We start from the raw sequence: 251,606 nt of genomic DNA on the forward strand, positions 1-251,606 counted from the left end.
AAAAAGTCCCAGAAAGAGTCATTGAGTTGAGTGCTGGTGACGTGCTGAGGCAAAGCCGTGTAAGCCTGTCGCATGCCCTGAGGGAGTTGGAGGGACAGCCCCTGAGGGTACAGGTGCTGTGGGGGAAGTCAGGACAAGACATCTCTTCTACTAGTTTGACGCCTGTTGCTGTGACAAAATATACTGGGTAGGCAAGGGTTGAGTTGACTTTCAGCTCACTGTCTATCCCTGAGGGAAGTCAAGGCAGGCTCGCCTATTGCTCTACACAGCAGTACTTCTGACCAAGGAACTCACTTCATAGACAAAAAAAGTATAGCACCAACCATGGAGGATGCTGCTTGCTGGCTGGCTCTTGGCCTGGCTTATACTCAGCCAGCTTCCTTATACTTACTGTAGGACCATCTGCCTAGGGATGGTGCCGCCCATAGTGGGCTGGGCCCTCCTACATTAATAATCAAGACAATCTCCCAGAGATATACCTACAAGCCAATCTGATCTAGACAGTTCCTCAGTTGAGGCTCTCCTCTCAGATGACTCTAGGCTATGTCAAGTTAAAGGTAACCAGGACAATTGGGGACACAGCTGTGAAAAGGTCTGAGGCTTTGATGGGCAGATGGAGGGAGGGAGAAGTCTGGGCACAAAGGCTGAGCCCAGGGAGATCCTTGTCCTCTAAATTGTGGTCAGGAGCTCTGGAAGTCCTGAGGTAGGTTTGGAAGAGGTGTGGGAGAAGACTCAGCCTCCAGAAGAATCAGTGTGTACCGAGGGGCAGGGAGAGCAAACCCCAGAGATTGGCCACGGGTGGCAGTTGGGGTGCGGCATCAGTGAGCTGCGAGAGAGAGAGAGGGTGTCTCCTTGTTCCACTCTGTCAGGAACTCTACAGCAGAAGGCTTTTGTCCCCAGGAAAAGATCTGTCTTGATTTCTCCTCAATAAAACCACAATAGCCTGAGTGTTGGTAGAACACACATTTAATCCCAGCAATCAGGAGGCAAAGGCAGGCTTACAAAACTTAGGAGATTCCCACCCCCCATACACACACACACATGAGCATCACGTCCTGTAGGAGGTCCCATCACTGGTACCTCTCAGACTTACCTACCAGGATCCTGTTGAAGCACAGATTGTGGTCAACAGGCCTGGGAGCAAAGGCCCCTTGTTCCGCCTCCCTGTGAAGCTCCTGGTGGCCCTGTTTCTCCATGGACCTTTCTCAGTGCCTAGAAACCATCAAGGCACACTGTTCTTCCTGGTGGCCAGGACTGGGAATAGGATTGGGAAAGATTTACAGGCCAGGTTAGGAGGAAGGGGAAGATTGGGGCTTGGGGCTCCTCATTCTGGCTAACCTCCCTCCTAACTAAAGGGGACTGGTCCATTTGGTGGTGAGGGTGGGTGCACATGGATTTTTCTTTGGGCTGCCAGCTCACAAATAATGACATGGGGACTTATTGTTAATTATGGAAACTTGGCCTTAGATTAGGCTTTCTCCCAACTATCTCTTATAATTTAACTAACCTATATTTTTTAATCTACTTTTCGCCTCGTGGCTCAGTTACCTCTGATCTGTATTGTATGTTCTACTTCTTTAGATTCTCCCTGGTGTCTCTTCATCTCTCTTCTTCCCAGAGTCCTCTCTGTCCTCCAAATCCCCCCTAACCTCTTCCTGCCTAGCTATTGACCATTCAGTTCTTCCTTCCTTCCTTCCTTCCTTCCTTCCTTCCTTCCTTCCTTCCTTCCTTCCTTCCTTTCTTTCTTTCTGGTTTTTCGAGACAGGGTTTCTCTGTGCAGTTTTGGTGCCTGTCCTGGAACTCACTCTGTAGCCCAGGCTGGCCTCGAACTCACAGAGATCCGCCTGGCTCTGCTTCCTGAGTGCCGGGATTAAAGGCGTGCGCCACTGCCGCCGGCTTCAGCTCTCTGTTAAACCAGTCACAGCGATAGATGTTTACACAGTGTACAAATACCCCACAAGAGGAGGGTCAGAGCTTTGGGTGTCACTGGGCCAGGGTACTGCCACAAGGGTCTAGTTTCTGAAGAATGTGGTATCCTAGGCAGGGATCTTAACTCTGATGGTACGGTGGCCCACTATGGTCCTGCCCCTGCGGATGATGATGACAAAATGGCTCTCCAAGACACTGTGGTGCTCGGTAAGGCTCATCATCCTTCCCTTCATCCTTGAAAACAGATGCATGAATCAAGGAGATCACTGTGGAAAAACCAGGGACTCCTGAAACTTTCTCTGTGGTCTGAGCAGCCCATCAGCCTCAGTTTCCTCTTCTGAACCCCAATTTTGTCCACCCTTGTGCCTGAGATATTTCTGAGCAGCAGTGGGCCAGCCTGGGGTCATCTGAGGCTGCTTGTACATGAGGCTCCCAGCTTCTGGCTGTGGGGATTCTGGTGGGGGAGGGAGACCTCACTGCTGTCCCACCCAGCCCACATGGGGCTGTTTTCATGGCACCATCGATCCAGCCAAACCCATGGAGATGTGTTACATCTCTGGGGTCAGGGGTCCTGAAACCCAGCTGGTAAACTGCCTGGGGGCTCTGTTTGAGGGCTGTGCCCCGGGTTCTGTCTCCTCGAGGCTTGGGAGAACTTGCTGAAGTTTGATATGGCTCTGGGGGCCGCTGGGAGGCAAAAGGCTCCTGCCCAGGGAGGGACAAATAGATCAATGAGAAACTGCCATGACCTCCTGACCTGGGAGATGGCTTCAAACCACATGGTTAACGTGGCCTAGTAAATCTGGGATGGCTCTCCCTCCCCTGGGACATTGGTGACAGTAAGGACAGACGGGGGAGCCAGGTGAGATCTTCTCTGTCCTGACCCTTTCCTAGGGTGGGACAAGGTCAACATGGGAACAGTTCTCTCCTTTGCTGGTGTCCACTGTCCTCCTCGGACCTGTGTAGCCCCTGGGGGAGGCACATGAAGAGGCTGGTGGCCCTGGTTCCAGCCCAGCTTTGTCTTGACTAGCCTTTTCTCTAAGCCTTGGTTTCCCTGTGTACACCATGACCAGCATTCCCGAGCAGGCACTCACTAGGCATGCCTGATGGCCCCAAAGTTGAGGCAGAAGCAGCAGCACACCCTTCCATGACAAACGGACACTTTGAAATCTCTCCTGTCTCTTCTCGCTGTGTTAGGGAAATGTGGGCATGTGTGAAGTCCTGGATTCCATCCCCAGCACAGCATTAAAAAACTGGCATGCTGGCACACGCCTGTGATCTCAGCACCTGGGAGGTGGAGGTAGGAGGATCAGAAGTTCAAGGTCAGCCCCTTCAGAGAGATGGTTTGGCAAATAAACGTGTTTGTCTTGCAAGCCTGAGGACCGGAGTTTGATCCTCAGAACCCAGGGTGAAGGGAAAGAACCAGCTCTGTAAAATTGTCCTCTGACCTGCACATGCATACACCTCTCTCTCACACACACACAATAGTATAAATACAATGAAAAAAATTGCAAAGCAGTTCAAGGTCAACTTCAGCTACATACATGGTCAGTTCAAAGTCAACCCACTAAATTCTGTTGATATAAAATTTACCATCATAACAAAAAAAAATTTTTTTTTTTTTTTGAGAAAGGATCTCATGTATTCCAGGCAGGCCTTAAACTTGATATATGGCTGAGGCTGACTTTGACCTCCTGATCCTCCTGCCATATCCTCCCAAGTGCTGGCACTGCAGATATATTTGAAAATAATTGTTTCATGTGTATGGGTGTTTTGCCTGCATGTCCGTCTGTACACCGCATGCAGGGGTCAGAGGAGGGCATTGGAGCCCCTGGAACTGAAGTTGCAGATGGTTGTGAGCAGCCGTGTGGGTGCTGGGTCCTCTGGAAGAGCAGCCAGTCATTCTTAAGCACTGAGCCATCCAACCAACTGCAAGGAACTACGGGTATTCACCACCATGCCTTGCTCCTCTGAGTCCACCATCTGGACATGGGAATGGGACAGATGTGGGATTTCTGAGCACGCCAGCTTCTGGTGGACAAGAAGAGCTGGTTGAGCCACAAGGCCCAGAGTTTAGGGCCTAGGCGTGGCCATCAGGCGTCCTGGCCTGAGTCCTGGTTTTACCTCATAGCTGGGCAGCATCAGGTAGGTTGTTTAACTTCTCTGTGCACAAGACCAGTGCTCTCTCTCTCTCTCCCTGCACCAGGGGGTCCACATGGACTTTGGATAGTCCAACAGAGACATCATTGTGGCCATTGCTCACATTAATAGGGTTAAGCAGGGTGACCAGGAGGCCCCGCTTCCCACGGCCCCAGAAAGAGGCGGCTGTAGTGTCATGAACCTTTGGGACATTTCCTCTTGCTTTTCTTTCGCGCTGCTTTCTTCAGAGCGTCTCTGCCGTGGGCAAGGTGAGCCCTCTTGCACACACCCCCCCCCCCATGCTTGCTTCCCAGGACAGAGACAGAAAGCAGCTCACGAGATCCCATTACAGGAATCCGGGCCTTACCTGCTCGCTGCTCCCACGGGACGGAGGCTGTGTACAAAGGGCCATGTCACTGGCCGTTGTGATCGAGTGACCAGATTGTGGGGGTAGGGCCCTCGGGCACCTGTGTTGCTCTCTTGTCTTCCCCCGGAGGGGGCTTGGACGCCCCCCAGGGTACGGCTTTGTCCCAGCTTTTCTCTGTCTGCTGCCCCAGAAGTCAGGGCCTTGCCTGCTGCCTGTCCTGTGGGCCAGCCCCAGCCACGGGCTTCCCAGCAATCTGGCCTGACACACATAAAGCCTCTTTTCAGAGTCCTGTGAAGGCTGCCCCAGGGGAGGGGGGGCTGAGGAGGAGCACTGGGGTCCTCAGAACTGCCAGACAAAGCGGCCTTGTTGGGAGGGCCTGGAGAAGCAGGGACCCCACTCCTGGGGCGACCTTTCCCTTAGGGGCTCACCAGGGTGCATGGGGCCAGCTGCTTCAGGAGCAAGGCCATTAGCCTCACTGAGCCCCCCTGATCCCCGGGCACACGAGGGCAGAGGGGGGTGGGCTCAGGGGCCTGGGATCCTGAGTGGCAGGACTCCTGGGATCCTGGGTGTGTTTGGGGAATGGCTTTCCTTAGACACCAGAGGTTTCCCCAGCTTCTGTCACTGTGGAGGAAACCTAGAGTCTTGCCTTCCGGGCCTGTGGTCTCTTTCCTAAGCCATTGTTGAATTTAGTTCCTGGAGCTCCCAGCCTCGGTACATGCTGATTATCATCCCCTGTTTTAGCCAGGGCCTCCCTGTGCAGCCCTGGCTGGCCTGGAACTTGATATGTTAGACAAACAGCCAGCCCTGGGGCCCGCAGGAGCTACATCCCAGAACTTCCCAGCCCTCAGACTCTCTTGCCACCCTCAGTAAAGGGGATCCCATGCCCCAACTCTGGTCTCTTCCACTGTCACATTCTCTGTTGGAGCTGCTCCTATAGAGTGGTGCCCCGGGCTACCTGTCCTTATGAGTAGGGTCGGGCGGGATGGTGGGGTACAGTGGGACAGAAGTGAAAATAAACAGAATTGAATGACATCCTCAAGTAGTGACAGGGACATAAATAAACAATCTCACCAGGGAAGGACTGCTGGCTGGTCCCCCGCAACTTCTCCAGCTCACGCAGGGGTGGGGCCAGAAGTCAGCTGCAAAGGCCTCATAGTCACTGTTTATTCCTTATTATTTATTCCTTACCTCAGTGGCCTGTGGGTTCCTGTGAGCCCTCAAGTGGGAGGGGAGGGACACTAATGTCACAATTAGTCACCGTTCATGCTTGATCTCTTCCCGGGATCTGGGTGCGAGGGAGAACACATAGATATGGAGTGCTGACTGAGAAGATGCCAGCATTCCGTGTCAGGAGCCTCAGGGGGCAGGTTCACGTGTTTACCCCACTTAAAGCCTTCGGTGTGCACTTGCCTACTAGGCAAGCCTGTAGAACCAGCACTGTATTGGGTCCATTTTACAGATAGGAAGAGTGAGTTTGGACCAGCAAGCATTCAATTGCTCCAGCTCTGCCTGGATTCTAACCAGGAACTACACTCACTAGTGGTTCCACAGCTTGTCTGTGTCTCCTCAGAGAGCCCTGGGAGGCTCTGATTCCAGGAGACGCGTGAGCAGGCTTACTGGCTGGGGTGGGGGTGTAGGCAGGGGTGAGGGTGTAGGCAGGGGTGAGGGTGTAGGCAGGGGTGAGGGTGTAGGCAGGGGTGAGGGTGTAGGCAGGGGTGAGGGTGTAGGCAGGGGTGAGGGTGTAGGCAAGGGTGAGGGTGTAGGCAGGGGTGGGGGCAGCTACCTCTATGAGCCCTAACTACCCTCTGAATTCTAGTTATATCTGCAGTTTGTGAGCCTGCCTCCATCCTCGGAACTACTATGGCTCTTACCTCCCAGGCCTCTACCTCCCCGAGGCTCACCGGCCCCCTGGTCACCAGTCTTGTGGCCCTAGAGACACACACAAACTAGTGGCTTGTTGTCACTGATCCCTCAGGTTCTCGATCAGCAGTTATGTGTGAACCTCCAAGATCTGCAAAAAGGCTCTTTTTCCTGTTTCAGGGCAAATTTAGTTCTAGCCTTTGTTTCATATTTGGGTAAACTGAGGCCCAGAATGGTTAAGGGTCCTGCCTGGGGTCATATAGTGTCTTAGGGTTTCTATTGCTGCGATGAGGCCATGACCGAAAGGCAGGTTTTGGAGGAAAGGGTTTATTAGGCTTATACTTCAGCATCGCTGTCCATCACTGAAGGAAGTCAGGGCAGGAACTCAAACAGGGCAGGATCCCAGAGGCAGGGGCTGATGCAGAGGCCATGGAGGGGTGCTGCTTACGGGCTTGTTCCCCATGGCTTGCTCAGCCTGCTTTCTTAGAACCCAGGACCAGCAGCCCAGGGATGGCACCACCCACCATGGGCCGGGCCCTCCCCCATGGATCACTAATTGAGAAAAGACTTTACAGCTGCATCTCATGGCAGCATTTCCTCAGTGGAGGCTCCTTCCTCTGCTGACTCTAGCTTGTGTCAAGTTGACACATAAAACCAGCCAGTACACATAGTAAGCCTGGGGCAGCCTGGTCAACAACTTCCGTCCGCCAGCATCCTGCAGGAACAGGTGTCTGGGAGCTTCACGGCCAAAGGCTGAGGTCCTCCAGGCTCTGTGGAGAGGCCAGAAAGCCAGGGGATACAGCGCTGTGCTGGCGGGGCTGCAGTGGCCCAGCCCTAGGGCCAGCTGCTCCGTGCACATCTGTGCAGTGGAGCCGTCAGAGCAAGAGGACGGGTGGTAGCCACTGGGCGTGAGGAAGAAGGGTCAGCACTCCCCGACACCTGCTCTGCACCCTTCCTCTGGTCCCCCCTGCAGAAGGGTCGGGCAGGTGACCAGAGGGGCGATACCGGCTGAGCCAGACATTAGGAAGTGGTTAGGGACTGTGGCCAGTGTTGATGAGGATGTTTGAAGCTTATTTATTTATTTTTTTGTTCAAGAAGTACCAAGCTAGCTAATACAAACTCCTGGGTTATACTTCAGGGTCAGGTTTGACCTAGGGTGGAGATGTCCTTAGAGTCCTTAGTCAGTCACTTCTGGATGGGAATCTGGAGAGTGGGAATCTCTCTCTCTCTCTCTCTCTCTCTCTCTCTCTCTCTCTCTCTCTCTCTCTCTCTCCTTTTTGTAGACAGGGTCTCTTTACATAGCCCTGGCTGTTCTGGGTCTCGCTCTGTAGACCAGGCTGAATTTAAACTCACAAAGATCCACCTGCCTCTGCCTCCTGAGTGTTGGGATTAAAAGTGTGCACTTTTTGATCCTGCTCTGGGAAAAAGCTGGCCTCAGTTTCCCTGACTATGCTCAGAAGGGTGAGTCAGAATCGTCTCTGAGGCTTCGTACCTGGAGGCCTGGGTGGATGCCAGCATGCAAAGAAGCCACTGTGGCTTTAAAAGTGCCGGGACCACCCCAGTCACAGCAGTGAGGCACTGAGCGAGCCTGCTGGCCCCACGACGACGGCCACCTGCAGAGCCCTCCACAGCTGGGAAGATTAGTCTCTTCCACTAGACAACACCCATTACCCTGTTCCAATAGCCATCACTTCCGCTAGGAGAGCTGCAGATGAGATATCGATTGTGCTGACCCCAGGCGAGCCCTTTCCTCAGCCTGAGAGGCCTGCAGATCAGCTCTGTGCCTGGCCACTCCAGCGGCAAGGCCCAGGGCCTGCTGCCCTCAGCTGTGTGGAGCTTTGGGCCCTGGGTGGAGCTGGCTGGCTGTGCAGGTAGACTGGCCTGGGCTGGCCAGACTCTGCTGTTTTCTATTCGCTGTCCTTTCTTCTCTCTCTCCCTCTCCCTCTCCATCTCCCCCTCCCTCTCCCTCCCTCCCTCTCCCTCCCTCCCTCTCCCTCTCTCTTTCCCTCTCTCTCCCTCCCTCTCCCCCTTTCTCTTCCTCCCTCCTTCCTACTCTCCTTTCATCCTTCTCTCTTTTTTCAATCATTCCCTTTCTGTCTCTTACCCTCCTTCCTTTCTCTTTTTCCCTCCATTCCCCCTTCCCTCTTTCTCTGTCTTGTTCTACCACTTCTTTTTTCTTCTCCCACCTTCCTCATTTCTCTCTCCTCTCCCTCCTCCCTCTCTCTCTCCCCCTCCCTCCTCCCTCCCTCTCTCCTCCCTCTCTCCCTCCCTCCCTGTCTCCCTCCCTCCCTCTCTCCCTCTCTCCCTCTCTCCCTCCCTCCCTCCCTCCCCCTTCCCTGTCTCCCTCCCTCCCTGTCTCCCTCCCTGTCTCCCTCTCTCCCTCCCTCCCTGTCTCCCTCCCTCTCTTCATTTCCGTCTCAGGCTGGCTTCAATCTGCTATGTAACTGGAATGGTCTTAAACTCCCACTCCCCTGCCTCCACCTTCCCAGGGCTGACGTCGTAGATGTGGACAGCACACCTGCTCAGGCAGTGCCAGGGTGGAACCCAGGACTCTCTACTGCTCAGCAAATGCTGCAGCAAAGAGCCACAGCTCAGCCCTCCATGCGCCCTCTCCTTTCAGGAGGGAGGTGAGGGAGGACAGGACAGGTCTGCTGGGGGAGGCCATGGTCAGTGGAAGGGAGAACAGCCTGGTGCCACTGCGTGGGTGGTGGGGGTGGGGTGGGGTCTTGTCCTTTAGGGTGTCCCCCTCTCCCAGGCCTGCCTAGTCTGGTGGTGGCTCCTGATTTCAATTACATGGCTTCCACTCACCATCCAGGCACTGACCTTGAGGACAGGGTGCTCTGGGAGCCTGTCCTTGGAACCAGCAGGCTCATGGCTGGCTGTCTCTCCTTGCTTGCCTGCCCAACCACAGCACAAGGCTGGACCTGTGGTCCACATGGGAGTCACCACACAAGTTCACTCTCTGTACCACTGAGGAGAGCGGAGGTACACAGCCTCCTTCCTTCTTTTTTTTTTTTTTTTGGTTTTTTCGAGACAGGGTTTCTCTGTGTAGCTTTGCGCCTTTCCTGGAACTCACTTGGTAGCCCAGGCTGGCCTCGAACTCACAGAGATCCGCCTGCCTCTGCCTCCCGAGTGCTGGGATTAAAGGCGTGCGCCACCACGCCCGGCTTCCTTCCTTCTTGTATTCATTCACCAAGCCCTGCACATTCATTCACTCATTCACTGAACCCTGTAGGTAAGCAAGAGGCCCTGCCACGGGGCTGCTGGCCTCTGTCCACTGTCCCAACTGCCTTGTGTGGCCCTCTACATTTCTGAAAGGAGGTAAGTATTTTCCTTTCATTCCCTTTCTTTAATAAGCTGATGTCAACAATACTCCGTGAGAGCAGAGAGCCCACCGGGACACTGGAAAGGTCCTGGATGCGGATTCCACCAGCTGTCCCAAGTCCTATACATGCTGCTGTACATATGCATGTGTGTATATGTGCTATATTATACATGTGCAGGTATGCCTGGGCTTGTGTGCACATACATTTACATGTGTGTTACGTATGTGGACATGTGCTTGTGTACATGTTTGTACGTGTATATTAGGTACATACATGCTGGATCTGAACAAAAACTAAGCCTGTTTTCTGGTTGACATAGGAATGTTTGGTGATTCCCAGGGGTAGCAGGGCCTGGAGAAGGAGTCTGACTGTTGGCTTGGACACAGATGCCCAGACACAGATTCAGAGGGTGACTCCTCCTCTCCCTGTGTGACTCCTCCTCTCCCTGTGACTCCTCCTCTCCGTGTGACTCCTCCTCTCCCTGTGACTCCTCCTCTCCCTGTGTGACTCCTCCTCTCCCTGTGACTCCTCCTCTCCCTGTGACTCCTCCTCTCCCTGTGTGACTCCTCCTCTCCCTGTGTGACTCCTCCTCTCCCTGTGTGACTCCTCCTCTCCCTGTGACTCCTCCTCTCTCTGTGTGACTCCTCCTCTCCCTGTGACTCCTCCTCTCCCTGTGTGACTCCTCCTCTCCCTGTGTGACTCCTCCTCTCCCTGTGACTCCTCCTCTCCCTGTGACTCCTCCTCTCCCTGTGACTCCTCCTCTCCCTGTGACTCCTCCTCTCCCTGTGACTCCTCCTCTCCCTGTGACTCCTCCTCTCCCTGTGTGACTCCTCCTCTCCCTGTGTGACTCCTCCTCTCCCTGTGACTCGACTCCTCCTCTCCCTGTGTGACTCCTCCTCTCCCTGTGACTCCTCCTCTCCCTGTGACTCCTCCTCTCCCTGTGTGACTCCTCCTCTCCCTGTGACTCCTCCTCTCCCTGTGTGACTCCTCCTCTCCCTGTGTGACTCCTCCTCTCCCTGTGTGACTCCTCCTCTCCCTGTGACTCCTCCTCTCCTGTTGACTCCTCCTCTCCCTGTGTGACTCCTCCTCTCCCTGTGACTCCTCCTCTCCCTGTGTGACTCCTCCTCTCCCTGTGACTCCTCCTCTCCCTGTGTGACTCCTCCTCTCCCTGTGACTCCTCCTCTCCCTGTGACTCCTCCTCTCCCTGTTGACTCCTCCTCTCCCTGTGACTCCTCCTCTCCCTGTGACTCCTCCTCTCCCTGTGACTCCTCCTCTCCCTGTGACTCCTCCTCTCCCTGTGACTCCTCCTCTCCCTGTGTGACTCCTCCTCTCCCTGTGACTCCTCCTCTCCCTGTGTGACTCCTCCTCTCCCTGTGTGACTCCTCCTCTCCCTGTGTGACTCCTCTCTCCCTGTGACTCCTCCTCTCCCTGTGACTCCTCCTCTCCCTGTGACTCCTCCTCTCCCTGTGACTCCTCCTCTCCCTGTGACTCCTCCCTCCCCCCCCCCCCCCCCCCCCCCCCCCCCCCCCCCTCTCCCTGTGACTCCTCTCTCCCTGTGACTCCTCCTCCTCTCCCTGTGACTCCTCCTCTCCCTGTGACTCCTCCTCTCCCTGTGACTCCTCCTCTCCCTGTGACTCCTCCTCTCCCTGTGACTCCTCCTCTCCCTGTGACTCCTCCTCTCCCTGTGTGACTCCTCCTCTCCCTGTGACTCCTCCTCTCCCTGTGACTCCTCCTCTCCCTGTGACTCCTCCTCTCCCTGTGTGACTCCTCTTCTCCCTGTGACTCCTCCTCTCCCTGTGACTCCTCCTCTCCCTGTGTGACTCCTCCTCTCCCTGTGACTCCTCCTCTCCCTGTGTGACTCCTCCTCTCCCTGTGACTCCTCCTCTCCCTGTGACTCCTCCTCTCCCTGTGTGACTCCTCCTCTCCCTGTGTGACTCCTCCTCTCCCTGTGACTCCTCCTCTCCCTGTGACTCCTCCTCTCCCTGTGACTCCTCCTCTCCCTGTGTGACTCATCCTCTCCCTGTGTGACTCCTCCTCTCCCTGTGTGACTCCTCCTCTCCCTGTGACTCCTCCTCTTCCTCTTCCTTTGTGACTTCAGCCAATGCTTTATCTTTCAGAACTTCAATTCTTTGGGGGGAAAATTGAGCCAGGTATAGTTGGCGCACGCCTTTAACCCCAGCACTCAGGAGGCAGAGGCAGGCGGATCTCTGTGAGTTCGAGGCCAGCCTGGGCTACAAAGCAAGTTCCAGGAAAGTCAGGGCTGTTACACAGAGAAACCCTGTCTCAAAAAACCAATAAAACAAAACAAAACAAAACCCCACAGTCAAAGCAAACAAACAAACAAAGCCAGGTGTGGTAGTGCTTGGCTTTGATTCCAGCAAGCAGAAGCAGAGGGAATCCCTGAGAGTCTGAGGCCAGCCAGGCAGCTACATAGTGAGACCCTGCCCCAGAAACAATTTAATAAATTAATTAAAATTCTGACTTGGAGAGATGGCTCAGTGGTTAAGAACATATATTGCTCTTAAAGAGGACCCAAGTTTAGTTCCTAACATTCTTGTTTAGGGGTCACACCTGCCTGTAACTCCAGCTCAAGGTGACCTGGCACCTCTGATCATGTACACACACACACACACACACACACACACACACACACACACACAAACACACAGAGACACACACACACCACACATACACACTTAAAATAAGAAGGTAAATCTTTAAAAATAAAATGAAATTAGAGGCAGCAAATTTAACAGAATATATGGGAGACTTGCACTTTGAAAATTATGTAGTATTGCCATACGGTGGTGGTGCACACCTTTAATCCCAGCACTCAGGAGCCAGAGGCAGGTGGATCTCTATGAGTGTGAGGCCGAGTTCCAGGACAACCAGAGCTGTTATACAGAGAAACCCTATATTGAAAAACAAAAAATGAAATGATGTCGTATTAAGGGGAGTTTATGATGAAGTATACCATGTTCATGGACTGGGGAACTTACAAAGATGGCAACTGTTCAAATTGACCCATTTTTTAATGCAATGCCAAACAAAATACTAGTAGAGTCTTTGAAGAAATTGGCAATATATTTTTAACATTCATATGGAAAAGCTAAGGATCTGGAATAATAAAAAAAAATCTTGAGAAGTAATAAGGTTGGAGCTGTATGCTACCTAACTTCAGGATTTACCACAAAACTACAATAATCCAGTCAGAGTGGTTTTTGTCAAGGACTGCAATATAAATGAGTGATGAAAAAACAGAGAATCTGGGGCTGGAGAGATGGCTCAGAGTTTGAGAGCACTGGCTGCTCTTCCAGAGGTCCTGAGTTCAATTCCCAGCACCCACATGGTGGCTCTCAACCATCCGTAATGAGATCTGGTGCCCTCTTCTGGCCTGCAGGGACACATGCAGGCAGAGCACTGTACACATAATAAATAAATCTTAAAACAACAACAACAAAACAAAAACAGAGAATCCAAAAATGGACCTGTGGCCAGGACATTGATTAATTTGTTTTGTTTGTTTGTAATCCTGGCTGTCCTGAAAACCTTGTTCTGTAAACCAGGCTGGCCTCGAACTCGTAGAGATCCAGCTGCCTCTGCCTCCTCTTCCCAGTGCTGGGATTAAAGGCGGGTTCCATCAGACCTGGCTGGTGATTGATTTTTGACAAAGACACAAAGCTGATTTAATAGGTTTTGTTTCTTTGCTTTAGGTAAGGTTACACTATGCAATGCAGGGTAGCCTTGAGCTGTGGAGAAGTCTAGGCTGGTCTTGAATTTGAGATTGTACTCCTCTGCCTTCTAAGTGCCAGCATTACAAATTCGTGCTACCATGTCTAGTTGGGAAAGGACAGATTTTATTTTCAATTAATTAATTAGTTTTTATGTATATGTGTGTGCCTACTTGTTTGTATATGCACTCTATGTGTGTGGGGGGTAGTGGGTAGGGCTGGGTATGTAGCTCTGTGGTAGAGTTTAGATGTAAGAGATCTTGAATCCAATGCCCATCAATCCTAGAAATATGTTTATCTTTTAACTACATAACTGCAGAAAACATTATAAAAACAGAACAAACATGAATGGAAAAGGAACAGGGGAAATATAAGCAGCGTTTGGAACTGGGTGATGGTAAGCTCATGTCTAAACATCCGAGATGCTGAGTGAGCCGGGCTCTGGTCTACACAAACATCCGAGATGCTGAGTGAACCAGGCTCTGGTCTACACACACATCCGAGATGCTGAGTGAACCAGGCTCTGGTCTACACACACATCTGAGATGCTGAGTGAGCCGGGCTCTCGTCTAAACATCCGAGATGCTGAGTGAGCCAGGCTCTTGGTCAATGGTTGAGTAGCCTTTGGCAAGTCATTTTCTCTTGCCTTGCAGTTGCCTCCTCTGTGGGGCGGAGATGAGAGCATCTAGCTCATGATGCCCCATGGTAATGCTGTGAGATCATGTTGACTGGTTTGCCTGTCTCCTGAGCCATTGAGCACCTGGCTGGCAGGCGTGCCCCACCACACCTAGCCGTGTGTGTGTGGGTGGGTGGGGGTTTGCAAAAGCGATGCGTCATGGTGATGGAATCATTCATTGTTAACATGGGCATTTGCAATCAAAGAAGTTTGCAAGAACTCCAGTGGACAAAGGCGGCTGTGTGGAGATTCCCAAGGTGCAGAGCCAGGCTGGGCTCTGAGCAGCTGATGTTTGAGTCTTCCCAGTGAAGATGCTCCGGGGCCGATGACATGGCTCAGTGGGTAAAGGTGCCCGCTGACAAGCCTGACAAGCTGAGTTTGATCGACTCCTGCAAGCTGTCTTCTGACTTCCACGTGTGCACTGCCACATGAGTGCATCCCCATAATAAATAAATGTAAACTTAAAAAAGATAAAACAAAACAAAAACCTCCCTTTCCAAGGCGAGGAGACACGGGGTGACTAATAATCCGGAACAAGTTTCAGCAGCTTACTTAGAAGATGTACTGGCAAGCCCAATGGCTCCTCCTGTCTTCCCCTCCCGGGTGCTGGGATGGCGGGCAGGCTGCCAGGCTTTTTACCTGGACTCTGGGGGGCAGGCTGCCAGGCTTTTTACCTGGACTCTGGGGATTCGAACTCAGAGCCTCACTTACATGCCAGGCACTTTATGCACTGAGCCATTTCCCCAGGCCCTCTCTCCCTGCTTTTCCCGGCTCCCAGAGTACTAAGCACTAAGGTGACTTGTCTTTACTTCTGACCAGGCATGTGGGCTAACTCCTGGGGCTAAGATTCAGCCCAGGGGTCTAGCCACTTTGGGATGTGATTTGTGGGCTCTAGAGAATCATGCAGCCTGGGTGCCACAAAGGCCCTTAAATTCTGCACCTTCCTCTCTTTCCAGGCTTCTCTGAAGCCACTCAGCTGTGCTGGGGACTTTTGATGTGGTGTCTACAGACAGGAGTTTCAAGCTGAAGAGGTGGCAATGTGTTCTCAAATACATCAACTAAGGTAAAGTGACGGGACCTCAGGTGGTTGGGTGCTGCCTGCCCCAGGAGGGTACTGGCTACTGACTGCCTGCCCCAGGAGGGTACTGGGTACTGACTGCCTGCCCCAGGAGGGTGCTGGGTACTGACTGTCTGCCCCAAGAGGGTACTGGGTACTGTCTGCCTGCCCCAGGAGAGTACTGGGTACTGACTGCCTGCCCCAGGAGGGTACTGGGTACTGTCTGCCTGCCCCAGGAGGGTGCTGGGTACTGACTGCCTGCCCCAGGAGGGTACTGGGTACTATCTGCCTGCCCCAGGAGGGTACTGGGTACTATCTGCCTGCCCCAGGAGGGTACTGGGTACTGTCTGCCTGCCCCAGGAGGGTACTGGGTACTGACTGCCTGCCCCAGGAGGGTACTGGGTACTGACTGCCTGCCCCAGGAGGGTGCTGGGTACTGTCTGCCTGCCCCAGGAGAGTACTGGGTACTTTCTGCCTGCCCCAGGAGAGTACTGGGTACTGTCTGCCTGCCCCAGGAGAGTACTGGGTACTAGGTACTGTCTGCCTGCCCCAGGAGGGTACTGGGTACTGACTGCCTGCCCCAGGCGGGTACTGGGTACTAGGTACTGACTGTCTGCCCCAGGAGGGTACTGGGTACTGACTGCCTGCCCCAGGAGGGTGCTGGGTACTGTCTACCTCAGGAGGGTACTGGGTACTGTCCGCCTGCCCCAGGAGGGTACTCTGTGTTCTTTTTTTTTTTTTTTTTTTTTTTTTTTTTTTGCTGGAGGAGAGAGGGGATCCACCCCCATTCCCAGTGATAAGCAAGTTCTCTGGCAAAGGTGAACTTCCACCACACTTAGAAAATACAAAAGTTGGGGGTGTGTGGAGAAATGTCTCAGTGGCTAAGAGCGTAAGAGTGCTTACTGCTCTTGCAAAGGACCAAGTTGGGCTCTCAGCGTGCATGCCTGATGGCCCACAATGTCCTGGAGATTCAACGCTTCAGAGATCTGTGGGCACCTGCACTCATGTGCACCCCACTCCCAGCATGTGCGTGTGAGTGCATGTGAGTGCGTGTGCACATATAGATATATGCACATATATACCTATATACACATACATATGGCATGAAACATTGAAGGAAACACAAGGCTGGGCTAGGATGGGCACGCATGCACGCAGGCAGAGACAGAGACTGACGTACGTAACTTCTTTTAATTGTCATTTTAGCTCTCTGCAGCTGCCCCCCCTCCCCTCCCCTCCGATGACCACTTTGGTAGGCTAGAGGGGACTAGGGAACAAAGCCTGGGGGGGGGGGGCGCAGCAGCCCAGTCAGGTGGGGGAGAACACGCCACAGTTACAAATTCATCACAACAATTAGCGCGGAAGCCTGGGAGAGCTGCAGAGCGGGGAGGCTCCTCTTTGTCAGGGTCTATTTGCTGGTGACCTTGCTCTGAAGGCGATGGTATTCCTTCAGCCTGTAAACCAGATGGAAAACAAAGAAAAATGTAATTTCACAATAACAACATGCGCGCTGTTCAATTAATTCAGGCAGGATGGGGCGGTCGGGGCAGCTGTTGTTAAGATGTGTGTGAAGTTGTCTTTTTCCTCCGTCTTCTCTCCTGCGCCAGCCTCCCCTGGCTCCTCCAATCAGGATAATGTAATTAATTTATCAGGGGGGGAGAACATTGTTTGTCATTGTTGAAGATAAAGCATTTAACAGGCAATAGGAGAAATGAAGAGGCCATTATGTTCTGGGCCATTTCAAAAGGTTTATGGGGTTATAAACCACAGACGAGCAGGAGGCAGAAGGTGGAGGGGCCTGGGAGGTCTGGCTGCAGAGAGGTCTCTGCAGACCCGGGGTGGCTCCAGGGAACCCAAGGCATGCTGCCAGAGCAAGGAGAGGCCACCTCTGCCTTCCTGACACAGCCTCATGAATCACGAGCTAGCAATGGAAAACCCAGAGTTGGTCTTCCCACCTGACTCTGTGTGACTCCAGGCAAGTTACTGAACCGTTCTGGGCCTGTGTCTGGGGAACTTTCAAATTCTCTGTAATTATTAAGATAAACTAGGGGCTGGCAAGATGGTTCAGTGGGTAAAGGTGCTTGCTGCCAAGCCTGGAGGCCCGAGTTTGATCCCTGGGGCCCACATGGTGGAAGTGAGAAGTGCCCCTCGAAAGTGGTCTCTGACTTCCATATACAAAAGCATACCCATAAATATAACAAAAATTTCAAGAAGAATGAAAGTGAACTAGAGAAGAGCCCAGGAGCAGCTGTGACGATGACCGTGCTTGTGTCTTTGGGCACCCCAGCCCTGGGCAGAGGGCAAGCTGCTGGGCACTGCTGTATACCAGCATCTTCAGCTGTGAGCCCGATTCCCATCGGCTGCCATGGGAACCTCACTGCACCCTGAGGCAGGGACACCTCACACTCCCTTGATCCACCTGGACTGGGAAGGGGTCTGTCTGTGCCCGGGTCCAAGTAACTTCAGGTATTGCATATGACTCCCAGGCCTCAGTGACTTGCTGCCCTGACGTCCAGCTAGAGGACAGTATCGTAAAGATTCTTTTGCCCTTCAGGCCATTTCCCCATCTAGTCTGTCCAGTCTAGGAGCTCCGTGTTCTTGTGGCTGGAGGCATTAGGGCAACTGCTAGAGGCCAGGGCAGAATCAGGGAGTCAAATGTCCAGGCCCCTCAGATCCTGTTGGCGATCAGGCCCTGCTGAGAATGGAGCTGGCTGGGTCGGGGAGCTACAGGCAGATGGACAGGAACATGGCGTGTGAAGGGTCAACGTCACATTAGACCCTGCTGCCCATAGCTGGAGACCTGTGATGATCAGCTCGGTCTAGAGTCTCTCACCTGAGCGAGTTGATGTTGATGAAGCCCGTAGCATCGATGGGTTCGTAATCGCCCTGTACGTTCATGCTGCAAGGGAAGACAGAGCTTAGCAGCGCCCAGCCACTCCCCGCCAAGTCCCTTCTCTACTCAGCTCATTCTGGGAGCTCTGTCCCGGGTCAGGTGTCAGGCTGGCAGCTGATGGCCAGGTAGCACCCAGAAGCCTCTACCCCGAGTGCAAAGAAGCGCCAGGTTGAGCCCCAGCTTGGCTAACTCTGGCCCTGTGAATTCCTCTTGCCATCGGGAAAGTGAGGTCCTCTACAGAGCCAGGGTCTGAAACGGACTATAACATCCAATGTTTACAAACTGGAGCAGACGGGGTGGGGGGGGGGGCTTTCTGGAGCCGAGGGAGGCTGGGGGGCACTCACAGCATGGAGTCCCACAAGTCACCTGGCTTGTCGAACCATGCAGACTTTACAGAACCATCCTGGCACCCAGACACCCACGTCTGACAGTATCTGTCACCTGCTTTGGACTCAGCAGAGCTGCCCACCCTCTACAGTTTCCACCACAGCAGCCATCCTCTCTGGCAGCCATCCAGGTCTGGCGACTGTGCCTGCCAGCCATCTCAGAGGACACAGGGAAGCACACAGGTTCCCGGGGCTGAATATGCACCTTGGGAATGTGAACACCAGTGCCTCTCATCATTGGAAAGGTTTCACATGAAGTCATGGAGCTGGAACATGGCAAGCACTTGCTGTGACTGACATCCCACTCTTCCATTCATTCATTCATTCATTCATTCATTCAGGCATTTATTAAGCACTCTTGGACCAGTTGGACCAGGACAGAGAAAGCAAGAATAAGACAAGAATATCACATACGCCAGGCAGTGGTGGCGCACGCCTTTAAATCCCGGCACTCAGGAGACAGAGGTGGGCGGATCTCTGTGAGTTCGAGGCCAGCCTACAGAGAGTTCCAGGACAGCCAGGGCTACATAGGAAAACCCTGTCTTGAAAAACAACAAACAAACAAACCAAGAACAACAAAGGAGCGTCACATGCTGCAGGTACAGCCACTGCTGTCACCCAGCACCTGGGTAAGTTCGGGTTTGGGGTCCCTGCAGTCCCAGCCACCCTTAATGTCCATGCCACTCTTAATCAGGCCCTTGTCCTTAGTCTGGCACAGTACCAGCCTCACAACAAAGCAATCTCAAGGCTCTTGAGGACAAGGAGGTGGCCTGTCCCCTCAGGAGCCCTCTCCAAAGAGCTAAGCCTGGAAAGCAGGTGAGAAGTCCCTGCCACCATGAGACTGAGGCCACGCCTCTGGTTCTCTGGAACACTTTCCCCCTGCCTCCTGTTTTTAGTGGCCCAGGGAATGAACCCAAGACTTTGCACATTCAAGGAAAGTTTTATACCACTGAGCCACACCTCCAACTCAACGGTGGACCTTTTCTAAGAACAAATGGGAGCCAGGAATGGTGGCACTCACCTATGACCCTAGCACCAGGGTTGAGAGGTAAAAGCTAGCCTAGGCTAACCTACCTAGCAAAACCCTGTCTCTTCACCTTCATCTCCCCCTAAAAAACAAGTGGAATCTCTGTACATGTCCCACGGGGGCCTTGAGTTTTGACCTTGCTGTTTTTCTGGTCCTGAAGTCACTCTAGGCTCTGCCCTCCATGACCTCTCTCCTGTTTTCCCCCCTTCTTCTCCAGAGTTCCCTTTGGGGTTTGGGTCCAGATGACACCAGGAGCTACCTGTGACCAGTGTCAGGGGGAGAGGATGCCAGGCTTGCACTGGGCTTCCTTCATTATGCCTATGTAGTCAGCAACAGCTAGTCTAGAGCAGGGCACCAACCTATGCACTTACATTCAACAAACCTTGCTAACCTGGGTGCACTCGAGGGTGCTGGGAACACACAGGCTTAACATCGCTTGCTCTCTACCTGCTGTCAAGCAGGCTCTGGAGACCCGGCCTCACCCCTGAGCAAAGCCCTCCCCTTTAGAAGCTCTCCTGTACTCGGATGTGGGAGCAGGCTGGCTGCTGAGCCCCTCCCTCACCTGGGCCATAGGGTCTCCCTTCCCTTCACCTCCCTGTCTCCCAAGTCAAACAAACTCTACATCACAATCCAGCACTTTGGAGGGAGAGGCTGAAGGACAGGAGTTCAAGGTCATCCTTACACCGAATCTGTGGAGAGTCCAGCTACATAAGACCTCATCTCAAAAACAAACAGAAACAACAAAACCCTCCCCCAAGCCGGTTTCTAAGACAAGCTGGACAAACGGCTCCAGGAGTCCTGCAGAGGGGGCCCCATCAAGGACAGACCTGCCCCATGAGGCTGCCCAGAGTCCCGAGCAGGGCTTATTTGGGAATGGAAAACCTCTTTTTCAAATAGTGCTTTGGTGTGGGGGGGTGGGGTGTGGAAGCAGAGTTTACAATGATTTTTTTACCGCCTCTGACGGTCTACAGAAAAACCTCTGTGCTTTTATTTTTGCTCACTCGAGTGGCTCTGACCTGCTCTATAATTACATTACTTTCTACCTACTGCGCCCGGCATTTCCAGCTCGGCTACCTCTCGCAGCTTCCTCGCTGGTCCCTGTGACGCTGTCACTCAAGGGCTTTCAAGTCAGCGATGTAGAAATCAAAAAGAAAAGGGAAATGGTCGGAGACACAGTGAGAATAACTGCTTCTGCTTTTCTCTTTTCCCCCCTTTCTCTTTTCACTTTATTCATTTAATCTCCCTGAGTGAGACTGTAAGGTTTAATGAAGGGTTGGGCAGATTATTAGAGGCTGTTCATTTGGAGGGGGAGGGGAGAAAGAGCCAGAGAGAGAAAGAGAGAAGATAATTTGACATTTACCCCGACTGATCTAAACTGATTCGGTTATATTTATGGCTTATAAAGTGTTTGGAAAGGCTGAAGTGGGGGAAGAAACTCAACCTGGCCGAGGGGGGAGGAGAGAAATAATATTGACTGCCAAACAAAACTCGTCCTTTAATTCCAAGTGGTCCCCGGGAGGGCAGGGCAGGCAGGCCTTGGCTGAGCAGCTGGGGCTCTGGTCCTCCTCAGGTAGCTCTGTCTGTTCCTGTGGGTTTGTCACCATCCATAGCCTGGCCAAGTGGTGCCCTGGGGCGGGGGGTGGCTGGGCTTCTCAGAGCACGCTACCCTCAGTCACAAGAAAACCTGCGTCTCCCTTGTCTCCCAAGTCAAAACAAATTCCAGGCATGGATATGGAGGATGATTAGAAGGCGCCGGCTCAGCCAGCTCCCTGTCTGTCACAGTCACCCTGTGCTTGGTCCTCCCAGAAGGAAGCTCCTCCAGGCTCCGTCTCAGTTCCCTGCTCATCTCCCTCTGCCCTAGGTGGCCTCTTCTGTCCACAACCTCAGAGAACAACAGGTTTGAGACTCTCCAATGTCACTCCATTCTGTACTCATTGTCCAAAAGCAGACAAGATGGTTCTCCTGGGCTCTCGAGAAGACTCCCACGCAAGGTACGTCTGAGTCTCCTCAGCACTCACTCCCTTACAGCTGGGGTGTGGACCAGTGGCAGAGCACTTGTCTGGTGAGTGTGAAGCCTTGGGCTCCACCGGCACCACAGAGGGGAAATGCAGCCCCCTCCCCACCCACACCCCCTCATCCCCAGGGTGTTTCTGCACCCTGACATCCTCCTCATCCAGGGCAACTCCTCAAGATAGGTTGACTCAATCTGCTTTTTTGAGATCACCAACCCAGTCTAGCCTGCTAGCATTTCTCACGGGCACTCTTGTGACCCCCCCACCCCCAGTGTCCACCCTCAGTGTACATGCCATGAAAACCCATTCTTCAGAGCAGACACAAGGACCTGGAGATCTGCCCTTCTCCTTATTGTCTGGCTCAGTCTCACAGCCTGGCTCCTTAGTTTCCTCTCTCCCAGGTGTCCCTGCGTGTCTGAATTCTTCGAAGCCCTTCCTGGGCCTGGGCTCAAAACCAGACGTGCTGCCCCTGGAATACTCTAAACCCTCCAGGCGAACTCCTGTCAAGGAAGCTGCTCTACAGTCTAACTTTTATACCCAGTCAGACTATCTTCCTCTTTTCCAATTCTGAAATTTTTCCTAATTCCACATTTCAGCCTGCCTGGCTCTCTTTTTCCTTTCTTTCTTTCTTTCTTTCTTTCTTTCTTTCTTTCTTTCTTTCTTTCTTTCTTTCTTTCTTTCTTTCTTTCTTTCTTTCTCTCTCTCTCTCTCTCTCTTTCTTCTTCCTTCCTTCCTTCCTTCCTTCCTTCCTTCCTTCCTTCCTTCCTTCCTTCCTTCCTTCCTTCCTCCCGATCCTCCTGCTTCTACCTCCCGAGAGCTAGGATGATATCACCACCACACCTAGTTTGTGCGGTGCTGGGGCTGAAACCCAGGACTTCATGCATGCTAGGCAGGCACGCTACCAACTGAGCCACAACCCTAGCTCAGCACTTGATCATTTGATTGACACTTCTCTCCCCAAACGGCCTGTTGTAGGGTCCCTGATGTTACAGATATGTGTCCATTGTAACCTTCTCCCTGGTCCCCCACCTTGACATGAAATCAACGCAAATGTGCTGGGAAAGCTGCCCAGACAAGACTGGATGGGCTGAGGCACGAGGAACCTACCTCACCAGCTCTTCGTTGTACAGTGAGAGGGGAGACTCCCGGCCAAGGATGTACACCTGGCCCTTGAAGACGGACACCTGTACCTTCCCTTCCACCCGCTCCTGGGACTTGGCGATGCAGTGGCGGACAAATTCACACTCAGGGCTGTGCCAGAAACCTGTGGGGGGAAACAACGCTGTTGTGGAGGGCTCCTGCTGCACCTCAGGCCAGGGCAGGGAGGATGGGGGTACAGGAGGAGAACCCCAGGCCTTACCCTGTGGTGGCTTGGGGCTCGGGTCTGCCTTACTCACCTGTGAGCACTGGCATGTGTCATTGCTAATTAATTGAGGAACCCACTCTTGTGTCCCCATCCCATAATCTTGCAAGGGATATGTAGGTCAAGAAGTGACCTCCTTGTCCCCCAAAGGCAATCACTGCAGAAGGGTCAGGAGGAGGAGGAGGAATACCCCTACTTCACGCACAGACATGTACAGGAGTCACAGAAAGACCCTGGCCCCGACCCATGAGTGCTCCATTTTGCTGAGGAAGATAGGGGTCCTCAGACAGGGCTCAGAGGCACATGCCGCGGGGCTAAGAGGGTATCCAGGACTGTCACCCTGGTTTGTGGGCGGACAGGCCCTGGGGCTCTGTGGTCTTCAGCTGTTTCCCTTCTGCAAAGTGGGACTAACACAGCCCTGAACGTGCAGCCCTGCACCCAACAACACTGTTTATGTGACGCTGCCTTGGGTGGTGTCCTGGCCAGGCCCCTGGACTGTTCTCTCTGTTCTGTGAATATTATCAAATGTACATTGTCAGTTCACAGACAACCTTACAGCCCAGGGACAACAACTCAGAGACCCTGTATTTCCACAGAAGAGGAGGAGGCTCAAGAGAGCAAGCAGTTTGCCCAAGCTGACAGGTGAGTGGGACCTGGATTTGGCTAGGGGGTGCTGCCTGTTTCCTGGATGATCTGCTGCCAGCCGCAGGAAAACGTAATGGAGTCCAGCTACTATCACAAAAGCTACTACTGGGAAAGGTCAAGGACTTTTCCAAAGGTCAAAGCATGGCTTAAGAAGTCTTGGTGATGTTTTAGCTTTTGTACATATATCAGCCAATTCCTGCAATGATTTCCTTGTATGCTATGTATGCTTCCAAGAGCTCCTAACAGTGTATTCTATCTGAAATACCTATCAAGCATCCAAGGCCAAACGATCTCCCGAATTAAAGCAAATTAAGCTCAGACCCTCCTTTCTTACACAGCCTTAGTGGTATTTATACTAACATTTTAGATATTAACTGATTTCAGCTCTCAGTTGACCTCCTCCTTTACCACTCCCCTTTTGGGTTGTAAAAGAAAGCCTGGTGGTCACTGCCTGAGGAGAACTCTTCTCTGCCTTTATGACCCTGTAAGAATTCAAGCCTGGTGACCTTGCTTTAGCGAGAGCACTGCTGTTGCATGGGTATAGAACTGTAAAGCTCAGACTGAGGGAGGATTTTGACTGGAGAACTAGATGGAGAACTAGAAGAATGAGATGGAAGATGAGGAAGAGCCAGATGGGGAAGAACGAGATGAGAAAGACCGAGATGGGGGCAGAACTAAGATGAGAGAATTCAGACAGAACTTAGAGGGGACGGCAGATAAAGGTAGAGAGAAATCGGGCAAGAAAGGAGCTGGGCACGAGAGCAGAACTGAAGCTGTGTAGATAGGATTTTATCCAGAGGAATAAAGTAGATGGACCAAGAGCTCGGTGTTCTTAAGATTCTTTTCCCACAGAGTATTCCTGCCGTTAGTCGAGTCTCTGCTGGGCCCCGGGAAGGAAACTCAAGAGGCAGGACCTCAAAAGTTTCCAAAAATTATGAGCGCTTTCCTCTCTGACTAGACCGTCCATCCGCTATGCACGTGGTGTTGAGGGGACCTAAGTACCCTTCCTTCCCGCAGAGCCCACTGTCCTTTAGGAGAGAGCAGGGGGCCCAGGACCAAGGGACAGCAGGTGGCCGGCCCTAGTCAGGACTGGGGGAGGGGCAGGCTAAGCACAAGGTTTTTGAAAGAGCCAGGAAGATGAGCCCACCTGGGCAGCTGTGGGGCCAGATGGCCTGCGATCTCCTACCCTGATAAGATGGTAGGTCAGCAGGGCCCAGCTACTGTTAGAGGCCTAGATGGGGCACCACAGGGAAGAGGTAGGCTCAGTGTGTGTGTGTGTGTGTGTGTGTGTGTGTGTGTGAGAGAGAGAGTGTGTGTGTCTGTGTGTGTGTGTGAGTGTGTGTCTGTGTGTGTGTGTGAGAGAGAGAGAGTCAGAGAGAGAGTGTGTGTGTGTCTGTCTCTGTGTGTGAGAGTGTGTGTATCTGTGTGTGTGTGTCTCTGTGTGTCTCTGTGTGTGTGTGTGTGTGTGTGTGTGTATGAGAGAGAGAGTCTGTGTCTGTGTGTGTCTGTGTGAGAGAGAGTGTGTGTGAGTGTGTGTGTCTGTGTGTGTGTGAGAGTGTGTGTGTGTGTGTGTGTCTGTGTGAGAGAGTGTGTGTGTGTGAGAGTGTGTGTGTCTGTGTGTGTGTGAGAGAGAGTCAGAGAGAGAGTGTCTGTGTGTGAGTCTGTGTGTATCTGTCTGTGTGTGTGTGTGTCTGTGTATCTGTGTGTCTCTGTGTGTGTGTGTGCGTGTGCAATGTTCTGGCTTGTAGAGGTTGGGGAGAGCCAGGCAGGGAGATAAGGGTTTAGATCTTTAGCCTCCACGGCCTGGCTGTGTTAGTTCACAATCCACTTCTACCCTGACACAGGGTACACCTCCTCAGGACTGCTCTTCAGGGATGTGTGGATTCAGTGAGAAATTAACTCTGCTGTTTTGACACCGTGACCTCTGACAGCCCCTCCCTGTACACAGGGAGACAGGTCCAGAGAAGAAAAGGACCTGTCCAAAGTCACTCCAGCTCTGATGGAGTACTTCTAAACCAGGGCCTTTAAAGGCACATTGGACTCTTTGGGAGAGGACCCCCCCTGCCCCCCCAGCTCTGCGTCCTGCCTGCTGTCTGCTTTTCTCAATTGGGATAATTAGCCCATTATGCGCCAAGGCTGGAGGCAGGTGGAGATGGCGCTGTAGATAGGAGGGGGCAGAGAGCAGAGCCACTGGCCCTGGCTTCATCTTGTGATCTGTGTCTATAGCCCACAGGGGTCTTTGGCTCAAGTTTCTTGTCCCAGTGGAGCCAGCCTGAAATGGGCCAGTGGGCCCGGTCCCATGGAGATCCTGCATGTCCAGGCCTGTGATGCACAGTGGGAGGGGCTTGGGGCTGAGCTGCAGAGGGCTCCCCTCTCCTAGGCCCAGGACACAGGGTCTTTTCTGATGGGGACAAGTAACTGTTCAAGGTGTACATTACACCCATTTCCATGTTGAGGACAGGCAAGGGGGCCCCACTTCTACTAGGTGAGCTACAGCTACCAAATAAGATGCTCCACCAGTCCCCCTCAGGGTCCTGAAGATGGATCTGGAAGAAGAGAGTATCCTGAACCCCATGTAGCCAGTAAGGAAATCTGCAAATGGAGAGGATAGAAGGAGATAGCCGGGCAGACCCAGGCACACAGAGACAGGGGGACAGCGGCCCTGGAACCCTGTGAATCCAGGAGCAGGACTTCCTGTCTGCTCCAGTCCTCTCCATTTGTGCCCTGAGGCCACAGAAAGCAAAGTGTCAGGGTATGAACCAGGAGTGACCAGTGTGGGGGGGGGCGGGCGGCGGCGCTCGGAGATCCCAGCATGTCTTAGGCCTGGCACCTTTGAAATTTACAGGAGGGGAAACTGAGGTTCAGAGACTAAGACCATAAGCAAAGCCTCCCAGCTCCCACACTAGAAATCACGCCAGGCCTTAGTCACGTAGCACTTGCTGGCACATAACTTGTCCCAGACGCACAGTGTATCCATGCCCTTGGCCCTTGGACTGGCCATTCCTGCTCTTCAGATAAGAGAGCCGAGGAGCAGAGAGGGTGAATGACAGCACCCAGCTAAGCTGGGTCTACGGCCTCTCTCCTTCCAGCGAGGCACCAGTCAAGCAGCACTCTGGACTGCCGGAGGGCTGGCTTTGACCTCTGCAGACAGCTGGACATCACAGGACGCGGGCAGAGTTGATATTAGCAGTAACGACCTGGCCTAAGCCTTGCTCCCTGCCTTGCTCCTCTCTCCACTCCAGGGTTTTGTTTCCTTTGAAAGCTCCTAATCGCTCAGCCTCATTTTGGGATTTACAGGGCCCATTGCTGGCTGACAGGGCAGAGCCTCAGCCCAGGCACGGTGCCTACAGCAGGGCCTCCTGTGCATGTCACAGCACCCAGCGCTGAGTCAGTTCTTGCTAGCAGTTTCCCAGGTCCTATGGGTGTGACCCTGAACCTGGCTGGCTTTTGAAAGCCTGCCTGTCTCAGGCTCAACCATTGTAAATTATCAGCCATAAAACCTTTGATTAAGTATCTTTGTCTGCCTGGGCCTCAGTTTCCCCACCTCTGTGCAGCCAAGGTTAGGGAATACTCATCAGGTGCCTAGCCCAGTGCCAGCAGAATGGTGACAGATGCTGACTCTGTGGGACCCCGGAAGCACCCCCCCTCTGTCCTCTGCCTGGCCCAGCCCTCAGGGATGCCCCCTGGGCACTCAGGCCAGGTGCTCTCAGTTCTCCCCCACACCCTGCCATGTCTTAATGTCAATCCCACTTTGTAACCAAAATCCACCTCTCAGCACTGAGATCCCGCCGAGCCAGTAGGGAACAATGATATTTAAACACCTGTCTGTACCTGGAGAGGGGGAGACTGGGCTTCAAAGCTGCTGAGAACAATGGTAGCAGAAGGAATGCCAGCCAATCGAGCCAGCGCGCTCTCCTGAGACCCTGGGATGAATTCCAGCAGGCCTGGGAGAATGGGGATGGGACAGGCGTGGCCAGAGGGCTCAGCCAGGTGGCTCTGATGACTGACATCCTCTATCCAGACATCCAGACCCCGGTCCTCGGAGTTGCCAAGGTTGGTGGTAGGCAGCAGCCTGTCTTCCAAGAGGCTGCCTGATAGGATCCCCCAAACTAGAGGGGTGCCAATGTTATAGACAAGATCAGAAAATGGCTCCTAAATATGAGTGTGGGTGTGCGTGTGTGTGTGCAAGCGAGCTTGGGTTGTAAGTGTACAACGGCACACTCAGCCCGGGTTTTGGTCTCACTGTGTAGCCCAGGCTTGCCTCAAGCTGTAGATTAGAGTGCTGGGATGACAAGCTTGAGTCACCATGCCCAGTACCACGTCACTGTTAGAGCTGTGTGCACCCTCAGGTCTCAGCCACCGCAGCTCAAATAGCTGTCACAGACCACAGGGACATGAAGGCTCTGTTCCTTGGAACTATTTATGGATTTGAATTTCATATAATTTCTTTATGTTATGAAAGTTTTCCCCCCTTTCCAACTATTTAAAAGTTAAAAACAAAAACAAAACCAACTTAAAATGGTCCTTAGCTCATAAGTTGCAGAAAAATGGGCAGCAGGTTAGGGCTGCCAGGGCCTGCAGCTTAGAACCCTACAATGAAGATTGTCTGGAAGATGGGACCGCCCATGTGGGCACTCACGTCATCCGCTGCTCGTCCCACATTGGAGCTTAGTAAGGAGCATCTCCTATGGACAGACTAACAGGGCTCCCCCACCCCCTTGCTTCCTTATCTGTAAAATGAGCTGCAGACTGCCTGGGAGGCTTGTGGGAACATTTCGGGTTGTCCATGCATCCAGCCAATACCTGGGACCTGTTGGGTTCAGGCTGGCTGGCTAACATTTCTCTGACACTGTAACGGATACAGCGGAACACCTCTGGAGGCTGGCACGTCTCCCTTGGCACCCACGAAAAGGCCAATCCCACTGTCCCTTCCTCTCCCTCACCCTGGGTCCAGCCTCGACACCCTTTCACTTACACTTCTGAGTTCTGAAGGAGATGATGGTGTGTGGGGCCAGAGGGAGGAAGGTGTGGCTGGTGGGAGAAAAGGCCTGAGTCCTCCGGGGAGGTATGGGTGGGGCTCCGGGGAGAGCTGGGACTCGTACATACCCGTGTAGACAAGCTCTGCGAATTTGAGGCCCAGGCCCTGCTTGATTTTGCGCACTTCCCGATCCATGGTGAAGGCCTCTATGTCTAAATGAGCGTGGTAAAGGATGGTCCCTGCTGGGGTCTCGTAGATACCTAGCCATTTTTCCAGGCAGGGGGAGAAAGAGAAAAAAAGAAAGAAACACATGAAACCCAAACTGTCAGCGAATGACAAAAAAAAAAAAATAATAATGACTCGTCTGACAGGAGACAAGCCGGTCGGACCCATTCTCTCCCAGCTTGCTGCAAAATGTGTCTGTCATTATGTTCATGCTGGGGCCACGACAGTCCACTCCGCGGCTTGTGGAGAAAATGTCTAGATGCCCCCCTTTGAAGAGGCCCTCAGACGCAGGAAATGACAGGGTTTCCGAGCAGCGCACCCCCTCCCCAATGCATGCCCACCGGCCTGCAGTTGAAAACCTGTAATTAAACCAACTACGGTGGAGCCCAGGGCCCCAAATATCCCTTCCTCCCTTCCACCGGGGAGTCAGGGGGGGAGGGACTGCTGCGCGCACACACACACACGTGAACACGGAAGTACACACATGTCGCGGGCAGCTCTGTCTCTCTCTCTCTCCAGAGATCGTTGGGGTTGCTTAGGACTTGAGCAGTGGTTCCACTGTACAGATGGGGAAGCTGAGCCCCTGAAAGTGGACTTGCCAGAGAGGGGATGGAATCCAGGCCCCTGATCCCTGACCCACTGGTGTGGCCTGCTGTCTTGTGGGTCAGCTGGCCACAGAGAACAACACCCAGGCCAGGGGAAAGGAGGTCGCTCAGGTCCCCTCCTGTCATCTCACCCAGCTGCAAAACACCTGACGGTCTCCTCCGAGGTGACAGGGTGGCCCCAGCTGAGCAGTGAACCAGAAGTTCCCCTCAGCAGCACCATGCTCCTCTACCTGAGGCACGGAGTCACCAAGAGGCACGGCTGTGCCTGTTCGGGTGCCAGGCCCTATCCTGGTGCAGCCTTGGACAAAACCTGTGTGCACTGTCCCGACAGAGGAGGAGGGCAGCAGCATGGCATCCCCGTGAACTGGGTCCAAAAGCTCCCTTTCTCTTCGCCACATGATGCTGAAGAGGCAGCTTTCTAGTTGTCCTGGCAACTCGCCACCATCTTTCCACCCTGAGACTTTGTGCACACGTGTGCACCAGCACCATTCACCACTGTTCACAAAAGCCCAAAGTTGAAGTGACTCAGGCTGTCTCCTACATGGCCTGTGTGACCCAGCCACAGTGCCAGGCTAGCCAGTTCTACCAAGCACTGAGGAGGCTGATTCCAAGTCTAGCCTGGGCTCCATTATGAGCCGTACTTCACAGACAACCACCAGAGCTGGCCTGAGGCTCTGTGGCACAAAGTTTGCCTAACATGCCTGAAGCCCTGATCCTGGCTCCACCCCAGCCCCGAATAAACTGGTGTAATAGAACAAGACTGTAATCCAAGTACTTGGGAGGTGGAGACAGGAGGATCAGAAGTTCAAGGTCATCCTCAGCTACATAGCAAGTTCAAGGCTAGCCAGGAGATCCAATCTCAAAACAAATGAAGACTGCCAAATGAAATAAGCCTGTTCTACAAGGCCAAATCCTGCATACCTCCAGTTTCAGATGTGTAAATAGCGGGTGGCCGCTGGGGGGCAGGATGCATAGAGGCACAAGGGACAAGTATTTAAAGGGGACGGCGTTTCAGTTTGGGACGATGAACAAGTTCTCCGAAAGTAAGGTGGTGATGGACATGTGCTAATGTCACACCAGGCTGCACACCTACAGTTAAAATGGGATGTCTGAGCTGGGAGTGGTGGCGCACGCCTTTAATCCCAGCACCCAGGAGGCAGAGCCAGGGGGATCTCTGTGAGTTTCAAGCCAGCCAAGTCTATATAGAGAGTCTCTGTCTCTGTTTCTCTCTCTCTCTTTTTTTTGGTTTTTAGAGACAGTGTTTCTCTGTGAGTTTTGGTGCCTGTCCTGGATCTTGTTCTGTAGCCCAGGTTGGCCTTGAACTCACAGAGATTAGCCTGGCTCTGTCTCCTGAGTGCTGGGATTAAAGCCGTGTGCCACCACTGCCCGGCAAGACTCTGTCTTAAACAAACAAACAAAAAGATAGTCATGTTGTCTTTATTTTTACACACACACACACACACACACACACACACAGCTATCCCATCGTACTTGTGAGGCTGCCATTCTAGGCAATCTGCTCCACCTTCCTGAATCTACCTGTAACCCCACTCCCCACCACACCCCCTGATGTCCTCACGTGTGTGCACAAGACCCCCGGCCTCGTCACTGCCGTAGCAACGTCCAGATCGGCAGAGGCAGCTGGAGGCAGTGACAGGCAGGGTGACCAGAAAAGCTGCTGCTGTCAGCCTGAGGTCAGAGGACCCAAGACCCCAGCAGGGAAGAGCAGGTCCTGGCGGCACACGCCCGCAATTCCAGCACCAGAGGCAGAGGCAGGTGGTGGAGGCTGTGAGTTCAAGACTGCCTGGGCTACAGAGGACAACCGTGTCCAAAAACAGCAACCAGTGGACGGTAACTACAGAGAAAACCAACAAGCAGGTGGGAGACGCTTGCCTGGCATTCACCCTGGGTTCCGTTCTCAGTACTGCAACCCCCTCCCCAACAATTCTGGTAACTTTTTGAGCTGGATGTGCTGTTCCACACCTGTAATCACAGCACTCGGGAGGCTTGGAGGTAGAAGCCAGAGGATCAGAGTTCAAGGCCAGCCTGGGTTACCTGAGATTCTGTCTCAAAAAACCAAAACCCAACAACACAATGCTCAGCGAAGAGGTTAAAGTCATTGGTTGGGGCAGAGTGGCCCCACCTACCAGAGTCTTTGGAGTCACCAGGAAAGGCCCAGTGGCCCAGCAGGCTGTTTGGAAAGACAGATGCAGGAAGTACCTGCCTCCAAAATGGCCGGGATAAAATAAGGTCAAGGCAGCTTCTGTCACCCCAGGAACACCAACAACACGAGAAAGCGATTCCCATGGCCTGTGGTCACCTCTGGACACAGAGCAGGCGCTAACACTAAGGCAGCAGGGCCTGTGGTCATCCGACTTTGTATACTTGGAGAAGCCTGTCCTCACAGGCTATAGACATATAGACACAGGTGGTGGCAGCATCCCAGGCCTGAGGCCGCCACGTTTTCAAGTCCTAGGGACCCAGGTGCCCTCCCTGCACTCTCTCTTTCCCAAGCCACTGGGGACACAGCCCAGCTGTCCGTCCAGGGCTGGAGGTGGAACCGGAAGTCTTGGCCACTTAACGTTGCACCTTGGTCCCTCAGCATCCTCTGGACCCAGACAGAGAAAACGGGAAGTTGCTAAGTAACTGTGGTCTTACACACTACCTCTGACACACGTCCTGAGAGCAAGCCTCTAGATTCACAACCTGTCCTGGCACCTGGAGAGAAACACTCAGGTGTCTCTCAGCATCACCCGCAACAGTCCAGGGGGAGGAGAACACAGGCGGTGTCTGGGGAGCCACCAGTCACCCAAGGTGTGACAGGTACTGTCCAGCTGCAGGTGTCCCCTGGGAAAATGAGGCCAGCGGCACCAGCGAGCAGGCGGAAGGGCGGCAGAACCCGTATCCCCTAGAGCTCTGGGCACCAGCCTCCTGGTTGTCAGCCTGCAGCCGAAAGGTCACAGGCGTGCAGCAAAGTCCCAGTCAAGGGACGCCAGCACCGTTAATACTCCTGATCCCACCATTTCAGGTGGTCTGAAAGTTAATTGTGACTGATCAAAAGGCTTGGTTTTAGCTCTCTTTTGCGTGTGTGTGTGTGTGTGTGTGTGTGTGTGTGTCCATGCATTTTAAAGCTATCCCCTCTCTTGACAGGGGTAGGGAGTACAGATGATTTCTATATTTCTTCCGGAAAAAAAAAAATCAGTGACAGAAACCTGATTCTAAAAGACTATGGATTTGGGGCTTTTGACAGTCGGCATACAAACCACCGTGCAAAGAGCAGGAAATGACAGCTGAGCCAGCGCTGCTGTGGAATAGACAACAGACATCTTCAGGGTGACACGCACCGCAGCTCCAAGTGTCTATTTTCATCTCCCCGTGTTTACGGGGAAGACAGAGGTGTCAGCAGCCCTCTGTGGAGCAGCTTCAATCACACCCTAATTACCGCCAGGAAAGGGGGGTGGCTGGGGAGGCCAAGGAGCTGGAGTGGTGGGGGGCGGAGGAGAGTGGACCAAGAGGAAGAGGTGGGGACCAACCACACAGCTGCAGCAGCTCAAATTCTTGTCGGTTCCCAAGACTGCCGGTTGGCTTGGGCTGAGAAATGTGGTAGAACTGAATAGACTACAAAATCTGCAGGAGTCAGGCTATGGGCTAGGGTGCTTGGACCAGAGGCTCTGGCATCCAGGGGAAGGGGTTTGAGGAGGTGGACAGGATAGCGGGACTTAGAGGACAGACTGACTGGAGCCCCAAGGCTCCTTTTTTAGGTACCAGGGCCAAGGCTGGAGGTGGTTGCCATGGTGATGAGAGGCAAGTCAGGGTGGGAGTCTAAGCTATTCTCTAGGCTCTTGTGCCCAGGTGGCCCGTCCTGTGGATCAGATCAGATCTCTGAGACTAGGCATCTCTGACCTGCTGGGCTGGGCCTCCTGCTTCACACCTCTCCCCTTGTGGTCTATCTGTAATGTTCCACATGAGCACAGCTCTGGGAGGGCTGGACAGACGGGCAGGGTGGCTGGATAAAAGGTCAAGTGTGTTACTCTCAGAAATGAAGTTCAGGGGGCAAGTGGGAGAGAGAACGGGAAGAGAAAGACAGAAGGAAGGAAGTCTGCAAGAGAAGAGAGCTGACCAGGCCTGGTGTGGGGACCTGGGGGTGGGGGGCAGTGTGGGGAGAGGGGGTGGGTGAGCAGCCATGAAGGGAAGACGAGGCCAGGTGGGACAGGGCAGAAGAGGAGAGAAGCCTTGAGAGCCAGGCAGGCAGGAGGGACAAACACAGCCAGGAGGCTGCTTCCCGGGCTCCCTCCTGCCTGCCTCCTCCTTCTCCTCCCCACTGATTTCATTTACTTCACTTAATTAGGCCCCCTCCAGAGTTAAAAAGATAACGTGAATAGCCATAATACAGCAAAGCCACACCATCTGAGGCTCCCGCCTCCGCCCTCAGTCCCTGACCCTGTGGTTCCCCACAAGGGTCTTCCAGCCGGACCACCTAGACCCAGGTTGCTGATGCTGCCCAATTCCCCATGCTCCTGCCCCCTAAGAAAAAAAAACAGACGATTAATGAACGCCAATTACCAGCTTTGTAAAATCAATACAAATGACATTTCCCCCACATACACCGAGATCCGGAAAACCCCAGCTCTGCCCTCAGCATAATCAATGATTAACAGTGTCTCTGTCACTGTACACCTAATAAACTCCTCAAGGGGAGTCCATGGTACCCTCATTAATTGTCTGTTTTTGCTTTCTCACGGAGAAATGTTTGGAGTGCAGAAATAAAAACAGGGTACCCTAAAATTACCAAGCATAAGAACTGCCAAGTGGGGACTCCTGAAGAGCTCTCCTAGGCTGGCCCTTCCTTTTGAAGATCAGTGTTTCAGAGATGGAAAGCAACTTGCCTAAGGTTACACAGCAGTTTCCCTCCCCAAGACTAAAACCCTGTGCTTTTAAGGACAGCTACCCAGGGGTATACACACAATATCTAGGCAGAGTTGAGGACTGAGCTCCAGGCTTTTCTGTGGGTGTCAAGGAGCCACGTGGGGACACCCTTAACTCCATGCTGTGGCTCTTCTAGGGAATCTCAGTCAGGAGGATGGTCTACCTCCAAGACTCAACACCCAAACCCATTTCACACGCGAGAAGTCAAGGCTCAGGAGGCTAAGCTGATTCTCAACGGAATGGAATCAGGATCAGGACTCAGGCTCTCCAGAGACGCACCACCACCACCACCAGCAGCAGCAGGCCATCTGCCCCCACCCATCCTCTCTATCCTCTCTTTCCATCACAGCTCTTTCAACCAGACTGCGACTGCCATCTTTCCTGATTACTGCACTCCAGCCCTTTATCATTACCTCCTTCTGATCACTTAGTTCCTCCACCCAACAGGACCACATTTCAGAGTCGGGTCTGGCCAACCCTTACCTCCCCAGGAGGGGGGCCAGTAACTATCCTGTTCGATTGGCTGTACCCACCAGGGGCACTGACTTGTGCCTGGAGTCCATAGGATGTTGCCACAACCAAGTAGCAGAGTGTGACTGGTATCTGACATACCTGAGTCGCACTGGGCCTTCGAGGGCCTAAGGCTGCCTTTGTGCTCCCCAGAATTCCCCTGGGGATTGCAGCCATTGACGAAACACCTCCACAGAATCTGTTCATACTATCATGGGTGGATTTGAACCTGGATCTGTCCATTTCCACAGCCCAGGCTCTTAGACCGCCACCCTATGCCTCCCTGGGCAGATGCCTGTCTGAGTCCTGCCTATAACTTGCAGTGAGCCCTTGCCCTTCAGGGCCTTGGTCTGCCCATCTGTAAAACTAGGTGCTAGTTTCTCCCAAGGCCCCTTTAGCTGCCTTGGAGGAATGCCTTTGTGTGGCTCCCAAGGGCAGGTGGAGACAAAGGGCCATTTAATCAGATGTTAAATGGGTAAGAGACAAAGGTAGACTGGGAATGAAGAGACACTCATTAGCCTATTGTTCTTTACAAGGCCTTCTCAAGAGAGCTGCAGTTGTGCGGATTCTCACGGGTGATCAATCTGGGAAGAGGCAACTCCAGCGCTGCCCTCCCCCCTCAACTATCAGAGGCAGACCCAGGATATACTATGGGAAACTGAGGCCCAGAGATCACCAGGCCAGGTCCCGGGATCTTCACCTCCTCTAACAGCTGACATCTACCCATCAGCTCTCTTAGGACTCTCAATTTAAAAATGTCTCTAAGGACCAAGGCTAGGACTGAACCTTGGCCTGGTTATTTGGCTGTTACCTTCTCCAATCAACCACGGAAACAAAGTGAGTGATCTGAAGACCCTACCAGTGTGTCACTGGTATTTAAATATTCAGGTGCCCAGTTCAGTCAGGGGCCCTAAGTGCCAAAATAATGAGAGTCCCCTAAAAACATTGCACACACACACACACACACACACACACACACACACACACACACACACAAACACACACACACACACACACACACACACACACACACACACACACACCCCTGGAATGGAATGGAGATGCTCATGGATGGGGAAACTGAGGAGAAAGGGGGTACAGACAGTAAAATGGCACATGGCTAACAGGGAGTTATGAAAGAACAGAGGCACCTGCCTGGGGACCAACCCCACATAAGCCTGGGATCAACTCTCCATCCCCCAGCCAAGAAGGGGATCTGATGGCCCCATGGTGGCAGCCTACACCAGCCAAAGTAGCAGGCATGCCACAGAAAAGTGTCTCTCTGTTCCTGGCCAAAAGGCCTTGGAGACATGCCAGAAGTGGCCTGGCCTGCTCAGGGCTCCTGCGTGCAGCTCACAGCGCCCTCCCTGGCAGGAATCCCACTCTGCTCCCTGCCTGGTGCTAGAGAAGTGCCTTAATGAGCACGAAATTGGCCCTGCATGGTCCGCCTCTTAACCTGGCCGGCCCGCCTGTGACACAAGACAGCCTGACCTCTAGGCCGACCTCTCTCCTAGACCCCTCCCGGCTGGCTCTAGAGGCAACTCCTGTCACGGCGCCCTGGGAAGTCAGGGGCAAAGTCGGGGTATAAGAGAAAGAAGGGGAAGCCGCGGGGGGTGGCGAGGGGTGAATGGTCACATCCATATGGCACTGGTGTCTCTGGAGGTGCCAAAGCAGGCCTCGGGGGGTGCTGAGGCCCCAGGGTGCTGAACACACTTACCCCGGGACTTCATTCCAATGAAGCGGTTCTCCACGATGTCGATGCGACCCACTCCGTGCTTGCCCCTGGGAAAGAACACGTCACTTGGACTCAGGTGCTACCACAAGGCTTGGGGACAGAGGCCACCCACTGAGCAGGTGGCTCTGGCTTGCCTAAAGAGCTACTTATGGGCATATTGTCTCTGTGTCAGGTCCTACGACTCAGCTTAGAGAACACCTGAGCCAGGAAAACAGGCCCAAATGGACAGGCAGGTAAACTAAGGCCCTGAATGAAAAAGGATCGTCTGGGTCACGCTGGGTGGCCCCTGCTTCACCCGTTACCTCTGATCTGGGACTTGCGTGGCCCCAGGCCTCTCTAAGACTCATCTTTCTTTGTGTCCTGATGCCTGCTGGAGGAGGTAGTGGTAGCCCTGGAGCTTTAATCTTCGTGGGTTGTGGGTTTAAATAAAGACTACCAGGACTCTCCTGCCAAACCAACATGGTCCAGGAGACTCTGTGTCTACAGGGCCAAACCAGCCAGCCCTCCAGGTCATGAAGCTCAGGTGTGACCAGTGTTTGCTGGAGGTGGCATTCCCAGGAGACCGGGCAGTCTGTGGACACTCACGCAACTTCGTTCAGGTACATGAAGAGCTCCAAGGATGTGCGGTGGGTAGTGCCATCTTTGATGTTGGTCACCTTCACAGGGACCCCTAGGGCAGAAAGAGAGAGTAGTGTGCCTCCAGGCTGGGGCTCAGCGGAGCAGCCTGTGCCCAGCCACCCCACCCTCTCCCTCCACCCACATCGCCTTAAATGGATGTGACAGATATGGAGTCCCAATGACTCCTTCAAAGCCCTGTGCTGGGGGGAGAGAAGGGGCGAGAAAGCCCCCCAGAATGAAAGGGAAAAATGCAATAAAAACGCTCGCCCCCTCCCTCCCATTCTCTCTGCCCCTTTAGCATTTAGGGGCTGTGAAATTGGAACCAGGCCCTGAACTAATTGAATTTCACGCTTGGCCATTGTCTTACCAGTAAGCACCTTCTGTCCCCACCAGCTACCCGGGGGCCGCCTGGCCGAGGTGCAGTCAAACCCTTCGAGTACGCACAGACGTGTGTGCACGCGCGTGCACACACACATGCATCTAAGCAGCGCTCTGCCCCGCTTGCCAGGTGGACAGGGACCTCTCAGCCTCCGCCTTGCACCCCAGACCCTCAGAAAGCCACCTGATGGATGAGCTGGGGTGGTGCCCACGCCGGCAGACACCCATGAATTCCGAAATTCTGTGTTGTCTGGGGTGGCAGGAGGGAGACAGACAAGGCTCAGCCAGGGAAGGGCCATGTCGAGGGGGGCGGTGGGGAGGGGGCAGTGGGTGGGTTTGGGGTTGACTTTGAATAGCAAGGGGCACTTTCTCGAGCGGTGTGAAATGGGTAATAAATGTATTAGGGGGCTAACAAGAGAGCCGTAACAGTGACAAAGAAAAGCTGTTCAAAGTTGGCGGCTAATCCCCCACCCATCTGCCTGGCTCATTACCATGTAGCCAGCCATCGGGTGCCAATCAGGGCTCAATAGCAGCTTTGGAGTCTTTATTAGCCGGGCGCCGTTCGGAGGGGCTCTGCTCAGGGCGCTGACAGCCCTGCCATTCTTAACCCCCATTTCCAGGGGTTTTATAACTTGGTTGTAAATTGCTATTAAATGTAAGTCTGCCCAATAATGAACCTTAAGCCCCCTCGCCACCCCCTACCCCTCGCCTCTCCCTTTCTCTCCATCCCTGGTCCTATTATCACCCAACGCTGGGGCCGTGGATGGGGCCTGCCTGGGAGGAGAGGTTGACATTGTTGGTGCTGCCGCCGGAGAAAGCCTCTTAGCTTTTAAAATAGTTAATAATTAGATTAAAACTTCAAATAAATTAACTAGAGAGTGAATGAGGACTAGGAAGGGAGGGGGCCTCCCTCTTTCTCTCCACAGCCGCCTCTTCCTCAACTCCGCCCGGGGCTGCCCTGCTCCTCCAGGACGGGCTGTTGGAGGCTTGTGCCTGGGACCCTCTGGACCTCCTGCTCACCTCCCGCCCTCTGCTCTCCCAGCTCTCAGGGGTTGGAGGGCCCTGTGGGAGAAGCCTGCAGTGTGGTGTGGCACATCCTACCATCTGCTCAGAGTAAGCTCCAGGGAGACCCCTTGCTCCCAACAGAAGGCTTCAGAGGGACCCATGGCTGCCACTGTGTTTAGGGTTCCAACCAAGGTCTCTTTGGTCCCTAGGTAGTGTGAGATTCAAGCTGACACAAAGGAGGTACCCACGGGCAGGTCAGGCAGCTCCTTGGGAGAGGTGGAGGGGTGGTTAGCCAAGCCATTGTAGTACCACATCCTCACTCTAGCCACACCTTATGCTGGGTACCTGCAAACAGCCTTTCCATAGCCCGTTTTAGAGGCATGTACACCTCAGGCCCAGAGAGGTGATGTTCCACAAGGTCATAGCAGCCAGGGGACACCTGGAGCTGCCCTCAGCCTCTCTCCTCCCCCACCACCCAGTGCTCCAATTCTGAGGTACCTTGGAGAGAGTGTGAGCATCAGCCCGGGGCCCCTTTGTGGCTGGCTGGCTGGCTTCCCTGACTGAGCTGTGTTGCCTCCTGCCTCCCTAGCTCCTGCTGGGTACCATCTCCTTCAGGAAGCCTTCCTGGAAGTGTCCCTTCTTGTATCCCTACACCCTCTCTCAGTCGGGTTCTGTTCCAATCTCCAGGCATGTCCATGCTCAATTCCTTCCTCCAGGGCAAGAGGTGGGATCCAGCTGGGCAGTAACTTTGAGTCCAGGTAACTGGAGACCCCGGACAGCTGAGTTAGCATGAGCCAAGCTTTGTGAGCAGAGTCTCAATGGAGTCTTCAGGGTCCCTCCGTGGCTAACTTGCCACTACTAAGCACTTTCTGGTGGCAGCACCTGGCTGGATGCTCTCCTTGTACACTAGGAAAATAGCAGGTACTCCCACCCCCAGTTTATAGATGGGGAAACTGAGGCTCAAGGACACAGAGAGCTACTTTAGGACAGAAGGTTCTCTGCCAAGATCTGATGTCAGCGCACTGGACTACAGCCTGGGAAACCCTCCTCCTAACCTTGGAGGCTCCCACTGTCGGGAACCTTCGAGGCCCCTGCCTGTGCTCCCGCTTCCAGGAATGCAAGGAGTCAGAAGGCTTAGTAGGTGAGAAAAGGAGGCCAGCCCCTTAAAGTCACCCGCTTTCATTCTTGATGGGTAGGCACATACCTTTTTTGAATTCTATCTCAAGGACATCTGGGCTGTTGGGTGCTTTGGCAGGGTCCTGGGTCTTTGTGTAGAGACCTGGAGGTGCTTGGTTCTAAAGGACAAAGAGGTATGAAGTTGGGACACCGTGAGCCACACCACACCTCCTGCAGGCACCTGTACCTCCTCGTCCCTGTCCAGGACCGCTGGCCCCTGGCACTTCCCCATCAGCCAGTGGGTCCAGCGGACTCCCAGCTCCCAGCTAGCCCCGCCTGCCAGGGGCCTGAGAAACAAAGGGCTCAAGAAATCAGACAATTTTTCCCCTCAACTTGATCTCATCTTTTTCTTTGACGCCCCCACAGCTGGAGACAGAATAGCAGGAGAGAAGCAAGTCAGGCAGGAAAGAGTGTGACTTCACAGGACTGCTGCGTACAGGCTTCCCGGGAGCCGCACGCACGCTCGCTCGCTCGCTGGCGCCAGTGCCTGGAATTGGGGTTTATTCTGCACTGACCGCAAAACTAATGACTGCGTGTGACCCCAGCAGGTGCTCTAGCGGGCCAAGCCGTCCCTGGGGTCCCCAAGGTTAATACTCACGGGGAGAAAAGAGAAGAACAAAGCAAAAACCATTTGGAAACACATCAACCTTTATGTATATTTTTTCTTGGGTGCGTTAGAAAATGGGCCTCTCTTCCTTAGGAGGAGGTGGAGGGCTGCTTGCTGCCCAGGACTTTCTCGAAATTCCCTCTCGCCTCTAGGGGCTCCAGCTCCTCCTCAACCCAAGCCTGAAGCCTGGATATTTGCCACCCTGAGGCTGGGAGCCTGTGGGCCGGACTGCTCAAGTTTGCCCGGGGGCATCCTGTGCCCAGCTGTTCTGTCCACCTGCTGACATCTGGGAATCCCAGCCGGCAGCTTTTCCTTTCACAATCTCGAGCTCATTCACACACCACTGCTCATTTTGGAGTCCCAAGCAGCCTTGCCTGTCAGGAACAAATGTTGTCCCATCTACAGGGCAGAAATGGAGACTGCAGGGAGCCGCTGTTGACTGCTAAGTTTTGCACCAACCATGCTCTACACGAAACAGTCCAGGCCACCTAGCACATAGGAGGGGAAATCACAAGACCCTCAACATCTGTGAGTTTTGCTTTGTGTCGTTTTTTGTAGACAGGATCTCATGTAACCCAGGTTGGCCTTGAACCTCTGATCTTCCTGCCCCTTAACTCCAGTGCTGGGATTGCCACCACACTCAACTGAGATAGACTTTGGGACGGAGGAAAATATCCCTAAGGCAGATGTCAGGCTGTGGTGCCTTCAGAAGGCAGCTGTAATTATTTGAGCCTCGGTTTTTATCCGGGGAAAGGATATGTGCCCTTAACTGTCTTAAAGTTTAAATGTAACACATGAAATGTTAAGCAAGGGCTGGTATGGATGGTAACTCCCTCTGAAGGTGGGATGTCAGCTTAGAGATGGATACTGTGCCTCTCTCCAGAAGAGACCACAGAAAGGCACCCTGGGACACTTACCCATCAGCTCTGTGCTGGAGTGACCAACGACCTTATTTTCCCTGCCCGCCCCCCCAGATTTAACACCCAAAGTGTCATGTGTCAAGAATCCTTGGTGCCACACAGCGGTAAGGTTATCTTTCCCACTCAACTACTGAGCTCCAAGGGACCCTGGGCTGGCAGCCACACACTCCCAAAGTGCTATTTGTGTGGGGACACAGAATAGCCTTAAAGACAGACCCAGGGAGGTGTGAAGGGTCCGCACCTTCCCCCACCCTGCAACAAGAGACCTTCAGGAACCAGAGGGGAAAATAAGACTGGAGAAGCGGTTGGTCCAAATCACACCTTAGTGCTCTTTCAGAATCTCCTGCTGCTTCCCAGCTGCTATGGCAACCTGGGCTGAGGAACAGTGTGATGCCTATGGCAGAGTCACACCATTCATCATGGAGCAGCCTTCAGAGAAATGCCATGTTCCCAGACCCACTCTGGGTAGTGCATAAGAGGCCTGAAGTTCAGCTCCAAGGACCTCAGGGTGACCGGTACAGCAGCCGCTTCCTCACATGTCCAGAGCTCCTCCCATCTCTGTCTATAGTGACCGCAGCCACTTCAGTTTTGAACCTGTCCTTTCTCTGGCTACATGGCCTAGCAGTAGAGGATGGATGACTTGTGAAAGACAAGAGACAGGAAGGTCCTTGGGACAGGACAAGTTCACACACTCTACAGCAGCAATCAGGGCAGGGATGGGTAGCTGTCAGCCTCATTCCATCAAATAACTAAATAGAAATAAACTGATGTTTGCTTTGCATTCTGAGCTCATGGGGGGCCAGCCTTCTTTTTAACTCTCCCTCCGAAAAGCCCAGTTCAAATGACAAATAGTTCATTGCTGAGTATCTGGTGCCATTTATCCACCCCAGCGGGAGGGCTCACTTCCAATGTCATCTGGGTTGGCTTGAGGGGAAGAGAGAGAGAGAGAGAGAGAGAGAGAGAGAGAGAGAGAGAGAGAGAGAGAGAGAGGCGGGAGTTGGGGTGGGGATCGAAAGAAAGCATGAAATAGGTCCCGTGAAGGAGGGATTGCAGCAAATGGCCCATGAACTAACCCATGATGTAGAGGCATGATGGATGTGGGGGTGGCTTAGTCACCCATCAGATATGGCGGCCGGCGGCTGAATGAACTCTTTCACTGTGGGCCGTATGAAGTTAAAGCAAGTAAATTTCTATCTTTCTTCGTATTAGCTGCCTCATTGCCCTTCAATCAGCCCTGGCGGAGGCAGAAAATGGCTCAGCCATCTGCCTCAAACCCTCCCTTCCGCAGACCTCGGTTCTTTTTTGGGGAGGGGGGAGGGGCCCCTTGAAGCTCTCAGTGTTCCTCCCTGAGGGTGGGGGAGGATGGGGGGGGCGCGCTGCATAGAGCAGGGGGACACAGAAGCAAAAGCATCTGGGTGCTGTAGGACGGGGGGAGCCTCCACGGACAGGACAGCCCTGGGGACAATGTCAGTCCCCTGGCCAGAGTGGAGGGAGTGGCTGGGACTCTGGAGTGTCCCTCAGCAGCCATGCTGGTGCTCTGCACTCTACGCAGCCCAGCCTGTTCCTACTGCTCGATGTGGGGAGAGTGGTGGGAAGCTGTACAGTAGTGAGAAGTAGAGATTAAGGGCTCTGATGCAGGGTACTTGTCTCTGGGACCTGATGGTGACAGTACCTTTGATCGGGACATGTTAGCCCTGGGACCCAGATCCATCCATAGTGACATAGTAATCATACTAAATCTCAGGCTCCAAGCTGCTCATGCGGCTTCAGCTCTGCTTCCTCAGTTCTGAGATGGCCAATTGGGGGTTTTTTGCTTCTCTAGTGAGGCTAGACCACAGGCTGCTGAGAGAAGGTTGGGAGTTTTTCCCAGTGTTCCTGGGCCCACAGGAGCTAGCCTGGAAGTCTAGAGAAGCTTGCGCAGTGGTTCAGTTCTGGGCCCCCCTCGGTGTGACTGACTGGCTAATGAGCAGTGGTTGGCCTGAGTGTCATGGGGTCAGCAGAGCATGAACTGGAAAAACCTGTGGCCAGCAGGCAGCAGCCCCATGGGCCCATCAGTCCCCAGGGTGGGCTGGGGTGGGGGCAAGGGCACCAGCTTTCCCTGGTGACAAGTGTGGCCTCTGCGCTCATACCCAGCACAGCCTGTTCCTACTGCTTGACGAGGGGAGCTCTGAGCAGATCTAGGACGCCTAGTTTTAACCAGCCTGCAGAGAGGGCAAGACTCTCATCCCCCTGCCTCAGAGCTTGCCCCATGCCATGCTAAGCACTTTCTAATTCTACTCTGTGCAAAGAGGAACTGGAGCCTCAGACAGGATGGGAGAACAAGGCCACCGAGGGCCCCAGCTCCAGTTCTTGCTCAGATGTGTCGCTGCTCTGGGCCTCAGTTTCCCTACCCATACAAGGAGATTGCTCAGTCAGAATCCAAGGAAATCAAAGCAAGACAATGAACGCTGGGCTCTTCATTTTAGGAAGGCCATCACAGCCTGGTGCTGCCAGGGTAGGGAACATGGGGATGGGGTCAGTGGAGTGCAGACCTGGGCAAGAGGGTACCCTGGGACCTTGGCAAGGGGCTCCTGACCCAAACTGCCCAGCCGGCCTTCAGATCCCCCAGGCCCAGCTGCCCAAATTCTCCAATGTCTTTCAAAGCAGACTAACCCTCCAAAGTAGCCACCCAGGGTGTGGGGCTGGGCCAGGAACTGGAGTCATTCCCTTGGGGACAAAGACATTCTTCTCTTCCCATGAGAGGCTTGCCCTGCCTCCCCCACTTCCCACAGTGGGCAGGAGGAGGCAACGAAGCCCCTGGGGAGAGAAACCTTACCATTTGAAATGGGTCTGCAGGTTCATCCTGGCCAAGCCAGGAGGCCAAGCCAGGATGGGTGTGAACACAGACCCGAACAAATGGCTCATTGGGCTCGGGCCCTCACACCCCAATCCAGGCAGTGGCCCAGTGTCTGCCCATAGCTGGTGGGCACAAGCTGCGCCCCCCCACAAGTGCCTCATCTGCTTAATCACTTCTCTATTGTCTTTCAATCACACTTTCTCTCTGTTCCCCTGAAATGGTTCTGTCCACTATTCATGTCTACAGCAATTAGAAAAAGAATACCAGGGAAGTGGGGGGTGGGGTGGGGTGGGGGAACAGGACTCAGAGGGTGGCCCGTGGGGAGACGCTGGGAGATCGGCATGCATAATTACCCCGGCCCCTCATGAAATTTCACATTAGGCCTCGCATGCATGGGACAGCATGACTGTGGAGGGTTTACCTCCACAGGTAGCCGGCTCCCAGGCACGGGCTTGCTTACCTTGGGGTTTTCCAGGATTCCCGCCTCGTAGCTGTAGGGGAGAGATGAGTTGAGTATACATAGTAATGTCATGTACACCGTGACCATCCTGTGGGTTACCCACAAGTCCAGTCTGTCTTTTCTGTTTGCCAAAGCCCACACTGCCAACCTTACCCAGAACATTCTGAGCCAGCCCAGTTAGCTGTGGGGGCTGCAGGTTGCAAGGAAGGGCTGGGGTCCCCCTCAGTCTTGTGGGTACAGCCCTGGGTCACCACAGATGGGACCCCTGCCTTCAGCACTCATTCTAGTCTGGTCCTTTTTCATCCTTGAGGTTCTAACCTCAGAGTCCACTTCCCCTGGAAAGTTGTCCCCAATACCCCAGGAAACCAGGCCTGCCAGGTCAATACGTAGGGCTTGCCTGCACAGAGTGGAAGAGAACACAGCAAAGTCAAGCCCGGGAACAGAGGGGCTGTGCTTTCTCACTCTTTCCAATTTATTTGTATTTTATACGTATGAGTGTTTGCCTACATGTATGTATGTGCACCATGTGTGTGCAGTGCCCATGGAGGCCAGAAGAGGGTGCTGGAGTTACAGACGGTCATGAGCCACCATGTGGGTGCTGAGAACCAAACCCAGGTCCTCTGTAAGAGCTGCCAGTGCTCTTAACCACTGGGCCATCTCCTCAGTACCAGGAGGGGCTGGACTTACCTGATGTGCATAAGGTTCTCATCCATACTCCAGGGGCTCTTGGGTGTGACAGGGATGGGGATTCCATGTTGCTACAGATGAAGACAAAATAGTCATAGTGAGGCTCCTGTAAGGGCACATGAAGGTCATGCTCCATTGCCTGGGATCCCTCAAGGTGCCAGTGAGCCCCCTATTCAAGTCTCTCTCCCCTCACTAGGCTATCTAGGGAGGGAGGGAGAGTCTTAACCACTGGAGTGTCCTCATTCATTAGAAGACAGTAGAATGGAGGCTGACCTTGGAGTTCCTTCCAGAAGATATCATGAGCCCACACTCCCAGGACCCCAGAAGCACTTAGGGGCAGGTACTGGCTAAGCATTTCTTGGCACCTGCTGCTGATGCCTACCATAACCTAAGATCTGGGGGCTCTAACAGCCTAAGTATCTACCGTGAGCCTCAAGTGGACCACAGAGGCATCCACCCTGAGTCTACAGTACTTCACGTGGACCCAGTGAAAGGAGAAACACCTATAGGAGCCTCCATCACAAGGTATCTTCTGGGAGTCATCCCTCCAAGTCATGCAATCACTCTACAGACCCTAAAAATAGAGCCAGGCAGCTCCGACTCCATTAGACCCCAGGCCAGGCAGTGTGGCTGGCCACCCTTACAGTCTATCTTGCTCAGTTTCCAGTGGAGAGGAGGCGACTGCCCTAGTCACCTCTGTGCACAGACACCCGCATGAGAGCTGGGCTTCAGCTCAGAAAGTGCTACACCTTCCAACTCTGGTGGGCACAGGATAGATGGCCAGGTCAGTGGCCCCTGAAACCTCTCAGGACCCTCTGCACCTCAGCCCTGTGGTCACAGTGGGAACCTCAGCTTCTACTGGTACCACTCAGGGACTGTGTCTGGGGATACGTTTGCCTACCTAGCTCACAGGCTGGTACCTGGGACTCTAGAGCCCTCCACCCAATGTGGGCTGGAGAGGAAGCCCCTTGGGCTGCTCCTCTGGCTAAACTTAAAAACAAAAACACACACAAGAAAAGCCCAGCGACCCCCAGAACAAGCCACCACTGCCCCTGAAATGTTTGTCCTTTGTTTAAAGAGTATAGGCAACTGCAATGCCTCACTTCCCGGCTGCTCAATGCAGATCTAGTGCTCACACTTGCTCTGTGCTCTCTCTCCATGCGGAGCTGACAGGCTGGGGACCAGGACTTTGCCAGAGAGTGCTAGTGACATCTGAGGGCGCATTGCTGGGTAGCTGAGAAAAGCGGCTGGCCAGGTTCCCTGGAGCCTTTGTTTTGGGGTGGGGTAGGACCCTCGCCTCTTTCTCAGTTGGGCTCAGTCACCGAGCATGGGGAGGAGTGTGGGGAGGACGGCAGGGAGGAGCAGGGCAGGTGGCTATGCTCGGCAGAGTCGGGGAAGCTGACTAGAGCAGAGTCCAGGCTGGAGAGTTCATCTCTCCACTCTTCTCCATCCTCACCTCAACCCTAAAGACTCCCAGGTTAACTCCCAGGATAGCAATACCTCAGCCAGGGGCAGGTGCTGTGGGTGGAACGGGGGGGGGGGGGGGGGCCGGCAGTCAGGGAGCAGGCGGTGGGGCGGTGGGGTGGTGGGGCGGTGGGGTGGTGGGGTGGGGGTGCGGTGGGGTGGGGGTGCGGTGTGGTGGTGGGGCGGTGCGGCGGTGTGGCGGTGGGGCCGTGGGGCGGGTGCTGTTCCAGCGTCCACCTGGAACTCTGCTGTAGCATTAGTTACCTTTAGTAGTAATTTTTTTTTGGGTGTGGGAGATCGAACCCTGGAACTCCCCATGTTAAATGAGCATCTGCTCCAGTCCTCTCTTTCACTGATTTACCCAGGCGGATCCTGAAGTCGGGATCCCCCTAGTCCGTTTTCTCAGTCCTGGGACTGTACGTCTGTACCACCAGTTGTGGTCATTCCTAATCAGCTGTGATAACGCGACGATGGGGTGGTTCCGAGCCTTGGGTAGTGCTCTGAGGAGGGACAGAAGCCGAGCAGAGGCTTCCCCATGCCTCTGCAGCACCCCTTGACCCTGGCTACTTAAGGGTTTTGAAAGCAGAGATTTTCAAAGCCCCATTGATTTTTTTCTCCCTCATCTGTCTCAGATCCTGCTTGGCTGTGAATCTCACACAAAGCTGCCCGGCTGCTCGGCACTCTTGGTCATTTCCTGGGTGCTGTCTCCTTTCTGGCTGGATGTGCTAAGGTTTTTCCATAGCCCATCCTGAATCTAGCACCCAGGAAGAGGGTGGGGAGGCACGTTTTTCCTAGACAAACTTTTCCTGTCCTGAAGATTATTCGAGGTGGAAGCTAAGTGCCTTCTCCCCAGAATCCAGAAAAAAGGGACCACCAAGTCAGCCATGCTGGGAAAAGCCAGGGCCGGGAGGGAGGGTACATGCAGCCCCAGGTCGGCCTGGCCCTGGCTTCCAACTAGACTAGGGGAGGGAGTGAGGCCAAGCACAGGGCTTGTAATTCATTATCCCTAAAGACAGGGCCTGCTTCATATTCTTCTTCATCAAGGAGACAGGGGTGGGGGAGGAAAAAAGACGCCTCGCCAACCTCTACTCCCTTAATAGCACCACTATTTGACGATTTGTTTGGCAACATATGGGTTTGCTCTTGTAAACTCCACTCTTAATAATAAAACAACAGATGGTGGAGGACGCCTTTCCTCCCAGCGCTCAGGGGTCTAATGGGATGCTGGCGGCTGGGGCAGGGCTGCATTCCCTGCAGCCTCGTGTTCCCCCGCAGCGTCCCCTACCACGCGGCACCTTGGCTGCAGCGAGCTCGCACAGCCAGCCCCGGCGACTGCTATTTAAAAACCTGAGCAATTTTCTGGTGTGTGCACCGACTTGCTTTCCCCCTGTCTGATTGATTGAGGCTGTTTGTCAAGGGCTGCCATCGAGTCGCTAAAAAGAAAGGTGCCCTGGGGAGCAGCTAAGGACCGTGATGCAAAACTTCTAATATGTTTTATTGCAACTTGTATTTCAAAAAAAGGCTGGCACCACGCACGAAAGGCTTTGTCTGACGCTGGCCTGGGAGTGTCTACCTGTGCCAGGGAAAGCACTGGGGACAATTAGTGGCCAGGTAATTGAGGTACAGGGAACAGCTTCTCTGCTCCCCGTTCCTGGCAGTCCCCTGGGGACCCACACCTACACGTGGCAGAAGGGGCACACGGGACTCTTAGAGCAGGCAATCCAATGCCTCCCAGTTCAGTGAACTGGGGTCACCTCAGAGGTGCCCACCCAGGAAATGGACCACACTTCTACGAGGCTGATATGGGGGATGGATGCTATGGGAGGGGATTCCATCTTGTTTCATGTGGGGATCAGGTTGGCCTTATGCTATTGGCTCTCACAGCCCCACAGCTCAGCGGAGGCAAAGAGACCTACCTTTGCATACTCCATCAAATCATTTCGACCCTTGAACCGGTTGTAAAACTCAGGCATCCTCCAGGGGGCGATGACCTGGAGGCAGGACAAAGGGGTCAGGACCTGGGTAAGGAGTCTCCCTCTGTGTCCCTCAGACTTAACCATGAGGAGTGAGCAGGAAGACTAAGGAAGGAATACTGGGTTCTGGAGATGCCTGTGTTCTATGACCAAATGGCTGTGCATCCCTCTGGGCCTCAGTTTCTCCAGTTGAGACCTGAGTGTCTGAAGTAGGAGAGCTTCATGGCTCAGTGAACCTTGGTGAACTGAACTGGGGTGGGAGGGGGAAAGTAGCCACAGCCCCCCTGTAAAGCTGTGGTGGGTTGGAATTGGGGTGTGTGTGGAAGGGTTTCGGCTAAATTTATTCCACGTGGGTCCTGCTGGCCTACAGGGTTAGGGGTGGGTCCCTAAAAGTAAAACCGAGCAGATCACTCAGTGCGATGTCACTGGTGTGGTGGACACAGTGGAGTGTGGTGGTGGTACCAGGGTCTGCTTCTCAACGCCCAGCCCTAGATACAGAAGCCCGTAATCAGGCTCAGCCCTGAGAAACTCCATGACTGGCCGGGTTCCCAGAGACCAACCAGCTTGGGCCCCTGCCCCTAGCCCACCACAGCCCCTGGGCTTCATCTCTGTAAATAAAGACCCAGAAACTAGTTACCCCAGCCCCCACAGTGGCCGTGGGAACTAGAGGCAGAGGATGAAGGATGGGCTCTGGCCCCAGAGACCCCGCAGCGCAGCTACTGAGCCGGGTGCCTTCGGAGGCCTGGCCTGTGGAGGTCAAATGTATCAGAACTCATTACCGCTCACTTCCAGGCCAGCTCCGTCCCCAGGCTGGGGACAGCTGGCAGTCTGTGCAAGGGACAGGGAAAGACATGCCACAGAGAGGAAGAAGCCCGGGGGATGGAGATGGATTAGGTCTCCTGGGGGTACCAAGGAACTCAGATTGAGGTTGTGTGATGCAGAATGCAGCCACAGTCCATGAGACAGGGTCTGGAGGACCAGCATCAGAAAAGGACATAAAACCCTCTTTGACAGTTTGGGAAATGCTGACATGCTATTCCATGTCGGATAACTTTTTGGATGCATGGAGTTCGATAAAATATTAAATGATTATGTTACCCTGATTCTCTCTCACTCTTTTTTTTTTTTTTTTTTTTTTTTTTTAGGCAGGATCTTACTACATAACCTTGGCTGGCCTAGAACTCACTATGTAGACCAGGCTGGCCTTGAATTCATAGTGATCTGCCTCACTCTACCTCCTGAGTGCTAGGATTAAAGGTGTGCAATTTCATGCCTTGATTTTATTTTATTTTAAAATCAGATTTTAAAAACTGAAGCAACTGGAAAAATTAGCGACTTTCCCTTGGGGCTACATGTACTGTACAGCCTGCATCATGTTAACACCCAGCAAATACCAAAGGAATGAGTGAGTGAAGAAATGAATGGATGGAGGGTAAGCAGACAGAGGCCCAGGCCAGTCAGCCTGGAAGGCAAGGGTGACTGAAGAAAACAGTCTGGTCCAGGTGACATGTCAGAGGCAGGGCCAGTTATCACTGAGGCCCTGGGGAAGGGTCTGAGACATGGAGGGGGTCAGTCACACATCCAGAAAGGGGTCAGGATGCAACAACCAGAGATATCAATGCCTCCCCTGGTACCCGGACTACACCTCCAGGAAGAGAGAATGGCTGTGAAGATTGCCACCCTCCTAGAGACTGCCACCTCCCGTCTACTGGGTTCTTTACAGGAGCCGGGGTGCCATGGAGTGGCTGAGGAGAGACCAACAGCACAAGGACTCACTCTGTCACTTCCTGGACCTCCGTGTCCTGCCCTCACCTCCACTCCCCAGGGGCAGGAGCAGCAGCTTACCTTAATCTGGGGTGCCAGTGAGTAACAGGTGAGCTCAAAGCGGACCTGGTCATTCCCCTGGAATAGAGAGCAAGGATTTATGAGAGCCAAGGGATGGCATCTGGGGGTGGAAGACAAAATGGCAGAGGGCTCCCTTGTCACACATGTGCCAGCCTGTGACATGTGCTAGCCTGTTTTAAGGACAGACTGAAAAAGCAGATACTGCTCCACGGGAGGGGCCAGGACTGGAACCGGGGCTTTCCTATAGGAAGTTTGAGATGCAGGGCTTAGGTAAGCATGTACATGGTTGAAGGGATGCTGGTGCACTTGACAGCACAGAGGTGTATCATGTTCAAGCTGAGGGCAGAGCACGGGAACATAAAGAGACATGTCTGTGAGCATGCGCACTGCTGGGGACATGGTGGAGGCCTAGAGGAACACACGTGTGTGTACATGTTTGCACCATCTGGGGGTACTGTAGGAGTGTGCTGCTCCTCTGGGGCTGGAGACCTGAATCCCAGAGACTCCACATAGGAAAACACAGGCCCCCAAGTTGCCCCAGCCTCATGCTTTCATCTTTCACTCCCCAAGCCTCAGTTTCCCCAGTTCTTAGTGGTTATTTGGAGTGAGGAATAGAACTAAGTGGCCTGGGAGGGCCTTTTACTTTCAGCCTCTTTCTGCACAAACGGGAAGCTTGAGGCCCAGAAAGGACACAGTACTATAAGACGAGCTGATGAGTGTCCTCCTGGAGCAGAGACAGACCCCCAACCACAGGTCCTCAGCATCCTTGCACACATCTCACAGCCTGTGGATGGTCATCCTGACACCCCCATGAGACAAGAGGAAGAGGGGCAGGGGTGGGCACAGGCTACCAGGGATGCTGTCTCTGCTGCCTGCTCTGCCATTCACAGAGAGGGAGGCTCAGGCACTGTGAAATAATAGAGGCCCCTTTCGCCTACTGTGAAAACTGCCCGGGCGCAGCCAGGCAGCAGTGGGAATAACATGTTATTTTCTGAGTCTTGTCAGGTGGTGCGGAAAGCCTGGTCCAGCCCCTCCCCACAAAGCAGGAGCCGTGGAGAGATGCTGCTGAGCCTCTCGGACCCTGGGCCCCACAGCCAATCCCCTCAGTCTCCATTCAGTCCCCACACTGCACACCTATTACTAAGGTCACAGGGACACTTGGCCAGGGGGCCTTTCAACCTTGCTTTATAGATGAACAAAATGAAGGCCAGAGACAGGGAACCAGTGCCCAGGGTCACAAAGGCAACATGTCCATCCTGTGAGTTCTCAGCTGGGCAGGCGTGGTGAGCCCATCGGCTCCATTCAAGCTGCCCCATGGGTGGGGCTGTGTCAACTCCATCAGGATGGAGGACACCTAGGCAAGGTGAGGAGAGCAGCACGTTCCCTGAGACCCACATGTGGCACCCTTAGGAAGCCAGAACATTCTAGCACAGAGCCGACCCATCTTAGATTTGCATCGTGTATGGCCCAGGGCTACCTAGCCTGGCCACTCTTTCCCTGTGGCTTCATGTTTCACCAACACAAAAGGCAGCCTGTGTCTCCTGAGCCAGGCCCGGCTGGGCCGGTGTCTGCTGACCCAGACATGGCAGGGGGATGGACACCCATCTGTTCAGAAGCCGAGAGCCTTGGAAAAGTTGGACAAACAGGCTTTCTTGATTCAAAGTCTGTCCCAGGCAAGAGTCTAGGGCTCTGAATTCCCTTTGCTGACCCCGGGACTCCCAGGGCTGGGGCAGCTCCTAGTAGTACCCCTAAGCGGAGGATGGAGGAGGGGGGCAGTGTCATATCACACATGTCGACATGCTGGTGCGTGTGCACATGTGTGTACCGTGGGGAGCGCCCATGGGAATGGGAGGGCAGGGAAGGGGGAGTGCCTCCCATCTGCCCTGGGATAGCCCTGCAGATGGTGCCATTTACAAAACTACCCCCCTGGACCCCAGAGTCTTAGGCTCATATTTCCTGGCTTTTCTTTCAAATCTAGGGACTCGAACTCCGTGCGTCTCTCTGGACGTGCAGGGGTCCCACTCAGTGCAGCAGCCACGGATAAGAAATGAGACCCTTCTAAATGATGCTCTTTGGTCTGGGCTGCTGGAAAGAGAGCCACCTTGCCCCCGGGCCTTTGCACAGGCTGTGCCTGCAGCCTGGGCTGCACATCTTTCAATGTCTCTGGCTACCTTGCTCTTCCAAGCTATTTGAGCACCATCCTGCCCCTGCGCCTGCTGGCTTAGTGTCTCTCAGTCCCACAGTGCCTCCCTCTGGCTGTACAGAGTTGCTGTCTCCGGGGTACGTTAGGAGTGATTGATGGTGCAAACCTAAAATCTCTGTGCTGGGGGGCGGGGGGGGGGACGACGACTCAGCACTGGCTGCTCTCCCAGAGGACAATTAGTTCTCAGCATCCCGTAGCTCACAGCCACCCGTAACCTCAGTTCCAAGGGACCCAACGCCTTCTTCTGACCTCTGTGGGTTAATTCGCAAGTGTGGTGCATATATATGCACCCAGGCGCACACACAAACACATAAAATGAAAAAAGAAAACTACTGTACAAACTCTTAGTGGTGGGGGCTGAGGCAAGTTCAAGACCAGCTTGGGACCTATGCAGTGAGACTACTGAAAGGAAGAAGGAACCTGGCATGCCTTGAAGCCCCAGCACTCAGGAGACAGAGGGAGACTAGTCCATACAGCAATTCCAGGCCAGAACAATGACCCCAGGACATGGCTCCCAGGACCACCGGGGTCAGGAGACAACAGTAGGCTTGTCACTAAGCTCTCCCAAAGGCCAGGGCCTCAGAGACTCACTCTTGAGTTACCCAGGGACCTCTTGGGCCTGGGCTCTCAGGGGCCTGCTCACGCCTTGGCCGTGGACTTGTCCATCATCAGCAGGACTCTGCCACTATCTTGCTGGGACCTGCCTCGGCCAAGCCTTCTGCACGTCCTCATCCCCAGCCTGGTCACTCTGTCCACCATTCTTTTGGGACAACTGCTTCCTGAAATGTGCAGTCACCAGCGTGTGTCCAGGGGAGCAGACACTAGCCAAGAGCTAACCCTGGTCCCTGGACCTTCCCAGGCCTCCTCCCCATTCTCTGCTTCTTAGGAATCATCTCTGAAGGCCATGGGCTGCGGGGGGGGGGAGGAGGTGGGGTGTGTGTTTCTAAGTGCTGTCGATGTGTGGAGACAGGCCTAGGAGTACCCCTGGGGATACCCAGACCAGGGAGGGCACAGCCCGGGGAACTGGCTCCCCAGCAGTCTCACTGGCCTTCTGGCTGCTGGTCTAGGGGCCCTGAGATGTTTCAAATTGGACCATCTCCATTGTTGATCGCTCGATCAAAGCAGTTGTAGGACCCATGTAGAAAGATCTAGAGCCCTGCTGGTGAAACCCTGAAAAAACACAGTGGTTCTGGGCCCCACTACCCCCACACCCTGTGCCCACAGCTTCCTCAAACCTAGGCCTCTGGTGCCCTCTGGTGCCCATATGCATATAGCACAGCATGTGGCCACGCCAGCAGCTAGCTAAGCTGTTCTGCCTCACTCAAGACAGAACCAAAGGAGATGCAGCCCCTTTTTCTACCAGCTTGAATGCTTCCCGGCTGATTCCACATAAGATGGACCTTCAGAGTCCTGATCCCAGCTTCAGCCTGCAAGCCTCCTCAGGTGCGGAGTTCACTGCCTGCTCATTTCATCTGGGAGGATGTAGTGGCTCCCGGCTTTATTCTGCACTGATATTTGTTCTTAATGACCTTTGCCTGACCTCACTCATCTCTCCAAACGGCCCAGGAGCTGCGTGCTATTTTCAGATGGGAAAGCAGAGACCCACAGGGAAAGTGTACAGTGTGAAAACTGGAGCTCGCTCTGAGCCGAGTGTGCAGCTCTGAGCCCCGGCTCTGACCCCGCTCCTTGCTGCCAGGGCTCTTAGAGAAGATGGCATGCAGAAGCTGCCCAGAGAGCCTGCACCACCCACCTCTCCGCATGTGGTCCCCTAATATCCAGCTAAACAGACTGGGTGCCAGTGAGAACTAGGACCTGCTTGGAGTGTGAAGACTGCCGACCACTCTGCCCTCCTTCACAGCTACTACCCAGGAGGGTTGTTCTTTGGTGGATTGCCTGAGTGGGGCTCACACCCTGGTGCCTCTCCCGTAGCCACTCTGTGTCCCCAGATGGGCCATTTGTTATCACAGCCTCTCATCTCAGGGACACACTGGTCTCTGGCTCTGCAATTTGTCTACCTGTGTTCAGAGCTAGAGTACAGACTCATGAAGACAGGAAGTGCTCTTCCTCCTGACTCCTGACCCCTGACCTTCAGCAGCCTTATCAGCTGTTGTCATCTCTCTGGGGTCTCCTAAGGACAGGCAATAGACTTGAAGGACTCAACTATGTCTGCACCCAGCAGGTATCCTACCCTTGACATGCCAGACACAAGCCAGCTGAGCCGGTATCCCAGACAATGAAGAAGTATCCAAGCTTTCACAAACACCCAGTACCACCCTGGCGGTCAGCTCTTTCCAGGGCCATCATCCGGTCAGCCTTAGCTGCACATCTCCCGTACCCCACTATCGCCACCTGCATGTCGGCGAGGTGGCAAGCCTCGTGGATTATGGACAGCAGAAGGGTTTGGCCACTGTGTCCTGTCCTAGGCTATTGTTACAACACACACTAAGCTTGAGAGCTTGTGTCTTTTTGTTTGTTTGTTTTTCAAGACAAGGTTTCTCTGTGTAGCCCTGGTTCTCCTGGAGCTTGCTGTGTAGACCAGGCTGGCCTCGAACTCACAGAGATCCACCTGCCTCTGCCTCCCGAGTGCTGGGATTAAAGGTGTGTGTCACCATGGCTGGTGAGAGCTCAGGTCTTAGGGGTCATCGGTGCTGTTAGGAGCCCTGGCCCTTGAGTACCGTCATCTGAGGATAGAAGCTGGCAATTATCCTGCCTATCCTCACGAGGTCCTCTGTAGTCTGTGCTGAACATGCAGGTAGAAGTTCCTCAAAGCCAGATACCATGGCCAGGCATGGTGGCACTGGGGAGGCAGACTCAGGCAGATCTCTGTGAGTTTTGGGCCAGCCTGGTCTACACAAAGAGTTCCAGGATAGCCAGGGTTCTCTCTCTTTAAAAAAAAAAAAAAAAAAAAAAAAAAAAAAAAAAAAAAGCCAGGTGCCAGGTCTAAATCCCCAGATCTCTGATGTGACCTTGTTTGGTCTTCAGAGGGAGTTGGGGTTCAGTGAGGTCGTTAGGGTGTCTGTCATCCAAGAAGACTGGTTCCCCATAGAAGGGAGACAGAAACAGACATCTCACAGACACAGGAACACCACTGAGGCCTCTATGAGGCAAGGATGGATGCCTGGGGGGCTGGGGAGGCAGTCTCAAACACACTCCTTCTCTGGGCCTTAGGGAGGAGCAGGTCCTTACTCTGCGTCGTCGAAGTTCTGACCTTCAGAACCCATCTTGCTCTCCAATTTTTTCTAGCCCTTTCTATTCCATGGTGACATATGTTGTGACTTTTTCTGGGGCTGATGTGTGTAACCTTTTGTCAGGTCTACCAGGTGGGTGACGAAGCTTCCATTGGAAAGCTGAGCACATGCAGACAGACTGAAGGGGTCACCGTTGCTGCTCTGGTAGCCCGGCCCTTCACCCCAGCCAGCTCTGTAATCCTCAGTAGCCTGCCTTCCCTTCCCTCCTTCCATCCCACCCATCCACCCATCCCTAGCCTTACCTTTCCTGTGGCGCCGTGAGACACATACTTGGCCCCCTCGCGCTGGGCAATTTCCACCTGTTTGCGAGCTATGCAAGGCCTGGCCAGAGAGGTACCCAGGAGATAGCGGTCTTCATAGAGCGCACTGGACTGGACAGCAGGCCAGATGAATTCTTCCACAAACTCCTTGCTCACATCTTCAATGAACACCTGAAGGGAGAGTGGCTGTGAGCAGGAGCCTAGCAAGGACTGGGGTCCAACATGAACACAGAGGCCTAGGAGCCCATTGCTACACCAGTAGCCGTGCAAGATCAGAGCAGGCTACACCCTGCCTTTCTTTCTGCCCTGTAGTACATATCACTAATCAATTCCAGCCAACCATACCATCAGTCTCCCTTCTGCACTCATGGCAGACATTACTAATCGATCCTAATATGCCATCCAGCATCCTTTGCAACAGAATGAAACTCTGTTGTTCCCTAGGATCTGGAACAGAAGTTATCAACCAGAGGTGAGCTTCCCTAGAAGGAACTTGGCAATCCTGGGAGATATTGTCAGTTGTCACAATTGCTGGATTAGGTGAGGGGACAGAGCTTGGAACAGCTAGTAAATGAAGCCAGGGGTCTGCTGAACATTCCTAATGCCCAGGCCAAGTAGCCATGTGTGAACTACTGAAACCCCAGTCCTGAGGAGCAAAGATCCTTCCAGGGAGACCAGTGATGGGGGCTGAAGAGATGGCTCAGCTGCTAAGAGCATCAGCTGATCTTGTAGAGGACCTGGGTTTGATTCACAGCACCCACATGGTGGCTCATGACCGTCTGTAGCTGCAGTTCTAGGGGACCCAACACCTTCTTCTGATGTCTGCAGGCATCAGGGACACATATGCTGCACAGACATACATGCACTCACACACATGATGAAATTTAAAATGTGTAACACATTGTATTATGTACTGAGGTGCTAGTTTGCTGTTTTGTCTAAGGCAGCTTTCATATCGGCAACACAAAAGTAACAATGGGCGAACCCCAATGTTCCAATCGATTGAACTCAATACAGGAGCACAAAGGGGTACTGAGACCAGAAGAACCCGGTGTGTATGTGTGTGTGTGGGGGGGGGGGTGCGGGCACTGCACACAAGTCCCTGCATGGGCACTGGCTGACGTTCACACTTGCCCTTCACAGTGAGTGCTTCTCCTTCTGCCTGGAAAGGACGAGGCAGCCCCGCCCTCCCGGCCCCTCCTCTCCCTTCCTCTGGGCAGCCTTGCAGAGGGAAACTCTCATTCCAGGCTTTGGCCAGAGGGTGACTTGGGCCTGAGAGTCTCGCTCCTTGAGTGCTGAGTGCTCTTTCTGACCCATGGAGCCCTGCAGTGGGCTGGCGCCTTTTATACCTCTGGGATGTCTCCTGTGAACCCCCAAGTAAAAGGCTTCAAGTGGCAGGATCACCCCACTAGGAGCAGTTTATGGATGGCACTGAGTGGGGCCATCCATGTTGCCTACACCCAACAGAGGCGTGCATGTCCATCAAAGGTTGGAGACACAGACAACACTAAGCCCAGCCGGAGTTTCCTGAGTCTATGAAAAGGAAGGAAGGATGGGTGGACGGACAGACAGTTGAAAGCGGGATGGGCAGGTAGATGATGGAGGAGTGGATGGAAAAGAGGACGGAGAGATAAAGGAGGGGTGGGCAAACCAGAGGATAAACGGGGAGTTGGATGGATGGACGGACAGATGACAGAGCGGGCGGGCCGATGGGTGGGTAGGTTAGTAGGTAAGTAGGTGGCTGGGTGGTTAAGTAGACAGGTAGATGACAGATGATGGGTGGTGTTCGTACATACACAGCACCTTTGATCTCACCCTCCTGGAAGTAAGAGGACAAACTGGAAGGGAGGGTGTAGGGGACAGGAGCCCTGTGGCCCCTCCCGTCACCACCCCACCCCACTCCAGCCCCAAGCCCCGCCTCTCACGCTCCAGCCCCAAGCCCCGCCTCTCTCTCATGCTCCAGCCCCAAGCCCCGCCTCTCTCTCACGCTCCAGCCCCAAGCCCCGCCTCTCACGCTCCAGCCCCAAGCCCCGCCTCCCCGTACCTTTTTAGCCCCAAGCTTCAGTGCCTTCTTCCTGGCTTCCTCGAAGTCTTCCTTCTGGCCAATGTTGGCCTGTGGGACAGAAACAGAGGCCGGTAAACCGAGGGGCAGAGAGGGTGCGAGAGGATCATGAGGCCCCCGGGTGCACCCGGCCAGCCACCACCCACACACAGCCTTCACAGAAGTGGCGCCTCACGATGGCGAGGTGGCAGAAGGAAGGGCCCGCCGGGGACTTGAGGGCCTGGGGCTCCCCAGCACCTCGTACTTGGCCCTGAGTGTGGGTGTGCATGGCACTGGTTTCCCAGGGCTGAGGGTGTTAGCAAAGCTGCTCCTGGCACCCAGGTCTTGGGACACAGGTATGTGTTGTAATTATCCACAGAGCTGAGCCCATGCCATATCTGACCTGGTCCACCCTGGCCCTAGGAAGGGACCAGCTTATCCAAGCGTCCTAGTGGGCAGCAGGCCTGAGCTCAGAGGCATTCAGCTTGTGCATAGAAAGTTCTGCCTGTGGACTTGGGCCTACTGCCTGTTCCCAGCTAAACCCACAGGCTCTGCTCTCCAGGCCCTGGATCTTCCTAAGGCTCAGCTGTAAGTTCCTGTCTGAGATCGCCCAGCTTTCAGTCTGCCAGGTGGAAAATCTGGGGGCTATAGGGAGGACCGCTCTGCCTGACACACACATCTGCCGCTCACCAGGTGGCTTCCCCTCCGTCCCCTTACTCTCCCAGCCCTGTGTAGCTGGGAGTCAGCTGACCACACAGAGACCCCCTCCTGGCTGAGGCCAACTTCACTGTCCAAAGCAGCAGACTCATTTCTTCAGAGGATTTCTCATCTCCTGATTTCCCTGGGAGGGTCCTTGTCATGCCCCCCCATACCCCCACCAACCCTATGTTCCCACGAGGCAGCCATAGAGAAGAATGGCTGGAAGGCCTGACTCCAGCCAATGGGAGGAGCCTTGGGCTCTGCTACTGGTGTATAAGCCCGAGACAGCTGGGTTATGATTTTGTTTTTTGTGGAGAGGCCAAGAATGAAGCCAGGTAAAACCAGATCTAACCCAGCCTGAAGCCTTCTTATTCCTGGACTTCTGCTACGATGAGGCAAGAACTACTTTTCGATTTTTGCTTTGTTCTTTTGCCTTCAGCTGCTCCAGGCTGGAGTTACAGGGTTTCTAAGCCAGAGTCTTGACTAGCACTCTGTGGAGTGGGTTCCAAGACCGCTGAGGGGGCCTGAGTGCAGCAGGCTCGATTAGTGATGTCTGTGCTAGGCCCTGGGTGCAGAAGTAGCCAGCGCCAAGCACAACCTCTCTCTGATGATCCATTTGCCATCCCGGAACTAAAGGCCACTCAGAGGGTGGCTACATGGAGAGGCTAGGACTGTGGGCCATGTCGAAGCACAGGGACCCTCTCCAGGCAGAACAGAGGCATGGCTAAGGGCATGCCTGTATTCCTGCCATCCTGTCACCTTCTCGAGACCCAGCCATCTCTGGCTCTGAGCGGCATCTCAAGGCCAAAGAAATGGAGGCAGCTCAACAAGTGAGAGGCCGTCTCCCTTCTGGCCAGGACAGTTGTAGAGAGAGAAAAGCAAGGCTTGGTGGAGGGATGGTGACATGTGAGCGGCCGGGGACAGAGAGCAACAGAGGGCAGGCTGGAAGGGTCGAGGGACCCACGCCGGGCCCCTCCTCACCAGGTAAGCGATGACATCATAGCCTTGTTCCTTCAGCCACACGAGGATGCAGGAGGTATCCAGGCCGCCACTGTAGGCCAGAACCACGGAGCCCTTGCTGGACATCTCGTCTGGAGAAGCATGAAGGAATGTGAGTGTAATGTGGCAAGTCAACCCTGCAATGTCCCTCCTGGCTCGGGCCCCACCCGGGGGAGGCCTTGGGCAGCTTTAATCCCTTGGACAATATACCACCGGGAGGCTGGGAACAGAATGTTCACCCCTCCTGGGAGACCCTGACCTGACTGTTCTGCACACGTCCCACATGGAATCCAAGAAGGCTGCTGGCAGGGGCTGGGGCCAGTGATAAGGAGGCAGATCTGGGGGCCAGCCCCCGCCAGCTAGAGTGAGCATCTGAGGCTGAGCTGCTGGAGCAAGGCCAGCAGCGGAGGGATGCCTGTGGCGGGAGGCGGGGAAGGGGCCTGAGCTAGAGCCGCAGACAGCTGACTTGGCCCCTTGAGAACTGTTCCTCGCCAAGCGAGATGTGTCAGATGGCCCTGAGGGCCTTGTGGCTATCACCCTGCGCCTTTACAAGGACCCCAGAAGTAGGTGGACAGTGGGGCTTCAGGGAGGTCGGCAGTCAAGGCCTCAGACAGCTCGAGGTCAGAGAAAGCCTGGCTTTGGGGCTTGGCTTTTTGCCCAGTAAGTGACGCTGCCTTCCGCCTTTGGGTGGGAAGCAAGTCACAGGATAGGCCACCTGTCCCAGGCTCCTCTCCCCACTCACTGGAATTGGAGGTGACCTGTCATCCTGTCTCTTTTCAAGGGATGATAACAGAAGGACCTGAGAGATCCCCCGTATCTGTCAACTCAAGTCCATAGGGGCTCACAGTCTCTTGTGTGCAGGCGGAGAAACAGGCCCAGAGAGAGGCCAGGCAGAATACCTCTCCGTAGGCTGGGGGTCTCTCCCAGCAGCCTACCACAATACGACCCACTCTTCAACTGACAGAACCTTCCAGAAAATACTATGATCGTCTTGTCTCCTTGCCATTGCCGCTGTCTCTTCTGTCTAGAAGGCTCCTTGTGAGCCCCCAGGCTGTATCCCAGCATGCCATGCATGTGGCCCACCATGCTGAAGAGGAAACTCAGGGTCTGAAACTCGGCCACCACCCAGGGGAATATAACATGTCAGTAGGCAGCAGCTTTGGACCCAGGCCCGAGTGCCTCACATTTCCACGAGGGCGGTGGTTCTCAACCAGGGGCCACATTTCAGATATCTTGCAGATCGGGCATTTACATTACGCTTCATAATAGTAGCAAAGTTACAGCTACGAAGTAGCAATGAAACAATGTTTGTGGTTGGGGTCACCACAGCATGAGGATCTGTAGTAAAGGGTCACAGCATTAGGAAGGTGGAGAACCCCCGCACTCGGGCAAAGTCGGCTAGGGTCCTCGTTAGCTGTCTGGGAAGGGTGATGGACAGCTCTCCACAAACCTAGGGAATTCAGCAGGCTCGCTCGGTTCCGCCACTACCATGAGGACTGTTGAGTACTGCTCCTTGGGCTCCAGTGGCTTTCCCTGGCCAGCCATGCTGCACGTGGACTTTGGAGCTTGAGTCAAGACTATACAGTTCCCCACACATCCCCCAGGCTCCCTCTCTAGTCAGGCCCTTTGGACTTAAAGAGGCAAACACCCCAGGAACAACCTGGTTTGTGCAGGGGCCGATTCTCCTTGCTGCCCACAGTCTCCAGCAGGCAGCACCTGCCTGCCCATGCCCAGCCAGCTGCCCTGGACCTGGGCTGCCAGTGACTCAGCAGGCCCTGACCCTGGGGCCAGAAGATGGTGCTCATGGCAACTGCAGCTAGGCAACCAACCAGCCATAGAGGATGGGAGGAAGGAAGGAGAAGGGAGGCAGGAAGGACCAAGATGGAAAAATACCTGGGATTGCAGATACAGGTTCCTGGAGTCTGTCTTCCTGGTCCAGTGAACCACTCTGTAAAAGCAAATGCAATGTTGAGACCCCGAATCTGACCCCTGTGGCAGCTTGATGCTGTAAGTGGCCTGCCTGAGTCAAGAGACATGGTGCCAGGGATGGAATCTACAGTCTTTAGTCTGCTAAGCATGCATTCCTTCACTGAGCCGTCCCCCAGCCCTGAGTTGCATGTATGTAAATCATTCAATTTGTCAAGTTTTGTATGCACCACCCGGGAAGCCATTGTCACAATCCAGACAATAAACGCATGAGGAGAAGAGGTAATTTAGTTGGCAAAATGCCTGCTGCACAAGCCTGAGACCTGAGTTCAGATCCCTCATAACCATTTTTAAAAGACGGGTATGGTGGTGTGCACTATAGCTCCAGAGGCAGAGACAGGCAGGTCCCTGGGACTTACTGGTCAGCCAGTCTAGCCAAATCTGTAAGCTCTGGGTTCAGTGGGAGACCATGTCTCCAAAACACAAGGTGGAGAGGAGGCTGGAGAGGTGGCTCCAAAGTTAAGAGCACTGGTTGCTCCTGCAAAGGACCTGGGTTCGATTCCCAGCCCCCACACAGAGGCTCACACCTGTCTATAACTCCAGTTCTGGAGGATTTGATGCCCTCTTCTGGCCTCTGAGAGCACTGCACACGATACCCCAGCATACAGGTATTCAAAACAGTACACCATAACACAGAAGATGGTAAGGGAGCATGGTATCACGGGGAGTGGATGCTGCCCAAGATCCATCCAGCTCTTAATGGTGACTATCCTCCCCTTCCAAGGACACTTGGAGCCAAGAAGGGTGAAAGGGGGGTAGGCATAGAGACAGATCAAACATCTGCCCTGCCCTGTCCTGCCTCAGTTGTTCCATGGAGCGTTTCCTCCCATCGAGGCACACAAACCACTGAATTCTTATCTGCTTCTGCCATGAGGTGTGTGGAGCAGGGGCCGTCTCCAGTGCCTGTGGTAGGCACTTAGCTCTTAATGCAGATATACTCTTTGGAGGTCAGCTCATTGATGCGGAGGGGGGGCGGCGGGACTAGGATGCCCTGAAATGTGGGCTTCTGTGTCCACCTCCACCTGCCAGGCTGTGGGTATGGGCTCTGGGAGCCTAAGCTGGGGCTGTACAGTGTGAAGGTGTGTCCAGCAAGGACTGTGTGCCTAGAAGCACACATGCAGGCTTGCGATGTGTGTACTGCACCTGTGTGTACTGCACCTGTGTGTACTGCACCTGTGTGTATCTTTGGGCACCTGAGAAAGGACACAGTGTCTCTGTGTACTTGAGGGGTATGCACCTGAGTGAGTGTGTGTGTGTATGCCTGCCTAGAAATTAGTCAGCACCTTGGTTAGGGAGACTGCAGCCTTAAAAGCTAAATGAAGCTATGGCCTTGACTTGGGGCTGAGACACGAAGAGGCACATGGTGACCATGGAGTGTGTGTGGATGTGGGTTTGGTTGCTTCAGGCAGGGCTGAGAACATCTTATCTCTCACATTTAATCTGAAGAATTCAAGATTGGAGATGGAATTCAAGTGTGGGGCCTCGCAGATACTCCATACCACTTCTGAAGATAACCTCAGCTTGCCTTTGACTCTCTGGGACTCAGTTTTCCCATCTGCACAATCTAAAAAGCCCTTTGCTCAGGACCCCGAGCTTCCTTCCCAGGGAAGGCATGTGGCCAAGGCTGGCTGGCCTGAGAGAAAGTGCAGAACCCACATCTCCAGCTCCCGAGGCCAGGCCAGGCCAGGCAGCCCTCACCATGACAGACACAGGCAAGAGGATGACCACATGCCAAGTTGGCTGCCAGCTTGTGTAAGCTGGCAAGGTAGGTGACATTCTCTGTGGCCTCAGCCAAGTGGCCAGTGCCTAGGAAACATGTTCAGGCCAGCCAGGCTCAACACCTAGGAAGCTTGGGTGGCTTTGAAGTGTCGGAGCTAGTGATGAGAGCAAACACATGTGTGCTGTCCTCAGGTACAGACCGCCGCTGCCGCCGCCTCTTCAGATGGGGACCCATGGGAAGCGCCTAGCCCACAGGCTGGGGGCTTCAAGCCCAGGCTGACTACTGACTGCCCTCCACTCCCTGAATCCCAGGATGTCTTGCCCTTCACTTCCTGTCCTGTCACCAGACCACAGCTACCTGGGCTGTCCCTCTGGCCCCTCTCCAGCTGATGACATCCTTAGTCGTCAGTTTAAATTTGTTTGTTATCACTGTCCTTTTAAAACCCTAACTGTACCTGGTCCAGAGTCCCCTAGATAACTCTAAGTTCACCTCTCTCACTTTGTCTGATAAAGCTGGTCTGCAATCCCAATACCAACCAGCAGGAGGCACACCAGCCTCCTATGGCAGTGGTTCTCAACCTGGGGGTCATGACCCACCTGGGGGGGCTGTTGAACAACCCTTTCACAGGGGTCGCATATCAGATATTTACATTATAATTCATAACAGTAGCACAGTTACAGTTATGAAGTAGCAACCAAATGATTCTATGGTTGGGGGTCATCATGCTCTGATGACCCCCAAACATAGAATTAAAGGGCCACAGCATTAGGAAGATTTGAGGATCACTGTCTTACGGGATCCAGCCTCAGTTTCCATTTGATAGATTTAGGTTTCTGACCTTCATGCTCCAAGCAGGCAAGTAGGGAGACTAAGTAGGCTTTACTAATCTCTGGTGAGAGCACTCAAACCTTATCTAGTCTAACTGTGCTAGCAGTTACAGTTCCACGAGGATCCATTCCTTTGGCTCTCAGACTACGGAAACAATGGAATTTCCCAGGAAAGCCTGGAGGAATGGAAAAGCTGAAGCACGGGTGAGAGCCAGAGAGACTTTTCTCCCGAGAGGCCAGGCGCGGTGGTGCGCACCTTTAGTCCCAGCACTTGGAAGGCAGAGGCAAGAAGATCTCTGTAGGTTTGAGGCCAGCCTGGTTCCGGAACAGCCAGGGCCACCGAGTGAGAATTTGTCTCAAAAGTAAATGAGCAAACAAACCGAGAGGCGATGTCACTCAGTTGTGACCACTTATCTAGAGCTCAGGTGACGATGGCCCGGCCACACCTTGAGCAGGATCGCTCAGTATGCACTGCCTCTTGCCCTGTTTAAACCTAAGCCTGTGTCAGGACGACAAAGATGGACTTGGGGGGTGGTCACTGGACCTCTTTGTTTCTCTTCCCGTTATGGTTACATTGAGCAGCTCTCCATCATCTACCTTTTAATTAATTAATAATTAATTAATGAGACAGGGTTTCTCTGTATAGTCCTGGCTGTCCTGGAACTCACTTTGTAGACCAGGCTGGCCTCGAACTCACAGAGATCTGCCTGGCTCTCCTCCTCAGTGCTGGGACTAAAGGTGTGCACCACCACTGCCCGGCTTGCCTTTTACTATGAACTGTCTCTTTAACTGGCTTATGGGGAAAAGGTGGCAGGGCTCAGCTTCTCAGGGGCAGCCAGGGCCCATGCTCTGACCCTAAGAGCTCCAGTTACACTTGAGGAGCACACTGATGCATTCATTAATGCCACCAACAAAGCGTCTCTGGGCGCCCAGCCTTCCCCAGGTCCAGGGAGGAACCAGCTTAGGAGGAGGCAGGGAGCCTGCTTGGTCCTGGGAAATCCATTCTGCCCGAAGCCTTCAGCAAAAATCAGTGTCTCAGACCCAGAGTGCAGCAAGGCATCTCTTTCTACATGGGTGCCCACAAGCAAGCCACTCACTCCAGGAGCTTTGTGTTCACAGCCTGGTGAAGGCATCTAGCTGGCCTGGGGGCATCCAAGGTAAAGATGAGATGGGCCCTGAGAAAACGCTGGTGCAGCAGGTGGGCCGGCCGACCGAGAGTGCGTGGCTTCCACAGCCCAGAGCAGGCGGGTGGGGTGGGGTGGGGTGGGGTGGGGGGAGTTTGAAAAAGAGACTATTCCAGTCTCTACCAGCCCGCTGTTGGTTCCCTCCGCTGTCTCCCTCCTTCTGAAGGTTTGTCCCAGGGGGCAGGGAAGCTGTCTTTTTAGGTCTGTGTTCCAGACCCAGCAGGCAAGTGAGCAGACCCAGGACGCAGCTCTCAGCAGTTTACAGAACTCTTCTAGGACAGCATGAGTCCCGGCACAAGTCTGGCAGCTCCCGAGCCCGGATGACGTCAGGCATCACCTGCCAGGTCACCGGCCAGGTGGAGGAGATACCAGGGGAGGGATCAAAGGAAGGATTTTCCTGGTCTACCCCTGGGGAAAGGGCAGGTCTGCTCCTGCCACTACACTTGCAGACAGACAGACAGACGGCCTGACAGCCCCATTTTACAGAGGGGAATACTGAGAGTGCAGCTGGCTCTCCTAGAGAAGATTTCCCTCCATGTTAGAGTGATCCTGCCTCCCTGGAGGGTGCCCAAGGCGGTAACAACCCAGAAGCAGACGTTTCCTGCGAAGGGGCTCCTCCCAAAGAGCCAGACAGCCAGCAGGAAACCTGGCTAGAAGCCCCACCCTGACTGAGCCTCCCACTGCACCCCTCCGGGAAGGGACGCCAGTCACAGCCTAGGACCGGAGCCTGGCAGGCAGGGTCCACGCGTCCACCTGAGCAGGGCACCCCCAGACTCAGAGAAAGCCACACGCCCAAGCCTCTACGGGAAAGGAGGACTGGACCTCTTGCCTCACTTTGAGAAACAGGCCTGGGGATAGTCGGGGAGTTCAATCCAGGAGAGGGACTCGGAAGCCCCCAACCCTTTGGACTCTCCGGGTCTCTACGTGGAGCCTTCGCGGCGCACAGGATCCAAGAAGAAAGATCCAGAAGTGACCTCCATACTCCACCTGCTCCTCAGACCCTGTGACTTGTGCCCTTCCCTGGGTCCTCCAGGCAGGAGGACCATGTGCGTCACAGGAACCCGGGCACCAGCCTCCTTCTTCCCACGGACTGTGCGGTCACTCGGGGGCCGCCCTGTGCCCACCCCTTTGCAGCCGCTCGCTCCCTCTGGGATTCCTCGGACGGACGTGGCCCAGGACAGCGAGTGGGGCCCGGAACTTCTTACCAGTGAGCCCAGGCAGCGGTGGCAGACGACGGAGCAGGGCCGGGAGAGGCGAGCATCCCGGGTTATAAGCACAGGGCCTGGGGGGCAGGAACCTGGGACACGTGGGAACGGGCGCGCGACAGGCCCCGCCCTCGGGCCCGGCCCCCGCCCGGAGCCTCTCAGAGCGCTCGGCCACCTGCGAGTGGGCGTGGCCCGCCGTTCTCCGCCTGCTGGCCCCTCCCTCTTCTCTCGGCGCCAGCACAGCCTCCCGGGGGCGCACGGGCGTGGGCGTTTGCAGCTTGGGTCCCCAGATCCTGGCCGGTGAGTGGCGCCTCGGAGGGCGGCGAAGGCTGGAACCCGCGTGACTGGCAGGCTGATAGCAGACGTCTTGCAAAAACCCTTGCAAGTGCTTCAAGTGAAGCTGCTTAGTAGGCTCAGAGGGTGTGTACTCACGTCATTTAGTGACGAAAGCATCCGCCCCTAGAGCCCCTCGCTTCCCCTAACGATGGCCCCCAAGCCAGAGCCAAGGGTCCGCGGGAGAAAACCCAAAGGAGTTTGCTGAGGAAGACCAGGGATACCATCTTAAAGACCTGACTGTCTCCCCTCCGCCTGGCACCTGACCAGATTGCCCTGAGCTCGCAGTAAATGGTGAATCAAAGCCTGGCTGTCTGCTGACCCATCAGAAGATGGGGAAGGTGGAGGTTCACGGAGGTGAAGCTGCTGGCTTGTAAAATGAAACTGGGGGTTGTGGCCCACAAGAGCCAGAAGGCTGTGCCAGAGGCTCCCCAGCTTGGCCTGAAGCCATGCAGCACGCAGGACAGCCCCTGCCCCAGTGAACCCCAACACCCAGGATCGTGACCAAGGTCACCGCCCCACAGGGAGGCCTAGATTCTAACCCTCAGCCCTCTCCACACCCATGCCTTGTCCAGCTTGCCTTAGTACATCACCCTTAGACTCTGGGTGCCCTCTGGGGCCCCCCTCACTCTGTCTCCTGATTCTGCAAGGCCAGGGACAGCATCTGTGGGGGCTTCTAGGAGGAGAAGGTGGCAGACACATTTGCCAACACAGCTCTAGGTGCAAAACTCTCTTGAGCTCCTGGCCCTGGCAGGATGGCCTCTGATGGTTACATGACTAGATGCCCAGGGGCAGCTTGAGGCTCTAAGGCAGCTGACCCGGGAGCACTCACTGGACCAGCTCTGGGCCTTCTACACTGACGGGGACCGGCGAGGGTCACCGAAGAGAACACACCAGCAGCTTTTGAGCTACATTGAGGCCATTCTTTCCTATTTGCAGGCTGAGCTGCTTCTCTGTAGAGGTGGCCCAGGGCAGGGCAAATGTCTGCATCAGTCTTCTGTTTCCAGGGTCACCACTACCCTTTATTAACTATATAATTTTTGTCCGAATTCTACAGTCAGGAACAGAGGGTGTGTCTTTCCCAAGGCCACACAGCATGGCGCGAACAGCAGAATTAGATCCAGCAGCTGAAGCTCTGGCCCAACCTTTTGTTCTAACTCAGGTTTGAACTGAACTGGCAGAGAGAGGAGCTGTGACCCCAGGGTCACAGGCAACAGGGACCTTTACCCCCCGCTACAGGAATGACTCCAGTCCAGGGGACTGACACATGGGCACTGGGAACCTGAGGTGCCCATGTGTCAGGTGGGAAGGAAACGTTCGACTTAAGAGCACCAGGAGGCAGAGGTCAAGTGCAGGGGCCTCGCTGCCTCCTGGATGAGCCATGTTCTCTTTGCTCCTCCACCTTCCAGGTAGACAGATACTCAGTCCAGCCCACCTCCACTCTGCAGACCAGTTCTGGAATTTGGGTGGGGCATGACCCAAAGGATTCACCCCTGGAAATGAGTCACCATGACCTTATGACCTTCACCTTTCCCCCTTCCCACACCAAGGCCAGGGTTCCTCAAGGATCTAGGTAAGTGAGAAAAAAGAAGAGAGAGAGAGGGAGGGAGGGAGGGAGGGAGGGAGGAAGGAAGGAAGGAAGGAAGGAAGGAAGGAAGGAAGGAAGGAAGGAAGGAAGGAAGGAAGAAAAGCAGGTTCTCACTATGTATTCCTGGCTGGTCTAGAACTTGCTGTGTAGACCAGGCCTTGAACTCATGGAGATTCACCAGCTTTGGCCTCCAATGCGACTCCACTTCCTCCACACTTTACCTCCTTGTTTTGTTCAGACCCCGGACTTTTCTTGCTCCAATCTCCATGCTGTTTCCTGCGTAACTAGATTGTCCCCAGCCCTTTCTCCATCCATCACCCAGAGGCTTCCTGAAAACGCAAACCAGAACAAGGCCACCCACGCTCTTCTTAAAGCTCTTTGATGGGCCCACAAGAAGGCTCACTAGGTAAAGGCCCTTGTTACCAATCCCAGTGGCCTGAATTTGACCTGAGGGACTCACAGGGTGAAGGGAGAGGACCAACCGATTCCTTTAAGCTGTCCCTTAGCATCCACACGTGCACCAAGGCACACATGCAAGCCCCAAGAGACAAATAAATCAAGAAGAAAAGAACGAATTCTTTGGTGATTCATCACTCCCTCCTCCGTGTTACTTTATGGCTGTTCCAGGTGATTGTGTAAGTGTGGGTCTGTTTCTTGCACGCCTGTCCTGCTGCATTGGTTTATTTATCTGTTGTCATGCCTAGTGTGCTGTCTGGATTTTTGTAGCTTTACAGTGAGACTTGAAGTTTAGGAAATGACCCTTTGGCTATTTCATGCTCTTGACATTTCCTTCCATGTCTGTAAAAAAAGCCTGCTGGGTCTGGGTCTGGGGCTGAGTTGGCAGAGTGCTCACCAGCATGTACTAAGCCTGGGTTCCATCCCCAGCACCACACCCATTATCCAGCACTTGGGACTTAGAGGCAGGAGGATTAGAAGTTCAAGGTCAGGTTGGGGATTTAGCTCAGTGGTAGAGCGCTTGCCTAGCAAGCACAAGGCCCTGGGTTCAGTCCTCAGCTCCAGAAAAAAAAATAAATAAAGAAGTTCAAGGTCATCCTCAATTACATAATGAGTTTGAGACCAGCCTGGGCTATGTGAGAACCTGTTTCCTACCTGTTGGAGTTTGTATGTGGTGCTGGCAATCAAACCCAGGGCTACCCCCACAAATCTATACACATAAATCTACATATCAGCATTTTCCAGTACATGAACATGGCTCATCTCTATCTCTCTTTGTAACTTCTTAACTTTTTGTTTTGTTTGTTTTTTCAAGACAGGGTTTCTCTGTGTAGCTTTGTGCCTTTCCTGGATCTCACTCTGTAGACCAGGCTGGCCTCGAACTCACAAAGATCTGTCTGCCTCTGCCTCCCAAGTGCTGGGATTAAAGGCATGCACCATCACCTTTTAACATAAAGAAACCCTAAAAGGGACTGGAGAGATGGCTCAGTAATTAAGAGCACTGACTGCTCTTCCAGAGGACCTGGGTTCAATTCCCAGCACCCACATGGCAGCTCATAATTGTCTGTAATTCCAGTTCCAGGGGACCCAACATCCATGGCAAAACACATAAAATAAAGATAAATTAAAAAAATAAACCTTAAAAATATTAACAAAATATTAATTACCATAGTATGAGCAACAAGAAAGGTATGAAAAGAGTTAGGTCAATGTGTGGGAGGTAACATCCTGATGTGGCCTTCACTATGGGGAATTCGGGTCTCTAGTTTAAACTAGAGACATGTCCAAGAAACCATGGACATTTATACTCTTTTGGAGGATGGGGTTGAGATTCACTCTATTATGTAGCTCTGGGCTAGCCTGGTACTCTCCATGGAGCCCAGGCTGATCTCAAATTTGCACTGATCCTCTTCCTTTTGCTCTGAATGTTGGGGTACAGCCTGATCATTGCACCCAGCTACACTTCTTTTGTTTATTATGTACTTGCCAGTACAGGGATTGAACTCAAGGCTTTGTACATACTGTGCAAGCGCACTACAGCCTGAGCTACAACTCAGGCCTGGAAGTCTTCACTCCTGAGAGGCAGGAGGCTGTCGGGTGTGGGGCAAGAATATTTTAAACATATAGACTAAGGTGGGATTGGTGGCACAGGTCTGTGATCCCCATTTCTTGGGAAGCAGAGACTAGATAATGTTGAGTTTGAGCCCAGCTGAGGCAACAGTGAAAGCCCTTTTCAAAAGACAAAGAGAAATGCTGTCTAGATAGCAAGCCCCAATGCTGGAAGAGATGGGGTTTCATAAGATGCCTTCAGCTGCAGGCCTGAGGATGAAGCTCAGGCACAGTGCTGGACTAGCATGCATGGAGCCCTGGGTTCAATCCCCAGCACCACATAAGCCAAGTATGGTGGCTCATACTTGTAATCTTGGCTCTTGGGAGATGGAGACAGGAGGATCAGGAGTTCAAGGTCATCCTCAGTGATACAATGAGCTTGAGGCTAGCCCAGGACTTAAGAGATCCTATTACACACACACACACACACACACTATACGTGTCTCTATGAGTATATGTACCCTTGTGGGTGCTGGTACAAAGTTCATAAGAAAATGTTGGGTGTCCTCTTCTATCATTGTGTGACCTCTATCCCTCTCTACCCCTGCTTGAGCTGGGGCTATAATCAGGTGACCCTTGGCTTGTTATGTGGGTCTCGGGATCCGAACTCTGATCCTCATGGCTGTGCAATGCAGCAGGTACAGAATCATCTCTCCACCTCCTGAACGGACAGAACAATTTCTTAAAAACACTGACGGCCACCATCTCTCCTAGGATCAGAGTGAGATGCCTATACCCTCCTCTTGGCCACCATCTGTCATGCTCTTGTGTCTGGATGTCCCTGGGCTTGTTTGCATGTGTGAGGTCCTTTCCTGCAGTGTGCTCTTTGCACGGGACAGAGGTCCTTTGGTCCTTTCTGACCCCTCCTCCTCTCTAACCATATACTGTCAAGTTAGCACGTGGCAGAGACCTGATGTGTCCACCAGCATGATTCGAAGAACGTGAGGCTCTGGTCCCTTCCCCTTGTCCCTCTGCTGTGGTCTTAGCATCTACTACCATAACCTCTTCACCTCTGCCTCACCCCTGGCTTCCCACCTGTGCTTACCATGCCCTCGAAGGCATGCTCTGTATTGCAGGCAGCTGGTCTCTTGAGGTGCAGGCTCAGACTGTTGTGACCACTTGAACTGAAGGACAATCTCAATGTATGTGATCTGACCGACTCCCCCCAGCAACCTACGGACCGACCTACGTACACTTAGCTTATGCACATAGCTGTGGAGAGGCCTCTTTCTCTCTTCTGTTCTCTGCCACCCAAGGGCTCTGTAGCTGTTGGTGTCAGAGGAGCCTGAGAGTGTATTCAAGGTCTTTGCTCGGCAGCTTCTTATGATTGGCACCAGAAGCCACCGTGTCAATGCCCAGGTTTGGGCAGAATGGCCAGAACAGAGAATGACCTTCAGGCTGGACCTCGGCTTGCGCCTCCCATCCAGAGGAACACAGCGTCCAGTCGCTGGCTTCTTGGAAACGCTGCATCAGGAAGTTTAATGAGTGACCTACCAGGCGGAGCTGTTTTCCACCACTGAGGGTGGGAAGAGCCTCAGAGGTCAGGTGCCCCAGGGACGGGGTGGCTAGACGGAGCTGTGACCAATGGCAGCTGGTAGTGACAGGGTGGAAGTGGAAAACACCTCTCGGGGGTCTGGGTCCAGATTCAGCTCCAGCAGAGACACCTCTGCGGCTTCCTTATGAGCCGACAGCCCCTGTGGGTGCCCTGGGGCAAGCTCAGTCCCCACCAACTGGCTGAGTGATGCTGGGAAACTCACTCTTCTCACTCTCTTGTTTCATAGCCTCAGACAAGAGGGCAAGCAGGGAGGGCTCCTGGGGAGGGGCGCCTCACTGCCTCCCTCTAGTCCTTCCTCTCCTCTAGCTCTGGCCTCTCACCACCTCCTCACCCTGCTGATTCATATAACGTGGAGACCGACAGCAGCGTAGAGCCTTGTAGGAAGGCTTGGTCAGAAGGGCGTGTGGGTTTAGACAGAGTGCTCTCCTCTGAGCCTCCATTCCTGCATCTGTGAAATGGGGAGATTATTTCTTGCCTCGGGAGCCTCAGGGAAAGTAAACATACTCAAGTTCATGAAGGGCTAGCTGGAGATTTACCAGACAGTAGCTTTACAGCCCATGGGGTCTGGGTGAGATTGGGGGAGGGTGGGCAAGAGAGCATCAGGAGAGGGGAGCTGTACCCCCGCTTGCAAGAATGACCCCTGCTGATCCTCAGCCGCAGAGTGAGGCCCTGTCCTCCTTAGGGCTACAAAGTCCATAAAAAATTAACAGCCCAGCAGAAAGAGCTCAGGCTCTGATTCCTGCCCCTCCTGTCTGCAGCAGCAGGAGGGGTATTCGTCTCCAGGAGATACTCGTAGGTGGGCCTGAGATAAATGGAATGTGGTGGGCTCGGGACACCGCTTCCTCACGGTGCCTTCTCCCACATGGCTCCTCCTCCAGCCTGGAGTTCCAGTCAGAGTGGCTCAAAGCAGGAGTCAGGCTTTTTACAACTTCCATGTTGTAAGTGTCTGAAAAAAGAACAGTTCATGGTGTGAAAAATAACAAACTTGAAACGTGGGGAGTGCCTCCCCAGCCCTGAGGGGGTGGGCTGGGGATCCAGGCCAGGGCCTTGGGCCTGCTAGGATCACGGTCCACACTGAGCTAACTCAGCCCTGCTCTCGAAGTTGCCGTGGAGCGGAACACACCCATAGAGGCCTGTGTTGTTGTCTCTGGCCGCTTCGGCGGCACACCGCACGCATGCACAGAGACTGAATTGCAACAGAAGTGGGATGTCCCGAAAAGCCCCAAAATGTTTACTCTTTCATCCTTTAGAGACGTGTACAGAACCCTGGCTAAACATAAATGTGTTTGGAAAGTAGACGGCTGACAGGACATGGAGGCACGTGTCTGTAATCCCAGTGCTCAAGGTTATCTTCAGCTACATAGTGAGTCTGGGGCCATCCCGAGCTACATGAGACTCTGTTTCAACAAACAGCCAACAAAACAAGCAAACAAAAACCAAAAACCAAAAAGGAAGTGGATATGCCCTGGAGGAATTCTGTTGGCTGTTATGGCAGCTTACAGTCTAGGGGCCGGAGAGGCACTCAGGTCGAGAGAGCCCTGGCTGCTCTTGCAGAGGGCCTGAGTGGATTCCCAGCACCCACATGGTGGCTCACAATTACCTATATAACTCCAGTTCTAGCCTAGGTATCTGGGAGTGGTGGGGCGCCCCTGTAGTCCACTTGGGAGGCTGAGGGAGGATTGTGGTGAGTTCAAGACCAGCCTGAGCTACAGAATAAGGCCCTGTCTTACTGCTTTCTCTGGGTCCTAGATGAGAAAAAGAGTATTCAGGGAGAGATGGCTGTTGAGATAAGCCAGAAATGAGTTATCCCCAAAACCTTCTGCACAAGAGCCAAGCTTTCCACAGCTAGGTATGGGGGCAGCTGGCAAAAAGGTAGGTCACTGAGGCAGGGGCTTGCCCACCTAGAAAGAAGAGCAGGGGCTGTAGGGAAAGCAGCACCTGGGCCAGCACACAGGAGCACCTCAGTCCCTCCAGGGAACAAAGCCGCATCCCTGACCTTGCCCAAAGACCCCACTTCCCGAGCCCCCCAAGTTTCTGACGGTCTCAGTTCCCTTTTCCCATGTTTTCTCAGCAATCCCCACCCCCACTGCTAGACCTTTCAGGACCTGGACCCCCTGCTGCTTCCTATGACCAGACAGCTCTCCCTCCCTTTATCGGGTGGCTGCTCAAAGGTCAGCGTTCAGGGAGGTCTACCCCATCCGGCTATTAAGAGCTGCCCCAGAGGGTTGGGGCTATAGCTCAGCCAGTCAGATATGGAGGCTGACTTGGCTTACACATAATGAAATCTCTCTCTCCCACCCCCCTCTCTGGGCGGGTTTGGGGGGGGAGCAAGAGCATCTGGAATCTGTTCAGCCAATCCTGTTATACACTGCAAGGCTCTGCAGGCATTTATATCTATCTCTATTTATGTATCTATAGACACACATACATTTATATGTATCTCCATAGCCTTTACCTCACGTCTCCCCATTTCCTGCCCTTCCTTCTCTCTATTTCCATGGATTTGCCTTGCATGTGTATGTGCATGTTTGTATGTGTGCAAACACGGCTGTTGTTCCCCAGGCACACTGACCACTTTTAAAAATAATTTGTGATTTGTGTGTGGGATGTTTGGGCGCCATGGCCCAGGTGTAGAGTCCAGGGGACGGCTCTTGGGGTGGGTTCTCCCCTTCTACCGTGGGGTCTAGAGACCAAACTCAGGTTGTCAGGCTTACGTACCACGCCTTTCACCTGCTCAGCCATCCACCCTCTCTTCGAAACAGAGCCTCTCCTTGGCTTTGAGAGTCCATCTGACTGGCAGGGAGCCGCCTGCCTCCGTCTCCTCAGCACGGGGATTACAAGCTTGGGCTGCCATGCCAGGACAAGGCTCCTAGGAGTCAAATGTGTGCTTGCAAGGTAACTTCGCCCATGTTGCCTTCTCCTCAGTCTGTTTCTCCCCAAACACTCCACATCTGCACAAAATCACGTCGTCTTTTTTCCTTCTGTAGCTGACTTGTTAATTACTTAACATTTGTACAGGTTTAAATTTTTTTTTTTTAAGTAAGCAAATTCACTCACTCACTGGCATCTACTTAGGTGTCAGAAGTGATTGTAAAACCCACCCTGTGCTCAAGGCCTCATGTTCTACACAAACAACAGGGGAATGGAGTCAAGTGTGTGCCCGCCAGTTAGATAAGGGGACCAGGAGAAAAGGTCAAAGGGCAGTGGGCGCTGGGGAGCAGGGTTCCTGCTGCCACTGTTTTGAGGCAGTCCAGGCTAATCCAGAGCTCACTCACAAGACCATGAGGATGGCCTTGAACTCTATCCTCCTGCCTCTACTTCCCTAGTACTGGGATTAAGGGTGTGTGCCGCCATCCCTGGTGATTTAAAATTATTCTTGAGAATTAATATACGATGTTTTTTGCTACCACGTATTGGTGTCTATGAAGAACATTTCAGTCTCATTAACTCCCCCACAGCTCTTTGGGGGGAGGGAGGCCCTGCTGCACACGCTAGCTAGTGATGGGTGCCTTTTGATTCCTAAGGACCCGGATCTGCTGGACCCAGCAGCTGGGATCACAGCAGGAGCTGGTCACCTCCCTCCCAGGGCCCTCCTCAGCAAGGTGAAATAACTGGACAAAGATATCAAGACAGTAAAAAAATGTTTTTGTATTATATACACTCTCCGTGGTCAGGTCAGTGCCAGCCGCTGGCACCCCACTGGGTCGGTCTTCCTTGGGGTCCTGGACCCCTGAGACCTTGCCCAGCTCCCCCCTGAGATTTGAGGCAGGCCAGGATTCAGGCCTGCCCAAATGGCTTTGCCACCAAGGGCAGCCGTCCCTGCCATGGGGTCAAGGTCCTGCGCACAGCAGTGTTTACTGAAGGTCGCGCTGACGCACGGGGCGGGAGAAGAGGATGTTCCTCTTGTCACTGCAGGTGTCATGTTTGGGCAAGGGCCGCCCTGTTCCTCCCTGTGAGGTCACGGTGGACCTGCAACTCTGGCCTTGCTCGCTCAGTATGGGTAGGGCGACACGGCGATTAGCAGTACATAGACGCTCTGGTGGCGCGGCGCGGCTGCGCGCACCGTCATGCGGTAGAGCCCGGAGCGGGTGAGCGCTCGGCGGGTGTAGACCGCTCCTTGCCCAGCACGCAGCTGGCGCAGAGCAAAGGGGCTGCGCGGGTCCGACTCCAGCACGGTGAGCTCCGTACGGTTGGCAGGAACACCGGCCTCGGAGAAGGCGGCCAGGCGCGCCACGTCGTGGTGGGCGCGCACGCCAAGGGGCAGCGGCAGCAGGCGGTACTGCAGTGTGGACGGGCCGCTGGCACTGCAGTCCTGCGAGCAGCGGCGGAAGCAGGTCCTGCGGGTGGCACAGACACGTTCATTGGGCCTCCATCCAGTGCACCTCAGTCCCTCCTCACGTGTGCCCCGAATACCTCGCTTACAGGTGCCACTGTTAGCCCATTTCAGAGATGAGCAAACGGAGGCCCAGAGAAGCCAGATAGGGGCCGTCTCCCCTCTAGCATGTCCTCCCTTCTCTCCTTCCTGGTTCAAAGCCCAGGGCAGCTTAGTGAGCACACAGCAGTGGTAAAACTCAGGTCCACTCAGAGGTGCCCAGAGGTGAGGAGCCTGGGGGCTGAGTCACGTGTCTGGACTCCTAGGGGTATCAGGGACTCAAAGACAGGCGGTCAGCCCTATAGGAGTCTCCTCCATCACCTCATTTCTCCTTTGGAGGCTCCAGAACAAGCCACATGCCCCAGAAACCTTCCCAAGGATACAAGCTGCTTGCCCCGAGGGCCTCAGGTCTTGGTGTCTCTTTACGAACACAGTGAGCTGAGTCCTGGAGTTTGTGAGCTTTCTCTAATTTCTGTGTTTGGGGGTGCTTTCTGTCCAAGGTTATGTGTGTACAAGGGGAGGGGTGCGTTCTCTGTCCTGGAGAGCACACCCTGTGGGGCTGCCCGCATCACCATGCAGGGAACACAACACGGAGGCAAGTTTGTCTCTGCCTGGGTACAGGTTTGCCTGGTGTGCCAGCACTTACACCGTCCCGACACCCCCCCCCCCCCCCCGCACCTCCGCCCAGGATTTCTGGCAGGGCAGCTAACTCTGGCCTCGGGAAGCCTTCCTGGAAGTGGGGGTCCAGGCATAGGCAAGTTATAGGAGAAGCCTGGTGATCACGAGCCCCGCCCCTTGCAGCTCCGCCAGCTGGGTCCTCTCTTACCCAGGGTTGGAGCCCTGCCGGTAGGCGGCGGGACAGGGTGTGTCCACACACTGGTAGCTGCCTCGGGTGTTGAAGCACATCTGGCCAGGCCCACACTCGACGCCATCTTCCTCACACTCGTTGATGTCTGGGCAGTAGGCGGTGGGAGATAAGTCCATAGAACCCGAGAGAGGGGGAGCCGAAGAGGCAGGGAGACCCACAGAGCAAAAAGAGACCAGGCTCCTGTGGGCGGAGCCCTGAGAACAGACCCCGCCCCACATCTCTCATCTCCCCAGGGGCCACGTCTTTGTAGGGTGTGGCTTGTAGGGGATTCCTGCTACCACGCTCCAGAACCTGGAGGGTGTGTGCGCGCTGGCCTCCTCGGTGTCGTTACCAGTGGCTGTCTCAGCCATCTACTCTCTGCATGGCAGAAGAGCAAGGGCGAACAGGAAGGACCCCCTTCCACAGGTTTGAGAAACCGCTGGACCGGCCCCAGGCCCCGTGCATCCACTTGGGCTAACTTTAGAGGCCATTATAACACCCACCAGCTGCGGTACCACCCTCTTCCTGTCTCATTCCGTCAGAAGGGTGAGGTTCAGAGATCTGAGGAGAATAGCCCCGGGACACACCGCACAGCTAGCGTGCCTCTGATCCCGGGAGGGGTGTGGACTGGCCCTGGCCGGCTCACCCTGGCAGTTCTTTCCACTGGGGAGGAGGCGGTAGCCGGAGGGGCAGAGGCAGTAGTAGCTGCCCTCTGTGTTTTGGCAGGCATGCTGGCACAGGCTCCTCACACGGCACTCATCAAGGTCTGGTCCAGGTGGGGACAGAGAGCAGAGATGCTGAGTCGGATTGCCAGGTGGCCATGCGCTCTGAGACCAGTCAGGGAAGCTCCCTGCTCCAGGCAACCCCTCCCCTGCCCGCCCCATCCAGGCCTGCTGCAGAGGGCAGAGTCCTGTCAGAGGCACATGGCCCCTCTGTGCAGCCAGCCCCCCTTGCACCGTCCAGGGACCACAGGCTGCACCCTCTGCTCCCCCGGCCCCCCAGGCTGCACCCTCTGCTCCCCCTGGTCCCTCAGGCTGCACCCTCTGCTCCCCCAGTCCCAGTCCCAGTCCCACAGGCTGCACCCTCTGCTCCCCCAGTCCCAGTCCCACAGGCTGCACCCTCTGCTCCCCGCGTCCCTCAGGCTGCACCCTCTGCTCCCCCGGTCCCGAAGGCTGCACCCTCTGCTCCCCCGGTCCTGAAGGCTGCACCCTCTGCTCCCCCAGTGCCGCAGGCTGCACCCTCTGCTCCCCCAGTCCCGTAGGCTGCACCCTCTGCTCCCCCGGTCCCTCTTCACCGCTTCACATCTAACTGGAACATTGACTCCCCCAAACCTCCCTCCCTCAAGAGGACTGTTTCTCAAAGTGGATTTTTCTCAGGCATCTTTTTAGGAGGGGCCTCCCTCTCAACAAAGCTCCCCAAAGTCAAACGACCTCCCCAGTACCCCTCTTGGAATTCCTTTGGTCCATCAGTATAGTCACAGCTCTGCCCCTCACTTACAGAATCTCCCCTTCACCATCTCCCTCTATCCATGAGTACCGCTGGGGTCTGAGTTTGCCCAGCTCCATGCCCAGCCTAGGAGCCCAGGACAATGGTGCGTGTGCCCAAGGCCCACCTCACCTGTACACACGCCGTTCTCCCTTATGAAGCCTGGTGGGCACCAGGCCCGTCCCAGACTACTCAGGGCTCCAGAACCAGGCCGGAGGGAGACCCAGGCATGGTAGGAGGCTCTGGGCCTGGGTATCCGAGACCGAAGCCAGGGCACAAATGGGTTCCGGAGGCTGACGGTGGTAACGTTTTGATTGTTTTGTTCCAGGGGAGCACAGGTCCTGCCGTCCTGTAGAAGGGCCTGGCCTGGCGGGCACAGGCATCGGTAACTACCCTGGAGGTTGTGACACTGGTAGACACAGGGGGTGGGCAGCTGTAGGCACTCGTTGATGTCTGTGGAGGGAGGCCAGGTGGGATGTGAGGGTGGTACAGTGCTCTGCTGTGGCCTGCCTCTGCGACAGCTGGCTTGTTTTTGGAGACAGAGTCTTGCTCAGAATGCTCCTGAACCCACGATCTTCCTGCCTCCATCTCCTCAGTATTGAGAAGAGAGGTCTGTGCCTCTGTGCCTGGCTCCAGCTGCCTCCGCCTGCCATCTTCCCAGAATTCAATGCCTTGCACACTGCCCAGGAGTTTCCTTCAAGCTGGCCTGAGGATCCCTCTACCACTGTACCCTCTGACCCTAGGGCTGCAGCCAGGGGCCACCTCCCAGCTCTGAGCACCACCCCAGGCTATAGAGTCCCACAGCCCTCAGTGATAGTCACCCATTCTACCCCTATGCCCCTGGTCTTCACCTCCTCCCCGTCTGGCGTCCACAGGATCTGGTCTCAGCTGCTGCGGTCATTTCTGGACTTACCAGTCCATAAACACTCCTTGTCCTGAGCCAGGGCTGAGTGAGACACAGGACCCAGGGAGGGGCTGGGCTGGCTGTCCCCTTACCTAGGCAAGGAAGGCCAAGGCCTTGTTGGCGGTACCCCCTGGGGCAGCTGCAGTGGTGGCCACCTGGAGTGTTCTCACAGAGTTGATTGTAGTGACACTCATCCAGCTGCTCTAGACATTCATCCACATCTGGGGAGGGAGGGGTGTGGTCACAGGCATGATCACAGAAGTGGTTTGGCCCAGGGGCCTCCTCCAGGGATGTACCCTCCAGCTTCACAGCAAGGCTGTGTCCCTTTTCCTAATTGTGACCGCACAAGGCGGTGTGGGACACTTCCCTGCCTGGGACACAGGTTAGAAGGCAAAGGGCCCAGCCACCAAAGAAAGTAAGGAGCTTAGAATGTGGCTTCCAGCATTCCTGAGTCTCAAGTTCCTCATGTATGAGAGCTAAAAAGAGGCCCTCTGTGTGTCGTCCTGGCAAGGGAGTCATATGTGTGGAAGATTTAGGGGCCAAGAGAGTTCCAGAATCCCAGGGACACTCTCTGGGTTCTTGGGTATGATCAGGCCCCGCCCTGTGTCTCTGTCACCTTCACAGCTGTCTCCATCAGCGGTTACCCGGAAGCCAGGTCTGCAGTCAGTTAGGCAGCTATAGGTTCCGAGCAGGTTCACACAGCGCTGCCCCTCCTGGCAGAGGTGGGCATCTCTCACACACTCATCCACATCTGGGGGCAGAGCACACAGGGGGCCATGTGAACCTGTGCCCTCCCTGAAGCCATCCTTACACCCTGGTCCAGCCCATTCACACAGCCTGGAAGTCCCTGGCATGAAGGTACCCCCAACCTGTAGTTGCAATGTAAGGTTATAGACCATGTCCCCCTGGAACCCAGCTAGAAAGCTAAGGGAGACTTGGTAGGGCCACACTCCACTGCGGGGAGTGACAGGTGAAGACACAGGTTAGTATCAGGGTGTGACCTGACATTCAGTTACTTACTACTCAGAAAATTGGGAGAACAGGGCTACCAAGACCTGAAGCTGCTGTGGGGAGACCTTCCAGGCTTGAGTGTCCCGAGCACACAGGGACCACATGTTTGTCTCTGGGCATCCTCATCCCCCCCCCCACCTGAGCCTCTGTATCTTCCAGCTCCATAGTATGTGCATCCCTCTGGGGTCCGGGCCCTGAGGAGCCTACTGCACACCAGGACTGACCAGCACTGCCCCTGGGGCTGCTCACCTCTACAATTCCTGTGGTCCCAGGCCAGGGTGAAGCCAGTGGGACAGGAGCAGGAGAAATGACCGGGAGCGTTGTGGCAGGTGTGGGAGCAGGGGCTGGGGCCCTCTGAGCACTCGTTCTTGTCTGGGTTGGGAGACACGAGACTGTGTTCACAGGCTCTCCTGCCAGCTGGCTGGGGTAGGCTGTGCGCCCCGGATGGAGAGGTCAACTTTGTTCATACCAGGGGCTGGGAAGGACTCACCCACACAAAATGCTCCCTGGGTGTCCAGCTCAAAGCCCTCAGGACAGCCAACCTCATTTTCTTCTGTAAGGCAAAGGGGATGACCCTGAGGAAGCCAGTTCCCCAGGGCACCTTGGGCTGGTGCAGGCAGTGGCCCCTGGCTGGGAGGTCAGCCCTAGTCTTGAACCAGACATGTGACAAGGGGGCAGCAAGCTGGCTCCTGGCCCAGGTTTGTTGGAAGCGGTGGCTGTGGGACATGCCTGGTCTCGTAGATGTGCCCTGGGGGCTCTCAAGGGAGGCTAGGCAGGCAAACTCAAGAGAAACCACTGGAGAGAAGTAGACTGTTCAAGGTCATGTGTGCAAAACTGTGCTCAGGAGAACCCAGCAGCCATGCGCAGATGGTCGCCATAGCCTTCCACAGCCAGCAAGAGGTGAAGGGGTAGACGGGACTGCCTTGGCAAGTGTAGGGACAGTCACCCTTAGGAAGGTGGCCACTGGGGGCCAGTTAGGGCTTCAGTGCAGAGCCTTTACTTCTGATCTAGAGACCCTGGTAAGCAAGCTGCTCCGTGCTCACAGTGCAGCCGGGAACTGGGGCATTCCCCTCAGGCCTACGCTGGAAAGTAGCGCCTATAGGATCTGAATAAGGGTGAGCCTGGCCTCACAGCCCCGCTCTTCCCAGCATTCCTTGTTCAGTGGTAAACCCCTCAGGCCCTTCAGCAATGATAAGGTACTTTTAGAGCATCCCTTGGTGACTACATGGCATTCTCAGGTAGGACACCAGAGGATGCGTGGGGTATGGTCTAGGCTTGGAGTGTGCAGTGCATCTTGGGTCTAGGGAAAGGCTTCAGAGGTCTGGGTAGGAGTGGCCTGCGGAGCAGAATTGTCCCTGCTGGAGTGGGAGGGGCCAGGCTGGAAAGGGCAGAGAAGGAGTTGAACTGCTGCCTCAAGCAAGCCCCTGTCCCCAGCCTGGGCTTAGTACACATGGCCATTTGAATTGGGGGCCCTGGCACGTCTTAGCTGGCACAGTGGAGGTGGGACAGCTGGGGCCTCACCAGCTCGCAGGGCGGTGGTGAGCTGGAAGCGCAGGGCCTCTGCCTCAGGGTCGAAGGCCGAGCTGATAGATGAGGCCCGAAGGTGCTGCACCAGCTGAGGCTGGGGGCCCCGGGTCTCATCATACTGGATGCTGTGATTGCAGTGCAGGGAGGCTGGGAGGCTGTCACGGAGGAAGCGCTGTGTGGAGCCCACGAACAGCCGGCCAGGCCCTGTCTGCACGTAGTGCTCCTGGAAGTCCTGGGGGAGGGGAGGGGTTCCACCTTAGAGCAGCCAGGAGGTAGCCAGGGTGCTGTATGGAGAGCACTGGGCAAGCCTCCTTGGCCTCTTCCACCAAGCAGCTGGCATCCAGGGGCAGCGCCATGCCTGTGATGTTCTTGTTAACGGAGTGGGAGGAATGCTTGCTTCTGAGTGAAAGCTCCTCCTTGAGACCTGTCATAACCCGCTTCTGGGGTATGAGGGAGGAAACTGGGCCTGTCTGCTCAGGGTGGGAGGGTGGAGCAGCCCAGAGCTAGTACCTGCATGTGCAGCTCCGCATCGGCCAGGCTCTCCGGGATCATGCCATTGATCGTCACGTCCAGAAGTAGGAATCCATCAGGGTCCAGGCCCCGAGCCACCTGGGTCATTGTGAGCAGTTCCCCTGCAAGCCATCCCCACCCAGCCTGGAGTCATCTCAGAAGCAGCCCCGGCTCTCCCAGGCCCTGCCTCCAGCCACCTCCAAGAAGACCATGCTCACCTGTAGAAAATTCCATGTGTGACTCCTGCTGGAAGCTGCCGCCAGTCAGGGAATAGCCATTTAAGGCCCCTCCACTCTCTCTAGCCAGGGCCCAGTAGATGGGGGCAATGGTGACCACCAGCACCCGCATTAGAGGCCCTGGATGCAGCAGAACGCAGAGGCCATGTCAGGAATGGAACCTTAGGGGAGTCACTTCCCTGATCAAGCCTCTGTGGCTCCCCTCTGCTCCAGAGGATGCAGCCTTTCCCTCCCTGCTCATGCTCAGTCTAGTGACCACCCATGCCAGTTATTTAGCAGACCCTGGGAGATAGCAAAATCAAACATATACTTTATGGTGCAGTTACAAAAGCAAATATAATAAAGAAATGCATGGGATGGGATGTTTAGCCAGATTCAATAAATGCAGGTTGATGGTTCCCATAGCTCCTGGGATGCTACAGGCTGTCACTACACATTGGTTGGGGATGAGTAAATGATCAACCAAGTTTCCTGTGTTGCAGACAACTTCTGCAAGGTCCCAGGAGAGGAAGGCATGTTCCAAGCTACTGACCGCCCTGAGTGTGGATTCTTGGAACCTCGTGTGACATCAGGACCCTTTGGACTAAGAGAGGCCACAGGCTGGGCCAGGGGAGCACTGCCTACTCAGGGTCAGGGACAGTGGCAGCAGGTGATGGGGTGACAGGAGGGAGCTAGGTCCCTTGAGGGTGGGCAGAACCTTTCCAACTACTCAGTGCCTTTGGAGCACTAATCTCAAGCTCACTGGGCCTGGGCCTCGATGTTTCTCCTAGTGTCTGCAGTGGTCATACTTAGGCAGCCATCTTGCTTAATTTGGTTTCTGCAGGCCGTGGCTCAGAGTCTGGTAGTGGAATGGCTGGAGAGATGTCTCCAGTTGAAAGCATTTGTTGCTCTTGCAGAGAATCTAGGTTCAACTCCCAGCATCCACATGGTGGCTCACAACCACCTGTAACTCCAGTTCCAGGAGACCTGATAGCCTTTTCTGGCTTCTGCAGGCACCACCAGCGTGCACATGGTTGTACACACATATATGCAAGCATAAAATTCATATACATAAAATAAAATGACTCTTAAAAAAGAGAAAGAAAGAAAGAAAGAAAGAAAGAAAAACCAAAACAAAATCAACTACTGAGGCCACAGGCTACTGCTCCTCCTTAGGGCTCCTGAAGAGGTGCTCCCATGAGAGCTTGGCTCAGCCTTCCCCTGTGCTGGGTCCCTGGAAGGGGCTCTGGGTCCCCTACGTGAGTCTCCTGGACTTGGTCTGCTCAGGACACCTTGCTTCCTGAATCTGTGAGTAAGTGCGTGCCTCCTGCTTCTTTAGATGATGGAATTCTACATCTTTCCTTTGTCTGTCCCCTCAGCTCATGTCTGGCGATTCTTCACTTTGCTACCACCTTCCATGGCGGGTAAAATCCTTCCCAAGTGTAAGTGGCATCACCTATCTTCCTCGGAGCTCCCGATTCAGTGTTCCGCTCCCATCATTCTCTCCCTGTGTCATTTCAAATGCGGTGGCTTTGACTCATGACAGTGGTAGGGGTGGGGGCCTGTGAGCAGGAGAGGGACTCGGCCCTTAGAGGCAGCCCTATCTCTGGGTACCAGGCCTTGGAATAGCCCGTCCTGCCCTGTGGGTCCAGCATGTGTCCCAGGGCCCCACATACCCACACTTGCTGGGACATGGCTGATGCTGCTCCAGATGGAAGGGACCCCAGAACTGCCCTCCTGCTGCACACTGGTGTTGAGAGTGGCCATACCAAATTCCTGGCCATTGATGACCCCGGTCATGCTGCCCCGGCTGCCCCGGGGCTCCCCTGTGAGGAAGGAGACAAACAGTAGTGACACATTCTGAGTCCTCCATGCAAAGGTATTGTCACCGTCCCCCTTTCATCAAAGAGGAAACTGAGGTTCCTAAAGGTGCTGTAACTTGTCCAAAGACACACAGCTAATAGGTGATAGACTCAAGTTGCGGAAGATCTTGGCTCTAGAACAAGGGAGACTGAGTCTGGGGAGACGGCTCGGTTGGTCAAGTGCTTGTCATGCAAGCAGGAGGGCCCGAGTTTGATCCCCAGCACCCACAGGAAAATGCCAGCCGTGGTGGTATACACGCGTGACCCTGGTGCTGGGGAGGCAGAGATGGCAGAGGTGGTTCCCCGGGGCTCATTGGCCAGCTGGCCTAGTCTAATGGGTTCAGTGAAAGACCCCGCCTCAAAATAAGGTGGACAGCTCCTGGGGTGACACAAGCTGTCATCTGGCCTACATATGCACCTGTGTAAACATGTACCTGCACACACATACACCTGCACACACATGTGCCTGCACACACATGCACCTGCACACACATGCACCTGCATACATGCTTGCACACACATGCACCTGTACACATATGCACCTGCACACACATGCACCTGCACACACATGCACCTGCACACACACATGCACCTGCACACACATGCACCTGCATACATGCTTGCACACACATGTGCCTGCACACACATGCGCCTGCATACATGCTTGCACACATACACACAAAGCTAGGCAAGTTAGGTCCCTGCGTTGTATCAAATCGGTTTGTCTATAAAATGAGGAGGTGGGTTCACAGACACAAAGAAGGCTCATTGGTCTCAAAATTGCCAGGAGCTGTGATGACAAGGGCTGGCATGCTGTAGGGACAGGGCACCGTGCCCAGAACTGAGTGCCATCACCAGAGTATCCTCATTCCATCAGTGGTCTTGGCTCCAGCTGGAGTGGGCCAGCCGCCCAGAGGCTGCCAGGCGGTCCTAGCAGACGCTCTCCTGCACAAATTCAATGGATGACACAGGCCCATGGGGCCCCTGCTTCCTCTGCCTAATGAACCAGCTGCCTCCTTCGGGCAGATGGCCTTCCGAGGGGCACAAGACAGAGGGAGCCTGGCTCTCTGCTCACCAGCCCTCAGGGGAAATTAATAACAAATTGCAGATGAGCTGTCAAAAAAATAACACAGAACATTCCATGGCCAGGCTCTTAATTGGCCAATCAGGATAGGTTAATGCTGGTTCTAGGCAGTGCAGCCCTCAGCTGGGGTCTGATGATGCCCATCTGGAATGCTTCTCATTAATATCTGTTTCGTAACGGAACGGGGAGAGAGCTGGCATCTGCTGGGAGGAAGATGGGAGCATGACCCAGATCCCTGGAGGCCAAGAAGCTTGGAGCCCTGGAACGGTGGGCCACTTTTTGGACTTGGGGAGTCTCAGCAGTCTCTTGTCACAGTATCGTCCCCACCCTGAGCCAAGGCCAGGACATGCACCCACGCTGATGGGACAGAAAAGATAAAAGCAGCAGGGAGGAGGGACAGGTCTGGAGTGGGGGGGGGGCGGGCTCAACAACTTTGAACTCAGCTGGGGGCGGGGCGAACTCAGTGCTGGCCTAGCAGGTTCCATCCCAAGGACTGCAAAACTAAAACCAACTAACAAATGAAACAGGGCTGGAGAGACGGCCCGGTGGGTAAAGTGCCCACCCGATGTGCAAGCGTGAAGACCTGAGCTGGGAGGCGCTCACATAAAGCCGGGCATAGCGACACGTGCCTTTAAGATGCCCGTAAGCCCAGTGCCCTGGGGACAAAGCGGGACAAGAAAGGCAGAGCCCTGGAGCTTGTTAGCCAGTCTAGGAAACTGGTGAACACTGGGTCAGTGAGAGACCCTGTCTCAAACAAAAAATAAGGTGGAAGGCTGGGGAGATGGCTACATAGTTAAGAGCATGTACTGCTCTTCCAGAGGACCCAGGTTCAGTTCCCAGCATCCACACCAGGCAACTCACAACCATCTGCAACTCCAGTTCCAAGGAATCCAACACCCTCTTCTGGCTTCTGCAGGCACCTGCACACACGTGGGGCACATTGATTCACACAGGCACACACACACACAAATAAAAACAAAATCTTTTCAAAGGGCTGAGAGCATTAGAAGACACTCAGTGTCAACCTGCACACACACACACATACACACACACACACACACACACACGAACTTCAAATTCCCTTTGCACAACAAAACCCCTCAAAGGAACTTAAACCAGGGAAGTCCTGAAGTCCACCACATGAAGAGGTGGCCGCTGTGTGGCTGTGGGACAGGGGAGGCTGACATAGGAAGCTATTGTTTGTTTCTCACAGACAAGAGAAGCGTAGATGGAAACATCCTGTGCAATGAGATGAGGCCAATAAAGATGTATATCCAGCAGCTTATCATGGAATGTCATCCAAAACAGACAGAAAAAGGGCAAGTTTGAAAGCTAGCCTGGAAATCTTAGGAAGCAAGAGCATATCCATTTACAATTGGAGAGAAACCAGCAAAAAACCAGAGCCAGATGTGGTGGCTTGTGCCTGTAATACCAGCACTCGGGAGAGACTGAGGCAGGAGGATTGTCATGAGTTCTAGGGCCAGCCTGGGCTACAGAGTGAGACTGTCACAAAACTAAGCTAAACTAAATCACCAAGAGTTACTCAAGCATGGGAGGAAAGAGCCAACTCCACAAAATTGTCCTGTGACTTCCACTCGTGTGCTCTGACATGCACACCAACTGTCCACACACAAATACATAAGAAAATGAAAAAGAATCATGGATAATAACTACTTTTCTGATTTCAGATTTCTATATTATCTGGCCTTTCTGTAATTAGCACACGTGAAGGAAAACAGTTATTTCCACTAAACAAAGAGCTGCAAAGGCTGAGTCTTGGCCTGCTCCCCTTTCATATCCTGATGATCTAACCCTGGGACCTCACTTAGAAATGGGGTCTTCACAGAGTACAGCATCAGGGTGAGCCCTGGTCCAGTACGCCTGGTGGCTTTACAAAAAAAAAAAAAAAAAAAAAAAAAGGAAATCAGAGGCTGTCTTAGTCACTGTTCTGTTCCTATGAAGAGACACCATGGCCAAGGCAATTCTAGCAAAAGAAAGCATTTAATTGGGGGCTCACTTACACTTGAGAGGCTTAGTTCACGATTATCATGGCGGGAAGCAGAAGGCACGGCACTGGAGCAGTAGCTGAGAGCTTTATATCCTGATCCACAGGCAGCAGGCAGAGAGAGACACTAAGGCTGTTGTGGGCTTTTGAAACCTCAAAGCCCGCCCCCCAGTGACACACCTCCTCTAACAAGGCATCACCTCCTAATCCTCCAAACGGTTCACCAACTGGGGAGGCAGCATTCAAACTCAGGAGCCCATGGGGCCACTCTCATTCAAACCACCACAGAGACAGGTGAGGGGAGACTGCCACGTGCCAATAAAGACAGAGATCGGCGATTCTTCTAGCAGCCAAGGACACCAGAAGCTATGGGCAGATTCTCCTGCATAGGCTCAGGAGGAAACAGCCCTTCCAAGGATTCAATCTTCGACGACCAACCCCTAAAACTGCGAGACAGTGTTAGTTAAGCCGCAGTCTGTGGGACTTGGTTATGTTCACCTCAGAAACCAACACAGAGACCATACACACACAGACCATACACACAGACCATACTCAGAGACCATATATGGAGACCATACACACAGACCACACACAGAGACCATACATAGAGACTATACACAGAGCTTTGTGGTTTGAACTGGGAGCTTGTCACTGGGAGACAGGAAGAGTTGGGACCAAGCTCTGAAATAGAGGGAAGTTCTTCAGACCCGAAGTCACCTTGAGCCAGCAACTTCCTCTAGGTGTCCAAGAACCACTGAGATGTCTGGGTATATTTTTTGGCATCTTGCCCCCGATTACAGATGGGGAAACTAGAGACCAGAAAGTTCCCACATTTGCTTGACAAATGTCAAATTCCAATTTCCTAAGAGGTCCTGGCTAGACAAGGGATCTGTGGAGAGAGACTGTGACACTGGGTGGAGATGGATTGGTGATGTCTGCCATGGGCAGGGTTAGAGAAGGGTTCTGTGGAGAAAAAGAGTTTGATATTGTATAAAGATAGCTTGGTGAAGGCTCTGGCATTATATGTGGTGATTGGTGATGTCTGCCATGGACAGGGTTAGAGAAGGGGCCTATGGAAAAAGATTCTGACGTGTGTGTGTGTGTGTGTGTGTGTGTGTGTGTAGATGGATTGGTGATGCCTGCCATTGACAGAAGAGGAGATACAAACCCACACATCTAGACATACCTGGGGTATTTGGTACAGAGGCAGACGATCCAAAAACAATATTCTGTGACTTTTTTTTATGTTGGTCTGAATTGTTTTACTGTGGTTTCTCAGGATACCCCTTTCCATTTTTTTTTTTTTTTTTTTTTTTTTTTTTTGAGACAGGGTTTCTCTGTGTAGCCTGGCTGTCCTGGAACCCACTCCGTAGACAAAGTCTGGCCTTGAATACATAGAGATCCACCTGCCTCTGCCTCTGCCTCCTAGGTGCCGGAATCAAAGGCATGTACTACCGCCACCTAAACCACCCCTTTTTAATATTAAAGTTGAGCCTGACCCTAATGAGAAGAGGATTGAATTAGGGATCTCTAGATGGCAGGTGTCAGTAACATCCATTTGATGACCTACCATGGCCGTGTGTGAGGCTTGGGATGATCACTGACTCATAGATGTTCACAGCAAACTCCCTGAGAACATCATGGGTACTCTTTTTTTTGTTGTTGTTTGTTTGTTTGTTTTTTTGAGATAGGGTTTCTCTATATAGTTTTGGTGCCTGTCCTGAAACTCATTCTGTAGACCAGGCTGGCCTCAAACTCACAGAGTTCGCCTGTGAGTTCGCCTGGCTCTGCCTCCTGAGTGCTGGGATTAAAGGTGTGTGCCACCACCGCCCGGCTTGTGTACTCTTATTTGATTCTTCCCTCTTCATGGGGCCTTGGGGGATCCAAAGGAGAACATGAAACAATGCCAGGTGACCCAGAACAGCCAGATTCCCTGGCCAAGGTGTGTGACAAATGCTTAGCCCTTCTGAGATCCGTTTCCTCAGACAAGATGGTCTGTGCAGGCTTCCCAGCTGGTTCATCCTGAAGTTTAACTTAGTGAAGAATTGGGAAGCAGCAGGGGAGCGTTTTGGGCTCTGCAAAGCGGGACACACCCACCAGACTCAGTCTGAGGGCCTAGGCAGGGACACTCCTTACCTCTCACCGCCAGCAACGCCTGGGCTGTGGCGGAGCCCAGAAGGTTGTGTGCGACACACTCATACGCTCCAGCGTCACCAGCTTCCACACGCCCCAGCCACAGGCTCCCGTCTCGCAGGGTCCTGAGCCTCCGGCCAGCCTGCAGCGGCCGGCCTGCCCGAAGCCACTCGATTGTTGGTACGGGCTCTCCAGTGGCCTGGCACCGCAGCTCCGCATCCTCTCCGTTCCTTACTGTCAGGTCCTGAGGCTCCACCAGGAACACCGGGGCACCTGTGGGAGGGGGGCGGGTTTTAGGAAGAGTCTCAAATATTCCAGTGAGCCATGCTCATTTAGACAGAAAACTCCAGAACGTGGAAGGATATGAGAGTCACACACGTTCCTGCCCCCAGCCTCTGCGCTGCCTTACACACGCCCTTTCCTATGAAAACAATCGTGTGTGCACACTGCTACTTTTGCTCCATGATGCCATCACACATTTGATAGCACCCTTCCCCCAGGATTATATCACTAAGAGCTTGGGTAAGAACACTCACTATGTGAGCATGAGGGCCGAGTTCAAATCCTGGGCACCCATGTTTAAAAAGCCAAGTGTGCACTCTACTGGGACTTACTCTCCACACTCGGGTCAGTGCGATGCTCAGTCACAAATGAGACATCTATCTTGTTCCCCCCAGCCCCACCCCAAGGCTCAGGGACCATCGTGGAAGACAGGCAGAGAGTCTGTAAGAGCCAGAGGTCAGGGAGGACCAGAGCAAACGTGTTCCGGATATAACAGGCCATGAGCTCGCACAGGATCTAACATAGACCCCATGGGCTTCTGAGGCCTGCCCCTGAGGAGCTATTGACAGCTGGTAAGTTTTCTTTAAGGATGTGGCCCCAGGAGGTCGACCTCGCTCCATCAGATGGCTCCACCCCCGACCCAGGAGTATATGTACGACATAAATTGAACTCGGTGGCTTATTAAAAAGAAAAGAATGTAAAGTTGGGAATGAGTGAGGAGGAGATCTTGCAGGAGTTAGCAAGAGGAGTGGGTGAATACAATCAAAACACATTGCGTCAAATAAAAGTGTTATAGCTAAAAAACGCCAATTATGGTTGTGCATGTTTGCTACCCCAGTGCTATGGAGGGCAGAGACAGGAGGATTGCTGGGACTTGCTGGTCGTCAGTGTAGTTCCAGTTTCAGTGACAGACTCTGTCTCAAGCGAATAAAGAACAAGACTCCTGACTTCCTCCTCTGAACTCTGCACATAAATCCACAGGCATGTGCACTTGCACACACAGTCACACACAAACATACACATAAATAAGTAAAATAATATATTATTTAGAATATATATCATAAATTACATGTTATAGTATATTATATATTGTTTATTTACTTGTTTGTTTTTGGTCTTTTGAGGCGAGGTTTCTCTATGTAGCTCTGGCTCTCCTGGCACTCACTCTGTAGACCAGGCTGGCCTTGAACTCAGATATCTGTCTGCCTATGCCTCTCAAGTACTGGGATTAAAGGCATGGGCCACCACCGCCTGGTGCACACAGATTACATATCAGAGTGATGATACAGCGGTCTCAGCGAGTGTAGGCATTAATCTGTGACGTTTCCATGATGACCATACGGTCATATTCTATGTACTCACTTTCTTCACTCCAGTTAGATCGTAGCCACCTTCACACACTGCCTCCATGGTGATTTTCCTACTTGGAGCCCCAATGGTAGGAACTTTACATTACTTCCAATGATTATGAACCTCTTTCCAGAGCCATCTGGCCTTGGTGGCCCCTGAATGGGCAGGCCTGACACTGTTTCCCCTCTGTAACATGGGCTGATGGCTCCTCTCTTCTCATACACCCCATCAAGCTGACTGAGGCAGGGTAGGAGAGAGGTGCCTGGCTCTGGTGGGGATGGAGACGATTGGTACTCTTACACTGTGGGTCAAAGTGCAGAGATGCCTCTGTTGTTGCTGCAAGCTTCGGGCCTGAACAAACTGGCACCAAGCTGGGGGACCAACACAGTGGGAGTCCATTTTCTCACTGCTGTAGGGGCCGGAATCCCCAAATCAGTCTCACAAGACTGAAGCCAACGAGTAACCTTATTTCTAGAGGCTCAGGAGACTTGCCTCTGCCCCACCCAGCCTCTGGTGACTGCGGCTCTCCTGGCCACGCCCTCCTGTGCCTCTGCAGATCTCTACTCCCCAGGACGCCTCTCTTTTATAAGAACCCGTGACTCCTCGGGGCCTGCTAAGACAGTCTAAGATGGCGTCTACAGCTCCTTTTTAGCCTGATCACACTGTGCTTACCACAGGCAGGTCTGTCTTGAGGGGCCACAGCTCAGGTCGCCGCAGCCAGGTCTACAGACGTTGAACATGTGTGCTGTGTGACCTCATGACTGCGCTCTGGCTTATCCCAACAGAAGTGCAGGGGTGCTCCCCAGTGACCCCAATGGGAATCTCCTTACCGAGTTGCTCAAAATACCCCAAACTGGAAAGGGTCCTCTGGGGGACCAGGAGCAAGGGTGGCCATAGAGTAGAAAACCATATAGCCACAAAAAGGAAGGGAGAGATTCCACCAGTATAGATTGTAGGGAACCAGGAAGTTGCTAGGCCTAGCTGCCTTGAGAGGCATCCATCAGAGGTTTTTCAGGCTAGAGTCCGTGGCTCCTGGGGCACTGTGCGCCTTCCAGTTCCCGAGAGGCTGATGCACTCCCTCAGGCAGCGAAGTGTTCAGGCCGCTTTGTGTTTCTCTGTATGCTCCCTTAGCAGTCACGGAACAGGGAAGCTTGACAGGACACTTGGTCTTAGACATTAATCTTGTGTGCCCTGTATGACTTGCCAACTTCACTGGGTCCTGGCAACCATAACTATATTGGTCCTGACAATTGCCATTATCTTCTGTTTCTATAAAGGTACAAAAAGTCTGAGTGCTCTCAATAAAACTGTCACAGCCTCAATTGTGCTGTGGCCCCTCCAACCGGCCTGGGTGAATTCCTTGTGGCCGTATTAGGTGACCTTGGCTGGTAACTAAGCATGGGCGCTTACAAAGGATGGTGTCGCAGTGCTGTGTGGAGGAGGTTAGACCTGTGACAGGATCCCAGTTAGAGCTTCTTTCTGGTTTTGGTGGAGCTGGAGGTGGAACTCTGGGCCACACACACTCTAGTGCTCTGCCACCAAGGCCGCCCCAGCACCAGGACTCTGTTTAAATGAATATCAAGGGATGGGGAGATGGTTCAAATACATAAAAGAAAAATTTTAAGTCTTAAAAAATGAAAACAAGGCCAGGCGGTGGTGGTGCACGCCTTTAATCCCAGCACCCGGGAGGCAGAACCAGGTGGATTTATGAGAGTTCAAGGCCAGCCTGGTCTACAGAGTGAGATCCAGGACAGGCACCAAAACTGCACAGAGAAACTCTGTCTTGAAAACCATCCCCGCCCCCCCAGATGGAAACAAAACAGGAAGAGGAAATGCCCTGCAGCCATGGCTAAGTAAAGTGGTCACCTTCGCTGCCTCAAAAAAGTACAAAATTGACAAAATGGTTTCAGGGCCTAAGAAACCAGCCACAGGCCACAGTACACAAAAAGCTTCTAGAACTCTGGCTGAGAACTGGTAGCCTGCAGCCTTTTGTGGAGGACCCTGCCCATCCCACTCCACATGGCATCCCCACTGGCTACCGGTGAAAACCAATAGCTTTCTGCCACGGGTGCCTGGCTGCATTTCAGTGGAGGGGGACACATACCCAGAGGCTGAAGTGTGTAGGGAAAACTGGAGGAGACAACACCCATCCCAGCAGCCTAGCTGAGGGGACGTACATGCCAGAACCTTAACAAAGTTAGGAAGGTGTGAAGAGGCCTGGGCTGGCCACTTCCCTGTGTCCCCGGTGGGGACGAAAGATGCAGGTAGAGCAATCGGTGATCACGATCTCTGGCTGAAGCAGTTTGTGATGGCCACTTTCAGCTCTTTGGTGGGTGAGTCACACATCTGTGCCTCTCCTGCGTGGGCTGGCTGTCGTTGCTCCTTCAGGCCGAGCATTTCCTGGTTCCCGATTGAGCCAGGGAGTTTCCATCGCTGTTAGAACCAAATGTGGTAAGCAGCGCGGTAAAGGATGGTGTCTCTGGCCAACCTCCCTCCTCCACACCAGAGGAGGACACAGGATCACTGTCAGGCCTGCCCCTCCGTGGGCTCTGCCAACACCCAGAACACTGAGAGGGCAGGCACTGTCAGGCAGCCTGAGGCTTCCCGATTCCCAACAAGGCTCCCACCAACCGTGTGGGGAGGAGGCTCCCTCATGAGAGAAGTGGGGACAGTCCTGTCCCCTCACTAGGCCTGAAGGGTGATGAGAGTCCCATTTCAGGGTGCAGGGGAAGTGTGGGCTGCCCTCTATCTATACATGGCAGAGTGTACAGAGTGATTCCCATGGTAACTGGAGCAAAGTGACCATCTTAGCAATGTCTTTTCCTGCCTCATCATTTGTTTCTTCTTCTAGTTTAAAATTTTAATTTAAATTACATTTATTTATTTAGGGGTTGGAGACAGCATACTGTTCTTGTAGAGGACTGAATTTGGTTCCCAGAATCCATGTCAGGTGACTCATAACTGCCTGTAACTCTGGCCTCTGTGGGCCCCTGTACTCATGTGAACACACACACACACACACACACACACACACACACACACACACACGAGTTAAATTTTCAAATCTATTTTTTGTATGTTGTGTGGTGGTAGTGGCGATGGTGTATGTGCATATGTTGTGTGTATGTCTAGGGACACATGATACACATGTGGAGTTCAGAGGGCAACTTCCGGGGTGGTTTTCGCCCTCCACCAGGGATCCCAGGGGTTCAATTCAGGTTGTCAGTCTTGGTGGTAAACTCATCTTTATCCCTTGAGTCCTCTCATCAGCCCCACTTGTCTTTCCTTTAGGCAGAGAGAAGGGGCTTTTGCTGGGCTTCCTATTATAACTTTTTATGAGAGTCTAGCTATATTTCCAGATATTGGCTCAGCCTCACTCAGCAGGTCAGAGGAGATTCACACCTCCTGATCCTTGGGCCCTGGGAGCCGTGGTCTCCCTTACCTTCTCTTTCAGTGTTTTCTGTCTTCTGAAGTACAGGGCTTCTGACTGTTCTTAACAAGCGTAGGATGTACACACCTCAGAGACTTTGTCTGTGACCAGGTCCACCCCACCCATGACAAAAGCCCCTGGAAAACTCAGGATAAAGGGACCCCCTCAGCGGGACAGACAGCTGTCCTCACACCTGACCCAAGAGAGACTGAGTCAGGTAGGGCTGGTGAGGAAGGGTGGTTCTTTAGGGTGACTGATCAGTGCCATAAGTGCGGCAAAGAAACCAAAGTGTGGACAAGAAAGGAAGAAGCAGACTCTGTTCATAATGACACACAGAAGATCCCATGTGTGGGAAACCCTATGAAATTCACCAGAATTAAAAACCAAGCTAGTGAAGCCACAGGGCATAAGATCAAGATATAAAAACCCAGGATGGGCTGACAAGGTGAGGTGGCAGGTCAAAGCACTTGCCACATAGGCCTGACTATCCAAGAGCAGAGCCTCAGAACCCGTGTGAAAGCCTGCTTCTGCAGACCTGCCTCAGAACCCATGTGAAAGCCTGCCTCAGAACCCGTGTGAAAGCCTGCCTCAGAACCCGTGTGAAAGCCTGCCTCAGAACCCGTGTGAAAGCCTGCCTCTGCAGTCCCAGCACTCCTGTGGGAGATCAGCGTGCAGCCAGTCAGCCTGGAGCTTACAGTATCACACAAAGAGGATGGAGAGAGAACCAACTACCCAAAGCTGTCCTCGGATATCCACGTATGTGTGTGTGTGTGTGTGTGTGTGTGTGTGTGTGTGTGTGTGTGTGTGTTGATGGTAATGATGATGATGATAATGATGATGATGAGGGTGATGATGATGATGGGTGGGGGATGCTGCTCAGTTGGTAGAGGGCTTGTTGAGCATGCATGAAGCCCTGAGTTCAATTCCTAAAACTGAATAAATTGTGGTGGGTCATGCCTGTAACCTTTGCACTCTGAGGTGGAGGCAGGAGGATTGTGAGTTCAAGATCTTGTGACCCCCCCACCCCAAATCAAATCATCTGTACTTCTTCTATGAACTAGCAACAAAAATTCCCAAATTAAGCAATTTTAGGTAAAATAAGAAAATATTTAGTGATCAGTTCAGCAAAACAAGTGTAGTGGCCTGCTCTAAAGTGTGCTGTGATGTGTCCTGAGGGAAACAGGGGTCTACAGGAACAGCTGGATTCCAGATGAAAAAGAAAGTAAAGATTGGACCCTTATTTCACTTAAAAATGAACTCAGAATGAATCACAGACCCCATGTAAGAACCACAACTATAGCCGGGCAGCAGTGGCGCACACTCCCAGCACTTGGAAGGCAGAGCCAGCCTGGTCTTCAGAGTGAGATCCAGGACAGGCACCAAAACTACACAGAGAAACCCTGTCTTGAACAACCAAAAGAAAGAAAGAAAGATTGTAGACATGTATGTGTGTACTTGCATGTATGCACCTGCATAGTGAGGTCAGAGGTCAACCTGAGGTGCTGTCCACCTTGTTTACTGAGATGGGGTTTCTGCATTGGAGCTCATTAGTTAGGTCGGACTGGTTGCCCAGCAAAGCCCTGGGGGTCTACTTCCCGCCACTGCCCAGTACTGGGATGTGTGTTGTTACACAGAGTTTTAACATTCTGTTTTCACATGTATTTATTCCTCCACTCTTACATCTGCCACAGGGTGTGGAGGGGGGGCCCAGAAGACAACTGGTGGGAGTCACTTCTCAACTTGTACCATTCTATAGACTGAATTTAGGTGGTTAGGCTCGGTCGCAAGCACTCATATGCCGAGTCATCTCACCAGCCCCACCCTGGACTTTTTTTTTTTTTTTTTTTTTTTGGATTTTCGAGACAGGGTTTCTCTGTGTAACTTTGGTGGCTATCCTGGAACTCACTCTGTAGACCAGGCTGGCCTCGAACTCACAGAGATCCACCTGCCTCTGCCTCCCGAGTGCTGGGATTAAAGGCGTGTGCCACCACTGCCCGGCATCCCCCACCCTGGACTTTTTAAATGAGTCCCGGGGACTGAACTCCGGTTATCACGTTTGCAGGCCAAGCACTTTACTGATGGCATCATTTCTCCAACTCCAAGGACTTAAAAAAAATACAACACTAAATATACAATCCAAAAAGTACAAAATTGGTTAAGTATGGACTTCCTTAAATGTTACATTTTAGCCTTTCTTTAAAGTCTTTGTCAAGAAAAGTCACAGACAGGTTATAGATGGGGAGAAAGGGAATTCACAGCTCAAAGGAGTCAGAACCAAGAAGACTGTCTGGGTCCCCATCTGTGTGAAAGTCCCAGAAGAGGATCATCTGGAGAAACAGGAAGCAGGTGACTAGTGGGCCTGGGGCTGGCCTGGGAGCAGGAGGGACTGAAGGGGTCCCAGGAAGTTCCTGCTGATAGAAATCTGCCAGGCATGGCTATGCTTGCACAACTCCATGATTTTATCAACAACTACTCAGATAAATACCTTTTCTTTTCTTTTTGAAAGATTTATTTTAAATTGTGTGTCTGTGTGAGCATGTGTACATGAGTGTAAGTACCCACAGAGGCCAGAAGAGGGTGCTGAGTACCCCTGGAGCTGGAATTAAAGGAAGTTGTGAGCTTTCTGACATGGGTACTGAGAACCGAACACTAGCCTTCTGGAAGAGCAGTGGTCTTTACCACTGAGCCATCTGGTCTACCCTCATCCACACCCCACCTTTAAAATTTTTTCTTTTTTAGATTAGAGTCTCACAGTGTAGGCTTGGCAGGCTCAAAACTCACTATGTAGTCCAGGCTGCCTATGAACTTTCAGTAATCCTCCTGCCTCAGCCTCCTAAGGGCTGAGATTATGGATGTGTGCCGCCACACTCACTCAATGTGAATTATAGCTCAGCAGAGCTCGAGGTCTTTTGTTATAAAATCTCAGGGCAGCAATCAGTGGGCTAAGAGAGAATGACTAGGGTTGTTTGGGGTGCTGGGAGCTGGTATTGGTGGGTGGGTTCCCTTTATGGACTCTCATTGTGCCAGACATCAGGTGGAATGCTCTACTTCATATGTGGGTTCATCTTCAATACAGTATTTTCTGGAGGACTGGGGAAATGGCTCAGCAGATGAAGTGCTTGGTGCTGCATAAACATGGCAACCTGCATTTGATCGAAAGCCAGGCAGGGCACGTTCCTAAGCCCAGGGCTGGGAAGGCAGAAGCAGAAGGATCTGGGACCTACTCGGCCAGTCAAGCTAGTTAAAACAGTGAGCTCTTGGTTTGCTGGGAGACCTGTCTCACAACTGTAATTTGGAGAGCAAGACAGGAAGACTGGCGACATCAACCTCCGGCCTCCACATGTTCATGCACTGGTGAGCACCCCCATACACCCCTCCAAAACACACAAAATACTTTCTGCAAAGCTCCCAAGCTTCCTTCACAGGTTTCCCCTGAGACTCAGATAGCGCTACAAAAACTCTGAGTTGCATGTCCAATGCAAGAATTGTCGCTTTAACCTCAAAGGCGGTTTTGAATCTTGAATAGAAACAACAACAATAAAAATAACAGCAATATTTTTCCAGCCCGACCCTCAGTTGCACCCTACATTTGGGAAATGTTTTACCGGGCTTCAATGACCCCTGCCCCATAATTAACCATACCCGGTCACAGCTGACCCCGAGTGCCCTCGACACCTGCTCTCTACCTGCTAGGGACAGAAACTCACTCTGCAGCACAAGAGTGACCACTTTCTTCACGGTGCCCATCTCGTTGGTGGCCAGGCACTGGTACCGTCCTGCGTCGTCCATCTGCAGGTGGCAAGGGGGGGGGGACAGGTGCTCAGGTCAGGCACAAAGGTGACTGTGCTGAGACTTATCTAGCTGGGAGGGGTGTAAAGTGGACAGGGAAACAGGAATCCTGGAGGCAGCAAGGGTGCCCGGGGCCTTTCATCTGCTATGCGGAGAATCCAGAGCCTCTGCACTCAGACCCCGGGTGGTGAGGGAGGCTAGGGTTTGTTGCTTTGGGCAGTCTTGTGCTAGGGAAAGCCCAACTCTGATTCTTCCAGAAGTCTACAGGAGCTACTATAGCTCGGCCATGCACTGTTGGGATTTGGATGCCCTGGGAATATGTTCGCTAATACTATCAAGCACACTTAAAATTATTTATCTATTTACTGTTTTTTTTTTTTTTTTGTGTGTGTGTGTGTGTGTGTGTGTGTGTGTAGGCCAGAGGTCAACTTTTCCTGTCATTACTCAGCTCCTCTCTATCTGCCTTGTTCTCTCTGGCCTGGAACTCAACAAGTATTTGAGGCTTGGCTGGCCAGCGAGGCAAAGGGTCAGCCTGTGTGCTTGCCCAGGGCTTGGATTATCTGAGCCACCAGGCCCAGCTTTTGAAATGTACGTTCTGGGGATCGAACTCCAGTCTTCATGAATCATGACGAACACTCTGCTGACTGAGCCATCTCCCCAGCCCGAGCCTGGTACATTCCAAAGCCCAAGGCTTCTCAGGATGCTTGCACTGGAATGGGAAGCAAGCAGGGTCTCCAGCCCACTAACTCAGTGGCTAAGGACACTGCTCATGGGGTGCCATGGCCATCAAGACTGTGGCGACACAGGGAGCCTGTCCTGCTTTTTCCTTTGTGCTGTTGCTGCTAGAGTTATTTTATTTTATTTTTAAAAGCAGAGCGTGGCCAGGTGGTGGTGGCGCACACCCTTAATCCCAGCACTCGGGAGGCAGAGGCAGGCGGATCTCTGTGAGTTCGAGGCCAGCCTGGGCTACTTTGTGAGACCCTGTCTCAAAACAAAACAAAACCAACAACAAAATACCACCCCCAAACAAACCAAAACCAAAATAAAAACCAAACCAAAAGGAATATTTAAAAAAACAACACTACAACAAAAACCCCTAACTTTCTATTACTTTTTTTTTTTTGAGATCATGCCTGGCTCCATTTGCACTTCTGAGGGGATGGATCCAGGGCAGCATGAGAGACCATCCGTGCCCAGGAGGTAGTGTCTAGGGGTCTGCATGATGCGGAGCTGAGGGTGGAGGTCTGGAGGCCAGATCCACATGGGTGGAGTCCCATTGCTACCACATTACTGTGTCTCTGGAGACCCAGTTTCCCAACCTCTAAAAGAATAAGAGCTGCTAGGACTGATGCAGGTGTCCCCAGGACTAATGCAGTGTGTCCCCAGGGCTGATGCAGGTGTCCCCAGGGTTGATGCAGGTGTCCCCAGGACTGATGCAGGTGTCCCCAGGGCTGATGCAGGTGTCCCCAGGGTTGATGCAGGTGTCCCCAGGGCTGATGCAGGTGTCCCTGGGACTGTTGCAAATGTCCCTAGAATGGTTTTAGGTGTCCCCGGGACTGTCATGACTGTTAAGCCTCATGCCACATGTCCTTGCTTAGGCAGTGGCTGTCACTGCAGCTGCTGTTGGACTAGCCCTACTTTTTTTTTTTTCAAGACAGGGTTTCTCTGTGTAGCTTTGCACCTTTCCTGGAACTCACTTGGTAGCCCAGGCTGGCCTCGAACTCGCAGAGATCTGCCTGGCTCTGTCTCCAGAGTGCTGGGATTAAAGGCGTGCGCCACCACCACCCAGCGCGGACTAGCCCTATTTTTAATCACTATCTGCGTGGTTCCCAAGTGAGCAGGTTCAAAGCCTACGATGATGTCATGCCAGGAGAGACTGGTGAGTTTCACTGTCACTGGCTGCTGGAACGTGGGGTGCAGATGAAAGCTGGGAGGGGAGCTGACCATAGATAGGGAACAGGCAGTAGAGACATGAGCAGAGTCAGCCTCCTGCATGCACTGTGGCCCTGATATCCAGGAGGGTCATAGTCACCTATTAACCCCCCTAGCCTACTCATATTAAAAATAATATTAAGGTGACTGTTCTCACAGGCCACTCTTAAATATCTGGCATACGACTTCTCTACAGATGATTTTCCACTGCTAGCCTATGAGGCAGAAATAACCATGGACGATGGTAAGGCACAGACAAGTGAGTGGGGTGGGGCAATACCTAGAGAGGAAGCAGGGAAGTGCTGTGTAGACTCTAGAGGGTAGTGCTAACCAAAAGAGCCCCCAAACAGCTGTAAAAAACCCACAGGACTGGGCCCCGCCTTGCCTTGGTCCTGAGGATGGTCAGGGAGCCATTCTGTAGCTGGAGGTAGAGGCGGCTGATGGGCAGTGGAAGGCTGTCTTTGGTCCAGCGGATGTCTGGAGCTGGGTCTCCACGAACCACACAGTCTAGCTGGATGCTGCCCCCTACAGGTTCTACCAGGTAGGAGAAGGCTTCCCCTTGTAGGACTGGAGCCTCTGTAAGAGCCAACACAAGGGGCCGGATGGATCACCCCGGCTGCAGATCACACTGCAGGAGTGTGGGGACACTGTCGGACACAGGAGCCAAGGGACTCATGCTGCTCTCCAAGCACGGCAGCTAGTCTGCACTGGTTTCCACAATTCCTGGGCTCCTGAGACTGAATCTACCCAAAGTCAGACAGTCCCAGTGCCCTGAGTTACATGGCCTCCAACAAGGCCCACCCAAGGCTGAGCAAAAACCCCAGTGTCTCTAAGGGCTACCTATGTCAAGGGGATAACGGTGGCAGGCTGGGCACAGCTTGGCCCCGATGCCCCCTCCCACTACTCCAGCTGGAAGTGGGACTGTCAGGGGAGAGAGTGTAAAATACACTGTTTTCTGCACACCCCCCCCCATGAGTTTACAGAGTCCAGAGTAGAACTGGGTCCTGGCAGTTTATGAGGCCCCCCAGGGGGTCCCAGACACACAGAGGCTGAAGAGTCAGTCACTAGTTAGAAGGCAGGAAGCTTGTCTCTTAAACGGCCAGAAATGGGTTACAGGAGGTCTACGGGGAAGATGGCATAGGCTCACGTCTTACCCTTCACATGGACGAAGCTGGCAGCCTGCACGCGGCCAACGCTGTTCTCAGCCCAGCACACATACATCCCGCTGTCCTCTCTGGCAACGGCTGCCCGCTGCAGTGTGCTGCCACCATCCTGCTCAGACACCCCCTCTGTGGTGGAAAAAGAGATGTCCATGACTCAGTCCAGGGATAGAGGGCTTTGCTGAGGCCTGTGTATCCACAAGGTGCTCAACAGGAATGCAGAAACTGATGGGGGGGGGGTCCCTGCTCCATGGGCAGCTGGCTGACTGGGTTAGATCTTTTTTGTGGAGGCCACAGCCAAAGAGGATGTGGCTACAGAATTTGTTGTAGAATATTATTTTAAGATGTGTTACATTTATTTGTGTTGTGGAACATTTGTTTAATGATGCAAAAGTGTGTTCTTTTCTTTTTTTTTCCGGAGCTGAGGACCAAACCAGGGCCTTGTGCTTGCAGGCAAGTGCTCTACCACTGAGCTAAATCCCCAGCCCCTGTGTTGAATTCTTTTATGTTGCATTTGTTTAACTCGGTGAAGCTGTGTTACTGTGCCTGTCTAAAACACCTGATGGTCTAATAAAGAGCTGAACAGCCAATAACAAGGCAAGAGAGAGGATAGGCGGGGCTGGCAGGCCGAGAGAATAAATGGAGAAATCTGGGAGGGAAGGAAGAAATAGCAAGAGAACAAGGAGAGGAGGAAGCCAGGGGCCAGCCACCCAGCCACCCAGCCACCCAGCCACCCAGCCGCCATGGAATAAGAGCAAAAGTAAGATTTACAGGAGTAAGAAAAGGTAATAAGCCTTGAGGCAAATGATAGATGGGATAATTTAAAGTTAAGAAAAGCTGACAGGAAACAAGCCAAGGTAAGGCCAGGCATTTATAAGTAATAATAAGTCTCTCTGTGTGATTTATTTGGGAGTTGGGTGGTGGGCCCCCAAAAGAGTAAAGAGTAAAAACCAAACAACCACATTTTAGTGCCCAACATGGGGCCCATAGAAAGCTGAACAACAAGAATTTGCCTGTTTTATAATTTCCAGGTGGCAGTAGGCCTATTATCATAAAGAGCCAGGCAAAGAATTGCAGGCCTGTCACCCCGGTGTTTGGGAATCAAGGCAGTGGGTTCAGGAGCTCAGGCCAGCTGTGAGCTTTCTGCTTGGCCAGCCCAGTGGTTCTCAACCTTCCTAATGCTGTGACCCTTGACACCACTGCTTGTTGTGGGGACCCCAGCCATAAAATTTTTTTTTTTTTTTGGTTTTTCGAGACAGGGTTTCTCTGTGTAGCTTTGCGCCTTTCCTGGAACTCACTTGGTAGCCCAGGCTGGCCTCGAACTCACAGAGATCCACCTGCCTCTGCCTCCCGAGTGCTGGGATTAAAGGCGTGCGCCACCACCGCCCGGCCATAAAATTATTTTTGTTGCTACTTCATAACTGTAATTTGCTGCTGTTGTGAATTGTAATGTAAATATCTAATATGCAGGATATCAGATATGTGACCCCTATAAAATGGTCGTGACCCACAGGTTGAGAACCACTGGACTAGACTGGCTGGCCACTGAGGTCCAGAGATATGGCTGTCTCTGCCTTCTCAGTGCTGGGAACTGCAGATAAACAGCACGATATCCAGCTAATTCCATGGATGCTGAGGACTTGAACTCAGGGCCCGAGAACAGACTGCCTTTCCTTGTTGAGGGCCAGACATGGTCTCTAGGACAGGAAAGGGGAATTTATTTGGGATGTCACGTGTATTTCTGTGTTGAGTCATCCTGTCCCTGGTACCCCTGCTTTTCTCTGTGTCACAGAAGAAGTAGCTGGGACACCTGCGGAAACTCCCTTGAAAAGGGTGGGGCCCGGTGAAGCCTGTCTGTAGCCACACACGGGTGCTCAGCAGGCCTGGTCTTAGACTTGGGATGAGGGATGCACTCCACAGTAGGAAGGCCATTTTCAGGGGAGGGTACTCAGCATTCACTAGAGAAGCTGGCATTCGTCAAGTTCCCACGGTGTACTCTGAAACCCTGTGTCCCCCCTGGGTCTCAGAAGGGAGAACAGTTACCCACTGTGGAACAGCATCTCGGGGCCAGAACACAGGCAGCCCCTCCTGACCTGAGGTCTCTGGGGCTGAGTTTTCCGGTCAGATGGCTTGTTGCCAGCTCTGACATATGGCTCAGGATGTGTGCTCACAGGCAGACCTCTCTGTTTCCTGTACAGCCTGGACATCCAGAGCCTGAAGGACTGGCTTCCACCCTCTTCCAGCTCCCAGCTCTCATCACCCCTGACTCCAGGAGACCCAAACCTGTCACAGGCTGGTCATTGATGGTCCAGCCAATGCGGGGTGTTGGGCTGCCCCGGGCTGCACAGCGAAGCCACAGTCTGTCCCCAAGGCGCAGGCTGCGGTCCCCAGGCAAGGTGGTGAGGACAGGCAGCGTCAGGATGGTGAGATGCACGCGGCGGCGGGCACGGCCCACAGCGTTCTCTGCAGTACAGATGTATGTGCCTGCATCCTGGCTCTGTGGGTAGAGGGGGCTCAGGATGAAGACCGCCTCTGCACCTAGCCTGGGCCAGAACACCCTTGGAGACTGTTCTCCACAGGCTCCTATGGCGCATCCAAGCCAGAGAAGTAGAGCATGTTCCCCAGATCCTATAGTCAGCAATAACTTCCCTGAGCTTCTGACCACACGACCAGAGCCATGGGACCCAGTCCTGTTTCCTGAATTGAGTGGCTGGACCTTGTGCTCAAACTGATCCATGCCAGCTTCTCCATGTTTGAAACACCCAAGAGTGGCTCCTACCTCGGGGCCTTCATGGAGAAAACCCAGTGATGTTCTGAGGGAGATGTTCTCCAGGGCACTGGGACAGGGCTAGTGTGCTCCTCACTGCTGTGGGGCAGGGTCTGGGGCCTGATAACCCTCGAAGCTTGGATGTCACCACACAGCTGCCATGCCACTAAAAATGCAGCCCCTTTTGCAGTACTGATAATCAAGGGTGCTGGCACCCCCGTAGCCCTGGTTCAGCACCTCCTCCTGAACTTGGAGGACTTGCAATGTTGTCGAGGTTGGTTGAAAACAACTGGTGTACTGTGTAGACACAAAGTTGTCACTGTGCTTCCCTGGGAAGTGATGGTAGAGGTCCAGTTTCAAACCTGGGTTCTGACCATTGACAGAAGTGATCTTGAATATCCAATTGCACTCTGAGCCTTGGTTTATCCTTTTGGGTGGGATGCCAACATTGCCCTCCCAGGCTCCCAGGGGCTAAAGGGCCTAACAGGGCTCAGGGATAACCTTGGCAAACAAGTGGTTCTCCACAGCTCTCTGCCATCCGAGGGCCACACTCACCTCGGAGTTCTTCACCAGGAGCTCCCCGGAAGGCTGCAGGGTGAATTTGCCGTCGGCTGCAGACACTAGCTGGCCATCCTTTTCCCAGGTGATGGCTGGCTCAGGGCTGCCCTTGGCCGTGCAGGGCAGGAGGGCTTGGGAGCCCTCTGTGGTGGACAGATCTGGGAGGCCGTTCTCAATCACAGGCGGGACTGCGGGGAGACGGAGGTCCATTTGGGGCTGGGGTAAGCTGGGGTGGGGTGGGCTGCTCTGCGACACCGCCCCTTGTGGTCCCCGCAGCCTCCATCAGCTTCTACCAACTGCCCAGCCACAGGTCACTGCCTGTGGTCAGAAGGATGTCATGTCAGGGTGACCCTATTGCACCTGTGTGCCCGGGTGTGTACACGCATGTGTATGCACACACGCACAATGACTTAAAGCACTGTGGCGGGGGCTGAGACCACGTAGGTGCCATTAGCACAGGCTCCCTGTGTGTGACAGCCTGAGACCACGTGCAGCAAAGCTGGTACACTTCGCTCCCACAGGGACTGTGCTAGGGACAGAGTGAAGGTCACAGGAAGGCGTGCTTGGTGTCATTCATCTGGGGACATGCCTCCACGCTGGGCAAGCAGGCTTGGAGGGGTAAGGAGCCAGGAGCTACTCTGGATTCAGGGCAAAGCTTGACCCTAGTTGCAGAACCATAGCCATCCAGACGTCCTGTCAACAACCACAGGACCCTGAGCCGCACCGAATGTCCTCTGTGCGGTGAGCAGACATTGGCAGACCGTAAGGCTCAAGCTAAGGGAGAGCCACGGAGAAGCTGCTGGTCAGGGCCAATGGCTACTGTCACCAAGTTACAACAAAGGATGGAAGGCCAGGCTAGCATCCCAGGAGGCGCTGGAGGAGGCAGAGGGTGGACAAGAGGAAAGTGAGGCTTCTTCCTAGTAACTTCAGCAGTGCTGGGCAGGGAGTGGGTAGGGATGTGTCAGCAGGGGCTAGAGCACACAGTGGAGAGAGAGAGAGAGAGAGAGAGAGAGAGAGAGAGAGAGAGAGAGAGAGAGAGAGAGCGCCTCAGAGTCCCCGGTAACCACATCTCCTGCAGGTCCCTCCAGGCCCACCTTGCACCACCAGCCTGGTCTTTGCCATGGCACTGCCCACACTGTTCTGGGCAATGCAGAAATAGTTCCCAGCATCCTCTGGTCTGGTGTGCGTGATCCACAGCTGGCCACTGGCGAGGACCTGTATACGTGTTCCTGGACGTGAAAGGATAAAATTAAGGATAATATCTGGGGGTTGCCTAAAGCAGTGGTTCTCAACCTGTGGGTTGGGACCCCTTTGGGGGGGTCACATATCAGATATCCTGCATATCAGATATTTACATTACAATTCATAACAGTAGCAAAATTACAGTTATGAAGTAGCAATGAAATAAATTTTTGGTTGGGGGTCACCACAACATGAGGAACTACTGTATTAAGGGGTCGCAGCATTAGGAAGGTTGGAAACCACTGGCCTAGAGGGGCCAGATGTGACCTGAGATGAGCTGTCTGATTTGCTGGTGTCACAGAGTGATGGGGCAGACAGGATACTCCCAGACTTCCCAACTGGCCACTGGGTGCTCAGGTAGGACCTCAGATAGGAGGGCAGAAGGGGGTTGCCAGAGCAGAAGGTGGGACTGTCTTGGGCTCAGTTTGGGCTATGTGGGACCTCTCAGGGAGGGGGAGGGGGGTCTCCTGGGCAGGAGGGAGGACCACCTTACCCCTCCAGCTGGCCACTGTGGGGTCTCACCTTCAGGGATGCTGAGCCCCTCCTTCTGCCAGATGACCACTGGCTGGGGGATGCCAGAGGCCTCACAGGGAAGCTTCACCTCCTCCGATGCCACGACCTGCACCACGCTGGGCAGTGGCTTCACCACCGGGGAGGCTGCAGGCAGAGAAGACAGAGGTTCCTCCACAGGAGTCCCTTCAACCAGGATGTATAGCAAAGAGGAGGCCTTCTAAAGGAACGGAGGCTCTGAAGCCTCAGACCAGCAACAAGGCTGCAGGGAACCTATTTTCTCCCAAAGATTCCGAACTAGGAACTAATGTCAGGTAGGCTGGTATGGGGTGGGCATCACTGGCTGAGGCCTCCCCATATTCTCAGCCCCACCTGCCTCCAGTTCCTCACCTACTCCCTTTAACCAGGGGCCTCAGGTGGCCCAGCTGGGGGACCTACCTTGCACTGTGAGGACCATGTGCTTGCGGGCCACCCCAACAGAGTTGCGAGCTGTGCAGGTGTATCGGCCAGCGTGGATAGGAAGGGCCTGCTCAATCTCCAGAGCACCTGTAGGGGGAGTCAAGCATGGTGAGGGAGGGGGAGGAGATTGGGGACAGGAATCTCTAGTGATGGAGTATGGGATGACTCATCCCTAGCAGGCTTGAGGCTGCTTGAGCCAAGTAAAAAAGATACTTTCTGAGAGCCAACCTGGGTCTGCCTAAGGGCCTTAGCAACAGCAGCTAAAACATGATCTGGGGATGACCTGGACCAATGAGAGACAGCCATGTCACACCAGCAGATGCATATTCATCAGACCTCCCCCCAGGGAGGGGTAGAGGGTATATAAGGCTTGCCTCTTCCTAAATAAACTGAGCTTGTTGTTTCGACATTCTCCGAGTCTGTCTCCTCAGAGTCTGTGTCGTTGACTCTGCACCTACTTGGCCCCCTCCCCCAAAGGGAACAACAGCAAGGACCCTGCTACAATGGAGGGGGCAGGGCTGTTACCAACACACTTTCAAACTGCCTTTGCTGCCCATGGGTAAACCTCATGGGCAGCAGAGGGCATGGGGACCAGGTTCCAAGCCCATCATGCTCCCTGCCCAAGGTGTGACTGTGAAAGCTTCCTTCTACTCTCTGGGCCTCAGTTTCTCAATGTGCACGATGACAATCAGGCCAGATGGGCTGCAGCTGTGGGAGCCCAGGGTCAGTTGTTCCTTGCTGGGAACCCCTGGCTTTCTCTATGTACTCTTCCCAGATGCCTCTGGGACTCCCTCATTCTCCTCATCTTCCTTCTTACAGCCTCAGCTCAGCCTCACTGCAAAGTGTTTTGGGGATGTTACCTGGGGCTTGCTGGGTAGGGGAAGGGAGCGAGGTCACTGGCCTGTAACTCCAGGTTGGAAGGAAGGGTCCATTGCACCTAGAGAGTCTGAAAATCAGAGGCTGCCCTGCCCATTGGTCTTAAGAACAGGGTTTCCTAACTAGCAAGAGCACTCAAGGGGGAAATTGCCCTAATCATTTTGACAAGTAAATGCAATTTTTTTTTTGAGACAGGGCTTCTCTGTGTAGCTCTGGCTGTCCTGGAACTTGCTTTGTAGACCCAACCAGTCTCTAACTCACAGAGATCTGCCTGCCTCTACCTTTGGAGTTCCAGGATCAAAGGCATTTACCACCACTGGCTGCATTTTTTCTTTCTTTCTTTCTTTTATTTTATTTTATTTTATTTTACATTCAGTTCTACATTTGCATTTTTTGAGACCAGTTTCATGTAGCCCAGGCTGGCCTTGAACCTACTCTATGACTAAGGATGACCTTGAAGTTCTGATCTTCCTGCCTCTACCTCTATTTATTTATTTATTTATTTATTTATTTATTTGAGCAGGGCCTTGTGCTTGCTAGGCAAGCGCTCCACCACTGAGCTAAATCCCCAATCTGCCTCTACCTCTCAAGTACTGGAATTACAGATGTGGACCACCAAGCCAGCTTTGTGTGGCTCAGGGGATAGAATCCAAGTCTTTGCTCATGCTAGGAGAGCGGTCTACCAAGTGAGCCATATTCTCAGCACAGCCATGGCATTTTACAAATCACCACCCCTGTTACCCAAATGCCATCAAAATAGGAACCCTCAAACACCAAAAGGTCAAGAGCATGATGATTTTGAAATGAAGGCTGGCACCCTGGGGTGAAGCCAGCTTTTCCAACACTCCTAGGGGTTTTTCACCTTCGGCCAGAAAACACTGATTTCCCCAGGATCCTGGAGTTTCTCTGATGGGCCTCAAACAGCAGTACAGTGCACTCAAAGTGCTACTGAGGCTCAGAGAGGGCAAGGGTCTTCCCTCAGGCCACACAGCAAAGATGCTGCTGCCCAGGGCTCTTCCACACCTTCTGTGCAGCCCCCCACCCCACCCCAGAGGCTTCTCAGCTGCTCCCCCTTACTTACCAGAGGGCAGGACCCGATAGCCACTGCCCCTTGCCCCCAGCTGGGCGCCTGCTTTGCTCCAGGACACGGTTGGGGCTGGTGACCCTGTGCTGTGGCATGTGAGGACCACAGGGGCCATCCTGGTCACTGTGAAATCTGTCTGGTCGTCCGCAATGGTGGGAGGTACTGAAACACAGGGTAAGTCCCTGCTGAGGTGCAGAGGGGACAGGTGCCCATGGGACCACAGGGACAGGACTGTCATAAAGGGAGGCTAAGCCATGAGGCAGCATGAGTGACGACAGGGGCTGAAGCTGTGGGCATGGCAAAGTCATACTGGTACACTCAACACACAGTTCAGGGCACAGAGACAGTCATGAATAGCTTTGTGGAGGGATGTTGGCCTGGTGACTCTGGAGAAGGTGACACCCAATTGAAATCTGGAGGAAAAGCAGGTGTTGGCTGGGTGAAGGAAGCATGATCGTGGCAGAGGGAACAGTGTATGCACAGGTCCTGAGGCAAGGAACAGTGTAGCTGGTCCCAGAGCAAGCCATGGGGCAAGCTGACCCGGGGGCATCAGTGGGCTGGACCACACAGGACCCTGCGGGTCCAGATGAAACTTTAGTCTGCCTCGAGGGCCCAGGCAGTGGAGAAAGAAGCAATTTAAAACCAGAGTGAGGACAAGGTCAGATTTGGGCTTAGATTCTTCTAGGTTAGGGGACTCTCAGGAACTGTGCCACAACTGAGTTACATCCAAGTGGCGGGAAGTAAGACCCAGGAGAACTTCCTGAAGGAGGCATCCCAAGATGCACAGAAGTCTTGGGGTGAACAGCCACAAGTCCCTGCTGGCAGGAGAGCTCCCAAGAGGGAGGTGTTGAACCCACATTTCCCACCTCTGCCAGGACTCACCATGGACGGTCACCTGGTAGCGCCTGCGGGACTCGCCCAACTCATTGCTCACCACACATTCAAACTGGGCTGAGTCCTGAGGGCCGGGAGCTGTGAGGAGCAGGGCATTGGAGGGCAGGAGCCTGGGATGGACAAATGGATGGCTGGAGTGGCCTGGGGTGAGACATCGGTCTCCCTGCCCCAGGCCTACCCTGCATCTACCCTAGACATGACTCTTGAAGTGTCTTCTGGGGACTGGAGAGATGGCTCAGAGGTTAAGAGCACCCCTCTTTCAGGGGACTCAAATTCTGTTCCCATCACCCATGTCAGGTGACTGACAACTGCCTATAATTCCTGCTACAGGGGATCTGAGACCCTCTTCAGACCTCATGGGCTACTGCACACACATGGGGTCCATATACTCAACAGAGATGAACATCATGCACGTTAAAGAAAAGAAAAAGAAAAAGAAGTATCTTCTAGAACCTTCTACTCTTACAATGTCTCAGCTATTGGTCTTGTGGATCACTTTGGTCCCCATCCATGTTTTTCTGCCTCCTGCATGTTTAGGACAATGATTCAGATTATGACAATTGATCTCCAGCCAGAAGTGATGAGACATATGACAAACACTTCTGATGGCCAGGGACCATCGGCTGCATGTGAGGCGTGGCTCTCAGAAGTAGCCACAGGCTTCAGCATGCCAAACAAATGGCCTGCCATTGAGCCCCCCATGTCCTGTTTTCAATGTGCTGGATAAGTCACACATGTTTTTCTGTGGGGCCATGTGTTCAGCCTCATCTCTGGCCAGGTGATCCTATCTGCCTCAATGTCACAATTCCCCTGGCACCCCGAGGTCTGGGACCCTCCTCACTGACCCTGCCACACTCTGTGTGGTGGGGCCCCCTGACCTCCCATGTCTCGCCACCACAGATGGACCGTTCATTACCGGTAGACGCCTTGCTGCAGGCGCAAGTCCAGCTTCTGTCCATCCTTCCACCAGCTCACCAGGGGCTTGGGAGAACCGCTGGCCTCACAGGGCAGTGAGGCCGGGCTGTGAGCGGTCAGGGTCAGGTTGGAGGGGCCAGGGGCGATGGTCGGGGGCTCTGGGGAGAGGTAGGATATTAGAAGATAGGCGTGGGATGGGGGTGTGGGGGCTTTCGGAGACTGTGCCCAGAGTACGAGCTCAGGCTTGGAACACTCACTGCCACACTCAACCCATCCCATGGAGCGGGTGGGGGGCTCTCCAGAGAGGACAACAGGCCTTTATGCTGGATTGTTTGGGCCTTTTGAGACCCTGAACTTGGTGCCTTTCTGACACCCCCGTTCTTGAAGGAGGCTGCCAGCGCTTCTCTCCATCAGCCCTGCCTGAGGTCTGTAAGGTGGTGGAACTGCCGTGGGAGAAGAAGCTGGACCACAGGCCCCAGTTCACTGGCTTTGACCCTGTGCTTTGCCATTTACTTAGGGAAAGGTGTATGACACCTGTGTCCTCTGGGTACACTGGGTAAAACCTTTCACTCCTGGGTTTCGTGCCCAAACCTCTTGAGGATCATTGCTTTTGGACCCTGACATCTGGAACAACTCAGAAATAGCAGGACTAGTTCCTGGCGGGAGTGGATGCGGAAGAATGCCTTTCCCTGTTCACCTACCAAAGACTCTGAGGTCCAGGCCTTGCCGGTCAGAGCCAGCAGAGTTGGACGCCAGGCAGAGGTAGTGTCCGGCATCTTGTGCCAGGACTGGATGGATCCGCAGTGAGCCCTCAGGAAGAAACTCTAGCCTGGAAGGGAAAGAGGGGTTGCCATGTAGACAGGCAGATGGGCTCTGAGAGGGGCTGGACCCCTGGCTGCATCTCCAGCAAGATGCTCCCTTCTGCCCCCGGCTCTCCCTACAAAAGGATTAGAATTCAGTCCTGCACACGAGAGACCAACATAAGGCTACCACATACTACCTGGCGTCAGAGAGCTCAAGAGGGGCTTATCCAGGTGGGAGCATCCTCGCTATTTGGGGAATGGCCCCATTGGCCAGGCAGTACTATGTAATCCCACCCTTAGTCGCAGTGGATTGGATAGGGGATGGTCCATCACACAGCCCGGGCCAATGGCATTGCGTGTCTTGGGAATTTGGGTTTGATAGTCACAGAAGGGCTTGCCCGCTCCACAGGCTGTGTGATCAGGGAAAGCTGTAAATCTGGGGTGGGGAGAGGGTATCTGCCGAGCTCACAGAGGTAGGAGAGAGAGAGAGAGAGGGAGAGGGAGAGGGAGAGGGAGAGGGAGAGGGAGAGAGAGAGAGAGAGAGAGAGAGAGAGAGAGAGAGAGAGAGAGAGAGAGAGAGAGAGAGATTTTGGAGAAAGAGAGAGTGGAGGAGAGAACACCATATTTAGAGAGAAACAGATTAACGAAGTCAATGATGTGCCTGTCCTTGTGATCTGAGACCCACCCACATCCATGTAAAGGCACTTTTCTGCTCCAACTGCCCAAGAGAGTTTCTTTTTGTGACTGGCAAAGAGGACCCTAAACTCAAGATCCTCCTGAAGCCCTCCCCTTCTGGCTCCCACCTGGGGCTCCCAGGATCCAGAGGGATCCCATCCTTCCGCCAGCTCATGAGGGGCGTGGGCACACCGTGGGCCTGGCAGGGCAGCAGGGCAGAGCGGTTCACGGAGATGTTCACAGCGTTGGGTCCTGGCTGGATGGTGGGTGCCGCTGGGGAGGGGCAGAGGGCAGGGCTGGGAGCCTGTGGCTCTGAGGGGATGGTGGGGGGGGAGGGGGGCACTCACTGTGGATCTCCACACGAAAGGCCACGCTGGTGCTGCCTGCGGTGTTGCGGGCTGTGCAGCTGTAGTCTCCACCATCCGCCGTGCTCAGCGCCTGCAGCTTGAGGAACCTGCCCTGCTCTGGGAACTGAGTATGGGCATCTGCCTGCAGAACCCCCCAGGGTAGGGGAAGAGGCATCTTTATTGGCACTTGGCTATGACCCCTGACCTTGCTCTCATGGATACAGAACTGAGTCCTGAGTGGGCACCCTCTTGCTAGGAACGCCAGGGGGCAGAAGGGAAGATCTTATTGGAGATACCATCAAGGGTCTACCCCCCTCAGAGCCCCATCAGCAGGTCTGTACCACAATCCCCCCTCCCCGCCCCCTTAGCGTCTGCTTGCTGGTTCCCTGTGGATCAAACCAGTCTTGGCCCAAATAAGCACCAGGCCAGGAGGTCTGAGGCACCTGTGAGCTTGACAGCAATGGTCTCTGCTCCATCTTAGGCTAGCAGCAGATCTGCAGCAAGAGGAGCCCCAGGAACTTGGAAGGACTGAGCACAGTCACTGAAACTCCTACCCAAAGACCCACAAGCCCATAGTCCACAGCTACAAACAGGGCCCTTGGGAAGGATGGGCACAGACAACTTGTCATAGGCTTGGGTCACAAGGCCCTCAGTGTAACCTGGAGATGCCGTGGAAAGAACACCAGGTATGAACCCTGGTCTTGCTGCAGTGCCCAGACACGACATGGAGTGACAATAATCATCAGGTCAGGAGTTGTGCCGGAGGCAGACGTGGAGAACTATGTCCAGGACTGACCCTCCGCACCCTTCAGAGGCCTCAGAGCTGGAGGAGAAGGGGCCCACCTGGAGCAGGACGCCATCCCGATGCCACTCAATCTCTGGTGCTGGCTCCGCTTCCACTGAGCACTCCAGGATCAGCTGCCCTGGAGCCAAGCCAACCACAGAGCGGGGACCCCGGGGCCCAACGACATTTGGAGGGGCTGGGGGAATGAGAGAATACGAAAGATGGACCCACCCCTGCAGGGCCCATTGTGCTCTTCCCTTCCCTGTCCCTGTGGCCCCCCTACCTTGAACCCTGACCCGGAAGTTCTTCTCAACTTCGCCTGCGGGGCTCTCCGCCAGGCAGGTGTACAGCCCAGCATCGTTCACCTGGAAACAGAGCAAGGAGATCAGCTGCCTCTGGCCCCATGTGGCCACCCCTCTTGGCACCCCTAGCGGGCAGGTGCCGATACCTGCACGTTCCTCACGCGGAGCACGCGGCCAGCTCGGCTGTCGTTCTCTAGTCTCCTCAGGACCTGCCCGTCTTTATGCCAAGTGATGTTGGGTGGCGGGATGCCTCGGGCCTCACACAGGAGTTCCAGGTGGGCACCAGGTGTCAGCGACAGCTCTGACATCTGGCCAGATTCCTCAATGTAGGGGGGATCTGCAAGATGTCCACCTTGGGTCAGACATTTCTCCCCTCCCTCACCGCCCAGCAGTTCACCGCTGAGGGGCCAAGAAACATCTGATTATGGGGGAGGGGTGCTGGGTGGTCACTTAAACACAGAGACCACAAGGCCGTGTCCCCAGGACAAGTATTTGTACTTTGACACCAACAAGGACTCAGGACATGGGGAGAGACAGAATGTCTCTAACATGGCCCACGTTGCCTGCTCTTGCGCTGTGTCCCGAGGCTGGGTCCCTAGATGCTGGAGGCTCTAGATTTTGCTTTGACACCAAGGTTTGGTTGTGAAAAAATGTTGGAACAGAGCTGAGGAGGACTGTACTTGCCAGCCACAGTCGCTCGGTAGGCAGGGCCAGGGAGGCCTCTCTCTGGAGTCCCTCTCAGGGGTGACCCCAAGCCTCCAGGGGGCTCACCGTCCCTCACCCCCTTTCTGTCAGCCACTGAAGCTGCCGAGGGCGAGGCACCCACCCATCACTGTCAGCCGGAAGCTCCTCCTGGCCTCCCCGGCCTCGCTGGCTGCTGTGCAGGCGTAGACCCCCGAGTCACCAATCCTCACGGCTTCCAGCTTCAGGCCGGGCCCCTGCTCCAGGCTCTGGGGCAACAGGGGCTCCCCATCTTTCATCCACGACACAAGGGGCAGGGGGCTTCCCCGGGCCTCACACGGAAGGACCACTTCAGAGCCCCGGACAGCCATCACATCCTCCTGAAATTCCACTGGCTCCAGGATGGGGGGGACTGAGGGGACAGACGTGGGGGCAGGGTCCATTGTAATCCAGCAGGTGACCCTCATCCTGGATCTGTGTCCACTGTCTGTGGCTCCGGGCCTCATGGAGAAGCCCTTTGGAACTCCCACGCTAGGTGAGTCCTCCCCACAGCGTCTCCTCCTCTGCCTGATGGAGCTGGGGCCCGGAGCCACTGCTCACTACCCCAAGTTATGCCCGTCAGTGATTGGCACACTGGAGTGCCTGCTTACTGCTTGGGGAATAAATGAGCGGACAATAGGAGAAATTAGATTAGAATGCCCCATGGCTCCCTCCAGACACACCCTGATGAGCAGGGGAGGGGGATTTTATTCTCATCAGTCACAGCCAATGGTACCACCCACATCACCCGGCCCCATACCGAGTACCAGCACGGTGAAGTTCCTGTCGGCCACACCAGCTGGGCTTGCAGCCACACAGGTGAAGACGCCTGAATCTGCCAGCTGCACCTGAGAAATCCTGAACCCCCTCCCCAAAGTGGGAGAAGGTGGGGGATGGGGAGAGGAGGGGGGAGGGAAAGAGGTTGAGTGACAGACTATCCTTCCTAGTCTTTCTTTAAAAAATTTATTTATTTTATGTGCATTGGTGTTTTTGCCTGCACGTCTCTCTGTGGGGGGTCAGGTCTTGGAGTTACAGACAGTTGTGAGCTGCCATGTGGGTGCCGGGAATTGAACCCAGGTCCTCTGGAAGAGCAGCCAGTGCTCTTAACTGCTGAGCCATCTCTCCAGCCCCTAACCTTCCTTTTCTTACCTCATCTCTCAAAGGCTAATTCTGAAGCGGGGACCTTCCAGCCCTGTTCTGTCCTTTCCTGGTCTCCCAGTGCTCCCTGGGTGAAGGCCCTCGCTGCCCTTCCCTGAGTCCCACTCAGCCACCTTCTCCAATCCCTAGTGCCTCGGCCACATCTGCCTCCCCAATTCTGGAAGCTCACAGTCCCACCGTGGGGACAGACATCCTCCCACAGACAACCACACTTTGTCCTCAGGACCACCTGGGCTGTGCCCAGCTACTGGTCCCACACTTAGCCCCCTTTCTCCTGATCCCCAGCTTCTCCCGGCCTGCTCTTGCTACGGACCAGAGAGGATCTTGATGCCAAAGCCAGGCCACTCTCCTCTCCGGGACGGAGGCTTCCCGCATCCCCTGCCCCTGCCAAGTCCAAAGGACCTGCCCTAGCCCAAGCAGCCAGGACATGGTGCCCATGTGTGGTGGATAGTTGCATCCAGCTGGCTTCCAGAATCTTCCACGTGCTGACAGTCCCTGCAAGTCTATCTCCCCAAGCTCCGAATAGATAGTGCATCTCTCCCAGCTGCCTGGGAACCTCAGTGTCAGGGTAGTCAGATTCAAAATGGAACCTCCTTGGTCAAGCCAGTTAAGGGAGGGCTCTTGTGCATGAGTGCCCAGTGTGGCTGCCGCCAAAGACTGACAGACCTTTGAGCACACATGAGGAACGCTCCGTGAGTACACCTGCCCAGTAGTGAGTGGTCTGTGCAGCTTCAGGCAGGGGCCACTCTTGTTAGTAACCTGTGGCTAAGGACTGTGGTTTCAGAGTATCTTCACTTGCCTTTAAAAACTTCCCTTCCTGGGCTGACAAGGTGACTCAGTGTGTGAAGGTTCTTGCCGTGCATCCCTGGTGACCTGAGTGATTCCCAGAACCCGTGGAGAGATGGGAGGAGAGAACCCTCTCATGATAGGAGCCCCCGAGGCCCCGCCCAGAGCATCTGTCTGTCCCTGCCATCTTCCTGTCCTACAGTCACCGTGGGGGGCTCTGGCCTTGCTCTTCCCTCTGGATGCTGTTCCCCATGGAACCCAGGCCTGGCTCCACCTTCTTCCAACTTAGCACTGATGTTACCTCAAGAGACGGAGCAGCTGACCATGTGCCCTCTGCTGTTACCACCCGTCTTCTTGACAAGCTTCAATTATCTCCAGAGCCCACGGTGTGGGACCTCCCACCCCTTCTGCCTGGTTCCTATAGCTGCCAGACTCTTGTTTGCTGGTGTCTAGAACCCCCTGCTTTGCTCAGGCCTCTTCCAGGAAGCCCTCCTGGCTTTCCACCTTGCTAGGCCGAGTCAACGCCCTCAGGTGTGTTCTTGGCCTATGCCTTCTCCACTAGGCCATAGGATAAGGCCTCGTTTATTTCTGGGGTTCCACTGGGTGGTGGGGTCTTCTTGGTCTCCCCAGGCACCATAAACCTGTCTGTGTCTGTACTCTTTGTATTTTAATATCCACACAGAAGCGTCTGGAGCCCGAGCTGCCTGGTGAATGTGTCAGCAACTGCCAGCAGGGAGCAGAGGCAGGACCGCTCGCCTACCTGAGGGTGCGGCCGGAGCTGTGGAGGAGGGTGCGCTGAGAGAGAGGGAGGGGCAGGCCATCCTTGAACCAGCTCACATGGATGGGTGGGGACCCCCGGACTGGGCACATCATGGTCAGCAGCTCTCCAGTCCTGCTCACCACGGTCCCTGTGTCTCCCGCTCGCTGCTCAATGGTGGGCGGAACTGGGGTGGCAGATAAAACAGTGAGGAGGGGTTTGGAGGGAAGGCAGCACCCGGCCCTGAGCTTCTCCACCGCCAGCCATTCCAGTTAGGAGTCTTGGCCACCACCTGAGAGATGGGGTTCACTGTCTGGGGCCCAGATCCACCCATTCTTTCCATGGCCCCCTGTCCCGACACCCTGCTGAGCCTGGGGCTGGGACGCTTGTGACTCTTATTTGATAACATGGCCCGAGGGCTCAGGGAGCCTGCTGAGTAGACATCACCCAGTCTGGAGTGGAGGTTCCTGACTCGCCCTGCTCACCCCCATGGAGGTGTCCCCACAGAGGCTCCGGGGCACTCTGCCTCTCCTCAGCCTCGGTTCCTCACCCAGGACGTTCACGGTGTGCAGTCTGGCATCCTCCCCGGCTGGGTTGTGGGCCACACAGGTGTAGGCACCCGAATCTGCTGTCCTTAGGCCCTTCAGCACCAGGGTGCTGCCATCCAGGTAGAACCTGCGTGGGGAGGAGTCACTGAGGGCAGGTGCACACAGGTTGGCAGCTCTGGCGCCTCAGTTGGCATCCCCTGGCCTTACCGGAGGTGAGGCCCCACGTGCTGATCCAATGGGCCACCATCCTTCAGCCAGGCTATGTCTGGCGGTGGCTGTCCTTCAGCCTCACAGTCCAGCCGTATCTCCTGTCTCTCTAACACATTGTGTTCTTGTGCCACACCTGAATTCTGGATCTGGGGAGGCACTGCAACATGAGCTACGGTGAGGTCCCGGCGGCAGCAGAGGCTGCTGGGATACGGCCAACGGGAGGGGCATTGGGTGACAGACATACCTAATACAGACACCACAAAGTCTTTGCGGGCCTCCGCCTGGGCGTTCGCAGCCACACAAGTGTAGGCACCAGCCTGGGCTGGCTGCAGGTGACTCAGCTGGAGGCGGCCACCTCGGGAAACCACGCCGTGCGCCATGCTGCTCTCTGTGGAATGGAGGGAAGTCCTTGAGCCCCACACTCCCTGTACTGATAGGGAAACTGAGGCCCGGTGGGTCAGAGGCACCCCTGTGGATTCCCGCTGGTCTAGTTCCATTTCTTCCTCTGTGGTAAGTCGCCCTAACAAAGCAGCATAGAGAAGAAAGGTTTTATTAGGCCTGCAGTTCCCGGTGACAGTCAGCCATCCAGAGGAGGATAAGGTGACAGGAACTAGAAGCAGCTGGTGACACTCCCAGCAGAGGAAGAAATGAATTCACTCACGCTCGCCTGTGTCCAGCTCTCTTTCTCTAACTGTATACAAGTCAGGACCCAAAGCCAGGGGATAGGGCCATGCATTCTCTGGCTGGCTTTCTCCACACCAGTAAACTTGGGGCAACTCCTGATAGACATGCCCCCAGCCAACAGGATCTAGGGAAGCCCACGCTGAGACTCCCAATGGTGATCCTAGGCTCTGTCCAGCTGACAGTTAACCATCACAACCACCTTCCACCCACTCTGGCTGTTCCGCTTCTCCCGACCCCAGTCCCACACAGGTCGTCCCTCCCCAGGGTCCCACATCTTCCGGTCCAGGGCCTGCTCTGAGGCCAAGCGTTCCTCACATACAGAAGCATGAAATGTGTCGCGAAGACAGTACAGCTGGGGCTGACAGCTGGGAAGCTCTCCCAGAGTCAGGGAGCCGAGGGTTTGCGGGCAGGGGAGGGTGGGAGGGGCAGCCGGGGCCAGGAAGGGCTCCTCAGCAGGGGCTGCTGGGACCAAGCTTGATAGAAACCAGCAAGCAGACAAGACCACGAGTTGTTCCAGGCAGGGAATAGCATGTGAGAAGAACTAGAAGCATTACAGACAGGATTTGCTGCCAGCCTAACTCAAGGGTCCACTTAGGAGAGACAAAAACACACACCCATAGAACCCTGACCTACAGGTGCCTGTACACCAAGCAGCCTCACCTCTACAGCCTAAAAGCTGGTTAAAAAACACAGTGTTGCTGGTGGCACACACCTTTAATCCCAGCACTCGGGAGGCAGAGGCAGGCGGATCTCCGTGAGGTCAAGGCCAGCCTGATCTACAGAGCAAGACCAGTACCAAAACTACACAGAGAAACCCTGTCTCGGGGGGCGGGGGGCGGGAGAGAAAGAAAGAAAGAAAAGAAACACAATGCTACCTGTTCACGCCTTTAATGCCGCTCTTGGGAGGCAGAAACAGACCAGTCTCTGTGAGTTTAAGGTCTGCCTTGTCCTACACAGCAAGTTCCAAACCAGCCAGGGCTACATAGTCATATGAAGTATTATATAAAGGAACAATGAAAAATAATTACATGCATTTCTGAAAAAATAATACTGATCCAGGCTGGCCAGTGAGCTTTCGAAGTCTCAGGGTACAGAGGAGTAAGGCAGCTGCAGAAGGTCACGGGGTGACGTGACACCATCAGAACAGGCATCTCACAGAGACTGACAGCAGACTGCTGTGGCCAGCCGTGGGGCGGGCAGTTGCGGGGACTGGGGAGTGATGGCCACTGGCTAAGGGGATTCCTTATCAGGCAGTGTAGACATTCTAAGATTCATTGTGGCAGTGGTTCCACTCTGTGGATACACTAAAGGGCCTTGGATGACACTCTCTAGATGGGAGGGCTGTGTAAGATGTAAATTATAGCCCGACAAAGCTGTTGAGGAGTATGGAGAGCAATACATATGAACGGGGAGACACATTGCCCAGCTACACAACCCGAGGTTCCCACAGCTGTCACTAACCCCTCAGAGCACCTCTGTCAGAACCTTCTCCCTCTTATGGAGTCTGTACTAGAGGGATCCATGGGCCTGAGGCCAGCCTGAGGGCTGCTGCCCTCACCAGGCACTGGCAGGGGGCAGTGGTGCCCGGCATGGGGGAAGCACCTTAGGAGTTACCAGCTGACAGGTCTAGTGTCCACAGACTGACCTAGCAAGTGAGGTCAAGGGCAAGGAAGGAAGCTTAGATGGGATGACCCACGGCCAGGCAGGGGCAACGGTGACCCGCAGGAGGAGGGGCAGCTCAGGGGTTAAGGCTAGACACAAGCTCCGGACAGCCTGGCCTGAAGACCTTCCAGACCAGAAGCTAGTGCGGTTCCTGATATCGGATTCTAGCGGCCATTAAAAAAGCACTGAAAGGCAAATGGGGGTGGGGCTTCCACCACACTGCCAGCCTTTGCTGGGGGGGTGAAGGAGGGAGGGAGGGAGGCAGGGAGAGAGAGAGAGAGAGAGAGAGAGAGAGGAGAGAGAGAGAGAGAGAGAGAGAGAGAGAGAGAGAGAGAGAGAGAGAGAGACCCATTATGCAGCCCAGGCTAGCTTGAGAACTTGGGATCTGTGGTGGTTTGGATGAGGAATGTCCCTCACAGGCTCAGGTATTTGAACACCTGCTCCCCAGTTGATGGTGGTGTTGGAGGGGTTACTGGCAGCCATCTCTGGGGAAGGTCTCCCAGATCACTCTCTCGGCTTCCTGCTCCCAGCACCATGCCAGCAGCTTGCTGCGCCTCCTCTGCCATGATGGACTCTCCCTCCAGAACCATCAGCTAGAGTAAACGCTCTCTTCCTATCACAGCAACAGCAAAGTAACCACGGCCCCTTCCGGCTCAGCCTCCCCAGTGCCGGGGCTGCAAGCATAAGCCACCACAGTCACCTGATTTGTGACAAGAGCGTTAATAACCGGCAACTTCCCGGCCTTTCGTTGTTGCTGTGTTGAGTGAAGATGTTTTGCACTCAGATGGCAGGCAGGACGTGCATACTCACCCACGGGCATTCTGTCCTTCAGCCAAGTGACAGTGGGAGCCGGGATCCCTGACACATCACAGGCCAGGACGAGGGGCCGCCCAGCTACCTGGCTCACTGTCTCCGTCTCCGGTCTCTCAAACGTTGGGGGCACTGTGGGAAAGAAGGCAGGCTTCTGCACTCATCCCTGCTCCCCAGTTTCTTCCTCTCGGGCAGATTAGGGGTTTTTGTTTTACACTCTGGTATTGATGGAGGCGGAGACTGCTTTATTCACAGATGAGACTAGAAACCACAGCTGACTATTTCAAAGTATCTACAAAGCAGAGCCCCAGAAGATCCACTCAGCCTGGAGATGGTAAATCCACGGCTGGCTCACAGACCAACAGTCCTCCTAAGCATCCGACCTCTTAGATTTCCCTCACCTCAATGCCTAGCTGCTGGGCACATGCCCAGTGCTTAATCTATACAGCGGATTGGTGCCTACAGTGTGCCCAGTGGGAAGGCTCTGCTTTTGTGTGAAACTGGGCAGACAGAGCAACAGAATTACACCACAAGTCCTTCAAAGCATATCACAGGAAGAGTCCTATGTTTTTGGTTTGTTTGTTTCATTTTGTTTTTTTGAGACAAGGTTCCATGTAGCCCAGTGTGGTCTAGAAATAGCCATGTACCTAAGGATGTAGCTTACATACCTTTAACTCCTGATTCCCTGCTCCCACTTCCCTCCCAAGTAGTGGGATTACAAGCATGCACCGAGCCCTGATTCTGAGCTATTTCCCCATCTCCATCTTAGTTTTTAAAATTCCAGATCTTAGCAATAGGACCTCTTTCCAGCCATTGATCTTATCCCTGCAGCCCTGGGAGCTGCTTGGGGGTGACAGACGAGGGTAGGGGCCAACAAGGTGGGACAGGGACAGAGCAGTGGTCCCAAGAATGTCTCAGCTGGAGGCCAGGAACGCCGGGAGAGAGTCCTGGCTCCTCCTGACCGCTCACCGTTATCTGGAAGCTATACACGAGGACATAACCAAACAGAGAAAGGACACGGTGGGCAGCTAGTTCACCCCTCCCTGGGTCTCCTCCATATTCCTTTAAAAAGTGCCCGTACTGGCACCTCAGTGGCACCCTGTTCCCTGGGATAAACTCTTACTGCACAGGAGTTTGGAATCCTCTGTCTGTCTGTCTGTTTCTCTCACCTGTGAATGTAAAATCAACTCTAAAACGCATCCTCTGGAGTCTGAATTTCATTCTCCGAATTCATGAAATAAGAACCCTAAAGCTACCAGTTTGGAGTGGCTTTGGTGGCCGTCAGGTTTTCCAGGACCCTAGCTCCCTCCCCAAGATAAACTCCCGAGAGCCCAGAGGCCCTGTTCTTACAGTATCGGGGGTCAGGCTGGGCCTTACCTTGGATGGTGAGGACGAAGGCCCGGGTGGTCTCTCCAGCTGTGTTGCTGACTTTACAGCTGTACACTCCCTTATCTGATGCCTGGTGTGTGGGGCAGAGATTCCCAGGATAGAGTGGCCTTGTCTGGGAAGCTTTAGGCAGGTAGCTTCCCCCCAACCCACCCGCCCGCCTCTCTCAGATCCTTAGGAAGTGGAGACCCTGGAGATGAGGAGAGCAGACTTGGCCCAGTATGCCCTGGTCTGCCCTTTGTTGTGGGGCTGGAGCTGGGTCAGAATGTAGGAGACCGGAGGGGATGTTCAGGGGAGAGATACATATTCATTCAACAAACACTTGAGAGCCTGACCTGCACCGGTATGGAAGGGCTTTGTTCAAGGTCACTGTGAGGCAGACCTGAGCTGGGACTGGAGTCCAGGCCTTTCCCAGGTCGCTTGCAGGGGTTGTGCATCTACTTGGGTCAAGGAGATGACACCCCCCACATCTTATCACAACCTCCCACCTCCTTCCCCAGGCCTCTAGGGTCAGAAGTGCTGTGTCCACATTCAGATTGCCCACGGCCACTGACCTGTGAGTCCAGGATTTCCAGTTTTTGTCCACCTTGTAGACCCTGAATCCGCTGCCCCAGGGCTAGGGGCTGCTGGTCCTTGAACCAGGCCACAGCTGGCTCTGGGAGTGAGTCTGTCTCACAGCTCAGAATGGCTTTGTCCCCTGCTCTGACCAGAATGGCCTCCTGGGGGCCTCCAGAAGCCTGTTTAAAGCTGGGAGGAACTAAGGGCAGGAAAGCCCAGTGAGGCCCAGTAGCCTTACCCACATAGCCCCAATACGACCATGGGTAAATGGCCCAGGGAGCCCCATGGACCTGACCCAGGGTTGCTGGAAGAAGCGAACCCAGGCCAGCCTACCAGAGCCTGCTGGTGGCCATTGGTACTTAGATGGCAAAAAAGATGCTGATAGGTTTTTTTTTTTTTGTTTGTTTGTTTTTTATCTCCTGACTAGACACGGCCCCTCCATGGCGGTCTCTCAGCCCCTGGCACTCATGTAGGCATCCACACCCAGCTGTGAGTCCTCAGGGTCTGGTACAGCTATGCATTTACAAGTGAATGAACCTGTCCCAGAACTGAAAAGAACCTTCCAGAGAGCCCTGGCTGCTGGCACTGCAGACCGGCTTTCCCTCAGGGAATTCCAAAGACCAAGAGTGCTGTCATAGGATACCAGCCAAGGATCTTGGACCGTCCTGGCCTAGCTCTTAGGGTTCCCCACTGCTCCGCCCCCTCACTTGACCACCACTGAATCTCACTGTGAGCCAGACGGTAGGCCAAGGGCTGCATTTCCCTTCCTCCCATCTTCATATGGATTGTCACCTTGCAGACGGGACATCTGGGGGCTCAGAGATGGGGAGACACTCAGCCCAAGGTCACAGAGCAAGCCTGTGCGTGGCTGCATCTAACCCTGGTGTATCCGACTCTAAAGACTACAATTTAATCACCCCGAGACGGTGCTTCTTAAACAGGGACCCTTGAGGAGGTCAAGGGTTCGCCCGGGGGCTCATGGGAAGAGCAGATGGCACAGGAGGAACAACATACCCAAAACGTTGAGCTGTACTGTCTTCTGGTCTCGGCCTGCAGCATTGAGAGCCTCACATAGGTATGTTCCGGAGTCAGCTGGCTGTGCCCGTGCGAGCCGCACTGTGTGGGTGCCTGCGGGACAATGGTCCCTGCACCAGCAGCCACAGGGCCCTGGGCCACTCTCAGTCCCTAACGCTCCCACATGGACAGTCCTGTCCCAGGTTTGGGACAACATCTTACACTCCCCACCAGAGCCTTGAGCTGGGCACAAAGCTTCAGTTTACCAACCAGGAAGGAGGAAAACCTCTTGTCCCAGGGAGAGAGGCTGGCCATCCTTGTACCACGTGACCTCGGGACTTGGGTGAGCGTGGACTTCGCAGGGGAGGGAGACACTGCTGTTGAGGGTGGTGGTGAGCTGGTCGGTGTGCCAGCCTGCGATTTGTGGTGGGACTGGATGAAGGCAGAAATGAGAGCTTACTTACACTGGGAGCACAGACCAGGGGTGAGGGTGGGAGAGACACACCAAGGATCCGGCCTAAGCTCCCAGAGCCACCCCTGGGTATCTCCACACAGCCCTTGGAGGGCAAGTTTTACTAGTCAGAGCTACTTTGTACAAGAGCACAGAGTGGCTTGATCAGAGTTGTACGGCCGTTCTCCCAAAGCCACACAGCTATCAGTGGCAGCTCCCAGACAGCTGTTTGTGACTTTGAGGACTCAGCACTGATCCATCCATCCTCAGGGATACAGCTGTCCCCACATCTGGGCTAATGGCGACATAGAGGTCAACAGCAGACTTGAGGTGATAAGACCCCCTCACCTGGGTTATCCCTTGGAGTAATTTTACAATTGTAAAGCTAGGCCAACTCCTTCCGCTGGAAGAAGTCCTTTAGACACATATCAAGTGCACAGTGAGTGCTCATTAATGATGCTGTGAGGCCTTGGAAGAACACCACCCCCCTCCAAAGCTGAGGCCTTGGAAGAACACCACCCCCCTCCAAAGCTGAGGCCTCAGAAGAACACCACCCCCTTCCAAAGCTGAGGCCTCGGAAGAACACCACCCAACTCCAAAGCTGAGGCCTCAGAAGAACACCACCCCCCTCCAAAGCTGAGGCCTCAGAAGAACACCACCCCCCTCCAAAGCTGAGGCCTCAGAAAAACACCACCCCCCTCCAAAGCTGAGGCCTTGGAAGAACACCACCCCCCTCCAAAGCTGAGGCCTCAGAATAACACCACCCCCTTCCAAAGCTGAGGCCTCGGAAGAACACCACCCAACTCCAAAGCTGAGGCCTCAGAAGAACACCACCCCCCTCCAAAGCTGAGGCCTCAGAAGAACACCACACCCCTCCAAAGCTGAGGCCTTGGAAGAACATCTCCCCAAAGCTGAGGCCTTGGAAGAACATTTCTCCAAGGCTGAGGGCTCGGAATAACATCTCCCCAAAGCTGAGGCCTCAGAAGAACACCACCCAACTCCAAAGCTGAGGCCTCAGAAGAACACCACCCCCCTCCAAAGCTGAGGCCTTGGAAGAATATCTCCCCAAAACTGAGGCCTCAGAAGAACACCCCCCCCCTCCAAAGCTGAGGCCTTGGAAGAATATCTCCCCAAAGCTGAGGCCTCAGAAGAACACCCTCCTTCCAAAGCTGAGGCCTCAGAAGAATATCCTCCTTCCAAAGCTGAGACCTTAGAAGAACACCCCCCCTCCAAAGCTGAGGCCTCAGAAGAACATCTCCCCCAAACTGAGGCCTCATAAGAACACCCCCTCCCAAAGCTGAGGCCTCAGAAGAATATCCCCCCAAAGCTGAGGCCTCGGAACAACATCCCCCCAAAGCTGCTCCCGGCAACTTGAGGTTAGTCCAAGTGTGGCTGAAGTCTCCCAAATGTTCTCTGTCCTGGGATATGGCTGGGGCCATTTTGGGGTCCCTGAACTCTGAGTGTAGGTGCTCAGATACCCTTGGGGAGAGACAAGGAGTTCACAGAGGCCCCTCTCTGCCATCTCACCTTGGACCTTGAGGGTAAAGAGTTTCTCTGCAGAACCTGCCTGGTTCTCTGCCACACACATGTAGCTGGCAGCATCAGTTACCTCCGCAGTGGAAACCTGAGGGTACAGAAACCGGTGCTGAGGCCAAGGCTGAGAGCTCTGAATGGATCCAGAGGCTCCCTGGCTCATCCCACACTGCCATGAGCATCCTTATCTCCCCATAGCAGACATGTGGGCCAAGGTGCTCACAGTGACCGGGAGCGGTCCCTCTGAGACCTGTCATGGGAGACTGGTGTTGGTTGGCTGTCTGCAGCTAAGTGGACCAGAAGGCCATGTGGGGGCTGTGCTGGTCTCTGGAGGGGCCTTGCAGCTATGGTGTATGTCTAGCTCCTGGTGGTCAAGGATTGCAAGGCATTGCCGCCCCAGGCCTGGGCTGGTTCTGGGTGTGGGACATGTGCTCCTGCTTTGGCAGGAATGACTGATACTTATGAACACTAGGCAGCCCTACGTGGCCAGCTGGGCTCCTCACAGATGCCATTTGCTGCACAGAATACACCCCCATGCTCTAATGGGCCTTTGTAGGCCCAGATGACACTGTCCCTTGCTTCCCGGAGCCTTTACCCCGAGAGGGTTCTGTTCCTACCTGCAAGACTTGTCCCTCCTCTAGGACCTGCAGCCGTGGGCTGGGGGACACCGGCAGCCCATTCTGGAGCCATGAAAGAGTGGGTGCTGGGTTCCCCAGAGCTGGGCACCGTAGGCTGACGGCACTGCTTGCGTTCACAGTCACTTCCTCTACCAGCTCCTGTGTGTCCCCCAGGATCACCGGTGGTGCTGGGTGGGAGGGGAGAGCGAGAAGTGCTTCAGGTATTGGGCTGGAGGTAAACATGGTGGAAATGAGGAAGACTCTGGGTACCAGATGCTTGCCAGGGTCCTTGTGCCCCCCTCACTATATCTCTCAGGCCTGGAAGCAGCTAAGAATTCTGGGCTTTGGAGAGGTTATAGTTTGTTCAAAGTCACACAGTGAGAAAGTGACCGTCTTGGACTTTAAAGCTACTTTTGCCTGGCTTCAGACACCAAGCTTGCAATCCTATTACAGACCTTCTGAGCACGGAGGAATCGACCCCCCGACCCCCCAGGGACCTTCAGAAGGAGGCCTCTCCGGGACCAGAGCCTCCCTGTCCCTCCTGGCCGGAGCCACTCACTCAGCACCAGGAGTTGGTAGTGCATCCAGTCCTCGCCCACCTCATTGGAAGCTTTGCATGAGTACCTGCCCGCGTCCTCTGCCTGCACCAGGGACAGCTGCAGGATTCGGCCTCCTGCAGAGACATAGGACAGGGGCCTGAGCTCAGGGACAAGGGCCCTGACTCCAGAGCAGGGGAGCTGTTTCTCCTCTGGAGGGCCCAAGTCGCCATCATCCCTGGCCTCATCTGGGAAGTGAGATTCAGTCCACCCAGATCATAGGTCAAGGGGGGATCAAGTCCGTGTGCAGTTAATGGCCTGTTGCCTGCCAGGTCTCAGGTGCAGGCTCTAGAGTGTGAGAGCTGTTGGTAGCCCATCTCACAGATGGGGAAAATGAAGGCCCCGGCAGGGTTAGCAAGAGGGTGTAGTTGGCTGGTTGCGCAAACCCAAGAGGAAGTGTTCTCAGAGGCAGCGGCAGCTTCTAGGGCAATGGCAGCTGGGAGCAAGGGAGGAGTTGCCTGGGACCCTTGGTGACCAGGAGGCAACCAGGAGCAGAACCTGGTCTCTACCTAGGGTCACTGTGTGCTAAGGATTCCAGGTGAGGAGTCACCAGCCAAGGCTGTGGATGGCTTGACCATGCCAGAAATAAGGTCTCCTGACATGCAAAGCTCTGGAGGTGAGGCCAAGGCCACAGGGGAGTTGAGGTGAGAGCTGGGGTTCATTTGTGACCAGGATCTACATTCAGCTTAACTTGTGACCACATCTCTAACATGCTCAGGGGTGGTAGCCAGGGTTAGAGGTCAGCAGTGGGGTTGGAGGTCAATGCTAGCATGTGGGCCTATCAGTGGCTGGGGTCAGGGATTAACTGATAGCTGGGATCAGCTTGTGTTTGGGGTCTGCATTAAGGATCTCCTCCTGACCGAGTCTGGAGTAACAGGATGTGAGCCTAGGGTCTCGTGCTGAGGTCAGAAGCAGTGTAGGGATCAGTCCAGGGACTTCCACCTTGGAAAACCAGCCTCACATGCATGGTATCTCCCCGAGACCTAAGGGTTCCTTTTCCCGCAAGGGCCAAGTTCAAAGCCTGGGACACCTGTTCATCAGAGACTGTTATAACGGGACCTCCTGGCCCCCACCCAGCCCCAGTGCTGGTCTGGACCTGGCAGGCACCACGCAGATGCTAAGCCAGGAGACTGCCCATCCCCCTTGGTGCAGGTCAGTGGGGCCTGAACGGCAGAAGCATAGAGGGTCCGTAGTGGGAGCAGGGCAGGCCAAGGGAAGCCAGGCGACCTTTACCCTCTGTTTGCAAATGTCAGCGAAGGTCTAGAGTCGTCACACATACCACCTGAGCTCACGTTGCAGGCACCTTGCACGTCTGGCCTACCTTGTAGAACCGAGATCCCATCTGCAGCTGACAGGGGCTGCCCCTCCCTGTACCAGGTAAGCTCGGGTGGTGGGACAGCGTTGGTGTCACAGTACAGGTAGGCTGGGTTGTTCTCCACCACCTCCCGGTATTCTGTCACCCGGCCCTGGGCTTCCTCCTCGTAGGGCAGCAGTTCAAAGCCTGCATCGACATCACTCACCTTCTGGAACATGGGGGGCACTGCATGGAGGGAGACAAGCCATTAGGAACATAATAAAGGGTTAAAGCTGCTCACTGCTGTTGGCAACCAGCCTGGGAGGCACTGCCAGCCCCTGCCACACAAGCTACACCCTGCAGGCAGGCCAGGGCATTTCTTCTCTTCACGCCCCCAGGGGCTGCCTATGAAGCCGCCATGTAAGCTTTAGGAAAAGCTCCGTGCTCTGTGGAGGTCACATCTAGGTGGCCTCAGAGGATCCTAGTGGCCGGGTGTGGTGGTCACACTTGTCATCCCAGTGCTTAGGAGGCTGAGGCAAGAGCGTTACAAACGTCAGCCCAGCCTGGGCTACGGTAAGACTGGCTCAGAAGAACAAAATGAAATAAGATCAGATGACTCCGTGACACTTCTTGCAGGGCTCCAGGCAGCTGCCAGGCCTTAGCCCACATTTGCTTGTGGGTACACAGAGGCAAGGGACCTGAGCAGTGAGGACCCGAAATCTCCCCTCCCCCTGGGTCACCTGCTTTAGTCACATCTCCAGTATCTTTTCTCTTTTCCTTTCTTTGAGACAGGGTCTCACTATGTAGCCCAGGCTAGCCTCAAACTCGTGGAGATCCACCTGCCTTTGCCTTGAGATGCTGGGATTAAAGGCATGCGCTGCCCTGCCTGGCTTAGAACACCTGTATTTTGCAAAGGATGAAACCAAGGCCCAGAGGTGGGGCCAGTGACATCTCCAGGTCATGCAACCCAGTAGTGAGTGACAGGCCAGGGTGAGGCAGCTGAGGGCCAGAGGAGGCGGAGGAGAAAGTGTGCTCTCTTATCAGTCACTGCAGAGCACTGTGTGGTAAAGCTCGCCCTTCCTTTGCCCGACTCGGTCTCCAGCCTCCTTGCTTCCTTTTCTGACTCCCTTGTTGACTCCAGCCTCCCTCCAGCCTCCAGGTCTCCCTCCCCACCTCTCCCCAGCCTCCCTCCCAGCCTCTCCTCAGCCTCCCTCCAGCCTCCAGATCTCCCTCCCCACCTCTCCCCAGCCTCCAGGTCTCCCTCCCCACCTCTCCCCAGCCTCCCTCCAGCCTCCAGGTCTCCCTCCCCACCTCTCCCCAGCCTCCCTCCAGCCTCCAGATCTCCCTCCCCACCTCTCCCCAGCCCCCCTCCCAGCCTCCAGATCTCCCTCCCTCCCAGCATCCAGGTCTCCCTCCCCACCTCTCCCCAGCCTCCCTCCCAGCCTCCAGATCTCCTTCCCCACCTCTCCCCAGCCTCCCTCCCAGCCTTCAGGTCTCCCTCCCAGCTTCCAGGTCTCCCTCCCCACCTCTCCCCAGCCTCCCTCCCAGCCTCCAGGTCTCCCTCCCCACCTCTCCCCAGCCTCCCTCCCAGCCTCCAGGTTTCCCTCCCCACCTCTCCCCAGCCTCCAGGTCTCCTCCCCACCTCTCCCCAGCCCCTTGGCCCCTTTCCAGCTCCCTTTCTCCCTGCCTCCTCCCCTGCCTGCCTCCTGGCCATTTAATCCTGATTTGAGGCAGGAACCCCATCTTCCGAAACTCATTCCTTAACCGGGGAAGACAGAACTGCTCTGCCTCTGAGGTGCTGAGACGGACAGTCAATGGGGAATGCCCATGTGGGCCTCCTTGCCCTAAGCTAGTGCAGGGCTCCTGATGCCCAGGCAGTGTTGACGCCATGGGTCACAGCCTTCTACCTGGAACCAGCACCCTGTCTAGGGCCCACTGGTTGCTATCACCCAGCCCACCCTACAGTGACACGCACCTTGGATGAGAACATTGAAGTCTTGGTCATCCTCGCCAGCCACATTGGTGGCCACACACAGGTATCGGCCAGAGTCAGAGACCTGTGTGGGTTGGATCTGGAGCAGCCGCCCCTCGCCCAGGACATGGAGCCGCTGGCTGGGGGTCACAGGCTGGGGGAGGATAGAGAGGGACTGAGATAAAAATTGAGATCATTCGTTTATTTGTTTTGAGATAAGGTCTCATGTAGCCCAGGCTGGCCTACAACTCTCTATGTAGCCAAGGATGACCTTGAACTCTTGATCCTTCTGCCTCAGCTTCTTAACTAAGTGCTGAGATTACAAGCATGTGCCACTGTACACCCTAATCTCTCTCCGTCTGTCCGTCCATCCATCCATCCATCCATCCATCCATCCATCCATCCATCCATCCACTATCTATGGTTTTTTTCAAGACAGGGTTTCTCTGTGTAGCCCTGGCTGTCCTAGAACTCACTCTGTAGACTAGGCTGGCCTCCCAAGTGCTGGGACTAAAGGTGTGCACCACCACTGCCCGGCAACCTACTCTATATTTTAATAAATGAAAGTCAGACCATAATAGAAAGTGATGGATGGGACCACCCAGTGACTTTGTCAAGCCAAACCCGTATGACCTCGAAAGTGGAAATGAAGCGAAGGGGTGGACAGAGTCACTTAAGGTTGGAAAGTGTGTTTTGTTTTAAATTAAAAACTGGAGGGTGAGCAGGGCCAGCTCTGGGGCTAGGTGCCTTCAGGGCTCTTCTCTCTGCAAAGATCTGTACAGGGCTAGTGAGAGCCAAAGGTGAGCCTCTAAGGCTGTCTGGGATCCTGCACTCACCCTTCCGTCCTTGTACCAGCTGATGGCGGGCGCAGGCACAGCCCAGCATTCACACTCCAGGGTCAGGGTGCTGTTGACTCTAGTCCTCACTTCCTTCACACTGAGCTCCTCCAAAGGGTCATCTTTGGAGATGGAAGGGGGAACTGAAAAGCCACAGGATGTGTGAGGAGCAGACCTGGGGAGGGGCCCGAGACCCCGACCCACTGGTCCTAGGGGTGGTTCGCTAAAGACAAGGCTGGTAGAATAGGATTCTTCTGGAAGGGAACCCATCTGTACCCACTTAGGGTTAGAGAGGGCGTAGGGACAGGGGTTATGAAGCAGAGGATCCCTGGGGTGGCCTCTAGAGGGCCTTCTTGGGGCCTAGGTGTCAAACTGAGGGACCTCAGGTTGTATCTCCACACCAGAAGTGACAGGAAGCCAGGACTGGGGGAGTGTTGGGGTCAACATGACCAGTCTTCCTTTTACCATTACCAAGGCAAGAACGGAAAATGACAGATTTCCCCCGTCCCCAGCTGCCTGTGACTCAGGAAAAATAGACACAGGAAGGTGCCCTAGGTCTCAAGTGTGGCCAGGACTCCTCTGCCTGTCCAGCCAGTGTCCCAGGGGTGGTAGGGGCTCACTGAGGACTTCCACATGGTAGTTCTTTGTGGCTTCCCCCAGCTCATTGGTGACCACACAGGTGTACTGGCCGGCATCTTCCTTCTGAGCGTTCAGAATCTGTAGTCCATGGGTACCTGTTTGGGGAGCCATGACCAGAGTTACCCCCAAACAGGGCTTTACCATAGACGTGAGCTAAGACTGACCCAGCCTGGGGACAGGTCACCATATGTCTTCCCAAAGCCCACCCCAGGGGCATCACCTGGAAGGAGCTGAATGTTCTTAGAGGCCTTGAAGGGTACCCCATCCTTTATCCAGGTGATATTGGGGGATGGAAAGGCCAGTGCCTCACAGATCAGGGAGATGGGATTGTTGATGGTCACAGTCACTTCCTCGTTGGCATTCTCGGGCACTCCCAGGATGGTGGGAACCACTGTGAGGGGGCAGCAGGGAAGCCCTGGTTGACAAGTCTAGATCGGGCCCAAGGACCCTGAGGACAGGACAGCTAGGGCCTCAGGCTTATCCTTGGTATTGCAGTTGTGTGATGATGATGGAAAGTGGAAGCTCAGGGCAGCCAAGCCCTCCTCCACCACAGAGCTCCAACTACAGGGCAAGTTGACTATCCAGTCTCTGGTGCCTCTCAGTGTTGACTCAACGTGTGGCCTCACTATTTATTCAACCTAAACCTTCTTGGTTCTGCTGAGGAGGAGGGGACTTTTTGGCTAACTGCTTCCTGGATTCGAAGCTTCATTTTCCTGCTCCTGCAGGGGGCACTCTTACAGTCTGGGCATGAATTGTCACCGGAAGGGCTGTGCTGAAAGCCGGGTCCCCAGCTGGGGTTGCTATGGAGATCTGACATCTGGCTGCTGTTCTGTTTATGTTTGCTGTCACCCTTGGTGGTGGCTGGGGGAGGTGCAGCACTCACCCAGCACGCTGAGCTGTGCGTGTTTGGTCTTCTCCCCCGCCGCATTGGCAGCGATACAAGAGTAGTGGCCGGCACTGGACAGATTAGCCTGGGAGACCCACAGGAAGCTCCCATCTGGGGACATCTCATAGGGGTCTCCAACAACCAGGGGCTGGCCATCTTTGAACCATGTGATCTTTGGTGGTGGGTGACCTATATGAAGAGGAGACAGATCATTCAGCAAGCTCAAACCAGATGGGCTCAGGGGTTAGAGGTGGCTCTGGCCAGCACAGATGTGGAGTTTCCATCTCCATTCTGTATGCACAGCAGAACAGCCTGGCCCTTTCTTCTGGAATTCAGCTGCCGTACGGGAGACTAGGCAGAGATGGCTTGATATAGACAGGCAAGATACATTCATCCATCTACTCTTCCATCCATCTATCTGTCTTCCTATCTTACTGCTCACTCACGTATGGATCCTTCTGTCAATCTATCCATAATCTACCCATCTATCCATCCATTTTTCTACCCACTTAAGGCATACTTATTAATTCACCTATCCATCCATTCACCCATCTCCTCATCCATCCATTCTTTCATCCACTCATCCATCCATCCACCCCCTACCCACACACTAGCCACTTACCTATCCTACCACCCATTCTTTTACTCATCCATCATCTTTATTTAAAAATCCATCTATCTATCCCCCCCACCCATTCATTCACCACCCTTCTCTTTATCTAGGCTCATATCCACCCACCCTCCAGCCCTCAAGCATCGGAGGGAGCCTAGTCTTCCAGGCAGAGGGGGAGCCATGGACTCAAGAGTCTGGGTCTGGGTCCTAGAGGAGCTCAGACACTACAGATCATTATGGTCCTGTGTGGTTAGTGCAGGGCCAGGAAGTCCTGGTGTAGTGGGACCTGGGAAGCAGCCAGCCAGAGGCCCTGTGGAAGGTTCTGGCAGGTGACTGCCCTCAGCTAGGAGCAGAGCGGACAGTAAGGCACATCAATGGGGCTGATGCAGAGAACAGAAGTGTAGAGACCCTTGGTGGGTAACCTCGGGGTCGGGGATTGGCTAAGCCAGGCTCACCACCCTCACCTGTGGCATTGCATGCCAGCTGGACAGTCTGTCCCTCGGGCACCTTGATCACCTCCTCCAAGTCTTCGTTTTCAATACTGGGAGGAACTAGCAGGAGGAAGGTAGACAGTTTCCAATGGGCAGGAAAGCTAAGTTTCCTGTGCCTCAGTTTCCCCATTTCCCCCACGCCTGCTCCTACTCAGAAGTCAGTCTAATGAGTTGCTACTGGGAAGACTCTGGACAGAGATGTCAGTGTGGTGTTGGGAATGTTTGCTCCCCCACTTTGGGTTAATCCTTACTGTTTCTGGAAAGCTTCAGGGCAGCTTCAGTATAGAGGGTGTGTGTGTGTGTGTGTGTGTGTGTGTGTGTGTGTGTGTGTGTGTGTACGTGTATGTACATGTGTGTGGTATGTGTATGTATGGTGTGTGCTGCATATGTATGTGTGGTGTGTGTGATTTCTGGTGTGTGTGGGGGGTGTGTGTGTGTGTGTATGTGTGTGTGTGGGTGTGTGGTATACGTGAATATTGTGTGAGTATGTGGTGCACTCACATGTACATGGGTGTATATGTGCACATGGAGGCCAAAGGTAAACCTCAAGCATCATTCCTCAGGGAGCATTCACCTTTAAAAAAACAAACCCCCAAAAATTCTGGGTCTCTGGTCCAGAATTTGCTAAGCAGGCTAGGCTGGTCAGTCAGTGAACTCGAGAGATCCTCCTATTTCCATGCCTAAGTGTTGAGATTCTGAGAGAATGCCACCACACCCTGATTGTTTTTCCTTTACTTGGGATCTGGGGATCAAACTCAGGCCCTCAAGTTGATTGAGCATCTCCCCACCCCAGAGTGCAGGTTCTGATGAAGCAAAGAAAACAGGGCCCAGCCTCCTCCCACAGGAAGAGCTTCTTATGCGCCTAAGAACCTAGAGCTGTGTCTTACCCAGGACCTCTACACTGAAGTTCCTCTGTGCCTCTCCAGCCTCATTGCTGGCCAGGCATGAGTAGAGCCCCCTGTCCTGCTCCCGGGCCGCGGTCATCTTCAGCATCCAGCCACCTGGGGAAGGAAGGGAAGGTCTGGGCTCAGCAGCCTCTCTCAGCTCATGATGTCAAGCATTGCTATACAACCATCTGCCTCCCAAGGTCCCATTCCTCTAGGAGGGAACCTGAGCCCTTGAGAGTAAACAAAGGATAGAGCACAATATCAGAATAAAAGTGAGGACCTCTTATGGCAAGAAGGACCTGACATGCTGGCTCTTGGTGGCTCTTGGTGGCTCTGGGCTAGGGCTAAGAGGCAACAGTGAACTACATAGTCTTGGCTTATTTCAGATGCTCATTTTGTTCCAAGAGTCCCCCTCCTTCCCTCCAAAAAGGCTTCTTCCTTTTGATGCAGAGCTATTTCCTCACAGAGAAATCACAGATCTTGTAAGACCCACCTGGGGCAGATAACACACACATATCATCACCACTATTCCTACACTCATGGCAGACATTACTAATTGATTGCCAGTCCCCTTTGTACTTGGCCTAGTTCCAGTTTCTCTGTTCCTGTCTATACAATGCATCTGGTGACCTCTTCCAAGTGGGAAATGTGTTTGCAATCCCACAATTGATGGGTCACTGAGGCCTGGCAGCTCAGGGTCAGAGGTCATAGGAATCTAACAGACTGATCTGGAAACACATCTGGCTTGTTGCCTTACCTGCCAAGAGGTAGGTGTCCTCTCCAGGGCTGATGGGCTGTCCCTCCCGAAACCACTGGACTGTTGGGGGTGGGACCCCTGCAGCTTCACAGAGCAGTGTCAAGGAGCCATGCAAGGTAGCAGTGACATTAGTCAGTGAGTCGGAGTCTCCAGTGAGTTGAGGAGGTACTAGACCAGAGAGAACTGCATTCAGAGGGCAGACAGCACTCCTGTCCATTCCACTCTGTCTGCCCAAGGACTCGAAGCCCCACTTGTGAACTGGGAGGGATCGAGGACTGGGAGGGTCCCAGCTGCTTCCATCAAAGAAGTGATATCCACATGGGTACTAGTGTGGCCACAAGTGGTCTTTGGGATCAGACAGGAACCTCAGGCCTCAGTTTCCCCACCCTTTCAGAAGAATATAAACAATCTTTCTCCTCCTCCTCCTCCTCCTCCTCCTCCTCTTCCTCCTCCTCTTCCTCCTCCTCCTCTTCTTCTTCTGACAGTGTCTTATGTATCCCAGGCTGGTCTCCAACTTGCTATGTAGCCAAGGATGATCTTGAATCCCTCACTTTCCTGCCTCTACCCCTCAAATGCTGGGATGACAGAGTGTACCACAATGCCTGGTTTATTTCATTCTGGTCATGGAACCCAGGACTTTGTTGGTAGAAGGCTAAAATACTCTTCCAACTGAGCTATACCTGGCCAAATGCACAAAACTCCCTCTTCCAGCACCCATTATGGGGCAGGAGCCGAGCAGGGTGGAATGTTTACCAAGGGGAGCCCACCCCCACCCCCCAACCTGTGCTCTGGATGAAGTGGCAATGCTGCCCTTCTGGAAAGATCTTCCACCTTCTACCCCTGGGGTGACGAGGCATGGAAAGCTTAGACCCCCAGAAGTGAGGCCTGATGAGAGGCACCTTCCCAACCCACCACGCTCACCCCTTTCCCAGCCTTCCCCGGGAACACCCTGCCTCCCCCTGAAATAGATCCGGGTACACAGCAGGGGTGGTAATGGGCTCCAGGACCCCTCTCTTCCTATACACCCAGCAGCCACCCGACTCCCACTTAGTCCTTCAGCTGCAGCTCCAGGGCCACCTCCTCCAGGCAGGTATCTTGATTCTTCTATAATGTGTGTGGTCTCTCCAGCTTTCCTACCCCAGATCCTCCCAGAACATCCCACCAGCCGCATAGAACATGGGTTACCAGGAATAGGATGAGAAAAGGCCAGCATGGGAGGGAGGGAGGGAGGGAGGGAGGGAGGGAGGGAGGGGAAAGGAGTCAGGGGGAAGGGAGGACTTGGGTGTTTTGAGAACAGCACTCAGGAGGACCCCAGTGGCCACGGTCCCCAGTGGCAGCCCTCATCAGAGCCCAGAATGAAGAAGCCCCAATGTCTACAGCGTGGCTCTAGGGCTGTGCCTGAGACTGCCTGACCTTACTCTCTCCGTCCCAGCCAGCGGCTCCATCCTCCCCACGGCCATCCCATCGGTCCTCACCCAGAACAGACAGTGTGAACCTCTTCTCGGCACGCCCAGCTGTGTTCTCAGCCACGCAGCTGTAGCCACCGGCATGGGAGGCCTGTGCCTGTTCCACGTGTAGGCTGCGGTTCTGATTCTGAAGCCACAGGCCAGGTTCCATCTGGACAGGTTGACCATTCCTCTCCCACGTCACCACTGGCAGGGGCTTCCCTGTGGCATTGCAGTCTAGGGTGGTGTTTCCACCCTGGACCACGGAGGCTGCTGTGAGCGGTTCCTGAGGGCCGGTGATCTGAGGAGGGACTGAGGTGGGAGGAAGCCTTTCAGTGGAGGTAGTTAGGGCCGCCAGATGGCGCCATGACGGGGGTTAGGGCCTCAGTGGACACAGCCATTTAGGCCTCTGCTCTTCCTTGCACTACAAGCTGTGTGACCTTGGCCAGTTCACTTCACCTCTCTGAGCCTTTCCATCCCTGTGGCAGGGTGACAGCTGTATCCATCAGTGACCTCTCAGACACACTGGGAATCGGGGTGGGCTGCTCCCCGGGGAATAGACTCAGCCATTCCTGGGCTGTGTGGTTTCAGTCTCACAGGCTGGAGTGTCTCTCGTTACCCACGCTGGCTTTGAACTTGTATTCCTTCTGCCTCAGCCTCTCAAATAGGGACTACAGCGGCCAGTGCCTTTCTGGGATTCTTTTTCTCCCCCTTCTGGTGTGTCATGTAGCTTAGGCTGGCCTTGAACTCACTATGTGACTGAGGACATTGAACTGACCTTCCTGCACCCCTTCCCAAGTGTTACATGCTAGACAAGCACTCTGTCAACTCAGCAAAGTCCTCTGTCCCGACAGTGTGGTTTTTACAAGGCCAGGATATTTCATTCCCCACCCCCACGTTCTCTCTCTCTCTCTCTCTCTCTCTCTCTCTCTCTCTCTCTCTCTCTCTCTCTCTCTCTCTCTCTGTGTGTGTGTGTGTGTGTGTGTGTGTGCTGTGCCTGTAGCATGTTTGCTCATGTATGCCCACATGTGCGTACATGTGGAAGTCTGAGGTCTGCATACAGAATCATCCTCAGTCCTTCTTCCAGTTTATTCATTGAAGCAGGGTCTCTCAATCAAACCCAGAGCTCACCAATATAGCTAGTTTTAACAGCCCCCTTGCTCTGGGGACCCCCTCTCTGCCTTCCAAGGCAAGGACCCAAGTAGACTGCCACGCCCACCTGCCATGTACATGGGCTCTGGGATCCAAACTATGGTTCTCACGCTTGCCTAGCAAACGCTCCGACCACCAAGCCTCCTCTCCAGCAGGATTCCCGTCACGAGCATGGGCTCTCTAGGGGCTTTGTACACACTCATGTCCAACCACGTCAGGGCATGCTTTCTCCTGCTGGACCTCGGAGGCACGCAGGGGCCTGCTGTCCCGTGTGCACAGGTTGGGAGCTGAGAACCTGGGCTGGAAGCCTTGCTGCTCCCACCCCCACGTGGCCTAGACGGCAGCTCTTTCCTTCGTCTGTGCACGCCTCCCCGCCCTGGCAGGGCTTACCCAGAACCTCCAGCTGCTGCGCCCGGCTGCTGGTCCCCGCTGTGTTGCTGCACTCACAGACGTATGTCCCCTCCTGGGCCGACTGGGCCTGTCCCAGGTACAGCAGCCTTCCGACTGCCAACACCTGTCCCAGGCCATCCCTCTCCCCAGGCAGGGGCTGACCTGGGACAGTGAGAAAAGAGTGCTGGTCCAGGGACCTGAGGTCCTTACATGAGGAAAAGTGGTCCTCCCAACCACTAGCTCCAGCCTCTAGGCACCCTCATAACGACACCTCCTCCGGGAAGCCTTCCCTGGATCCTGGCATCTCTCTGAGCCACCATGCTCCCAACTTTGGACTTCTGAGCATGACCTGCCCTGTATCACTAGAGGTCAAACCAAACCCTTCGCAATGACCCCAGTTCCGTTCCCACCACTCTGTGGACCATTTCCCACTGTGTCCATCTGGCTGACTCTGCCACAGCCCTGCTGAACCCTTCTGCTGTCCCAAAAGCATGCTTGGTGTGTTCCGCCCCAGGGCCTCTGCCCCTACCGTGACCTCTGCCTGGAATGCTTCTCCTTGCTCTGTCCTCAGGATTATCCCTCATCTTGGGTCAAACATTCCAGCCACATAACTTAAAATTCCAAATCCTGGCCACACATGCCTTTTCCCTTTGTAACCCACTCCCTAAGGCCCGGAGTGACTGCTCACTTTCTGTGAGTCACCTGACCACTCAGGTGAGGGTAGGCCTTGGTCCACTTTGCTGACTTCCCAGGTCCCCAAAACCCCGTCCAACCTGCTCTCCATATGCGGGTTAAGGAAAACCCTCACAGTATTTTGTTCTAGGCTCTGGACTTTGAATGCAGCAGTGGCCAAAACAGTGCCTCATGTGGTTCACAGACCGACGGAACAGGACAGACAGATAGCCATGCAGGGAGACCCTGACCAGCCAGGGCTTGGGGAGGGGTGGTTCTGGCAGAAGTGACAGGGATTTGGGGCCTGAAGATCAGTCTGCTGTCACAGTCTAGAAGGGGTCTGCAGATGGGGGCAAAACAGAGGGGCTGGGGAAAAGCACCTCTGGAGCCAGCTGGTCCCCATTGAAGGCTGGAAACCCACACCCTCACTGAGGCACCAGGGTGCTGGGTGAGAAGTGCTGGGTGAGGGGGTGCTGGGTGAGAGGTGCTGGGTGAGGGGGTGCTGGGTGAGGGGGTTCTGGATGGGGGGTGCTGGGTGAGGGGTTCTGGTGAGGGGTGCTGGGTGAGAGGTGCTGGTGAGGGGGTGCTGGGTGAGGGGTGCTGGGTGAGGGGTGCTGGGTGAGGGGTGCTGGGTGAGGGGGTGCTGGGTGAGGGGGGTGCTGGGTGAGGGGTGCTGGGTGAGAGGTGCTGGGTGAGGGGTGCTGGGTGAGGGGGTGCTGGGTGAGAGGTGCTGGGTGAGGGGGTTCTGGGTGAGGGGTGCTGGGTGAGGGGGTGCTGGGTGAGAGGTGCTGGGTGAGGGGTGCTGGGTGAGGGGGTTCTGGATGGGGGGTGCTGGTGAGGGTGCTGGGTGAGGGGGTGCTGGGTGAGAGGTGCTGGGTGAGAGGTGCTGGGTGAGGGGTGCTGGGTGAGGGGGTGCTGGGTGAGGGGTGCTGGGTGAGGGGGTGCTGGGTGAGGGGTTCTGGGTGAGGGGTGCTGGGTGAGGGGTGCTGGGTGAGGGGGTGCTGGGTGAGGGGGTGCTGGGTGAGGGGTGCTGGGTGAGGGGTGCTGGGTGAGGGGGTTCTGGGTGAGGGGTGCTGGGTGAGGGGTGCTGGGTGAGGGGTGCTGGGTGAGAGGTGCTGGGTGAGGGGGTGCTGGGTGAGGGGTGCTGGGTGAGGGGTGCTGGGTGAGGGGGTGCTGGGTGAGGGGGTGCTGGGTGAGGGGTGCTGGGTGAGGGGAGCTGAGAGAGGGCAGCCATCCTACCATCCTTCCTCCATGAGATCTTGGGGAAGGGAACGCCCTGGCAGTCACACGACAGTCTGGCGGTCTGGCCCTCGCTCACAGTCAGGGTGTAAGGCTCCTTTGCGGGGAACTCTGGAGGGACTGGTTCAGAGCAGACAGGAATTGAGGGGGTTGGGATGGGAGGGAGGGTTGTATCCTGGGGCCCAGATAGGTGTCCCCCCTTCTTCTTGGGATCTGAAAGCCAGCCCTGGGGGAGGGGACCTGGAGACCCTCACCCCAGACATTCAAGTTGAAATGCTTCTCAGAGCGGCCCGCCTGGTTCAGGGCCTCACAGGTGTAGTGGCCCGCGTCCCACACCTTCACTCGGTCCACCTGGCCAGGAGCAAAGACAGCTAGCTAGTCAGTGAGTCAAGCAGAGACAGTGTCGCCCCTAGACGGCCTGTGTTAACCTCATCATGTCACGTGACCTCACTGAGCTGCAATGTGAAGCTGTGACAGGAGCTTCCTGCCTGTGACACCAAGAGGTTTCTAGAACCCAGGGCCGCTCCATGTCACCCTCTGGCTCCTCTACATCAGACCCACAGCCTAGATCTGCCAAGAGTCTGGGCATATGGCAAGCCAGTCCTAATCCAGGCCTTCATCTATTCCCACCATGCTCAGAAAGTCCACCAGAATCCACCAGAAGAGAAGGTGGGGAGTGAAGGATGATGGGTAAGGGATCTATCATCTTGGGGTCAGACCCTGACCCGGAGGTAATGAGAATAAAGGGAGAGGAGAGGAGATCAAAGGTGGTGCTTAGAGATGGGAGTGGTCCTATCACAAGGGGGGGGAGGGGCAGCAAGCATAGGCTGGGGTCCTGAGGGAGACTCTGAGGGCTCTGTCCCCTGGTGGGTGATCCTTGGTCACACTCAGCTGATCACTGCTCACAGGGACCTGAGACACCCATAAGCCCTGCCCTGAGCAGCCAGCGCCTTCAGGCAGTCCGCTGCACAGCTGCACACCTCCAGCAAGGCCTTGTCTGCAGAGAGGCGGATGCCAGGGTGAGGCTCCAGGGGTCGCCCATCCTTCCGCCATCTAAGCACAGGGGGCGGCATGGCATGGCTCTGGCACTCCAGTGCCACGGACTCATTGACCACAACAGACACGTTCAGCTCTTCTCCGAGGATGCTGGGGGGCACTGTGCGTACGAACAGGGAAGGAACCCCAAGGTGAGTGATGGGACACCAGGAAAGGCCACAACTGAGGTAGCCAATTCCCGCAGCTAGGGACAAACCCTAGTGGATGAGAGTCACATCCAGCCTAGTCCTGCCACCTCAGCCCTGCTGTGCAGGCTTGGTGGCAAGTGCCTTGACCTGCTGAGCCCCAACCCCCTCAGTGTGGGAGCCAGAGAGCCCTGGGCTTCCCTCCTGACTCTGCACATTGCCCCAACCCTGGAGCATCATGCTTCTTCCCCTTGCCCTAACCACAGAGCTCCTGGCCGTGCATGGCCATTTGCCTGCTACTTGCCCACCCATGGGGACGCTCATGCCCCAGGACAGGTCTCTACTATCTAATGGTGACCACAAGGTCAGGTGCCAACTCCCCTTTCTTCCATCTGCTCCCTGCCTGGACCGAGCACATGGCTGGGGATCCCTCTCCGCCTCAAGCCCAGCTTCTTGGAATGGTCACCCCCACCCAGGCTAGAGACTCACTGTGAACTTGCAGGACGATGTCGCGACGATCCTCACCCACAGCACTCACTGCTACACAGGAGTAGCTACCCGCGTCTGAAGCATGGGCACTGGCCACGGTGAGGACTTGGCCTCCGGGGAAGACCTGTACCCCCAGAGGGAAGTCCACGTCAAATGCCCCTCCTACTACAGGGACAGTGCCTGAGCCCTGGTACCACACCCTCTCGAACCCTGTTCCAGACCCCTCCAAGACAGGGGGGCCATAAGCTGCACCCCTTAACCTCAGGACCCTGCTGGCGGTGGCAGTTGTATCTGTCTCTAGAAGAGCCACCTGGAGCCATTCTGCCCACCCCAGTGACCACTTGTCATGTGAAGCCAGGAGACCTCAAGAGGTATCAAGTTGAGATGGACCTCGTGTATAAAACACATAATCAGAACTGGTGTGAAAAGAAGAGTATGGGATGTCTTGTGAGTGATTTTTTTTAGGTGATTTCACATGTGAAAATGCACCTTTTTTGATATTGGATTTGATAGCATTAAAATTGGTTTGCCTTTGCCATGCACACCTTTACTACCAGCACTTGAGGAGCAGAGACAGGCCAATCGTTGTGAGTTCAAGGCCAGTCTAGTCTACATACTACATAACGGGTGTCAGGACAGCCAGGGTTACACAGTGAGACCCTATTTCAGAAATGAAACAAAAATTGGCTTGCCTTTTTTCCTCCTGAGGGAAGGTCCTATACAGTCCAGACTGATCTTGAACTTTTCATGTAGCGGAGAATGATAACCTTGATTCTCCTGCTTCTACCGCCAGAGTGCTGTGACTCCAGGTGTATGTCGGCATGCCTAGCCTATACGAGGCTGTCTATAGAAGGGCTCTGTGGACAGCTACATCCCCAGCCCTTTTCATTACTTCTTTCTGAGGGAGGACTGAGAGAGATCAACATGTAGCCCACACTGGCCTGGAACTCACTATGTTGATTGGCCTAGCCTTGAAGTCATGGTGATCCTCCTGCCTCAGCCTCCTGAGTACTGGGGTTTGGGCTTGCACATCATAGCTAGCTCTCTTTTTCCTCATTTCAGTGTGGCTACAGAACACTCTAGTCTGCATATTCAGCTGGCACGTACCATCGCTGGGTGAGAAGGGACTCCACCTCTCCCTCACCCTAGGCTCCCAGGGCCTGACCTCTGCAGCCAGTGCCTATGGAACGTAGCAGGAGGTTGCTCCGGGGCCACCCAGTGCTACTGACCTTGAGGCCAGGGGTCCCCTCAGGGGACACAGGGTTTCCATCCTTCAGCCATATCAGCGTAGGACTGGGGGTGCCAGTGGCGTTACAGGTTAGACGGAAGGGCATGCCAAGCAGTACTGGGCCCGGCAGGCTGGGTGGCAGGGTGATTTGGGGTGGCACTGCAAAGGGAAGCAGGGGACACAAGCTGGTGTACCCTCGGGAACACAGGTCACAAACAAAACATGGGTGTAGCATCCCGACCCAGGCAGCCATGTCATAGACACTGTGTCAACACCCCGGAGGCTTTACTAATGAGAAACTGAGGCTCAGTTTCTGAGCCTGCCCAAGGCTAATCAGCTAGAATGTGGCTGACGCCACACTCAAACTCACGCCTTGGGTCAGCAGAAGTGACTTATCATGGGGATCGTATGGGAAGTGAGAGCTGAGGGTCCTCCTGACTCAGATCTCAGATGTGACACTGCCATCCTGGGAGAACCACAGCTAAGACCCCACTGTCTCCAGGGGGCTTTCAAGAGCAAAGCTGGTTTTTTCCTCATGGCCCGTGAGACCCAAGTGGTCCAGCTCTAGTTGGCTACCAGCAGCACCCCGATTCCTCTCTGTTTGTATGCTCCAGGCATACCCAGCATTGGTTAATGTTGGCCTCCATGCATGCCATGGCCATTACCATCTTCACCAGAGCAGCTACAACTTCCTGATTGAGACTCTCACAAGATTGGGCCTCCTGGGGTTCCCTCACTGCAGGAGAAGGTAGGGAAGGCTGCTCCCTCCCTCCAGCTGCACATGGTCTCTGGGGGTGCTAGAGGATGCTAAAGGTGTTATAGGGGGTGGGAGACTGACAGAAGAGGGACTCTGCAGCCTTTGGGGTGCTGATATGTGACTTTTTGTTAATACCTTTATCTGGGGGTCATCCATACTCCTATGAGAAACCCTTTACCCATGATCCTGTAAGCAAAGCCCAGTAAACTCATTGGTTACCCAAGCTGGACTTGGGTGGAATCATTCCTGCCATTGGGGATCTATATGGGATGTATTAATATTTGTTCACATGGCCCTAGGGAAATTCACTCAAAACCCAGCCTCCCTTCATGTTCTCATGTTTCCTACCTCTCTGTAGCTTAGATAGAGGAATAGATCAATGATGAGATGAATGGGCACAGGACTGAATGGTTAGATATTGCATTAATGACGGATGGGCAGATATTTGTATACATAAATGGAAGACTGGATGGGTGGGTGAATGGATGGACCAAAGTTTGGAATACATGGATGGTTGGATCAATGAATGGACGATTAATTCCTTTTTTTTTTTTTTTTTTTTTTTTGGTTTTTCGAGACAGGGTTTCTCTGTGTAGCTTTGCGCCTTTCCTGGAACTCACTTGGTAGCCCAGGCTGGCCTCGAACTCACAGAGATCCGCCTGGCTCTGCCTCCCGAGTGCTGGGATTAAAGGCGTGTGCCACCACTGCCCGGCGACAATTAATTCTTTATATGAATGAATGAGAGGCTGGATTGCTGGCTAGTGAATGGGTTGGTAGATGAATGAATAGATGAGTGGATGGATGGGTGGGTAAATGGTGGTTCAGTGGGTAGATGGATGGAGGATGGATAAATGGAAGGAATAATTGTTGGGTAGACAGATGGGTAGGGAGATAGATGGATGGATGGGTACATAGGTGGGTGAGTGGTGTGTGGGTAGATAGTAAATAGATGAATAGATGGAAAAGTAGATGGTAGATGGGTAGATACATGAGTGATGGATGGGAACAAAGGTGGGTGGATGGGTGAATGTAAGGATAGGCGTGTGAATGGTAGATGGCCAGATGCATGGATGTGTAGATGTGGGATGGACAGATGAATGATGGGTAGATAAGCTGAAAAACAAGTGACAAGAGACAGAGGGCTAGACAAATGCAAAGAAAACGAGCATTTTGGAAAAGGCCCTACAGTCCTGACCACTCACCATTGACCCGTAGGCCGTACTGAAGCCCTGCATTGCCCGCCACATTGGTAGCCACACAGCGGTAGCTCCCTGCATCAGAAAGCTGGGCTCGCTCAATGCGAAGTACTCTCCCATCAGCTGATACTGTTACCCCTCTCTGGGTAGAGATAGGCTGGCGGCCCTTAAACCAGGAGACATCTGGGAGAGAAAAGACGTATGCAATCATCCTATCAGCTGCTGACTGTTGGCTGTCGGGGCATTCAGAAAAACTCCCAGAGTGAGCACACACATCACCTCAGGAAACAAGACCAGGAGCTAAGAGGAAGCCCGAGGATGGGGGCTAGTCAGCCAAGGTAAAGAAGAGCCCAAACCAGCCAAGCCCTCTCCTCTTCCCCATAGCTGCTACCCTTTCCCAGGAGAGCACAGAGCAGTGGTTCTCAGCCCTCCTAATGCTTCGACCCTTTAGTACAGTTCCTCATGTTGTGGTGACCCTCAACCATAAAAGTATTTTCATTGCTACTTCAAAACTGTAAATTTTGTTATTGTTATGAATCATAATGTAAATATCTGATATGCAGGATACCTGATATGCGATCCTGTGAAAGGGTCATTTGACCCCCAAAGAGGTCGCGGCTCACAAGTTGAGAACCACTGGTGTAGAAGGCAAGCACCCTGGACAGCCTCAAAGGCAAGGGCGGAGCACTATGCCTTCGGCTTCCTTATCTCCAGCCAGGGCCCACCATACCTACCTAGGGGCTCCACAGGAGGTAAGATTTCCTGGGCTCACCCACCCAATACAAGTGACTGTCCTTAGCCATGAGGGGACAGGAAATGGGCCCTCCTCCTGGGACATGGATAAGTTTCACCCTAGCCCGGATGCAGGCGTTCATCCGATTCACTCAAGTGGCCCAGTTCTTTTCCTTCATGCTGACCTGGGAGGACCAGGTGGAGGGGATCCTATTCTTCACCCACAGCCTGGACCAGCCTGGGGATGCTAGAACCCCTGTACAGAACTCTTACAGGTTTGTTCCTGACCTTCATACAAACAAAGCTCCGGGTACTTGCAGCCCCTTCCACAGGGATTGAGGACTGGCTAGAGGGGACTTCTGGCCAAGGGGAGGGGTCTTACCTGGAGGAGGCACACCTGAAGCCAGACACTCCAAGGTCACTGAGGCATTCTCCAGAACCGCCTTGTTGACTGGGCCTGGTTCAATGTTGGGGGGAACTAGGGGGTCACAAGGAGAAACTGTTCTTGGAGGGTGTGAGTTCCAGGCAGCCCCAATCCCAGCCATTTTTTGACTTTTTTCACTTCTCCTAAAGGGTTCTGGCAACAAGGCTCTCACATCCGTGGACCAGGAAGCTTGTCCTTAGAAAAACCCCAGACCAGAGCAGGGGCTATGAGCTCTTCACTGAGGTCACACAGGGTTCCTGGCCCACAACCTCAGCCCCATGAAGGAGCCAAAGCTGGCACAGTAGAATCTGGAAACTCAGGCAGCCCTGGAGTAGCCAGACAGGGCTTGTCCACACTTCCAGGGACACATATGAACCCCAAAACATGAATCCAGCCAGCAAGGGAGCCATTAACATGGGCAAGGTGACCCCTGAAAACATTGCAAGGGTCCACCAGCTACTGCTATTCTTCGTCTCAGCTCTGTCTACGCTTTGCAAGGTTAAGCACACAGCTGTAAAGCTAAAACTCCCACTCCCAGTATCAAGGTCCCTTGAGGTGCCACCAGTCACCCCAGGCCTTGGACCCCAATCAAGCTGCAGTCCTTACCCAGAACCCTTAGTGTTACATCCTTCTTGCTCTCCCCTACCAGGTTGGTGGCTGCACACGTGTAGACACCTTCATCTCTCAGGTCTGCCTTCTCGATCTGGGAGAGAAAGGTCTGGGGATGAGAGGAAGCCATGCAATCCAGGACCAGGCCACCGTCAGTCAGAAGAGGGCAGGATGTGGGAATGGCCTCCACAGGCAGATGCAAGCGTTGCAAGTGAGCCGTGGGCCCAGCACTGACATTCCTGGGCTCCTCTCTTCTCCATGATATCATCTCTGTCTTTTTCCTCTGGTAGCCAAGTTTCTGGGGCCTGGACCAGGCTAAGGGCCCCCTCCATTCCCCAGGTGTAGCACCCAAAGGCCTATTCAGTGTGCACATGCTGAGGGCTCTGTTGTTCCACCCGTCTGCAAAGACTCTGCTCAGGGTCTCCAGGACCTCCACAGAGTCGCTGTCTGACAGACAGCCCTGGGTCTCTAACTGTACCTGAAGTCTGCCCCCTGAGGTTGCCATGGCCACACCATCCTTCCACCAGCGGATGCTCGGGGTAGGCACTCCAGTACCTACACACTGGAGGGTTACAGGCTGCAGGAAAGGGGCTGTGAGGTTCTCACCCCCCAAGATGTGCACTGATGGGAGCTCTGGGCAGGAGAGATGGAGAGAGCCTGAGTCAGGCTCAAGAGGCCTCTAGTGAGCACCCAGTAACTCCTTAAATGGCTACAAGTCAAAGTGTGGCTTTGAAGGTCTGGCCAAAGGAATGGCTTCTAGAACCCCTGCTCCTCAAACATCTGGGTAAGGGAAGGAACTCCCCACAGAGAGCCAACACAACAGTGCTTTCCCTTTGGAAGTTTTCCCAATCCATGCATCCATAGTTCCATCTATTCATCTATCCATCCATCCATCCATATATGCATCCAACCATCCACCCACACATCCATCCATCTACCTGTCTATTCATCCAACCATCCATCCATCCATCCATTCATCCATCTGTCCACCTATGCATCCACCCATCCATCCACACATCCACCCATCCATTCATCCAACTACATATCCATCCATCCATTCATCCATCCATCCATCCACACACCCTCCACCCACCAATCCATTCATCTATCTATCCATACATCCACTGATTCATCCACATATCTATCCACATACTCATCTACTTATTCATTCATCTACCTGTCCATCCATTCATCTACCTACTCATCCACTTCCCCATCCATCTAGCCCATGCATTCAGCAACTTAGCTATCTATCCATCCATCCATCTTGCTATCTGCCTAACTGCCTATCCATGCATCCAATCAGCCATCCATCCAGTTATCCATTCTATTCATCCATCTACTTATCCACATGTGTCCATAAGAGTATTACATATCCATTCTATGACCATAACTGACGTAGGCCCCACATAAAATAAGAGACCACCATGCTGCCCTTTTGGAGGTCTCAGAGCTGGTGTGGAGAAGGACAGTTACCCAATCCACTCCTGAGAAGGAGGGTGGTAGGCAGTAGCCATGAGAGACTGAACAGTGAGGATAAAGTGTGGTGCAATCAAGAAGGCTTCTTGGAAGAAAGAGCAGACCTGAAAAACAGGAGCTAGGCAAACTGAGAAGAGAGACAGTGGTGTGTATCAAAGATTTAAATGCAGTTAGATGTGCTCATCAGGATGAGAGTGAGCGGAGGCAGGGGAAGGGAAGTCCCCAGGCAATTGGACAGGATAGATGATAAGTGTGATGAGCAGCTAAGACAAGCCTCTCCCATCTATGTCTTTGGAAGTCCAGCCTAGAAGTCTACACAGAGGAGACAGGTCCCATGTCATTCCCAGGCCTGCTGTGGCCTCCAGCTCCCCTACCCCCATCATTTCAGGTTGCCCACTGCCCCAGAGCCCCCAGACCCCCAGATACCTGCTCACCATGCACAGAGACCTCCACCTCAGCCCCAGATGTCCCTGCCTCATTGGTGGCCTGGCAGGCAAAGAGGCCCGAGTGGCCCAGCTCCACGTGGCCGATGCGCAATATAGTCCCCTGTGAGGTCAGGTGCACTCCAGCAAGCTCCTGGACCGGGCGGCCATTCTGCAGCCACCTGATAGGTGGAGAGGGGGTAAGGTCACCTTGAAGCCTCCCTCCCATGGCTTCATGACCACATTTACATCCCTAGGAGCAGGAATGGCTTCCCTGTCACCCTCTCTCACCACAGCCCACATTCTGCCTGCCCCCACCCTGGCCAGTTCTGTACATACTGGATGGTAGGCATCGGAGACCCTGATGCCTGGCATGGAAGATCTAGAGACTGTCCCACGATGGCAGTCACCTGGCTCATGCCTTCAGCCACCAGCAGCTGTGGGGGCACTGTGGGCAGGACATGCTGCTGGATGGTTGGAGCTCATCCTGGCCTTAAGTGCTCCCAAGGCCCCAGTCCCCACAGCCTTCTAGTCTCCCCTCAAGTGCTCCCCCAGGAGGCCTTCCAGGGCCACAGAAGGCCATGAGAGGGGCTCTATGGCCTCCCCAGAGACCATTTATCTCGTGTCTGTCCTCAGCTAGACTAAGGACCGGGAGCCCTGTCTGCCTTGTAGTCTGCTCTCTATCTTATGTCCCAGAGGGCCACAAAGAGTCTCGTCTGGGAAGGTAGAAAATGAGTGTCAGCTGAGCAGGACTCGAACCCACTCCCAGGCTGGGGGCTCAGACAGGCTCTTGGGCATGCCCATCCTGTGGACAGAGGGCAGAGCACCATCCTTCCTGGGCAGTCCAGGGCTGTGGGAAGGAGTGAGGATCAGAGCCCCCTCACTCAACCTTGCCTCTCCCACCACGTCTTCCCAAACCAGGTCTCACTGTTCACCTGTGGCACACAGGGAGAGGGCACCTGTGCTTCTCTGCCACCCTCCACCTCCTCTGGGGCTGAGCACGGAGTGGGCATGGGAGGGGACCTTCCACAGCGGGCTCACCCTGCACCTCCACCGAGTACTGCAGCACAGCCTCCCCGGCAGGGCTGCTGGCCACGCAGCTGTAGAGACCACCAGACGCCTCTCCTGGGTTCTCCAGCTGCAGGACGCCACCTGCCTCCAGCCAGGTCCCGTTGCTGTCCACCACTGGCAGCCCTTCGTGCTGCCAGGAGATGGTGGGGGGTGGATGGCCTCTGGCCACACACTCCAGTGCCACGGGCTTCCCAGCCATGGCCTGCACCAGGTACGGCCCTCCATCAGCACCCTCAATGGTAGGTGAAACTAGGGAAGAGACAGGGGTGTCTCAGGGATCAATGGTTGTAGCTCTGCTCCCCAGCCTCATCCTATTAGCTGGGTCTTGCTCAGACACAGTCTCTTCCAGCCAGCCTCTCTCAGACCCTCGCTGGAAGAACCTCATCTGTCTCAGCTCCTGGAGGCCCCTCCCCAGCCCCTGCTTATATCTCTTCTGCTCCCACTACCACCCAGAAAGCTTGTCATCAGAACACCAGACTGTCTACTGAACAGGGATGGGTCTCCAGGACTCCAGACTAGGCCACTATCCCTGGAAGTCTCCTCACCCCTAGAGAGAGACAGCAGATGGCTAAGGCAGATCTGAGCCAAGATGGTACGATATGGGGGCTCCTGACACTTGAAGTGTGCTCAGAGATCATTGCAGCCAAGCCAAGGGGTGTGTTGGGGGCCACGTCCCTCGGCCCCCGAGTTGCAGAGCAGAGAGGATCACCAGCAGATGATCCTGTGCCATCATGAACTTCATGATGCTTCAAACCTCATTAGAGCCCCGAGGCTCTTGGAGAGGATGATGGACATGCAGTTTTCATTCTACTCCAGAGGTGTCGGAGCCTCACGGAGCCCCTGGTGGCAGATGCCGCAGTGGGCCCCACCCCTTCCTCAGCTCACGGCCTCCAGACTCCAGCACCCAAGTTCTTTGCACCTATGTGGTCAAAGCTCCCTTGCCGACTCTTCAGGGGCCAAATGACTCCTGTTGACCCTGTCCTGTTCCCCGACTCCCCAAAGCACCTCACTCTGCCTTACCCAGGCTCACCCTAATCCTTTCTCAAGAGTGCTCCCTATTTTTCTCCTTCCTTCCTTCCTTCCTTCCTTCCTTCCTTCCTTCCTTCCTCCCTCCCTCCCTCCCTCTCTCCCTCCCTTCCTTCTTTCCTTCCTTCCTTCCTTCCCTCTTCCTTCTTTTTTTTTTGGCGGGGGAAGGGTTTCACCATGTAACAGCCAAAATTGTCCTAGAACTCTCTCTGTAGTCCAGGCTGGCCTCAAACTCACAGAGATCCACCTGCCTCTGCCTCCTGAGTGCTGGGATTAAAGGTGTGCGTCACCACCATCCGGCAAGTGTTCCCCACTTTTTTTCCGAGCCCACTGTTCATGATTGCCAATTCATAGATGTGACATCAGACCCTCCCAGGGAGGGGGACAGGGCCCATGCGTCCCTGAGGTATGAGCTGGCAAGCTTCTTCATCCCATGGGAACACAGGAGGCCAAATGCTTTCTTCAGATGGTTCTACTGCGCATGAGCCACGGGCCGTGAGTCTTGCTCTAAGTCCTAAGCTACACATAGTTTAAGCGGGGATCTTCACACCACCCTGGGAAGTTCATTGGGGAGGGGAGCCTCACAGTCCTCCAGGGGTAATTAGACTCTGCATAGACTCCTACCTAGGCCCTGCCTCTGACTCAGTTTCCTCATCTGTGCAGGAAAGGCAAGGCAGATGGCTGAAATGAACCCCATACTTGAATCACTTCATTTGTCTTTGAATACTCTAAGTGGCCACCCCTCATTGACCTTCAGGGACAGGCAGAGGTCACCTCACACTGTCCACACCAGCTGCCCATAGCTACGAGCCCCCTGGCTGCTCACCATACACCTCCAGCCTGGTGGATTTCTTGGTGAGGCCTGCAGGGTTGCTGGCCTGGCAGGTATAGAGGCCAGTGTCGGAGTGCTGGGCCTTTACCAGCTGGAGCTGCCGGCCACCCTTGCTGTAAACCACTTCCGGGCTGGGGGCCAGCAGGTTCCCATCCTTGTGCCAGACGATGTCAGGGGCTGGCATTCCTCGGGCCTCACAAAGGAGCTGCGCTGTGTGGCCCTCCAGGACGGTCACCTCCCCCGTCTCATTAGAGCCCCAGATAGTGGGAGGTGCTGGGGACAGAGAGGAACATGAGGGTGGTCACAGATGAACCGAGTCAGTCCCTGGTGTCCCTTGAACGGCATGCACACAGTACAGGCTTCTACTCTAAGGACTGGCAGGCATGAGGGCTGGGGAGAGGGTTTGGGACACAGACAGAAGAGGCCAGTTCAGGGACATGCCGGTGTGGGACGCAAGCCCAGTCACTATGGGTAGGGATGGTGCAGGTGGGGAGAGGGACCACAGTGCCTCTAACTCACTGTATGACCTGGGGTAGGTCCTGTCCCCTCTCTGGGTCTCGGGGTCCCCATCTGTGGAGGAACTTGATCAGGGCTTCCCTAGGGCAGGGCACTCACAACTGGTACCCAGGATGATGGCCGAGGCACATGGATACAGCGTGAGATCACCCTGCCTCCCGGAACCATGCCCTTCTAACCATGTCCCTTGATGGCAGTGAGAAAAGACTCCATGTGAGGCCACCATGTCACCAGCCTGTCCATCCCCTTCTACTCAACTCTCATTTTAAGATTTATTTTATTGCTGGGCGGGGGTGGCGCACACCTTTAATCCCAGCACTCGGGAAGCAGAACCAGGCAGATCTCTGTGAGTTCAAGGCCAGCTTGGTCTACAGAGTGAGTTCCAGGACAGGCTACACAGAGAACCACCCCGAAAAGATTTTGTTTACTTGTGTATGAGGATGTGGAGATGTTGTACACACACACACACACACACACACACACACACACACACACATATGTTCAAATGGGTGTGAACACGTGCATGTGGGTGCACACACACACACACACACACAAAGGTCAGAGTTGACATCCGGTGTCTTCCTCTATTACACTCTGCCCCTTACTTTTTGTGACACCGAATCTGGACCTTATCAGTTTGGCTAGACTAGCTGGCCAGAAAGCCCCAAGAGTCCACTCGTCTCGGCCTCCCCAGTGACTGTCCAGGTGAGGTGACCATCCTGGAGGGCCACACAGCACGGGCACGTGGCCACCATGTCTGGAGTTTTACATGGGTGCTGGGATTCAGACTCAGGTTCACGTGCTCATGGAGCAAGTGTTTAACCAGCTGAGCCTGCTCCCCAAGCGCTCAACCCCGCTGTTAGCACAGAGTACAGACGCAGGCTAAGTGCCCACTGCGTGGCTTAGGGCAGCTCTCTGGATGTGTTCGTTGGTGCTGTTCTGTATACTCAGGGCTTCCTACATACCAGGCAAGGGATTCCCCCACCGAGCCATGCCCCAGGGCCTGGGTGTACCAGTTCTTCCTGTTCCTTCCAGCTGACACCGGCTTCCCATAGTGAAGCACTAAACTGCTTTATAATTGTTCCCATGTAAACAAGAGCAAGTGATGTAAGGGGAAAATCAAAGAAACCATCCTCCAACACACATTAGAAGCAGTGAGTGTGTGAAGTAGTAGTTTGGGGCAAATGTGGGCCCACGTGCCCTTGGCTCCTGTTAACGCCCTTGCCTCCCCTCCCAGGTAGCATCGGGAGGGCCCAGGAGGCACTGAACTCACAGTAGATGCTGAGCTGAAAATCCTTGGCCTGCTGGCCGGCTGGGCTGAAGGCGACACACTGGTACCGCCCTTCGTCACCCAGGTGACTGCTGATAATTCTGAGAACCTGGCCATCCTCCTGGAGCAGGGTGTGAGGGTCCCCTGGCAGGATGGACCTGGAGAGAAGCCACTGGTCAGGCCAGGGTATCTGCAGGGTAGCTGCTCAGAGGGACTGCAGCTTATGATAAGAATGGCGTTCCCCGGATGCCCACGAGAGGACGAACAGCATGTGGGCCTCCATTCTGTGGAGTATTAGTCAGCCCTAAAAAGAAGCGAGTTCCTGACACTGGCGGCAAAGGGATCACATCTCCAGAACATTCTGCTAAATGAAGGGACCAGACCTCAAGAGCATGCATCGTCTGACTCTGCTCATAGGAGTTTTTGGGTTTGGGGGATATCAGAGTGTTCTGGAATCAGATGGTGGCCACAGTTGTATAGTCCTGTGAATTCAACAGCTGCTTTAAAATAGTTAATTGTACATTATGTAGTTTTTCCATGGGCCTCTGATTCCCAGAATGAGAGAATTAGAGTTGATAGCCAAGGCAAGATTTTACCAGAATGAGAGCAGGGTCTCCTGGCAATCGCCCACTGGTGACACCGACGCCGCCCTCCACCCGACGCTGGGTGGCACACACCACACCTATTGGGCACTCTCAGGCTTCCCCACCCCCATTCCCAGCCCCTCACAATCCACAGAGAGGGTCACTCACTGCCCATCCTTGGTCCACTCCACCTGGGGTGTGGGGACCCCCGAGGTCTGACACTCCAGTTCCACATCAGCACCAGCCAGGCCCAGCACCTCCTGAGCGGTCCCAGCTCCCAGCAAGGAAGGAGGGACTGGGGGTGGGGAGGGAGGGAGAGAGGCGACGACTCAGACTCCACACCCCCGGCTGACCACAGGACCTTTGTCCATGAAGGTCCCCTGGCCTGCACACCCTACCCACCAGAGAAGCTCCCCGATGCTGCTGGATGAGCCCTTGCCCTGAGTTACCAGCAGCATGGACTGCCGCTGTGCGGCACCATTGTGTGGTGGTTGATCTTGTCAACTAGATGAGATTTCGAACCCACTGATTTGGAAACAAATCTCTGACTGTGTCTGTGAGGGATTTTCTGGATTGGGTTAATTGAGGGAGGAAGACACACCCTAAATGTGGGTGGCCCCTCCTCACAGGCTGGGGTCCTGGGCTGCATAAAAAGTAGAAAGCGAGCTGAGCACCAGCATTCACCTCTCCCTGCTTCCTGACTGGGCCTGGGACGGACCAGCTGCCTCACACTCACTGCTGTGACGTGCCCCGTCATCGTGGTGGACTCTACCTTTGAACTGTGGGCCCAGATAAGCCCTTTGCCCCTTAAATGGCTTTCGCCAGATATCGTGACAACCAGGACTGCCTGGTAGTCACTGCCGTTAACCACGTGGCTGTCCTCTGTGTGGATGCTCTGTGGGCTCCTGAGGATAGGGTCTAGGTCTGTGGCGGCCCCTCTCTGTGCGCCTTGCTCTCTGCTGACACATGCTTGGGAGTTCAGGACACGGTCCTCACTCACTGAACACAGCAAGATTGAAGTCCCGCTGGGCGCTGCCCGCCTGGTTCTCAGCCCGGCAGGTATAGAGGCCAGAGTCACTCTCTTGGATCCTGGGGAAGTGGAGGGACCGGGCACCATCCAGGAGGCGATGGTCACCAGCCTCTGGGATCTGAGGACAAGGGGCCAGAGGGAGCACATGATCAATGGGGGACAGAGGGCGGTGGAGCTGTTTGGTGACCCCAGAGGTCTCAGTCCACCAAGAGGACTCCCAGGAAGTCCTTTCAGGACCACAGTTCCCCTCTGCCCCTGCACCCAGGCATCCCCAAAGACATGTCACACATAGACGCCCCCCCATCCCAGCCTCCTCTGGAGACACCCACCAGCTGCCCCTCCTTGAGCCACACCACCTCGGGGACTGGGAAGCCATTTGTGTCACACTCCAGCGTCAGAGGCTGCCCGGCCAGGCCTGACACGTTGGTCACACGCCCTTCTTCCCGGATGCTGGGGGGCACTTGGGGAGCAAGGAGAAGCAGAAGAGTGGCCGACCTTGTTAGCTAAGACAGGCCACCCACATCCTGCTCCATCCCCAGGTCCTCAGGCCTGTCATCAGCCTGTCCCTGGGACCCCTGAAGACCCATCTGCTTTCATCTATCCTGGTCCCCGATCTGACCACAAGGGCACTACACATCTCACATGGTCACAGCAGCGTCACACAGGGACCAGAACAGCCCCTCCCCCGCTGCCAACAGCTACCAGTACGCTGACACCCAGTCTGAGAGGCGGGATTCCTGGACACATCCGGTTCTACCTGCAACCAGGTGTCACATCCGGGGAGGCCCTGAGTGGGAATTGCTAAAGGTCGGCCCAGGTGTGTCAACCTCTCAGGGACGACATTCTTTGACAAACTGGGGACACAAGGTGGCCAAGAGTGCTGTTCAATCTGAGAGGTCCGGCTCACCCCGGCAGCAGGGAACGCTCCCAGCCTGCCCTGCCCTTGTGGAGACCCAGCTAGTTGGAGGCCCCCAACTCTGCCCTGGGCACCCTGTCTGCAGGGGTAGGAGCTCTTGGCGGTGGTGGCCCAAAAGAAAAGGCCTGGTGCGAAACTCCGGTCCTCAGGGTTGCACAGCAAGAGGCTTACTGAGTGCGCTCACCTCAGATCTCGACCTGCTGACTCACCTCAGAGGCCTACACTGTCCCTGCAGATGCACCTGGTGAAACGGGGTGCCCCGTGCAACCCTCAAGCCCCAGTCTTTCCTGGCCTCTGGGAGGCGGAGATCACTTGTTTGGGCCTTGGGGTCTGGGCATCATTTTGGATCCCCATGTGGAAGATGGATACAAGCCTGTCCCCAGCCTCCATCTCTAGGGCCTCAGCTTACCATAGACCACCAGCTTGGCTCTCCTGGATGCAGAGCCCACCTCATTGGTGGCCTGGCACTCATACTCTCCACTGTCCGCGAGCGAGACTGAGGACAGGAACAGGGACCCTTCATCCAGCACTGACACATCTGCCCGGCCACTCAGGGGCTCTGAGGATGGGCCCCTCCGCCATGTGATTTGTGGCTTCGGTGTCCCTGGCAGGGTATGCAGAATCGTCAGGCAAAATATCGGACACCGCCCCTCCATGCCAGCAGTGTCCCCTCATGTGACCCCTCTGCACATGTCGCTGACCTTCAAGGTGGGTGGTCTCAGGCTCTATGTCACCCCCAGGTCAGGAGGAGGAGTGGCCTCAGATAGGCAGTGTTTGTCCCCTGTCCCCACACAATATTGAACATCCATAGGCACATGGATTCTGATTCTCAGGGAGGCCCGGGGTATGCTTCCCGCACACCCACTGCCAGCCCTGAGCTCTCCTCTCCCTGCCAGCTCCGACTTTCAAACATTCCACAGAACATTCTGTCAACTAGCTTTTCTTGCTCAGTGTCTTCCCCAGGATCAGGGTCTTTCACTGTTCCCTGCTGTGCCCAAGCCACCAGCGCACCCACATACTGGGAACTGTGTGAATGAACAAGTCTTCTGTGCTCAGCCTGCTGCCCTGTGCCACCGGAGTTGGGCACAGGCAGTGGGTGATGTTGACTCGACCTGTCCTGTCCCTCCCTCCACAGCGTGACCAAACTTGGGGCAGCCACGCTCTGGCCACACACCCCAGGCCTGGAGGAGAGGTGATGATGTCCCTGAATATCCCAAGGGCTTCCCTGTGCCTGGCTCTGGTGCCGTGCCCTTCAGTACTCAGACCCAGAGCCCACTGCTCTCCCCTCTTGGAAAGGGGTGGACCAGCCCAGAAAGGATGCCTTACAGAGGGACTTGGGTGAGGCTGGGGACACCGAAGTCTGGCTCTGATGGTTCAAGGATGAATGTGGGAGAGACGAGTGGACCACACTGTGGGACAGCTTGAAAGTAGTAGGCTCAGTTTGGTGGCTTGCCCATGGCTGTTACTGCCTGCTGTTTCTAGAGTGCAACACTAGGTGGCACTATGATCGAGGCTCCCAGTTCCCACTTAGGCACCTGCTCCGGAGCCCCCCTCCTGCCTGCCTCTTTAGTGCTGTTCAGGGATCTCACAGGGGCCCTGCTGCTGGAGATGGAGTTGCCGAGGCCAGGGGATGCTTTGCAGGCTCCTGCTGGCTTCTCTACCCACCTCTTGCTCCACAGATTCTCAGCCCGGGGGAACACTGACCAAGAATGATGGAGATGGCTCTTTGTACCCACCAGTCACAGACAAGACCAAAAAGGTGGGTCACTGGGACAGTGAGGTCTGGTGGGTGGTGTGGAACATGCTTCACCTCCTGAGTGCCAGGCATGGGTCTGGGAGCTATGACTCACACCTCGTGCCTTGAGACTTCACGGCCGAGTCACTGTGAGGGACGGATGTGCCCCCGCCATGTAAATGAGGAGGCTGTGGCTCAAGAGGAATGTAAATATCCAGGACAAAGCTGGATCTGCCTGGACAGCTGACCCTGAGGTGGCAAGCTGGACCCTCAGCTGCATTGCCATCCCAAAGCAAACCCTGAAAAGGCTGCCTTGCTTGGGAACACTGTGAGGAAGTGTGGGGAAACATGGTAACCCCACAGTCTCAATTCAAAAGGTCCCAAGAGCTGCTCTTAGCCACGGCTGTCACTTTCCCAGACTCTGGGGACTATGGGGATGCATAGGCAGGCTGACTGGAGGTCAAACCAGACCATACTGAGTCACATACTGGCTGTGTGTCCTTACGTAAATTGTTTAATCTCTCTGGGACAGGGCATCCCTAATAAAAAAACTAACGGCAATATCCATCCTATAGAATTGTCATTGTGATTCCATAAACCCCATAACCCAAGGAGGTCACCATATATGGTGGCCAAGTTCCTGGAACCCAGGCCAGCCCTTGCTCTCCTAGCCCCACCCTGGGCTCAGCCTCACCTCGGGCAGGGCACGGCAGACTGGCATTCTCTCCAGCCACTCGCTCCAGCAGGCCTCTGGTCTCGTCGACCCCCCAGTGTGGTGGCTCTGTGGGAGGTAGTGAGGCCATGTCCATAACCCTCAGGTGTAGCATTCCCTTCCAGCAGGAGCTGAGAGGATGGGGTCTCCTCCCAGAACCCCAGTCCCCAGCCTCCCAGGGAGGCCAGCATCAGAGGCTGGGCCTGTGCCTCAAACACAAGAGGTATAGTAAGTAGGGTCATGGCAGTGCCTTCCAACAGTGTCTTGCATCCAGTTCCCAACAGTGAAAATGTTAGTATTGATCCAGAATATTCTGTGGCCTTGTGATTACTGGATCACCTTGCAGGTGAAAAAATGGCCTGAGTTGTCCATGTGGTAAACGAGAGCTGAGTCAGACACCTGATCCCTGACCACAGTCCCACGGGACGTCGCACAAGGCCCCTAGGGTCACAGGCCACAGGTCATCTGGGCAAATCAGGGAGCCTGCACCGTGCCTCTGAGGACCTACTGCTCAGAACTGGACAAGCAGAGTCCAGAACACCGCAGCGGTGTGGGCGGTGGCGGCGGCAGGAGGTAAGCGGCGGTGGTCCCGTTCGGGGCTCGGGGACTTACCCAGCACACGGAGCTGCAGGTCCCAGGTGTCGGTGCCGGCGCTGCTGGCGGCTTCACAGCGGTACAGGCCGGCATCGGAGGTCTGGACAGCAGCAAAGTGGACAGAGCCCTGGGGTCCCTCACCCCTCAGGGCCACCCCATCCTTGAACCAGTTCAGCTGGGGTTCTGGGTTGCCCTCGGCCACGCAGTTCAAATCAAGGGCTTCCCCCGCCAGCACCTTCAGGACCCGAGGGCCAGGCTGCACCTGAGGGGGAACTGGCAGGGTTCCAGGGATGGGCATCAAGGTAGGCTACCTGCTTAGGGGTCCCAGAGCCCCAGCAATGCTACAACCCTGTTACCAGCAAGCAGCAAAATCATCACAGGGGATGGGGAGACCTAAGGCAGACATTCCTCGTTACCCAAGGAAGAGCTATGGACCATGTAGCCCTTCCCCACACCCCGAAAGAGCAGAATCCAGAGTCCACCTGGACACCTGAATGCACTCAATGCATTTGTCCCCTACCTCCACCAATGTGCCCCGTGCCACTTGAGAAGTGCCATCTGGTCTACCCCAGTGTAGTGGGCATATAGGGAAACTGAGGCACTGAGGTCAGGACTGACTCAGAATGGCCCAGCCAGGTTGGAGTGGCACTCTGAGTAGCTACATAATCCCAGCTCTGTTCCCTGCCTACACTGTGGTACCTGGCACCAGCTGAGCCTCAGTTTCCCTTTGACAGAGGGGGAGGTAGCACCGACTCCCATTGCCCCTCTCCCCCAGCCACACCTGTGGGCTGTGTTTGTATTTTCCTACAAACAAATCCTCCTGCAGGGTGGAGACTGTCACACCCAGTTTGAAGATGGGGAAACTGAGGCTTATACAGATTTGCCTCCTCTTCTGGATGCAAGGAGTTGGAGATCACAGCCCTGGGTCTGTGTGTCTGAGAATTCAGGCTGCTTCCATTAGGCTCAGCCTGTGCGGCCAGGAACATCCACAGAGCCCAGGCCACACTGCTCTTCTGGGCCACCAGGCAAACTGAGGAACCCTGACATTGTCCCCATTTCTAAGACACTGTCAAAGATAAGCCCAGGCGTTGGAAACGAGCCCATGACCTGCTGCCTGGCAGTGCTCGGAAGGGGTGCGGGAGCATGGAGACGCCCAGGCCACAACCACTATGCCATGGCCACCGTCTTTGCCATACCCCAGTCTACACCGTTCTGAGCACTTGACTAATAACATGTCCCTTCTGTTGACTACAGGTTGGGCATGATTGTGGCCCCTCTTCACAAGGTTCAGAGAGATTGAGTGACTGGCCTAAGGCCACACAGCAAGCTGGCAGCAACGTCGATTGAGATTCAAACCCTGCTTCGCTGTTTCCAGATCTGCTTTTCACTCCCACCCCCACGTTCCTCTCACTTGCTAGGGCACATCTTTTCTTTCCACCCCCAGCCCAGGCCTCAGCCTATCTGTCTGTAAAATGGGATGCTGGTGTGGACAGGGCTGGAACGCGTCTGTGAAGGGTGAGGGATGCTTGGCTGTGAGGGCGGATGATGTGTCTAGCCACCGAGTTGGAGTGTGAAGGACACAGATGAGTGAATACTTGCAGCTGTTCCCATTACCCACAGACTTTGAACGTGGACGTCAAGTCATGATCAACAATGTGGAACATTCATTATCTTTCCATCCTTCCCTCACGGGCCCCATGAGGGTAACAGGTGAACTGGGCCATGCTTGGTCCTGTCTTAGGGTCTCCTCAGGGTGCTGGTGTGTGACTGGCATGGGGTGACTTCTTTTGAATGGGACCATTCCAGGGACCCCTAATGTGCTGGGGACCAGCCTCACGTGGGTGTAAATTTAGACCTTGGCCATAGAGTCGGGCTTGCTGTGGTGCCTGAGAAACCGGAGCCTCCACAAACGTCAGCAGGCCTGTTCCAGGTGGGCAGCTTGCTGAAGCAGAGTGGGTTAGAAAGGGTCTCTTTATGGAGCCTCGGGCGCTCCTGGCAGGAAGAACCCTAACCCCCAGGAGCCTTTGCAAAGCTAGAACTGGCCTCCCACGTTGTGTGACTCCAAGTGGACAGAAGGCCGCGGGATCACTGCTCCTTATGTGTCCCCACTCATGGTCCCCACCGGGCCCTGTTCTTCGTGGGCCTCTTTAACAGCCTCCCCAGGCCCAGAGACAGGAAGAGGGATGCCTGCTCTGGCACTGTGGAGCCTGAGAGAAAGTAGAGGAACAGACAGGGCATGGAGATCATGGATGGAGTGAGGGATGGCCTCCAGTGGGCCCTACCTTGAACCCTGAGGATGTAGTGGCGAGACGTGGCCCCTGCTGGGTTGCTGGCTGTGCACTCATAGTGGCCATTGTCGCCCACCTGGGTCTGTGTCAGGTGCAGGGAGCCTGATGGGAGGAGGTCATGCCTGTGGGAGGGAGGAACACCAGTGAGACCTCATTCCACCCTGGACAGAGAAAGGCTTGAAGATCCACCGCCAAGGATCCTGCTGCCTCCCCCAGGCAGCCTTCCCAGACTGAGGTAGCATCTACCGTCAGGACTTGACTCCAGCCCCTGCCCTGCCTCCCACAGCCAAGGCCAGGCCCTCTCAGTGTAGCACCTGTAGAGAGGTGGGTGGGTCCCAGTCCACACTCCCAGCCTACTTAGCTGTGTGACCCAGGACATAAACTGTTCCCTCTCCCGGTTTCCATTTCCTCATCTGTAGAATGGGCCTGAATCCCTGGGGCTCTGGCACAACACTCCCGTCCATGCCCCACTGCAGCTGATGGCAATGCCCCTTGTCCTCAGCACATCTGTTTGTCAGGAGGCTAGAGTCCCCCTGCTTCCAGAGAAAAGTCCACTAGCCCTAAGTCCTCAGTGTCTGATCCCCAGGCTCTCCTGAGCTCAAACCCAGGGTCTCTTGGGGAGTTGCTGTCCGGAGGCATCTTGGAGATCCATGAGAAGAAACTTTGCAGACCTCCCCCAGCTCTGGCCCACCTTACCAGTCCCTCCCCACAAGGTCACAGGACCCTAGCCAGGCTCCAGCAGCTGGGATGGACCCCAAGGGGCTCTGCAGACATGATGTCAACTCCATATGTGTTGGCTCCAAGGGATGGCGGCTGCAGCCTGTGGCCCTGACTAGCCTAAGAGCGAGCGTCCAGACCAGGGGTGGAGGACCCCAGGGTCAACTGTCAACCTAGAGCTGACTGAGCTCTTCAGATGGCCTTCAGCCTGGTTCCCCCATCCCCTTGCTGCTGGGACCAAGCATCCACCTCTGCAAAATGGCATCACAGGGCCCCTGGCGGGATCCCTGGGAGCCAGCCCTGCAGCCCCCACCTCCCTCCACGCAGCTGCCAGGGTGCATGGTTTCCAACCACACCCAGGCTGTCAGCACTGGTTTTGCTTCTATCCACCCATCGGTGAAGCGAAGTGATAACCCCTCTCTCTATCCAGAACCTTCTAGCTTGTCCGCGTATGCAGCAGGCATTGTACATGGCTTTGGATGACATGTAAGTCAACAGCAAGTACTCAACCAACTGATCTACATTCCAGGCCCCCAGCACCCTGTCTTTCTTATAACCAATCACAGGTCATTTCCTGCAGAAGTTGGCGCAGGATGGGGTGGGATGCTCACTACCGTAAGGAAGAAATGAAGGACTGTGGATCCATGGTTCAGATAAGCAAACTGACACTGGTAGGGACTGAGGGCACCTGACCTGCCCAGAAGAGTGGGTGCTTGCTTGGGTGCCGGGGTGGCCAGGGAACTCAAGCATGCTGCCATGGCCTGGAGTGATCTATGCAAAGCATCCCCTCCTCCCTCATCATCCTCATCCCAGGCCCTGTCAAACCCCTCAGAGCTCAGGCTCAACCCACTCTTGCTGCTCTGTGCCTGCCGGGATACACCTGTTCTCCTCCTTTATGCAGACACCACTTCCTCCAAGAAGGCTTCCTTCATGCCCTAGACTGGCAAGCCCATCCTGTGGTCTCTCATGGCTCTACCCAGCTTGTGACACCAGGATCCTGTCTGTCAGAGGCTCCAATGGGAGACCCTTATTATCACCGACCCAACTCAGACCCTGCACAGAGCAATGCCTTTATGGTGATCCAGCTTGAGCTTCCTACTCAGAGAAAAGGTAAAGCCACTGTCCTGGGTCTGGGTCTGGGTCTGGCTGGACATGACTAGGAGGTTTTGGAAGGGAATTCCAGGAAGTTTCCACCTGCCCTTCCCCCATCAGCCCTCCCTGCACCTTCCCAGAGGCTCAGGAGGGAAGCCCTGGCCAGGGAAGGGAGGATGTGCACAGGATGCCAGACTCTTCAAGCCACGAGCTGCTGGGGATGGGGACTCCGTCAATAGGAGGGCTTCTTCAAGGCTCTGCAGCCAGATGGCTCCTCACAGCACCCAAGGGAGCACTTGGACTCAAGGGGAGTTTCCTGTTTATTATGTCCATCTGGCTGGGGCCTTGCAGTCCATGCCAGGCATACACACACGTCAGAACGCTGGGCTGGGGGGCCTGCAAAGAGCCCACTGACTCTCCCCGCCCCAGGCAGAGGGCTGGCCAGCAGCCTCCTGATCTGTCCAGATGGACCAAGGTACACCTGGTGGGAAGCATCCACAGCCCGCACCTGCCTGCTTTGCACCTCTGCACCTCTGTCCAACCAGCTCCCCAAAGCCACTAGGGTATTTATCATACGTGTGACCGCTGACACTGTCTGGTAGGAATCGGGGGTGCCTAGGTCCCTACTCTACCCCAATCCTTAGCACACAGTAGGTGCAGATGAATGTCTGACAGCAGATTACAGCTGCTCCCGTCCATGCCCACACTCCATCCCTGCCGTCACTTCCACAGTCCCCTCTCATAATCTCAATCCAGCTGTGCTACCTTCCGGGCGGCACTGGTTCCGGCCCTTCCACGGAGCTGCCCCAGACACTCCCCGGCAGGCTAAAGTTCCAGGACCTAGGCTTGCTCATTTGTTATTTACTCATTCAGTGGGAGTGTCCCTGGGTGCCTGGTGACTACAGTGTCTGTGTTCCTCCTCTTGGGCTGTTGAGTCTTGGCCTTTGTCTGCTCTGGTCCCTCCCATGCCACAGGGGCCATCTTGCTGCCCCTGGCTGTAAAAGGTCATTCTGTAGCACTTTCTACCTTACTAAAGGAGCACACAGTAGGGCTGGAGGCTGGAGACGCTACCCTGTCCACGGTCCACACTTCTCAGCATATGCCTACTGTGTGCTGGCGTGTGCAGCCGTTGTCTGTTGGGCCAGGGCATCTCTAAGCCAAGGATGGGGAACCCTTCAGCCTAGTGGCTCAACCCCTCATCAGGAAGTCACAGGTGGAAATGCTGAGCTGGAGAAACTGAGGCAAGGGGGCTGAAAGGTCTGAGAGACAGGGGGAGGGGAGAGACAGGAGAAGGGGCCTGCACAGTGGCCGTCGGATAATGAATTCAGGCTGCTCGTGATGCTAACAAAGATGGTGTTGATGTCAGTGATGGGTGCCAACTGTTGTGTGCTTCCCGTATGTGCCTACACAGTGAGCTCCTGCTGGGGTGGGTGCCTTCTTATTTGATGCTCCCCAGCCAGGCCCGAGGACAGAGTCCCCACGGGCACCTTCACCACAGTTAGCAAAGCAGAGGTCAGAGTGAAAAGCTCTGTTGCCCATGCCACTCAGCTGGTCCAGGCCTCAGAGCCTGCCACTGAGTGTCCCCATCACTGCGTGGTGACCAAAAGTTTGGGGTCTGATGTTTGGTTAACAAAGGGAGCCACTGGTCGTGGGAGGTTGACAGCCAGACTGGAGGCAGCAGACTGGCCACCAGCACTAGCTCTGAGGCTCCACCAAGCCGGAGACCCCACACCAGGCCCCCAGACAGTCTGTGCTCGGTCACTGGTTCTCATTAGTCAGCCCCCGTAAGGAGACCGGTGGGTGGGCTGGCTGTCCTACAGGGTCCTAGGGAGTGGGCAGAGAGCTAAGAGAGACTGTGACAACTGGAAGCTTGGAGCTGCCGTGTCCCCTCGCTCCACTCCCCTTTTGGAATTGGGGATCTGGCCCTGTGTGGGTCCCTGGCTTGACGCCTCCGGAGAAGGAGTGGAAGCCAGGAGCACATCCAGCTGCCCCCACTCCACAGCAGAATCCCCAAACAAACATTAAACATTGTTGCCTAGCAACACGCCCCAACCCAGCATCCCAGCTGAGGAGAGAGATGCTGTCTGGCCATCACCACCCGCTGGACCCTTTCACATCTCAGATGGGAAGACTGAGGTCTGAGGAAGAGATGGATCTTGTTTGAGTTCACCAAGCAAGTTGAGCAACTCTGGGTAGGGTCCCCCAGGCCCTTGGGTGTCTAGTTTGAGATGTCACAGAACTGGCACGAGCTGTTCCCAATCCACCCAGCCTGCTTTAGCTTTGCATTGGTGACCAGGAAGCTTCTGCAGAAACAACAGTTCCAGGACCGTGAGATCTCACAGTCAAAGACCATTCTCTAATCCTGTCCTTAGCTGGTTGCCCTGGGGCCCGATCCCCCAAGGAGGTGACCCAGGAGACAGAGGGGAGCATGTGAATGGGGCCACCAGGCAGCACCATTTATAACACGAAAGTGGTGGAGAAGTGTATGCCCCAGACAGAGGAACTGTGCTTAGTAACTCCAGGGCAGCCCGAATGCGGACCTGCCCTCGGAGAGAGCCTACGGATGCACCAGCAGGAGTGGGCCAGAACGACCAGGCACTTGGCCATGCAAGAAAGAACCCCGTGCCAGGGCAGAAGCCAGACCCACCAAATTCCTACAGGAGCATGTGGTGTGAAGGAGACCCTCAGAAAGGAGGGGACTCGGGTGGGAGCTGGGGTCTCTTGGCTTCTCCACCTCCTTGAGCTCACTTTCTTCAAGAAGCTTTGACTTGGGAGGTGTTAGAGACACCCCCAAGTTTAGAATATGACTTGGGTGCTTGGGAGAAGCAGTGCCCTGGCCTGGACCCAGAGGCCTGACCTGCATGTGTATGTGCGTGTGCCTCAGTTCCATGTGGGCATCTGAGTGTGTTTTTATCTGGATGTACTGCTCCTGTGTGTCCAGCCCTGAGAGGAGGAAGATCATTCCAGTCCTCCTTCCCCCAGCCCTGGGTTCCTTCTCCTCCTCTGTGGCCCCAGCATGACGCCATTTACCGCACCCAGCTCCGGGGTGGCCTGCTGGCTGGGCCTACCACTCTTGGCCAAACTGGGATAGAAAAGGCCATACCGGCCCAGCATATCCTGACTCCAACTCTAGCCAAGCCTCTTTCATGGTTTACCAGGGATGCCGAGGCAAGGCAAAACCACTCTAGGGCTGAGACCATTAGGCCAGGCTTGGCACAGGAGGGTAGAATGCCAGAGGACAGAGCCACCTGAGGCATGGTGGGACCAATCTGGGTCCTGAGGCAGCCAGATACCTCTGGCTCATGGAAGGAAGTGAACCCTTTGCTTTCTAGCATGGATCCAGAACCTGAGTTTTGGGGCTCCTCCAAGAAGGAGCAGGAGGCCGAAGAGAAGGAGTAGGCAGGGCAGAGGGAGAGGAAGCCGAAGAAGGAGGAAGAGCAGAAGCAGAGCGCAGACAGAGGTCCTTGCCTCTCTTACCTTCAGGTGCTGTGTGGCTGTGAGGCTTACCAGTCTCTACTCTGGCTGAACGTCTGTGGGGTGGGCGCAGGGGAGCTATGCTCTGTGTCTGTCAGTGGCTGCACTTTGGACTCATGCTCAGCTTTAGTCTCATCCAAGAAAGCCCAAAGAACCCCAAACACATGTCTTATTTGTTTAAAATGTGATTAAAAGAACAGAGGCCCTAAACGATTGCCCAGAGACATACAAACACCTGTATGTCATTAGCTGGTGGAGGGAGGCGCAGGAATGTTCTAGAATTGATTGTGGTGATTGCTGCATGATTGTGAACTGACTAAAAACAAAAACCACTGAACTGGGCAAGTGAAGATGTGAACGGTCCTGTGTTAGAGGGGGACTCCCCAAAGCCAGTCATGGGCCAAGTCAAAAGACAACAGACCCAAGACAGAGCTGTGTGTGGTGTGTGTGCAAGTCTGTGCACACACATGTGGAGGCCAGAGGTAGTGTCTCCGTCTGCCACTCTCTAGTTTTTGAACCACTAATTGAAGCTCGGCCCACTAATTCAGTTGAGTGGCCAGTGAACCTCAGGGTCTTCCTGTCTCTGCCGTGGCCCCAGGCCTGGCTTACAGTCTCTAGACACCATGTCGGGCTTTCACATGGGTGCTGAGGGTCAAGTCAGGTCCTCATGCAGACATTTCCTCACCGGCCCATCTCCATAGGCCCAGGATAGTCTCATTTAAAACAACTTTTCAAGTCATTTATTTGTGTGTGTGTGTGTGTGTGTGTGTGTGTGTGTGTGTGTGTGTATACACGTGCATGTGCATTTTGTATGTACACATTATGGTGCATGTACAGAGGTCAGAGAGAGCTGGTTCCCTGCTTCCACCACGTGGGTCCCAGGGATTAAACTCACGAATGAGACCTGGCAGAAGCTCCTTTACTCACTGAGCCATCTCCTTGGACCCAGGACGGCAACTTTTTAGATTTATTTTATTACTTTCAATCGTGTGTGTGCACATGTGTGTGTCCCTGTGTGTCTGTGTGAGGTGGTGTGCACTCAAGTGCAGTGCCCAAAGAGGCCAGAAGCAGGCATTGAACCCCTGGAGCTGGAGTTACAGGAGCTTGTGAGCTGCTGCCTAATGTGGGTGCCGGGAACTGAACTTGGGTCCTCTGGAAGAGCAATACGTGCTCTAAACTGCTCTGCCATCTTTCCAGCCCCGGGTAGCAACTGTTTCCGAGCTGCTGGTGCCGCCTCCGTGCCTCTATGACCAGCGGCAGGAAGGAAGCAGAAAGCAAACGGCTCTCGCCATCTTCGACACTCAGGCACCCCACGCCCTCACACAGGAGAGCAGGAGCTACAGAAAGTCCACTTTACAGATGTCACGGACAGCTGAGAGCAGCCGGGGGCCACCTGTGCTCCCCAGTCAGCACAGGACCAGGAGCGTCTACAGTTTCTCCTGAGCGCTGAGCGCTCCTTCTTACCCCAATCCTGGGCACACTGACTGCCCCTGGAGATAAACGCCCAGAATATCCCCAATCCAGAGAGAAGCAGTGGGAATCTTCCAGAAGGATGCCAATAAAAGCAAAGGAAGAGAAACGGACTCTATGATCGCTATTGCTCAAAAGGCCTGAGAAATTTACGGCTCCCTGTTGATCCATTAGCGCATCAGGGTGGAGGAGTGAACAGGAATGTGCTTCCCACTTCAGTAACACGCCATAAACAAACAGGCCACAGCCACCACCCCGCAAGGAGCCAACACTAGCCTTTCTCCCGGAGATGTAGGCTCTCCCTGCCCCCTCTCCCGCCATGCCGCTACCCCGTCATCTCATGACATGGCGTGCTCGAGGACACTGTAGAGCCCACCCAGGGCCAGCTCTCTGGGCTCCAAGTGTATTCAGGCACACACGGCTGCGAGCTTTGGAAGGACTCGGCAAGCAGATGTTCTGAGGGACACGTGGGGGTGGTGGGGGTGGGGGCCGGCTGCTGGAGACCTTCTCAGTCTGAACTGTCTCAAAGACTTTGCCAGGACTGATGTCACAGCCTGAGCTCTGCTGCCTCTCCCCCGCCCGGGTCAAGGGCTCCAGGACTTTGAGGCACACTTGCTCACTGGAAGTAGCCCCCCACAGTCCCCCCTGAGGCAGCATCCTGTGGCTCCAACAGTCCCTTGCAAAGTTCCCAGTGAGAAGAAGCAGAGCAAGCTACCAGAGTCGCTACAAGTCTACAGAGTGGCTGTGGAGGCAACTCATGTCTTCATCAGGATGTATCTCCCACCTTAGTTCTGGATTTTTCTTGCTCCGGTGACCCTGAGAGTATCATCCCACCCCAGGGACCCTCAGCATCTTGGTGTAGCTCAGAAAGCAAAGGTCACTGGGAAAAAGAGCAGCAAGGTGACCCACAGAACCTGGTACACACAAGCTCAAGCCTGCAGCTCAGGATGTGGGATGTGCAAGGATGTGTGCTAGGTCACGAGCCATATTCGCAGAAGCCCTTGAGGCTTCCCTGAGTGTCCTTAAAGTCACATGCACCTGCTTGGGTCACAACCACTTCGAGACCAGTCTCCCTCCAAACCAAGCTCCGCCCCTCCCTGGCCCCGTATGCTAAGGCTGGGTACCTGTTGGTGACAGGCAGCAGAGGGTGAGCATCCTTGGTCCAGGTGACCAGTGGGGTTGGTGAGCCTTGGGCCTCACAGTCCAGGGTCACCTCTTCACCAGCCTTGACTGTGACTCTCAGGGGCCCCTCCATAGCTTGGGACTCATTCATCTTGATCCTGGGCTTGGCTGTTTGGAGAAGTCAACACAGCAGGGAACAGAAGCAAGGGGGTAACAGAGGGCGACGTTACCTTGACCTTCGGGAGGTCCAGAGGGCAAGTGAGGCCAAGGCTCACTAACATTGGAAGCACAGGTTTGTCACCTCCTTGGCTGCCAATCACTGCTCTGCCACCTCCCCATTGGCCCACCTTTTCCTTCCCAGGGCGTGAGCCACAAAATGATGAATGAACCCTCTCTGGCTGCTCACCAGAGGGGGAGTTAGGATATCTATGCACGTCATTTCTCTATTAGGCCAAAGACCCTTGATGCTTGAAGAGACCACCTGAGCACCCACCCCCCACCCCCACATCTTGCCCAGCACACACACACTAAAGGAATTTGGTAGGAAACAAGTCACATGGTGGAGGCATCTGAGCATGGCTTCCCATGGGTGTGACATCATGTTCCGACAGTAAACCCCCTTGTTATTTTTTCTGAGGCAGAGTCCCATGGACTTATGACTGACAGAGCCAAAGATGACCTTAAACTCCTGATCCTCCTGCCTCTACCTCCTGAAGACGGGGATTATAGATGTAATGCACTATCACACCCAGTTTTTTGCTTTTAAGACAGGGTCTCCCTATGTAGTGAGTTCCCTGTCCTGGAACTCACTACGTAGACCAGGCTGGCTTCAAACTCACAGAGATCACCTACCTCTGCCTCCCAAGTTCTGCGACTAAAAGGTGTGTTTTCCTACACCTGGCAGTTTTTTTTAATGCGGTGCTGGGGATGGAACCCAGGACCTCGAGCATGTTAGGCAAGCATTCTACCAAGTGAGCTACACCACAAATCCCCATGCTTTTTTTTTTTAAACATAAAATATTAGATTTAGGACTGAAGAGATAGCTCGGAGGTTAAGAGCACTGGCTGTTTGCTCTTCTAGAGGTCCCGAGTTCAATTCCCAGCAACCACATAGCGGCTTACAACCATCTATAATGAAATCTGGTACCCTCTTCTGGCATGTAGGCATGCATGCAGACAGAAACACTATATACATAATTAATTAATTAGTTAATTAAATAATTAAAAACACTAGATCTAAAAGTATATCACAAAACCCGGTCAGCTTGTGCATCGTCTCTCTGTTCCAGACTCAGTCCCTGAAGACCCAGGTTTGAGGGAATGGCCGGGAAAGAGCCCCACTCCTGCCCTGGCGGCATTTAGAGTCTGCAGGAAACACGAGGGCCCAGCCTGCCAGTGTGCAACTGATTACTTAACCCCAGGAGCGATGGATGCTACTAAGGGGATGTCCCAGCCAGAGTTTACAACAAGGTGGTTTGCTCCAGCTTGGGGTCTGACACATGAGAGAAGTTGGTTGGTCCAAAAGGAAGAAGTTCATTAGCAGGAACCTCACGGGAGGCCCTGAGGCAGGTCAGAGCATCAGAAGAAAAGAGGGAGTCAGAGGGTCTGGGGGCAGAGAGAGACAGATGAGGTGGCCACCAGAATGGGGTCCTGTGTCTTTTGAGGGCTTGATACTGTGATCCAGAGGGCCACAGAAGGCTAAGTCCCTGTGGATTCCCACTGATCCGCTCTCACACCAGGACCCTTTACTACTCACTGTTGACAGACAGCCACATCTCCTGGCTGGAGAAGCCCACGCTGTTGGTGGCTGTGCACACATAGGCGCCTGCATCCTGGGGAGATGGCTGGACAATGACCAGGGTACCATCCCTGCTCACATTGTAGTGGTCCCGGGTACTCAGGATGTTGCTTTCCTAGGACAGAACCATGGTGACAACGTCAGAGCTCACACTCTGTCCCAGGACACACCAAGTTGACATCTCTGGCTTCCCTCAAGGTTACAGGCTCTGCCTACCTTGGTCCAGGTGATGGTGGGGGTGGGAACGCCCGAGGCCATGCAGGGGAGGGAGGCTGGTACTCCTTCCTTGGTGACATGGTGGGTGGCAGTCGGATGGATCCTAGGTGGCACTTTTACAAACAGACCAATTTTAAAAATATTTTAAATCAGTGTTCCTAATGGCCAAGGCTCAGAAGCAACCCAAGCTTCCACCAGCAATGACTGAATAAGCAAAATGGGATATGTGCACATAGTGGACTAGTACTCAGCCTTCAAAAGGAAGAGGGCTGGTTCTAACTCCGACATTTTAGAAAAGTCAGAACTAGATCTGAAAACCCTTGGTGGTCACTGGGTGTTAGGGGGTAGGGGTGCAGAGCGCAGAGGGTTTTCAAGACAGGGGAACCTCAAGTTGAGACCACCACGGTGGGAACAAGTGATAGATTTGTATAAATCCATGGACCTCCTGTGTAGCCGCGGACTTGGCTGGTGATGACAGGCCCTTGTCAGCTGTTGGTATGGGTCACTCTTGAGCAGTGAAGGGGGTGCTGATAATAAGAGAGGCTACAGGTGACGGGGAAGGAATACTGGCGGTATTTTTGTGTATCTGTTCAATTTTTCTATGAAATCCATTAAAAAGAACCAACCAAACGAAACAACAAACAACCTAGTCTGTCCAGGCTTGGTGGGCGAGGTTTGTAGCCCCAGCTGCCTTGGAGGGGCTGAGGCAGGAGGACCCAAGTCCCAGGCCTGCCTGGGCAACATGGTGAGACCCCATCTCAAAATCCAATTAAAACAAGAAGCTAGGGATGTAGTTTGGTGGCAAAGTGCTTGTCAGACAGGCACACGCCGTGGGGTTCCACCCTTACCACTAGAAAGACAGGAAGAAGGGGGAAGGGAGAGGGGGAGAAGGAGAAAAAAGAAAGGGACTGGGAAGATGTTCAGTCCATAAAGGGCCTGCTGCAAAGGCCTGAGGACCTGAGCTCAGTCCCCAGCACCCACATAAAAGGTGGGTTCCATGATGTGCATGGGCAGAGCTAGGAGGGTCCCTGGAACTCTCTGAGTGGCTGGTCTATCCTAAAACATAAGGTGGGGAGAGTCAGAGAAGACAGCCAGAGCTAACCTCTGACTTCTAAGTGTACACACACTCAAAGTACACACACAAGTGTGCATGCATAGTCCACACAATGAAAAAAGAAGAGAAAGCTCTAAACCAGGCGTGGTGGCGCACGCCTTTAATCTCAGCACCTGGGAGGCAGAAGCAGGTGGGTCTCTGTGAGTTCGAGGCCAGCCTGGTCTACAGAGTGAGATCCAGGACAGCCAAGGCTACACAGAGAAACCCTGTCTCAAAGAAAGAAGTGTTGTGGAGACAGAGACAGAAAATTTTAGAACTGGGTAATGTCTGTGAATGTACTTTATACCATTGGATTCAACGCTAGAAAACCCTGGGAATGACCACCCTTTGGTTGATCTGATATCTAAGAGAAATTCAACAGGAGAAAATTGGCTGACAATCTGTGGCCACATGGCTGACAGTCATGAATCCATCCCAGACACAGGCTGCCTGTGCTGGGAACAGCTGTGCGGTCTCTCTGCTCAGGACTTTGTGTAAACCACTTAATCTCTCAGTCCCCATATTCCTGGATGTGCCAGGAAAAGCTTAACTGACTCTGACTCCCTGCTCATGGCTTTGGGGACCGACTGATGAGAAACAGCAGAAAACAACATTCACAGGACAGAACGAACTTAGAAACAGGTGCCAAAGGCATCCTGGGAGCTTTCTGGATCCGTGAAGAGGTCGGGAGCGAAGCCAGAAGCCAAGAGCCCTGGAGGTTCGGGGAGTATGTCCAGGGAAGAAAACGACTTTCCTGTGTCCCAGCAGATGAGTGGTATGTGTGGAATAGACACAACAAGCCGAGAGACCAGGCTAGACCACACCAGTGTCACAGATACAGCCTATAGGCACTGTGTGTGTGTGTGTGTGTGTGTGTGTGTGTGTGTGTGTGTGTGTGAAGTGGAAACACATGAACCTAATGTGTTTCCTAGCTGAGGCCAGCCATGGGCTCCAGTTCCAGCTTCAGCAGGATTTTCGTCTGCAGCATCTCTGACTGCAGAGGCAGGAGCCTGAGTCTTGCCCACCCCAAAGCCTGATGGGTTTGGCTCTCCTCTCTCACCTGAGGAAGCCTGCTTCTTCCTGCTTACCCCTCCACAGTTTCACACAGGAAGGGCCATGGAAAGAGAATATCCTAGGCAAATGACGTATGCACCCAATTTACCTCCCTGTCTTAGAGATGGTGGCACTTGGTTGGGTGAGCTGAGGACCCCAACATCCCAAGTAGAAGGATAGCTGGGTAAAATAAGCTTGTGGCTCTAAAATGTGCGTTGACTGGTCATGTCCATGTTGTACAGGGCTGTGTGTCCACGGGTGAGGTGAGGTCATGGGAAGGCATCACAGTGCATCCAATAGGGGTCTTCAGGCTTTGCACTGGTTCCCCTGAAGCCATGAGAGAGACCTACCCATGACATATTGTCACAGGAACATGTGACAACAGTAGATAGGACCACAGGTTTGTTTATTTTAGTGGATTTGTGGGTCTGGGGAGATGGCTTGGTCATTAAACGCCTCCTGAGGTAGGATCTCAGGCCCTACATAAAAGCTGGGCACAGCCAGTCACACCTATAACTCAGCATGGGATAGGAGGTGGTGATGGGGATGGTGGTGGAGGAGGTAGAGCCTAGAGATCGCTGGCTAGTCTAGGCAATCAGTGAGCTCTGGGATCAGTTAGAGGCCCTATCTCAATGTGATGGGTGGGCTGTGAGACAGTGCCATGCGTAGAGGGGCCTGCCACCATGCCTGAGGGCCTGAATTGTATTCCTGGTACCCGCACGGTAGAATGACAGGACCTGTTCCCTCCAGTTGTCTTCTGACCCCCACATGCATGCTGTGGTGCAAGCACACACATGAATAAATAAACAAATGCGGTAGTGATATGAAGAGGAGGAAAGTCATGCACCTGATGTCAGCTCTGGCCTCCATGCACATGAGCACACAGGTGCACATTTGTGAGCACACAGTGCACACACATACACTATACACTCAAAAATAAATGCATGGATTTTCAAGAAAATGACTGGTAGGGAGATAGATTCAAAGATAATTTATATCCAACACGTATAAAGAACATATGAAGAGGCAGGAGTGGTTGGTCCACTTTTAATCCTTGCACTTGGGAGGCAGGGATGGGTGGATGTCTTTGAGTTTTAAGTTAGCCTGGTCTATATAGCAAGTTCCAGGCTAGCCTGGGCTACATAGAGAGACCCAGTCTTAAGCAAACAAAAATAACAATAATAAACCACATAAAGAATGTTTAGGTGTTATGTATAATGAATACATATTCTCTAATAGTATATGCATAAATTACTTCTAAATATATATTATCTACATGCAGTCAGTTCTGTGTTCCTACACAGGTTCAACCAACCTCAGGTGGAAAATACTCAGAGAAATACTTCAACTGAAAAGCATATTTTTCCCTTTGTAAAAAAAAAGTACAATGATCATTTGCAATGTCTCCATTCTACTAGGCATTAGAAGTCTATAAGCATCTAGAGTCTATAGGGAATGTGTGCAGTTTCTATACAAATCCTACCAAGGGTTTCATGTAGCCCAGGCTGGCCTCTAACTTACTATGTAGCTGAGTGTGACTTTGAGCCCCTGACCTTCCTGCCTCTGTCTTCCAAGAGCTAGGATTACAGGTGTGCACCACCACACCAGCTTTATGTGGTGCTAGGGATGGAACCCAGGGCCTTGGGCACACCAGATGAGCACTCTACCAACTGAGATACATGCCTAGCTCAGATACCATTCATTCTAATGCAGGACTTGAGCGCGTCCAGATTTGTAATAAGCACAGGGTATTTGGAAACCATTTCACCATGGATACCGAGGGATAGCTGCAGACAGGGAACACACATGAAGTATGAAAAGATGTAACTGGAATTTTATCCACTGACAGCACAGGAGTACATCAACCCTAATCTCCCTTCAATGAAGACATGTTATTTTTCACAAATTTTCCAAACAAAAGTGTTCAAGATCGAGTTACCTCAAGTGCCTTCCCTCAGCCCATTGCCACCATCTTGGGATCCAGGACTCACCCTGGACCACCAGCTCCACATCTCGGTGCTGAGAGCCTGCTGCGTTGGTGGCCACACAGCTGTATCTCCCAGCATCCTCTTGCAGGGCCCGGTCAAGGTGGAGGCTGCCATCAGCACGGACAGCATGCCGGCCGCCTGGAGGGAGCTGATGAGAGGCAGGAGCTTGGATGGAGGGGTCTGCACTTAGGTGGGAGGGAGCCACCCCCAGGAGCTTCTCTGCTCCCCCGGCCTGTGGGGTACACCGGACCAAGAGGCCAGGGACCAGAGCTGGTAGAAGAGCCTACTGGGGTGAAAGTGTGGCTTCCTGGCCATCTCTTCTCTGAGACACACCATCTCCTGAGATCAGCAGGGGAAGGTGGGCCCCACCCTTGTGGTCCCACCCCTCCCTCAGCCAGCTGGCCAGGTAGGTAGGTGGGCCAGGGCCACCCGTCTAACCCAAAGCTGTCCTGTGAGAGTTAGTAAGAAGAATGTGGAGTTGAGGCAGAGATCTCAGGCTGTGGGGCAGTGGCAGCCTTTCCATGCCACCGAGGCCCCAGAGAGAAGACAAGCAGAGACTGCAGCCATGCGGATATGCAGAGAGCTTGGACTGCTCCGGGACTTCCCTCTGGGGACCCACCACAGCAGAGTGGGTGGGAAAGTGCTGGGGGGGGGCAGGCCTGGCAGTCCAGGAGATGTTCACCTGCTAAATCCTGCTGAGAAGTTCTGGATCTTTCCAGCACGCCCGGCCCCTTCGGGCTGCCCCAGTCACCATCACAGACCCCAACTGTACGTTCTATGCCCCCAATTGAGCCCCTAGCCTGTCTAGGTCACCAGCTGAGTGAGCCCAAAGGGATCCCTCCTTAGATGGCAATTGAGCAGGGGGTTCCTCACAGTGCTCCCCACCCTGAGTGCACAAGGTCCCACCTCATCCCATACACCTGGCAGACTGCCCTGGAGGCTTCAGTGTTCGAAACCACCCTGCAACTCCACAGCCACAGTTAACTGCACAGGCTGCAGAGGAGGTAGTGGGTGGGGCTGAAGATTGCCTAGGTCGGCCATATACCTCTAGGTGTGCCACATGGATGCACAGAGCTGCACCCGCTTAGAGCCCAGCAGGGGAAGGAGAGGGAAGGGAGGGAGGGGGGGGAGGGAGGGAGGGAGAGAGGAAGGGAGGCAGGCAGAGGCAGGCAGAGGTAGGCACAGGCAGGCACAGGCAGGCACAGGCAGGCAGGCACAGGCAGGCACAGGCAGGCAGAGGCAGGCACAGGCAGGCACAGGCAGGCACAGGCAGGCGCAGGCAGGCGCAGGCAGGCCATGCCAGTGTTCCCTGTACAGGGCTGTCAGGGCAGGGAGGTCAGCACGATGCATTTTGGTCTCAAGTTAGCAGAGGAGTATTTAATGCCACTCTGCAGCCTGGCTCACAAACTTGCCTGCACACTGAAACTTTTAGGGAGTGGCATGATCGCTAGCTATCCTCAGAGGTTCTGATTTCATTGGTAAAGTTGATAAACAGCAAACTCCCCAAAAGACTCTGAAGTACATCTGTACTAGAGGGACACCATCTCAAATTGGGCAGCATAGACATGGAGGGGTGATGCTCGACCTGGGACTTGAAATGGGACTGGCAAACTTTCTGAGTCAGGCGTCAGAGGTGGACTACTTTAGGCTATGAGAGCTCTCTCTCAGCTGCCCAATTTAATGCTAAAATAGACTAATTGTGAGGGGCAGTGTTTCAATAAAACTTTATTTAGAACAAAAACAGACCTTGGACCACATATGGCCCCCAGGCTCATACCTCTGAAGTTTTGAAATGTGGGCCACAGGGTTCAAACCTAGCTTGGCTACCCATTAGCTATTTGATTTTAAGCATGTGGCTTAACTTCTCTAAGCCTCAGTTTCTTTATCTGTAAAATGGGGAAATGACAGATCTTTCTCCCCAGCAAGAGTGTGATGTGGGTAGAAGATGAGAGTCATAGGCAGGAGGGACTTTCATGTCACATGCTCCGCCATTAGCCCAGCACAGAGAAGCGAAGGATAAGCAAGGGTGACTGGAAAGGCATTTGGATGGCAGGAACAGCATGGTGTAGCACACAGATACATGATCATCTAGCCTGATGGGAACAAAATCAGATAGGAGATAGTTCAAATGGGATGGGGGATGGGGAGGCGGGGCAAAGGCACGGGGGGCAGGGGGACAGTGTAGACAGCCTGTGCCGTGAACTGACGAAATGGCCCCAGATGTTCTGCTATGAGCTAAACCGCACAGGACACAGGTCTTTCCTGGAAACATCACAGCAGATCCTCCCTCCTCAGACCCACCCCATCCTCCCTCCTCAGACCCACCCCATCCTCTCTCCTCAGACCCACCCCATCCTCCCTCCTCAGACCCACCCCATCCTCTCTCCTCAGACCCACCCCAGGATACTCTCCCCTCAGACCCACCCCAGGATCCTCTCTCCTCAGACCCACCCATCCTCTCCCCTCAGATCCACCCCATCCTCCCCCCTCAGACCCACCCCAGGTCCTCCCTCCTCAGACCCACCCCATCCTCCCTCCTCAGACCCACCCCATCCTCTCTCCTCAGACCCACCCCATCCTCCCTCCCCAGACCCACCCCATCCTCTCCCTCAGACCCACCCCAGGATCCTCTCTCCTCAGACCCACCCCATCCTCCCTCCTCAGATCCACCCCATCCTCCCTCCTCAGACCCACCCATCCTCTCCCTCAGACCCACCCCATCCTCCCTCCTCAGACCCACCCCATCCTCTCTCCTCAGACCCACCCCATCCTCCCTCCTCAGATCCACCCCAGGTCCTCTCTCCTCACACCCACCCCATCCTCCCTCCTCAGACCCACCCCATCCTCTCTCCTCAGACCCACCCCAGGATCCTCTCTCCTCAGACCCACCCCATCCTCCCTCCTCAGACCTACCCCATCCTCTCCCCTCAGACCCACCCCATCCTCTCCCCTCAGACCCTCTCACTGGGCAGCAAGTAGGGAGATGGCAGGACATTAGAAGGCCACAGATGACAGCCAAGCAGGACAGGTGATGGACAGGACAGAGTGGGAGGAGGGAAGGGACATTCCAAAATGGGGTAGCTGAGAGGCCAAGGCTGAGGTGAGGCTGTGACAGTCCCCTCTCTGTCCACTGCCCACAGTCCCCAGGGAAGCCCAGCACTCACTGGCCGGCCAGCCTTGAGCCAGCGCCTCTCAGGGAGGGGCCTCCCTGCCAGGATGACGCAGGTCAGGGACACTGGCTGTCCCTCCAGGACACGAAGGATGGAGGCACTGCTGGCGATCTGTGGGGGCGCTGTGGGAAGAGGAAACTTCAGTCACACGGCCTGGGGACACAGACCCACCCTTGCTTCTTCCCTCCAAAGCCCATGACTGCGTCTGGACTAGAGAGCCCAGAAGGTCAGCTGTCCCCTAGGACATGGCGCAAGAAGCAGGGGTACAATTGCGCAGATACATTGGTCCAATGCGGTAGCTACAAGGAGCCCTCCTGGGTACCCACAGCCTGGCTGGAGTACCTGCCTCCCGCTTCCCACAGCTTCCAGATTCACCCACAGACCATGTCCAGTGACCAGCAGCCGGGCCTCAGCCTGGGCCTTCCCGAACACATTGCGAGCTTCACACACATACAGGGCTTGGTCTTCGGGGGCTGTTCCTGAGGAGAGGAATGAGGCTGCTGTTGGGAACCCACAGACTAACACTGAAGGTACACAGCCAGGCCCTGCACACATGCCAGGAAGGACAGGGCATTGGAGGACAGGGGCGGGTGCTACCGGGTCTCAGCTTGCTCATCTGTGGGATGGGGACAGGGATGGGTATGTGGCTGAGCTGCTCATGTGTGCTACACACACAACAGTGAGGAACAGCTGGTCGGTACTGAAGAGGCCTTTAGTATCGTCAGGATGGTGACCCAGCTCATAATGGAATTCAGAGCCACCAGCCGGTATGAGCCGGCATCAACCTGCCCACGGCCTGTTGAATGAGAATGGCCCTCAGAGCCCCATATGCTTCCCCAGTTGGTGGAACTGTTTAGGAAGGATTAGGAGGTGTCGCCTTGTTGGAGGAGGTGTCACTGGGGGCAGGCTTTGTGGTTTCAGAAGACTTGCACCGTTCCCAGTGTGCCTCTTTCCGTTTCCTGTGTGTGGATCAAGATGTGAACTCTCAGCTGCTCCTCCAGCACCTGCCTGCCTGTCTGTGGCCATGCTCTCTGCTGTGATGGTGACAGACTCTCATCCCTCTGGAACTATAAGCCCCCCAAGAAACCTTTCGGTCATGATGTTATATCACAGCAACGGAAAAGAAGGAATAGAGCTAGTGTTGGGATCAGGGTACCGCCTCCTCAACCCTGCCTCCCAGCCCAGCCCAGCCCCTTTCTCTTACTTTCAAAGACCAAGACTCCTGAATCCCGTTGCCCAGTTCTGCTACCCCTCCCAGGCTCCAGGGCCTGGCCATCTCCACGCCGCCAAGTGACGATGGGGGGTGGGCGGCCTGAGGCCCGGCAGGTGAGGAAGACACTCTTGCCCAGCTCCACAGTGACATCCTGGGGGGGATCCGTCAGCCTGGGTGCATCTGTGGGAAATGATTGGTTAGTGAGGAGCCCTGATGAGCTGGGACCCGAACTGTCTGTTTCCCTGTTTTATCTCTAAGAGCACCTTCCAGGCTCATCCCACAAACTTAAAGGCACTCCTGTTCACAGTGCCATGGCCAACCTGAGGCTAGTTCGGTCCACCTCTGGAGAGTTCCAGAAATGAAGCAAAGTGAGCCAGTTTTGGAGGGGTGGTGGCCGCAGATGCATCTCACACCCTGCCAAGGGAGCCTTGGGGTGAGTGGGGGGCCTTGCTGTATGGTAGCCAAGCGGGGGGAACATTGCATTCCCAGCTGCAGCACCTCCTTAGGCGCCTACCACCTGCAATGAGCTGTATGACCACGGGATCCTGTATGGCTGAAGATGATGGAGATACAGCCAGTAAGGGTCAAGGTTCACACAGGGGCTGAGTGCGTAAGTCCCGCTGCCTCCCAGACTCCCCCATCTGCCTCATCCTCCTGAACCCTTGGAGGATGGAGAGGGTCTGTTTGCCTGTGACACGCTGAACCTGAAGCTGATGTCCACCATGGCCATGGCCCTGCCTGTTTCAAGCCCCACCCCCCAAGCCCCACCCTCAGGCCTTCTTTGCTCTCTATATCGCCCTGTACCAGGAACTGCTGGGAACAAGCATGTGAAACATCCCAAATTAAAACATTCCTGATGCATATGACCTTGTATTTGATGGTCGATAGTGGAGTGCCGGCTGGTGAGCATGTATTTAAAAGGCCCACAGGTCCACACAAGGACGTGGCTGTCATACAAGCCACCATAACCTGAACGGAGCACAAAAGGTGTGGATTTCCCCAGTCCTTACTCCGGGCACCCCAGACTCTAGTCTCAGGAAGCTGATGGAGAAGGCTTTTCCCGTGAGGACATTGCTGCCTTCACTGGGAGCGGAAGAAGAGTCAAGCTATTCCCCTGCCCCCATGGAAACTCCAACTCCAGTCCACCCGGACCCAGATCTGGCCCCAACCCAGACAGTCCCAAAGCCGTCCACCCGGGAGGTCCAGGCTTTCAATAACAGAGTGGATCTAGAGCCGAGGGAAAGCGGTTCCTCTTTCTTCTCCAAAACTGCCCGCCATCTTCAGATAACATTGAACTTCCTCCCTGGCCTTGGGATAACATTAAAGGGAGACACTTTCACAACTTGGAAAATTACCACAAGACTCAAGACTGTGAGCCAGCTTCAGACGGGGCCCTTCTTCACCCGGCCCGAGGCCACCCAAATGCAGAACCTAGCTCAGAGCTCTGGTTCCCAGAGATCGAGTCCCCCTCCCACATGTAGCCCCTGGCCTGGGTCCCCTGAAACCTGCTGTGCAGTGTGGACCACCGTGGGGACCAACTACAGCCTCCTCCATAAGCCCACTCTGTCCAGTGGGTCCTCCACCCGCTTCCCTCCTCAGCTCTGCCCTTGATGCCTCCAAGTTCTTCCTATCTCACTCCAGGCCTGCTGAGGGGTAGCTCACACCAGCTCAGCTCCCAAATATGGGGGCAGAGGTGGCACTGGACACCATCTAAGCAACTGCCAGGAGAAAATGCTTTCAGAAACACCATTTCACTAATAGCCGTGAAGTCCAAAGGTGGCACCACAAATCCCCTGTCGTGTGTGAGGAAACTCAGGGTCAGAGAGAGTAAGGACGCCACCCAAGGTCAGTGAGAGCTGGGCTCGGAGCTCAGGTCCGGCAGGTGCGGAGGCCCGGGCAGCCTCCTAGGTGCCGCTTAAGGACCCCACCGTGGTTGTGTGAGTAGCGGCCACCTCTTCTGTCTTCTTGCAGGGGTCAGTCACAGAGATGCTGCCATAGGCCGCACACAGAAAACTGCCACGCGATGGCCAGGTGCCCATCCTTTCCCTTCCTTACCCAGAACTCCCCAGTTAAGGTGAGACCCCAGAACCCGGTGTTGTGTCACAGCTGAAGCTTCCCTAGTTGGGCTTCTCAATGGGCAAATGGTGGCTGTGTCAGATATGGTGGGTCAGGGTGGGGCCTCTCTCGGGGCCTGGTCAGTGTGTTCAGATTGCTCTGTCTTCTGGCCTCACTTCCACACATGACCCTCTGTAAGAGCCCAGGCAGGGACCCTGTGGTCACTTCACCTCCATCTCATTCTCTGGGAATGTCTCTCCACCTTGGCCTTGAGCATATGCTGGGGCAAAAGGGTCAGAAGTGAGGGGGGCAAGCACAGACAATCCACCTTGGCCTTGAGCATGTGCTGGGGCAAAAGGGTCAGAAGTGAGGGGGCCAAGCACAGGCAACAGTCAGGTAACTCGGGACCCGACTTAGTGTGGTCGTGCACACCCTCCTTTCCAATAATGCACTTGGGGGCGGGTGGGGGAGACTGGCTGCTATTCTAGAGGACCCAGGCTCAATTCCAGTATCCACATGGTAGCTTACAACTATTCGTTCCTCCAGTTCCAGGGCACCCGATCCCCTCTTCTGGCCTCTGTGGGCATCAGGCATACACTTGGTCCACACACATACATGCAGGCAAAATACCCATACACACATAAAATAAAATAAGTAAGTGTACAGACATTTTTAAATGATGCACACGGCGCCTCGCTCCCTCGCCTGCATGCATTACTGTGTTACATGCACGCACACCCCTGCAAACCAGGCACCTCTACAGCAGTCTACAAGTGCACCACTCTCTCCCCTTGCAACCATCACCAACAGTTTCTATCCAAACACGTTCACAGTTGTGTCTGGGGATGGGGTGGTAGAGGGCCAGTCCAGCCTGGACCAGTTCTGGGCACATGTTCAGTAAAGCAAAACTGTGCCCTCAGGTAAACTTTTGAGGAGAATACCCTATTTGCCACCTTATGCCTATGCATAACTGGCCATGCAAATGATTAAAATCAGATGCATTATGGGAAGGGACACACGCAGTAGGAAAATAATTGTATGACCTAATCTGTCAATCAAAACAGAACTACACTTTCCCCCTGAGTAGCCAAGCTCCTTTTCTTGAACCTCCTGAAAGGAAGCCTCGAACAGTCACAGGACGCCCTGAACACCCACTAACTCTCTTGCAGGATATTTTGGTCATTTCCATTGCTTTGTCCTTAATAAAGTTTCCTTGGTGTTTCTGCAAACCTGTGTGAACTTATGCTTCAATTCCTTGATGAAACCGAGAACCTAGAGATACTCCACCCTGGCCCTGGCTGGTGATAAGAGAAACTCAAGGTCATCTTCACTACACAGTGAGTTTGAGGTCAGCCTGGACCACATGAGATCCAGTCTCAAATAACCAACAACAGTGGTGTGGATAGCGGAGTTCAGCACACAAGACTCGGGAATGGATGCTGGCACGAAGGGGCACACTAGCTCTCTGGGGAGTTGCCCACCTTCTAGAGTCCTTGTCAGCCTGCCGGGTGGGCACAGGAGCCAGCCACCCAAGCATGCTGGTTTAGCTGTCTATAGGAGCATGAGTCTCCCATGGTCTCCTTTAGTCTGTCGAGGTCCCTCCTCCGCCCCCCATAGCAAGGCCCTGTCACAATCATCCTGCCACACAGAGGGCAAAGTGGGGATCTCAGGGACAAGGCACTTAGACAAACAAGTGAGCCAGAACTCTTAGCCGACGAGGGCCATGCCTTCAGGGATGTGACTTGGTGGTGGAGCACTTGCCTAGCCCCAAGATCTGGGTTCCTCTGCCCCAGCCACAGAGAAGGAAGTGTCAGGGCGCTTATAGGTTACTGTACCACTGCAGGTTCCGGCTGGAAAGACGGGCAGGCTGCCTTCTTTCCTGCGTCCTACGGGCTACAAGAAGCCCGTTCCCATAGCAGGAAGCAGGCACAGCACCCACCTGTTCCCAGTATCTGCCAGCTTGGCCAGGACGACCGCACCACAGCTGCTGCCTGGACGGGCAGGAATTTGATTTCCCACCACTCTCACTGCCAGGATGGCTTGCCCACGACCCACAGCTGCCTGATATTCACATCTGCCCCGCCCCGCCCCACCCTGCCTGCCCCCAGGTCCATGTCCGTATTGCCTCCTCCCTCAGAGGTAGGGAGATGGCGCCAAGGTTAACAGCACACTGTCAAAGGAACAGCGGACCATCTGGACCCCAAAGATAAAAGGCTCTGATCAAAGCAACCAGATATGGAGCCAAGGCTAATGCCCACAGCAATGCCATAGGCAGTCTTCTAGAACCTTCCAGGTAAGACAAGGATAGTGTTTCATGTCATGAGCCTCCCTTATCTCATGCACACATATGTCAGAGGCATTTTGCCAAGGAGGAGCTTGGAGTTCAGAGAGAGGAAGGATGTCACACTCACCCTGTTGGTCACTGTCCAGTGCTGACCCTGAACACCAGGGTCAAGGGCTCAGAGCCACAGCTCAGCTCTCAACTCTGTTGTGGCCTTGGGTAAGCTATGTACCTTCTTTGTGTCTCATTTCCCTGTCTATAAAGGGGATACTGATGATCCTCATACCTCCAAGGATTGTGAAGATTAGGAGTATGAGCCTGGAGCATGCTTGGACGGCCAAATAACACAGACACGACAGCTCTTATTTTTATTATTAGACTAAGAAGGCTCTTCATCTGTTTTATGCTACTGAAGGCCAGCCATGGTGGTGACAGCCTAAGTATGAAGGTTCTCCTTTCTATAACCTCTCACTGGGCCCCCAGGACAAAGCCAGGGAGCTCCCCAGGCTGCAGTGACCCATAGCTGCTGGTAGCTACCATTGTCTCCTATTTCCCACCATGCCTCAGTTGGCTTGCCATGAGGAGTTCTACATCAGCCTGGGATATTGGAGACCTTTTCTAAAAATAAAACTCTATTACTTAGCCACAGCCACAAAGCTTTGTCACCGGGCAAGAACTTACACCTGCCCCAGCTCCCTCTGGCTCTCCAAAGCTCTGCAGAGGCAGTCTGTGCTACAGATATCATCTTCCTTGCTAGAGGCAGGCAAGGGGAGGGGGAGAGGGAGGTGTGGGTAGGGCCAATGCACACTCACGTCCAACCACCAGCTGTATTTCAGCAGAGGCATCCCCCAGCTCATTAACAGCCTTGCAGGTATAGAGGCCAGCATCTCTCTCCTGAGCCGCAGGGATTCTCAGTGTCCCAGACTTGGAGCCTTCAGGAGCCAAAATCACTTCCAGACCCCCTAAACCAAAGGTGAAAAGGCATTGGCTGGGACTCTTGGTTGCCCCAGAGATGGGTCTCAGGCTTCCTGACCCAAGGCTCCTATGTCTGCACAGGCCATGACTGGGTGGGTGGAGGTGGTTTCCCCCCAAAGTTATAGCTCCTGGGCTCAGTCCTAAGATGTTTGGGGTACTGAGTCTTTCCTAAGCTCATTTGTTAGGCAGGACTGGGATTCACCCAAACTCTGACGTGGCAAGCTTTTCCTCCAAGGTCTCCACTTCTATGCCCCCTTACTGCCTCACATCTCTCAACCCCAGGTCCCACTGAAGCTAGGATCTGCTTTTAGGGCACAGGAAAAGGTGGGAGGGGCCTGAGTGAAGACATCTCCCTGATGCCTGCCTTCCTGACATCTCTCCTAGGTGCCTGAGGCCCATGTCTTCCCCATCCCCCCATCTTGACACTCTTCTTTGATTAAATTAAAAGTACACTGCACAGTACTTCCCTGCCAGGCATGGGAAGCAGCCTCATCTATCAATTTAGCTCAGCTAGGTATTAGCCCAGGCTTGCTCTAAACACACGTACACACTTGTGTGTGCATGCTTAACCCCCATACAACCCATTTGCAGATAAAGAAACCGAGGTTTAGGGTCCCTGTAGGGGAAAGAAACTTGACCCAGGTCTGACTGGGCACTGGCGGGGCTATGAGGTTGATGGAGTAGGGAGTTCTGGAACCAGCTCGATCTCCTGAGACAATCCTCCCTCCACCCCCACCACTTCCACGTTTGGAGTCCCTGCCTGATGGTGACCTTTCTGGAAACTGTAAGTCTAGGGCCCTGGTGGACATTTCCTAGGCTTCTCCCCATCAAACGTACCTCGATACCAGATGATTCGGGGAGGGGGGACCCCAGACGCCACACACAGTAGCACAGCCTCCTCCCCAACAGCTGTGAGAACCACGGCATTGACAGCAGAAACAGAGGGTGGGTCTGTATGGGCCAGAGGAGGGAACGTGGGGCTGGCTACTCTGAGGCCAGACCTTCCCTAGCTTTGGTGGGGAGAGGTTCCCTTTCCCTTTCCACCTGCCCCACACACCCCCGGCATCCATGTTTATTTCCCTGGCCCCACTACCTAGAACACCAATCCCTTGCATGGGTGTTTTGCGTCTCCCCACCAGACTGTAAGTTCCACGTCAGGAACTGTATGCCCACAGCTGTACCCCAGGGCCTGGGGTATCACAGACACCGGGTGTCCTTGAGCAGGAGGGAGGGAACAGTGTGTCCTGAAATGGCGTGGCCCAAGTACCTGTGTAGTAGAGGGTGACTGTCTCCTCATCCCTGCCGACTTCATTAGCAGCCTGGCAGCTGTAGTTCCCAGCATCCTCTGGGGCTACTCCCCGAATGATGAGGGTTCCTTGGGCATCCACATGGATTCTGGAGTTGTGCCAGAAAAACATGTGATGTATAGTGGCTCCATAGTCACCATTAATATCAAATCAATGTCATTAGTCAATGACAGACACTGGCAGGTTTCTCTCGGTCAGTTATTTTTCACTCACAGGGCTCTTCTTCGAGGTCTGAGCTCCTGGCCACCCAGGCCACGCTGCACTCAGATGACCCCTGGCAGAAGCCAGGCAGATGGCACACCCCTTTTTGAGAAGACCCAGGCTTGGATTCCCTCCCAGCCCTCTGTCCAACTCCTGCCGGGCCCAGACCTCTCATCTCACCCACTCACCTGCTATCCTCTGGCAGAGCGAGGCCCTCACGGCTCCAGGAGATATGGGGCGTGGGGTACCCCGATGCTGAGCAGCTGACCCTCACCTCCACACCCTGGGAGAAGCGCTGGGATCTGGCATTGATGTTGACTTGAGGGGCCTCTGTGGATGAGAAGAGCCCATCTGACGAGCCTGGGTTCCCCACACTGGCCCTGACTGACCCTCGGCCACAGCAGGGACAGCAGTGGAGAGGACACATAGGCCCCAGAGCCAGAGTCCCCAGGTGGTATCCCTGGAGGTGGGGGGGGCACTGATCTAGTACCTACTAGAGCTTCCCAGTCTGAAACTCTCATGATCTGGACAGCTGTCTTGAGCCTGGCACCCCTGGAGTTCTCGGGCACCCAGTAGGTGCCAGGGTTGGGGGCAGTACATCTCTGTAACCATGAAGTGAAACCCATGGCATGCCCTAAAACTAACCCCAAAATTGATTCCTTTAATTGGGCACTCTCAGTCCACAGACCCAGTGAGGTTCAAGCCAGTCTCCCACCCAAATTCCCTAAAAAGGCACATGTACCCACTTCCATGCCAAGGAAGACATAACTAATCAATCTCTGTCCTGTAGAGCCCAGGACAGGTCCTCTCAACACACTCCCAGTACCAATGGGAGCTGCTGCTTCAATAAAGAGCACTTGCTGAGTTGCTGGGGTTTTGCATTTGGTGGACTGGCACCCCAGGGAGGAGAGTCTTGGGGAGATTGAAGCCACATTGCATCCTGAAACTCCTACACAGATGCCTTTTTCTCTGCCTCCTCTACCATCATCCAGCCACTACCCCACAATCTGTGCCCAGGCACATCTGATCTCTGAGTTCTCACCCTGCCCCAGCCCTAATATGATGAACCTCCAATAGTGAACATGAGACAGAATCTCCAAAGGTTCCCAGGCTAAGCAGGGGGGGAGAGCTTAGGGTGTCCCCAGTAAACACTAGGGGACCAGCAAGAGTGGGAGGGGCCTCACCTCGAACCAGGAGCCAGGTGGATGCCCTTGAGACCCCATTCGCATTGCTGGCCACACACTGGTACTGCCCTCCATCACTGGGGACGATGCTGCCGACCTCCAAAGACAGGTCATGCAGCTGGGTGACTCGGCCTGCTGTGGCTGGTAAAGCTCGCCAGTCCCGGACCCACGTCAGGTTGTAAGGAGCGTCCCCTAGGACTTGGCAGGACAGGATGGCGGTCTCCCCAGGGGACACAGTCACGTTGGGGCCAGGGACCAGCTGTGGTGGAGGGTCTGCAAGGACAGTGGTACAGGAAGGACTGAGGAGCTGGGGTAGGGAGCAGCTGTGCCCTGTGACTCGGGACACGTCAGCCAGCAGAGCACTCAGCCTGCATCTGCTCTCCATTTGGGGATGCCTGGCCCCTGGGGAGATTGCGTGTCCCCCATCACACTCTCCCCAGGGTGCTATCAAACCCTGGAGCTCTCTCTCCACAGCATGGATGTGTTCACAAGCCACAGCCAATGCACATTCAACAAGACCTTCTCAGATCTTCACACCCTCCCAGCCAAATGTCTCAGCCAGGAAGAGACCAGCCAGGAGAGAAACTGTGGGAACATCTCTGTCCTTCAGCGGGGTGGCCTATGAGCAGCCGAGACAGACATAAGGCCACAAAGGAAATACTGCTAAGTCTGTTTTTGGGAGCCAAGCCACCAAAACAACAAGATCAGAGACCACCCACCGGAAGAGCAGGACCAACAGGCCACATGCACCTACAAGAGATGACAATGTCCCGGTGTGCACGGTGGCAGTGCCTGGGAACCCCACACTTGGGAAGCCGGGGCAGGAAAACTAGCCTGCTTCACAGGTCCAGTTTCACCATAGCCCGGACTTCCTAGTGAGACTTTGTCTCAATTACAAAAGCAAAGAAAAATACAATGCTTTGAAAGTGCTTAGAAGTGACATTTGGGGACAAACAGGGAAACTGGATACAGAGAAAATTAAGCAGTACTGAAATATCCATTTGTGTGTGTGTGTGTGTGTGTGTGTGTGTGTGTGTGTGTGTGTGTGTGTGTTTTGAGACTACATCTCCCTCTGTAGCCCTGATGGACCTGGAACTCTTGTAGCCCAGGCTGACTTCAAACTACTCAGCCTCCTAGGGCCTGGATCACAGGTGCAGCATTATAGCCATCTCTGGTCAGGAGAACTCAGTTTTTCAGGGTGACATTTTTTAGGGATATTATCGAAACGCCAAGGTAGTTATAATTTAGTTTAATGTAGCTCGGCTAGTGTGCCCAATACCAGTACACGACAGACCAGCTCCCTGGTCCCGCCCTCCTTCCTGCTCATCATTTATAAAACGTTGAGCCTCCCCTGTGCTGAGTGGCTCAGACTGACTCGCTGTCAGGTTGCAGAATCAGTTGCTGAAATCTCCTGTAGTCTCACTCCCCAAAAAATGTCTGAAAAGGCATTTTTGGTAAAATGTTTGCTGAGCAAGCATCAGAATCCGGGTTCAGATACCTAGCAGTCCCATAAAATCCAGGTGTGGCAGCACACATCTGTAACCCCAGCACAAGGGAGTGGAGATGGGGAGATCCCCAGGATTCATTGTCCCTGACCAGCCTGAAATTAGCAAGCTTTTCCAAGCTCCATGAGAGATCCTGGCTCAGCCTCTGGTCCCTGCACACATGTGCACAGGACAGTGCCCCTGCAAACACACATGCATATACTACACAAAGGAGCTCATCAAATGCTAGATTGGAGGGATTGCAGATGGCTTTGATGTCCTGGTAATGTTTTACTATCTTTGTGCCAGGGGCCATTACATTGCCTTTCCTTTCTTCACTACAAGACAGTTTGGGTTTCTAACTTAAATGAGGAGATCCAGTCTCATTCTGGGACTGCCTATGACATCTCCAGTGCTCTAGAGCTCAGTGGTCACATTGCGGCAGGGAGTACCATCACCCTGAGAGGACACCAGGCATGGGACTGACATCAGGCAGGGCAACTGACACCTGAAAGCCCCAAGTGGGGTCAGTGAGCAGGTGGTAACACGGATAGCCATGCTCTGAGTGAGAGACTGTCCCTAGCTGCCCGCAGGTTAGCACCCTGTGCCCCAAGGATGGAGAGTGGCTGGGAGGAAACCCCGAGGGGAGGGAAGGAGTGAAGTATGCACACAGATAGAAGGGATAGACCTGTGATGACAATCTGGGCGCTGGCTTGTCCTGTCCCGGCTCTGCTGACTGCTACGCACTGGTACATGCCTTCCTCAGCCTTGGAGGCCCGTGGGATCTCCCAGCTGCTGTTCCCTGACCCCCTGCAAAAACAGCAGGCAGTGTGGTCACTCTGACCCCAGCCAGGGTCTCCCAGCCTCAGCGGGGGCTCAGGCCCCCAAATCCTGCACAGAGGGAACCCCAAATCCTCACTAAGGCTCAGTAGGAAGATCCAGGAAAATTCCACAGCAGCCTGTGTGAGCTGAGCCCATGCCTTGACTTCTCTGAACTCTGGACTCCCATCCTAAGGAAGGGTCTAGGGGGTCCCCCCACTCCTGACCTCCACTTCTGGGCCCACTCATAGATAGGACTCACCCTCCCCATCCCACACCAGGCTGACCAGTATGACGTTTAAACTGAGCCTGATTCTCTCTCCTGCCGCCCTCTTTTGAGATCTGTCCAGGGCACAGGGGCCCCAGGGCCGGGGACAATTGCTGGTCATCAGCCACTCACTGAAAGTGCCGCTCCTCGCCCAGCCTCACTCCATCTCGCTGCAGCTGCAGCCGGAAGGGGAGGGTGCTATACACAGAACAGGACACCAGCAGGGGCTGCTGTAGAAAACCGTGGATCCTGGGGGCCATGCTGACCAGCGGCACACCTGCAGGCAAGCACAAGGCTCAGAGCTCTGCCCTACCATCACAGAGCCTACCTCCAGCAGCTCAGTCACACAGAGGCCCTTAGGAATAAATAAGAGGCAGAAGCCAGCGCAGAGACAACGTGTGGTCCCATTCAATGTCAACCACGGCAGGTAACTTACCTCTCTGAACCTCAGTTTCCACCTCTGTAAAATGGGAGTGACCCCTCCAAAGTTCAGGGAACATCAGAGAAAAGAATGTATGAGCCAGAGAAAGTGGGGAAATGATGTCCAATGCTGACTTCCAGGCACGACATGACCACTGTACTCAAACACACAAGATCTGCACTATACTGAGCCTGTCAGCATCCTGTCATGGGGTGGAGAAGGCCTTGTGGGACCCCCTCCTCTGGGAGGACACGTAGTTAATGGTCAGTGGATGAGGAGGAGGCATTTTCTTCAGCTGTACAGACATTAGTAAAATGCCCACGTTCCTGTAAACAAACCCTCACTCGAGTTCCTGTAAGCAACCCCAAGGACATCATCAGGTTATCCAAAAAAGACCTAAAGCCAAAGAGGAAGTAGTTGGGAGGGGCTAATGGGAGTGGGGAGAGGGCAAGAGATGGAAATGATGGGGTGATCAAACTACATGATATACATGTATGAAATGACACAATGAAACCCAGTAATACATATTACTAATAAATGCATGATAAGAAAAAAAATTTAGAGTATTGAGCATAGGTTAAGAGATTGTAAACCAAATTAGTTTCAAGATGGACTCTATTTGGTATCATCAATAAGATGCTGTAAAAATGGGGGTGGTGATGGCCCTGTTATGAGGAGCTGGCAACAACTGTTAGTGGACAGTGCCCCACAACCTCACATGGCTTCTGAGGAAGGCAGTTAGCAGACCGGCCTGCGGGGACCAGCTCTGATCAGACCCTGGCCACTGTGTGGGTGGGGCTATGCCATGGGTTCTTCTTTGAGGGGTTCAGCTCACCCATGTTTGTCCAGAGGGAACGCTTTCCAGTGAGAAAGCAAGCACAGTGGAAAGATGGCTGTAAATGTGACATTCGTGGCATTTTTGAGATAAAGCGAGGAGCTTCAAGGGAACTCTCTCACTTGTGATGAGTCCCTGGGGACCCCTGTTGGACACTACTGGCCTCCTCACCTGACCCTTGTCTCGGGAGGAACAGTCTCTTTCCCTGTTGGAGTTATTTTCAGAGGCCTCTGAGAAAGTCCCCAGCAGGGTCAGCTGCAGCCCATGCTGGCAAGTGCTCAGCCCATGCGGCTGTCTTCTTTGCATCCCAGCCAGAGGGGACAGGAGCCCAGTAAGATGCTCCAGGGGTGAGACAATGCACCAGACCGCTTCAGAGGCCAGGCTGGGGGTGGGGAGCATGGTGGGTGACATCATGCCCTGGGCTGCCTGCCACATCCCCAGGGAGAGGGGTGTCAGACTTCCAGCCACGTCCTCAGCTGTGTGTGCAGCCACTACTCACCCCCACAATCTGGAAGTCTCTCCCAGACAACTTGGTTACCCCTCTTTTGAGCAGAAAGGGCCCAGGCATCCCAGACCTACCACACACCTTCAAACCCAGAGCCAACCTGTTCTGAGACAAATCCCAGCCTCCTCAGCTCTGAAAAGTAGGGAGGCAAAAAAAATCCTGGCCCATCCCTCCATGATCCCATTGGAGTAGCGATAGAGACCAAAGCCCACAACTGCACCCCAAGTTCCTGGTTCCATCTGAGAGGACAGAGGAGATGAGACGGGTCTCCAGTGATGAAATCTCTCTAGAAAGCTTCCCCTCAGGCTGTAAAGGCAAAGCAGAGAGGCCTGGGAATAGCAGCATGGTGTGGAAGCCCAGATGCCCAGAGACCAGGAGTCAGGAAGAAAGAAGAAGGCGGTGTGGGGAGGGGGAAAGAGGAAGGGACCTCAGCCATGTCTTCGAGAATTGCCCTTGTGTGGACACTGTGGGTAGCCTCAAGAGCTGGCTCTCCCTCCTGTCCTCCCAGCACACTTACTGGAAAGAGATAGGGGGACTGCCCCACAAAGAAGTGTGGAATGCCGTGAGATTTATCTCTGTGGGCTCCTCCAGGCACTTCCAGGGGAAGGGGGACAGGGGGCCTGGGGAGAGCATCAGTGCCCAGCAATGAGGTCAGGTGGACCATGAACCCAGGTGCCCCTGTCAGGAGCAAAGAGGAGCTGGGAAATCCAAGATGTTGTCCTGCCCTAGGAGCTTCCTGCTGTCAGGGCACAGGAACCAGAAAAAGCCACACATGTGGTGACATAATGGCATCAGCAGCTGCTGAGTGTGGTCTCAGGCACCCCTACATAGCTGTACATACTGGATTCTGGAGCCCTTGGAACAACTCCAGCAGATGGGTGAACTCTAGCTCCTATGACTCTAGAAATTCTCAGTGGGAGTGCTCAGTGAAGGGCAGTCCCTCTGTCCCCTTCTAAGTGGGACATGCCATACACCTCAGGACTGCTGCAAGTGTGCATTGGGCCAGTGTTGGCAAGTGCTGGGCCCACACTTCCCTGCACCATGGCTTGCACTTAGCTTTGTGGACCTCAGAATGAATGAATGATGGATGCATGCATGCATGCATGGATGCATGGATGGATGGACAGATAAGAGGATGAAAGGGTAAAATGGTGGGTAGATGGGTAGGGGGATAAAATGATGGATAGATAAGGAGTTGGATGATGGGTAGGTAAATGAATGGATAGATGGCCTATTGGATGGATGTAGCAAAGTAGATGGATGGATGCTTGGATAGATACATGTGAGTAGATAAATGGATGGATAGGTAGATGGATGATAGATAAATTGACGTGAATGTATGGATGAGTGAGCTGCTGCTGAATATATATGTGGGTAGACTAACAAGAGGGTGAATGGGTGGGAGGATGGGCGGGAGGGTATGCAGATGGGAAGGTGGATGAGTAAGTAGATGGATAGCTTTGTTCTAAATCTCCAAGCTGAAGGTGATGTCTGAATCATGTCAGGATTCACCATGACACCTAACAGAGAATGGCTTCTGTCCACAGAAGCTTTCCCAAACTAATCTAGCCAGGAGAGGCTTCCAGAAAGGCACGGCACTCACCTGGGGCAACCCCACTGTAGGAAACTCCAGAGACACGGAGGAGGGGATTTCCCTCGTGGTCTTTGCCCTTCACCTTGAGATAAAAGCGCTCCTTTGGTACATGGAAGGGTGGCCCAGCCCACAGCTGGTGTGTGGACTCATTGGAGAGAAGCTGTGTGGGCAGAGTGAGGAGGGACTTCCCTGAGCTGTGTGAGAGCTCCACAGAGTCAAGGTGACCAGGTGCCTGCAGGCCTGTAGAGTTGATCACCAGGGAGATGGGTACCCCTGCCAAGAGAAAGAGGGGATGAACACCGGGCTCTGGGACTGTGTTTCCGTGAACCAGCCCGCTTGGCCCTCCTTAACCCCCCTGGTCTTCCCTACCTCTCCCTGGGCAAGCTAAGGCTGAAGGTGGGACGAGGAAGAACCCTGGGGCGCTGTCCGTGGTCCTGAAACCCCAATGCCTCTCCACCCTGCCTGGATTAGCGGTATCCCTGCTTCTGCAAACCCAGACCCTGGTGAGCCGGAAGGGATCACGTGTCCCCCACCCCCACCCCTATTTGCCATGGTGTTGGCTGTGATCAGCCCCCCATAGGGACTCTCTCCCAACCTCTCCCAGAAGCACAGAACTGAACTGAGCTTTCACCAATTCCTTAGTTTATTTGGGAGCTTGGGTCAGGTCTCTTCTCCTTTCAGACAGTTACAATGGCTTTTAAAGAAACACTGAGTCTGCACATGGCCAAGGGAAATCCAAGCCTGTAAGTATCAGGTGCAGGCCCATGCTGAGGCATTCAGCCAGTAGTATGAAGAAGCTCCCTGAGGTCAACCACTGGCGTCTAGGGATGGTCTCCTGTAGCTAGCTAATGGCATGTAGTAGCTGCTTGCCCTGGTCCAGGCATCCAATGTTCAGTTAGCCACAGACTCCTCAAGCCCTAACATTCCCAGCATAGAGGCTAAGTTCCAAGTACTGTTAATATTTCCAATTTCTTCCTCCTCCACCCTCTTCTTCATGTTATTCATCCTCCTTGTAGTCCTGGTGATTAAATCAAAGCCTTGTGGACACATAACAAGCATTTTACCACCAAGCTATATCCCTAGCCTTATTTTTTTTAACCATGTCTCTCCCTTTTCAGATGGTTACAATGACTTTTAAAGAAACATCAAGTCTGCATATGGCATAGAAGAGTCTAAACGTAATTCCAGGGAAAGCCAAGCTGAGTACCTGCACACACGGGCCTGTGCACATACACACTAGAGTACATGGGATCAGAGAACAGCTTGTGGGGATTGGTTCTCTCCTTCCACAATGTAGGTCCCAGGGATCACACTCAGGTTTTGAGGCCTTTATCCACTGAAGCAGCTCACTGGTTTCTATTTTAAGTCATGGTCTTGCCAAGTTCCCCAGCAAGCCTTGAGCTTCCAATCCTAACTCTGGCTCGTGGGTAGCTGGGTTATAAGCCTGTGCCACCAGGCCCTGCTTAGAGTGTCTTTCCTCAACTAGCTTGTTGGAAGGGCCTCAGTTTCTCTATTTTCCTCAGCTTCTTTCTGCAAAGAAAACACCAGATGAAGCCTTCAGGCTCATCACACTCCAGTGACGGAACATCACCTCCAATTCAACCCTCTCTCATTCCAGTCTCCACCGCACGATCACCAGGATCCTTTTGATAAGCCAGCAGCTCACTGGCAACTGTGCCTCCTCTGAATTAGCAGAGTCCAGACAAGAAGTCTGAGGAAGCAGGGCTATAGCCATACGGACTTCAATGAGGAAAAAAGAAAAGGCAAAAATGCTCACCTTGTAAGTGTGAGCACCTGAGTTCGACACCCAGAGCCCACGTAGAAAATCTGGGCATAATCCAAGCACTGAGGAGGTAGAGATAGGTGGATTCCTAGTGCTTGAGGGGCAGCTAACCTAGCCTAGCAGTGAAAGACCCGTTTCAAAAAGTAATTGATGATTGGGGACTGGAGAGATGGCTCAGCAGTTAAGAGTTCTGGTTGCTCTTCCAGAGGACCCAGGTTCAATTCCCAGCACCCACACGGCAGCTCACAACTGTCTATAACTCCAGTCCCAGAGGAACCGATGCCCTCTTTTGGCTTCTGTGGGCACTGCATACACATGGTGCACATATATGCAGGCAAAACACCCATACACATAAAATTTAAAAATGAAACAATAATTGGTGGCCAGTACCTGAGGAATAACCCCAGAGGAAGTCCTCTGACCTACACACACACACACACACACACACACACACACACACACACACACACACACCAAACATACTAGAACACATATACACACAGGGAAATAAAAAGGCAGGAGAAACAGTGACTCATCAATAAAAGGGATCCTCAGAACAGGATGGAAGGATGCTCTGAAGGTAAATGTCACCTCCTGGGCTGATGGAAAGGAAGCTGGTTCAGAGTTGGTCTTTCACCCTGTGTCACAATGAGTCACATGGCCAGGCCAGCCCTGGACCTCCCACCATCTCCCAAAGCCAGTACCACCCTCAGTGCCCAGGGCAGGTACCTTGCAAAGGCCACTCGATGGTGTGGTTGAGGTCCAGAGAGGGCTGCATGGAGAAGCCGGCCCGGAAGTTGATGTTGCTGATGCCTGATATTCGCACTGAGTGGCGGCCACTGCTGTACACCTGGAGCAGGTCCCCACCCACATCACCAGAGCGTCAGGCCTCAGGACCTCAGCTCCAGCCCAGCTGCCACTGGCCACAGCTGGAAGAGCCCACACCTGTAGCTGTACCCCCTCATCTTTGTAAACACATGGGCAATGCACCTGCTCTGCAAAGACACAGAACCCAGCTTACCCACTCTCCTGGAGGCTTCTCTTTCTGCTCTCTCCTAACTCCTGCAGGCCCTGCCTGTTCTCCTGCTTGCCTGCCTTCCTACCGCACCTTCCCTGGAGGCATCTCTGGTCTCAAAGACACACAGATCTGGAACATCAGGCGGTCAGCACGGCCCATTCCCCTGCAGCAGCCGCCGCCACAATGCTCTGCACCTCGCAGGTGCCCAGTAAGTGTCTCTTCAGTCAGCAGGAGCCCCACCCCTCCAACAGGCCATGCCTGTCTCTTGCCTGACTTCCAGCATCTTCCAGACAGCAGCCTCCCGCCAGCCCTGTCTCTCTCAGCTCTTTCTCTCAAAGCGACCCTTGCTCCATTTACACTCCCTACCCAGGGCATGGTTCTGAGCCACGTGCCAGTATGGCTGTTCACTGAAGTTTCTTTCTTGACCTTTCTGAATGTCATCCCAAAGCACTCCACTCCCTCACAATCGCAAATCAGGTTGCTGTTCGGCTCGTGACCCTGCTCTCCTGTTGAGAGATCCACATCGCTGCCCACACACCCCAGGCTCTCCACCTGAAAACCCAGTGTCCCTACCTTGATGGCCCACAGGCCAGGGTGCTCAGGCTTAAAGGCTACGACCTTGGCTGAGTCTGGAATGTTGAGGAGCACATTGAGACCTTCATCTGTCTGCAGGACCCTTCCTGGGGAAGCGTCAGATGCCACTCAGTCTCCTATCATTTCCCGGAGCCCCCAGGTTCCCCACCCTGTCTCCAGGAACCCACAGCCCACCAACACTAGCCTCAAGGGTCCTTGAGACTGACAAGAAGACTGTCATCATTTGAAGTCCCCATTGGTCCCCTTCCTTCCAGCTTCTTCACCTGCAGGGACACCTCTCTGCTCCACCTGCTCCCCTCACTCCTCCCTAATTTCTGTATCTTTTCCACTATTGACTCTTTGTAGGGTGTGGGGGTAGGCATGGCATATGTCTGTGGGGGTGTGTGCACATGAGCGTGCACATCACCAAGTAGGACCCAGGGATGAAACTCAGGTCTTCAGCCTTGGCAGCAAGCACCTTTACCTGCTGAGCCCTCTCACTGGCCCATTTTTTCTTTTTTTGAGCTCACTGCACTTGAAGTTCATCCATTTGGCTGGCCAGGGAGCTCAGCGACCCCCTCTCCCCACCCCCCAGTGCTGAGGTTACAGGTATGGCTGCCACCCACAATTTTAACATGGGTCCTGGGTGTCCAGACTGAGGTCCTCATGTTTGTGAGGCAGACACTTCATTGACTGAGCCATCTCCTTGGTCCCCTCCTCCCACGGCCTCTGTTTGTCTCATCCTGGGCTTCCAGCTCAGTCTTGGATCCAAAGATGGGGCTAGCCCAGGAGGACATACCCAGTGGGTCCCGGACTTCAATCTCAGGCCCTGGCCCGCTCAGTGAGATGGTGACCTCCTTCAGGCTGGGGTCGAAAGGGATCCTCCACGTGTGCTCCCCTTCCTCCTCGTGGTCTGCAGACAGCAGATGTACTTTGGAGGCCTGGATGGCTGACTCCACCCACTTTAGCACCTGAGAAAAGTACGGAAGTTGAACTAGTGGATGTGGCCGGGCTTTGACATGTCTGGCCACCGATGCAGCTTTGACCAGCTTCCACTGTGTGCAGAATCCACACACTCCCCGTGGATTTTGGGGTGCCAAATATCTGTTCAGTGTCCAAGGCCACGGACTTGCCACTGTCCTACACTAGGCCCGATTGGCTCTTCTACTCTCTCGGCTTTTACAGCTTCCAGATGATGCCTGTGTGTTGACATCAGGTGACTCGGTGAAGAGAGGAGCAAGCACAGGCTTTTTAAAAATTTTTTCCATTTATTTTACATACCAACCAGTTTCCCCTCCCTCCTCTCTTCCTGTTCCCTCCCCTCACCTCTGTCTATCCCCTCATCCACTCCTCCTCTATCCAGAAAGGGGCAGGCTTCCCATGGGAGTCAACAAAGCATGTCATATCACGTTGAGGCACGACCAAGCTCCTCTCCCTGCATCAAGGCTGGGCAAGGCATTCCTACATGGGGAATAGGTTCCAAAAAGCCAGATGGGCTTCTGTAAGACAAACTGCTGCCTCTCATCTGTCTCTGGCACACATGAGGAAGCCCCTAGTGCATAACAGGCACCTAGGAGATCTGGAGTCTCCATCCTGTGTGGTTCCTGGAGCCACAGGATCCTCACAGGGTCCTGACCATCTAACCAGGACTGTGGGACCTGTAGTCAATCAAATATGCTAAGTTAAAAATCTGCAGTGTGTGGCTGGGGGTCCCTGTGTGGAGTGCTTGCCCAGCATGCAGGAAGCTCTGGGTTCGATCCCCAGCACTGAAAAAACTTCCTTGTACTACAACAGTTCAAGGAAAAACACTGAATGTGACTTCTGCATTCAAGAGGAATGGTGTTCAGAGGCCAGAGTGTCCCTCTCGAGGACCCAGAGCCTTTTTGGAAGGATGCCCTCTGCTAAATGTGGAAGGAATGATGCAATTAGGAAACAGTCATCTTGCAACTACTAATGAAATAATGGTTTCGGGCAAGGATCCTCTTTGGATGTTAAAAGCACAGGGTGTAAGATTGATGGAGACTAAAAATCCACACAGAGCCAGGGTGTCACACCACAGGCACTGAAGTCAGTGTGGGGTGGGGAGATATGGCCTTGCCATACACGGCTGCCTGTCACCACCGTAACCAGTGACACAATTTGTCATCAGCTACAGTAAGACTGTAGCTGTTTGTCCCTTGATGTCATCCATTAGAAAGAAGTGGCAGCACCAACCCTAAGACACCCTTCCATGCACACAAGCCACCACCAACCCAGGCGCTGGGACAAACTCAGGTTAGCGAAAGGCAAGGGGAGGGATCGGTGATGACATGGGGCAAAGTCTAGAATTTAGAACATGGCGAGGGCCTCTTCAGCTTCTTCCCGAAAAGGAGTGCATGGCTCCAGATTACAGAGGACCTACTATCACAGCAACCAAGTGGGGCAGGCAGCAATAATTAAAGCCTGAGCCACGAAGGCTTCTTCAGAAAACATTGTGAGGGGTTGGGGAGATCGCTTGGCAGACAAATCACTTGCCGTGCAAGTGTAAGGACCAGTGTTCACGTGCAAGGGTAAGGACGAGTGTTCACGTGCAAGTGTAAGGACCAGTGTTCACGTGCAAGGGTAAAGACAAGTGTTCAGATGGCGCGTGCCCAGATAAGAAGCCGGTGGGTGTGGCATTTCACCTGTAGTCCTAATGGCTGGGAGGTGGAGACAGGACCCCGAGACCAAGATGGCTAGCTAGACTAGCCTAACCGGGAAATTCTAGGCACAGTCAGAGACCCTGCATCACCAAACAAAGTGGAGAGCAGCCGCGGAACACACCTGATGTCAATTCATACCCACATGTGTGTAACATGTACCCTCAAACATGTACATATGCATATGTGCAAAAGAAAAGACAAGACATTTTGAGGCCAACTGTGGGGAAATCAAGCAAGGATTTGGTACTAGATTACAGTTATAAGGTTCATTAATTAGAACAGCCTAGGCTATGGGAATAGTATAGGGGTTGACGTCAGGTTCAGGTGAGGAGCACTTTCATAGCACACATGAGACCCTGGGTTCCATTCATAGCAGCCAAAATTAAAAATAATTATGAATTATTAGTGGATAAAGTATCATGAGTCAGAAAATCCAGAGGGATAAAGAAGAGAAAAATGCAAGCAAACTGTGATGTGTTGTAACCTTGAGGTTTAGGAGAGAGGTTGTTTGTTTGATTTTTGAGATTTTTTTGGGACAGGGTCTGCATAGCCCTTGCTGGTCTAGAACTTACTACATAGACCAGGTTGTCGCCAAACTCACAGAGATCTACTTCCCGCTACCTCTGAGTGATAGGATTAAAGGCCTGTGCCAACATGCCCCCACCATTTTTAGTAATTTAAAAAAATAAAAGTCGTTTTATTTTTTAAAATTTTATTTATTTGCTTGTTAGTTAGTTAGTTAGTTTGTTAGTTAGTTTGTTTGTTTATTTATTTATTTATTTATTTATTTATTTATTTATTTATTTATTTATTTATTTATTCCAGACAAGGTTTCTCTGTGTAACAGTCTTGGCTGTCCTGGAACTCACTCTGTAGACCAGGCTGGCCTCGAACTCACAGAGATTTGCCTGCCTCTGCCTCCCAAGTGCTGGAATTAAAGGTGTTTGCCACCACAACCAGCTTAAAGGTCATTTAAAAATGATAATGGTGTAGAGAGTTTATTATACACCCGGGCATGATGTCTGCTCGCCCATGTCAGTTGACTATAAATGGCTTCCTGGAATGCTGTCTGCAGAAGAAGTTCTATGATTGATTAGCAGTGTCTGCCATGGATATGAGACTAGAAAATAGTGGCTTGTGTGCTACCTGCAGGCCATCCTGGCCCTAACTGGCAGTCCTGCTCTGCCTGCTGTGTGGCCTTTCACAGAAGGGAAGGGAACTGGAAGATCTGCCTGAGATTTCGAGAACGAGCATGTTTTACCAAGACTGAGTTAGAGCAAGCCCTGTGAGACCTCAGTTATCACAGGGTAAGAATTCAACAGTTTGCCTTCTCTCATATTTGGAGCTACTTGGTTCTCCCATCTTTGCCTAGGGTTCTGGGAAGCATGTCTCTTGAAAAGGCTCCACCTGCCCTGGCTGAGGGACCAGGACAGGGTTCCTTGTCTACATGGGGGAGGATGGAGGAGGACAGAGCCAAGGAATCAGCGAGGCCAGGACGAGGCCGCCAGATGGTGAAGGAGTAACTCTGTGTCCACTGCCTGTTTCTCAGGTCACACAGTGGGAGCAGAGGATGGTGACCCAGAAAAGCTGCCCTAGGCGACAATCGCCCAGACAAGTGACATCAGCTACTATGCTGCCAGGGCTACTGCACGCTGTTCTAGAATGTTCTGGTGGAGAGAGGATGCCCAGAAATTCAGGCTACCAAGCCACAAAGAAGGCTGGGACGTGGACAGCACCCTAATGAGCCCCGCATGAGGCAGCCTGCCTAGGGTTTGGGGAGAGTCTGACTCTCATGCTCACAGCAAATCCAGACCACCTTGCAGGGCCAGGCCCAGGGTCAAGGCCTCCTGGACCTGGCTATGCCTCCCAGGCTCCAGAGCAGACTCGGGGAGTCTTCCGAGCAGAGTGCCTTCATTAAGCAAGCACGGTGTTTATTTGGCGAGTGTGATGGCTTCCAGATGTCTATGGGGTGGAGCCTGGGAGACAGCCATGTGCTGGCCTGAGCTCTGCTCGCTGATGGAGAAGGAAGGAAAGAATCTGGCCTTGTTACTTTCTGCCAGATGACTGCTTCTGGGCCCTTCGTGGCTGATAAATCATCCCAGAGGCACTGCCAGGGCGCTTGACAGCCAGGAGAGCTGGGGAAGCTGAGGGGACTAGGGAGAGAAATGGGGATCACAGCTACAGATGGGGAAACTGAGGCTTCAGCCTGGAGTCACAGAGGGAGCACCCACCCAGTCCCAAGGCTCCGCCTCTTGCCAGCTGTGCACCCCAGATTCTCTACCCAGCTCTACCTTGCTGAGGACACTCTTGAGAGCGCACCCCCATTCTTCAGGAAGCTTCAGTGGAGTGGGGGAGGGGGAACCTCTACCCCCATCCAGAAGCCTGGGGGAGTTCAGCTGTGGTCAGGTCTCACCTATGCCCAACACCATGCCCAGCACTCTTCCTTCACCCTGGCCACCACCTCAAAAGGCAGAGGGTCCCCATCCTGCACGAGGGAGCATGCCAGCAGTATCCTGTCACATGGGACTGAGTAAGGGCTGAAGGTCCCCCTGAAGGCAACAGAGCTGTGATCTGCTGCAGCCCCTGTCCTGCCCCAGCAGCCCAGGTCTCAACCTCTCCATTCCCCTGGATGCTGCTGGGAAGGGTCCAGAATGAGGTCATCTCCTGCCCCTGATGCTCCATTCATCAGAGCCGCCTGGTTAGGGGCTTCCTCAGCCCCACTGGTGTAGAAAGCAAGTCACCTCTCTTCAAAGGGATTTGCAGAATCTGGGTAATTTGTCAGGTGTACATGTGGAGGTGACGGGGAAGCTTAGGGGTCTCATGAGAAATTACAGGGTGATTCTCAGGTAAGACAGTGGGGTGTATCCAGCTCTTCTGCCCTTTGTGCTCCCTGCCACCCTCCTGCATCATCATCATCATCATTTGTAGCTGAGTGGGGACTGGGCAGAGCCTTGGGGTGCCACACATAGGAAAGAGACCACGGTCCTACCCAAAACTTGTTTTTAAAAAATGTCCACCTTGGGCCTGGGACCATGGCTCAGTAGATAAAAGTGCATGATGTGCATGATTGCGAACCTGGGTGCAGATTCTCAGGACCACATAGAAGCCAGGAGCGTGGGCACATGCTTGTAACCCAGTTCTGGGGGGAGGTGCACAGACGGGCAATTCCAGAGCTCACTGACTAGGCATCCCAGCTGGCCTGGTTAGTTTCAGGTTTAGTGAAATACCACAACTCAAAAAGTGAAGTGGAGAGCAATTGGAGAAGATGCCCGATGCTGAACTAGAGAGGATGCCCGATCCTGAACTAGAGAAGATGCCCGATGCTGAACTGGAGAGGATGCCCGATCCTGAACTAGAGAAGATGCCCGATGCTGAACTGGAGAAGATGCCTGATGCTGACTGCCAACTTCTAAATGCACTCACATATGAATACATACAGTCACACACACCATACACCCTAGGACAAACCCAAGGTCACACTGCTGCCTCCAGTATGGTCCCCTACTGTTCCAGAATGATCAGAGTTCAAAATTGCCTCACCAGGGAGAGGGGTTCTTCAATCTCCCCCATATACTCTGGAATAAACTCCAAAAGGGGGCTCCTTCAGCCTGTGTTTACAACCACGTTTACAACCAAGAACGAGCTAAGTGTCCCAGGAGAGAGGGCTACTTGTTCAGATTGGCTGCATCCTCCTTGATAGTGCATACAGCAGGTGCTTAATAAATGACCACAATGGAGTGTAGGGAGTATATGAATCCTGCTGCATGGAATGTGCTTTGTGAAGGTTCAAGTGTTTGCTTCAGATGCCCCCTCAGAAGTCTGAAAGACTTCTCCCAACTAGAGCCCCACTGGCCTGCCTTCCCTGGAGGATAACCACAGCCTTGGCAGTCCCAGCCACTTTCCCAGGCTTGCTGAGTGTCTGGGAACATCTAGAAAGAGCCAGATCCAAGACATGAGGCTCTCCATGCCCGGGAGCATCCCTGCCACTATGCGGAGCAGCCCAACCCGGCCATCAGTGGTCCTACCAAGTGAGACTACCACAGCAAAAAGCTGGGGGGCTTGCCTGGGTGTCTGGAGACAGGGTTCCTGGCAAGTTGTCCTCAGCAACTTGCCTTGCCTCTGTCTGAGTTGTCTCTGGAAGGAAGCAAGTGTCTCCCCTAAAAGCAGGGGCGAAGCTGTCCCTCCACTCTGAAGTGCCTCCCTCCCTCACGTGGGGCTCGGTGCCAGGAGAGGCTAACAAGCCAGAAATGAAAGCCTGCTGTGTCGCAGAGAAACATAAACGCCATCTGTCAACAGGGAGCCGAGGCACGCTAATCTAAACACGGCCCCAGAGACCAGGCCTCTCAGTTCATAAATACACAGCTCACAAAACCCATCCTGGAGGCCACTGCCGGCCTCTGAGACACCTTCTTTCCCAGAGCAGCAGGCACGGGGATCCCAGTCACTCTGTCCTCTGGCTGCTTCCTGGCGGCACCCATTTCTCATCTGCTTGAAGTGTCCTACATGGCCCAGCCCTGAGGGCACTCACAATCTAGTAGCATTAAATAATCACACAAGCACAGAATGACAATGTAAAGCAGTACAGGCAGCTGGGAGGGGATGTGGAAAGAGACTTGACCTTGGCAGGGAGTCGGAGGATGGCTTCCTGGGAAGGTGCGTATATCAGGAGGTGAGGAGCTGAGAAAAGGAAGCCTGAGCAAAGGCCCTGGGGCCAGAAGAGCAGGAGAGAGGCTGGCTGGGCTTCTGAGGGGTGGGCAAGCAGAAACAGAGGCAGAGGTTCTGATAAGAATCTGGATATGCAGCAGGAGAAAACAGGAGGGACATACAGGTCAGCTTTGGTGTAGCATCCTGTGGTCTGCAGGGATCATTCCATACAGGCTCCAGAAAGCTGGGTGTCAGTACTGAGCAACACTTCTAGCTCTGTCCCCCACGCCCTTAGAGAGGCATGGCCACAACCCACAGGGCTGTGCTCTGGGGGGTGTCAGTACTGAGCAACACTTCTAGCTCTGTTCGTGGCCATGGCTCACACTCAGCTATCACTGGAGGATTTACAACACTGAGTGAGCCAGGCCTCTTGGTTCAGCTAGAGATGGCGCTGAGACCCTGTGCTGCTGAGAAGGATGGACACGGTAGAGGAAGATGGGCTTTGAAGAGGAGATAGCTGTCATTTGGCCAGGGGGACAGGGACACACACCTGGAATGCTCTGGGCTTAGTAAATCTGGAAGCCTAGCGGAGTTAAAACAAATCCCTCCCCTGCTAAATCCCCAGGATCCTGAACCCAATCTGTGGTTCTCTTGCCCCCGACTCTGGGACAGAGTCTGAAACAACCTCACAGTCACACTTCTACAAGAGTTTGTCACATTCTGCCTCTGCTGTGGGACCTAGGCGCACCCCGGGGTGCTGCTTCGAATACTTGCCTGGGGGTTTGGAGATTCGATGCAGAGCCTGGAGGTGGGCACTCAGCACCACTCAGGGCCAGCCACCAGGCAAAGCTCGCAGGGACATCACCAAGCAAGACCCAACACCCTCACCCACAGGGGCAGCGGGCTCAGAGGAAACACTCTGTGATGGCTCACCTCTGCCACCTGCTGCTTGTCCAGCTGGAACACCTGCCCAGAGCTCGTGGATGCGATCTCCTCGTAGGCCAAGTAGCCAGGATGGGTACGGTCACCACAGTCCCCCGTCAGCACGAAGACCACCTGGAAGATGGGTAAATAAGCCTATGCTTCCTGCTGTACAGGAGTGGCAGAAAGCCAGCCATGGGAGACATGGGGCTGATGACAGTGTCCTGTGGGTGGGAACCAGGAGCTGATGTGAGGCAAATGTCCCACAGCTGGGAAGCCAGCAGGTGTCTCCTGAGTGGCACGAAATCTACGACTAAAAAGGTACCAAAGTGGACTCCTCTTGGAGCGGCCCCCGGAGGTTACTGTGAGAAGAACCCTGAAGAACTCTAGAATATTCTAGACAAGAGAGAAGCGATGTCGTCCCCAAGAGTAGCCCTTCTATCCTCTCCAGCCATCAGTACAAAAGTAAGAGGCAGAAGTCCCAACCTGACTCCTGAGCCCTGACACAAGCACAAGGGGACACTAGCTGCAAGAACTGAGAGCTAAGCATGAGGGTGGAGCGGCATTGCACAGGCTTGCAATTGCATAGTCCATGGGCTATGGAAGGAGGAAGGGGCGGGGCCTCACCAGGAGGTGTGGGCCCACAGGTCCGGAGCCTGCAACCACGCCCTTAGAGAGGCATGGCCACGACCCGCAGGGCTAGTCTCTGGGGCTACAGGAGAGAAGCCCGGCTCCTCTCTCCAGTGGGGCTTCACGCTCCCTCCTCCGGCCTCCTGCATGGCTGCCCATGCCATCCCTCAAGCTGCCCTCTCACCTGCGACTGCTTCAGCTGCAGGAGCTGCAATAGCTCCTCCTTCTTGTGGTAGTCCTTGGCACGGGCATCGGAGAAGACATAGATGAAGGACCCAGGGTTGGCAACCTCCACAGCAGCCTTGATGGCACCCACACTCATCTCCGGGCAGTCGCCACCTCCCTGGAGGGTTGAAGAGTGTCAGCGGCTGCCACCTACCTCATCCACGAGGGAGCAGCCTGGACAAACCTCTAACATCAGTGGGAGTGGGGCGTCACCTCGGACCACCTCCCTGGGGCTCACTGACTCAGGCTGTGTCCCCATTTGTCCCTCCCAGCATCTGCCCTGTTGTGACTTTAGACACGTGTCACTCATTCTCTCACCTGGGTGAGTGACAGTCCCACCCTGTAGGAGGTATGGAATAGGGGACTGGAGCAGCCGAGGCATGAGCAAGCCTTACACACGTGAGCGTGTGAATCAGTGGTGTCTGCATATGTATTCTCGTGTGTGTGCACAGGTGTGTGGGGACATTCATACACGGTATGCACGTGTGTGCGGAGGCCAGAGGTCAGTGTCGCTTGTCCAACATTCTTCATCCCGTGTTCCCAGACACATCTCTCACTGGATACAGAGCTCGCTGGTTCTGATAGGCACACTGGCCAGTTGGGTTGAGCAATCCTCCTGCCTCTGCCTCCTCATGCTGGGATTACAAGCGTGGGCAACCACACCCAGCTTTTCACACAGATGCTGGGGATCTGAACTCAGGTTTCCAGGTTTGTGTGGCAGGCACTTTACAGAATGAGCTGTCCCCCAGCTCACGGGTGTTTCATGACCGTGTGACATGGGAAGGCCGAATGGGAGCCACTGTGACCAGACTCCAGAAGCCCCGTGACAGCCAAGGCTTAGGGGTAAAGACTGGAGTGGAGCTGGGCCGGGCAAGTAGAAAGGTCCTCTCTGTCACTCGTCCTGGAGTCAGGTCCTCAAGGGGACACGCTCGCACCCTCCACCCCCGACTGGCAGCACCCGGAGCTTTTATGAGGTGAGAGTACAAGCTGTCTACAAGCCCAGCCTGCTGCAGCAGCCGACCCCATAACACAACTTTCACCCCAGAAGGACTTCCTGAGCCCCTGCTGTTCTGGATCCTGCGCTGGGCCCTGGGGAACCCAGCTGAGAAGCAGATCCCACTGATGGAGTCTCTGTTCTCAGGAAGCCGGTGGCCTCAGTGGTCAGGATGCTGGACACAGGTGTTTTGTGAGGTAAAGACATTCAGATGGCCAAGGACACATGACCCAGGCTCAGACCTCGCTTAGGGGTGTGAACTGAGCTGTCCCTCAGTGGAGCAGCACGTCCCCCTCACTCACTCATTAAAACAGCACCCACTACACACCAGGGCTCTGTGAGGGATTTGTTTCATGGAATGAGGAGAGGTGTCCAGGAGGTACAGACTTCCAGGACCCAAGCTGGGGTGTGGGCCGTGGGCTGAGGGAGAGGAAAGGCAAGGAGCGGGGAGGATGCCATCTTGGCTCTGTCATGGAAGAGGAACAACAATAAAGCTGCTGGGCAGCCCACCTGAACGTAGAGTTCTCTCAGTTCTCTCTGGAACACCACTGGGTCTGCTGTGAGGGTCACTGGGCCAATGTCTGTGGGAGAAAGAGACACGGGTGGGTTCCACAGAGCACAGAAGGGTCAAGGGCAAATCCGTTCCCATTCCAAAACTGGTTCCAAGCCCCCTCTAAGAAATCCCCACCCTGCACCCATTCCTACTCCTGAAGGGAAAGGGATGCTGGGAAAACAAATGGAACAGGAAACAGTTGCTCCGTTCTGGAACACACAGCAAGCAGCCAGCCCCAGGCCAAGCAGGAAGCTGGAAGCTGCAGATCCACACACTGGATATGGAAGGGATGTGGGGCAGGGGAATGCCCCTCCAAGGCTGATGGAACTCGAAGTCACTCCACTTCAGAAGAGAACACAAGTTTCTGAAAGATCAGCAGCTAACCGTCTGTAGACCTGGCCATTCTGCTCATAGCTATTTAAGCAAATGAAGTGAAAACCCTGTGCTCACAAAACTCAGGTTTTGTGTATACAGCAATTATGTCCACAATGGCTCCAAGCTGGAGGCAGTTCTTAAACCCTTGGAACTGCCAGACAATAGAGTCCATCTTGGTTGAGTATGGAGTCTAAAGACTAAAAAGTAACTTACAGGAAGGCAGCATACACAATGTGGATAGTATGTAGAAATGTATGACTCACTTCCTGGGGAGGACAAAGACAGGCAGTGTGAGGCTCCATCCTTCTGCTCAGGATGGTATGATGTCTAAAACTAGGGAGTGGTTTCTAGAATTTTCTTGGCTCTTGGTGGATTGTTGGGAACTGAAGTATGGATAGTGAAGCTGCCGATAATGGGGAACTGCTGTGTTCAGTTCCCAAGCTCAGCAATAAGACAGATGAACCCACCAGGTAAGAGTGTGGGTGGGTCTCACATGAAGGAAGCGTGAGGAAGAAGCCAGACTTGGGAATGCGCCAGAACAGAAGTTGCCTGTGTGGTAGAGGAGCTTGAAAAAGGCAGAGGGATCGGCTAAGGGGATGGCAGTGTTCCAGACCCTGAAAGGAGTGTGGGTTCCATGGAGTGTGGTCTGTTGAGAGCACACAGCTGAGAGTCACACATTCCGGTATCTGTGGTTTAATATATTCTAACAGCCTCAGTGCTCACACTCGTGCGGTGACATTTTGTCCCCTCAACCACTGTCCAGACCCTGTTGTTCCTGTGTTGGTTAATAGTCCAGGCTATTTAAACTACAGATAGATAGACAGACAGACAGACAGACAGATGATAGATAGATAGATAGATAGATAGATAGATAGATAGATAGATGATAGATAGATAGATAGATAGATAGATGATAGATAGATAGATGATGGATGGATGGATGGATAGATAGATAGATAGATAGATAGATAGATAGATAGATAGATAGATAGATATGAAAAGGTGTGGATATGTAGATGGACAGACAGATGATGGATGAATGGAGAGATCAGTGATGGACGGGTGAATAGGTAAAGACATGACAGGTCATGGATGATTGCCCTCCCTTCCTTGGAAGGACGTGAACAGCTAGGGTTTGGAATTTTCATTGTTCTACACAGCAAGATTGACTGTCAGTCACCACTCAAGGCTTCCTCTTTTCTTCTTTTCCTTTGAATGGTTTATGTCATTGGTTTTAAAAAATAGTGTTCTCTTTTTGCCTATGTGTGTGTGTATGGTGTGTATGCATGTGTAAACATGTCCATATGTATGTGGGTATTCATATGTATGCACGTATGTGGAGGCCAGAAGTTGACATCAGGTGGCTTCCTCAATTGCTCTCCACCTTATATAGTGAGGTAGGATCTCTCAGTTGAACTCAGAGCTCTCCTACTCAGCTAGACTAGCCAGCTGCCTCCAGGGACCCCTCTGTCTCCTGTGCCCTGGGATTGCAGAGGGCTGCCACTCTCCTGGGTTTACCTGGCTGCTGGGAACCCCAACTCCAACCCTCACGCTACAGAGCAAGCAAGCCTTTCAGCTACTGAGCCGTCTTCTCAGTCCATTTAAAGACAGTGTCGTTTATGTGTCTGTATGCCTGTGTGTGTATATGCCACATGTGTGCAGGTGCCTGCAGAAGCCAGAAGAGGGCATCAGATCCCCTAGAGCTGGAGTTACAGACAGCTGGGAGCCAACACGTGGTGCTGGGAGCCAAGCTTGGTTCTTCTGCAAGAGCATCAAGTGCTCTTCACCCACTTGGTTTTAAGCACTTTCCTGGAACAAAACTATGATAACCTGAGAAGCCCTGGGTTGGGAGGTGAGCTTCCTGGACCCAACATCTAAGGCCCCGCCTCCCACCACCCAGGTTCTGGAAAAGTCCATCCTGTGGGAGAGGGTCTCTGTGGTAGTTTGAAAGAAAATGGCCCCAAAGGGAGGCATTAGGAGGTGTGGCCCTGTGGAATAGTTGTGGTCTTGTTGGAGGCAGGCTTTGAGGTCTCGTATACGCCTAAGATACTGCCCAGTGAGACAGACCACTTCCTGTTGCCTGTAGCACTCTCAGCCTCTTCTCCAGCACCATGTCTGCCCGCACGCCGCCATGTCCCACCATGTTGATAATGAACTGAACCTCCGAACTGTAAGCGAGCCACCCCAATTAAATGTTTTCCTTTATAAAAGTTGCTGTGGTCATGGGGTCTCTTCACAGAAATGGAAAACCCTAAGACAGTCTCTCCTGGAAGACCATGTCACCCCAAACAGCTGCCTCCTTGTCTGGCCTCCTCCTGCCCCAGTGAGCTAACACCTGGATGCATCTTAGTAGATACCACACTTCCTTCTCTGGTCCTCAATCCCAAGGCAAGATCAGCTAAGACACCAGGAGGGAGCTGAGTACTCGGAGATCACCCACCAGCTGCCCAAGGGCCAGAGATGCATGGCATGCGGTCATCAGTGAAGGCTGCCTGTGTGTCCACTGGGCAGGTCCACCACTCCCATACCCAGCTTTCAGCAGGACACTGAGCACAGGGCCAGACACAGGACATCAAGTGTGTCACTCAGAGAGTTACCAGTGCTGGGGGGTGGACCACTGGGCCCTCCTTCTCCCTAGTTTACCCTGTCTGGAACAGCTGGTTCCGGACAAAAACAAAGAAAAAAATCCCAATGGCGGCCCTTCCTGGCCCAGTGGACTCCAGGCGAGGCCGCTCTTGCTCTTTGTGTTGGTTCATTTTTCTCTTGCTGACACAGAACACCTTACACTAGCTGATTTATCAAGAAGAAAGGTTTACTTCTGCTCACAGTTCTGGAGGGTAGTAGGTCCAAGACTGTGGTACAGCACCTGCTGGGGGGTCTGGGAATGTCCTATGGCAGAAGGGGAAGCCAGCAAAGCAGAGAGCATGAAGGTAGGTTCATCGCAGGAGAACTAACTCAGTCCAGAAAAAACACCACCAACCCATTCCTGAGGGTGCAGCCTCATGACCGAAACCCCTCCCTTGGGCTCCACATTACCACATGGAAGAATTAAAGTTTCCATAAATCAGCTTCAGGGTGGGACAGGCCATGGCAAGTGTTGACAGGCATGGTTCTATTGTTGGATGTGGGATTTTTTTTTTTTTGAGGCAAAGTCTCATGTAGCCCAGGCTACCCTAGAACTTTATATAGTCAATAATGACCTTGAATTCCTGATCCTGCTGTTTCCACCTCCTGCATTGCTGGGACACAGGTGTCCACCATCTCACTCAGTTTTTTCAGTGCTGGGTGGAACCCAGGGCTTTATGCAAGCTGAGTAAGTACCCTACCCACTGACCCACATCCCTAGCACAATAAAATCTACTACTGAGTTCAGGGAGTAATCTGACCAAGGAATTATGAGCAGGCATCAGTAGAGATGGGGCTGGAATCTGGGTCATTCTGACCCCAGCTCCAACCTGTCAACCAAGCTAAAGGCTGCAGATGCTCTGTGCTCATTCCCTGGGCCTCGTCGCTCCTAAAGGGGAGGGAAGTTCGTGACTGAAGGAGGATGTTTGCCAAACAGCTGGGCAGATGTAGCGTGCAGCCCCTTAGAGCTGGGCACACTGGCCATGGGAATGATTAAGCCTGTGACCATGACTCCTCTCAACCCAGAAACCTGGCCCAGGCTCATCCCTCTGCAGGAGGGGGCTTCTTCTCTGCATGGGGGAGGGGAAGAATAGTGAACCCAGTACTCTCCGGGGCGTGTGTGGAGCATGCCAGGTTGGAATGGACCAGGTGCTTTGCCAGCCCCTTGTCTGGCCAGGTAGGTCCAGTGGGAACAGTCAGGGCTGTGTCTGGACCCTCAGAGTTCCTCTGTAACAATCCCTCATCCTCTTGTCAAGGACTCTTCCCAGCTCTTTCCTTCCCCATAGTCAAGTAACACTTGAGTCCTGTAGCCAGATCTCAACACACACACACACACACACACACACACACACACACACACACACACACACACACACACCCTCCATCTACAGTAACCTCAACAGAATTCCCTACTCTGCCACCATCATGCCCACCCTCCAGGACTCAGTTGTCCCATCTCTAGGAGGCAGAGGCGAGAGAACGTAATGTGTAGGCTGCCAGGATTCTGACATTTCCTGAGCCTGAGCCAAGATGACACCTTTGAAGATACCCCAGTGACAGACATGAGACAAGAACCTTGAAACTGGTGGCCCTATCCAAAGAGCAAAAATGTCCCCTGACACACACACACACACACACACACACACACACACACACACACACACCGGCCTCAGGAGTCCAGAAGCTCCTCAGAGGCCCCTGCCAGGGCTTCTTTTCTTGAATACTCAGTGGATCTTGGCTCAGTCTGTGCTGTTCATTCAGTGTGTGCTGGACCATGGTCCTGCTGGCCTCAGAGCTTCTACTTATGCTAGTCCCTGTACCCAGGATGCTGATGCCGGTCCTTGATCCTTCTCCACCCAGATGGCACCTCAACTCAGCAATGCCCTGCAGGAGCGACTGCCACCATGACTAGACACCAGTGTGGGACTCCGGGCCCTTCTGACTGCACTGAGGACCATGGCAAGCTGGCACCTGCCTGGCCGAAGGTAGTCTGTAGTGCATGGCCGTTCTGTCTGTGACCTTGAAGCACCACCCCTAGAGATGTAGCAGGTAACTGTCCTACCTACCTATGACCTTGAAGTACCTGCCCCTGGAGCGTGGTCTCAGGGCTACCCTTAAGACCTAAGATGCACATAGGACGCTCTCTGCTCTCCCTTGTGGGACTTGGATGCTGGGACCGTGCCTCACCCTTCCAGGATCCTGCTACAATTCCTCTGTTCCGTCTTCGAGTTTTCCTTCCCTAGTAAATTCCTTTGCCCTTTAAGCAGACTCCGTGGATTTCTCACATGAGTAGTCCTTCTGGCTTTATCTGCTGGGTAAGGTTGACCCTAGGAGGCTGGCCCGATCCCGCAACCCAGTCCCTCTGGGGCCTCCGCTGTCAAACTCATCCACCCTCGCCCCTGGCACACACCTGCCAGGCACCCAGCCGCCACCGCTCCTTCTCCCTCCACCTCCTCCCAACTTCCCTGCCCTGAAAAGACTCAGGCCTGGAAAATCTCTTGACAAGGAACCGTCTGGCTCAGCCACGCCACGCCATTCCTGGCGGCTGATGTGACACGAGCCAGCCTGGTCCCCAGGATACGTTCAGAATTCACTTCCCCAGTATCCAACTCTGGGTCAGAATGACGGGAACCAGCCTGATGCAGCTGACACCTCACAGGTGCCTGGATCTCCAGTCTCCCTGGAGAGGAACCTGGAGCTAGACCAAGGGAGTGAGGACCCTTGTTGGGAGATTTTTGCTGGATGCTAGAGGTCGAAGCCTCCCCCTGGCCTGAAGCGTATCTCAATGGCTCGCAACATGGAAACTCCTCCAGCAAAGCTTCCTGCCCTCTACCTGCCCTCATCTGGAGGGTGTCCCTGGGCCTGGAAGACTGATCTTGTCTAAAAGCTGTCTCTAAACCAGATGCCTGATCGATCCCTGCTGTGAAGACTTGCACCAGGAACTCGGCTATAGAACCTGCTGCCACACACAAAGCCTTGTGATAGGGGCATGCTACTTAATGCAGATTGGGGTTTGTCCCCAGGATCCCCAGTGCTGTATATTCCTTATTCTCTGGAATAAAGTTGAGCTGAATCACCAAAGTCTGTCTCCCGGAGGGCTGACTCCATTCATGCTCATGGGCCACATACAAAGCTTTCTATGCCCTTTCTGCCTCTTTCCCCTCTGGAACTGATGGCAGACGGGCTGAGAGGGAAAGAGGCCCCCCACCACCCTCTGGCTAGGGGGGGAACCCGTGGCCAATGGAATGAGGACCCTCGTGCTATAGGGGTACGAACCCAAAGTTAAGGGAATGGAGGGCCCCTGTACTAAGCAGGAAAAACCCAGGGCTAAGTGGATGGAGACCTCCAGCCTGAGGGAAGGAAACCCCAAGGTCAAGGGAGCAGGGACTCCTGGACTAAGGGGGTGAAAGCTTTTAGGCTAAAGGAGGGAGGATGTCAGACTGAGGGAGGGAAGCTCCTCAGGTGGAGGGGGGCAGTAAAGACACGCGCGTGCGTGTGTGTGTGTGTGTGTGTGTGTGTGTGTGTGTGTGTGCCCCAGTAGCTCCCGTGCATGCTAAAAAGCTGCCCCAGCCATGAGCAGTTTTGAAGACTATAGCATGAGTCCAGCGCACCAACCCAAACCTCTCTCCTCAGGACGGCAGCATCCCGGGAGGCCCAAAGGCCAGGGAGATTCTGGAAGACTCAACAGTCAGACAAATTAACACAGGGCACCACATGTCATCTATCAACTTCACGTAAAGCCCTTATAGCACACTAAACAGACAGAGATGCCATGCCAGGGTGTGACAGACAGTCTCCCAGTGTGTCCTGCGCAGGGCAGAATTCGGGAAGTTCTCCATACTTATCAAAATGCAAAGGTAGGGTCCACTTCCCAGAGTGGTTTCATTTCCAGGAATGCATCCTGCAGACGCATCCCAATGCATGTGGGGCTGCTGCAGGGAGACAGGAAGGAGCCAGCTTTGCACAGGGGGGGATGTGCAAAGGAGTAAGATAATTTAATAAATGAAGATAATGTCTGCTGAGGTGTCTTCTATAGTCATAAAAAACAACGTAGAGAAAGTGAATGTCCCAACATGGAAAGGTGGCCATAATATAGCACTCACCGGGGTGGGGTTTTTGTTTGTTTGGTTGGTTGGTTGGTTGGTTTTGGTTTTTTGAGACAGGGTTTCTCTGGGTAGCTTTGTGCCTTTTTCCTGGAACTCACTCTGTAGACCAGGCTGGCCTCGAACTCACAGAGATCCACCTGCCTCTGCCTCCTGAGTGCTGGGATTAAAGGCATGCACCACCACTGCCCAGGGGTGAGGTGTTTTAAAACATTCCATTTATTATAAGTTTAAAAGTTAAGGTTGTGCCGGGCGGTGGTGGCACACGCCTTTAATGCCAGCACTTGGGAGGCAGAGCCAGGCGGATCTCTGTGAGTTCGAGGCCAGCCTGGGCTACCAAGTGAGTTCCAGGAAAGGCGCAAAGCTACACAGAGAAACCCTGTCTCGAAAAACCAAAAAAAAAAAAAAAAAAAAAAAAAGTTAAGGTTGTAGGGACTGGAGAGATGGCTCAGCACTTAAGAACCCTTGTTGCTTTTACAGAGAACCTGGGGTCTCTTCCTAGAACTCACATGGCAGCTCACAACTACCAAGAACTCCAGTTCAGGGGAATCTGAACCCTCTTCTGGCCTCTGTGGGCACTGCATGTATGTGTTGCACATATAGATAAGCACACACACACACACACACACACACACACACACACACACACACAAAATAAAAATGAATATAGCTATTTTTTAAAGTGAACACTTTGGAAAAATAAGACTGTGTAATGAAAGCCGCTGAGATGGGTCTGTGGGTAAGGATGCTTATCACCAAGCCTGACCGGAATTTAATTCCTGAGACCCACACGGTGGAGGGGGAAATGGACTCCCAAAAGTTTTCCTCTGACCTACTCAATCATGCAATCACACACACAAATAAAATTTTAGATAAAGGGTATCTGTATGTAAGTTGGCTATATATGTGTTACACATATGCACACACACATGAGCACGCAAGCACATGCACAGATACGCACATGCACACAAACATGCACACTCGAATATATGCACACACATACACAAGCCTGGAAAGACATAAGAATATTAAAGTTTGCATTTCTTGAACACTGTATTATCAGAATGTTTTATAAGTGTGTATTCATTTTGCTTCTTTGGTTTGGGGTTTGATGCTGAAAAGGAACCCAGGGCCTGTGCGCTACCACTGTGTTCCGATCCCAGTCCCAGTTTGGCAGAGTTTGAAGGAAACAGATTACTAACTGGAAGAGTTGAACCCTGAGCCAAAGCTTGACAAAGAACAGAAGGGAAGAGCTTCCTGGACAGTTTGAACAGATTAACACAGATGCGAAACTCCTGCCCGTGTGCTCCAGCGAGAAGCCAGTTTAGCATTAAAGAGAACAGCCACCGTGACCACGGCACTAAAGCCAGGAATGTGGGAACCCGTCACAGGAAGGGACTGCCTATGTAGGTCAACAGGAAACACAACCTAGCAGCATCTCAACAAAGCTGGGAATTTACCTGCTAAATCGTGCCCATCCCCAACCAACAGAGGACTTTTGTTTTGTGCGGGTGTTTTATTTTGTGTTAAGTCAGGGTCTCAGGTAGCCCAGGCCGGCCTCAAACTGTACAGTAGAGGATGACCTTGAATCTCTGATCCTCCTGCCTCCTCCAGCTCCCATGTGCTGGGATTGCAGAGCTGGCTCATCACGGCCAGCTTTTTGTGGTGCTGAGGACCAAACCTAAGGCCTTGTACATATTAAGCAAATGCTCTGCCAACTGAGTGACATCCTCAACGCTGTCATTCGATTTTTTTTTTTCTGTTTGCTTTTGCTTCTTATTTATTTAGGTTTTTCTTCTAGTTAAGTTATTGTACTTTTTGGTTTCGGGTGTTAGAAATAAAACTGTCACCCTTCACCTAAAGATTTAAAAATAAACAAAACAGCAACAACAACAAAAACAAAACAAAACAACAAAAAAAAAAAAACCTTTAAATCAAGAGCCAACTTCTTTAGCACATGAAGCACTGGACTTGATCCCCAGCACCAAGAAACAACCAACCAACCACCAAAAGAATCGACCTATAAATGACATAAAACCGGAAACAAGAGAGATGCCTTCAGTCACTACATTTCTTAGACATTGTTCTGCGCAGCTGAGCTTACAGGACGGACACTGGAGAAAAGAGATAGCTGAGGAGGAAGGAGAGCAGGGTAAAGCCTGCGAGTCTGTGTGCCAACCCAGGGAGAGACACCACAAAGCCTAGCTTAAAGAAAAACCTTGAGAGCCTAGGGAGCAGGCTCAGTAGTAGAGAGCTGGCTGTACAAGTGAGGGTCCGATTCTGATGCCAGCGCACATGTAAACACCAGCTGCACTGGTGTGTGTCCAGAACTCCGCACTGGGGGAGAGAAGATGGGAGGAACACTGGGGATCTCTGGCCAGCTAGCCCAATCGGGAGCTCCAGGGCCGGGAAGAGACTTTGTCCCCAAAAACAAGGTCGAGGGAGACCGAGGAACATACTCAACGTCAACCTCTCGCCTACACACATGTGCACATACATACACACTCACACACATGCACACATACTGACACACACGCACACTCACACACATGCATACTCACACACACTCAGGAAGGTGCACGAACATACACACACTTCAGTAAAAAAAAGTTTGAAAAGCAATAAATGTACAAAAACAAATTGCTCCCCATCATCCCAGAAATACAGACTTTCAAAATGAACTATGATGGATAAAAACATCCTGGCCAAAATGGTAACACACAGGAAAAGGATGCAGTTAGAAATAATCTTAACTGAATTAGAGGAATCTGTAGGAAAAACAGGGCCTGGCTAGTAAAGTGTGTCAGCAGGGGGGCAAGCAGGACCTTGGGGGACAGGTGGATTCCTTCTAAAGGTAATTATAGCTAAATTCAAGATTTAACAAAATTTTGAGCAAAATCACAGTCAATATTTTGAAGATTTTAATTTTAATTTAGCTAATTTATTTATTTATGTGGCGAGATCTCACTATGAAGACTTGGCTAGCCTGGAATTTTCTATGTAGACCAGGCTGGCATCAAACTCACAGATGTCTACCTGCCTCTGCCTCCTGAACACTGGGATTAAAAGTGTGCACCACCACACCTGTCTTGTGTGTGTGTGTGTGTGTGTGTGTGTGTGTGTGTGTCGCATACGCATGTGTAGTGGGAGCTTAAATATATGGCTACATGCACCTGAGTGTAGATGCCCCGGAGTCCAGAAGAGGGCATTAGGTCCCCTAGAACTGGACTTACAGGCAGTTGTCGACTACCCAGAGCAGATGCTGGAAGCAAACTTAGGCTCTCTGTAAGAGCAGCCAATGTTCTTAACTGCTGAACCATCGCTCCAGCCCACAGCTGAATTTTTTAAGAAGTTAACAGAGGTTTTCTGTTACCTAATATTTCATCTGAAAGAATAAATACTTCAGCATAGTTTGAAAATGAAGACTGAAGACATGGGATGTTGCTAAGCCTGGGCTACATGAAACTCGGTCTCAAAATAATAAGAAGCAGGAGCCTGGTTCTGGGTTCCATCTCTAGCACCATAAAAACAGAGAAATAAAGTGAAGTTTAAAAATAGGAGAAGAAATTGGTTTAAGTCACTTTAGAAAAGGGGACTAGAGAACAAAGGGGAGCAAACCAGACCTTAGTTAATAAGGCCGTTTCCCACGGGGTTAAAGTTGACGATTCTGAAGCCATGCCTGTCCAGGCTGGAATGGAACAATGAAGTAAGTGAGTGGCCGACTGTGGGAAGCCAGGTCTGTCAGCCTTGGAACGGGACCTTAGAGATAAGCCACATGTGTTCACGGGGCTCCACGTGGGAAGAGGTTACAAAGATGCATGTGGTAGTGATTTAGTGCTGGAGACATCAGTCCGAAGGCATGTTCTGCTTGGAGGGACATGGCTGTGTATTGGGCATCCTTCCTGTTGCTGTGATGAGATACATAGCAGAGCCGGGGGAGGGGGGAAGCATTTGGACCCAGGTTAAGAGGATGTGGTCCATAACTCTGGGAAGAAATGGTAAAGTCTATGGTGTGGGGAGTGTGTACTAGGACGCCTCGTGTCTACTGGTCAGGAAGTAGCAGTCAGGGAGCACTCACGTTCCACCAGCTTCTGCTGGCTTCCTACCCTCCCCTTCTTATCCAGTTGGGACCGTCCACTGAAAGGGTCTGATGCCTGCATTTAGGATGGGCCTTCCCCCTCCGTCTGTCCTCTCTAGAAACCCCCTCATAAGCATAACCAAGAGTGTGCCTCAATAATGCCTGAGGTGTTTCTTCATCCAGTCAAATCGACAACCAAAATTAACTACCACAGATGGTTATATCTAGAAACACCATGGCCAGCAGATGGCTCAGGGGTTAGGGGTGCTTGCTGCCAAGGTTAGAACTCAAGTTGGACCCATGGGACCCACATAGTAGGACTGACTTCTGCAAGTTGTCCTCTGACCTCCACGTGCACTATGGCACATGTCTGCTGAAACCTCCACCCAATAATTTTTAAATGCAACAAAAAATTTTGGAACTAGAAATACAGATAGAAGCACATCTAAGTTCTGTACATGCTCAGATCTCCCTGCTCTGTCATGAAGGGGTTCAGAAGCAGCACCCTCTAAGCAACCACAACCACATCTACACAAGAGCCTGGCTGCTGACATCATTCTTCAACAGAAACAACCAGGAATCCTCAGAGAAACAGTCCTACACAATGGGCCACCGGCAGCGACTTTCAGTACCGAGGAGTGTTCAAAAGTTAACAGCGTAGGGCTTGGGGCTGTGGCTTAGTTAGCAGAGCACTTTCCCAGCATGCACTGAGCCCTGGGTTCCATCCCCAGAGTGGCATAGGGGATGTGGTGCACACCTGTGATCCCAGCACTCAGGGAGGAGAGGCAAGAGAACCAGGTGTTCAAGGTCACGCTCTGCTATACAGCATATTCAAGGCCAGCCTGGACCCTATGAGACTTTGTATCAAAGTTATAAATGTGTCAGTAAATGAGAACAATCTTTTAAAACTCTCATGTGCTACACTGGGAATATGGCTAGGAACACAGAAGCCAAGCAAAGGAGCCCCCAAGGAGGAAAGCCTGAGGGTCTGAGCCAGGAAATAAACAAAGTAGTCTTGGAGGAGTACCAAGCTAGAAAAAACAAAACAAAACAAAAAAAAAACAAACAAAAAAAAACAAAACAAAAAAAACACCCTGCACTTCCATGCCAAACAACATACACAACTTCATCATAAATAAGTAAATAAGGGGCTGGAGAGACGGCTCAGCGGTTAAGAGCACTGGCTGCTCTTCCAGAGGTCCTGAGTTCAATTCCCAGCACCCACACAGTGGCTCACAACTGTCTGTAACTCCAGTTCCAGGGGATCTGATGCTCTCATACAGACATACATGCAGGCAAAACACCAATGCTCATAAAATAGAAATAAATAAATCATTTTTTTAAAAAGAAGAAAACATAAAACCAGGTATAAAAGCACATATAAGGGATTATTGTGATCCCAGCAATCGGGAAGCTGAAGCAGAAGGATCGTGAGTTCAAGGTTGGCCTGGGCTACATAGCAAAACTAGATCCAATATGTGTGTGTGTGTGTGTGTGTGTGTGTGTGTGTGTGTGTGTTTGTGTGTGTGTGTGTGTGTGTGAAAAATGGCAGAGCAGAGCAGCAAATGCCTATAGTCATAACACTTGGGAGGTGGAGACGGGAGGGTCGGCAGTTAAAGGCCAAGTTCTAAGCCAGCCTGGGCCAGCCTGGTCAAGTTTCAGGTCAGCTTGGGCTACATAAGGCCCATCTCAAAAAATAAGGGGGGGAGGGGGGGAGGCATAATGGCACACGCCTTTAATTCCAGCACTCTGGTGGCAGAGGCAGGTTAATCACTATGAGTTTCAGGCTGAAAACGAACAAAGAAAGTTATTGTAATAACAAAGAACAAGGGTCCCTCTCTTAACATTTGTTATTGAGACTAATAATTAAAATAGTGTGTTCTTGGCACAAGAATCACAGGGCAGGGGAGAAGGGAAAATCCAGACATATTCCTACACTGTTAGGTAATTTGGGAACAAAGCAAGAGCCAAGTGATGAACAAGGAAGGGTATGGTGGGGAGATGACTCAGGCTGTGAAGCGCCTGCCTCCGGAGCCTGAGGACCTGAGTTCAGATCCCCAGCACTCATGTAAAAACCGGGCGCAGTAGTAAACAGCTGGGAGCCCACACTGGGGAGGCAGAGCAGGCAGATCCCAGGAGCTTGCCCCTAGCCAGGCAGGCAGAATTGATGACCTCAGGTTCAGGGAGAGATCCTGCCTCGAAAAATCAAGTGGCATCGACCTCTGTCCTCTATGTGCACACGTGCACATGCACACAGGAGCAAATGTACATCACACACACACACACACACACACACACACACACACACACACGCTCATGTGCACACATGCACAGAGCAAGGATATTTTTATAAGATGAACCTAAATAAGTAATTATTTATTAATAATTGTATTTAATTATAATATAAAATTGTATTAGGGGTTTTTGTTTGTTTTTCAAGACAGGGCTTCTTTGTGTAACAGTCCTGGCTGTCCTGGAACTCACTCTGTAGACCAGGCTGGCCTTGAATTCACAGAGATCCACCTGCCTCTGCCTCCTGAGTGCTGGGACTAAAGACATGTCACTACCACATGGCTATATATTAGTTTTTTTTCACTCTAGGTCAATTCATTTTTAATTACCGGCAAAGAGAGTAAATGCCTGTAACAAAACAATTAAATATACATCTAACTAATTTGATGATGGAAAAATAAAAAAAACACCATTGTAAATATGCAAGTGGAAAAAAAATACGAAGAAGAAAAAAGTCAGTAGATTTCTCTATACAAATATTGAAGACCTTCAAACCCCAGGAATCACAAACAATACGGAAAGGTAACCGACCAGGAAATACACTAACCACTGGGCAGGGGACGCAGCTCAGTGGAAGGGCACTTTAGTGGCATGGGTTCCATCCGTCGCCCACCAGGGGTTGAGTACTAAACAAGTTGTTGATGTCATGGACATAGTGCCCTCAAGTGAATTAAGAGGAAAATCATTTGCTCCCCCACCCCCAAAATAACCTACAGCGAAATGACACAACACAGAAGAAAATCACAGGGGGAGGGAGGGGGAGGGAGGGAGGAGGGAGGGGGAGGGAGGGAGGAGGGAAGGAGAGGGAGGGAGAGGGAAGGGGAGGAGGGAAGAGGAGGGAGGGAGAGGGAAGGGGAGGAGGGAAGGGGAGGGAGGGAGGAGGAGGAAAGGAAGGGGAGGGAGAGGGAAGGGAAGGAGGGAAGGGGAGGAGGGAAGGGGAGGGAAGGAGGGAGGGAGGGAGGGAGGGAGGGAGGAGGAGGAGGGAGGGAGGAGGGAGGGAGGGAGGGAGGGAGCATTCTAATGAACAGGTCAAATCTACTGAGCCTCAAGAGCGAAGCAAACAAGAAACTGGCCTCTTCCCTAACTCCCAGGTTGGGGCAGCTGGGCTAAGAATGACCCCTCAAATGCCCAGAACATTCCACAGACTTGATGAGCCACCACCCACCCCCAATATCTAAAGTGACCTAGGAACTCCACTGCCAAAAAGCCAGTCCAAGCCACAGACAATGTCACCCCAGAATGAGGATTTGTAGCATTTACTGGAGGGAATTGAAAAACTATCTACATTTCCAGTCAAATGAGACAGAAGATCTGTCACTGTTCTACTCTGGAAATTGTCCAGTCTGGCTCATTTGTTTGTTCACTTGAAGTAGGGCTTGCTATGTAGCTTGTTCTCTAATGCAATTCTCCTGCCTCTGCCTCTGCCTTCCAGGTCCTAGGGACTGCAGGCATTTGAAACCACACCCAGCCAGGATTTCTAAAACCTTTTTTTTTCACATTATCTATTTATTTTTTATTTTTAGTTATCTTGGTCTATGTGTGCAAGTGTTTGACTGCATGTAAGTCTGTGCACACACACTGATTGTGTGTGCCTGACAGCGGAGGCCGGAAGAGAGCGTCAGAACCTCAGGAACTGTGTTACAGACTCAGGTTGTGAGTCCCCCTGTGGGTGCTGAGAACGAACCTGGGTTCTCTGGAAGAGCTGCCAGCCCTCTTAACCACTGAGCCATCTCTCCAGTCCCTTATTCATTTCTTTATTGGATGGACACAGGCACGGAGGTCAGAGGACAACTTTGGGGAGTCAGTTCTCTCCGTCCACCATGCAGGTTTGGTGGATCAAACTTACGCCATCAAGTCTGGCAGCAAGCACCTTTGACCCACTGAGCCATCTAGCTGGCCCCGCTCTTTGCAATGAAAGTCCTTTGTTTCCAAGGCTGCACATCCCTAGAAGCACCAGCGAGGCCCTCCACACTCCCTCCAGTGGCTCCCTTTAATAAAACACTCAGGCCACAGAGCTGGGGGCGCAGATCAGAAACAGTAGTCTCCAGCTCATCCTCTGCTGAAGGGCATTCCATTTGCTGATTCAGCAGACCCAGCCAGACCCCAGCTGCAATGCCTGCTCGGGACACAGCGCTCCAAGCCCATACAAGGAAATCCAAAGCCTCCCAGTCCTTGGCAGCTGCAGGCAGCAGGCAGCAGGGTTGGCTACACCCATCCCCACCCCGCCGGCCCCATTTCCACCAGGAGAGCTGCGGAGTTCCCACACACACCTGTCCCCACATGTCACCCTGTCCTCCAGTCCGCACCCAGCCAGCCATTCAGCCCAGGAAATCTTTTGTTCCAAGTGTGTCCCTGGCAGGAGCATCCAGTGTTCCCCCTCAGTCTTCGGTGTCCCCTCAGCGTCCTCTCCCAGGCACTGTACCTAAGTGACGCTCCCTCCACCTCTCATTTTGAGACAGTATCTTGAAGTTGGGCTTGAACTTTCAATCCTCCTGCCTCAGCCACCATGCCCAGCTGCGCATGTCATGTTCTGCACCCCCAAACTTCCCCCGCCAGGCTGCTGGCTCCTCGGCACGAATCCTACCCCCACCCATGTCCCCTCCCACTTTGGCCTTACAGATTACTGAGATCTTTTTCAAATGGCGTCTGGGGGTAGCTTTAGGGAGGATGGTTTGGATAGCCTAAGAGGAGGTTGCGGTTTGGCTTTGAAAAAAAGAAAAAATGAGTGAGAGAGCTCAGCAGGCAAAGGCGCTTGCATCAGTCCTAAGGACCCCATGATGGACGAGAACGCCGGTTCCAGCCAGCTGTCCTCTGACCTCCATGTTTGCTGTGGCACATCCACATGTGTGTACAAATAATAGATAAATAAACAAATAAATGAATAAACGTAATTTGATTTTTTAAAGTGAGGTAGCTACCAGGGTGCCCAGATGAGGGCACATGTTCAGCAGACTCAAGCAGAGAGACCCCCCTTCTTCACCTCCTGAGGTCATGTTTTTTCCCAAATTTCTTTCCGTGTTGTAAAACTGAACATAAAGTTGTTAGAATAAATGTTTGTGCATTCTAATGCACGGTAGAATCCCGAACTCCAGAGAAACACAAGCCTGCATGAAGAAAAGTGCATTGCAACCGTGCATCTGAATTTGGGGTCCGGCTTTCTTTCCAGCTACGCTCTTGTCTACCCCAGTGTTTACAGATGCCCACTCGCTCTGAGCCAGAGGTGGAGGGGTGATGGTAAGGCTTCCAGGTGTTAAACAAAAACTCCATGTGTCTTTTCAAAATTAGCTAGATGTCTCTAGAGCATCCCTGGTCCTCTCTAGAGCATCCCTGGTCCTCTCTAGAGCATCCCTGGTCCTCTCTAGAGCATCCCTGGTCCTCTCTAGAGCAACCCTGGTCCTCTCTAGAGCATCCCTGGTCCTCTCTAGAGCAACCCTGGTCCTCTCTAGAGCATCCCTGGTCCTCTCTAGAGCAACCCTGGTTCTCTCTAGAGCATCCCTGGTTCTCTCTAGAGCATCCCTGGTCCTCTCTAGAGCATCCCTGGTCCTCTCTAGAGCAACCCTGGTCCTCTCTAGAGCATCCCTGGTCCCTTTAAAGCTAGGGGAACAAGAGGAACAGGGATGTGGAGTTTTGTATGTATGTTTGCTTTTAATGATGACTACTATTCTTTTTTAAGCAAGTTGCATTACCAATTTTCATTTCCTGGCAGCTGGAAGACCATTTTCAACTGGGAAAATTCCTTTACATCTGTGGTAAACTTCATTTTGATGAGAAGTTGGACTTGTATTTTACTACCTTTTTTTTAAGATGAGCATCATTTAAATTTTAATGGATTTAAAATAAAGTACAGAGGTCTGTGGAGATGGCTCGGGGGGTAAAGGTACTTGCCACCCAGCCGGTCAACCTAAGTTCCAGCTCTGGAACCCACAGGCTGGAAGGAGAGAACCTTCTCCTGCAAGTTGTCCTCTGAACTCCACATACACGCCATGGTGTGTGCATATGCACACACAAATACTTAAAAATTAGAAAGAGAGAGAGGGAGAGACAGAGAGACAGAGAGAGAGAGAGAGAGAGAGAGAGAGAGAGAGAGAAGCACAGAGAGAAAGGAGGAAGAAAAGAAAACCAAGAATGGAAGGAAAGGAGGGGTGAAGAGCTGAGCCTTGAAGGTTGGTGGGCCACATACCCACTCCGTGCCAGAGGGCACCTGAAGTTAGCGGCCAGGAAGGGCAGCAAGGACAGTCCTCAGAAGCCCCCTTCTGGGCCCAAGACACTGTCTGTCTCAAAAAGCTGCTACCCATCCTGCAATGGGAGCCAGGTGTTTTAGAGACAGACACAGTAAAGGCATCATCCACCCAGCAGGTGGCTTCAGGAAACCTTGTCAGTTCTCCGGATCATATCTACACCCCCCCCCCCCGGTTTAATAATGCCTTTAGAAACCCAAGAGTGAACAAAGGGGGAAGGGAGCGTTGGGGAGATAGAGGCTGCCCTACGTTCTCCAGCACCTAACCTCACTATCCTTTTGGGGTCCCTGAAGTCTTCCTAGGCTTATAGCTAGGGAGCCCCATAGAGTAGGGGCGCTGGGGAGCGGGGAGTCAAGCCCCTGGAAGCTTCTGTGATTGACAGATGTGCCCCCAGAGGCTTGACAGGTCGCCATCAGCTTGGTGTGCCTCCTCAAACAGTGCTGTCAGCACGGCATGGAATGCCTTTGTGGTGGGGGTCTTTAAAGCTAGCCTGGACAGACATGTGGACAGACAGAGCAGACGACTTTAAAGAGAGCAACCAGGGGTCATTCTCCAGATCGCAGCAGGAGCACCCGCTTCTCTCCTACTTCAGTCTAAGTTTGACATTTTCTCAATTCAAAAATAGGTTGGGACTGGAGAGATGGCTCAGCGGTTAGGAGCACTGGCTGCTGTTCCAAAGTACCCGGGTTCAATTCCCAGCACCCACATGGCTGCTCACTGTCTGTAACTCAAGCTCCAGTGGATCTGATACCCTCACACAGACATGCATGCAGGCCAAATACCAGCAGACATAAAAATTAAAATAAATAGATAAATATTACTTTTTTAAAAAAAAAAAAAATGTTGAGAGAAGTAGTCAGAATTGGGGGCATGTAAGGCATGTCTCCACTGTGTGCAAGGTACACATGGTGAGGCCTTCCAGGGAGCATTTTCCACCCTCAGCTGAAAGGTAGGAGCTCCTGACTGCTGAGGAAGCCCAGGTATCCAGGGGACCTGCTTTGCTGGGGAACTCCTCTCTGTGAGGTCGGCATGTAAAGAGGAAAAGGGGACAGTCTGAGTTACTCCTAGCATGGGCCCCACAAAGGGCTGCATATCCCCCAAAGGGTGACTTTAGGGGTGCCCTGGCCTCCCATGCACAAGCTGGGAAATGATTCTGAGAAAAACCTATTCAGTCATCAGAGGGCTTGCCTAGCGTGCATGGAGGCCCAGGGTCCATCCCCAACACCAGATAAGGGGCTGTGTTGGTGCAGGTCTGTGATCCCAGCACTCTAGAAGCTGCAGCAGGAGGATCAGAAGTTCAGGGTCATCCTCCACTACACAGCAAATTTGAGACGAGCCTGGGCTACATGAGGTCCTGCCTCAAAAAGTGAAAGGAACGGAGGAGAGAGAAGGAAGGAGGGAGGGAGGGAGGGAGAGAAGGAAGGAGGGAAGAAGGGAGAGAAGGAAGGAAGGAAGGAAGGAAGGAAGGAAGGAAGGAAGGAAGGAAGGAAGGAAGGAAGGAAGGAAGGAAGGAAGGAAAAAAATAAAATAAAATCCAGAAAACCACACAGGCTCCTGGCACCTGCAACCAACATCTCAGCAAGTTTTCTCATTTCACAGATGGAGAGGGTAAGGTCGCCTGCTAGAAACTCTCAACCTGGCCAGTGTCAACATGGGGGATGCAGGAGAGGGCGTGGCCAGGCGGCGGGAATGTGAGAGAAGGCGCTTGGGCTCTTCCATCTCGCTCCCCCGGCCCCCCGGCGAAGGGCCAGGTGCATGGGGGAAGTCATGGCGGGCGCGGGGTCGAAGGTGGGAGGCGACCTCGAGGACCGTGCGCGGGGCGCTACCTGGGTCGTGGAAAGGCACCAGCGCATAGTTGGCGATGACCCGGCTGCTGCTGCTCAGGCTGCGCTCCAGAATGCGCGAGGCGCCGTCGATCACCTGCATCAGATCATCCCACATGGAGCCGGTGACATCGAAGACGAAGGCCAGGGTGGCGTCTCCTGTGGCGGGGGACAGCGCCCTCGTGGGTGCGTCAGACGTGACCACCGCCACTACCGTGGAGATCGCCACTAGCAGCGGCAAGAGCGGCGCGCCGGGCGTCATGCTGAGCCCGAGGCTGCAGCAGCGATGGGACGCGCAGGTCGCAGTGAGAGGTGGCAGTCTGTCTCGCTCCAACGGGTTCACCGGACAGGGGCGCGGCGGGGTCCCCCTGGTGGGAGCCTGAGGCGGTTCCTAACGCCCACCCCGCCTCCCACACCCCCGCCCCCAGACGCCCCGCGGCGTGACTCAAACTTTCCCAGCCCCGCGGCTCGCTGGTCCAGCCCCGAGGTTAGAGGAGGACGCAGGGCAGACAGTAGAAGGGAGGTGGAGCCAAGCGCGAAGGATGAGGGTGCGGGAAGCCACCGACACCTGCAGACCCTTCTGCGGGGGCGGAGAGGACACACGAGCAGTCCAAGTCTGGCTTAGACAGGCCTTGCATTCACTGTTACCTCCACCCGGCCATTCTAGGGACCCAGGGGCTCTGAGTCTCCCAGATATTGTAATTATTCTTGTCAAAATCGACAACCCTAAGCCTGGTATCCACCAGCATCCCACTGTTATTTTCTAGAAGCTTGTTGCAATCCAAGGGGGACGATACTAAGATCCAAATCTATTTGATACAGGCCGTCGGGGGGCTCAGAGAGAGAAGAACCCATTTACTAGGTAATGTAGGCAGCACCGGAAGCCAAAGAAGGACCCCGAATTCCTTGGACTCTGCTGCCTCCCTCTGAATATTGTAAGATATTGTTGCAGGTCATATAGGGACTCCAGAGGACTGGGCACACACTCCGCTGGTCACCTGTCTAACGGGTGACTCACGGGTTGCATGTGAAGGGGCTGGGACACACGCAAGTGGCTTCCTGGGCTGGGCTCAGCCATGGTCTACCTGACAGTGCTCCTCTGCCGGGTGGGTCAGGGTGTTGCCTCCATCACTGCGCTAAGTGGGGACATTCTCTCCACAATCAGGCTGAGTAGAGGGTGCTCTCTCTATGCGCTTGGACTGTTTTGGGGTATTCCTCCATCACTTGGCCAGGCAGAATGCTCTCTCCACCATCAGGCTGGGCAGAGGTAGCTCGCTCCATTCTGTTGAAGCCTTCCACTCTGCCAGGCTGTACTCTTCTGGTGATTTTTGCCCTTACAGACCAAGAGCCCCACCACCCCGCCCTGATAATACTCTAGTCCCCTGCACAGGGTGGGGACTCATGAAATGTTGCTTGATTGAAAGGGGGACACATGGCAAGCATGCTTGTTTCCTTAGGGTCTCCTCTGAGCATAGTACCCTAGGTGAGGCCAGCTAGATCCTGGACACAGCCGAGGGCTCTGGAATATAGAGGGGTCACTCTCCAAACCCTCCCTCTGAAGATACCTCACCCAGGAGGACAGCCACTGCACACCATCTCTTTAGGCCAACCTCAGCTCCTCTGTCTCTGAGGCTATGGGGATTGCTTTGTCCTACACCCACAGTCCCTGTGTCCTTGTCCTAGCTCTGACTAAACTGTAGCACGGGGATTGTGTCTGGGTGTGTGCCCGTGCACTGTAACTGAGCTCTGTGACAATGGAGACCCAGAGCCTGGCACATGACAAGAGCCCAGCAAAGGTCTGTCTGCCACCTGCAAAGGGAAGTGGGTATCAGAGATGGTGGGCTGCTGAGCCCTGGCCATGGGCGGGGGCAGGGGCAGGCTTGATTCATCTCTGAGACTCGAGTCTAGATGAGGGCCAAAGACGCAGGGCAACAGTCTCTTGAAGAGCTGTCTGTCTCTTGGGCTACAGCAGAAGCCAGGACCCCAAGGCCTGAGCGTGGAGTTTGCAGCCAAGTTCAACGGGAAGTTGAGTCTCCTGCACTTTTTTTTTTTTTTTTTTTTTTTTTTTGGTTTTTTGAGACAGGGTTTTTTTTTTTTTTTTTTTTTCGAGACAGGGTTTCTCTGTGTAGCTTTGCGCCTTTCCTGGAACTCGCTTTGGAGACCAGGCTGGCCTCGAACTCACAGAGATCCACCTGCCTCTGCCTCCCGAGTGCTGGGATTAAAGGCGTGCGCCACCACTGCCCGGCAGTCTCCTGCACTTTGTGCAAACTGGTTTTTACGATCTCTCTGGGTGAAGGCTGCAACTGCCCCCCAGGGCCTGGGCAGGCCTGGGCAGCTGCTGGATGAGAAAGAGAGGCCCCAGCTGTGGGAAGCAGTAGCAACCAGGACAAGGAACCAAATGGTGACATTTCAGACCCAGGACAGAGGACTTGGTCATTGAGTCTGCAAACATTTGCTGAACCTCAGCTGAATGTCAGGTACTGATGCTTTGGAATAAATTAGGAAGATAAAGGAGTGTGGTCCTACCCTGAGGAGGAGAGACAGTAAACAAATCATTCTAAGTCAGTGAGATAAGTGCTAACAGCAGGATTACCCCAGCTCTGGGAGCTCAGAGGAAGGAGGGGCTGAGCCTAAGAGGTCAGAGGAGGCCATGAGCAAGTCTGAGAAGCCAGCAAAAGTGAGAGGAAAGGCATTGAAGAGCTGGAACAGCATGTGTGAAGGCACAGGGATCAGAGAGGCCTCCAGTGGGTCACCCAGGGGACTGAAAGAGATGAAGGCAGAGAGGCAAAGGCTAGACCGTGAAGGACCTTAGGTACTTCCCTCAACCCTCTGAGGTTTACCTGAAGGCATTGGGAGCTGTTGGAACGTTAACCAGGGAAGCAGGTGGGTCTTATTAACATACTCAGACAGCTCACAGTGGCTGAAGTTCAGGGGACAGAACCTGTAGATGCCCGGAAGCCATAAATCTCTCCAAGGAGGTCAGTGATGGACCAAAAAACAGCAAGGAGCTGCTCCTTATGCTGGTACAAGCGGTGGAGAGAACCACGGACTTGAGCCTTGGTGGCTTTGTGGCACATAGGGAGTGGGATGGGAAGGTGTCTCAATATGTAGCCCAGGCTGGCCTTGAACCCAGGGATTCTTCCTCAGTCTTACAAGTGCCTATGTGTCACCCTACCCACATTTAGATTTGAGTTCTGAAACTGTCTGGTGACCTTCAGTGAAGTACTCCCTTCAAGATAGAGGGGAGCGGACTGGAGAGATGGCTCATCAGGACCAGATGGCAAGTCCTCTTGCAGAGGACTTGGGTTTGATTCCCAGCACCCACATGGTGGTTTAGTCATCCATAACTCCAGTTCAAGGGGATCCAAGCCTTTTTTTAATCTTCATGGGCACCAAGCACACATGGTACACACACATGGTGCACACACATGGTGCACACACATACATGCCAGCAAAACACTCACACATGACATATAATAAATAAATCTAAAAAGAAGATTTTAAAGAGATGGAAGGAGAACTAACGAGAGCCTTGCAGGTGTTTCTTGTCACTCCATCACTCTGCAAGGACCCCCAGGTTCCCCCAGAGATGGAAAGAAAAGTTCAGAGCTAGCCTCGGGCTGGCTCTCCCCCCTGTTCCCATGGGAGGGAACCTGGGGCAGGCATTTGCCATCCATCTGCTATCACTCCATCGGGCCCAATCCTATTGCCCACCCAGGGTGGCTGCTTTAAGCACAGATGTCTCAGGTGCTCAGGGTTTCCCTAGGAGTGTAACCAAAGCCACGGAATCAAAGTGAAGGAGACCCACGGCATGCAGGTACAACACAGCCAAGCCACGGCAACCTGCTCCATACCTTCACCTCTACCTCCCCGGCCCCCGGGGAGCCTGCATTTTTGTTTGTCTGTTTGTTTTTTAAGATTTATCTATTTAATATGTATACAGTGTTCTGTCTGCATGCCAGAAGAGGGCGCCAGATCTCATTACAGATGGTTGTGAACCACCATGTGCTTGCTGGGAATTGAACTCAGGACCTCTGGAAGAGCAGCCAGTGCTCTTAACCTCTGAGCCATCTCTCCAGCCCCAAACCTGCATTTTTTTAACTCAAGGGAGCCCGCAGTTTTCCACCGTTTCCAGAAGGCATCATCTTAGTATTTTTGTTTCCTAGCACAACACACACTTGCTGTGGAGAGTCCCTGTACCAGGCTGCTTACGGGAAGTACACACCGTTCTTCCCTGGCTCATAACCATGTCTCTCCTGTGTCCGCAGGGGGACCCGAGGGCAGCCAAGGGGCTGCGTCGGAACCTAGATCACTAGACACTGTTTGCCCTCTCTACTACCTGATCACTAAAGGCACCTGGTCTGGACCACGTCAGATGCTGAGTCCAGCTTGCCCTGCTCACCTTGCCCCTCCCCACCCTCCTCCCCAGGTGCCTGCTCTGTCCCTCCAAGACTGACAGCATCATGTGCCAAATCTTCACTGAGTAGCAGACTTTAGGTCAGGCAACTGCTCCCCTCCAGATAGGGAAACTGAGGCTCCAACAAGGAAAGTTCTGGGATCAGGCAGGATTTGGTATGTGCCTCTGTCTTCCTGGGAAAACCAGGGATCCACCTACTGCTCATGGCTGTCTTGGAAATTCGGGGCAAGGAATCCAACAGGAGCTCAATGGGCAGAGCTTCGAGAACTGACCCAGACCCCAGGTCATGCTGTCAGGATGCTCTGCTAGGTGGAGGGGAAACCTCTGACCCAGACTTCTGACGTTTCTGCACCTTTTCAGACTGTGAGAGACCTAGCCCCGCCATGTTTTACCGGGGTGACTGTGGAGGGAGGGGCTGAGGATTCGGCTGCTTGGCTGGAGCAGGGACACTGTCGGCTCTTTCCTAGGACGGTTGTGCAGATTCCAGGCCCCCGCTCCCTCCTGCAGGGAGACCCAGGGGACAGGGCTCACAGGAAGACAGAGGAGCTGATGACTAGAATGGACAGAGTTCCTGAGGACAAGAGGGTGGCCAGAGTCCCGGCTCTAACAGCCGTGGCCCCACAGCCAGGGCTGGATGATTTACTGCCGAGCCCAGTCCCGCGGTGGGACCAGCCTCCAAGTCACATGTACTGCAGGAATGATTTGAAGCCATCCCAAGAAATATTTGAGCCACTTGACACGGCAACCGTTGCCCATCCCCATGTTTTCAAGAACAAACAAATGAAAACTGGGCCAGAGACAGCACTTCGGGGCTCACTCCCCCCACCCCGCCTGGCCCAGCTGCTCCGGGGTCTCCAGGCCAGAGCGCCTGCTCAGTCCTGAGCACCAACGTTGCTCTGGGAGGTCATTGCTCACTTGCTCTGGCTGTGTCCTGACTGAGTCTCACTGTCATCTAAAGCCATTCAGTCACCTCCACTGGTCTCATTGGAGGCTGGCACCAACATCCACAGTGAGCTGGGGTTTAATACCTGTACACATCTTAAGTGTCTTGTGAGAGGCCCCGCCCCATTAAAAACTGGAAAGGCTAGCTGGATGTGGCAGTGCATGCTTTTAATCCCAGCACTCAAGAGGCAGAGGCAGGCCGATTTCTGTGAGTTCCAGGACAGCCAGGGCTACACAGAGAAACCCTGCATCACCAAAAGAAAAACAAACAAACAAATGGAAAGGCTAGGAAGATGGCTCAGCTTCAAAGCACAGGGACCTGAGTTTGAGTCCCAACTCACATAACAAAGTGAGCATGGAAATGCTCACTTGTCATCTGGGACAGGGACGGATGCAGAAACAGAAGGATGCAGAAATGGGGGTGCTGTCGCTGGCCAGACAGCCTGGACAACCTGTCAGGTACCAGTGAGAGAATGTCCCACAAAACAAGTTGGATACCTCCTGAGGAACACACACACACACACACACACACACACATACACACATACACACACATATGCACGCACCCCAAACTGTGCATTTTAGCTCCCTGCCTTAAGCTCTTGCCCTTCCTTTTCTCAGAAAGCTTCCTGATGAGTTACTTACTCTCCTTTTGGGTGACCTGAGGAAGAGCCACCCTAGCCCCCTCCATTCTGAAATCCTGACAAGTAGGGCTCTCTGTGTCCCCCTACCCCTCATGGAGACAGCTCTGGCCTGCAGGGGCTGAAGGCCCATGTGCCATGATGTCTCCTGAAGAGGTAGATGGAGCAGGCCAGGGAGCAAGGGTGACTCAGAAGCGTGGCCTAGACGGAGGTCAAGGGGAAGGACTAAAGAGTCTAGAAAGATCCACATGTGATCAATTGGGTTTGGAAAACCAAATTCCCGTGCCAATGGGAAGACAGGCTTTTCCAACTTACAATGCTGGAACAGTTGTGGATCTATAAAAAGAAATAACAAGCCCCAATCCCTAACTTGCATTACACACAAAACTAATCAGAGATGACTGTTAGGTCAGTTTAAAGGCTGAATTAGAAAGTTTCTAGAAACAGGATACTGGAGAGATGGCTCAGGGATTAAGAATGTGTGTTGCTCAATCATGAGGACTGGAGTTTAGATCCCAGTGCTCACATCAGTGGCTCACAAATGACTGTAACTCCAGCTCCAAGGGATCTAGCATCCTCTTCCGGCCTCTGCAGACACATAGGGCATAGACTCGAACAGACACATAAGTGTGCATGCACACACACATAAATAAAATTTTGAGAGAGAGAGAGAGCTTTCTTCTTCCACTTAACACACAATGACTACATCTGAGGAGCTGAGGAGCAGAAACCAGCCCAAAGAGCGTACGGAAAGGAAAGCACATTGATGCTGTCCTACCCAGGACTTCCCTACTTTCCCTTTGGAATTCCTCAGACTGCACTGAGTTCTCTGTAAAGTGCAGCTAAAAGCACTCCCATCCAAGAAGCACCCTGTCTTAGTTAGGCTTACTGTTGCTGTTTACCATTACCAAAGAAACTTGGAGTGGAAAGACTTTATTTGACTCACACTTCCATATCACTGTTCATCATCAAAGGAAGTCAGGACAGGAACTCAAAACAGAGCAGAAACCTGGAGGCAGGAGCTGATGCAGAGGTCATGGAGGTACTGCTTACTGGCCTGCTCCTCATGGCTTGTTCAGCCTGCTTTCTTATAGACCCAGGACCACCAGCCCAGGGGTGGCACCATCAACCATGGCTGGGCCCTCACACATCAATCACTAATTAAGAAAATGCCCTACAGGCAGGCTTGCCTGTAGCCCGATCTTACTCAGGCATTTTCTCACTTGAGGCTCCCAGCTCTCCAGTGACTCTAACTTGTGTCAGCTTGACACAAAAACAGCCAGCACACATCTGAAACCCCAAAACATTTCATTCCCAGGAACATTCCTACCCCAGAATCATCCTATTTCAGAAGCATCCCATCCTAGAAACATCCCCCACTCCAGAAGCATCCCATCTCAAAAGCATCCCACCCCGGAAGCATTTCATCCCAGAAGCATCCTACCATCCAAGAAGCATTTCATCCCAGAAGCATCTAATCTGAGAAGCATCCCAACCCAGAAACATCCCTATCCCAGAAGCATCCCTTCTCAGAAGCATCCCTTCTCAGAAGCATTCCATCCCAGAAACACCCCAACCCAGAAGCATCCCAACTTAGAAGCATCCCCATCCCAGAAACATCTCCATTCCAGGAGCATCTCCATTCCAGAAGCATCCCGTTCCAGAAATATGCCTGTGGAGGTGTTCCTGGTTTTGTTCTCCTTCAGATGGTTAGAGTTTTCTGTACTACTTCATAAATGCACAGTCTTGCACACTGACCATCTAAGCACCTTTTTCTACACCTCAATTTTTTCTTAGACATTGACTTGGGAATCTGATCCCCCAGGTGCTGAGGGACCCTGAAGAAAGAAGTGGACTACAGGAAGTGACCTTGTGTCAAGAAAGTGACCCATGAGAATGTTTCCAAATGACAGATTGATCTTTGACTCATTTTCATTCAAATCTCCAAATCCTGAAGAGGGCACACAGTAGGACCTTAATAAATAGGTGTTGTATGCGTGGATCACTGCACTCAGCAGGAGTTCAATAAACAGTAATCAAGTTTCATGAGGATGGATCACTAGTCCCAGGGAAGCAGGCCCAGACCTTTGCTTTTCATTCTTTGACTCAGCCCCCTCAAGCCTGATCAGTGAAGACACGAGAGGCCGTCTCCGGGTTTCTTTTTCCTGTGTGGATGTGTGTGGTGCACGTGGGGGCCAGAGGACAACCTCTGCTGTCATTCCTTGGGGACAGTCCACCTTTGTTTTTTCTTTGAGATAGGGTCTCTCACTGGCCTGGAACTTGTCAAGTGAGCCCACCAGGGATCCATCTGTGTCCATCTCCCCAGCACTCAGATTCCAAGCACATACCAACCACCAGGCCTGGCTTTTTATGTGAGTTCTGGGCTTTGAACCGAGGTCCTTGTGTCTGCACGGCAAAACTGTCTCAGCTATCACCTGGACCCTGGTTCTTCAATAACTCCCCTTAATATACACTCTCCCCCATGATGATAATCTCCCCCAAATGTGTGGAGAATGTGGTCAGAATTAGACAGTCTCTGTGTTTGAGGAGCAAGGCCATCAAAGTCAGCAAGTTTACCAAGCTTTTCCTGCCCCCCAAAAAAGACTGCGGCCACAGCCATGGTTCCCTAGCCAGCCCATACACCACCAGTTAGCATCACCCTGTAGTGATGAGCAGCAAAGTCAGAAGCCCGTGGATGTGTGGGATACCACACATGGCTCAGATAGAGCTCTGGTCAACCAGAAGATTTCGAGAGCCTGTCTCCAAGGGACCAGGAGGGAAGCATGCCACTCAGGAATCACTTCCCAGCTCTTAGAGATGCTGAGTCCCCCAGAGGTGGGGCTGTGAGGTGGTAATGCTGAGGAAAACAGCACAGTGGGGCCTCAGAAGACCGGGCCACAGAATCACTGAAGGACCTGTCAGTTCACAGCCAGGTCTGTACCCCACGGAACGAAAACAGGCATTCAGCTGGGTGTGGTGACATACTCTTTAACCCCAGCATTTGGGAAGGAGAGGGCGGTGGACTCATGAGCATTAGGCCAGCCTGGTCTAGATAACAAGTTCTAGGACAGTCAGAGGTAGGGCCCAGGCTTGGACATAATGAGACTTTTCTCAAAAATAAACAAATAGGCATTCAAAGGCTAAGGAGACAGCTCATGGAGAGAGATCACAGTGCAATCACGCAGACCCAAGGTCAGATGCCCAGTAAAAGCCAAGCATGGTGGTGCAGGTCGTCATCCCAGCACTGGGGTGGAGGTGGAGACAGCAGGATCCTGGGGCTCATTGGTCAGCCATTCTAGCCTAACCAGTGAGCTTCAGTTTCAGTGATAGACTGTCTCAAAAAGTGAAGTGGAGAACAATACAAAAGATTGCCAACATCGTTCTCTGGCCTACACACACACACACACACACACACACACACACACACACACACACACACACACGCACATGAACACATTCAAATAAAGACTTATCTGTATTCACAACAGCCCGAAGAAGTAACAAGCAAACATCCACTCATGAGCCCAGGGGTGGATGAAGCGTGGTCAAAGTCACACAAACGCTATTCCACGGGCACATGGTGTCACGCTAGGCTTCATTTTGACATTTTATACAGGGGCAGGGTGTGGCTGCCAGAGGAAGGGAGATGGAAACCTAGAGTTGGGATTCACAGCTCAAGAAGGGAGGCCAGCAGGGGTGACCCTCCACCTCTCAGCCAGGCTGGGCCCAGCCCCTGAGGAAGGCATGCTGGGTTCTCGGCCCAGGATGCAGTTGGCTTGCTCACCACCCACTTTAATTCTGCCTTTAGGGATCTGCCAATTCAATTTACCCTCAAGGAGTCTCCATTAGAGAATTCACAGGATCTGAAGACGATTTTATGGAGGAAACACAGCCTCCTGACATTGAGCTGGGACAGTTGACCTTTGAGGAAAGCAGAGACTCACAGAAGGAACCGGATTAATGTTTCGATTGCTGTAGCCTGAAACTGCTTTGCCCCAAGAACTGTGCTTGGAGGGTCTGAAGAGAGGCAAGGTGCTTCTGTTGTGCCCACATCGCGAGACTCCCGAGCAAGACCACCACAGAGCCGATATCCGATGCAAACACACAGGGGTTCACTGATTACAAGCCTGAGCTTGGTCTGTGTTCCAGCCCTCCTACAGGGTGGAGGATGTCTCTGAGCTCTCGGAAGGAGGGGTTTTTAAAGGGAAAAACCGGAAGCAGGGTGGCACAAGCCTTTGTGTCACGTGATGGGGGAGGGTGTGTAACCTTTGGATTCACTGGTTGTGGTCCAGAGGAATCTTTCAACAACGGTTATCAGAAGGACATTTGGAGCCCGCAGATGTTGTTTATCAGGATTGGTTTATCGAGGCTGGCTGGCCTCACACCTTCACATTGACCCGTGCACGTATCTCTAAGTTGGTGAGGGGTCCCAGACAGTAGACAATTGACTGAGCCTTGAGCAGTCAGAGTACGCGCAGAAAGGGAGCTACTGCAAGGACTATGTCTTTTGTTCATGGCCCTTCCAGAGACGGCTTGCTCCAGTCTCAGGAAACTGAAATTGAGGCCTGATCTCTGAGAGAAGACTGAGCAGCCTGTTATGGCGTCTGCCTGGTCCTTTCACTTCCAGCCCAGGCATCACCATGACCTTTGGGCGTGCCCAGAAGCTGGGGTGGGGTTTAGACAGCGGACTCTTCTAACAAGTCAGTTCTAATCACACCTCTGCTGATGTGGAAGCTGGGGTCCAGGGCAGGCGCCTCAAGAACAATGCTGGCAGTGGGTGGAAGGAAAAGTACGGGCTCAGGACCCGCAAGTTCTCAGCACAGAGGAGATTTATCTGCCCAGAGGGACAGAGGCAGGGGATAAGAGACAAAGACAGAGGATGAGGGAGAAGGGGAAGGGACAAGGGAAAGGGACAGAGGTATTTGACCTGGAGGGACAGAGAGGAGACAGACACGGCACATAGGCAAATGGCGGTTTATAAAGTAGACAGGGAAACCCCGTGTTAGGGTGAGGTGTTTAATTTTGATTGAGCGGGTTAATTAGGTGGCCAAAAGGGGACTTCTGATGCTGGACTTCAATACTTTGATAGCTGGACCTTGTCAGCCTCAGGAGGAGGAAGGGGCCCGATAAGGGAACAGGCCTTGGTGGCAGCTTTAGTACTGTAATCTGATTGTTTTTAACAAGGCAGAGGGAGTGGGGGAGAAGGGCGGGGCCTGCCAGGGCCATGCTTGCCACGCCTGAGCTGGCTAGAGTCGCTTCAGCTATTACACATTCGTACCACACACACCTTTCCTGAGTCTGGGCCACCGGTCTGTGGGAACACTCTGAGAAAAGGAGAGCGGTCTCCTAGGGCAGGGCTCAGGTGACCGTGCCCAGCTTTACTGTGTCCAGCTGTGTCCAGTCTGCAGATGTGGAGCCAGAGACGAAAAGAAGCTGGTGGCCATGATAGCAAAATCAAGTCCCTGGTTCCTGGAGAGAGGCAGCAGAGAGAAGTATACCATGTGATTATCACACGTGTGTGTGTGTGTGTGTGTGTGTGTGTGTGTGTGTGTGTGTGTGTGTGTGTGCAGGCACAAGCCACAGGCCTGCCTGAGAGCTCACAGCTTACATTAGCTAGACTCCAGCTTCCACAACCCCTGTAGAACAGACCTCTCCAGGCCTTCTGCTAAAATATCCCAGCACGAGTGGTCATGTGACCCAGGGAGAGCCAATCATAGTGTCCCATCCCCTTCCAGCAACAGTGCTTGGGCATATAGATGGGCATGTGACTCACTCAGAGCCAATCAACTTTCTTCCCTGAGAACACTGTTCCTGGGAACACTCTCCTGCCCCCAGGAGCAAGCCTGAGTCGGAGAGCAGCCTAGGTAAGTAGAGAAGAGAAGAGAGAAAAGCCATGTGTTCCTGGAGTCCCTCCCCCGATACACACACTCTTGGGGGGATAGTGGGAAGGGTTGCAGCCCCTTTCTTGGCTTGGGCTTGGGCAAGTTGGATTTGCACCCTGAATGATGATGGCAGTGGGGAGGAAGTGGCCAGGGGCCTCTCCTTCTGGAGGTAGCAGACCTACTAGTGATCAAAGGGGGTAAAATCCGTGCAACACCCACAGTACTCACCTGCCTGCCTGATGCCCCCTCCCTGTCCCTCCCTGCCCCTCCCTCTCTCTCTCCCTGTGTGTGTTTGCGTGTGGAAATCAGAGGACAACTTCCAGGAGTCTCTTCTCCCCTACTACCGGGTAGACTCTACAGACTCTGTCTATCAGACTCAAAGGCAATGGCTCCTATACCCACTGAGCCATCTTGCTGGCTCCTTTTTGTGTATCTGTTTTGCTGGCACCGGGAATTGAACCTAGGGCCACATGCATGCCAGTCAAGCACTCTGTAACTGAGCTACAGCATCAGGCACAGTAAGCACTTTACTGACAGTGCTTTCTCCCTAGCCCTTGACCATCTTTCCCATGTCAGGCCCTGCAAAAGTCCTTGAACTAGATGCATCCAGCAAGCACTACATAATTGCTGAAAGACAAGCTGCTATTCCCTCCAGGCCCAATAGCAAAAAATTTGACACCTCACGCTCAAGTGTGTAGTGATATATATTGTGTACCCTAATAAACTTGCCTGAGAATCAGAAGTCAGAGCCAGCCACTAGATTAGACATAGAGGCCAGACAGTGGTGGCACACACCCTTAATCCTGTCACTCGTGGGGCTGGAGCAGGGGGGAGGTGGGGGGTGGGGGAGGGGGTAGGGGGCAGAGATCCATCTGGATCTCTGTGAGTTCAAGGCCACACTGGAAACAGAGCCAGGCAGTGGTGACACACACCTTTAATCCCAGTACTGAGAAGCACACACGCCTTTAATCCCAGGAAGTGACGGCAGGGTTGAGAAGGTATATAAGGCGTGAGGAGACGGGAACTAAAGCAGTTCAGCTGAGACCCTTTCGGGTGAGGACTCAGAGGCTTTCAGTCTGAGGATTTATGGAAACAGGATTGGCTGAGGAGTTGGCGAGGTGAGGTTGGCTGTGGCTTGTTCTGCTTCTCTGATCTTTCAGCTCCCACCCTGATATCTGGCTCTGGGTTTTTTAATTAAAAGACCATCTAAGATTCAAACAACATAAATGGATGGAAAGACAGGCTCATGATTTGGGATGAGTTAATTTTTTCCCTTTCTTTCCAAACAGCTCTAAGCAATGCCCCACCCCTGGTTCTGTAAACCTGAAAGAGGAGAAATATATTTATATATATATATATACTTGATGCAACCCGAAAACTCTGCTCCCTGAGGGAGTTGATGACCGGCTCTAGAGGAAGTGATTCTCTTTGAACACGATACTTCAGTCATGAAGCTGTCCCCTGAGTGTCAGCCCCGATCACCATCTTGCCAGGCCTCTGTCCTAGCATGAGGAACACAGTTCATACCTTCCGGGCCTGGCATGAAAGCCAGCCCACCCCACCCATCCTCCAGGGCTCCCGTGGGGTGTCCCTGAATGAATGCATGGGACATAACAGCGTGGCCACAGTCCGACCTTCAGGCCCCACTCAGTGAAGTTTCACAGCCAAAGGAGACTCGGGCCTCTGAGAGATGGCCGGTCCTCACTGAAATACCCGGGGTATTAACAAAAGGGAAGTCACACCTCAGCTCTCTCAAGTCTCCTTTCAACACATTTGCCTGGAAGTCTCTGCTCCTCACATCTGCCTCCAAGTTTCTCCTCCTCTCTCTTCCAAATCTAGGGTTATATTTTCCCTTCTTCTAACAGCAATGAGTTTTTTTAATGCAAGTAAATTTAGCTTTTTTTATTATTCATAATCTGTGTATGTGGGGGGTGTGGGTGTGGGTGCATGTGGGTGCCGTGGCACACACATGGAAGTCCGAGGTCACCTTTGGGGAACTGTTTCTTTTCTTCCGCCCTGTTGAAGTTCCTCTCACCTCTGCCATGCCTTGTACTCCAGGTGAGCTGGCCTGAGAACTTCCAGGCCATCCTCTCGAGGCCCCTCTCCCAGAAGGAGTGCGGAGGGAGATTACAGATGCTGCGAGCAGTGAGCTTGGGGCTTCTTGGTGTGGTTTCTGGGGATCAAACGCAGGTCCTCAGCTTGAACGGCAAGCACTGTTACCCACTGAGGCATCTTGTTGGCCCAGCTTAGTCCTTTTACATCTGTGTCCATTTTCTGACCTGTTTCCCCTCATCTGCCCACAAAGCTCCAGGGGAAAAAAACCCACACAATGGCGAGGTTGGGGGAGGGGGCAGGGTGTACTCAGAAAGTGACCAACCTCCCTCTTCAGAGACTCCATGGAGAAACATGCAGAGAGGTCTAAACATGCGTTTGGGGGTACACAAGTGAGGGCTGAAAATTAGTCATTTCCCACTCCTACGCAGGGAGCAGGGGACAGGTGGGACACATGCTCCTGTGCACCTGCCTTGTGAGAGGGTGCCATTGGTGGTCCAAGGACCCATACATGTGCTGTGACTCAGCTCGCGGACAGTTAAGGCATCTTGTCCTTCAGAAGTGGCATTCTATCCTGGGCTTGACTGACTCATGTTGATGGTGACTCAGTTTTCTCAGTAACTGATTAAATAAATAAATAATCAAAATCAGGATACAGAATGAGAGAATGAATACCACCTACCCGTCATCTCTCATCGACATTTCTAGAACATTCTACCCAACACTATGAGAACATACATTCTTTTTTACAGCATCAGAAACAGTCACTACGTCCTGGATCATGCCAAATCTTAACAAATTTAAAGGGACTAAAATGTTCAGTCTATCTTTTCTGGCTACAATGTCATCAAGCTAAAAGTCAGTAAGGAAAATAAACACACTGTATCAAATGTCCAGGATGCCCGTGAAGCAGCTTTCACAGGATAACTTACAGCTTTAAATGCTCAGATAAAAAGAGCTGGACATGGAGAGATGGCTCATTGGTTAGAGCCCTTGCTGCTCTTGCAGAGGATGGAAGTTCAGTTCCCAGTATCCACACAGCCACTCACAACTGCCTGACACTCCAGCGCCCTCTTCTGGCCTCCACAGGCACTGCTTTCATATGCCCATATCTACACAGAGATCGGTACACTCAATTAACAATAAAAATAAAGAAGGTCTCAAATCAACAAACTAAGCTGTTACTTTACTAATAAGTGGGGAGCAAGATGGGTCAGTGGGCCAAGCCATTTGCTGCCGAGCCTGGTCATCCGAGGCCAGTCCCTGGAAGCCACATGGTAGAAGAGCCAACCACAGCCGGGAGTGGTGGTGCACGCCTTTAATCCCAGCACTCAGGAGGCAGAGGCAGGCGGATCTCTGTGAGTTCAAGACCAGCCTGGTAAACAGCGAGTTCCAGGACAGCCAGGGCTACACAGAGAAACCCTGTCTTGAAAAAACAAAAGTAATTAAAGAAGAAGAAGAAGAAGAAGAAGAGGAGGAGGAGGAGGAGGAGGAGGAGGAGGAGGAAAAGGAGGAGGGAGAAGAGGAAGAACTACCAATCCCAGAGTGCAAAGGAGGTGCCAGCCGGACGGGGCGGGGCTCAGACGGAGCTGGAGGTCTCTTGGTTAGCGCTGCCTGTTGAAGCTGCTCTGGCTGGTGCATGGAGAGCCGTGTCACACATTATTTCATTTCATTGCAGGCAGAGCATCGGCTTCTCATCCTTCTCCATCCCCTACGCCTTCCTCACCCTGTACCTCCACACCGGCCCTGAACCAAGTGTGGTGCTGGAACTCTCTGGGGCTGTATATGGCATCCAGCCACTGTTCCCCTTCCCTCGGGAAAAGGAAGTCAAGATAAAAGCAAGGTCGAGTCTATCTTTTTCGTTTTCCATTTTCATATGTGTGTGTTTGCGTGTAGAGTGGGTATGCATGCACATGAGTGTGCATACGTGTGGCAACTGGAGGTTTATTGGGTCTCTATAACTCTTTTATCTTATTCACTGAGGCAGGGACGCTCAGTCAAGCGCAGAACTAACCGATACATTTAGTCTCACTTGCCAGCCTGCTCTGGGAATCCTGTCTCCACCTTCCAGAGCTGGAATTACAGGTGGCCAGCATCTACATCCTGAGGATCTGAACTCAGGCCTTCACAGTTGTACATCAAGTTCCTTGACCACTGAGCAACCTCCCTAGCCTGACCGGGTCAATTCTAAACACACACACACACACACACACACACACACACACACACACACACACACGATGCACTTAAGCTTTACCTTGGAGGACAAGGACCCAAATGACCCAGACCATGGCAAACAGGAGATGACAGCTCTCTTTTTCTTTGGCATGCTTTGAATGCAGCTTGCCATGCAGGCGCCATGGCATCTGAGCATGGCAGTGGAAACATCCCTTGGCCAATGGCTGTCTCCAGATAGTGTCCTCCTCTCCAGAACTATGTACTTGGAGCTGGGTCATCAGTGAAGCCTCACCAGCTGAAGAACCAAAGTTGGGCCAAATCCAGGGACAGTGGTGGCCTTGGGTGGCGAGAATCTGGCAGTGGTAACCATGGTAATTTTGATGGTCAGTCTGCTAGGATTTTGTATCATCATGGACATGAATCTCTGGGCATGTCTGTGAGGGATTTTCGAGACTAGATTAACTGAAGGGGTTATGTGGCACCATCCCATGGGCTGGTGTGCTGACTAGTCAACATGACACCCGCCAGGGTCATCAGAGAGGAGGGAGCCTCAGTCGGGAAAATGCCTCCATAAGATCCAGCTGTAAAGCATTTTATTAGTGATCAGTGGAGGAGGGCCCAGCCCATTGTGGATGGAGCCATCCCTGGGCTGCTGTTCCTGGATGATAAGAAAGCAGGCTGAGCAAATCATGAGGAGCAAGCCAGTAAGCAGCACCCTCCATGGTCTCTGCATCAGCCCCTGCCTCCAGGTTCCTGCCCTGTTTTGAGTTCCTGTCCTGACTTCCTTTGATGATGGGCTATGATGTGGAAATGTAAGCCCAATAAACCCTTTCCTACCCGGGTTTCTTTGGTCACAGTGTTCCATCACAGCAATAGAAACCCCGACTAAGACAGTTGGGGTCCAAATAACGGGAAATCGAGTTGAGCACCGGCATTCATGACTTCTTCCTGGTTGTGGACACAGTCCAAGCAGCAGCCTCAGTGTCCTCTCCGCGGTGGACTGCACTCAGAGCGTGCGCTGAAACAAGTCTTCCTTTTCTCAGTTTGTTTTTCTCAGGCCATTTGTCACAGGAATGGGAAAGTGACCAGTAAGCCAGTGTGCCCACCATGCCGCCTACGTCACTTTGCTGAGGCCAGTGGACAACCGCTTAAGGCACGCGCTTCTGCTACCCATGTCACAAGTGAAGACACCGAGGCTCCGTTTGGCTCCCATTTGCTATTGCCCCACAGCTCACAGCTGTCCAGGGTGGAGCCAGGACTGGCCCCTAGAGAAGGAGTCTTAGCAGAGGAAGCCTTGGAAGAGAAGCTGTGTCAGAACCTGATTTGTAGACAAAAGGAACAAGTGTGGCCTTCAAATGCCTCGATGCACACCAGGGGGCCAGCGGAGAGCAGCTTCCCAGGCCCCATCCTGGCCCTGGACTTCTGACTCCCGGGGCTGCCTGATGGCCCAGCAGATTCCCTCCTGTGGGAGAGACCCGTGCCCTGCTGCAGTGTGGAGCTGGTCAGGGGCAGGGGGGCCGTAGGGGTCTTAAAGTGGACTGGTTCCTGCAGAGAAATGGCTCAGATAATAATAATGCTGCTGTCCAAGTGTGAGGACTGAGCTTCGGATCCCGGAAGTCATGTGAATGCTGAGTGGGCCGGACAAGCTGTCCGTAATTCCAGTGCTTGGAAGGTGGAAACGGCTTCTTCAGAGTAAGCTGCTGGCCTAGCCATGTCAGTGAGCTCGGGGTTCAACTGTGAGACCCTGCCTCAAAGAAGAGGGTGGAGGAGGGTGATTGAGGAAGATTCTTGATATCAACCTCAGGCCTCTGCATGCGCTCACACACATAGGAACACACAGATACCACGTGTACACACACATAAGAAGATGGCCTCGCCAGTAAAGGCACCTGCCACCAAGCCTAACAACCCAAGTTCCATCCTCAGACCCACACGGTAGAAAGAGAGAACCAACTAGTACAAGCTGTCCTCTGGCCTCCGTGTGGATGATACAGCACAGCCCTTCCCAAATAAACACATGCATACAAAGCTTCTGCGGGGTCAGGGAGTCGGTTCATTGATGTCTCCGTCTCTGGAATGATCCATGGCATGGTGCCACCTGGTGTGCAAGGTCCCAGGAGTCACACATCAGCTCTCTGTGTGAAGACAGCGTGTTTCCTTACCCGGGGACTCGGCCCCACAGTCTGGTGGAAAATTCCAGATTCTGGGAAGTGCCAGCTCCAGGAGACCCCAGAGAGAGGACATCATGCCAAAGGTGATGAATCACAGAGGCAGAGGGACTAGCGGCCAGCAAGCCTGGCCACACATCCCAGCTCTAGTGTCCATGAGCTGTGTGACCCCAGGAGAACCACTGAACCTCTCTGGGGTTGGCTGAGGATAGTGACAGTGGCCAGAGAATACAGGGGCACTGCACGAGAAGGGACCAGCAGCTGCTGTGAGCTCAGAAGGTGACCGTAGCCGTGGCCACCACAGACCCTGCCCAAGAGCTCCATTTCCTTCTATTGGGTGGACTGTGCTAAGTGAGCTCCAGGCCCAGTTCTGTTGGCCGCTCAGGTGTATCCAGAAGGGACCCTGGGATCATGCCTTCATCCCCATTCCTGCACCCTGGGGCCCCGCACCCAGACACTCCTACTCCTGCCCAGCCCCTCCCTCACAGTGCCCCGAAGCCTTTCTGCCTGGGATGGGACTCTAAGCCTTGAGTACCCTGAGAATCCTGTGCCTCAATGCCCAGTGTTGAAATCAGGACACTCCTTCCTCAACATTGCCCCCGCCCCAGCACCCTCCACCTACCCCCACAGTCCTACCTCTGGTCTCCCACCAGACTCCCACAGGATCCTTCCAGAGCCCTCATCTACTGCCCAGGTCCAGCACACCTGCAGAGACCAAGAGCAAAGGCAGCTTGCCTGGAGCCTGGAAGCCTCTTGCTCGGGCAGACAGTCCCTTCCCTCCCTGTGGGCAGAAGCAGCCTATAAAACGTGAGTGTAGTAGTAGTCCCAGCCTCTAGAGGGCGTTTCTGCACAATTAAACACCTATGGCAGAGCCCCTGGTGTACAGCAAAGGTCCCGTTCAGCTGTTAGTACGAAAAGGTTATGGGCATTCCCCTGTTAATTGTTAAAATGGGGAATTACGGAGAGAAGGCATCCTGCCAGACTCCCTGAGACGCACAGAGAGGAGGAACTCAGTGCCGTGGGCTGAGTGCAAGTACCCAGAAGTGACCTCTGGTCCCTCGGCTTTCCTCGCTTCTCCCATTGGAATCTGCCTCTGCACACTTGCACCTGCTGTTCCCAGCCTCCCCTCTCCTCCCCCCGCCTGCATCCTTCAAGGGTAGCTGTGTCCTTTCTCCTCCAAGAATCCCTACCGGAGGCTGCCCGTGACATCTCAAACCTGCCCTGCATGGGTCGTCGTTTCTCCTGTTTGTGCTGCAGTTTCTAGCCTTTCTACATAGATGCTTGGCTTCTCGAAGCAAGCCTCGTGGGTATCAAAGGCCGTGGTGGAGCCTGGCATCGCAGCTGTCCACACTTGTACACCAGGCTCAGGCTTTACCTGTGGGGACTGCTAAAGGACTGGTTAGCTTTTGGTTTCTGCCTGGAAAGCACAGGGACGGAGACCTGCATTCATGGATTAATGCACAGGCTCTGGCGGCCTGCGATCGTTCTTGCGCTGACCCCCAAGGTGGCACTCCCTCCCCATCCTCACAGTGCCCGGGTCCTGGCTCTGCCTCCCAACATGGCAGCTGACTGGTCTTCCTAAGCAAAACCTTTGACATGAGCTTGTGAATAGAATCTGTAGCAGCCTCAGTGAGCCTTTGACAACATCCGGGATTCCAGCGGCTAACCCAGGACAAGCCCTCTGTGGTGGCGTGAATAGGAATGGCCCCCATAGGCTCGTATATTTGAATGTTTGTCATTAGGGAGTGGCACTACTTGACAGGGATTAGGAGGTGTGGCCTTGTTGGAGGAGGTGTGTTGGTGGCCATGGGCTTTGGGATTTCAGATGTAGAACTCTCCGCTCCTTCTCCAGCACCATGTCTGCCTGCACGCCACCATACTTCCCGCCATGGTGAAAATGGACTAGACCTCTAAACTGTAAGCTAATCCCAACTAAATGCTTTCCTTTGTAACAGCTGCCTTGGTCGTGCTGTCTCTTCATAGCACTAGAACACTGACTGAGACACCCTCCATCCTACAATCGTTATGAAGTCATCACTACTCCTCACTCTTCCTGATTCTGTGTGTGTGTGTGTGTGTGTGTGTGTGTGTGTGTGTCGGGGGGGCGGGGATACTCATGCCTCATCACATGGTATTTGACCCCTGAGATTACAGAAGTGGGTAGCCTGGAGTCTCGCCTGGGTAAAGGACACAATTTCTGAGGCAGGACATGAAAGAGACCTGAGCCCTGGTCCCTGATCCAAGTGTCTCTGACAAAGGTCCTTCCTGGGCTGCCTAGAAAGCCACCTCCCTGTGCTTGCCTTGTGGACTTCAAGTTGATGTCCCACCGGGCCAGTCCAGAGCCACCAGCTCCCAAGTCTCTAGGCAAAACAATGATTTCCTCCGCAGGAGGGTACCCTGCGGAAGGAGGAGGGAGAAGGATGAAGAGAGGCTGGGAAGGCTGGAGACAGAGCAGAGACCCGAAACGTCACACCACCCTTGTGCAGTTTTTTTATTTAATCGCTTTGGCAACCGAGAATTTAGATGCAAATACTTGCCGGAGGAATTGGGTCATTTAAATCGACCCAGAGGCTCACACAACGTATCAGAGACGCTCTAAATGGGGGTGGTGACGCAGGGAGAGACCCTGGATGGTGTAATCAAGACAGACGTGGATCTCTCTTCCTAGTCAGACCCAGTCCTGGGCTGGCGTGGCGACAGGGTTGGGGATACCATTCTAGAAAGGCTTGTTTTTGGAGTCCGTGGTCCAGCCCCCGTGACAGGGCCGAGGCTCGTTTCTTTGCTCTCACTCCATTGGTTAAACTGAACCACGAGGCCGCCCTTGCCCAAGGGAGGCTGGGAAATGCAGTCCTTTGCTCCGCACTCTGCCCCATGAAAAGGAAATGCAGGGGCAGGCTCTGCTTTAGGAGAGCTCACTTTCCCAAGCTCAGGGGCTGTTAACGCCTTCCCACGCCCACCGCCATGGCCAAAGACCCAGAGGATAAGAGTTTCTGAGTCTGTGCTTTCTGGACAGAAAGTCAAGAGGACAAGGTGGATGGATGTCAGGTGTGGCGGGAGAGGGCTGGCAGGCTGGGTCTGCCCAACCCAGGGAGTTGGCAGACAGGCAGCGAACACAGAAGGGGTCCTCCTGCTTGTACACCCCCACCCCCACCCCGCTCCACTCTGCCCCTTCCTATCCATGCCAGCTGGTGCCCTGAGTATTTCAGGGCACAGCTTTTTAATTTTATTTATTTATGTATTTATTCATTTATTCGTTCATTCATTTGCCCACGTGTACTCCTGTGAGGTTGTCACACCCCTGGGACGGGAGTCACAGCTGGCTGTGGGTGCTGGGAATCAAACCTGGGTCCTCTGGAAGAGCAGCCAGTGCTGTTAACCCCTGAGCCGTCTCTCCAGCCCGCAGGGCACAGCTTCTGTTATGGTGTGAGTATGAGATGTCCCTACAGGCTGGTACATCAAACACTGGCATTGGTCCCTGCCTGGTGGTGCTGTTTTGGCATTTTGTGGAACTTCTGACACATGGGTGGCTTAGCTGGCCCAAGTGGTCCCCTAAGCGTGGGTCTTGAGGATTGTAGTCACCTCTGGTTTGGCCTGAGTTCTTCTCCACTCCCTGGTGATGGAGGTGTGAGGGGGCTCTGCCTCATGCTTCCACCGCCATGCCCTGCCTGCCATGGTAGTCTAAATCCCTCGGAAATCGTGTGTGTGAATACGCCTTGCTCCACTATGCTGTCAAGGTATGTGGTCACAGCACAGAGACGTGAGTTTGGGGTGGGAAAGGGCAATGTGGAAGGCTCCCTGGGCTACCTGAGAGCCCTCACTCTCCTGCGAGGAGGGAGAAATCTCAGGTGAAGCTGTCACTCACAGTAAGTCACCCAGGATGGGATGAGCCAGGGTGTGTCCACTAAGGTCAAGGCCTGCCCAGAGCAGAGTGACCCATCCAGTGCCCTCAGCCCAGGGACCCTGAGCTATGGTCCCCTCAAGGCTGCCTGGACAACATTCAAGCTTATTCTGCCAGCAGGCAGCCCCCACAGCAAACATGCCCACGCCAGACAGACTGCCGGCTTCCCTTGGCAGCCTTTCAGAGCCAGACCCTCATATCTGCAGAGGAACCATCATGCATAATTATTCTGTGTATGTATGTGTGGTGTGTGCATATGAACATGAAGTGTACACACCCATGGCCACACATGCAGAGGCCAGAGGAAGACGTCGGGTGTCTTTGTCGCTCTCTGCTTTATCGCTGTGAGACAAGCTCTAACGCTGGCTGTGTTAGCTAGGCGGGCTGGCCAGCAAGCTCCCAGAATTCATCTGTCTCTGTCCCCCAACGCTGGGGTTACAGGCCTGCCCAGCTCTGCCCAGCTCTTTACACAGGTGCCAGCGATTCTAACCCTGGTCATCGTCCTTGCCAGCTAAGGCATCTCCCCAGCCCCGTTTATTTTTGATGCCTTCGTGGAAGCAATGCTGTGTGGACATGTAAATACCCTTCAGCCTCCACCCAGGGACAGTTCCTGAGGACTGAGACCCACAAACTAGCTCTGGAGAGCACAGGCCATCAGCCTCCTAAATCCTACCCCATTAGCACAAGAAAGGGGTGGGATGACTGTAAAAACTCCATCCCACCACCACCCCCTCCACCCCACCCCGCCCCCACCCCCACCACCACTGCCATGGGTCTCTGAGAAAGGCAGGTCTGGGCCAAGTCCCGAGAAGACCACATTCCTAGTGAGCTGCCAGATGATGCTGACGTGGCTGGGGACCACACTGAGAAGCTCTGGCCAGGTGATATCCCATAGGGTGTCCTGCAGCTTCCTCTGTCCCAGAGAGCTTTCACTTTGCCAGCTGCCAAAGACCCAGCAGGTTGCCCACTATGAGGAGAGGTTGCACCTGGAGGGGAGGTGGGCGGAGAATAGCCCTGTTGGGGTGGAGATGCTGCCCTACTTCCCCACAGAGGTTCTGACATCTGATGGTGAGACCCACAGGCCCCAGCTGGGTGTTTTCACACAGTCATGGCCCCTAGGCAGCCCCAGTAAATGGGACACACAGGAGGGGATGCTGCAGGGTGGACAGCTCTGGCCAGCTCACCTGCTGCTTCCTGGTCACCACAGCGCCATGCTTGCCTTACATGGGTTTTCCCTTAGGGACCCTGGGCAGACCACACCCAAAGCGAGAGCCAGGCTGGCCTGGGAGGAAGAGATCTAA

General features: G+C 53.7%; 2 protein-coding genes across 4 annotated transcripts; both read right to left on the reverse strand.

Moving 5' to 3' along the window:
• Positions 1-16,254: 16,254 nt before the first annotated feature.
• On the reverse strand, positions 16,255-66,827 carry Ass1 (argininosuccinate synthase 1). Its single transcript, XM_028884657.1, has 16 exons — positions 66,729-66,827; positions 61,700-61,754; positions 59,789-59,898; positions 58,112-58,180; positions 56,050-56,238; positions 50,357-50,413; positions 48,455-48,529; positions 45,075-45,145; positions 44,388-44,418; positions 39,593-39,683; positions 36,973-37,057; positions 36,370-36,434; positions 28,515-28,646; positions 22,508-22,664; positions 17,916-17,981; positions 16,255-16,536 (listed from the first exon to the last, which is right to left on the reverse strand). Exons 3-16 carry the CDS (start codon positions 59,891-59,893, stop codon positions 16,491-16,493), a joined length of 1,239 nt encoding a protein of 412 aa, XP_028740490.1. The 5' UTR covers positions 59,894-59,898; positions 61,700-61,754; positions 66,729-66,827; the 3' UTR covers positions 16,255-16,490.
• A 9,065-nt stretch (positions 66,828-75,892) lies between these two features.
• On the reverse strand, positions 75,893-228,463 carry Hmcn2 (hemicentin 2). Of its 3 annotated transcripts, XM_037204583.1 has the most exons (99): positions 228,131-228,463; positions 208,551-208,621; positions 207,006-207,164; positions 206,204-206,326; positions 198,745-198,916; positions 197,946-198,052; positions 197,084-197,204; positions 194,581-194,844; positions 191,349-191,493; positions 190,818-190,939; positions 188,646-188,918; positions 187,650-187,791; positions 187,221-187,348; positions 186,791-186,904; positions 185,791-185,940; positions 180,634-180,822; positions 179,813-179,908; positions 179,424-179,551; positions 176,263-176,407; positions 172,126-172,238; positions 171,868-172,024; positions 170,114-170,279; positions 162,231-162,358; positions 159,967-160,221; positions 159,337-159,423; positions 157,317-157,511; positions 156,321-156,451; positions 155,962-156,109; positions 155,130-155,256; positions 154,381-154,535; positions 153,111-153,161; positions 152,586-152,864; positions 150,704-150,982; positions 150,002-150,110; positions 149,675-149,844; positions 148,240-148,394; positions 147,759-147,855; positions 147,111-147,206; positions 146,003-146,179; positions 144,045-144,202; positions 142,816-142,939; positions 142,126-142,301; positions 141,400-141,496; positions 141,146-141,265; positions 139,235-139,396; positions 137,723-138,004; positions 136,248-136,415; positions 135,491-135,604; positions 134,577-134,663; positions 133,497-133,688; positions 132,834-133,004; positions 132,595-132,708; positions 131,975-132,117; positions 131,142-131,292; positions 129,194-129,412; positions 127,836-127,949; positions 127,277-127,464; positions 126,654-126,750; positions 124,946-125,107; positions 124,676-124,789; positions 123,658-123,860; positions 123,095-123,176; positions 121,718-121,849; positions 118,806-118,949; positions 118,559-118,718; positions 118,354-118,478; positions 117,807-117,990; positions 115,863-115,960; positions 115,209-115,475; positions 114,529-114,719; positions 114,364-114,445; positions 114,140-114,276; positions 113,297-113,438; positions 113,078-113,222; positions 112,173-112,300; positions 111,473-111,629; positions 110,545-110,666; positions 109,660-109,824; positions 107,682-107,789; positions 107,256-107,390; positions 106,586-106,720; positions 105,489-105,679; positions 104,450-104,663; positions 102,161-102,295; positions 101,392-101,582; positions 98,993-99,074; positions 90,227-90,496; positions 84,816-84,965; positions 83,143-83,280; positions 82,925-83,046; positions 82,409-82,646; positions 81,378-81,440; positions 81,137-81,259; positions 80,493-80,627; positions 79,969-80,097; positions 79,105-79,425; positions 78,134-78,253; positions 77,467-77,593; positions 75,893-76,605 (listed from the first exon to the last, which is right to left on the reverse strand). In XM_037204583.1, the coding sequence occupies exons 1-99, from the start codon at positions 228,387-228,389 to the stop codon at positions 76,260-76,262; spliced, it is 15,273 nt and encodes a 5,090-aa protein (XP_037060478.1). In that variant the 5' UTR covers positions 228,390-228,463; the 3' UTR covers positions 75,893-76,259. The 3 variants fall into 3 exon arrangements, with proteins under 3 accessions (XP_037060478.1, XP_028740488.1, XP_037060479.1); XM_028884655.1 differs by lacking the exon at positions 153,111-153,161; XM_037204584.1 differs by lacking the exons at positions 75,893-76,605; positions 77,467-77,593; positions 78,134-78,253; ... (4 more) ...; positions 81,378-81,440; positions 82,925-83,046 and having other exon boundaries at positions 82,478-82,646.
• Positions 228,464-251,606: the final 23,143 nt, after the last annotated feature.

This window comes from Peromyscus leucopus, chromosome 4, assembly GCF_004664715.2.
Source record: "Peromyscus leucopus breed LL Stock chromosome 4, UCI_PerLeu_2.1, whole genome shotgun sequence".
NCBI classification, from domain to species: domain Eukaryota; kingdom Metazoa; phylum Chordata; class Mammalia; order Rodentia; family Cricetidae; genus Peromyscus; species Peromyscus leucopus.

What these genes read in the sequence shown, in the direction of transcription:
- Ass1 (XM_028884657.1), bottom strand. Translation starts at nt 59,893, where the DNA reads ATGTCCAGCAAGGGCTCCGTGGTTCTGGCCTACAGTGGCGGCCTGGAT. An exon ending in ATGATGTCATCGCTTACCTG is followed by an intron (nt 58,181 to 59,788) that starts GTGAGGAGGGGC and finishes TCTGTCCCACAG; the next exon opens with GCCAACATTGGCCAGAAGGA. An exon ending in TGAGATAGAATTCAAAAAAG is followed by an intron (nt 37,058 to 39,592) that starts GTATGTGCCTAC and finishes TTTCTGCCCTAG; the next exon opens with GGGTCCCTGTGAAGGTGACC.
- Hmcn2 (XM_037204583.1), bottom strand. Translation starts at nt 228,389, where the DNA reads ATGACGCCCGGCGCGCCGCTCTTGCCGCTGCTAGTGGCGATCTCCACG. An exon ending in TTTCAACTTGAATGTCTGGG is followed by an intron (nt 141,266 to 141,399) that starts GTGAGGGTCTCC and finishes GCTCTGAACCAG; the next exon opens with TCCCTCCAGAGTTCCCCGCA. An exon ending in TCCGCGTGAGGAACGTGCAG is followed by an intron (nt 114,446 to 114,528) that starts GTATCGGCACCT and finishes CTCTGTTTCCAG; the next exon opens with GTGAACGATGCTGGGCTGTA.